General features: G+C 47.8%; 10 protein-coding genes across 20 annotated transcripts; 7 read left to right on the top strand and 3 right to left on the bottom strand.

Annotated features, from left to right (window-relative positions):
- Positions 1-2,908: 2,908 nt before the first annotated feature.
- Positions 2,909-12,692, top strand: NOLC1 (nucleolar and coiled-body phosphoprotein 1). The gene is made up of 14 exons (XM_054276818.1): positions 2,909-3,040; positions 3,148-3,203; positions 3,278-3,399; positions 4,479-4,594; positions 5,371-5,512; positions 6,033-6,136; positions 6,776-6,926; positions 7,480-7,620; positions 8,022-8,105; positions 9,374-9,520; positions 9,740-10,306; positions 11,000-11,112; positions 11,491-11,571; positions 11,800-12,692. Exons 1-14 carry the CDS (start codon positions 2,930-2,932, stop codon positions 11,956-11,958), a joined length of 2,094 nt encoding a protein of 697 aa, XP_054132793.1. The 5' UTR covers positions 2,909-2,929; the 3' UTR covers positions 11,959-12,692.
- Positions 12,693-21,587: 8,895 nt separating this feature from the next.
- LOC128937485 (2-hydroxyacylsphingosine 1-beta-galactosyltransferase-like) lies at positions 21,588-27,489 on the top strand. Its single transcript, XM_054277226.1, has 5 exons — positions 21,588-22,433; positions 25,173-25,312; positions 25,483-25,559; positions 25,949-26,168; positions 27,091-27,489. The coding sequence occupies exons 1-5, from the start codon at positions 21,588-21,590 to the stop codon at positions 27,404-27,406; spliced, it is 1,599 nt and encodes a 532-aa protein (XP_054133201.1). The 3' UTR covers positions 27,407-27,489.
- Positions 27,490-40,185: 12,696 nt separating this feature from the next.
- On the top strand, positions 40,186-43,485 carry ELOVL3 (ELOVL fatty acid elongase 3). Its single transcript, XM_054276557.1, has 4 exons — positions 40,186-40,243; positions 40,978-41,109; positions 42,313-42,464; positions 43,064-43,485. Exons 1-4 carry the CDS (start codon positions 40,230-40,232, stop codon positions 43,483-43,485), a joined length of 720 nt encoding a protein of 239 aa, XP_054132532.1. The 5' UTR covers positions 40,186-40,229.
- A 6,304-nt stretch (positions 43,486-49,789) lies between these two features.
- PITX3 (paired like homeodomain 3) lies at positions 49,790-56,252 on the bottom strand. Its single transcript, XM_054276659.1, has 3 exons — positions 56,144-56,252; positions 51,371-51,576; positions 49,790-50,353 (listed from the first exon to the last, which is right to left on the bottom strand). Exons 1-3 carry the CDS (start codon positions 56,250-56,252, stop codon positions 49,790-49,792), a joined length of 879 nt encoding a protein of 292 aa, XP_054132634.1.
- Positions 56,253-62,009: 5,757 nt separating this feature from the next.
- PSD (pleckstrin and Sec7 domain containing) lies at positions 62,010-240,581 on the bottom strand. 4 transcript variants are annotated; one of them, XR_008483040.1, is made up of 18 exons: positions 234,278-234,406; positions 230,483-231,374; positions 230,302-230,404; positions 229,223-229,691; positions 223,882-224,325; positions 217,233-217,427; positions 216,638-216,718; positions 215,970-216,082; positions 215,101-215,159; positions 214,462-214,551; positions 205,005-205,048; positions 203,608-203,786; positions 202,781-202,851; positions 202,067-202,224; positions 201,599-201,743; positions 200,850-200,993; positions 199,186-200,597; positions 62,010-62,019 (listed from the first exon to the last, which is right to left on the bottom strand). XR_008483040.1 is itself a non-coding variant. In XM_054276649.1 (17 exons), the coding sequence occupies exons 2-17, from the start codon at positions 231,248-231,250 to the stop codon at positions 200,358-200,360; spliced, it is 3,303 nt and encodes a 1,100-aa protein (XP_054132624.1). In that variant the 5' UTR covers positions 231,251-231,374; positions 240,485-240,581; the 3' UTR covers positions 198,803-200,357. The 4 variants fall into 4 exon arrangements, 3 of the variants coding, with proteins under 3 accessions (XP_054132624.1, XP_054132623.1, XP_054132625.1); XM_054276649.1 differs by lacking the exons at positions 62,010-62,019; positions 234,278-234,406 and adding an exon at positions 240,485-240,581 and having other exon boundaries at positions 198,803-200,597; XM_054276648.1 differs by lacking the exon at positions 62,010-62,019 and having other exon boundaries at positions 198,803-200,597.
- Positions 77,075-174,958, top strand: GBF1 (golgi brefeldin A resistant guanine nucleotide exchange factor 1). Of its 5 annotated transcripts, none has more exons than XM_054276643.1 (41): positions 77,075-77,194; positions 82,633-82,738; positions 84,079-84,145; positions 132,514-132,645; positions 137,649-137,767; positions 138,384-138,492; positions 138,854-138,914; positions 140,632-140,686; positions 143,544-143,579; positions 147,260-147,395; positions 148,628-148,857; positions 149,369-149,537; positions 149,715-149,926; positions 150,605-150,703; positions 151,101-151,295; positions 151,613-151,799; positions 152,281-152,421; positions 152,962-153,050; positions 155,943-156,145; positions 156,556-156,679; positions 156,976-157,101; positions 157,692-157,774; positions 159,965-160,201; positions 161,111-161,204; positions 163,804-163,980; positions 164,451-164,515; positions 164,617-164,740; positions 165,319-165,390; positions 165,945-166,039; positions 166,479-166,632; positions 166,771-166,993; positions 168,234-168,397; positions 168,711-168,957; positions 169,350-169,537; positions 170,480-170,630; positions 170,980-171,110; positions 171,463-171,564; positions 172,133-172,246; positions 172,484-172,661; positions 172,860-172,997; positions 173,315-174,958. In XM_054276643.1, the coding sequence occupies exons 1-41, from the start codon at positions 77,187-77,189 to the stop codon at positions 173,599-173,601; spliced, it is 5,628 nt and encodes a 1,875-aa protein (XP_054132618.1). In that variant the 5' UTR covers positions 77,075-77,186; the 3' UTR covers positions 173,602-174,958. The 5 variants fall into 5 exon arrangements, with proteins under 5 accessions (XP_054132618.1, XP_054132617.1, XP_054132622.1 ...); XM_054276642.1 differs by having other exon boundaries at positions 169,350-169,549; XM_054276645.1 differs by lacking the exon at positions 77,075-77,194 and adding an exon at positions 77,710-77,727 and having other exon boundaries at positions 169,350-169,549.
- On the top strand, positions 178,567-190,785 carry TMEM150A (transmembrane protein 150A). 2 transcript variants are annotated; one of them, XM_054276664.1, is made up of 8 exons: positions 178,567-178,649; positions 180,365-180,412; positions 182,527-182,598; positions 182,724-182,791; positions 182,930-183,057; positions 183,910-184,087; positions 185,852-185,905; positions 190,650-190,785. In XM_054276664.1, exons 1-8 carry the CDS (start codon positions 178,570-178,572, stop codon positions 190,703-190,705), a joined length of 684 nt encoding a protein of 227 aa, XP_054132639.1. In that variant the 5' UTR covers positions 178,567-178,569; the 3' UTR covers positions 190,706-190,785. The 2 variants fall into 2 exon arrangements, with proteins under 2 accessions (XP_054132639.1, XP_054132638.1); XM_054276663.1 differs by lacking the exon at positions 190,650-190,785 and having other exon boundaries at positions 185,852-187,334.
- On the top strand, positions 190,724-198,520 carry NFKB2 (nuclear factor kappa B subunit 2). The gene is made up of 23 exons (XM_054276651.1): positions 190,724-190,832; positions 191,843-191,887; positions 192,223-192,301; positions 192,774-192,814; positions 192,914-193,012; positions 193,257-193,408; positions 194,007-194,113; positions 194,261-194,419; positions 194,508-194,612; positions 194,756-194,841; positions 194,967-195,105; positions 195,185-195,304; positions 195,401-195,586; positions 195,749-195,890; positions 196,028-196,142; positions 196,344-196,551; positions 196,641-196,810; positions 196,960-197,062; positions 197,176-197,405; positions 197,599-197,668; positions 197,785-197,957; positions 198,034-198,145; positions 198,241-198,520. The coding sequence occupies exons 1-23, from the start codon at positions 190,788-190,790 to the stop codon at positions 198,354-198,356; spliced, it is 2,802 nt and encodes a 933-aa protein (XP_054132626.1). The 5' UTR covers positions 190,724-190,787; the 3' UTR covers positions 198,357-198,520.
- Positions 240,582-241,406: 825 nt separating the features above from the next.
- On the top strand, positions 241,407-246,434 carry FBXL15 (F-box and leucine rich repeat protein 15). 2 transcript variants are annotated; one of them, XM_054276658.1, is made up of 4 exons: positions 241,407-241,530; positions 243,437-243,687; positions 244,427-244,929; positions 245,304-246,434. In XM_054276658.1, exons 2-4 carry the CDS (start codon positions 243,505-243,507, stop codon positions 245,491-245,493), a joined length of 876 nt encoding a protein of 291 aa, XP_054132633.1. In that variant the 5' UTR covers positions 241,407-241,530; positions 243,437-243,504; the 3' UTR covers positions 245,494-246,434. The 2 variants fall into 2 exon arrangements, with proteins under 2 accessions (XP_054132633.1, XP_054132632.1); XM_054276657.1 differs by lacking the exon at positions 241,407-241,530 and adding an exon at positions 242,573-242,648.
- A 98-nt stretch (positions 246,435-246,532) lies between these two features.
- Positions 246,533-257,551, bottom strand: CUEDC2 (CUE domain containing 2). Of its 2 annotated transcripts, none has more exons than XM_054276661.1 (10): positions 257,473-257,551; positions 256,572-256,701; positions 253,426-253,517; positions 252,478-252,621; positions 252,093-252,154; positions 250,546-250,679; positions 249,540-249,710; positions 249,147-249,208; positions 247,421-247,481; positions 246,533-247,051 (listed from the first exon to the last, which is right to left on the bottom strand). In XM_054276661.1, the coding sequence occupies exons 3-10, from the start codon at positions 253,497-253,499 to the stop codon at positions 246,905-246,907; spliced, it is 855 nt and encodes a 284-aa protein (XP_054132636.1). In that variant the 5' UTR covers positions 253,500-253,517; positions 256,572-256,701; positions 257,473-257,551; the 3' UTR covers positions 246,533-246,904. The 2 variants fall into 2 exon arrangements, with proteins under 2 accessions (XP_054132636.1, XP_054132635.1); XM_054276660.1 differs by lacking the exon at positions 257,473-257,551 and adding an exon at positions 256,878-257,009.
- Between the last annotated feature and the right edge of the window lie 2,054 nt (positions 257,552-259,605).

Raw genomic sequence — 259,605 nt, 5'->3', positions numbered from 1 at the left:
TTGTCACTGAGGACAAAGCAACAGATTCTGCCTAAATTATTCAGCCTATTCCTTTGCAAACTTCAAAAAAAACACTTGTAACCAGTGAGATCTTCCATTGATGCACTTCAGCACAGCAAAAGCAGACGCCTGGCTTCCCAGTCAAGGCAGTCAGTGAACATTCTGTACACAGCTTAGCGTCACCACTAATGTTAGAACAGAGGTGCTTACAATCAGAAAGGAATCAACTATTTTCCACTAATAAATTCTATCTTAGAAGTTAGTCAAACTCTCTTGTTACCTCCAAATCTTTCTTTACTCAAAACCTACCTTAAGCTTACAAACCCTGTGCCACTGCCTGTTTTCCAAAACCAAGGTGTTTGTTCTCTCAATAGGGAAGTACTAGGACTTCCTGATGATAAAGCCTCATGAGTAACTCCAGGTATGCAAAGAAGAAACTTTCCCCTCTGAATCATCCCAAAAATATACACTAGAATAAAGAACACATGGACACTGGACAGAGAGGTGTGCAAATACAGAACCAACTTGGGATTTATATGAAATACAAAAGTTAACTAGTTGGAAACGAGAGTCTATAAGCCAATTATTTTACTATTACAGAACAGCAAGTATATGTTAAGAACTATTTTAACAGATGGATAACCACATGTATGACTTAAAGACTGTTCCACATTTTCTCTTGTTAAGCTGTGTATTTTCCAACTTCCAGTATAAAAAGTTAAAAATAAAATCATCTTTCTGATGTTAGAGAAGAATTTCAACATGCTCTTATGAAATGAGCTCTTAAATTGTCTCTCTTTAAAGCCTTGCAGTAACACAGAGAGGGAAAGCAGAGTCAGCTTCCAGGGAACCCACAGGGCTTCTCCATGTCAGTCAGCGTCACTCAGGATACTCTGCATTTTATTTAATCAATGCAAAGCCTCTTCAGCATTTAAACTTCCCAAGTCTCTAAAGGGAAATTAACGTGCCTCCACAAATGAGTTGAGTAAAATAACTGCTAGTGTGTTGTTTCAGCAACCTCCAACTAAAAACTCAGATAGCAAATCAAGGCAAAAGCCCCTCCACACCCTACCACAGTAGGCAGGCCTAACAATCACTTACAAATGTCCTAAAGAAAAAATTAAAGAAAAAAAAAAAAAGAGAGAAGAAATAGAGGGAGCATTTCATCCTACCTTGCCCAAAATTGACAGTGCAAGTCTTTCCTCACTTCTGCAGCATACAAACACAGCTGCATTTGCGGCATTATTCTCAAGGGTCTGTCTTATCCCTGTCCAAAGAAAAGGACTAGATTGTTCTTTCTGGAGCCAATGCTTTTTTTGCCAGGCACTTACAACCAGTAACAAGGAAAGGATTGAGTATGTGTTTGAATACTAATGCTACCTCTCTTCACTTTCCCTTGGTCATGGAAAGAGTGGAATGGCCAGAGACCCCTAATGGAAATGTTCTCTTCCGAGATGAGCTGGGAAATGAGAGGCAGGAGAGCAGTGCTGCAGAAACAGACCTGGGGGTCCTGGGGGATGGCAAACTGAACATTAGCAGCAGTGCCCTGGCAGCCAGGAGGGCCAAGCCTGTCCTGGGGGGGCATCAGGGACAGCATGGCCAGCTGGGCAAGGGAGGGGATTGTCCTGCTCTGCTCTGGGGCCTCCTCACCTCAAGTGCTGGGGGCAGTTTAGTCACTGTAATATTAAAAAGATCCCATGCATAGCTCTCCCCGCAGCCTTAACAAACAACACGTGGCAGACAAGGGGAGGACTAAAAAGACTTGGGAGTAGGTGAGGGGAACAAAGGAATTCACAAGCAGTAACATAAATCTCTTGAATTTGCTTGTCTTTTAGGTCCCAGGATCTCCCAATACTGTCTTGAAGAATACAAGGACAAAACAGCTTTCCCTGCCAGGTCATCTGGCCAGCTGCAGGCACAACACAGGGGAACACACTCGGAGAGCCGCACACCTTTGAAGAGAAGCTGCCACACAGCACAGGGAACAGACGAACTGGCGAAGCCCAGGCCGAGAGGGAGATACTCATTAACCAGAGGAGAAGCGAAGTGAGCCAGTGAAGCAAACACAGTAATTTCCCTGCCTCCTCAGGGCAGTTACTTCACACAGCGGGGCTTAAAGTAACCACAGTTTACCAGCAAAAGCTGCATCTTTTCCTTTCCAATGTAGGCAAAAGCATAAAAGTTTGCTGAGCTTTGCAGATGAAGTTTGCAGCTGTAGGTTACTGTAGAGGGAAACTACAAAAAACTAGGAAATATGAGCTCCTGCGAACAGTTTCTTTTCTGCAACACAGTCTCGTGTTATTCCATACATAAAAGGATTTAGTAGGAGTATTCAGTACGCTCCTGTGTGGGTCCAGCTGCTTCACAGCCCATTTTCCTGAGTACCGGCGAACGCCGCTAGCAGCGCCGAGCCCTGCCCGCCGCGCTGCAGCCCAGCGGGGCCGGGCCGGGCCGTGCCGCTGAGGGCTCTGCCAGCGCCGAGGCTGGCCGCAGCTCCCAGCTGCTTCTCTTCCCTAGAGCAACCCAACTCCTGCTCTCCAGACTTCCCTCAACATTCTCCTTTCGGTGATTTAAAGCGCATTACAAATAGGAGTAAGCTGGTGAGGCTTAAGCGGACTTAAGTTTAAGTTTTCCCGCTTCCAGAACCGAGTGGGCACTGCCAGGTTCCCAACTCCGCTCCTGCCTTTGCACCACAGGCAGCCGTTCGGCACTGCGCGTTGCCTTGGCGCAGGCACCAACACCGAGCGGCTCCATGCCCTCACACCAGAAGCCGGGAGCGCAGCCACCCCACGCCCTAGAGCGTCCCCCCGTGGGCAATGAGGCAGCGGCAGGGGCGGGGCCGCGGCGGCGCGCACACGCAGGCACGCACACGCAGGCACGCACGTAGGCGTTAGCGCGTGCGCGCGCAGCACGTGTCGGCGTGTGCATCATGGCGGAGCGGCGCGCGGTGCCCAGCGACCTGTTCCCCCTCGTGCTCGCGTTCCTGCGCGAGAGCGGCTGCCAGGGCGCGGCGCGCGCCTTCGCCAGGGAGGCGGCGGCGGTGAGCGGGGAGCGGGCGGGGCGGGGCGGGACGGGACGGGACGGGACGGGACGGGCGGGGGATCAGCGATTGACTGACTCTGGTTGACGCGGCCTCTCTCGCTTTAGAAGGAACAGGACCCCAACGCGGCCTCGCTGCTGGACATCTTCACCTACTGGCTGCGGTAAGTGCCCTCGCCGTGCGGGCCCCTCCGCCCGGCCCGCGCCCCGCAGGCCCCGCTCAGCCCTTCTCCCGCAGGTCTCCAGCGGCCAAGAAGAGAAAGCTGGTCCCGAACGGCGCCCAGGCCAAGAGGAAGCCGTCGGCCAGCAGCAGTGACAGCTCCAGCGAGGAGGATGAGAAACCCCCGGCCAAGAAGCCTGGTAGGTTTGTGCGCGGCCCTGTGCAGCCAGGGCTGTGTGTGGCGCTGGCTTCTCACGTGTGTATAGAGCTCAGCTTCAGCAGCTCTTGGAAGGCCTTTCAGCAGCTATCAGGGGTTAGGCTTGTATTGACTGATCTCGGTTTCGGCAGGTCTTTTGTCCATGCTATGGAAGATAGCTTAATTTTAGTTAAGGATGATCTCTGTATCTTGCTAAAATTTAGGCACAGCAGTTTGTGTCCCATGGAAGGTTTTAGCCACTCCAAAGAAGCACCAGGCATCCGTACTCACCTGCTGCCTGTGTGAGGTTGCTACCCTTTTTCCTTTAGAGCTCGTGTACTAGTGCTACCAAAAAATACTTCCCTGTGCTGCACTTTGCTGTGTGGTGAGCTGTATTTTTCCATTTTATCTGCAACTATTCTTGTATCATTTATTAATCACTGTACACAAGGTTGTGTGTGTCTAGCAATAGATTTGCAGGAGGGAAAGAATAAATGAGAAGAGACACAGAAAGAAAATATGTCTTTGATTTAACCCATCCTAAAGCTGAATTTGAATTTATATCTGATTTTTATTTGATAAGGAGAGTTGTAAATATAATGTAAGACAAAACTATTTTCTTTTTTGCTCCACATTACTGAAAAGCAATCAGTAACCAGGAAATGGATTTGGCCAAAACAGATTTGGGTGTCTGGAACCTTAACACGACATTGCAGTGGTTCTCTTTGCAAGCACCTGTCTGTACTTGTTCAGCAGCTTCTTAAGCTGAGAGGTGTGCAGACCCAGCTAATATTATCTCAGTTTGAGGAGTGCTCGCTCTTTGTGGGCTGTCATTTTTGGTGATAGAAAACTGCACTTAAATTTGTGTGTGGCAAAGATAAATTCTAGAATGGTTTTATCTTTTTGCTTACCCATTTTAGAGCAGTCTCACACACTGCTCGAGAAACAAAGTCAGTGTTGTGAACTTCAGTCATGGTTTAGTGACCTTTATATATCCTTTAGCTCTAATACCCACTAGTGCAGGATATAGGTACATAAAAAATGTCAATTAACTTATCAATATATGCTGTCCCTTATTTGCAGCTAAAGCATCAGCTGTGCCCAAAGCAAAAGCAGCTCCTGCAGCCAAGACAGCAGAGAGCAGCAGTGAGGACTCCAGTGATGATTCAGACTCAGAGGAGGAGAAGAAGCCAGCAAAGGTTGGCTTTTCTTTCCAGCAGCTTTAATGCATGTTTGACAGTGATGAATAATAGCAAATTTAACCAACAGAATTGCATGGGATATTGAGCTCAACAGTCCTGAACTATGGAGTGCCCATGCTGCTGCAGATACAATGCAGAAAGACATTTCTGTAGTGCAATTTATACTGGTCCTAGGAAAAATTAATTTTTTGTCCTGCACCCTTGTTTCATATCCAAATCTGGTCCTTCTTTTATCCTAAGACAGCCAGGGCTTACTTCCTTTGCAAAGAAAGATCCGGGTCTATAAGTTTGATCTTTATATATGTATATATGTATATGTTTAGGTAAAAAGAGGGAAAAAAAAGCTTTTTCTTGCTGCAGCCATGGTCTTGAAGTGGAGGCAAGGAAGAATGGTGGCAGGGGAGGAAGAGTGATAACATTGTACACTAGGGGAGACCAGCTAGAGTTGTCAGTATTTTCAGTCTTCAAGCTAGTGTGATCTGTAGAGGGAAGAGAACAGTGCCAGCCTCAGAGCTGCCCCATTTTAAGGAGGCAAAATTGAAGACTGATGTGCAAAGGAGGTTTCCAATGCATTTCTGGGAGGTTTTCTAGAGCAGAACTGTTATCCCAGAATTTTCAGACCCTGACCACTAAGCAGATAGGTGTTTTCAAATCTAAATGGTAACATCTGTGAAAGACAGCTGTTTCTACACTCTGTGCATGTGTCCATCTTATTAGCCTTGTTTTCTTTTCATGACTTTGAGGGTTAATCAGTTTTTCCTGCTGCTGTTTAGAAAGGTGCAAAACCTGTTGTGAAGCCAGCTGGAGCCAAAATCCAGCCTCAGAAGAAAGCAGAGAGTTCCAGTTCTGACTCAAGCAGCTCGGATGAAGGAGCACCAAACAAGCAACCACCAAAACCAGCAACACCTAAATCAGGTATCTGTTATTGTGTATCATGAGTGAAGTACAAAATCAAAAAAGCAGGGGAGGAGTGCTGGGGGCTGCACCTACCTGCAAAGACATAGATATTAACATAGTAGTCTGAAAATCTGCTTTCACTGCCATTCCACTCCAGCCACTCCAGTCTAGTCTGTTCTGGTACAGAGGTGTAGAACTGAATGCAAATAAAACATCTGGTCCTGAGCACTACACCGTTTGAATAACTGTTTATGTTTTGCATTTGCCATTGTCTTCCCCTCAAAAAGCAGGGAAGATCTTTACTAAGCCTTTAGTTTTGGAACTTCCCATGAGCTAAAAGACACAGTTTCCAGAGAACTTTCTCTAAGGTTGCAGTAGGATAAAACAAGAGTTTTGCAGTACTACTGCAAAAGCAGCACACTTAATGTGCTCTGTCGGCTTCTGTGGGTCTTTTTTCTCTGAGATACTCACTGCTCAATGTAATTACCCTCATCTACATAGCATGTTTTGCAATGTGCCTTTTTACTTCTCTCAAAAGGAAGCAAAGCTGCCCAGGCAGCCACCAAAGTTGTCAATGGAAAAGCAGAAAGCAGTAGCAGCAGCAGTGAAGATTCTGATGAGGAAAAGGCTCCACCAAAAAAGGTAAATTAGACTATGGAAAACTTCATGAACAGTGTAGAAGTCTGGTAACACTGGGTATTATCTTGCAGGCACAGGCTACACAGATGCTTTTCTCAATATAACTCTTACACCTGCTGCTCCTTCATATGCTGGGATTATGTGTCCTAGCATCTCTCCATGTACTGCTTTTTTCTTCCCTCCTTGCTACTTTCTCTGCTCCTTCCTTTATAGGAAAACATCTTGTTGTGCCATAACCATATTGTGTCTCCATTATAGAAAGTTGCTTTGTCCTGACTCTTTCATGTTTAGCTGTTACTTTGAGTTTTCCACTAGCAAGCATTTAAAAATGTTTCCTGCAACACAAATATAATCATAGTTGTTTTTAATCATGTGGCAGTTGCTAAATTCCAGTCAGTCCTCTGCCCTTTTGTCCAGAGGAGCTCATCATTAGGGGTTCATGGAGCAGAAAACAATAGCAGAGGAGCTAGAAAGATAATGATACTCATGTGTTTCTTAAAGTTTGCATTTGAGAATCTCTGTTAATCTTCTTCCCTTTGTCTTGGGAGTTTGTTCTTAAGTGAGGCACAGAATTAAACAAGATCCAGTTGTCCCCACAAGATTTCTGAATTTCCTTTTTTAATGTATATTTCTTTTGATAAGGCTGTTCCCAAGAAATCACCTCTGCCAAAACCTGCAGCCGCTCAAGCATGTCCGGGGAAAACCAAACGTGCCAAGGAAAGTTCCAGCAGTGAGGACTCATCTGACAGCTCAGATGATGAAAAGCCACCTGCAAAACAAAAGCCAAAATCTGGTGTGTAAAAAATACTAAATAGGGTTTTTTTGTGAAGTATCCAGGGCCATTCAGTTGCAATCCAGCTGATGGGCTAAATGGGCCTCTGATCAGTGTGGTATAATTTCTTAGGCTTCCAGTAGAGAGCTGGTCTGAGTAGAGGGTCAATCATCCAAGGTCAGTCTGACTCTCTAACCAGAGGATTTGAGAAGGCAGTAAATGAAAACAATGAAAAATTGATATATCTGATTTTTTTCTGTGAAAGTTTGCTGGCAAGCTCCCATTCTTCTGAAAGTCCAGAGAAAACTTCTGCAGAGATGGTTGGGTGAGCTGAACCCTAAGAGGAGTAGGGTTTCTACCCTAAACTCAGTAGAAACAAGGAGGTAGCAATGGGGTGGGTATAATCTTTCAAATTATAAGCTAGTGTTGGATTGTAGCTACAGTAGGGGAATAAATGGAAGTGAATAGCAGAAGTGCTTTATTCTAACTACAACAAACACCTTGTGCTGTTCACATTATCATGCAGGCATCTGTGTTTCTCTTATCATGCATAATGCTGTGTTTCTCTTCGTAGGTCCATACAGTGCTGTACCACCTCCTCAAGGAACACAGGCAAAGAAGGGCCTTGCTAAAGCTCCTGCAAAAAAGGCTGAGAGCAGTGACTCTTCAGACAGTAGTGATGAGGCAGAGCAGGTGCCCTCAAAGGCAGAAGCAGGTATGTTGTGAGGAGGAGAGCGTGCAGGGGAAGCACTACATTGTGCCAACAAGGCTTTTGCAAGGTCTTGGCTTCCTTGAAAAAGCTGTTTTTCTTTGCTCTGTGTTGCTGTTTGCTCTTCTGGAAGCTTCTGACTAATTTGAAGGCATTCCAAACAACACTGTGTAGAACTTGTGGATCTGAACTGTGGTCAGGTTGCATTTGCACATGCTGATTTGAAAAATCATTGGGATCTAGTTTAGTGGGAATAAGCCAAGTTCTTGCATGGCTTCCAGTAGGCTGGCTGAGTGGCTGGTGTACTGAGAATGGAGCTTTTTCACTTCTGCTGAGGTTTGGATCTTGGGACAAAGGTGTGGTGTGGATGTGGCCTATTAATTTTAAACTTGCTTTTTCAGGCAAAGCAGTAGTAGCTAAAACACCCCCTGCCCCCCAGAAGAAAGCTGTGACTACCAAGAAGGCTGAATCCAGTTCTGACAGTGACTCAGGTAATTCAAGAAATCAAGTTCTGATTCTTTTGTGTTAATGTTTTTACTGGCCAAGTTGCTCCATAGTGATGTATCTAAAAGCCTTAGTGTATGAGCTTAAAAGCTTCAGAGTCTCCAGGAATAGGAAGATACAAAATTGAAAACCAGCAGCCTGCAGTTCAAGGGGAGTGTGACCATGAGACAAGACCATTGGCAAGTGTAGAAAAGTCCATATTGCTGGATGGAAAGGGCAGGGAATTGTGAATCAGGTTTCTTACAGACGTTTAATGGTTAAACTGTTCTTGAACATCTGTCTTGAGATTTTTGGGGTTTGTTATTCCATTGTTTTTGGCGAAGTATCTGAAATAAAAGTGTAATCACCATATGAAGTTCAAACTAGACTTAGAAGATGCCTCCCTTCTTCTGATGTGGCCCTAGAAATGGGAGCAGTACTTTGTCTCTTGTGTCAGCCAGGTTTGAGGGTTGGTATTTCCCATGTAAGTTCCCTATGTGCTGCAATTTCCCTCTGAGTTCAAGATGCTCCTGTGGCATATCTCAGCATCTCTGGTGGCATGGCAGAGACTGGGTAGCAGCTGCCAGTCTGTCTGCAGACAGCTAGCCGTAGCTGTGTGACACTCCAGTGAATGTCAGCTGTTCTGTGTCTCCTGGTTTTGTTACCTCGTTGTCAAGTTTTTGATTGCTGTTGCTAAAGTGTTCAGCAATACTGGAATAGATCAGGTTTAATATTCCAGATCCATGTAGCACAAACAAAGGTGTATTTGTACTCAAGAGTCTCCATTTTCAAACTGCTGCTTCCTCATCTGATAGAAGAATTAGCTAAAATGAGATACTGTGCTGTTGCTGCCTCACTTTGCATGCTTTGTCAACTTTATCTCTTAATTTTTTTATATGTTTTTTCTGACCCTTACCACATAGATTCTTTTTTCAATGTTTCTTCTCCCCACGTTCAACGATACTGGTACTTTCTCTAAAATTCCTTATTCAGTACCTCTTCTCCTACATTATTCTCCAAATATTTACTTCCTTGTGCATGCATTAGTGAACAACTTAAACTGTTTCCACTTTCTCCCAACAAAAAGATGCATGAAAAATCAATGCTGTCCCTTGATTGTTCAAGTGTTCATCAGATGCTTGCCAGTTGCCTAGTGGCTCAGCCTTGAGCCATTTTGCTTTTCACTTACCCATAAATTACATACAGGTTACCACTAAAGTAACTTGCACATGAAGCCTCTTAACTTGAAGAACTTTTTTTTTTGTTTTTTTTTTAGATTCTAGCTCTGAAGATGATAAAAAGAAGGTAGGGAATAAGCTCCCTGCTAAACAACCTGTGATAAAGAATGCTTCCAAACCAGCAAAAGTAATTGTCAAGCCTGGACAAGCAAAGAAAGACTCCAGTTCTTCCTCAGACAGCTCAGGTATTGGAGTGGGAGAGAAAGAGAATTTCTCTCTGCATGTTGTTCAGACCTTTCTGTTTCTGGGCAGGGTCTGAGGATGTAGTTGGACAGGAATACCCATTGCAATGTTGTTTCAAGCAGATGATGAAGTGTACTGTGTATCAACACTGAATCTGAGTGCTGATCTTGTATTAAAGGAATGAGACTTAGCCTTGATTGCTCTTTTTCTTTCCATTCTAGATTCTGATAGTTCTGACAAGAAGGCAGCTCCTGTGAAGCCCACAACTAAAGCAGCAACCCCTGCAGCAAAGAAGTCTCCAGCTGCCACAAAGAAAGCACAAAGTAGCTCTGATTCAGATAGCAGCTCCAGCAGTTCTGAGGATGAGAAGAAGAAGAAGAAGAAAGGTCCTCCAGCTAAACCAGCTGGCAAAGTGGCTAAGCCATTGTCCAAACCTTCTACTCCAGCTCCCAAAGCAGACACATCTGACTCTGATAGCTCAAGCAGTGAAGAAGAAAAGCCGGCAGGAAAACCAGCCGCCAAATCTACAGGGGCAGCAAAAGCAGCTGTGGGGAAGAAGGCAGCTGCTTCTAGCAGTAGCAGCAGCTCATCAGACAGTTCCAGTGAAGAGGATGAGAAGCCCAAAAAGGCAGTGAAGGGGATGCAGAACGGTTCTAAAGCCCCTGCCTCCACAGAGAAAGCAAAAGCATCTGCAGTAGCTGCAAACAACGTGAAGTCTAAGCCAGCTGGTGGCAGCAGTAGCAGCAGTGAAAGCAGCTCTGAAGAAGAGACTGGAAAAGTCAATGGAGGTATTACCAGCAGCGTGGGAAGTGGGTCTGTCAGGCAGTGTTACTGAGCTAAGCATGAATGGAAGACTTCATGAAACAATACTCATTCTAACCTCTGTGTGTTTGTGCCATTTGGTGCAGTAGTAAGAGGGAAGGGCTAGTTTTGAATTTGGTGGGATCTTTTTTGTCTGCATTGCATGGCTGCACATTACCACATTTGTGGTAATGTGAAGTACATGTCTGTGTAGTTGTTGCCAGTTGCCATCTGTGCATGCACATGATTTAGTGACAGCAAAGCAGACTGCTGGAGGACCTTGTCTGTGTGCAGTGGGACACCACAGTTGATGCCCCAGTGCACAATCTCAATCTTTAACCCTCCAGAAGGAAAACAACTAGTGATGCACTACTGATGTGTGCAAGTGCATATGGTATGAATCCAAAATCTGGCAAATTTTGGCTAACAGAACTCTCTCAAGTATGCAAAATCGTTCATATAGGGCTATCATATTGCATAAAATTTTATCCATTACGATAGGATGAGGAGTCCTTGCTGACTCAGAATTTGTTAGTGTCTGGTACAGCAGTCTGTTTTGTGGGTGAAGTAATGCAGACACCAGTTCTCACACCTGTGTCAACACTGGGTTTGCTTTCTGGGGAACAGAAGCCATTACTTTTCCCAACGCTGCCTTTAAAGTTCTGCTGTACATCTAACAGGCACAGTCGGGAAGAAACAGAAGAGGGAAGATGTTCAGGAGCCAGAAACACCACACAGTAAAAAAGCAAAGATCAAAGCCAAAACACCACACACAGTTCCCAAGGTGAAACGGGTGAGTGAGGGTGGACTGTGGCAGCTGGCTGAAGAGGCATCTCTGCCTTCTGAACAAGTAGAGGTTTTTCTGGGTGGTTGGGCCCACAGGATTATTTGTATTTTTGCTATCTCCTTAAGTACTCTAACCTTGTCTGGAGAACCCTAAGGAGTGCACATAACATATTACTCTGGCAAAAGCTGATTTGATATACTTGCACAGGAGCACTCCTGAGCTGTCTGATCTGAAGTGGGGAAAGAATGGTGAATCTGAGAAACACTTAAAGATTGAGGTGATGTGAATAGGGTTCTGTATCTGCAGGGCAAGGAAGGAGGTTGTTACTAAAGGAACATTGTGTGTTTGTTTGTGATTACTGTTTCTCATTTTCTTTTTCTACAGCCGTCCTCTCCATTCCGTCGCGTAAGGGAAGAAGAGATTGAGGTGGATGCCCGTGTGGCTGATAACTCATTTGAAGCAAAGGTAGGGCTAGGTGGTGCTGGAGTGGTAACAATTGGTCTCTGAAGTACCTGACTGCAGAGCAGGCTCGGTGTGCTTCTGGGGAGTGGTTTTGGTGAGACCTTCTTCCACCAGGAGGCGCATGGGACAGTGGTGTCAGCTCCTGTGCCAGTGTGCTGGGAAGCGCAGAGCATTGCCCTCGCTCTCTTGGGTACTGACTTATTTCTTTTCCCTCCCCTCCATCCCTCACAGAAAGGAGCAGCTGGCGACTGGGGTGAGAAAGCTAACAACATCCTGAAATACACTAAAGGCAAATCTTTCCGTCATGAGAAAACAAAGAAAAAGCGAGGCAGCTACCGTGGGGGCACAATATCAACCCAAGTCAATTCTGTCAAGTTTGAAAGTGACTGAGAATGTTGGAGTTCATAAACCATCTGCTCACCAGAACACCTGGGATGGGCATATGGACATTATGGGTGTCAAGCCTGCCTGGAATGCTACCTCCCCATGGCCCTTGTGGGGCAGGCAGCTCCAGTGTAGGGATGTGGGAGAATGGTTGGATGTTTCCTGTTTTATTTCTAAATTTTAATCTCCTAATTTGAAACCATCCTTAAGCTGGTGTTATTGGCACCACTAGGATGGCCGCCAGGACTTATATGTTCTACAGTCTTATTTTGAAAGGCTGGCAGTGTTTTTTACTTTTGGTTTCCTGCCCATCTACTAGAAGAAAGACAAATCATTGTCCTGTATTTTAACCTCCCATTTATTTTCCAGCCAGTTTAACTCTCATACCTTTGATAAGGCAAGTATTGTCACTTGCCTCTGACAAGTAACTGTAAGAAAAACTGATTTGAGTGCTCTGGCTGTAATCCCCAACCCCACTTGACATTTCAAGTTTACCCTTGTAGTGTAAATACCTACTTTCCTCTTCCTTGCACTCCTGTGGAGGCCACTAACCAGAGTACTTGGAGAAGCAGTCTCTAAACATGGTTTAGTAGTTGAGTAACAGTATCGATTGCAGTTGCAAGGTGGGGGCTATTGTCAGAAAGACCAAGGTCTACAGTACTGCTGTGGCACTCCTAATAACACTTCCATTAGTGTAGCTGGGGAGTGAAGTTGTACAGAAAATTGACTGCATGGGGATTGTGAAGTTTCACTTGATAGGAAGGGAAAAGGAGACTGAGGAGATGAAGGCCTCTTAGCAAAAGGCAGAGTGGATAAGCAGTGTTACTGTTTCAGAGGCTCTGGCTGCAGTGGCATTACTCCTTGTTCTGTCTGAACATAAAATGTGCCAGCTTGCATTTACTGCCAGCAGTGTGAGCTGGAGCTTGTTAGGAGTCAAGGGGAATGTATCATTAATGCCTTAAATTTCTGAGTTAGACCACTTGGTCTTTAATCTGTTTTCCATCTGTTAAATCCTTCTTGAGAAGATAAATGCCACTTTCCCCCTAGCACTAGGACAAACCCTGGTGCTGTAAGGTTTGAAGCATGAGCTAAAAGTGTATGTTCAGTATGGACAGCCACAAAGAAGTTGAGAAACTTGCAGCCTAAACTGAGATTTCATGAGCAATTGACAGTGTAGTGGTGTATTGAGGGGTGAGCTTGCATTCACTCAGTTGTGTGACTGCTTTGTCTGGTGCAGCTTGCATCTCGTAGAAAATATTCCCCCTCTGTTAGGTGGGTTAAGTTAACTAGTTTGAGGAGCAGTGGGTTGAGTCCACAGCCAGTATGAGGTGAATAGTGGTAGTGCATGTTTGTGAAATGGAGTAGTGGGCTGTGAAATATGCTTACCCCACATGATGAAGCTGTCAGCCACTGAGAGGTAGTGCAGGGCCTGATTTCCATGTTTCCATTCCCTCCCCAAAGGGTGCCAATGAGAAGAGCCTTGTTGTAGGAAGCTGTGTTTGTGTGCAGAGCAGTGTCACCTAATTGAGGGTTGGGATGAGACTTGATGAGCCACCCCCATGTACATGAGTGGCAACTTTTTCCAGTGAGCATTTTTCAGGACTTCCCCCAGCTTGCACAATCACTGGGGCTACAGTGCGGAGGGGCCCAGGAGACCATGGTTATTACAATAAAGTAAAGGTTAGAGGCCAAAGGAAGGTGGGAAAGAGTATTTTCTGCATGGGGGGTTTGAACATCATCTTTCTTGTCATTTGCCCTCTTTTTTCTGTTTATCTGGAACTTACATTTGAAACTGTTTAAAATACTTTTATGCTTTGAGGTTTTTAAAAAAGTATAAAATGTGAGAATTTAATGTGTCAGAAAATAAAGATTGCTGCCTTTGTAGTCTGAGTGGATCTGGTAGTTAAAGATATGGGATAATGGATGGGAAAAGGGAGGGTACCAGTGCTTGGGGATAACAGCACTGTCTCTACATCTGTCCACAACTACTTGTCATCTTACTTAAATGATTGTGGACATGTAACAGACATTCAGAAGTAAAAGGTTGCCTGTGCAGCTGGCTGGTGAGTGACTGAGAAATATGGGTAAGATGCTAGAAGCTTATATCAAAAACTGAGCCTGCACAAGTCCCTTCCTATCAGAATATCTCCTCAGGTCTTCTCAAATATTGCTGCCAAATCAACTGTGTGGTAGTTGGCCATATAAGCACCAGTATATAGAAAAAAGAAAGAATAGGCATAACTAAAAAACCCTGTATAGATCTAGTTTAAATAACTGATTTGTGTCCCCTTAGATTTCTTCCCCTGTGTGTGCAAGGAAAAGAAACTTGCCTTGTAGAGATCTTGAGTGCTGTAATGCTCAATTTTATCCCTCACACTGCGGGTTTTCTGGAAAGGGTGGGATAATGCACCACGTGCATTGGGCTCTGTGTCGCTCTGTAACCAACACTCTTTGCCACAGCCTTCCACCTTGAACGTGATGCTGTAGTGCTGTAGGAGATGTCATGCTGTCTGAAATTCCAGCACAGAGAATGTCATTAGCCGTGCTGGAGATCAGCACCTGACTGAGCAAGTGCAACAAGTATTGGGGTGGGAAATGATTTGTGAGACTCTCAAAGTGACATGCTTGACACTCCTGGGAAAAACTGGTCCTTTCACAAGATTTTGCAGCTGCTAGACATACTTAGCCTACATCTCTGCTCTACTGCTGTCCTGGTATGGAGGCCTGGTTTCCCCGTGCAACAGTGGTGCACCTACAGCTGTTATTAGTGCTGGAACTGGACCAACAGGACATCCCCGTCTGGTGTGTGCTGGAACAGTGTCCCTCACATCCCGATTCCCTTGTGCACCGCCCATTCCCTTTTGCTGTCCTGACTATCGAGTTCCGCTTGCCCTCCTCTCAAGGGGGTTCTGGCCCTGGCCGTGTCCGGGCAGCGGTCACTGGAGAGATGCTCTAAGGGCGATCACAGGCACTGGCCGGGCCGGAGGCACAAACTGCAGCGCTGTCCCGCTGCCCGTCGAGCTGCCGGGGCGGGGCAGCGGGTGCGGTTCTCTGTGCCCACCGCGTCCTTCTCTCGCCCCGCCTTCGTGCCACAGCCCCGGGCTCGGCTCGGCTCGGCCCGGGGCGCGGCCCGTGGGCCGGGGCTGCGCCTCCCGGCCCCACCTGCGCCCGCCGGCTTGAAAGGGGAAGGCGGGCGGGTGGCGGCCACATCCCTCCCTTCCTCCCTCTCTTCCCTCCCACTTCCCGCACCGCCGCGCCTCTCGCTCGGGCCGCGCTCCGCCGGGACTCGCTGCAGGTGGGTGCCGGCACCGCGGCGCAAGGGCGGGGGCGGCCGGCCCGGAGGAGCTGCGGCCGGCGCGGCCCCCGGCGGGGCTGCTCGGCTCCGCAGCGGCGGCGCGATCCCGCTGCCGTGCCCTGCCGGGTTGCCGTGCCCTGCCGGGCTGCCGTGCCCTGCCCGGGTCCTTCGCCCTGCGGCGTACCTGCGGGGTCGGTGGGATGCGCGGTCGGGAGCTCGGGGTGGCCGCGGGCGGGGGGCTGCCAGCTGCGCTCCGGGTGAGCGCTGTAGGGCCGGGCTGGGCTGATGGCACCTGAGCTCTGCCCGGCCGGGAGACGGGGACAGGGACTCGGTCTGAAGTCTCGGCTGTCAGCCTGGCCCCGGCTCTTCCCGACGCGCGTGTGGAGCCCGGCTTGCTCCAGCGAGGCGCGAGTTCAGCATCTGCTTCAATGCGCAGGACTAGAGCCTTGGCACACGGACGCGCGTTCAGAGCGCTTTTGTGTAACTTGCTTCATCTTCCTGTAGAAGATTACATCTCAGGAGTATCTTCCATCTCCTGTTCTGCCTCCTCTTCCTATGCAACCCTCTTCAACCTCTGTTTACGGCAGCTCAGCCAGGTCTCATTCCTCTGGTGGGCTCAGAGCCAAGAAGCTCTTCGGTTTGATTGTGGGTTTCTTTTACGTGAGGGCGTCACTTGTTTCATTGAAGATAAGACTCATCCCTAGCTTCTCTACTCTTGTAACTCTGTCAAATGTGATCAGACTTGTCTGTCAGGACTTTATCAGTCCCCATAGCTTTCTACACAAGATTTCACAACCTTCTGAGGTGTTTAATAACTTTTCTTTAAATGTGCTGCTTCTCTGCAGAAAGAAGTTGAAATGACAAGGCAGTTAATGGGAAGATTCTTTTCCTCTCCATTCCTCTTGACTGCTTCCCTAATGTTTGGTGCACCTGTATCTTCCCAGTTTTCTCTGCAGTCTGAAGAACTTAACTTGAGCGTCATACATTCTTCTTAAGACCAACTAACGCTCTGCCCTGTCATGTGCTCTCACTTTGAGGTCTATGGCTCACACGACTATTTGGAAATGGCCCCAAGCTGTTCTTTCTCTTTCATCCAGGGATTACAAATAATGTTCTGATTTGCTTCCACATGGCAGACCTCAGACCACTCACAAGGGGCACAGTCTGACATCAGCTGCTCTGTCTTGCAACCATGTTGTAAGTGAGAGAAAAAGGCTGTCCGGAAGAACTTGTTATTGCAGAGCACCCTGTGTCACAAACCATCTCTGTTGCTTTCACAAGACAAACAGGAAGCCTGTGGATATTGAATGGGGGAAATATCACTTACTTCCTAGAGAGATTTAATGTATGATGAGGGGCTAGCTGGGGAAGCAGATGTGTGGTGTCTAACACCATCCCCCAGCTCAAGGTGTGTGTAATTTCAAATACTTGAAGATGTGTGTAGTTTCAAATACTGTGACAAGCTGAGATCCAGATCTTTATTTCTTTTCTCAGTTGTTATGGATCAGTATTTCCTTTGGTATCATGGTTCCCTGGCACTATCGTCTGGCAAACTCCTGCTAGCCCACAGATTGCCACCTTGCTTGTAGAACTTCCTCCATATAACTCTAATGAGACAGGAAGGATGTTGAAGATGGTCCAAAGTACCAAAAGTTAGGAACTGTTTGGGGACTGCATCAATCTTTGTCCAAAAGAGATCAGCCAGAGCACTTCTGGTGTTTTGTGGCAGCAGTAGCACCAATGTGGTGAAAGGTATAAATCATTCTGATGCTGACCTGATCACTGCTGTGATTGTTCCCTTTGCTCCTTCCAAAGGGATCTTGGAAAGGGGATCTTGGCTTCCTTCATTCTCTGTGCTTGCAGTGGGCTTCTATGAATATGTAAAAGGAAAAATGCTAGAAAGGTATGTTGTTTTGAGCAAACCATCTGTGCCCTATTCAGTCTGTGTGCAAACAGCATTTTAAAAGACCCTCAGGGATACAGACTGCTAGGGGATGCTTATATCTGAAGGGTTTTTTTCCTTTATCTTTGTTTTCTATACTAAAATACTAATACTAGTATTGGTATACTCTGACATTAGTATGCTATAGTGTTAATATAAATGTTTTAGTGTTACTGTAATTTACCCAGGTGACTCTGGTTAAGTCAGAGTCTGTGATAAACCAAAACCAGAGCACAGAAGCCTGGTTAAACTTCCCTATTTCCACCTGTGCTTTGTTTGCTTTGTACAGTATTGTATCCTCTAGGTTTTTACTAGGGATTCCCCTGGGCAGCCCCTGCTGATAGTGTAATATCCTCCTGCAGTGACAAAGTTGCTCTTGGAGCTGCTTTCACAGTCTTGGCTTCCATAAATTTGCTGCAGCTAGGCTGGCTGTCATCAGCGTGATGGTAGCAGAAGATCCTGGGTTTTTTTGGATCATACCCAACAGAACAGGCAAATCTCAGTATCTTATTCCAGGAAGAGTTTAGAGCATCCAGGTGAAAGTATCTTTTGCTTTTCAGTTAATTCTGCTGCTTTGTTAACTCCTGAGAAGTTTGCAGTGAAAACGTTTATTACTGTGGGCAAGAGCTGCGTAGAGACCAGGATGCAGGAGGGGAAATAATTCAGTCCCATGTATACAGGCCTCCAGGTCCTGGGCAGGAACTAGGTAATATAAAAAAGTGAGGGAGAGATACAAATGGCAGTCCTTGCATTTGAGCCTGTTCATAGCCCTTTCTTTGTGGGGTTCTTTGCCTTGACTGCTTGCTGTGACAGGTTTTAGTACTTCAGCCTAATAAAAGACATCTGAATTAAACTGGAGCTGTGGCTGTTTGGTTATTTCACTTAAGTTGATTGGTGTAATTTTCCATCAATACCGAAGCCATACCCTGTCAAACATGTTAAACAGGGCAAAATCATGGGACAAACTTCAGCCTAGAAAGGGGTTTCTCAGGGGCATTTCAGAGGACTGTGCCCTCTCTACTCCTTTTCTGCTGCCTCACTTTTCAGCACCAATGCATTGCTGTGGTTTTGAAAGCAATCTCCCAGCAGGTGGAGGTGGACAGTTGTGCAGGGTAGGGGGGATGCTGCTGCTTGCTGTGACAGTCTCACTTTCCCAGGTCCTGCTCCCACTGAGGTGCCTGCTCTGCCCTGCTCTGCAGTGGTGAAACTGCTGTGATGTGGGCTTTTCCAACAGTTCCCTTGAACCCTGACTCTGGCTGCCAGTGTTAACTGTGATGTTAGGTCCATTGCTCCGTGTAGATCAGCCAGCTGGCATGGCTCTGCCAAGCACTTGTCATGAAAACAGGGAAGGGTCTATTCTCTCTTTACAAGCCTTTCCCTTGCAGTGGCAGGATTATTTTTGCAGTATTTATGTGATGTAGCCACTAGGACTTCCAGACCACAAACAAGGAGATGGTTCCGTCTACTCTGCTCTCGGGCCTAGTGTGCAATCTGTTGTTTACCTTTTGTCATTTACTGGATTTTGCACCTCTGACAAGGCACAAACCATGAATTCACCTTCCCAGAGAATCACAATCCCACGTGATTGAAGGTGCCTGAAGATTTCTGAAGATCACCTGCCTGCAGTAGCTGAGCTCCCATAGCCAGAGAACTGGGCTGAACTGGCTGCACTGGCCACAGCAGCTGCCCAGGCTGCAGAGCTCATGGAGCAGCTTTTTTGTTCAGTGTCAGTAAGAAGTAAACCAGCGAGGTGAGCAGGTGAATTTTGAGCCTTCTAAACTGGGCCATTTAGCCCTTGTATAGGTCTGGGACTCCCTTCCCCTTTGCCATCAGCCTGAGACTTCAACAATGACTAGCTGCTGAACAAGCCCTTGTGCCCTTTTTGCTGGTAGTTAGCCTTTGTTTTATCCCAATAGCACTAAAATTGGATGTGTCTGGTGCATCCAGCACAGCTCTAGGGCCGAAGCTTTGACCAGGGTACCTTTCTGGGCATGAACAGAGCAGAGATTATCTCTGGAGGTATCGAGCTGAAGTAGGAAAAAAGGTCTCTTCCTGCAGCCTGGCATCCTCTCACATCTTAGCAAGATTTACAGCCTCCCTTATTGCTTGGGTAGGGAGAAGAGGTTCCTGAGCCAGCACCTCTAGGGACTGCTCCTGATTTGGAAGAGATGAAACCACCAAGAGCAGTTTGCAAGTCTCACTGAGTCAGCATCTGCCCCTGACCTGAGGGCTGAGATTTGACACCTTACTTGTCATTTGGATTTTGGTAGTGCCCAGAGGGTCTTAGCTGAGCTGAGGGTCTCAGCAATGTCTGGCATGTAGGTCCATGGCAGAACACAGTCCTTGGCTGAAGATTGGTGGCTATTTTTTTCTTTAAATAACTATACCTTTTACCTGGACTATTTCTTCATCTTTTTTCTTGTTGCCCAATAAGAAAACACCCTACCCCACATATAAAACCTCTTTTACTCTTCTTGGCATACTTATGTGCATGTATGACCCACTAGGTGCCCCAGGGAAAGCCTGTGTCTGCTTCTCTCCTTAACTCCCTGCCATCCCAGCAGAGATCACATGGCTGCCATTCTTCCCCTGCTTCCTGGAAGCAGCATGTGCTCCTGGATCTGCTGTGAATGTCATAGCCAGATGCTTTACCTTCCCTGGTGTTGGGCAGGATAAGTTCCTTTTGGGCCTCTCAAGTAATCTGAGTACCAGACCAGCTTTGTGGGCTGTAGCTCTGTTGTGTCCAACGCTTTGTCACAGGCCAGCCTGTTTCCTGCTGTTAGGGAGGTAGGATGCTGGGCAGATCCTTACATTCCTTGCAGAGCCTATGCTTTCTTCTTTCCAGCCCATCACTTTTGTCTATATTCTCCTGGAGCTCTTGTTCTGTGGGTCCAGCTACCCTCTTGGTATCTGTTAGCTTTTTCTCGTGTTTCTTATCGCTTGTGCAGGCACAGCCACACAGTTGACCCTGGGTGGGAAGGATGGGAGTCCAAGCACTATCAGAAATTGCCTTTGAAACAGGGGAGGGTGCCAACCAGTAGCTGCTTTGTTTGTTTCCCATGTCCTGTCTCCACGTGGGACAAGAAAGCACTGGAGGAAGAACAGGGCAGTTTTATTCTCCCATGTCTTCGCTCTCATGTGCTTAGTTTAGCCAGACAGAGGCCTGCTGAGGGTAGTCTGAACACTGTATTTAGCAGAATCTTTCCATTACTTTCTTTCCCACCTCTTAATTGATCAAGCACTATCGGAGGAGCTGTCAGAAAATCTTGTACCAAATTCCACTCTACCACATCCCTGCAGCCCCACTGGGGCTTAGCGTGTGGGGGTCATCCAAAATCCACTTCCAGTTGTTCCCATTGTAACTTCTTCCTCTTCCCACTGCTGCTTCCTAGCATGTCTGAACTGGGTTCTCAGAAAACTACTTTGCTTCTGACTATTCCCAAATAATTATCACATAGTTCTTCTCCCAAAATAATGCTAGGTGTGGGTGAGGTGCGTTCGCTTCCAGTGATGTAGCAACATCCCTTACACAACAGAAATCTTGGGTGTTTCACCAAACTGCAGAGGGGATGACAGCTTTAGGAGTGTGACTAAGGGGCGTCAGTGTGCCACAGGTGTTGCATGTCATCTCTGGGATTGCTTTCTGGGTTTGCTGCCTTCTAGTGGATGAGTATCCTGGCACCCACTTTCCTTTCCCAGCCCTTTCCCCAGAGCCTCCCATGACTGAGCCATACTGGAGCAGCTCTCTGTCCAGACTGTAGCTGTGCTCTCTGGGATTGTGGCTCCTCTCAGTGGGTCCTGCTGTGACCTGGACTTGCTCCTGCCTTGTTTGTGCTGAGCAAAGTGCCTCGCCAGCCATGTGAGGGCCAAAGTCAGAGCATACCTCATGGCCTTTCCACCAAGCTCTGCAGGCCTCCCTGCGAACTTGCACAGACATCAAGGCCTCAGAGAGAACCAGCTGTTCTGGCTGGACAGAAATAAAAATAAAATCCAGCTGAGCTGGTTCCATAGCGGTAAACAGGGACTGAGCAGCAAGTGTCCCTGCTGGTGCTGTGACCCAGCATAGCTCCTCCAGCCACTCACCCTCAGTAACTCTCTGTGAGTCAGTCTGCTAGTTTTTGAGCTAATTTAGGAGCACAAAGAAGAGATTTTCTGGAAAACTCCCCTGATATCTGACTTCGGTTGTTGGGGTATTTTTGTGGGATTGTTTCTGGTTTGGTTGGGGTGTTTTTTTAGGGCAAGGCAGAGTGGATGGGGATGGATGTTCCCCAGTGAAAGACTCCAGACTGCTCTCCTGTCCCAGCTCACAAGTCCTGGCTTGCAGCTACAATTCCAACTGTTATCACTGAGTGCATGACAGAGATACTGCATTAATGGCATGTTTGTCTCCTTGCAGCGATGAAGATGATGAAGGTGCTACCATGCCCTGCTGCTCTTCTTTTCCTCGTGACTGCATTCACTGTGGAGCCATCTCACTGTGCCAAGGTGCTGATCATGCCCACCATAGTCTTTGACAGCCACTTGCGAGTCTTCATGCGGGTGGCAGAGGCACTGACTGAGCGGGGCCATGACCCTGTGCTGCTACTCCACGAAGGTCGGGATGTGGAGACCTCCCTGCCTGGCTTCCGCGTGCAGAGGTACTGGGGAACCTTCAGCACAGAGAACGCAGATGCCTGGGTGCAGGAGAAGATAAAGCGTATCTTTCAAGGGAAGATGACCTCCCTGGAGGTGTTTTCATTTTTGGAGAAGTACCTGGAAAACTGTGACCTAGTACTGGGAAATTCTACCCTTCTGCAGAAACTCCAGCTGGAGCACTTTGATCTGCTGTTGGTGGACCCCAATGAGATGTGTGGATTTATCCTGGCCCACATCCTACACATCAAGTATGCTGTGATTTCCACTGGCTTCTGGTTCCCAGCAGAGATTGGTGCCACCTCCCCCATTGCCTATGTCCCTGAATTCAACTCCCTGATGACAGACAGGATGGGCTTTTTTGGTAGGACTTGGAATCTCCTAGTCTACATAATCACTCGTGTGGCTACAAAACTGGTCATCCTGCCCAAGTTTGAACGTCTCATGGAGAAGCATAGTGTGGAGCCCAAGACATCCATGTTGGACCTCGTTCATGGAACCAGTCTGTTCTTCCTCTGTAATGATGTGGTGTTGGACTTTCCCCGTCCAACCCTCCCCCATGTCATTTTCACAGGGGGGATCCTGGCTGAGCCTGCAAAGCCCCTTCCAGTGGTAAGTGCAAGAAAGCTTTGATCTATGATTGCACATCAACTAGGGAGGCTACTTAGTACAGATCTTCTCTGGGAGAACGTTGTAAAAGTTCTGAAGCCCCAAGTGTCTGGAAAGCTGTGGTGTTTTGGTGCTTGTGGGTGCATTGGCGAGACAGGGAACACTGAAGGTTGCCAGGCTGCAGGGAGGATGTAGAATTAAGTGGGCCACGCTGAAGTGGGATTTGGCCTCACTGTCCATGTAAAATGGTGTGTGGAGTTTGTAAGATGGAAGTGCTGCCCCTGGGACTTGAGAATGAATAGTTTGTTTGCTCCTGTGGGAATGGGAAGAACAATTAATCTGCTTTGTTTCATCACTGATGTGTTAATCCAGAATTTCCTCCTTCATCCTATTTCCCACAGAGCATTTCTGCCCTTGAGCTTGTAGTGTTAAGAAACCACAGGGGACAGCTATTCTTGTTCCTTCATTAAATTGAGTGTAGAATACCAAAATGTAGAAAACTGCAGGGTATCAACCCCTTTTTCTCAAGATTCAGTCCTGAAAACTCCTCTCAAGGCTTTCTCCAGCCTATGCCTTACTAATCCCAGGAATAAATTCAGAGGAACAAGCTCCTAAAAACTCTGGCTGAAGACAGTATTGGAAGAGAGTAGGACTTGTCTTACCACTTTTACAAACATTGAGGGGAAATAAATCTGGATAATAAAACTTGAGCAGTCAAGATGTCCTAGTGTCCTGACTAAGGGTCTGAAAGGGAGATAATATTTCAACTTTCAAATTATTAGAGGCCTCTCAAGATCTCTGATGGCAACTTCACTGATGCTGTGGATACCAATATTTTTCAGTTAAAAAAGAGGTGAGATCAGGTGCCTTAAAAAGAAGATCTCCAGATGTGTCTGACTGCACATGAGCCTTGCCCATGTGGCACGGCCTGCAGGTAATGAAACGCACGTAGGGTGCTCCGAAAGCTGTGTCAGAGGGTGGCTGCCTCACAGCTCTTGCAAAACTCTGGCTTGGTCCAACCTGGCCACGTACACACCTGCCTTATAAAGAAGGGAGTTGTTTGTTAGGGCATTACTCATGTGCTTCACAGCTTCCAGAACAGATCCCAGGGCACCTAAGGAAAGAATGATGGAGATAAGTTTGGAGCCCTGCAGTAGGTGGTGGCTGTCATGGTAGCAGGTAGGCATGTCTGTGTCCACATCATGGGATGCCAGCAGAAGAGAGAGCCTCTGTAGGTCTAGGTGTGCCTTAAAGAATGTCCCATTTGACATGTAATTAAATGCTTATTTCCTCCTATTTGAAACACTATGATTTTGAATGCTTCTATTTAGGACTTGGTTAAATATAGATTTGTAGTTGAGAGAAAGTGAGAACATTTGGTGGTCAACCATGCTTCCCTGGCAGCTTCAATGCTGTTTCTGAAAGATAAATGTTATGGCCCAATTATAATGGATAACATAGTAATCTGGTTTAGGAGTCATTATACTTTTATTTAGAAAAGGAAAACCAGCACTTTCTCTTCTGTAGTAGTTTCAGTGGTTGCACTGCTCAAAGGATGTAAAACTCAAAAGAATGGAGAAGCTAAAATATCTCTATTGTAAACTTCTTGATTCTTGTTTTAGTGCACTCTAAGCATTTCTGAAAAGGCAGGCATGAGTCTCTGAAGCATATAACAAAGGAGAAGTATCCCTAGAGAATAACACTAAGATGTGCTCTGTAACTCTTTTGTACTCTGATCCCCTAACTTTTAAAATACAATTAATATTCTGTATTAATCACTTTAGTTTTCTCTTTTAATAACATTTTTTAAAAGTCATTTTCTCCTGCATATTTATTTTAGGAAGTATATATATTCAAAGGTAGATTTTTATTAAACTTCCCTAAAATGCTCCTGACTGAGATACATGGGAAACTTGAAGAAGGACATAATTCAGCCCAGCCTGGCATAAGAGGGAATAGTCCATGTTTGCTTCACAGTAGCTGTGGTTGCTGATGTCTTCTCCCTACTACCTTCTGGCTTTGGTTAAAAAAAGTACAGACTCTGTTCTAAATACAGGCCTGTTTATGTAGCATTACAGGTAGCCTCTAAATGAAGGACGAATGACTATGAGTTTTACTGGATCTGTAGCTACCTTTCTGTCCAGTGATCAAAAACTAAATCTGCTGTCTGCAAGTAGCTATCAAGGTTAGAAGTCTCCTGTCAATATGGCAAGACTTTCTGCCCCCTCCAGAAGCCTTTGACATTGGAGAGTTGTAGGAACTTTCCAGGAAGAAGTTGTTCCTGACTGTGTGATGTTTTGTCTCTTGTATCAGCTTACATGTAGAGATCCTGACAGGCCTTCTGTCTTAGTGGTAATGGGAAAATAGCCTCCCTTTTTTTGCTCCAATTTCTCTCTCTCTCCTAGCTATTCCTATGTGGTACCTCCATTTCCAGAACCTTTCTTGTCAAAGACTAATTGTGTTACCTCCAGCAGGAGATAATGCCATGAAATGCAGGTTTTGGTCACCTCCCTGCAAACTCCCAAGACCAGGTGGTGCTCAAGTAATTTCTGCCTGTCTGGGTGTAAAAACCACAGTGGTTTTAGAGTTCGTTGCCTGTTGAAAACCATGTAGCTTTATGCTCTGGGTGGATTTGGCTTCATCTTCTCTGTGGACAGTTTCTACTGCCTCTGTCAGAGGCAAGAGTGGGAAGGGCCCTTCTGGAAGAATACTTCAAGGCAGCTGTGTGTGTTTTGCCCACAGGGTCTGCGTCTCTGGGTGGAAGCAGCAGAGGCAGGTGTTGTTGTTGTCTCCTTTGGCATCGGGATCCGAGCTCTTCCAAGCGATTTGGTGGAGAAGATGGCTGGTGCATTTGCTCGCCTCCCGCAAAGGGTGGTGTGGAGGTGAAAAGGGAATGGGATTCATTTTCACTTGAGTTGGATGAAAAACAATGTTGAGGGGTGATTAATTTCAAATCACAGAGTCTGCTTTCTGTTTCTTGATCTGATTGAATTTACTCTTGTTCTCTGCGTTTCTCTTCTCCTTTTTTCCCTTGCTCTGTCTCCTCCCACAGATATTTTGGTCAGAAGCCAAGAAACCTGGGTGAGAATACGCTGATGATGGGGTGGCTGCCCCAGAATGACCTGCTAGGTAAGGCTGGGTTCTGTGTATGTGTGTGCCACTAGCAACACCCCTGGAGTTTAGCCCAAACCACAGCAAAGGCACATAAGGATAGCAGCACCTGTGTGGATCTAAGTCTGTTGCTTCTTGTGTGTCTGATCTGTACAAAACATGTTCCTCACCTAACACCTGCTTGAAGGTGCTTGGCTCCCATCTCCCTTCTCCTCCAGGCTCTACTCAGCAATTCTGGGCTGCAAAAACCAGATGTATTCCCAAAGGAATCCTCTCTGCTTAACATCCTTTCTGCTTAGCATGCCTGTTTTTCCCTGAACATACATCAACATTGTGTGTTAAGGAACCCCTGGTAGCCCTGTTGCAACGTGGAAGGCATTGACTTGCTACTCTTCCTTTACCTGCAGGCCATCCCAATGTGAAAGCCTTTGTCAGCCACTGTGGGATGAATGGTATATTTGAGGCAATTTACCACGGTGTGCCAGTGGTGGGATTTCCTTTCTATGGGGACCAGTTTGACATCATGACCAGAGTGCAGGCAAAGGGCATGGGTATCCTCATGGACTGGAGCAGACTAAAAGAAGAGGAGCTTTACCAGGCTGTCATCACCGTCATCTCTGACCCCAGGTGAGGCACCTGGAAGCATCAAGCTCCTCCGTGGTGCAGACAGTGTGTAGGGACCAGTGTGTCTTCGTGTTGACCCCTACACCACCTATGATGGCTTCTGTACCAAGCACAGTGTCAAGCATTGCTCAGCTGACCAGATGTATCAGTGCCTCAAAATCCTTAGATGCAGCACAGGAGGAGATACTCCAGCATTTGCTTCTAAGGAGTGTGATCCAGTCCTGTCTGACTGTAATGTTCTTAGAAAGTTTTCTGAGCTACTGGGGAACAGACCTTTTAATGCCACCCTGTCATCAGGGAGGGTGAGATCACAGCCTCCCATTGGGACCTCCCTGAACTTGTCCAAAAAACTTTCTGTAGAAACAGAGAGGGAACTGCAGGTAATGCTCCATCTGCTCCTTCTGTCAGTCATATACTCTGCTTTTTCCTAGAACTGAAGCAGGAACAGAAAAGTGACACAGGGCTCCTGTTTTCTAATGGGACATGTGCAACTGCTGATTTTTGAAATGCTCTCTGAGAGCTTGATTTTGAAAATATTTTGTATTTCTTACCTATTAAGAGGTGTTGCAGTTTGGTATCTAGAAGGGTTTGGCCACTCATCAAGTGTGTAGCTTTTGCTTGATGCTGGGTGAGGTCTTAGGGTGTAAACTCCCCTCAGAAAGTGTCATACACATGAACTCACTGAACAGGTACTTGCAAGCCAAACTGTCAGTGTTATTAACAAAACACAAAGAAAAATCCACTCTGGTTTGTGCCTTCATAGCTGGCCAGTGCCATCAGAGTGGGTTTCAGAAGAAGAATGGGAGAAACTTGCCCCTCTCCCAAGGTATTATTTGGGACTTCAAAGCATCACTGGATGTGTCAGGCCACTTCTCAGTTTGAAGTTTCTATTGAAAGGTAAATGTCTTGTCATCTTCCCTTGCAGCTACAGAAAAGCAGCCCAGCACATCTCAGCCCTGCACCTGGACAGACCAATGCACGCTCTCAACAGGACAGTGTATTGGCTGGAGTACGTCCTTCGGCACCATGGGGCGCCCTTCCTTCGCCCGGCTGTCTACGACCTTTCCTTGTATGAGTACTTCTGCCTGGACATATTGGCTCTTCTCTTGCTGTGTCTGGCTGCTATTGGATTTGCTCTCTACAAATCTGTGCTGTGGTGCAGAAGGAAAGGGGCCAGCCCTGTGTATCAGAATGGCAATTGCATGAAAGGCCACTTCACAGATGAGAAAAAACTGCAGTAGTGGCCGGTGTGTTCCAGGGCATATCCCATCACTGTGAAATGAACTGCTGCTGTGCCAAGAAATGTATGGCATGCAGGCATGGAGAGAGGTGAAAGATCTGCAGGTCTGGATGAGAAGAGAGTGGGGAGGGAGGAGTATTGCAAAGGCCTGTGTCTACACCTCTGTGTACAGCACCTGTGGGCGGGGGGGTGAATTCAGGTGTGGGTGGGAGCACTTGGCCAGGATGCTGGGAATGGGGCATGGGTAGGTAGACTTCCAGGGAGGAGTGCAGGTTGTTCCCTTTGTATTGCACATTGGTTTAGATGCTGGAGTTGCTCTTCTGGCTTTTTGGATCATGGAGGCTCTGGAGGCAGGAACAGCATTTCATATGCAGCAGACACCATTTCTCCTCTGCCTTGTTACTAAGAGCCCCAGTAGTCAGGATGACTTTATGTGCAGATGAGAACTGAAGCAGAGCTGTGGACAAGGAAGGGCACTGAACGTATCATCTACAAGAGAGAAAAACTGGTCTAAGTTCTGTGGATAAATATTGTTCTTCCTACTTCAGTCAACACTCTGCAATCCCGTTTGTGTTTGAGCTAAATTATTATTTTTTAAAATAAACTCATATTCTTTCTCCTCTGTGGCAGTTCTCTGGTCTTGGTTTAATGTGAATCTGTGATTCTCACAACAGGAAGTTGTTCAAGCAAGATGGAAGTGCTTTTCCCTTCTCATTACTGCTGCTATGGTCTCCACATACCTCCATCAGCAATGTTTTAGCCTTTCTGCAGGCTTTCATGTAGTGCCTTCTCTCCTCTGTCTTCATGTGGCACACACCCATTCCCAAAGCACCTCCAAACCTGTGATGAAAGAAATCTGGAACAGATGCAAGTGCCAGGACCAGCAGCCAATAGCTCAGAGAGCTGGTCACAGCAATGGGCCCTACGCCACATTTAGAGAAGCAGCAGGCTCTCCCCATTTCTGTGTGAACAGACAATATCGTTGCCCTACTTGGGCCATGCTATGGAGTGATACCTAAGGTGTTTTTACTCACCCTGGACTCTAAGGCAAACCTTAATGGGGTGCAGTTGCACAACCTGCCCACAGCATTGTGTGATGTGCCCACTGCCAGTGGCCCACACTGAGGATCAAGGACTCTGCTCCATGCTCCCACTGGGGCCACTGCAGTGCTCCCAGTAGCTGGAGAGTAACCTCACTGCCACAGCTGCTGTCACTGGTGGTTCTAGCCTCTGCTCTTGCTTGCTGTCCCATGTGGGGGTTTTCCCAGACAAGAGATATGTTTTTACTGCATCTGTGAAACAATAGTTTGGCTGGGCTCCTGGGCTGCTCTAGGTTGGAATAGTGCCTGGCCCTGACTTGGGAGGCCTTCTGAGGCCAGGCAGTGCTGTCTTCCCTCCCTAACCCTCAGCTTGCAGAGGGGCTAAGATGAAGGCTTATGATGCTCTGTAGCAGCCCTTTGTGGCTTCATTCCCTCTGAGCTGAGGATGTGGAGCCTTAGTCTCTAATGGCAGGAAGAGGGAGATCAGAGCAAGGTGCTGATAGATATTAGGGGGAAAGTGGGCATTGTAGATAAGTAATAGGAACACTGTCTGCCTGACACCTTTCTGTCTGCAAGCTGAAATTAAGAGGTTGATGGGATTTGGGGTTTATTTTTAGATAAAAAAAGAGATATTGCCACAAATTTTCAGCATTCCTGCCTGTTTCCAGTTGCACTATAGTGACCTTGTTGTCATCTCCCAGCAGATGAGTTTGGACAAGGGGGTGGAGGTGGGGCATTTTTCATCTCTCAGGTGGAAGAAGGAGATCATTACTGCTGCCTACGTGAGAGTTTGGATATTTAGATCAGGCTGAACATAGCAAGAGAGCTGGCAAACTCGCGGCTTGGTGACAATGTTGGATTGTTTTGAACTTGAAGAAGAAAGAGGGAGAAGACAAACATACCGTGTTTGCAAACTGGAGGCATCGTGGCCTGATGAGGACAGAGACCTGCACGTGGCTTTGTTTGCAAGCAGAATAGCAGACAGAAGCATTTGAGACCCAAGAGTCTGTGTGGACTTACAAAAATGTGAATCTATTTTCGTATGCTTCCTCCTTGCTATTCACAATTTCAGAAAGAAGCTCAAGCAAGCACCACGTGCATCATTAGCATGTTGTCCCCTATCAGATATGCTCTTAACTTCTTGAATTTCTTATGGCTGCTTTTATTCCCAAAGCTACTGCAGAGTTAGGAGACATTTCTATCCAGGGAGTCAAGTCTGTTTAAAAACGATTCCACAACTTGGTGGCAACTCTTTCTAGTGGAGTAAAGCATTAGCCTGCCCAAGGACCTTGTGAGTAAGGAGTGGACATTCAAAAAACACCCCTGAAGTAAAGAGTCTTCCCTAGGAAAACCTGTGTACTGGCTTAGAAACTGTCAGGAGCCATTCTGTAAGTTATAAAGTAATTTTATAGAAGTATTTAAACAGACTCATTAAAGATGAAGGCTACTCTAGCTTTTCCATCTTATTTATGTCCTCTGTAAATCTTTTCCTAATAAACACACAGCTTTCTCTCTTTACTCATCTCCTTTCTCTTTTCTCCTTGTTATTCTTTCAGTATTGAATACAGAAGAAAAGTATGACAAGGGCTCAAGCTAGTTATTAAGTTAAATTAGGAATAATGAGTAGCCTGTCACACAAATTAAAAGCCATGGTGGGGGAAGGGATGTAGGTGAGCTTTATCCTTCATGCAGCTCTGCCTTCAGCTTGGTGCCTGATCCCTGGGCACGGTGCCGGCAGTTACTAAATGCCCTCCCTGTCATAGGTACTGAGACAGGCACGCAGGGCTGTGGTGTAACTTGGGAAATTAAACAATTGAAACTGTGGTTTATGAGGCAGCAAGCAGGGAGCAAGCTCTTTTTCTGCCTTTTTTTTTTCCTCTCCCCTTCCCCTCGAGGAAAAGTAGGACATGAGTCAATACCTTCCAGAAGACTGAAGAAGCCTCACCCAAGAGCTGCAACCCCAGCTGAGCCGTGCACAGGGCAAAGCTGCCTCCTGCCTCGGTGCCTTGCTGCCGGCAGGGCAGGGGCATCATGAGCAGGGTCCCGCAGCAGCCGCAGGGTGCAGCAGCACCCCCAGTCTCGCTGCTGAGTGCGATCTCCCTGCAAGGGCCCCGAGTGCGGCAGGAGGTGTTCGGGGCACGCTTGAGCCAGCTTTTCAGGTTCACCCGGCCCCACAGCTCCTCACCAAACTTCTCTGCGTGAGGCCCTGTGATTGGGAGCCGTCCTGGCTTGGAAACACCCTGAGTTTGCAAATGAATGCGTGTTCCAGGTGATGGCTGCGCAGCTCTGCCCAAACCCTGGGCTAGGGGCAGCTCCCCTGCTGGGAGCAGCTCCTTGTGGGGCATAGGGAGGGGCTGAAGCCACTCGCTGGCATGGCTCCTGTTATGATCCCTCTCCTCAGCCCAGTGCCAGCAAGTGCAGTACTGCTGGAGCACATGGCAGGGCCTGGCACTGCCTCGGGGGCTGCTCCCCTGAAGGACTTTACAACCAGCTCATAAACTACTGCTGCTCCAGCCCGGTGCTGGCTTTGGAAGGGTCCCCGCACACCCTGGCAGCATCTCCATGGGAGAATCTGACCGTGGGCTGCCACAGCCACATCAATTCCTTATCTGGTTTTTCCAGCCTAGTAAGGTGGAGGCACCAAACTGTGTCAACAAAATTGGGCTAATAAAGAGGAGCTGTCTCCCTCTGCAGGTGAGTGTGAAATCGCTCCATCTGGCAGTGGAAAGACTAGAGAAGACGATAATTTTTACTTACCCACCGTTTAATGACACTAATCAAAGAGCACTTCTGTGGCAGGAACCCCTTCCCTTGGCCTGTGCATGGCTCAGCCCCAGCCCCTCATCTCTGCCCGTGGGTATCTCCCTCATGGCCCCCATGCACCTCTCTGATGCTCTTCAGAGTGCAGGCAATGCTTTTCTCTGGTGCTTGCAGGTTACAAATATTTCCCACAGAGGAAGGCAAGGAGCCAAGCTCTGTGAGTCCCCAGAGCCCAGCCGTGGCCATGTGCCATTGAGAGCACTGTTGGAGCAAGCTAGTCCCTCTGTCCCCAGCAGGGCCTCCTTGGGGCCGTGTCATGGCAAATGGAACCGCACAGCAAGTCCTGAAGGCAGTGCAATGGAAAGCAGCTTTCTCCCAGGCACTCAGGTGAGGCATGATCTCAAAAACCAGAAATGCCCATGGTGCCTCCCAAGCTGTGCTTTTGGAAGGGCTTCCCAAATCCTTCTAAACACCAAGGAGAGATTACACACCAGCCAGGAGCTGGGCATTATGCCTTCCAGGACAGCTGAGAGCAGCCAATTACTCCAAACAGCTAATGGATATCTCAGGATACAGAAAGCTCCTCCCTTCTCTCTCAGCCTCTTCTCTCTTTTTCAGGGACTGCTGCTAAGGTGCTTCTCCCTCTCCAGCTGAGCTCATTTACCTCCATCAGGACCACTCTACCTGCTGCAATAAAAGACTCTGGGTGGGATGCAGCTGGGACCAGTTATTTTTCAGGTTCTTACATCTTCTCTCTGTGGTGACCATAGTAGGAATGGTTGTGTAGCAATGTTTTTAAGGAAAACTTTTCAATTATTATTTGGTAAAATATCTGTGCTAGTGCTATAGTAGTGATGCTATTGACTAACCTAATCCTGTCTCCTTTGAATTCAGTTATAAGAGTTTCTATAAGGGAAGTTCTTCCAAGATCAAACCATGTCCTGATGTAAAATTCAGCTATTTTAGTGAAAAGCTCTTTTATTACAGAGCTTTGCAGAGTTGAGTTTTCTTCTGTTATTAGCAATCCTGGAAAACCAGAGGGATGCTGCTTGATTGTGAAGAGGTAAGTGTGGCTATAGTGATATGCAGAACCTGTAGTTCAAGAGAAGTCAGTTTTGAGAAATACAAGATAACAAGGAAGGTTGGAGGAGTTATTGAAAACATAATGGTATGGTTCATGAGGGCAATGGCAGGCCCACATAGCTAATGTTTGCTTCTAGAAAAGTACACCAATAAACAGAAAAATAATATCCAAAGCATTCTTGAAAACAACACAGATTAGCCTCTTTATCTCACTGGGGAAAAAAAGAAAAAAACCCCACAACATTACATATTCTGCAAATGGTAAACTCCATATCATGTCAACAGAGTTCAACAGATGCTTTGGATGGAGTTGAACTTCAGTGCCCTTCCTGCAAAGCTTTGGGTAAGATCATCTGTCAGATCAGGCAGTGGTAATGCTGGATTTTGGGCTCTAGGCAGGAAAGTATTAAAGGCTATGCCCTGAATCACCAATTATCTACATGGACTGCCACTAAGAATAGTCTTTTTAAAAGCTAAACTAACTGAGAAGGAAGGTTGAATGGCTAATTTTCATTAAAACTAAACAGGTAAGAAGCTGAGGGCCTTGGCAAGGACAAAAGACAAAACTGGTAAAAGTTGATGTTAAAAGCCCTGCCTGTAGTTTGGGTTACGAAGTGGGGAGGAGCTGAAGAAACAGCTGCAAGCCTTTTGGGCAGCTCAGAGACACCTTTGGCAGTTGGGTATTTGGATTACATCCCATCCACCTTCTGTCAGCACTGCCCAGCAGCAAAAGAAGTGAGCACCTGTACTGTAAGAAGAAGCTGGGTCTGATCAGGGAAGTTGCATTGCAGTAAGTTTTGTAACAAATTGGTTGGAAAAAACTCAAATGCCGAAAGAGGCTTGAAGACTCTTCTCCTTGCAGGTCATACTTTGCTAACCAATGAGTCCTCTAAATTTATCAGTTCAGAGCTGAGTAAAGGAGTATGGGTTTTCATTATCAGGACTTTCCAAAGATATTTCAAAAGGAGTTCTGCAAAAAGAGGCACATAACAGGTGGCGGCAATCCAAGCTTTACTAGGGATCAAATTCATCTCAAGGCAGAACCAAGCAGAATGAATGCTGATTAGTTTAGTGTTGTTAAAAGGCAGAAACAAGCACTTTCTGCAGGGATAGCATTTTAGTCCCACTTCTGTAGCCAGGGCGTTCTACAAAGCAAAGTGCTGAGCTTTGGTTTTGTGGTCTCAATGTCATCTGGGATTGGCAAATTTACCTGGACTCTGCAGTCTTGATAGACTTCAACCAGAGGAAAGACATGATGTTTTGTGTATGTCTGGTGTTGGTGTAACTTCTGCTAACTATGACAACAGATGATTCAACTGGGGACTGGAGCACAGGAATGATTAAGTGGAGAGGGGCCAACATAAAGCCATTGGCAAAGTCTGGCTGTGAATGACCCTCGAGCAATTTTGCTTATTTTAGCAAAGCAGAAGGTGCTTTGTATTTTTGAGAATGCAGGGTGGAGAGTTTTACACACTGTGATCAGTGTAGGCAACAGCTCACATCGGCAATTTCGTCAATTCAATAATGTTGTGATTGTGCTGTGGTTTATTTTACTCTGATTTAAGGCACAGGACCAGTTCTGGTTGAGAAATATTGAATGTTTGTACAAAGTGTCTCTCTAATGAACCCTTCAGAAAAACACGAGCAGGTATGTGCATGAATGCTTGTAGGTGTTCTTAAACTCTGCCTGAGCTTTGAGATTTCTGTGATAAAGGCATAACTGATTGGGTTGTTCAAAGGACACCTTTGATCTTAATCAGAACTCATCCAATGGGATTTTTGTACATGCGTCAGTTCAAGAACTTGTTAGTTAAACTAGTCTCTGCCTCTAAATTTTCAATTGTGAAAACAGACACTGATGAATGAAATTAGCATATTCTCTGCTAATCTCAGGTTTTCTGGATTCTGTATATGTATCCAACTATTGTTTTCCAAACAAAGCTTGAAGATGTAACTCCAGGCAAAAGCCCAGCTGTCCACTCAAAGTACCTGTTTTAATCAATGTTTCCAAACACCAGTGGGCCTACTTACAGGCTTTAGAGAGCAAAAGGGTTTGTAAATGATAGGGTTTTGACAAAAGAGCTGCTTAGAGGTGATTTGCACCATGGATGTTTTACATGGGATTTGTAACCCTTAGCTTAGAGTTGATAGCATTCTCATGAAGGGTCATTGCAGATTATGACATCTTTGGGTTAATAGCTCCTGATGTCACCACCATTTTGTTTACCCCTTAGGATGTTTAACCCTTAGGCCCTTTGTTATTTTTATTTGAAGATCATTCAAAGTGGTTAGAGAAACTAGGTCAGAGAGCAAGGAATAACTTGGCCACTAGTAAGGACTCCAAGTGGTCCCTTCTGAGAGGTCTCATATTCCCATTCAGTGCATCTGCTTTGGGGTTTTTTTCATGCTTGAAAAACACTGTCTTGCATGGCAGAGGGGAGGCAGACACATCTAGTATGTTCCCCAGATGGCAGCTTTAAAAGCATGTATGCATGCATGAAGGGACACTACTTTGTCTTGCTCTATGCAAAATTGTTCACAAATGCCGAAATTTCTTGATCATCACACATATCCTTGAGAAGGACCATGCCCAAACACTGTACAGTGAAGGTTTGATACAGATACAAGGGCTGATGATGATGGCTGTATCTTGCTAGGGTAGGAAGAAGAGGTGCTATTGCTGAATCGTCTCTCTTAATGGCCTCTAGTCAAACATCATACAGGAAGCCACAAGGAAGGATTGAGTCCTCTGATACTGTGCAGTTGTTAAACCCCAAATTGTTTGTACCAGCGTGCTTGGGTGACTCTTGCAAGGCAATGAAGCTCATCTGAGGCTGAAGAAGTGGAAGGAAGATACAGGGACTGCTTGCAAACAGCAGGAGATCCTCTCTTCACCCTGGGCCTGAGGGCATGTTTCTCCAGGAGAGGACAGCTAACACCTCCAGAGAGTCAGGGAGAAGCACAGCAAACCTCCTGCCTGCTCTTGCTTTTGGGTCTCTGTTCAGGAGGTGATGCCTCCCTGCACTTTTGCAGTGTTCGTTCCCCTCTAGTGGCCAAAGATCTGAGAGCCCCTTGGTGGAGACCTCCTGCAGCTCTGATTGCTGGTGTTTATCCCTGGGTTCCCTTACATCTCCAAAGGAATGCACCTGTGCCATGGCAGCTCAGAGAAAGGATTATAGCTAAACTTAACAAAGCAAGGCAGTGAAGGCAAATCAGTAAATCTGCACAGGTCTTAGTCCTCCCTGAGTCAGAATCTCCTGCCTACCTCCTGACAGAAGCTCTTTGCCTCTTGCACTGCAACTCTTCCTTCTTCTTGGAACAAGTGATGCTAACTGCCTGGGTTTTACCCAAGCCAGCTATTAATAATCTTTTGCAGATTGGTTGTTACGAAGTCTCAATCTATGCAAAAATGTGTGTGTTTGTGTGCTTGAGGCTTTGGTTTTCAAATAGCAATGCTATTTTTTGTGCTGCATTACTTGCTGTTGCCCTTTCTAAACAAAAGCTTTTCAGAGCTGCCCACATATGAAGTGTAAAAAAATGTAAATAATCTCATTTTTCATCAGCTTTTGTACTAGGGGTTATCATAGAATGGTTTGGTTTGGAAGGGACCCAAACATCATCCAGTCCTAAACCCCCTGAAATGAGTAGGTACATCTTTAAGTAAATCGGCTTACTGAGAGCTCCATTCAGCCTTGAATGTTTTGAGAGACAGGACATCTACCATCTCTCTGGACAATTTGTTCCACTGTTTCACCACTTGTGTGGGCTTAAGTTTTGTGTTAGCTGAGTGTAAGCCTAACAGCTCAGGGTAACTCCCCCAGCACTTTATGTCAAGCTCTTTGCTGCAATATGTGTTAAAATTAGGCTGCTTTCCAAAGCTAGGGAATCAATCAGGAGAGAATGTTTGTTTCCTTATCTTTACCATTTTTTCTTCGTATTAAATCTAATTAAAACAAACTGTGATACATGTAAAATCATGCCTTACCTGCCATGCCACTTCTGTTGGTGTCAAAGGAGTTAAAAGATACTTTGATTAAGAACAGAAAGATTGTTCTCTGTTTTCGTAGTGTGGTCAGTCTGGTGAAAAAGCTGCCCTGGGAGGGCCCATATACAAAGTCATATTCTCTGCAGTCAAGAGGGTCGTATGGAATCAGGCCATTATCCTAAGCTTTGATGAAAGCTTGCAGGGCTTGTGCAAGGAGATCCCTCCACGGCTTTCACTGCTCTGATGTGTAAATCACAAGTAACAGTCACAGACAGTACAACAAACTGGTTTGGAGGTGGTTATGTGCAATAGCCTTGTCTCCTGGGCAAAAAACCCCCTCTCTGTCCTCTGCACTGGTGAGGCAGTGTAACTCAGACCAGCAAGGCCCAGCTTGGGTGAGGCTGACTCTGTGTGTACTCTTGTCCTGCAGAATGTCAGGGGCCTCATATTTAAGGGCAATCTCAACTGGCATATTATACCTGGAACTAATTTTTTTTTCCATCAACAACTCTGCCTACTTGTTTCCCTGTCCCCACCTGTGTGGATCAGGCAGGTAGTTCGTGACAGTACAGTGACAGTCAGCTAGCCAACAGGCACTGGAAGACTTTGGTAGCCACATTGCCTCTGGCCCATGCAGTTATAATGTTTTGCCCCATTCTAGTTATTGTAGCTGCTCTCTTGACTCCTGCCACTGTGTTTAAGTCCTACAGACCTCTCTGTGTCATTTTTTTTGCGTCACTTGCTATGGAAGTAGTTATCTGTGAGGCTAGGGAGCTGTACATTCTTGCTGTCCTTCATCTTTCCTAAAGTTTTGGTTTTGTTGATTTGTAGTATTCTTAGAAAAGAGATTATGCACTCTTTCTTTCTAGAAACCACCTTCTGCACTTTGGATCGTACCAGGATTTGGCATTTGTTACTCATTCTGAATGGTGCCTGCAGTCTTTCACAAACGTCTTCATTCTCTCAAGTCTTGACAAGAGGCAAATGTGCTATCTACCACTAAAGGAGTCTATTTGTTGGTTACTGTTCTGTTACAGGAAATTCATTTTAACACTTGGGATACAAAATGAGATATTTTTGCAAAATTCCATTTTCTTATACTCTTGACCACAGAGCAAATAAGATGTAGGTGATGCTCAGTCACCACATCAGGAAGTAGTTCTCTCTCTACATGTATTTTGGTGAAAAAGTGAATCTTTACCAGAAAACAAAAACTCTTTTTGAAAATAGCAATTTAATCTTTAAGTGAGAATTTAATCTATTTGGGTCTACCTCAAAGAATAATTATTTCTGGAATGCTGTAGCAGCAGTCTAATGGGACCCAGCTCTCCATAAGGATCCACAATGTTATTTCATGGTCCTCACAAAATGGTTGTTTCTCTTTGAGGTCCTACCTAGCCATTTTGGGCTCAGAATAAAGGCATGGAGGCTTCTGTTCCATAGGGTCTCTGTCTCCTTCCCACTCAGTTAGAGGACAGAAGAATGAAGTGCTCCCCTCCCACTGAATCAGGACTGCAGCCCTAATGTTCCTGCTGTGTGTGAAGTGTTGCTGGGGCTCCACTTCCTCACCTGCAGTGGCTGAGCTCTGTGCAATTCACTGTAATGTGTGAAAATAAGCTCATCTGTTTATTTACACGTTGCTTTGATGTCTATATTGCATGTCAGTGCTAAAGCCTTCTGAGTCCAGCAGTGGTTCTGAGCAGTGCCAGTGACCAGGCACTGGGCTTGGCAGCTCTCTGTGTGCTAATCCACCCAGATTCAGGAGGGCAGACAGATGTTTTGACAGCAGGGAGAAAAGAGGATAACAAGGATGTCACAACTGCATCTGGATTGTGCAGGTGAGTTTTCAGTCTGTGACAAAGCCTGCCTTATTAAGCAAGAAATGTGTGCCAGAGGATGGTAAGAGCCTCATCCCTGCTATCTGCTTCTGTTCTTTACATGTGTTGTTCTTGTTCCCATCTGCCAAGGAGACACTTGGGGAGGGCTGCCAGCTGCTTGCTCAGATAGTACCAAAGAGCTGCAGTGTCGTGAGCTCCTCCTGTAACTGTACATGCCACCACTAAAGGATGGATGGACAGACCTGCCCTAAGAGAGGCATTGTTCTTGTTCATGTGGCATGAAGCAGTTTCAAAATGAAAACTTTACTGACCCTTAAACTAGATTAGGAATAAGAAGTTATATCAATATCAGGATGTTTTCTACTCAGCTAATCCAACCCATCCTTGCCTCTCTCAGCAGGTATTTAAAGGTTTTTTCTCGTCTCATATGGTGTCTTGTGTAAAGGAGGCCTTGTTTAACGGTTGCTAAAGCATGGGTCAAAAAAGCAGATGTTTTTTACTTGTAGTGCCTCAAACAGCTAACAACTGTACTCCATCTAAGAACAGTGAATCCACAGACAATATGCAGGCAAAGAAGTCAGCAACATTGAAACCATTGTCAAGAGCATGGAGAGGGATAAATGTATAAGTTTCCCAGTGTGGCTTTGCTGTTGAATAATGAGACTGAATATTGACTTGTATGCATTAGAAGTGCAAAAAGTTTGTGTTACTGTGCTGCCTCTTCTCTGCTCTTACCCTTGGCTTTATTGGTGGTTGCACCTGTTCTTGTGCTGTGCAGAAGCCCTTGCAACAGATGAAAGTTTCCTCCAGCATGTACCCAAATATTCTGTCTGGTGATGCTACTGCCCAAAGTAGGTGATGAAAGAGGAAAGACCCAGGTGACCCAGGAATGGAGACTGCACAATCCCTGACCTACAGTCCTCTGGAAGGGGAAGGACATCCTTGGTGCTGGAAACACTAGGGTGAGAGGTGTGCAAGGCACAGTGGGAGCTCATGCTATGTACAGAGTGTTTTAGGGAAGACACTCCCTAAAACACTGTGGGGTATGGTACTCTATGGGGTATGGTAAAACCACTGCTGCTGACACATGCAAGCTGAACTTTCCACAGATACCTGCAAGTGCTCTGCAAAATGGAGACTGTAAGTCGGGGTGGTGCAAAAATCGCCAAGAGATTTTAATTCATAGATGTCAAATTCTTTCCTGATTTTCTCACACTACTCCATTGTCAAATACAGAGAAAATTGTGGATGCTCAATCCCTAGAAGAGTTCAAGGCCTGGCCAGATAAGGCTTTGGGCAGCTTGGTGTGGTGAAAGATGTCCCTCCCTATGACAAAGGGGCTGGAATTAGATATCTTTGAGGTCCCTTTCAAACCAAAGCATTCTACAATCCTATGAAATGTCTCACCGAGGCAAATGTTCCTCTGTTTGAAGAGGCAGCAGTTAGGCAGATGATTTGTGCACAGGCATAGTGATGCCTGCATGAAGCAAACCCCTTCCAAGTCTGTGAGCTTTGCAGGGTGCAGATGTTGCACCTGTGTAAAGACATGACACCTGGGAGAGACACCAAGATGAGTGACCAGAGGGTGCAATGAGATAGTCTGCAGTCAGGGGATTTTGATTGTGCTGGAGCCATTTTCAGCTGCAGGAACTTCAGTAGGAGGTTATCCAGAACTCATCTAGTTTCCAGCAGCAGCCAGATAATTCAGTCTATGGTGAAGAAGGCACAACAGCTAACTGCAGTCCGGGTAATGGAATTTCTGCCTGCTGCTGGTGACAATGTTGGAATCACCTTGCCCATCTGCTGAGGGATGAGCTGGGCTGGATGGGGAACAGCAGGACCTCCCGCTCAGCCTGACTGGGTGACCACAGCCTCCTCCTCCTTACCCAGCACAAGGAGTGGGAGGCTCCCGGTCCCGCCTCCCGCCGCGGTGTGATGTTGGGGCGGAGCGCATTCCCGGGACTATATCCACCGTGAGGCGTGCGGCAGTGTCTGTCTCGTTTCGGGTCGCTGCCGGGGATGCTGAATATGGAAGCGAACGTTGACCCGTCGGAGCTGCAGCCGCTGGGGGAGTATGACTTCGAGAAGAACTTTAATCACCGGGCAGCCAGGAAATGGATGGAGGAGAACTGGTGAGAGGAGAGGAGGTTGCTGACCTGGTGCATTCCAGACCCTGGGTAGCCCAATCGGCTCCTGCTGCTTTTAGCAGAACAAGTGTGAGGATCTTCATTTCCGAGGAGGAGAAGATTGGGGGTCTCTGGTTGCTTACCTGAGGCTGTGGAGGACGGGGTGCAGCAGTTGATGTGGCAGAGCAAACAGTGGTGCAGGTGGGGCTGCAGCTTGTAGGGAGATGGTGATGTGCAAGAGGGCAAAAAGCACCCACGGATGGCCACTGCAGCCCTTGCACTGGCAAACAGGGTACTCAGCCCTGCCATGCTGCACTAAAGCCTTGGAATGTGTGGGATATAACACAAGGCACTTGAGGCTCCAGCTTACATGAAACTGCCTGCACAGTCTCACGTGTAAAGGGATAAGATGCATTGATGTGTTTGCTTTGGATCCTGCTGACAGGCTACCAGAACCTGCCTCATCCCACCGAGGTCTTGTGGAAATCTCCATGGTGTAGCAGTTCACTTTATTTTGTGCAGTCCCTAGGGTTCTTGCTTGCTCACTGTCAAGAGCTTTGACAGTGACCAAAGCTGGTCACTGTCAAAGCTCTTGTGACCAAACTCAACTTTAACATGAGAATGGGAGATCTTTTGTTTCTTGAGTGAGTGTGCGAGTACTTTGCCAGGGCTACAGAAGTCTGGCTAAAAATAGGTCAGGTTGAGTCTTTTCCTGACTGTTCCCTCTTCTCTACTTGCAGGCAAAAGTCTTTAACTATTTCTGTTATTTATTTGATCCTGATCTTTGGAATCCAACATTTCATGAAGGAATGGAGGCCCTTCAAACTGCGTGGACCACTGATCCTGTGGTCCTTCAGCCTGGCTTTGTTCAGGTAAGAGCCTTTGTTAAATCTGGAGACAGCTGTAGACCCTTCCTCAGAACTGGATTGATGGAAAGTTCTGGTTATCCACTACATCACTAGGCTACATAAAATTTTTCCTCTTGAAGGCACTTTCTAACTAGGGGAGTGACCTGCTTATACAAGTCATTTATTTCGCACCACAAATACTCCAGCAAGAATGAGTTGCAAAAGGATCTCTGGGAAGAGTACTTGAAAATCATTAGTGGGTAGATTTGAATGTGAAGCCTGCAAGAGCAGACATCTTCCCTCATTCAAAGGGTGCTTGCCAATTGCAAGTTTGATTTGAGGTCGATTTCTCTTTAAAATTTAGATTTCTTTCTCTTCCCCTACCCACCGCCCCCCCCCCCCCCCCACTACCCCATTTCTTTAATACTGTTGTGTAAGAGGTGGAGAAAATTCTGCTGCACTCACAGAAGCACAAAAGATGAAACTAAAATGTGTTTTCAAACTGTCCTGTCTTATTGAATAGGTTTCCTGCAGTAGCCATGAAAAAGTTTCGGCCTGTGCCCTGTATTCAAACTAGCATAAGTCAATCTTAGAAAATTCCTCTCATCTGCACAACTTTTTCTCTCTGTTTGGTGGGACAGAGAAAAACTCGACTACTGCCTCTGTAACTCCAATTGGCTTTGACAAGGTCAAAGGGACATTGGTTGTCCTCTGTCAGGGCATAGTATAGCAGTGGTCTGTAAAAGCACAAGTTGTGGAAGAGGGGAGGTCAGGGGATAGCTGTTCATGCTCTGTTCAGAGACAAACTTGTGCTAATGAAACAGGTTGATAAGGAAAAAGTGGTATTTCTTCTCATAAGCTGTAGGAGTTGCCTGCCACAAGAGGTTATAAATGCTCCCTGTCCTCTGGGCCCATGTCAAAAGGCAGGACATCAGGAAAATTGTCCTCCATTTCTCATCAGTGGGGCAACTTTTGCTCAAGTGCCTCTTCAAGCAGTGGAAGCAGGGGGTGTTTCCCTGAGGGGAGCACTCCATCGTGCTGCTTTGTCTTTGTTTTAAATCCTGGCGAAAACTTGTTAGGAAGTCTAAGAAGGCAAAGGTTTGTTTAAATGTCTCTCAGATTGCCCTGAGCATCAAGATGGAGTCAAATATCCATGGGTGCAGAGCTGTCAGAGGCTATGTTGAGGCCCTGGGCACAGTGTTCAGCTCTCCTCTGGTTTTCTTGCAGTCTCGTTGCAGCCTGTCGGATCTGGAAGCAGTTGGCCTTCCTCCTCCTTACCAAGGGATTTAAGCAATCAGTGTGTAGTCAATCTTTTTATGTCCACCCTGTTTCCAAGCTTTGGATATACCTATTTGGTCTGAGCAAATTTGTTGAAATGGGTGAGTTTGAAACTTCTCCTTATCCTGTGTGTTTATAATTGCTTTGCTTTTACAAGCAGATTTTCTTTTACAGGTCTCTGTCCAAATGTTACGTGGAGAAAAGGGTTGCTTGTTGCTTAGCCTTGCATGTGTCACTCGTGTTCTTGCTCCCTATTGTTCGACTGGGATGATATGCTTGCTCTCCAGGGGGCTGCAGCCTGATGTTACTGTTCGAGTCTGATCCCCAGGCCAGTGCCTGAACTAGGCAATTCTGCACTGGAACAACCGTGGCAAGGGGGCAGCAGACAGGCAGGGAGGGCTGGGCTTTCCACACAGCTTTCATAAAAAGAAGTAAAGAAGAGCCAGTTGGAAATGAAGTGCAGGTAGATCTGGGAAAGCAAGCCTGGGGCAAAGGGTTCTTATATTCCAAACATACCAGAACATAGAATGCCTAAATGGTCCTCTTCAATACAGATTATATCAATGGGAACCTAGGCTTTGGTGGGATCAAACCACATAATGGCTTCAGCATTGAAGCTTGCTTGGTCTGTTTCATGTGAAAACTTGTGCAACTGCTGTGCTTCCACCTAACTAATGATATACCTGTTTCCCAACCCCAGGTGACACTCTGTTCATTGTTCTCCGGAAAAAGAAGCTCATCTTCCTGCACTGGTACCACCACATTGCCACAATGATCTTATCCTGGTATGGCTATAAGATGATGGTAGCTGGGGCAGGATGGAGCACAGCCCTAAACCTCAGTATCCATGTTGTGATGTACTTGTACTACAGTGTGGCAGCCATGGGCATCCGGGTACCTAGCTCCATCACCATGCTAATTACCTCTTCACAGATTGTGCAGATTATTGGATATGTAATAATGAACATCTTTATCTTCTTCTGGAAGGATGATAAGCTCTGTCCGTTTACCTGGCCACTGCTTCTCCTTTCATCGGGCTTCTATACCAGTTTATTTGTCCTCTTCTCCAACTTCTTCGTGAAAACTTACCTGAGTAACACCCAGAAATCAAAGCGGAATTGAAACCAAGGGATGGAAGAAGAGATCAGGATGGAAGTGGGGAGAGAGGGAGAGAAAAAGGGGAAACTTTTTCTGGAGCCTAAGTGCCTGATGGGATGGGTGTGATGGGGTTTAGAAAGAGATCACCATGGGTAACAGCCTTCAGAGTAACTTGCACATTGGCCTTTGGTGTATCTGCCTTGCAGTGGGTGGCATGCCAGAGTGAGGTGCAGGTCGTGGCAGGCTGGTAACAGGAGAAAGGGGAAGAGGCTGGGGTCTGGAAACCTCAGGGTTGAGGTTCTGCTTTTCCTTCTTTGCATCATTTGGGTTTGCCTTGTGCCTCACTTCCTTTCTGGGGGACTGATAGAATCCTGCATGCACCAAGACACTCCTTGGAAAAAAGGTAGGGAAACTCCTCTCAAAGCAGCACTGCCCTCTCTGTGGTCTCCAGTTTTGGGGAAGAACAGAGCCCAAACCTGCTGCTACTCTGCAGGGAAGCTCGAATAGATTGCTGGTGAAATGGAAAACTGCTGATTTTTTAAGGTTATGTAGAGAAAGGATCTATCTGGGCTCTCTCTTCTCCTCTGTGATGCTAGGAACTGAATCCCATGAACTTTAATGGCTGTTACCTGTGGTGTGCCTCTTGTACAATATTAACCATCAATTTGACTTGACTAGCTACTGCCTCAAGCCCTAAATGATAAGCAAGGTCCAGCTCTGTCCTGCAGTAGTCAAGCATTGCCAATGGTCCCAGCCCATGGCAGTTTCATGGGCTGGGAACAGAAGGGTCAATTCATCTCTGGGTGCATCTGCCACAACTAATAAATACTGTCATGTATGGATTGATTGATTGATTTCTTTGATGCCTTTTCATACCTGACCTTCGTACAGAACTGTGAGAGGAATGCTGCCTTCTCTATCTTGATATTGCGTCTTCCTGAGGGTTAGTGATGTGTCCAGCAGGCTGTCCCTCTGTGCTTACCCCTTCTGGAGTCATCAGCTGGTCATGCTGCCTGAGCGCCTTTGCTCACCCCCAGGGAGCTAGAAATGAGAGAGAGATGATAAAAAAAATCAGGCTGTTGTTTTACCATCTGAAATGAGCATGTCATTGTGCTTCATAAAGCCAAGATGTGCCTCAGAGCCTGAATCCAAGGGTCCGAGCCTCTGGGTGGGTGTTGGCTCCTACTGGTGAGTGAGTTTTGGCCTCTCAAGGCAGCGGACTGGAAAGTTGCTACATGGCAGTGGGTTGCACTTTCAATGCTGGGAGGTGGCAGCAGCCCTGTCCAGCCTTCCCTGACAAGGGCTCCTTCTCTGGACTTGGCAGCATGTTGGGTAGTGGTGTAATAGCACTTTCCCCAGCTGTGGGAAAGGCAGGAGTAGTCAGCTGAAGGGTTGGGGAATAGGAATAAACTGGCTTCTGCAGTTTGGAGAGGGGATGGTGAACATATGGGAGTAATGGGGTGGTCTCTCTCCTGCAGAGTGCTGTTTGGGGCACTTTAGGTAACTGCTGTTGTCCTGGTGAGGCAACTGCCAGCTCTCCTAACTTCTACAGCTGCCCAAGGCATGCTCCCTCAGCTCTGTCCAGCATCTGTGCCAATGCAAAGAATGACAGAATCATCAAGGTTGGAAGAGACCTTTAAGAACTTCAAGTCCAACCATCCACCCAGCACTACCACTGTAACCCCTAAACCACTATAACATATCCCCAGATCCTGATGCCTCTTAAACACCTCTGGGTTGGTGACTCCACCACATTCCTGGGCGATCTATTCCAATGCCTGACCACCTTAACAGTGAAAACCCTTCTAATATCTAATCTGACTCTCCCCTGACCCAGCTCTAGGCCATTTTCTCTTGTCCTCTCTGTAGGCAGAGCAGAAGAGACCAGCCCCCAGTCTTCACTGTAACCTCCCTTCAGGCAGTTGAAGAGAGTGATGAGGTCGCCCTGGAGCCGAAGCCGGGCTGGGGAGTGGGCGGGAGCGAGCGCGCGGTTTTACCCCGGAGGCTGTGTCGGTGTCACGGCGCTGAGGCGGTTCCGCGGGGCCTCTCTCGGTGTCACGGCGCTGAGGCGGTTCCTGAAGGCTGTGTCGGTGTCACGGCGCTGAGGCTGTTCCGCGGAGGCTGTGTCGGTGTCACGGCGCTGAGACGGTTCCTGAAGGCTGTGTCGGTGTCACGGCGCTGAGGCTGTTCCGCGGAGGCTGTGTCGGTGTCACGGCGCTGAGACGGTTCCTGAAGGCTGTGTCGGTGTCACGGCGCTGAGGCTGTTCCGCGGAGGCTGTGTCGGTGTCACGGCGCTGAGGCGGTTCCCCGGGGCCTCTCTCAGTGTCACGGCGCTGAGGCGGTTCCCCGGGGCCTCTCTCGGTCCCGGGGGCGGGAGCGCAGCCCGCCCTGCAACCCGCCGCTAGGCGGCGCCGCCGTCCGCGCTGAGGGCCCTGCCGGCCGGGTCGGGCCGGGCCCGCACCGCGACGGCAGCGGGCCCTGAACGGGGCTGGGACGGAGATTAGAGCCGCCCCTCACGGCTGTGGAGCGATCTGAGCCCAGCCCTCACACGCACAGCAGCGGGCCCTGAACGGGATGGGGCCGAGATTAGAGCCGCCCCTCACGGCTGTGGACCGATCGGAGCCCAGCCTCACACGCACAGCAGCGGCCGGAGGTGCGCGCCCGCCCCGCGCTCCGGGGCTCTGTTGGCAGCGCGCACCAAGGAGCAGGGACATCCTCCGCTGTGCCAGCGGGACACGAACCGCGGACGGTGCCGCGCTGCTCCTGGGCTGAGAGGAAGAACCGGCGGCAGCTGCTGAGGACACCCGGCGTCGGTGCGCGCTGTGTGAGCCCTCAGACACAGCAGCAGCGGAGCGGGGAGCACGGGCCGTGCTGGTGATGGGCGCTAAAATCTGGCCTTGAGTAAGAGAAGTGCAAGGAAGACAGTATTTAGGCAAACGGGATTTTTTCAGACCCTCTCGGTGTGGTGAATCTCGCACAAAGCTATCCCAGAATTAGCAGAATTAGTCATTGTTGTCTGTGAGAATTCCCACGGAATTTCCCCCTCTTCAAAATGGGGACTGGGGCCAAAAGCCAGGAACTGCTCGCCATTAAATCCCCCCTCAAAAAACATTAAAAAACCAAACAAAAAACCACACCAAACAAACAGAAAACCGAGCCACAAAACCACAAAAACCCCAAAAACCCCACAACAAACCAAACCAAACAAACGAACACCCACAACAACAACAAAACCACAAAACCAAAGCAAATGAAAATAACCCAAACAAACAAACAAACCAAAACAAAAAAAAACCCAAAAAACAAAAACCTAAACAAATGAGCAAAAAGCTGGATCAAATAATCTCACTATGTGTAAACAGTGGAGATGTGGACAGGAGTTTTGTGGGCACATCAAGAACAGAATCTGGTAAAAATAATTCAGTTTTCCTTTCTGACAGGGTAAGGGCATAGTGACGGAGAGCTTTAGCTGCCAGTCAAGTGGCTTTTAAGGATGATCTAGATGGGATTTGGGTAGGTACCAAACCCACTGGGTAGTTATACCCAGAGAGTTATCCACAGTTCTCTGGTGAAAAGGAAGGGGTCTGTTGAGTGAAATTCAGGGACATCTGTTGTGGGTCTTTTTTTCCTCAGCACTTCCTTTAATGATCTGGGTGATGGAGGAGAATGTGCACTTGCTAAATTTGCAGATTGGGAAGTATCCAACGGCAGAGTTATTTGCCTAACAGGTTTCCATAATAAGTGGGATCCTGCTAAAGATCGTGTGCTTGGGGTTGCAATATCAACAGGATACATCTGGGGAGATACTGGGGGATTGTGAGAGAGAAGTGCTGGGTAAGGTCTGTAGAGCACCTGCTGTGTTTGTGCTGGACCAGAGAGCATGATGTCTGAGTTCTGGCCCCATGGGGAGGAAGATGAATGTGAGAGGCTGAACTGGCTTAGCTGAACCAGAAGGCAGGTGGCATTTGTCAGACAGGAGACATCTTCCAGAGTGCTCTGCTGCCAACTTGCTCACTTAGTTATTTGCTGTTTTCTGTAGTTTTTAGGTTTTCCCCATGGTTGTGTCAGTTGTTAGGCACCATTGAACAAAGTGCTTTCAGCTCAGAGCTGGTGTGTGGTTTGCCATCTGGTCTGGATCCTACATGGTGCAATACCTCTGACTGCAGAAACAGACCCCACCATCTTCTCCATACAGCAAATTGTCATGGGAAGGAAAAACCTGAGCCAACCAGCCAGGCTGCAGAGCCACTGGCCACGTGTACTGTTTTATATGTTTTCACTTTTATCTTTGAACCCTTTCCACTGGTAGCCGTTTCAGTGCAGGATATCTTGGCCCCCAGATTTTGGATTAGCTCGGAGCAAAGAATACTCTGTTACAGTGAGGGTGAGCTGACACTTGTGACTGCTTTCAGCATCTGCTCACAAATACCTTCAGAAGCAACTGAACTGTGGAAGAGGCTTTGGCAAAAGCTGAGCCATTTATGAGCTTGGTTTGTGAGAGACCTCTTACAGTGTCCTAGTGAGGATCCACTCTTAGCAAAGAACTTGCCTTCTCTCTGCATGCTGACGACATTGCAGAACATGGGTTATGTCAGATTTGCCAGTCCTATTCTTCCTGGTAGGACAGTTTGTTGTGAAGATATTTTAGGGCTGTTTTTTTCTATCTAAAGAGGAAAGTAAAGTATTGGAGTTGTGCTTTCCCTTGGAGCTTGTGCTTGATGAAGGGGAAGGTGATTGCATTGGGTAGAGATGTCCTGCTCCCCTGCTGTATGTGGAGCTTCCTTGGGCCCTCGGAGGGATCTGCTGCCTCTCTCTGCAGAAGCTTTTCCAGGTGCCTGTAGAGCTCAGGAGGGCCTCCTCTGTTTTACAGCCTTCCCAACAGAAGCTGAGCAGGGCAAGTTGCTGCACCTGGCAGCTGCCCTGGGGACCACTGCTTGAAGCCAGAGCGCCTGGGGGGCAATTCCCCTGCCCTGGGCTGTGGGAGCCCAAAGGCACTGGCCCCATCCAGCACAGTGGGGAAGCCTGAGCCAGAAGAGGCTCAACCTTCCTGCTGCACTGGGTACATGCAGACAGAGAACACAGAGGGGGCTTGTTATCCTCTTCCTACTGTGTGTGTGGCCTTTTGTTGTTCTGAGAAGCCAGGTGTTTGATATTTAAGTGAGGAACATGAACTACTCTTCCAAACTTCAGCCCCTGTTCTAACTCGGACTGCCTTGTGCTGGTGCTTCTAAGGATGCTTACCTTTACCTGGGCTGCTGGCACTTGATTGCAGAATCTTCAGAGTCAAGCAGGTTTGTGCTTTCAATAACCACACAAGCAGAAGCTTAAAGGGTTTGTGCCAACTTTTATTATCTTTTTTGGACATGGGATTTGGGGAAGGGAAGGAGATGTGCAAGGAGGAGCTGATTGTTGCAGATGGGAATGTTTGGGATGTTTTGCTGGCAGCAGTGTGTCTGACCAAAATGACTGAAGCAGTAAAGCATGACAGCCAGGATACTGCCTCAGTGGATGTGCTTCCTTTACAGGGTTTTGGTTTTAAGGTCTACTTTGTAGATTATTTCACATCCAAAAGAAGAAAGCATATTATAATGTCTCTATATGTATTTGTGTGTGTGTGTATATATATATATATAAAAAAGATAGATATATATATACACACACATATTTTATATTCTTACAACCCCCAGCTCCTGAAGGTTTCAAGTCTGAAGGGCCATGTGTATATATGCATTATAAAGAGATGATAATTCACTGAGACAAGGCTTCCTTACTGGCTGTATGAAAAATAAATGGGCAAGATATCTTTCATTGAAATCTTGCACGTGTGTAGAGAATATGGTTTAACCAAGCACCAAATGGCAACCCCCCTCAAACTGTCCTGTCTCTGGCTATTTCCTGCAGGGGTGGTGTGAGGCTGCCTATGCTGTCCCAGGAATTTGTGGGGCTCACCCCTGTGGGGCTTGGAGGGGCAGATTTAAACATACTTGGTTGTGCTTCCCATGGGTCAGGCACCCTGCATGTTGGGGCTCCTATTTCTCCATGGGGCTTCCAGTAGACTCTTTTGGTTTATTTTACCATGGAGGAGAAGGTTTGGTGGGCAAGAAGGGAAGGGGTTTTGAAGGGGAAAGACAGTCAAAATTCACCATACAATAGACAAATCTTCATAAAGGTTCGTCTGCCTGCTCATTCTTTTCGCTCTTTCTCTCCCTGTCTCCCTCTTATGCTGTCATGTTCATTCTCACTCTGTGCAGGACGTACGCTGTTGTAGGGCTAAAGGTCTCCTTTTGTCAGGCTAAGGTCAAGTCCCTGCTTGGCAGCGGGCAGCCCTTCATACGGGCCTGTCCACGGCGTACTGGCAAGGGCTCAGGTTGGAGGCTGCCGTCTGCACCGCCGGGTAGGTGAAGTTGGCGTGCTGCTTGGCCTTCAGCCGCAGGCTGGCCAGGCTGGAGTTGCACGTGTCCCTGTACATGTAGGGGCTGGCTGTGGAGGCGTAAGGACAGGCACTGGAGGAGACAGCAGAGTTGAGGCTCGGGCTGTTCAGATTATTGATGTTTCCCAGGTTGTTGAGGCTTGGGGCCGGTACCCCGGTCACAGCAGTGGGGACCATGGATGAAGGCATGGTCATTGAGGTGATGGAGCTGGGTGGGGAGAACATGGGCTGGGAGGAGAGGGGACTGACGTTCATGGAGTTGAAGAACGGAAAGCTCTTGGCCGAGAGCGGACTGCTGGCGAGCCCCTTGGTGGCCCAGTTGTTGTAGGAATAGCTGGAATACATGTCATCGTAAGGCTGCATCAGTCCATTGAACTGGGCTCCGAAGCTGTTCTTGCACAATTCGGCCTGTTGGTTCCTCTCTCGTTTCCTCCACTTAGCTCTGCGGTTTTTGAACCAGACCTGCAAGAGAGAGAGGGAGGGCATGGGAATTGCTCTGGCTGGCCTTGAAAGGGGCCTTGCCCTGGTTTCTTTGCCCAGCAAGACAAGAGCTGTTGAAGAGCTGGCAATGCTCCCAAGGAGATGGGAGGCTGAGCATCAGGAAAGAGCTGCAGCAAGATGTCTGGGCTTCAGGGTCATCTCCCAGCAGGAATCACCAGGTGGTCCTCAGTCAACCAACAGAAACCCAAACAACTGCCATTTAACAGCACACAGAATGACCCACTTCAATCAACAAACAGATGCCCTTTATACAGAAAAAAGAGAGGAAAATACTCGCTGTATTTCCAAGAGACCACAGCTAGGAGGAGGGACTGGGGCTGTGTGACTTGGGAGCAAAGTATTTGAGGGATGTGGCTTGAAAACTGCTGAACAAAGGAAATAACTTATCTTCTTTTGACTTTGCCTCAGGACTGGCTTGGAGTGGGATGTTATAGGTCTGTCTTCTAAAAGGAAAATCTGTTAGTATTAGAGGGGTTCAAACAATATAACTTCCTAGAGCATGGAAGCTGCTGGAAGGCTATTCATGATGATGCTAACTCATATTTCTAGTAGCAGAGAGAAGCTCTCACTCCAGCTGGAGCCCTGCCACACCATGCCTGTGACTGCACATTGATTTGGGAACCCAAAAGAGTGCCCTCCAGCAAGGGTAAGGCTGGGGAGTGATGGTACTGCAAGGAAAGGGTCTGCTGGGTCGAGATAGCCAGCTGGTGGGGCTCTGTGGGGCAGAGCCTGGGCTTTGAATCTACCTGTATAATCGCAAGGTGGCCCTGGATGGGGAAGGCACCACCAGCATAGGGTTTGTGTGTGGCAAGATGTGTCAGATCTCAAGGGCAGACCCTAGTGAGGTGTTTCCAAGACAGGGAAATTTTCCAGTGCTCCTAATTCCTTGCTTGGTTTGGGGACACCTTGGTCATGTATCACAGCAGGCTTCTTCCTCACAAGCTCAGGCCCAGGAAGGAGGAAGGGCTGCAGTCCTACCCGGACTCGTGCCTCTGTCAAGTTGGTCCAGACTGCAATCTCCTCCCTGGTGCTCATGTCTGGATAACGGTTTCTCTGGAAAGTGGCTTCCAGCTCCTGCAGCTGCTGGCTGGTGAAGTGCGTCCTCTGCCTCCGCTGCTTCTTCTTCAGCGAGCCGTCTTCAGGGTTGGAGTCGTCCGTCTGGTTCTGCTGGGACTTCTCAGTGTCTGTGCGAGAAACAGAAAGATGGGGAGATGCCCTGAGTTAACTTGAGGGCTTGGATGCACTTGGGGAGCCTATCCTTGGGGCAGCTCATGCTCAGTGAGGTCCCCTTCCACTGCAGCCACCAGGAGTGGTCCCATCTCCCTCCCTTGTCCTTGCAAGCAGGCATCCAGCCAGCACCAAAACCAATGCCCCTCTCACGTAGCACAGCTTGCCTTTGTTTAACTGCCATAACAGATGTTAGCTTCTAAGTGACTGGATTTGGATTTTCCAAACTTCCAATATTTGGGTTTCATTTACAGTTCACATGGGAGATAGTGGCAGAACTTATCCAGATCAGAAGGTTCTTACTCTGCTTAAAACTCTCTGCCTAAGGTGTCCTTTAGAAAAACTGTACAGAAATTGACACTTAGGACACAGCAAAAGATCCAGTCGTATCCCTCGTGGACAAAGGATGGAAAAGGCAAATTGCAAATTGATAGCAAACTGAGTCTCTTCAATTAATTAAACCTGAGAAGCACAAATTTTCATTCCCCTTCTTGCTCCTTTACATTCTTACTTAGCTGCATATGTTTTGATTTTTAAAAATAGGGAAAGGCTTCTCTTAGACCTTACCATGAAGTACTCCAGCATCTCCCTCTCTTTCTGCCCCTGCCCTCCTTCTGATCCACAGATCCCTCTTCTGGAGGCAGTGTCTTTTGTTTCACTGCCCATTAAAGTCTCAAAACTCTCCAGTGTTCACACTGATATCTCACTGAAATGTACAGCTCAGCCTCCTTCTGGGCATCAAGTCCATGTGTGCATGCTGAGCTTTTGGCTGCTGTGGGTGGAGGTGGGCAGGCAGCTGCTTCCTTGTGCCACAGCCCTTTTTGGGGGCTGTGCAAATACAAGCAGGCAAAATGCAAATAGGGGCAGAATGCAAATACAAATATCTTCCCTTCAGTTGTCCTCCATAGAGTGCCCAACTGCTCAAATGTGGCACTTTCTTTTATTATGGAAGAAAGCTTTGGCTTGTGTTTAATTCTGCTGGGAATCAAGACAAGTCACCGTAGAGGAAAATTATTCAAATGAAAATAAATAATTTCTGATGTTCAACTCCTTCCTCTGATCTAGAAGCCGGGTGAAGCATTTCCAAATGAAAATCAGGTCTTCAGCAAGGAGAGAAGTGTTCTTTTACAATGGGAAATAGTCCACTAAACTAAATAGAAATTTTTGCAAATAGTTCCCAAACTGTTCCACTTAGAAGAAGAACCTTTAAAAAAATCCTGGCATCACTCTGATAAAATTGAAATTTTTGTTTGGTCCAGTTCTCTGAGTAAAAGCTAGTTCAAAAGGCTTCAAAGTCCAGAAAAATCTCAGTGTGAAGGTGTCTGGTACAGCCCCTTAATGAGTAGGGAGGCAAGGAGACAGCAGCCTGGAATACAGTTGAGTCAGGGAAAAAAGGGATTCCATCCATTCCAAATGGAAGTGCTCTGGAATAATAGGCTCTACCTTTTTCATTTAGTTTTTATAGGGCATGTGAGAGGCCTAAAAGAATCTGAGCCCCCACAGAGACTGCTGCAGGGCAGTGCTGTGCCAACAGTAGGTGCTTCAGTGGGCCCCAGACCTGGAAGATGCTCCTGTCTCAGGAACCCAGTGCCACTACCCTCTTCCTATGAGAGTCTGTTAATTCAGAAATATTTTCTGGAAAGCTCTCCTAGTACTTGCCTTTCTTCAAAGGGAGCAATGATGGAGTTGCAGAGAACATTTCCAGGAGAAGTGCTTGCTCTCCAGGGAGGAAACCCTGGGTGTGGTCAGTGGCTTGCTCCCCACCAGCCACCTCTGCTTCTGTAGCACATCTGATGCTATCCATCAGCAGGAGTGTGAATGCAAGGACAGTGAGATGGCCATTGCTCATAGCAGCAGGTTATAAGTTGGTTCTTCTGAGCAGGAAGGTGCTATGTCCGGTTCTCAGCGTCAGGACCAGTTTGTGTTTCCATCCAGGGTGTACCTGTACAAGAACTTTCCCAGCACACCCTTGAAAATTGAAAAGTGGAATGAAAGAGCCTGGTTGTGGTCTTGTGGTACTCTTCTCATTTTCATGAGCATCTTTGTTTGTGGATCCCATATTCAGCAGAACTCTTGGAAGCATGCTCTTAATGTGGATTTTTATAGTGGTTCTTGCCAAGAAGATTAATCTGATTTCTCTAGCTCAGTGCTCTAAACCAGTATTGGATGCAGGAGATTCCTGCACTATTTATCTCCAAAGGAGATTGAACAAGGAGTGATGCCATCCATCTGAGCTAGTTATTAGGAATGGCTCAATACGGATGAACAGGCAACATTTGGTTTGTTTGTTCATCTGCTGAGCCTGGGTTAATTGGAGCCTGATGCATACAGGGGATGTGTTCTCACCAAAGTCCCTGACAAATATTAATTTCTGAAGGCGTTGCTGTGAAGTAGGAGGCTGTGCCCTTATTGGGAACTCCTGCCCAGGACTGCCCTTCTTCACTCAGGAAGAAATTATACCAAGAGGGAAAGAAAATGGAATGAAGGTACCACTGCTTTATGGGCTACATCTGGGTGAAAGAGATCACAGTGTATCTTGTTTGGTACTTGTCTTCTCAACACCCTCTGGTATACCTACTTTCCATAAATCTTAAGTGTAAGGAGAAGAAGGAATCCCAACTCTGAGCCTTGAAAAATCTCTGCAGTTCAACTTGGTGTTCTCTTTGTTTCCATACCTGCTAGCTGTGTTTCTTTCTGTCTGTCATCTCTTTTCTGCTTCTTCTACAAGCAGGGAATAAGTGTCCTCTGTAAAAGGTGCAGAGTTTTGACAGATTGCAGTGGGGACCCAAACCATGGCAATACAGGGAAAGAAATGAGCCCAGAGAAAGGATGTGGGTGCCTTGAATCCATGCCGAGAAGCACAATATGGGGAGATGTGGGGCAGTTCTCTACCTCTCTCACTCTTCATCCTTGCTCTCCCCTGACCAGTGCTGCCTGATGAAACCCAACAGAAGGGGGTGTCACTAACCATGCCACACAACTGGAGGACACTTGAGATCCCTGAATGCTAAGCCTAGACAAGCAAGGTTTGTGTTCACTTCTTAAAGATCTCTTATTTGTGTGGATGAATGAAGCAGGGCCCAGGAAAAGTAGGGAGGCAGCTCTCTTGAGGGGAGTCAAGAAGTGTCAGAAGTGTAGCTCTGCCCCTGTTCCAGGCAGACCTTGGTAGCCAGCTCTATTCTGCCTGACACTGCTGATGCATGGCTGCCATCAGCCTCTGCTGCAAAGTTACGAGCTGCACACAGGTAATGCTGGCAAGTCACCTCCCAGAACCATTTTATTTCTAGACTGCTTAAGACAGTGGGGAGTGATGTAGCCAGGCATCCAACACTTATTGTCACCCCAAAATAGGTCATGGAATATATCCTGTACATGTTCGCCCACTCGGTGAAACGACTGTGGCCATAGCTGGAATTAGCTGCTCATGCCTAATGGAAAGAAAAGTCAGTGCCTAAATTGGCACTTCTACAGCATGCCAGGGTGGGCTCAATAGGGAAGGCCACTTGAATGGAGACACTGCCATGCATCCAAAGCAGCTGACGAGGAGCCACTGAGCTTGGGGATGTGCCCAACTAAGGTACGTTTGCAGTGGGGAATTTGTCGGGCAGATTCTCTGACTCTAGTTATCCCAGTGTAACTCCCTTCATGATACTTTCTCTGGGGAATTTTAATCTGCATCATTATCCTTATTAGCTTTTGCATGCGGGTGAGCCTGGAGGCTTTACACGGAGAGCAGCGGGCTGTCCCCAGCCCTCACTCCCTCCTGCTGGCACTGGCAGAAACAGCTTTGCATCCTGACAGATCCAGAATAACAAGGGATGGAGTGGTAATCAGACAGATGTAAAATCCAGAGGAAACCACAGCATTGGTAGCTGATTTCTGAACAGGTGTTGATGGTGATGTTCCTTATTCAGAGCCTGATAAAGAATTCAGCAGGCTTGGGGTTGGTTCAGCCTTTGGGAATGGTCAGAGGCATCTCTGTAGGAGAGCAGCAAGGCACAGGTGAGGAGACTTTTTCAGTTAAAGCAGGAGCAAGACAGTGCTTCCTTTTCATCTTAATGCATGAACCTGGAAAGTTCAGCCTAATGCTTACCTTTTCCATAGAAAGTTTAAACCCAAATAATTTAAATAGAAGTAAAACAAAAAAAAAGAACAGTTTAAAATTAGGTGTAGACTTCTGCACCTTGGATCCTGTTTAGGCAAATACAATAAAATCTTGATTGGGCTGTAACCTGACTTGCCTGGCTCTGGTCTGCCATGGGCTGTGCCCTTGTGAGCAGCAGCCTCCTACAGCCAGGGCCACATTGACCCCACCACTGGGATGATGTTCTCACCCTCCCAACAGCTGTCATTGCAATATGGACCCTTATGCCTTTCCCCTGCTTGTTGGCACATCCATGCTGCTATGGCATTTTTCTGGCTCCCAGTACAAAGGGAAACTGTCCCTCTGCAAGCCACTGGCCACCCAGATCCACAAGCAAGGTTGGGACAGAGTTTTTCTTGTATCTTGGGCCTTGCACTCACCGCTGTGGTCCTGCCCTTTGCAGCTGTGCTCATGTTGAGGCGTTCCAGAGTCCGAGAGAGACAAGGCTGGGCTGCGAGCCTCCGCGTCTGCCAGCAGGTTGAAATCCATGGGGCAGGGATGGGTGGTGGAGAAGGAGGAATCTGAAAAACAGTAGTCACAGGGTGATCAGAGAGATCAATGTGTGTGTGACCTCTCCTCACCATCTCCAGCAGGGACTTGCCTTGAGGAAAGGTCTAGGAAAAGGAAAGGATTCCTGTGTGATCCTTGGACACCTTTGAGTTTCTTGGCTGGAAAATGGACATACTGGGCTTTCAGCTGAGCTTCCCTATCAATCAAAGATCATCTAGTGACACTTCTATTTGCAGCCTTCAGAGAAAGAGCCTCCAATTTATAGGTGACATTCAGACTGAAATAGCAACGCTGGGAGCATGCTGTGTAATGGAGATCTGAGGAAGTGGTTCTGGGCCAGCCAAGGGCTGTTAGCACCTTCCCCAGTCATCCCACCTCTCCCATCCTCCCTGCCCAGCTTCCCTCCTCTTTCTCCCTTGTTTCTCCACAAGCTGGCCAAGCCTAAGTAAAGCTGTTCAGAGAGCACTACATGCACACATCCCAAATGAAAAGCATTCTTGTGCCTGGCACTGATAGGAAGGCACATCAGCCTGCCATTTCTGCACATCAGAGCCATTTCTACAAGCAGAGATCCAGACAGTGCAAGCGGACTCCTTTGGGGTACATTCTGAAACCTGAATTAACATGGCAATCGCATTTCACACGCTTAGGTGCCTGGGAATGAGTGGTCCTGGCTGTAGCAGGAGCTTGCTTCCAGTCCAAGATCATCCTGACTGGAGGCTTCCCATGTCCCCTCAAGAGACTGGCCTGTGCTGGTGAGCCATCTTCCCTGGCTGAAAGCATCCCAAATGGGAAGCTGTCAGTGCTGCTCCCTACAACTGCAGGAACTACTGTGACTCTTCTGCCACCTCTTTCCACACCTCTCTGTCCCAAGATCAATTCTTTTCATCATTCACTTCCTTATGAACCCTGCACCCTCCACCTGTATTTCCTAAAGGAGCTCAGCTGAGGGCACCACTTATTCTGGACCACACTGGATGCTCATGAAGAGGCAGGCATGAGGCAGTAAGTGTTCCAAGTCTGGCTACCTCTCCTTGGAAAGGTGAGCTGGCCCTCTGTTAGCCCCTAACTGAATTTTGGATCATAACCCAGCAAAACACAGGATGTTTCACTGCCACCAGTGCACAGTTTATGAAGGCTGGATCGATTTGAGGGGACCACAGCAGCTTCTGAAACTTTAGCCACTCCCAGCTTATACCTCACCTTCCCAGCTAGGGATCCTTTTTCTCTAGGACACAACAACTGATACATTGTTCCAGGATCTGGGACCCCTGGGTTTAGGGAAGTTTGGACCAGGGGTTTGGAACTTTCAAACTTCAGGTGGAGATCAGTTGTAAAGGGTTCCTGGGTGGTGGAGGATTGCCCAGCCCCTCAAATCCATGTGTGTCAGGGAGGGAACGTGCTGAAGACAGTCTGGACTGTGTTAGTTTTTAGACATGTAAACAAGAGATTAATCACATAGCTGTTGCACCTCATTTGGACGTGGATGACAGTGACTAAGAATGTATTTTCAGAGCTGTCTAAAGCCTCCTTTAGTCAATTTGCACAAGGCTGCTGCCAGGGCCCAGGGCTGATCCCCATATCTGCAGTGTGCTTTCCAGGCTGCAATGAGAGAGAAAGGAGCCATTTCTAATGGTTGTCTGGCTGGCTTCTGCAGCAGATCTCGTTCACAAAACCCCTGCACTTTTCCTTGCTCTTCACTTGGCTTGACCTCCGTTCACTGCCTGAGAGGTCCACTGCCTCTCCCAGGTACTGCTGGGACAGTCTCAATACCAACCTCAGTCAGTGCTCTCTGGAAGCAGCACATAACAAACCAGGACCTGGTTCTGCTTTCCCAGACCTTTGCCTTGCTCTGGGCTTCTCATCTTCTGTGGGAGAGAAGTGGCAGGACTCTGCCTTTGCCATGAGGCTGGTTTCCATTTCCACTTCGTGGCAAGCCTGACCTTTGATGTCTGCTGGCTGTGTTAAGCTCCTGCCAGCAGCCAGGCACAGCCCTGTTGCATTCTGCAGTGTGTACATACGTGAAGTGATGTGACAGGGGCTGTGTTTTCTTTAATACCTTTGCATGGAGTAGGGGAGTCCATCTGCTGCTGATATTGCCATGGCTTTTAGCATTACTCTCAGAATTATGCAGAAACGCGCAGTGAATTAATTCCACGGATTAAGTCTTGATTAAGATGTGTGTCACTTTGCTGTCTCAGAATTTATTAAGAGCCCTTCTTGAGTCTGCAGCAGATGGAATTTCTGCCCAATGTTTGTAGATGATAATTTCCCCTCTTCTACAGCCATTTGCATATGATTGCATCTGTCAAGCACAATTTCCTCTCTTCTAGAGCTTGACACTGTACTGGATGATTTAAGGAGGAATTCAGATCCTTGCCTTGCTGTAACTCAAGGACAGTGTCCTCCTGTGCAGGGTCCTGTTTGCTCTTTTTCCACATCTGCATTGCTTTCATCTGTACAAACTAGAATGAAGACAGGAAAACCAGGGAGGAGTATCTTACAGAGACAAGGTTCCACAGTGACAACACAAGGCACAAGGCTCAGGAGAACTTAGTCCTGGTATTGAAAATTTATGCCCCATCCTGGGCTGCACCAATGCAGTGGTTGCAAAGTTCATCCAAGCTGCTGGACACAACATAGCATGCTTAGCCTGCTTCTGAGATACAGTGGGCACTTAGATTGAAACTGGTTATGAAGGGTGGCCAGTACTGGGACTTGTGGCTGAGCACAAGTTTGCTTTGTGAACTGAATTTAAAAGCAGGAGGATTTCAGAGACAAGATGATGTATGTATATATGTAATTGCACAAACTACTGCATGTGCCATATGTGGTGACATCAAGGAATGCCTTCTCAATTTGCTCTGAGCAGGTCATGGAGAAGCAAAAGCAAGAGGGGAGAGGGATCTACTCAGCATGATTATAAAAGCAGGAAAAGTCTCCAATGGTGACAGCACGTGAGCTCTGTACCAATGTATTTACCCAAAAGCAACCCCATGCTACTGACACAAAAGGCTGTAAGGTATTCTAGATTATACAGCCCTTTTGGATTTAGAAAAAGATGCTTTCATCCACATTGGGTAGATATTGCTGTAGGCAGAGATATTAAAAAAGTCAACGATAAACCTTCATGGCATTTCTACTAAGTTGTTTGCCCAGTCTCAAGGAACCAATGAAATTGGCAACTCAAAAGTATTTTTAAATAAAATCAAATTTACCATCTTCATCTGACTCTTCATCTCACTTTCTTTTAACATAAAAGTACAGTTTCTTTAGGGACAGCTCTGTACTGGCAACATGCAGCCAGGCTTCTCAGAGGCTTCAGTTTTGCAAAACTAGTCATGGCTCCCAGTCTGCTCCAGCACCCGTAACTCCTTCCATTGATGTGTTATTGCCCCTGAGATAAAGGTTCCCAAACCTGTAACAAACACAGCTCTTCTTCCAGTCACTGCCCATGTGAACATGCTGTGGCCACCTGTACAAGACCCTCCAGCCGGACAGGGAATTGCCATCCCTTCTCCATGGGCGTGGTGGAGGGCAGGGGAAGAGCAATACTGGCTCTAGGCCTTTTCTCTTTTCAAATGTACCCCCTTTCTATTTCTGTGTCAGCTCCCAACTGCTCAAGCCAGGGACATTTAGGCAGTAGAAGGAGGACACTCCTTCATGAGGAGGGCAACCTTGTTTACCTGAAAACAGGAACAAGGATCCCTGTGAGCCATCTCCTGGTTCTCTGTAACACACTGCTCCATCACCTGGGAGCAAAGAGGATTTTGCTTGGGTGTTTTTTTCTTTGAAGGGCTGGGAAGGAAACATAGAGGCTGACTTCAAGCAAAGTAAGGCTAATTATAGGAGTGGCTTTTGTGATGTGGGTCTTGCCCATTGAGAGCTGCCAGAGACTGACTAGTGTGTGCTGCTCAACTGTCTGCACTGCCTGCAGGCTTCCTGCTGGACCTGCTTTTGGCAAGTTGATCCAGAGGTGAAAAGCTGTCTCTTGCATTGTTTTGATGTTATTTGACTTCCCATGGGCATGCAGGGGTGCTTCAGCAAGGGCTGATGCTTCAGGTTGCAAGATAGCAGCACAATGACCACTGATGACCCAAGGATAGGAGGGAAGCCCTAAGCTGGCCTCTCTCAAGCAGATCAGCACAGCCCTGTGGATCTGTGAGTTTCCTGCCTCCAGCCAGGGCCAGAGTAGCTGAATCTTCTGCTTGGAATTGCTGATCTCCACAAAGAGTTCAGGGTTGCCCCTCAGGGCTGAAAGGTGCTCTGCAATCATTTGGGGGGAAGTGGCCTTTCATTCTTGCTTCCCCTGAGGTGAAGATATGATGTTACACTAGATTCTTAGGGTCAGAGCTGTCTCTTCCTGCTCCATCAATCGCAGAAGTCAAACTACTGCTGATTGCTTCACTCCTCCCATGCTCATGTTCCCTCTGTGCTGGCTTACTTTTAGGAGAGACAAACATTTGGGCTTCTATTTAAATGTACATTTTCAGAAAGATGATCTGCCTCTGTACTTTGGTCCCTGTGAGGGGCTGAGACAAGGTGGAACACGCCCTGCCTCTCCCTCTACTCCTTGTCAAAAAGGAAGTGATTGAGAGTGTGCCTGTTCTCTCGAGGAAGAGCATTTTGTTCTCTGCATACATGTGTTTGTTCAGGCAATGGTGCTATCAGAGTGCCTGTGGGCTGCAATTAAAAGTACCACATGAGCACAGCACATGAATCGTGCAGCAACCAAGAGTCAGATTCTCTTTGCTGACCAACACAAGCGCTGCCTGTGAGGGGCTTTCCCCACTGCTAGAAAGCACGAAGGATGGGGTGCAAAATGAGTTAATATTTGTTTCCTTGAGACTATAGAAATATAACTATGGGGAGACCAAGGTCACCCACTGCTAAACACCTCAGTGTAGCTTTAAATCTCTAATCTTAATGGAATTGCAGCAGGAACCAAGAGCAACCATTAATCACTGGAAGATAAACAGCAGCAGCCAACTGGTGACCCGGAGCGCAGGGCCATTATGGGACAGGAGAGCAAGCTGCCTGCCTCCAAAAACATCAGGCTGTGCACAGCCTCAGGCTGCCTGAGCAGTGGTTTCGGGTGCACACTCACAAGTGGATCATTGACCTCCAGCAAGGGCTGAGTCACAGGTTATAATAAACTTTATTTCTCGTTTTAGTCCCTACAGCTGGGCACTAACCCCTGAGCTCCTGAGGGGTGGCTTGGCAGTGGTGTGTGCTGCTTTGAAGAACATGGTGTAGGGGTTTTATTCCTCTCATCAGTAGGAATTGCCAAAGCTCCCTGAGGCACTTAGTGGCTTTGTTGTCAGAGCAAGTTGTCTGGCACTGCCCCACACACGGATTGGGCCACAGAGCACTGAGAGGTGTGCATGGTGCCATGGAACTGCAGTAGCCCAGGCTCTTGCTGCCAGGCTTCCTGGCCACAGCTGGCAGCAAGGACCTGAGAGCTGGCAGCCCTCTGATGAGGGGGTCCAGGTTATTTCTCTTTTTGTGCGGGGCTCTAAGGAGAAGTTCCCAATAATGTGAGGTGGGAAGAGAGTGAGGAGGTAAGGTGCTGCCATTGACTTGTCTTATGATGTAGGTAAAACTATTTGACTGTTCTGGGGTTGTATCCTTCATCTCAGAAATCACATAAATGAGCATATCTGAGCTAGTGGAGGTAATGAAGCAAAATTCTTTTAAATGCTTTCAGATCCTCAGATAAGAGGTGCTAGGAAAATGCCCAACCATGCTGGACCCTGCCTAGTGCATTTCCTGGGACTGGAGGCAGCCTGCAAGATGGGATCAGACCACTTGCTTCCCTCACATTGACATGAACCTCCAGCTGCAGAGGAGGATGATGGCTGAAAACCTCTGCTCTGGGTGGCAGAGGGTTAATAAACTGCCTGTATTCCAGAGGATTATCACAATGGAAATGTCCCAAGGATTGACAGCTCCATACCCATGTCCACAGCAAAAAAAGCCCACAATGGAATGTGTCCTGTTCGCTTATTTGATGGGCTGCACTGTGCCCCTGTGCTGTGGAAGCGCCCTGATGTCACCATGCCCCACACACAGTGCATCGTTCCCCACAACAGGTGTGTCTGCAATCCCCCAGACTGCTGCAGGCCCTGCCAAGCTGAAGCATTGGCTTCTGCACAGGCAGGGTAACGTGCTTGGGCTTGGCTCAAAGCAAGTTCTTTACGATAGTAAAGAAAGGTAACGTAAAGGTCTAAAATCTTTAGACCTCAGTGCTACCCTTAGCATACCTGGATGGTTTCTGAAATGGCACACAAAATTTTGAAACAAATTGCTAATCTTAGCACAAAAGAAAAGCTCTGCCAGACTTTCTGCAAAGTTGGGGTTTTTTTCCCTCTAAACTAAACATTCATAGTTCTTGCATTCTTGTGAGCATTGTGCTTCAGGTCTCACTGTGTCCAGCCCTGTTTCCAGTGTCCCTTGGACACTATGCCTCAGTGGGGTGTTTGGCACCTTGGATCTATCAGCCAGGACTGGGATTTTCATTCTGACAGACTGTGCAGTTATATTAATAAGGCTACGCTTTGTTATGGCTTACTTTGTTTGTTAGGCATCTGGAACAAAATAAATCAGCAAAAACTCAGTTTTGCCCAAACAACTTTCAATGGCAAAAAGTTGCTGGCATGGTGTGGATCCACCATGCAGGAGTGCTAGGAGTGAGAGCATGGTCTGCAGTTATAGGAGAAGAAAAGTCCTTTAGGGAAATTAATCCCTTTGTTTTGGGGAAGAGAGAAAAAAAGGCTGATTTCAGTAAGAAATTCTGCCTGGGAAAATCTTGCAACTGAAATAAAGGATCTGCTAAAGTGGAGTGCCAGCACTGGCCTGGCTGGAACATGCTGACTCTGTTCATCCCCACCTGCCCTTGCCCACTCCTGCAGCCCTGTCAAGCTGGCTGCAAAGCAACTCCTGCCACTACTGAGGGATCTGCCTGCATCTGCATGAGAGAAACAGCTGCACAGGCACAGTGTCCAAGGGATCGGGATCTGCTCTTGTGGAGCCAGGAGCAAGAGGAGACAGTTGCAAGCCAGGATCCCAGGCAGGAACGAGAGGTGCAGGCAGCCTGTCTGCAGCTCAGCCGAACACACGCTGCTCATGCAGCAGCAAAGGCCACCAGGGCCTGGCATCAGCAGATTGGTATGTGTTGCTGTATTTAGTTGGGCAATTGTATAAATTTGACTAATTATTCTGGCAGTCAAAGGAAACTGGCCTGATTCCTACGGGGGCTGTGCTTGCAGAAGCGGGGCTGGGTCATTTCTGTATCTCTGTGGCTGTAAAGTTGGCTCATTTTAGGGAGACCCAGATAGCTCTGTGGCTCCAGCTGCTGTTAGGAGATTTGTATGCAGATGAAAGGCAATGGCTAAATCAGATGTTATCGAAGATGTAAATGATTCTCACAATTAGTAAACACGCTCAAGAAAGTTCGTCATCAAGTGGGTAATGAGAGGGTTGAAGGTTGGGGTGGATGCCCTGCCACCAGCGTGTCACACCACAGTGGCTGTCTGACCTCCATGCACTGTAGGGCTGCCAGTGTCTGCCATCCATCACCACTTCTGGAAATCCTTTCTGGAGAACTTCAACTTGATCATAAACATTTGTTCTATGACAGAACTCAGCAAAACCAGCAGCTAGAAAGAAGCTTTTTTGGGAGGAGGGGTGGTACTAGATCGTTGTTTTAAAATGACCTGTCAGAGCTCAGCAGGTTGCAGAGCTGCAAAGGGAAAAGGGGTAACTGCCAGAAATTCTGTGATGGCCCCACCAACCACCATGGCCAATGAGCAGCTCTGTTGCTTAAGGAAACAAGAGCCCAGAAACTGCTGGCTTGCTCTGAGGGATGTGTTGTCTCGGTGCAAACCGGCAGTGCTGGAGGGAGTCAATGTCTGCTGCGCTTGGCTGTAAAGTTTCCTGATGATTTTTCTTTTTTTTACCCCCAAGTAATTTGTATTTAAATTTTGTTTAAAGCTCTCTGGCAAGAAGAGCCCTGTAGAATGAAGAATGCCGTGAATAAAACAAGTGGATGATCTCAGCTCGCAGTACCCCTCCCCTCTTCCTTGCGATACTGCAGCTGGTAGGGCTGGGGCAGGAGAAGGGTGCTCCGGGAGGGATGCTGGAGCTTGCTCCCTCTCCACACTCCATCTTTATGGACCTTGCAACATGCCCTGAAGGTCAGCCTGTTTACCCAGACACTGTTTGAAGGGGCCGAGGGAGGCAGTTAGCAAACACTGCCGGGGCCGATCCCGCAGTGCCTCGCACCGTGCCGGCGGGATCGGGCCCGCGGTCCGCCCGGCTTCCCTGCCGTGCGCCGGCCGCGAACGCGTCTCGGGGCCGAGGAGGAGGAAGGGCGGGCGCGGGAACAGGGAGGGCTAGCAGCCCTTCTCCCGGAGCCTCTCGCCCAGAGACCCCACTCGAGGCCGTGGCAAAATGTCTCACGTCCCCAAATCCAGGGCACAATAGTCGCTGCTAAAGCAAAACCAAGAGGTTTCACTTTGGGAATCCTGAAATGTGGGAGTGTGCTGCCTAAGGACTGTATACGAAGTCTGCTTCTTTTTTTTTTTTTTTTTTTTTCTCCCTCCACCCCTACTCCTCCTTCCACAGCCCCCCGCCCTTTCCCCCGCCAAATCCTCAGTTTTTCCATCTGCTCGAGGCCGCATCCCATGCGGAGCCCTGGGAGGTAGGCAGTTTGGGTGGGTAGGAGAGGAAGCTGCAGAGCCCGAATTACTCAGCCAGTCTGGCCCTCGGGCGATCCCATCAAAGCGGCTCGGAGAGAAAAGGGATGGGGCAGAAGGATGTGAGCCATCTCACAACGCTGCTGCCGGTCACACCACGTCCCGTCCACGGACGAGCCTGCTCCGGGAACGGGGCTGTACAGCCAAAAATGCCCATGCCTGCCCAGACCCTGTCACCCTGAGGGCAACCTCTGCTGCAGCTCCAGGGCCAGGGAACAGCTTTCCAGCTTTTTTCCAACCCTGGTCTGCGACTCGGGCATATCCGAGTTCAGGCTATTAAAACCCACCCAACGCAAAGTAAGCTGTGAAACCCTTTTAAATGGGATAACAAAGTCCATATTTTTCGTCGCTTTGGTATTTTTTTCTGCTTGGGTATGGATTCATACAGAGGCTGAGCTTTACGGCTCAATTAATTTACCTTAACGATTTTTTTTTTTTAATTATCCTAGTACATCCAGTCCTCTAAAAAGTCGTATTTATTTTATTTTGGAAGAAAACCTCCATGCATTTATTTTTTAAAACAACAGCCTTGAAATAAATGCAAACAAAAAAAAAAAAAAAACCCAAACCCAACTCACAGAACTGGAAGTTGGGATATTGTGGCACCAAAAATAAAACTGATGGAACAAATAGGGAATTTCATGTGGTTTTCATTGTCAAGTCTAAGCTCAGAAACAAACAGGAAATAAAAATGGCTAAAACAAAAGAGATTTCTTTTAAACTGTGTTCAAATCTAAGTGGGGAGCTGCTTTATGTGGGAGGGATTCTATGTTTATTTGCTTTTCAAAAAAAAGGAGTAAATAAAAACGTCCACACACAGACAGGTCAACTTGATTTACCGTTAAATCCTCATGTTTCACAATGGTCATTTATAATCAGCTTTTTAAAAAGAAAATTAGGCTCATATAAATGGCAGCATTGCAAAGGAGAGAAAAGGCAATGGGGGGGGTGGGAAGGCTGCTTCTGTTTTAAATAAGGTTGAGGGGAAGACAGAATGGAAAGAGAGAGGTGGAAGTAACTGTGAACTTCTAGTCATTTGTTTCATTCCATCTTTGTACTTTTTCAGTTTTTGCAGAGAGCTCGGCAGGTGCTGAGCATTCCAGCCTGTACCACACCATTGAAGCTCCCCAAGTAGCAATTTAATGTAGGTATTTGAAAAGAATAGCCTATAGGATCAGTGCTGTGTGATTGAGAGTGGCATATGTGCTATATCCTCCCAACAGAAGTATTTCTTAGGCTCTCAGATTTGGGATTGTGAACTTGTTTGATAGGGGTTTATAAACAGGTGTCTTGATCACAGTGATCTGTGATCTCTGATGGTGATTTTTAGGGGTTAATTTAGTGCACGCAGGACTCAGCTCCTCCAAGCTGGGGATCTGCTAAGATGCCTGGTAACTGCAGCCCCATTAATGCATCTCAGAAGATTTTGAATAGTTGAAAAATCAGAGGGACAAAATTAATATCAGTTTCTGCAAATCCAGCTCAGTTTTCCCTTCCCTTTTGCACTATTCAAAAGGCTGTAAATGTTTATTTTCTGGTGGAGCTGTGGTTTAGGAGATAGCAAAGAGCATCAGATTGAGGGTCAAGGGACAGAGGCTGTATTTCTGACTCAGATCAGGAAATTCTGCCAGAGCTCTCCTCTGCTCAACAGGGATATTTCCCTTCATGCTAAAGCATCCAGAGACCTACATATAGAAAAGCTAGGAGTCTCCTGAGGAGAGAGATCATAAGGTTCAGCCCTTCAGAAATGAGTGTTCCAAAGATGAACCTACACCCTGCAAATCACTGGTAAATTTCCTGTTTAGGGGTAGAGGATTGGCTCTCTTCCTGAATCTGCTTGGTAATATTCTGACGGGAAGAGAGGGACCTCCCTTGCTCACTCCCCACCTCTTTTTAAAGCCTAGTAACAGAAATGTTTCTTAGCTTCTGCCCAGCTAGATCTCCTAGGTCTTTCCTGAAAAAAAAAATTCTAATATTTAATTTTTTTTTTCTGAAACTCAACAGATCTATTGCTAACCATCCCACAGGAATTGCTCTGGCTAGGCTGTCATACCTGTCCTCTTCTGGGGTCAGAGAGAGATGAGGATTCAAGCAAATCCTTTCCTACAGAAGTGACCCCCCCTCTTTACTGAGTCTGGCCCGGTCCCTTGTGCTGCCAAGCTTCCAGAATCAGCCTGTGGACTCCCTTAAATGCCCCAAGGAAGCCCAGAGCTAATAACCAGCTTCATTCAATTCCCAGTCACATTATTATCCAATCTGCCAGAGGCATTAATATTCAGAGGTGAGGCGGGAGGAGGGCAGGGGTGCTGGTGAGGGGGAGCAGCACACAAAGAAGAGGAAGGGAAGTGTGGCCTCAGAAATATTCCTTCTCCAGGGGTCCGAAAGCCCAGCCTATTTCAGCCGGGTGTTGACAATAGAGGGCTTTTCCAACAGCCTCAGCACGAACTTTAATACCAGCTGGTAGAGACTGTTCCCCAGCCAACAGCAAATGCCCAGCCTTGGCACAGCCCAATACCCACCAGCCCCAGTGGCCCCACAGCAAGAGGGGGAGCTTTGTGCCCTCTGCCATCAGGCCCTAAGTAAATAGCAATCTCCCATTTTTAAACAGCCAGATAAATAGCTGAGCCTGCCCAGAGACACCACAGCCTCCTGCTTCTGACCCTCCTCCCTCCATGGCACCACAGTCTCATCCCATTGCCTTCCTGATGCAAAGCACACAGCTTGAAACCAGCAGTTCTCCCCATCTGGGACTTTGTTCCCAGACCCAGGTACCTCCCCTGTCCCCAAGGCCAGGGCACATGTGCCAGGTCACGAGACAGACCTCATGTCCCCTGCTCATCTCATCTTCCTTTTGGAGCGGTCTCCTAGATCAGGTTTCTGGCTTTTTCTTTTTGGCAGTCTCCAAAGTCAGCCTCACCTCTCAATCTCAAGGTTTTGGGTAGCATCTGACAGAGAGAAGATACAAGGAGTTTTTTTGCCAGCTCTCCGTAGGGAACATTAACCAATACTTTTGCAATCCAGTCACAATTTGCCGATGTAATAATTGTCTGAATTAAGCCCTTATAGAAACATAATAGATATTAATTGAGGCTTGCAACAGTTTCTCTGACAAAGATTAATATTGGTTTTTAAACCAGTGCCTTGGACAGGAATATAGGTGGGCTTACATGGGCAGAATCTGGGCTGCAGGTCAGGCAAATCCAGGAACTACAATAACAGCAGGAAAACCACCGCCCTTGCCCAGACCCCTCTCCAGGCTTGTATGGAAAGACATCTCTCTGTGAGGTTCCTTATGAGGAGTACTGGGCATGGTGTGACAATTTGCTCATGAAAAATAATAATTAAAAAAAACTAAAATCAAACTCTGCTCTTCTTCAGCAGACATTTGTGAAAACTGAAAGCAGCTACCATGACTGGACATGCCCTCCAGAGCCAGAAGGCAGCCTTTTGTCCCTCACAGCGAGGCACCATCAAAGCCTGCTCAAACACCTATCCACTTCAGCTCGTCGGCAGGCTGAGGGGCTTGGACGTGGTGCAGGGAGCCAGGGAGACACTGATTCCCCTCACTGAAAAGGGGCTCCTGTCCGTGTCTTTGGAAGATGGGACAGGAACAGAGGTGAGACTCTGAAAGACACCTTCCTGAGCAGTTGCTTCTAGCATCTCCCGAAATTGCAGATGGGAGAGAGCCATTTCATCCCTAGCATCCTGTCTTCCAGGCCACGGGCCATGTGTGGAAGACCCACAAGTTTGTCTGGGGGACGCCAAATTTCTCTCTTTGCTTTCAACACTGGGCTCCACTCAGAGAGTGGACGGGTCGTGCTCCCATGAGTTGGAAGTCTGCTTCCCTCCCAGGTGAAAGAACGGGAAGGACACGAGGGATAAGTTTTGATTTCTGCACCGCCAGCTCGAAGCATCAGAGGGGTGCGGCGGCCGGGGGCTCACCTCCAGGCTCTGCGGGGCACCGGCGTCCTGAGGCAGCGTTCCTCTGCGGCTCCGTGCGGAGCCGAGCTCTGCACCCGGTAACCCGGCGGGCCGGGCGGGGAAGGGGTGCGGAGCCCCGGCAGCTCCGGCCAAGGGACTGCTGCCCCGAGCTGCCTAACCCCAGCGGGGAGGGGAAGGGGCTGCGGCAACCCCCGCCAGCGCCTCTGCAGGGCCCTAGCTCTGCCGGGGGTGGAATCCAGTCCCCTCCCCGCCCGTCCCCTCAGCTGTCCAGCCGCGGGGGCGCCGGGTGAACGGCCGACAGGTGTGCCCTGCTCGGCGGCACCGGGCCCGCCGCCCCCCTCCCTGAGCCCGCTCCAGCAGCTGCGGCGAAGCGCCGGCATCGGCCCCCGCCTCGGTCGCCCTCCCCCGCCGGAGCCGCGGCCAGCCGGGACGCAGCCGTTCTTTACTCCCGCTCCGAGGAGGAGGTCGGGGGAAAGGACAAGGGGGTGCCGCACTGGCGGGCTGGCTCTTCCCCCGGAGCCGCACTCGTTGAGCGCGGAATAGACGGAGCAGCGGGCAGTACCGGGCTCCGCCGGGAGCCCGCTGCAGTTGGCCGGCCTTCCCGGGCGCTCAACGGGACGGAGGGACGCCGCTCTGCACCGTGCCCCCGGCGCCAGGGAAGCGGGAGAGCCCGTGCAAGCGTCCGGAGGCCCGACAGCCGCTTCTGCCCGCAGCGTCCCAGCGCCGGCCAGCCGCGCTCCGGCAGGGAGGCTCGATGCTCCCGGCAGAGTTGCCGCGGGGTCGGCGCTCCCTCCCCGCAGCCCGACCAGGTCTATTATTCCCGGTCGAGTCCCTGGAATCCCGTCCGCCGGCGCGCCGCAGCCAGCGGCGTCCCGGGGCGGATTCGCTCCGTCCGCCGGGGCCGGCTCGCTTCTCCCCGGCGCTGCAGGGAGGTCGGCTCTGCTGTAAACAGGAGCCAGCCCTTACATAAATATCATTTATCCAGCTGTCCAAAAGCCGTCGGGCTGCCTTCCTTTTCCCCGGCGACATCTCCCCGCCTCTGCTCCCTGCGCCTTTCTGCCCCGGACCCTGCAGACAGCTGAGTCGCAGCCCGCAACGCCGTTATTTACAGCGAATCCCGGCTAATTTAAACAGCCCCCTGCCCCACTCGTCCCAGTGGAAAATGACTAAGTTTAGCAACGGCGAGAGACTGCAGCAGCGCTTGTCGGAGAGGGGCCCGCGTCGGCCCCGAGGGGACGGTCGGGGCTGCGGCACCCCCGAGTAAGGGGTCGCCGGGCCCTACAAGGGCAGAGCAGGGGAAGCACCGCGCCCCGCTGCCAGGCGGGCAGCGGTCCCGGCAGCGATAGGGGACAATTCGGCCGCGCACAGCCCCGGGACCCCTTCTGGATGGCAGGGCAGGGCTCTACCAGCCCGCTCTCACCTGGTTGCCGCCCCTTGACCCACGGGAGGCGAAGGAAAGCCGATCTCGCGCTGAACTGGCGCTGACCCCGCGCTGCCGAGCACAGCACACCTAGCCACCCCGCCGGGGATGCTCTTACCCTGTGCCAGCATCGGAAAGGCTACGGCCGGCCGGGCTAGGATGAAGGGGCTCAGAGTGAAAGAAATGGAGAAGGTCGCCCAGAAGGCCGGGGACGGAAAGGCACTTACAGTGGCTCCAGATGCGGGTTCGGCTGAGCGGACTTAATCCTGCGAGAGGAGCGAAGCTGACCGCCGCCCCGCGCCCCGGGCTGCTCTGCCGCTGTCAGAAAGTAAATCCCCCCGGCTCCCCAGCCACTCTGCGCGTCGCTACCGGCCCGCGGCTCACAGGGAGGGCGGAGGCGGAGGGCGCCGGCCGACTGCCTCCCATTCACCCTGGCCATTCACTTTATGGCGGGCGGCCGGCGCCCCCCGCCAGCTGCACCGGGCGCCCCGCTCCCGCCCGCCCCATTCCAGCTGCGCGCCCGCCGCCGCCCGCCCCGTCCAGCGCCGTCCGCCCCAGCGCCGCCCCCCGCCCGCACCGCCCAATCGTATCGCGGCTCATTTACATACGGCGGCAGTCCTGCTCTCCGATTGGCCGAGGAGGGCGGCAGGCCGCGCCGTCCCGCGCTGGCCCCGCCCCGTCCCGCGCGCCGCGCAGGGTGCGGGGCCACGTCCCGGGCGCGGAGCTCCGCGCTCCGGCAACCCCGGTGCGTGGGGACACCGTGCTCCTGAGCGTGCACACCGATACACCGCTCTTGTCATCCCGCAAAGCCAGCCCCGGTGCATGGACACCGATACACTGCCCTTGTCACCGCGCAAACTGCCTGCCTTGTTCAGTGCTTGGCCATCCCGCACCCTGGAGCCCGTGCTGAGCATCCGCTCCTCTCAGTACTGCCACGGCGAGCCAGCTCGGGTTTTGCAGTTCGAGCTGTCAGCCAGACAGAGGTTTTTCGGGGGAACCAAGTCCGTAGTCAGCTGGAAGCAGTCGGAAGCGTTCCGCTGCACGATGGAGCAGCAGTTGCAGGGCATGCCTAATCCCAGGCTAGTTACCGCACGCACTGTTGCGGCTCTAGGCGGTGCCGGGAAGCGCTGCTCTGTCAATGCTGTGCCGCTCCTACTGGGACACGGAGGCTACCGGCTGTGTGACAAACACCGCGCTCCAGCCACTGATGGGTCTTTTGGAGCCTAAATGCTGCTCGTAATTTAGATTCCAGCCTGGCTTCCACTGAAGTTCACGGCAAAATGCCAGTGCAGGGTGCGATCACCCCCTGAAATGTCCCCAAATCCTTGTACCTGCTACAGCAAGCCTTGAAGGTGTTGGCGCACACATTTTACTCCAACTAAACAGGTCCCCTCTCTCCCAATGCTTACAGGGAGAAGTTTGTAGAAGCCGGGCTTAGCCTCTCTGTCCTGCTCCGGGAGCCCAGGGGAGAAGTTTGTCCCTGTCAGGCTCTTCTGGAGTGCGATGTGAGATTCCACGGTCTGATTTTCTTGAGGTCAGTCTCATGTCAACCTGCCCTCCAATTTATGATGTCAAAGGTCACCTTCAAGCTCTTCCACTGACATATTTTAAAGATTAGGAAATAATGTTGTGAGAATAGTAGGGAATTTTAACCCTGAATGATTTACCAGCCAAATTTAAGGAGCCTAATAAATGCATAACAAGACATAAAGATACGCATGGAAAGACAAATGCACATGGAGCAACACATGATGTAAAAAGACGTTAAGCAGACCCAGGCATTATGGATTATTGTTCAAAAACATTCACTGACACATTGATTCAGTAGAAATACAGAGAGTTTAAAAGGAATCACAACATTGACATACTTGTGAGAAATTACTGTGGTTTTTTAATGGTAGTAATCTGGGGCGTGTGTTTGCCTCACTACTCTTTTGCCTGCCAAAAATGACAGAAAGCTGGACCACATCTGTTTCTAGCTCAGATTTTAATGCACCTCAGCACAGGTTTGTCTCCATTAGGAGAAGCACGTGTAGAAGGAGAGAAGCTAGTGTAACAGCACTAGCACTTTCCACAGGGCGCTCTGTCTCCATCACCACATGCCACAGGGAAGTGGAAAACTGAGCATAAGGTTTGCAGCAATGAAGGGACCTTATCTTCAGCTGCCTCCCTCTCTCTCCAAACTTTTCACCTACAGTAACCTGCAGCAAACACAGTTTGTGCTTACACTTACAAGTGATAATGAAATAAATGTATTTTTAGCTATTTCTGTTGGACACCACGTCCCAAGTTGGTTTCCTGCAGAGCACAGTGCAAAGACTGTTGTATTAGACCATCCAGGGACCTGCAGAAGGAGTTTGTCATCAAGGCATCCTCAATTCAACTGCTGGACTGACCCCTGAAGGGTGTCTTTGAGAGGGAGGCTCTAGTGCTTGTCGTTGAAATGTAGATCTTTGGTTAGTGCCAAGACCTCTTAGCTGTAGTGCATCTTGTCCTGCCAGCAGGAGACTTCATTGCTGGGGAAGAGAACAAGAGCTTCACATGGGTTCAGGAGATTGATGTTACTATTTTAAATAAAATAAAATAGAAAATAAAAAAATGTAAAAGCAAACTAAACCAAAAGTGACCCTGATTCATATCTTGGCAGAGAGATGGGATATGAAAAAGAAGGGAATTACTCAGCATCTTAGACACCCCTCCTTTTTCTCCAGCTGGAGGAGTTTGTTCTCAGACAAGATCTGTCTCTGCCACAGACAAACATGGTCCTCGTGCTGGATGGGCTCTCTGCTCTTGGAGAGTTGTGGAATTGATGATTATGGTTTCCATCTCTGTGTCTTAACTGATCTTTTAGCCATGCTGGGTCCATGCCATCAAATGCCTCAAAGATCAGGACTCCAGCTTGAATTTGGCTTGGCTTTCATGCCAGAAGGTGGCCTAGAGAGCAGAGGTAGGTTTGATGCACTCGTGGCAGCCAGGGCTGCCACTGCAGCATGCTCTTCTAGTTGGCATTTGACAATCACTGTGGGCTTCATGCCCAGGTGTATCACATAGCTGTAGTCTAGCCAAGAAGTGACAAAGATATGACTAACTGAGCCCAGCTTGCTCCTGCCAAAAAGGCATGGCTTGCCTTGGCCAAGAAGAGACAACAAAAACATCACACTGGGAAGTTCATGGGGGAGCTTGATGTCACTGGGAAGTGCAGGAGTGTTCTGGAGACATAAGCTAAGTGGAACAGCTGGCAAGGTATTTTAGATTTGGGAGTCTGCTCTGCAGGTTTAATACTGTACTTGGTATAGTATGTACAGTTTTTAATAGTTTGTGTAGTTTCCAGAGAAGTGATTTAATCCTTTTAATTGTTTCTGCAACAGCAGCTCTGCTGTTTCAGTTGTAGGTCCTGACTTGGATTCCAGATTGTGTCAGACGCCACACATCAGTTTTCCTTTGGAGATCCTTCAGCTGGCTTTGGGCTAATCTCTGCCTGAGCTTGCTCTGGAAAGGAGCAGCTGCTTAGAAACACTGTGTTCTGCACACAATCAGTAGTGGTTTGGGGATGCTTAGCTCTGGGAAGAGTGGCTGCACATAGTTTCTAGCCATGACAACTGCTTTTGCCTTCTGAGAAACTCCATCTTTCTGCTTTCTTTTCTAGAGACCTTACTAAGCCTCTGAGAAACAGCAAAAGCCTCCAAGAGGAGGGGAAGATCTCAGACTACCTAATCTGCTGGAAAATTTCTGTATTACAAGTGCCCATGGGTCTGATATCTGGGCTCTGAGGATAACCATGAAGTGATGGTGCCTGAGCAGGAGTTATGGACTGCACAAGGCTGGTGCAGATTGCAGAGGTGCAGGTGGTTGGCAGCGTGGATTTCTGACAGTCTCACCAAAGGCAAGCAGCTGGTGTGATATGGAGACTGTGCTCTTTGCAAGAGGCTGGCTGCTCGGGTGCCTCATGAAAACAGGTGAGCTGACAGGTAGCTGGAAAGGCCTGAGGGGATGATTGTCAGTGAGTTTGGTGAGTTTGCATCCCTTCCATATGCTCCTTGTGGGCTAAGGAGGAATACTCAAGACAGAAGCTGCTGAAAAGCTGCATCTTTGCAGTGAAGATAAAGTTAAGCTTTCCTGACCAGATAGCAGGGGGATGTGCACAGACTGCTTGTCTGATCTTTGGTTTCATTGTACCATGATGTTGTGTGTAAGAACTAGTGCATTATCTTGGAAATAAAGGGACAAAGGATTATCCTATGTCCTGGTCCTACACCTGGATCTTTTGGTGCAGAGTGCTCCCATTTGCCCACTACGTGCCCATAGCTGTGCACCACTCACTTCAAACACTGCTGGATCAGGCAGTCCAGGCACGCCAGGTTTCCTCACTGCTGCCAGGTTGGAGATGCTGGTGCCACACTGTCCCATCAGCAGGATTTGCTGTGCAGCCAGGGTGGTGCTGGGCTGTCTGAGGGCTGACTAAGGCAGTGCTGTAGTGTGTGAGAGGGAGCTCTCCTCCCCAGGCACTGTGGGGCCAAACCACATTGTTTTTCTCTCCAGACAATGCAGTGCTGCATTGTAAGTAAAAATGCAAAGCACATTGCAATGTTTGCTCTTTATTAATGCACTAAGATGCACTTGGGTGAAGCAGAAGGCTCCTGCCTGGCTTGGTTTCAGGCTCCGTGACAGGCTTCCATAAGTAACACCTTAGCAGGGTCCAATTCACCAGATGTGACTGGGTGGGAGCCTGAGCTACACAGGGAACACTGGAAGGGGCAAGAAGGCACGGAGCAGGGTCCAGACACTTTCTTGGCAGCCACGACAAACCTGAACTGAGCTGCAAGGTGTACAGTGGCTTAGCCAACACCTGAAATCCCCTTTCCAGAGCAGGGAGCAGATCGATGGAGTGGCAGATGAACTCCTGTGGATTTCAAAATGTCTGGCAAATACCACCAGGCTGTTAGTTAGCATCTGCTGGAGTGGGGCAAAAGGGAAGGAGAAAGCACTAGCAACTAATTTGCTTGTTCTGCAAACCTTCACTCATTGCCTAGTGGCATATGAAATCTGGGCTCAGTGAGTATTTGACTGTTTGTTTCATGCTGAGGAACTCAAGATAAACTGCACGTACCATGGCTGCAGCAGAGGCTTGAGGAATACATCTTCGCTTCTGTGCCTATGGCTGGACCACTGGGGCATGCTCTTTCTTGCTTCACCTCTAGGTAATGGGGCTGCTTAATGCAATTACAGCTTAAACTTCCAAATCCAAAAACTTCCTACATGCTGCCAGGTAAAGCCAGGTTGAAGAAGGTCCCCTGGCGGTGTCAGAGCTGGGAGGTAACAGCGGTTTCAATGTAAGCACGTTGAATCTCGATCAGGCAATAGTCTGACAGCTACTGATATGTGATGATACCTGGCTATTTTTTAGGGCAGCATTGAAGTCAGCCTCAGATTTATATTTGGCTGGCCACAGAACAGTGCTGTTGGATGTTCCCTTGAGCCTTTGTCAGAGAACTTTCCTCAGTCACACTGTGGTAGATGAAGTTGTGATTAAAAGCGAATGAATACTTTTTGACCCTTTCACCTTTCTCTTGGTTCCAGTGATTTGTGTTTTCCCTAAAGAGTGTAGGATTTTGGGGTAGCTGTTGCTTTGACAATTCTAACATCTGCCACCACTGATGCCCAGGCTGACCTGACTGAAGATCCGAGAGCTGTAAAACTGTAACACAACTGCAAGAACCTTCTGCCCTCTGTCCCGAGTTCAATGGGCAGAGGCTTAAACAAGTAGTGACTCCTGCAAATTACTGCCTTTAAGGCACACAGCATTGCTACTGGAGCATAGACATAGAAAGCACCTGAGAGGGAGGGAGCAGCACCAAGAACTCCTTTTGCCAAGTGCCGTATAGCTACAACGCTGTGATTGTTCTTGCTGCAAAGGGCAGGCCAATAAAGCAGCCTCGCAGAGCTGTTAAACTCCGTGGTGGTTTCCGTCTGCCAAGATCGCTGTGCTGGATGAACTAAGGCTGCAGCCCGTGGCTTGTAGCCCAAGCGATCAGCTGTGCTCAGGTCTGAGGGGAGTTACTGGGGAGCAGGACTGGGGAGAAGGGACAGGCGGCGTGAGCTCCTATGGGCGCTGCCGTGCCTGGTACCAGCTGCAAGAGGCTGTGGAACAAGTTGGGAATACTGGCGAAGCACGGCGGAATGGCGCTGCTGCCCTCGGCGGGCTGTGCAGCCCCGGCGCTGTCATCCACTCCCTCACACCCTCACACCCTCCGCTCGGGGCGGCCCCGGCTCCCACCCGCCGCGCCCGGCCCGGCCCGGCCCGGCCCACAATGCTTTACGAGGGCAGCGCTCCCACCGGCTTCCGCCCGGCCGCCCGGGCTGCGCCCGCTCAGGCGCGGCTGCGGCGCCGCACCGCGCCGCGATTGGCCAGCGGGTCTGCTGGTTCTACCCTCTCGCCTCTCATTGGCTGCCCGCTGCTGTCACCGTAGGGCCCGCCTCCTCCGGTCGCAAGCCGTGTTTCCATTGGGCGTCGCGGGGAGCTGCGCGGCGCATCGTGCGCGGGTTGGCTGTCCGGGCTGTCCGTCTGCGCAGTAACCAGGCAGCGGGTCACGGTGCGCCGGTTTCCACGTCAGTGCGAGGGAGCGGGGCCAGTGTCCCTGCCCGTGCCCCGCGGACCCCGCGCTCCGCGGCCTCGCCTCTGCCGCCGCCGGCAGAGAGGGGCGGACAGGGGGCGGGCCGAGCCCTCCCGCCCGCGGTGCCGCCCGCCCGGTTATGTGAAGCGGCCGCCGCCGCGGGGAGCAGGCGCCGCCATTTTGGATGCGGGGGTCAGTGCCGGGCAGCGACCGCCTGTCGCGATACTGTCGCGACGTGGGGGCGGGCGGGAGGGAAGCGGCGGCGGGGGAACCTTGCGGGACCGGCGGGGGGCGGGGACGGGACGGCGGCAGCCGCGGGGGCCGGGCGCGGGTGGGGGCGGCGGGCGCCCCTCCGGCCGGCCGGGCTGACACGCGTGGCGGTGCCCGCGGGCGGGGGGCGCACGGACCCGCCTGGCAGCGACCCCCGGGCCGCGGGAACAGCGGGGTCGGGCCGGAGCGAGCTGCGGGGTGGGCTCTGCACCTGCACACCCGCGCTCCCCGTGCCCACGGGGCTTGCTGCCTGCAGTCGGTGTCGGCAGGCTCTTCCTGGCGTATGGTCAGCCCGTGGCTGTGGCGGGGGAAAGCTCAGAGCCCGCTTAGCGTCCGTGTTAGGAGTTCATCCGGGGGCATGTTTCATAGTTCAACAGTATGAAATAATTGGAAAAAAGAAAATCTCCCTCACTATAATAACCTTAGGTTTCATTTTTACTATGCAGTTTTGACAGGTAAATACGACTTGCCTTTCTCTACTTGATTCCCGGGCCCAGTCTCACTGTTGCAGCTGAATGTGGAAGCTTGTAGAGGAGTTTGTCCCTGTCTTCCTTTCTGATGTGCCACTGCTACCATGCTGCTGCTGCTTATCTTTTAAAGGGCATTCTTAAATGCCCAGGACTGCACAGTTCCTTTCCATAGTTACGAATTATTGCTTTATCTCACTTTTGTCCAGGCATTAGGAGCTAGCCTTTGGAGAAACATCCTGACTTCTTTGAACTTTTGCTGCCTCTGATGCTTTTTGCAGAACAGTTACTACTTGAAAAACCCAAGCAAGTTAAATTTCTTTGCAGACATTCATGTACCTTCCATGTGAGGTTTAGTAGGAAGAAAAGGAGCTTTCTGATTGCCACTTGGGCTTCTGGGAAGCCTAGCTGGCTGTGAGATTGCCAGGAGTTGTTTGTGATTCAAGGTTGCGTGTTCTGTTTTACACTGGTCGCAGTGTATCGTATCAGGACTCTGGTGGGCAAATCTAGGTCAGAAGCTATCTAGATTATTCCTGCATTGTCATAAACAGTAAAAATTTGGGTCAACAGAAGCTTACTTTGAAATACTACCTTTCTATGTTGTGGTTATATTGTTTTTCACTGCTGCTGTTTATTGGAGTAGTGCCACTGCGTTTACATCAGGTGCCATGGCTGAAGGCTAAAGTTAATGATAGGAAGAAATGACTTGATGAAAGTCTGCCAGACCTTGTTGCTTCTGATGCTAACTCTTGCTTGTTTGCAGAAGAATTGCAGGTATTTTGCTGTAGAAGAGAGAGTGGTATAAGAAATAAATTGGCTTCCTGTCTATTGGGATGTGTAGGGGTAAGACATTCCGAGGTTGAGAAATGGAATGTTCAGTGCATGTGTGAAATAACATTAGCAGGTGTAAATCTTGTCAGTGTTTTTATATGAAGATTCTACATGTGATGCCATTTGAGAAGTCTCAGAGTAGTGATAATTATTATCCATAGAGCACTGTTGAAGGTTTTGACAATGTTATGAATATGAGCCTTTGTTCTTTTATGACATGATTAGGCATCAACCTTTTCCCACTTAGTGTTCCCAATGCTGTTGTCAGTGAGGCTGTGAAAGGTAGCAGCCTCCCTTCTTCTTCTTGTGGTGGCCTGGGCGCCTTGTTGCCTTGGTTTGGAGCTGTCATTTTCACTGTGCTGTCTGTTGAATTTCTGTGCAGGAGCATATCTGAGGACTAATCTGCAGTTTTAAGCAGATATGTGAATCTGTCTTGACTAAGAAACAGGAGTTTATATAACCCTTCAGTTTAACTAGCTGAAGGACTAAGGAGCTAAAAAGCATTTGAAATATAGGAGGTACATTTCTTTGTTTTGTTTTTCCTTTTCCCTAACTTAAGACCACAGAACTGAACCCATTTGTTTCTGTATTGAATCCACTACATTTTTCTGCTTGATTGCTTGAAAGAAAGGCATTTATTCTTGGTTTGAGATCAGGAGGTATTGAAACATACCTTTGCTAGGGAGGTTGCTTCAAATTTGTTGGTTTGTTGATGATCTTCACTATTAGTTCTGTTAACCTGTTCAACACTTTTACAATACCCCATTCTTCAGACCATAGCTTTGTAACATTAAGCCTGAATTCATGTTAACATTTTTTCTTCTCTAAGTTGAACAAATGTCTGGTGGTTTTGCTTGACTCCCACTATGCTTCTGTAAACCCAGCTGATCATTCAGTGCTGGTGTGGTAAATTGTGTAACTTTTTTTCTCTGCTGCTTCACAGCATTCATTTAAATTTTAAAGCTTCTTTTGATTCAGGACATCTATACTGAGCTCTAAAGTGTGATCAGTTGTTCCTTGTGGTGATGCTGCAGTTGAAGGAACACATACAGAAATTATCTAATAATTTAAAAGGGGTAGCCTTTGGGAAGTTTGGAGTTTAGTGAAGCAGTATCCATTTCTTGAAATAAAATTTCAAATTTAAATTTTTACATGGATGAATGATTCTTTTGGTGAGTTTATCTTACAAGGTGCATCTCTCTGAAAATAGATGTCTGTCTTTCATGCTCACTCTGTAGTTCTCTTCTGTTTCCTTCTCCAATATGAAGTTGCAAAGCTCCGTTGGCTTTATGGTTTACTTTGGAATGCTATTGCTTGGTTAGCTACAAGTTTAAATATGAAGCAGTATTTCCCTCCATCTCCACCCAGTGCTGGTGGGGAAGTGAGCTCAGTGTTTGATGTTCAGAGCCTGAGTGGGAATTTGCATCTGCAGCATGATAGGTTGTTCACTTGCACTGGTGAAATGAGTTTGTTGGCATACATAAAGTGAATTTTTGTACTTTTGAATGAAGTTATATTTAATAGAATCTGCAATGAGGAGAGGAGTGCATTTTCATTGAGTCTTCTCAGACAGTTAGCAATGAAATACTGCCCTAAGTTTTGCAGGGTTTTCATATGTCAGGAGAGCCCTGCCAAGTAACATGGAGTTTTTGCAAGGATCAGGTGAAAAGGAAAAGGTGTGTATTAGAGGTTTTTGTCTATTTTCTTCATATTTTGCCACTTGCAGTTAGCTGGGAATTTTAAGTCTTCTACATTCAGGAGAGACGGAGTTTTAACCAACTTTTTATTTAATTATTTAATGTTAAAAACAGAGGAGAAGAAATAGAATTCTTACAAACAGATTCAGGCAGAACAGCATTTAAGCTTTGGCTTCATTTTAAGTACTGTCAGAACTATTAAGTCCCTATATGTGTGCAAGTTTGTAATATGTCTGTCTGGTATTTACATGCTTTCTGAAATAATGTTTCCATGTCAGTTTGCTAAATGCCTGGAATGGTGCTACACACTTTACATGTTCAATACTGTTTTTAAACAGTGAACAGGAAAAACTTAGGTCTGACAAAGAAGAGTGTATAGAGTATTTCCTCAGAAGTGTTTCCCTGGACTAGAATTTTGAGCCCTGAAACTCCTGATGTAGAAATACAGAAAATAATGGAATTAGTGAAAGAAAAAATAAATAAGCAAGGAAATGTACATGAAGGAGAAATCTCTCATTCATGCCTTGTACTAAAACAAGGACAATAAAGTGAAATAGAAACATTGTGATCAATGGTATTTCAATGCAATCATCTGAATAATGTATAAAATAATTTACTGTTGAGGATGGCAACATCTCTCAAGCATTAGCCACATGAGTAGGAAGTGTATTGGTGGTTCTGTTATATATTGTGGAGGAAGGATATAAACCTTTGTTCTTCAGGGCACAAGCAAATTACTTGGAAACCCTATTTGTCTGTCATGACTGTTCTTACAAAATACTTTTGTCTTTGCTTAAATTATTGTCTTACACCTGGGAGTACCATTATGTATAATTAATTTAATGAAATAAACAGTTTTGCCATAAGTGCTTTCTATTGCAAACACCTGAAAAAATGAAGCAACAAATCTGATGCTGTCCTTTGATGAGTTATCTTTTTATAAAACTTTGCTTTCTTTCCATTATTTATGGAGTCCTGAAGCAAATTAGTCTCTTTCATTCAGAGGATGTTTGTGTATTTGAAGCATTGTTGATAATTCAGACATGCTAGTTGACATGAAGCCTGACAGATCCAGGATGAATATTCTGAAATTTCTGTGGTGATCTTTCTGAGGTCCCATGTAATCCACCCAAACCATTTCTTTCCAGCTTTGCTTTTGTTTCATGAGCAAAAGTCCTTCTCATATTCTCTGTGCTTTATTATCCCCTGCCTCCCCTTCCCAGCTGTGTCCTTTACATGAGCCTGTCAGGTTTGAAGTGTTACAATCAGTCTTTCACCTGTTTCCAATCTTTTGCTTCGCTGTGGATGGCCTGTTGTGATTTCAAGCTGGAGTCCTCATTTTCCTTTCATTCTTTTTCCTGAAAAAGTCTCATTATTTGGCTACCATATCACTAAATCCTTCTCATTTACAGACATGGTATCATTTGACTGTTTAGCCTCTTTATAAATCCTGTTGTTATTTATAAACATTTGTGTCTGTTCATTCCCCTTCATTCTTGCTTCTTGATGCTTGACTGTATCTGAGCTACAGCTAATATAATGAGAGCAGTCCCATAGAAGTTCACTCTTCTTTTTCTCAGACTGTCAGAAATCTTTTTTGCTTATAATTTCTTTCCCCTCCTTCTGCCTCTTTCTGGATGCATCATTTTAAGTTTTTTCCCTGAAAGACCTCAGACTACAGGAGAGTGTCTGCCTTCAACTTTCTCATTTTTCCTCCGTGTTCCATCCAGTTTTGTCTCCAGTTTTGCTCATTTCTTTGTGGGGTTTTACTCACATCTTTTTTACTTTCCTGCTTTCTTGAAAGCTTTGTTTTGTGAAGCAAGTGGGAAATCAACATCTCTTACAAATTACTTTATTTTGTCAACGTTTTAAGTCCCAAAGAGGTTTGCTCTGGCCAGCTCTTTCATCCCACTGATGCTTATTTAAGAGAGTACAAGGTTAGCTTTGTGTCCCATGTAGGGCTGCAGGAATTTGCATAGGTGATGCAGATGCATGTGTTATGGCATTGCCATGGATGTTTGTCCTGATACCCCAACACTTTATCTTTCTGTCAACTTACATAGACTGGAAAAAAAATTAGGAATGTGCCTTGGCAAAGTGATCTCTTGCATTACAAAGATGCTGTTAGAACTAACTGTCTGCTGTCATGGTTTTGAAAACATGCTATGGAAAAGTGTTTTCTTTTGATGAAGTTATTGTATTTGTTACATGTACTAACTTGTATTTTGTGCATGCACAAAACGAATTTGAAAGAGTTTCTTGCGTGACTGCAGGCCTTCTCTTGGTTGGAGTCAACTTTGTTTAATATGAGGAAGACAATTATTCTAAGAGGCTAGAGATTAATTTGAATTATCTTTATTTTCAGAATTGTCAGGATGGTGGATAAGAACATTTACATTGTACAAGGTGAAATCAATGCAGTGGTGGGAGCCATAAAGCGTAATGCCCGATGGAGCACTCACACACATCTGGTAAGTTACCTTGAATTGTTGCCATCTGTAGCAGCAGGTGGAAACACCTATCACAGAAACCAGCTGGCTTTGGAAAAGTACCTCAGTTTTTTGTAGCACTTGTTAAAGTACCTTTGTAAGTAAAGTTGGGATAACTTTTTGCATTGTTTACATTGTTTTGGGCATCTCGTGCCAGTGATTGCCAAAGCTACAAAACTAGGAGTCTTCTACCTTCTTATCCTGTAAATACAAAAAGCCCACATTGTATTCCATGTGGGATTCATCTCATTTAGACTTTTATCACCGGGGATGTCAGGGAATTTCCATATACGGGGTTATTTTATTTAGCACAGTGTTTTTATGTGTCCTTTGTACCTTCTTGGGGAAGACAGTCTTTATCACAAAAGCCATGAAATAAAAATTGGGGAAGTAATTATATATAGATTATTTTTAAATTTTTCATATGGCATAGTATCTGTTTTCAGCTCTGTTTTGTTCCTGCTGTTTATATTCCTGACTAAAACCTATCAATCGTTTCAAACCTGCTTTGGTAAAAATCCTAAACAAAGTGTTTCCAAGTGTAACCGTGCTTTGGTGGGTTTTTGGCTGCCACAATGTAAATGTGTGAATGTGCGTGCTTTGGTGGGTTTTTGGCTGCCACAATGTAAATGTGTGAATGTGGTGCACTTCGGAATGTCACCTGAGTGGCAGATGGCTGTCATCCAGCACAAGTGGTTTCACTTTGTCCAAGGGCAGGGCCCTGTTTCTTTCTAGCAGACATTTCTTCATCAGAGCTCATGGCCTCTCTCCTCGAGGTGTGGGTGCGGCTGCACTCAGCTTGGAGAAACTGCTGCTCCTCCTTAGTTTAATGTCATAAAGATAGACTAAGGCTAAAGGATGCAGCTAATTCATATAAATATTGCACTGTGATTCTTTCTTCAAGTTATTTTAATGGCATAAAATGTCATTGTATTTCTGCTCCCATTACAATCTGCATAGATTAACATTATAGCAAATCCAGATGAGCCATTTCAATATGATATGAGTTAGATTTGCAGTGAAATTTATTGAATAGCAGAAGGCTAATCAGAAATATTTGTAAGGACAATAAAACCAAAGCAGAATGCTCAGTGTTGGACCCATGCTTTGACATTTCAGCTGTGTGATATTGGGGAACACTGGCAGGAAAATAAAAATGCTGCTTTTGGATTTGATGGTGTAAACATGCTGACAGTGATAAACTCAAACCACAGCACTTCTGTGAATGTGATGGGAAGGTCTTTGACAGATCCATTATTAAGATTTGTCTTCAGGAATATGTTTGCCTCCTTAATTACTTGCTTCCTATGTATAACCTATAGGATGAAGAAAGGGATCCCCTGCTGCATAGTTTTAGCCACCTAAAGGAAGTGCTGAATAATATAACAGGTAAGCTTCTACTGAAATCAGCAGGTATGTGCACCTGCTAGGGTATATGTAAGTAAATGTACAGGTGTATTTATTTGTCTTATTTACTATCCAGAAGTCATTTATTGAAGAACAAGAAAAGAGGAAACATGCACATACTTTTGGGCAAATAATATCAATGTAAACTAGCACAGAAATACCACTGCTGCCACTGTCTATAGGGATATATATAAATTTTGTGTGTGTGTGTATGCACACACAATTTTATAAAGATGCATGTTTTTTTGATATACTGAAGCTTGTAGTAGTATATGAAATGTGGTGTATTATCATGCATAGCTTTTTTGTGGTTTGCTTATGCCCTCTGATCTGTGAGTGATGGAAAAAATCTGCTTAGAAAGTGGTTCCTTTTTGTTTTTTCCTCACGTTCTTTGGTTTGTTAGCTTTCATCATGTAATAAGTAAACCACAGACCTCTGTTTCTCTCTTGGATTTCAAGTGAAAGACTTTGTGATCACCTGCACTGAAAGAAATTGTGATCATCTGCACTGGAAATCTGTATTGATTAGAGAAGTAGTACACAAGGCTGTGGTGTGTATTCTGAGCATTGTTTTTCTCACAACCCATCTTTCTCCCCTTCCCTCAACATTTTCTGGTTTTGTAGTTTCAGGAGTGATTGTTTAAGTGTAACCCAAGTATATGTTGAGAGTCTGGAGGTGAAGCTAATCCTAAACTCCATATGGCATTCTGCATGTTCTTGTCAGGATTTTTCTTACTGATTGTAGTATTTGAAAGTAAACTTCATTTCTGGTCCCCTTATTACAGTGACTGCTCAGAACTGCACTCAACCTTAGCTTGAGATGGACCTTTTGCATTTCTAGCTGTGAAACATGCTTATTCTTGCATCAGTGCTGAGTCTGGAATCCCATAAGAAGTGTGTTCTCTGGAAGCACCGTAGTGCTGCTTCCAGGGCATGGTGACAAGAGGTGCTGAGGACACGTGCCAGTTCTAAGCCTTTATTCCTTCCTCTTACATGTCTGCCTGTAAGTGTAATGCTTTGCTTTTCTCTGCCAGATTAACTTTCTGTGGTTGTGAGCAGGATTTTTCTCTTAGATCATGACATCTTAGGGAACTCCTGAAGAGCTTGCATTTCTGGATAGTGTCTTTGTTCTGGATATTACGCTTGTACCTGGACTACATGACAGTCTGGATTTATGGGGGTTTTCTGTAAGCTCACTCACTTTCTGTAAGATATATGTGCAGTCACCAAAAGTGTATTGAGAGGAAATTTTACATTTCTTCCTTCTATGAGATGAATTTTTTTTTTTTTAATACGCTTCCTGAAGTTCTTTGCCATTATTGCAAATACCTCCTCTCATCAACAAGAGCAGGGACTGTCAGGATGCTCAAATAAATGCAGTATAAGTAAATGTCAGGGACTGGCCATTTATCTAGAGCAGCTAGGTACAATGTGCTGTTGACTTGTTGGGGAAAAAATCCAAGTTCACTATCTGCTTATGTTAGAGAAAGCAAAGTTTAATGTACTGAGAGATTCAGAGACTCCCTTTGTATTAGTCATCAGGTAAGTGTTGTTCCTGCTGAGATAATAATTGCTTGTATATGGGGATGACAGCATGTTGGTTTGACTACATGGGATTCTTTTTACAGGTAATTTCAGCTGTAGTGACTGCTATTTACTGACTAGTGTCTTGAGATAGGACATCATTGCTGTGCTCCATCTTTTTTCCATTTTAGACATGGACTTGTTCCCAAGCAATACTTTGAATGATGCAGAGTGTCCTGAATCACCTTCCAGGCAATCAAAAGTCCAGTCCCCAGCATAGTGGGTTTTTGGCGATTTTTTTTTCCCCTAGACCTTCCTTTCATGTCTCTTTCATTAGCTCATGGAAACGCATTGCTTTTATATTTAAATTTATTCAAGCTGTAATCTTTGACATTTGAGTTAGCTTTTAGTACAATTTTGCATTTATAGTAATATATATTATGTATTTTCTCAATCCCCCAAGAACCCATTTTAATCTGTTCCGGATGCAAATTTCAGGCTGCCTTGTCCCATCTCCCCTCTTGCTCTCTCCCTCCCTTCCCCTCCCCCATGGAGCATGTTTGATCAGGTGTGGCAGGAATATCCACTGTCAAGCTGCGCCCTTTATATTAGTCAATATTATCCTTCCTTCCCTCCCACTCCCTTCATTCTCCTCTGGGCTTTACCAGTTGATTTATAATTTTGGAATTCTCATCGGAGTCTGTAATACAGTTTGTTCATTATTTAACCAAAACCTGTTTAATGAGCAAAGAGAGGCAATGTAAATGTTAGGCATGTTGCAGTGGAGTACCTTTTGTTCTCCTCTGAGCTAGTGGGTATTAACTCTGTCATGCCTGTGATGCTGAAATACCCTGGTCAAGGGTATAAAGATGCACTGTGTGCCCTCGGCAGCTAAAGATTCCTGTTTCAAAGTATTGCTCCTCAAGAGTAACTAAATTACGTGCCTGCAGCTAAGTGTGGTATCCCATCCTGTTGTAACCTCTACCTGTGCTCTTGGAGGAAGCACGTAGAGAAGCTGTGTTGCACAAACAGTCCCATGATTATGGTAAGAGAAACTTCACTTCTGCACTTCAGCGTATCTAGCTAAGGGCCTTGAACCTGAATATTTTCAAGATTCTCTTTAAAATTCTGGATAAATTTAATTTCTGTGGGAATTTTTTGTCGATTTATTAAAAGAGTTTAATAATTTGAAAATGAGCAGCATGTCCACCTCTGATCCACTGGCAGTTGATTTATGGGATGCCATTTTTACATTTTCATGGACTACATTTTCATGTGTTTGACTATTGATAGTAGTTGCCTGAAAAAGAGAAAGGAAGTAGAGGGTCTGTTGTCTTGGGTGATGCATAAGTTAATCCATGATAAATTTAATAATTGAATGCTTGCAATGCTAAGATGACCACAATAAGCTTAAATTTGATGTTGTGTGTCATATTTCTAGTGCTTAGAAAAAGCAGAAGTCAGTGTCCTGAATTATGACCATATGGAAGCAATGACTATCAAGCTTTGTCCATACATGCAAAATTGAAATATAGCTACATTTTCAAAGGTTATTTTAGAACTGATGAAAACCTGTATTGATAGAAGTTTGGATCAAGGGCCACTGTCACCACAGCTTCCACTTGACTGCTCTTTAAGGTGGGCTGAGTACCCTGAAAAATATGTCTGGATGTTGAAACATTTGTTCATTTTATCAGTTTTGTTATGGATTTAGGTCACCAAAAGAAAGCTTTTTTTTAACGTCCAGTGATACCTGAGACTGTTTCTTTCATGAATGGTTCCAACTTAGGTTTTATAACTGCAAATAATTGGAAATATGAATTAATTATAAGCCTGCTTTTCCATGATTTCATGAGATTGGGTTTCTTTGAATGCTTCTCTGGCTGTTGAAGTCTTCAGACCATTCTGGTAGGATGTAGAGGTAAGAGCAGACACTTCTGTTGTCATTCTCCTCATCACAGAGTTTGTGCTTTGCTCTGACCAGGGAGCTGAGTGAGTGCCTGAGGTGCTGCCTGCTGCTGTGTGGGATGGCTTTGGGACAGGAATGCCTGACTGCAGCTGCCTTGTGCAAGTCAGGGCTGCATGGGAGAAGCAGGTGTTTGTGGAAAGTGTGTGCATCAAGAGTCTATTTAAATAAGGTTTAAACTAGGTAAACACACCTGTGAAGAGGTGCTTGTGTATATTCTAGGTCCATGAGTGCCAGACTGCAAGGTTTGAGTCCTTTTATCCTCTGGTGGTTCGGAGTTAGTGCATTTAAACAGAAGCTGCAAAGTAAGCTGTTAGAAGCACTCTGATTTCATGCACATTCATGACATTTTAAATGAATGCTTGTACAGTGGGTTCAGAAGAATCTTTTCATGGCTTATTTCAGACAAGAAGCTGCTGCAAATCTCCATCTTTAGAGGGTTGGCTGGGGCATTAAGAGCTGGCTAAAGGTCAAATGACTGTAACTGTAGGAGAACCTTTGCCCAGTGTCTGACTTAATATAGTTGTTACTGTAGCCATCAGTTTTCTGGAATGTAGACTTGATTGCACACTCATTTTCTCATGTCTGAGCTCTGGAAACTCAGTTTTTATGGAAAACCTCACAGTTGTATAAAACAATACAGGAATTTTATCCTGGTTCTGTATTAATGTCTGAACTTTTTCTGAAAGATCTAGTTAAAAAGTGGTAAATTGGTAGTAAATATAAATATGTGGCCTCTTCTCGATGCTGTTGAAGTGCTAATGGTTAGAATATGAGATGTTCATTCAAGTTAAGAAATTAGAAAAAAGTAGTGTTTGTGTTTTTTTTATCAAGAAGTGTAGGAATTAGACTATATGAATGTGTGATATGTAAAGTGCTGTATTGCTTATTGCTTTGCAGGTAACAGCAATACCATATTTTATTTATTATTTAGATCTTGAGTTTCTGCTGGAAGTGCCTGAATTTACTGCCAAATAACAAGTATGATGAACTGCATACTGTGATATTTCTCCCATTGCTTGCATTGAAGGATAGAAATATTATCTAGATCAGCCATTAAAAAAAAAACCAATCTGTTTTTTCCTGTGGCATGTCAGCTTCCTATCAAAGATCTAGAACATTCACTGATCTTACAGATCGTGTCTGTTCTTGTGATAACTCAAAAAAATAAAAGGATTTTTTTTTTTTAGTAATGGGTATTCATATGTGTTAATTTGGTATTTTTGAATACCAAGCAATTCAGGCTAACATTTAGCTTTGTGGCATTCTCTATGAATTTTTAAAGAAGAATGGAGAGGGTATAAGGAAGGTTTGGAAGCTCATGGAATAAGGCTTCCTCTATAGCTTTAACTTGGCCTCACTCTAATTATTGGATGACCTGACACTGTGTACAAAAGTGGTAATTTGTCTCTTCATATTTTCTTATTATAAGAAATCAGAATATTAAGGTGCCAACTTAAATTTGATGCTTTGCTTGCAGGTTGAATCCAGGCTTGAGTTTTGCTAACTGTGTTCAGACAATACCATAAAAATTGTCATTTTAAAAGCAAGTTTCTAGTCTAAATGAATGCAGACATCCTCCCAACTGCACAGAGAATGTATTTCAGTGCAGTATTTTTGTTTTGAAGCTGCAGGTAGTTCCAAATACTCTGAGTGAGATTAATCTTTTTAATGTCATTTTAGCCTCAAATTAATCAAATCACTGTCTTATGGCTGAGGTCTTTGAATCTTCCTCGAGGATATTTTTAGCATAGATATTGGTATTTTGGCATAGATTTTCTTTGTGTTTTCTTGAAGAAATAATAAATCGGACTTTTCCCAGGTGCTTGCTAACCTTGTGCTTTATTTTCTAAGCGATTTTCCCAGAGTGATGTGCTCTAAGAATGGTAGCTGCACTACAACTGGGATGGGAGCTTCTCCAGCCCAAAATGAACACAAGAATTGTCAAAATTTCACTTAAGATTTTGTTTACTTTCTGTATGAAAGAAGGAGGAAGAATGTCCTTGATGAAGAATGATTTAAGATCCACCAAGACAAGCACCATCACCTTTTTCATGGCTTTTCTGTTGTGTGCAGGACAGCATTTATGCAGAATGAGTGAGGAGTCAGGCATGGATGGTATCACTCTGAGCTCTAATTGATTCTGTTGAATTGTACATTGAGCCCTTCAACACAGGTTACTGAATGAAATTAAAACTCCTGAGGAGAAACTTGTAATTGAGATATTTTTGTAACTAATACTGACATACAGAAAGGGAGAAACTCTGTGTAGAATCTTTAATTTGATAATGTTTTAGATGTTGTGATTATCTTCTGTTTTGTGTTTCTGTGTACTAAGAAATTTAATGAAAGAAATTGAAAGAAGTGGAGTGAATCTCAGAGTATTTAGAGCAAAAAAACCTAACAAACCCAGTAAGGTGGTCTGCACACTGGGTATTTCTGCATGTCTCCTGAAGTCCCTTATGCAGTTCAGCCCCACAACCTTTGTGATACCACTTAAGCATCCTTTCAATACAGTTCTCTGAGTACAGTTTAACACTAGAACTTGGAGCTGAAGTCTTCCTTCTGTGCATGGCTAATGACTGGCAGGTACAGGCAGGAGGTGGTGCTGTTGGGAGGAATTGTTTCCTGACCCCTAATCCTTAAGGACCCAAGGATTTAGATGGACAAGCACTCCTGGCTGTTGCTTGGAAGAGTTCCCACAGTGGGTTTGTTCTGTAACAGCCTTCTGTTACCACTGCAGGGCTGGGCTCTGAAGAGCTGCCACATGTGCATGGTGTGCAACTGACTCTCTCTTGTTCCACGCTTGTTGAGCAATTACTTCCCCACTTGTTGGGCACTCCATTATTTCCTTCAGTTACTCCTTCTGTGTGAAGTGGAGCCATGAAGGAAATGGCTTAATGGATGTACATTAGGGGACAATAAATTGCAGTTTGATTTGGTGGACAGGCAGTACCAGATGCTGCATAGAAGCTAAGGTTCCTCTTAAGTCAGCCATTGAGGTTTTATATTGAGTTTTTTTGATGATGTTTCTGTTTGGTGGTCAAGATTAGTGAAAAGGAATTGTGCCTATTTGCATTATAGTAAAAACCCTCTGGAAGTAGGAGTATACATGAAATTGCTTAATTCTACTAGTAGTTTACTAAGTATATAGCTCTTCTTCCTTCCTTCTTTTACCTGTCTTCTTTCCTCACTCAGTGGTTGCCATCTAACCTGTTAAAAATATTGTCCCAAAAGTGATTTACTTCCAAGAAGCAGTAACTTGTGTCAGAAAGTGCAGGTGCATATTTATATAGTTGCATAGTATGTAGCAGAACTGCCAAGAAGTGTTGATTATGCATACCCAAGAAGCATACTGAAGTATTCCTCATCTCAAAGAGTGTGTAGCTTAAGAGGGTAGCAACAGAGAGGAATCATTAAGTATACAAAGTTGTTAAACGCTTGAGGGTTTTTCTTAATCATTACCTCAATTTGTCCTTCAAACAGGCTGTTGTTGGCTGGTCCCTAATATGGTTTATACCAAGATTTGAGTTGGAAGGAGAGGTTTGAAAGCAGATACAATTGGGCCAAGTGTCCTTTTCTTCAGGAGTAGTGCAGGGATCTGTGACAAAGTGCTGCTTCTCTCAATGATTAGTGTGAAATAAAAAGTCAGGATGAGAAGATGTAGAATGGCAGGGATTAAAAGGTAAGTGTAAAAATAGCAGACTAATGGAGAACATTGTTATTAAAATAGCAGATTGATTGGTTATGGAACCTTGATAGTGAGGGATGTGTACTTGGTGGCTTGCCCATTTGAAGTAAACTTGCAGGAGCTTTTTCTGTTTAAGATAACTATCTAGCTTTTTAGCTGTGTGTTGCAGAATAGACTACTGCTGAAGGGTTTTTTTTTTGTTTGTGCTTGGTTTGGGAGGTTTTCTTTGCAATCAGAAAAAATATTAATCTTCCAATATGTTATGGACCTTGTTATGGTAAGTTCCTAAAAATGTTGGATGGACAGTCAAGATGGTATTAGCTCAGTTGGTCATAGCACGGTGCTGATAACACCAAGGTTGTGGGTCCACAGGGCCATTCACTCAAGAGCTGGACTTGATGCTTCTTGTGGATTCCTTTCAACTCAGAATATTCTGTGATCTGTCATCTTGCTTTTGTAATTTGCCTTTAGAATATGGTACAAGACAGCAGATATGTCCAGGAAAGACATAAAACTGATGCATACAATCCTAGGGAAATTCTGGTCGTCTCTTAGACAGCAGAATTTTAACTTGCTTTTCATTACTTTTCAAAGCTACAAAAAAAGACTAAATTATATGTATAAAGTCTGCAATACAGTGGCTTGAAGATAGGGTCTAAGGTTTTGTGATGTGATGGATTCTGAGGTGAGGGATGGAAGTGTCATGGGTGAGCTTTTGTTGGTATCAACAGATACTTTCTGGGGAAGAACTTTGTGAGTGAATGAAAATCTGTTGTTTTATTAAAAGAATGAGCAATTAAATATATGCAAATATTTTAGGGACGGTGAATCAGTACATGTCATCACAAAATTATAGGAGATAAAAAAATGTGTTCTGAGAAGGAATGTTTACATTTATCCATTTTCTACAATCATCACATCAAGTGGTGATTGTAGCAAATGGATAGATCTACACTGTTATTGTGTGATGTACTGTATCTGTGTGACTTGGAAATGTTACTGCAAGTGTTAAAGCAACCTACTCTTGCTTTGAACTCCTAATGGGTAGGTATTTCTTCTTTAGTTGAAGGACATAGATAGACATAGAATCCTCTTCTGTTGGACTTTCTGAAGTTAATATGTCTGTGCTTTTTGCATGGTGCAGTTGTGAAATTAAAACTTGTCAGTTCAAACCACTGTTGTATTCAGTGTGTTGTGAAAGAAAATGCAGGTTGGAAACATAGGAGAAGGAGAAATAAAAATACTCGGACATTATAAAAAGCAATAGGACTCTTAACTGCAGCTGAGTTGTAGTACAAGATTTGGAAAAAATTAAGAAATTTCAGAGAAAATAAATTACTGAAGAAATGTATCATTCATTAATGAGGAGGAGGAAGACCACCATAGGCATCCTGAAACGCTTACCTAAATGGTTGTTTCGTACTGACTATTGACTATTTAAGCATGTGTCACATACAACATCAGGTTAAATTTTGCACACAGTTTCTCCCTTCACTTTTATTAACAATACATTAAAAATCTAAAAGGGCAGTTCATTCTTGTTCAGCTGCCTTTAAATTGTAGTTTTTCCTTGCTGTAGTTTCCGAATGCTCTAGAGTTTGGCAGCGCGTACCGGTGCCCGTTCACATGCACGAGGCCCGTGTGCTGCAGCAGAGGGTCACACACTCCCTTTCACTCTGCAGCAGCAGCAGCTGATGGTACCAGCTGTTCACATCCTTGTATTAGATGCCTGAATTTGAGCAGCTGTATGAGGCTGCTAATAAACTCTTACATGTAGTACAGTTCATATCTTGCCCACGTTTCACTTGATTGTACTCAGCCCTGGCCAGTATCTTTTTTAACAACTTTCAATTCCACCTATAAGGTAGTCCTTTTCTTCCTTGTGCTTGTCTCCTCTTGTATGATGTGTTAGTCAGATGTTTGAAGAGTGTTCCAGTGCTGCAGATTTGAAAAGGAAAGGGTACCTGAAAACATGCAAACTGTACACAATTTAAGGAAGCAGGAACATTTAAAGCATTTTAAAACTTTAAAGGCTTAATGCTGTAATAAAAATAATTTAGACTGTTCTAAAGGATGTTCTTGTCCTTAAACAGTATACTTTTGGGTACAAACTTAGGTGTGTGTGTTTGTATGCTTGAGAAGAATGGATCAAAGTACTTTTGTTCTGAAGAATCTACCTGCATGCAGCTAGTTGAAGAGGTCTTGTATGTAAATCTGCTATTAAAAGAAGGCTACAGGGGTTTTTAATTCCACTTTGAGTAATAAAATTGGCCTGGCAGTGAGTTTTGATATAGCCACAATTAATTTCAACTTCTACTTTTTATTTTTAAAAGTTTGTTTGTTAGGACCCTCTGTTAAGCCTATTAAATAAAGGGTGAAAAAGTTGAAACTGCCTGTCTGTGCTTTCCAGATCAGGGGTGGAGGGAGCCAAAGGAAGGCTTTACCATTACCAATATTTACCATTTTAAGCCCTTTCAGCTCTTTTGTTCACTTACTACACTTGCATCAGTGTTTTAGCCTCCCATTACCCTCTCTGGAGGGGTCATGGTACCCAGAACTGAGAAATACCTTGGTTCCACTGAGTGGCCACCAATCTCTTCTTGCCAATGAGATTCTGAGAGGTGACTTTGTTGTTTTGTGGCGATTTTTTAAGTGGATTTTTTAGTGGATTTCTTTCTCTCTTGATTTTGTTGTGGAGTTTGGTTTGTGGGTTTGGGGTGGGTTTTTTTTAAGTTTTTTTGAGGTGTTTTTTTGTTGGTTAGATTTTTGGGATGAGATGGATGGGTTGGTTTGTTTTTCTCCCATGGCTGTAACCTCAAAAAATGCACTTTGAAATGAAAGTAGTATTGATGTAGGAGCTGTGAAGATCATATTTAAGCAATGTGGAGGTGGGAAGAGAGTATTTTTGGTCCTTTTTGCTCAGAGGATCTCAGGGAGAAATTCAGCAAGAGTAAAGATAAGGATCAGAATTTGGGTGTTAGTGTTTTATAAAATCATGCAAAGAAGAGAAACTAGCTGAGTTGGAAGAAGATAGCATGGGATCAGAAGTGTATGGTGGAATATAAGTGAAAATATTGTGAAGTGACTTAGATCATTCATTAGACCTTGTTCTTATTGCTCCAAAACTCAACTAATTTCACCTGGTCAGCATTCTTAAATTGAACTATCCACAATGCAGAACTGATGTGTGTTGCTTTTCTCCAGCAAAGATGGTGCAGGATGAGGAATTGGCTCTCCCATGGCAGATTAGACAGTAAGCTCTTTGTTAAGCATCAAGAATTTTTAAGAGAGTCTTACAGTTTCTTGCTGTACACCCAGTATTAATTGGTTGAAACAGCCAGTTATATTTAACTTCATATTTCACATATGAAATTTTTTTTAACTGTTCAGGTGTCTCTGCAAGCTATAAAGACAGCAGTTGAAGTAAATAGCAGTATCAAATGAAGTTCCTCTTGTCCCTGCTTCCAAAATAAACTGGGAATAATGCTTTACACATTTTGTCTCCTTTAACTCTACAGGCAAGCAAGAGAGGAAGCATGGATTAACATCTAGTGATTTCTAGGAGCTCAGATTCCTCTGTGCTTGGTCTGACTGACAGGCACATGTGGCTCAAGTGCATCTGGAAATATATCACTGGCGAAATTTGGTCGGGTAAATATAGCAGGAATGGGTTGTCAGGGCAGGAGACAGATTGTTCTGGGAAAGGAAGTGCTGTCTGTCTGTTGTCTAGTAATAATTTCCTATATTTCTGAGACATACCTGTTTCTTTCAGTGTAACTAAGGTAACAGCAGGCTCTGACATACTTGCTATGTTCTGCTGTTGCATGTTCTTATGGTGGAAGTGCTATCAGAAATGGTAAAATTGCTAGGAACATGTGTAGAGAACTGATACCAATATTTTCTATGGTGTTTAAATAGTAGCACTACTCACTTTCTTCTAGTTTAAATTCCCTTTGAAAAGAGGCAAGGACATAAAATGTGAAAAGTAACACCTAGGGTTTCAGGACATGATTATATTGAAGAAACCTGACTTCTGCTTGGATGCAAAATTGTTTCTAGGCCACATGGTAAGCAAGGGAGCAACGAAAAAAAAACCCCCAACAATCTCTTCCTTGATAATGGGCTGAGGGCCAGTATTCTAAATACCTGTCTTTATTGGCAGTTGACACATAGGTAATGAGCAGCGATAGAAAAAGCCAATCACAAGCTTTTCTCCAGCAAAAGCTGATTGAAACTTCCTGAAGTATTGTGATATTAGTTAAAGTCTCAACACAAGTCATACTGTTTGGGGAGAAAATAGAACCAACTGTGTTAGAGGGTGGCCTACAGAAGTCTGTGCAGGCATATCGGTATAGACTGTATTTTGCACAGAAAGGCATAAACATGAGCAATGACAATTACAATTGTAACAGATGCAGGCAGTATCAACTGTAGCAGTAAATTACAGACTTTTTTTGCAGTTTATCAAAGGAAGTTGGAGATGACTACAGATTAGAGTTGGTACCATTTGCAGCATTTTCCTATCGTAGTAGGCTGTTTTTTCATCAGCTTGCTCAAGAACATATCGAAGATAGGAACGCTGACAATTTTGTGCGCAGTAGTTGTCTGTAGTTAGTTGCTGATTCTGTTGCCTTTCCTGAGAGGTTGCATGCTGCTTCCCACCGTAGTGAGCTCAGTCTGGTGCCCTGTGATGTGGCTGTGTCTGGGGTGGGGTGAGCAGCCAACAGGTGCACAGCATACCACGCAAATGTGGAGGCAGGGAATTTGTGTCCAAGGGCATTGGGGGTAAATAACTGTAGTAAAAAGTATTACATGAATGCTAACATTTTCACTGAACAGTAAGTCTGTTCCGAGAACTGGGTCACAAACTTCCATATAATAATCTTCAATTCCTATGCTCAGAAGTCTGAAGACCTTAACAGGTGTTGAATTTTCTTTGGCTTTTAGGAAGGAATGGTTATTTTGCTGAAGGATGCAACTGAATCAGACTAGAGGTTGTCCAAAAGCTTTCTGTAATTACAAGCAGTATGATAACAGATGGAATTTGATATTTTTTGAGTAAAACCTGCTTAAGTTAACTATTTTGTCAGTATACAGTGTTCTTCAAAAATATTTGTAATCCCCCAGGATTAATTTGTTATTTCTTCTGATTGCACCTGATCCAAATACTGCATGTCATAATATAGGCAGGAATAAAACCTTGCCATTTCTCATTCATAGTGCCACTCAAGACTTGTTACAATTTACTAGCTGTGCTACATAGCATCCCTGGCTTGCCTAGGCCTTTTGCACTGTAAACTTCAGCAGCAGGAACAGTTCATTATGAAAAAACAAATCATCAGTGTTCAATTTATTGCTACACTATTATCTGCCTGCATGCCTCTTATTCCAGGTGTTCCAGCTTCCAGCAATTGAGATTTGAAGTCTACTCTGTAGAACTGTTTCTCTGTTTCTCTTCGGTGCTGTTCTTCAATGCTCTTTAAATCTAGTTCTTTATTCCATTTTATTTTTCCTTTGCCAGTCTCACCCTGGAATAAAAGTGAAAGGGCTAAACTTAATATTTCAGGTGAAATTTCACATCAAAAGACACCTGTGTTCTGTGATCATTGGGTACCAGTACACTGTTGTTTGTTTTACTGCCTCAGCTGTCAATATGTATGACAACAAAAGACCTTTTAATCAGGTATCTAGCAGCAGGAATTAAATCAAGCATAACTTATGTTCAGAATATATTATCTGTTGTTCCTTCCCTCTGCATTTGCATCTTGTTTCAAAATAGCAGAATTCTTTCCTGAACTGAAGGCAAGAAGCTGAAATAGTCTACAGTGCATTGGAAGTGTTTTCAAGGAATCAGACCACGGTATTAAAAAGAACTGCAGTTACTTAAATCTGAAAGAAATCTAGAAGAACCAAAGCATGAGGTAATTATTTGTAAAGGGCTTTGAAATTGTAAAGTGCTATGTGCAAGAACTATTGGAGTAGTATTGGGAGATATATGAGAGAAAGTTTTGGACCTGCTATTTTGAGGAAAGTGAGTAGAATACTTAAAACTCTTCCCTTGGAGCTTTTTCTGCAGGGATTTCTTCTGGGACCATTGTTCCACGATAACAATGGCTCTGCTCTGGATATGTCCTGCATGTCTGCAGGGTGGCTGTAAAATTACTTTTAACTGTGATCTATCTGTGTTGTTAGGTGTTGTCATGTAAACAGGAAGCATTTAATCCCTGTAAGGGTAACTCTTCTGCATTCTACAGTTAATTTGCAACTGTCTAGGTAATACTAAAGCATATGGTATTTAAGACTTTTTTGTGATAGTAAATGCTGAATTGCTAACCTGTTCTCATAATCTCAGCTGTTTAACTTTATGAAGAAGATAGTTTTTTCATTTGAAGCCTTTAAACTGTTTTATTCTTGCATCTACTACTTCTGGGACAAGAATGCGCGTCATTACATGGAGAAAGGAGTAAACAGGAAAATGAAGGTATATAGAAGCTAAATAGGAGTATAGTTACTTTGTTCTTGATGTCCTCAAGAACACCTTTTAGGCGGTAAGTTTGTGGGAAGGGAGTTGATAATTTCTTTCATGTGATAACCGTAGTGTCTGGTGTGTTCTGAGCTGAAATTTCACTTCATGAAAATCACCTGGAGTATTAGCTTAGCTTACTCTTCCAGTCCGAGCCCACGACCTTTAGCTGCATGGAACCTTATTAGCTACAACAGACTGTTGTAAAATACTTATGCTGCAACCTTATTTTTGGTTCAAAAGAATAATTTAATGCTTAGAAATAGAAAAAGCAGTGAAAACAAGGCAGAACTTGGGACCAGCATACAGACCTTTCATGTGTACCTTATGTATGCATAGTTGAAGTTTGATATGTGAAGAAATTGCCAGAGGTTCTTGTAAGGAGCAAACAGCGTTAGGGCCCGTGTAAATGCCACAGAAGCTGCTTTGCAAAAACAAAATTTTCCAAAATTTTTTTAGCTTTGTCTTCCATGACTCCTGTTCCCTTTTTCTCTTGTGCTTTTACTTTCTGTTCAGGCATATTTTTTGCTGTCTGTTCCTGTGTAAGAGTTTTCTGTTTCAAACTTATAACTAATGTAACTTTACAGTAAGAAGCCCTCTGCATTTGTCTGACACAGTTCTTCTCACTTCCCATTCTTAATGTTCCTTTGGACAGTCAGCATTCAGTTTTTGCTGGGCTTAATATAAAGGGACTTAGAAAGGCAGGTGCTTCTGGATTTGAATTTATGAGACTTCCAGACATGAGTGTCATATGTGCTTTTTTTTCTCCCGTCTTCTGTAATGCTCTGTAGTCTGTAATAGGTTGAGTTGTAACATTCATTAAACCATTCCTCACATTCCCTGCTTTGAAAGCTTATCAGGACTGCTTTGATTTAGTTATCTGGAACAAAAAAAGCCATTTGTGAAGGTTGGAATGGAGCTCTGGAGCAATAATATATCCGAGATCAGATTCAGGTCCCAGTTGTATTATTCCTAGGGATTTATTTGCCTGTGTACACACAGGCAAAGAGTGGTCCTTATGGAGGACTTGCAGGAATGCAAATTGGACACATTTTGTTGGGACCTGTAGGGGATTTTCACTGGTTCATAATTTTTCAAAGGTTTGTTATACATCAGGCAGCCACTGCCTCCTCTTTAAACCTTTAAATCCCCCCTCTTTTTCCTGTTCTAAAGGTCAGATTTTTTTGACAACTGTGTGCAGGAACAAGATTTGTTAAATCCCTTCATTTTTATTCATACAAATACCAGTGTTTGGTGAGCAAGAGTTACCCCAGAATTCAGAAGCACATAAAGCTCAGTACAAGCCTTCTGAACCTAAATTCAATTCAGAGATGCATCTCTCGAAACTGAATTTGCCATCTGAATATTAACCCTTGGCACTGCACAGGGAATGCATGGTGGAAATTTCATCTCTTTGTGTCACTTAGTGGGCAGGCTTCACAGGTGTCCCCTGAGCTGCAGGGCAGTGTCCTGCATCTTGTCCTGGGTGCTCCTAGGCATGGGGCTCAGGGCTGAGGAGCTGTCTCTGGTCATGCTCATCTAGCACTAGTCCTTTCTGGTGAAACGGCAAAATTTTTGAGCCTTTGTTCTGATCCAGTCAATGAAGTAACTAACTGAGTCCCCAGTGTGAAATCCTCTTGAAAAAAAGCTGATTTTACATGCAGCTCAGCTTTGAAAAAGCTATATGATGGGCTGTTGATCTTTGGGATGTGAATGAGGACTAGGTATTGTATCCCCTTTGTATAAGGATGACTGACAGTGGTTTGCTTCTTGGAGAGCTGGTCATAGAGTGTCATCAGTAGCTCTGAAGTCCCCACCCTTACCTTTCTTCAGTGTGGATGAAAAGAAGAGGTTTAGGAGTGGGAAGTTCTTTTTCTTACCAGGTTCTGTAGACTAAAGCAGTTGACAGATGAGATATGTTAGATCATAGTGTGGTGTTTCATACAGTATTGGAAATCATTCCAATAAGCAAATTGTTAAGCTGGCAGGGTGGAGTTCTTGTGTTTAAATTACCCATTAAAAAAAAATCTTTCCACACTGAGACAATAGTCAGGAGTTGTACCTTTTTATCATCTGTTGAATTTCAGACTGAGGTGGCTGGGGTGTGGCTGTATGTTTGCTTTAAGTGTCTAGTAGCAGTTGATGATTTTTGAGGAAGATGGAAGAGACAGCTGCAAAGTCTAGACTGGGCAGAATTTTAGTGTTTGTTTCATCACAGCAGGATTCCCCAGAGTGAATCTATCTGCTCCTCAGTTTTACCTGTGCATTTTACATCTGTCAGCACATCTGTGCTAGTGGGGAATAGGAGCTGTGACCCTAGCTACTGTCCCTGGATTTATGTCCATGTATGTATCTGTTGCTGGGTGCCCAGCAGTCGTTCAGCTCCCGTAGCACATTTTGTGTAGAGTTACGCACAAAGCGGTTTTGTTGGCTCCGCTCATGCTGAAATGTGCCAATACAATATCCACCCGCACATGGTGCAGATATGCACTGTCTTCACAATCTGTATCTCACAGTTCCTCTCCATCACAGCTAGTGACACAGTCTAGATTGCTTCAAGGATGATTTTCCTTTGTGCTTTTTGTGTATAGATGCAAAAGTCTAGGACGGGGAGGAGAGTTTACAGAGATGTTTTCATGACTTGGCATGTTTACTGGATTTAACATGCCTGAGACAGCAGAAATAGTTAGGCTGAGATCTGGTTCTGGGGAGGAATAAAGAAAAGCATAAAATATTTTAGCACAGACCACAGTCAACTTGCTTTAATATTAATGTCCTTATTTTTTAAGCTACAGTAAAATGTTTTCTCTGGATATCTTCTGCAGCTAGCCTAGAGTTTCTGCACTGGGTTAAATATAAATTGTCTACTAAATGCAGACTTACCTGCTTGCTTGTTGCAAAGTTCTCAGTGTCATGATGAGAGTGGCAAACAGTTGTTTTGGAGCCCTAGGGATTGACCTCTGAGCCTGTGCCTGTTGCTACTGTTTAGAAAAAAAGGTCTTGATGCTGACTGACCTCAATGCTAGAATACTATTTCATCCTTGAGCGTGATGTTCTGAAGTAGAAGGGTGATGGTCAAAAGTATTTCATTATGCTGTCTGCTAGCCAAGTGAGAATGCTTAAAGGCTGGCTAAGGAAGAAGCATTTTGGCAACTACTTAAATAATGTGTTATCACCTCTCCTGTGCAGATGGCATTTGGCTCCTAAGTGGAAAGATGCAGGAGGGAAGGATGGCTGAAGATGGACACCAGGCCAAGCAAGCCTGCTTGTCCCTGTGCTTAGTGACTGCAGGGCTGTGTTTGTGCCCTCGTTCTTAGAGTGGGCAAGGCCTGCGTGGCGTTCGACACTGTCCAGGATGAGAAGGGCTGTGTATGGGGGCTGAAGAAAAGGACATAGTCTGCTTTCTCAAAATAACAAGACAGCTAACACCACCTTGGAAAAAGACCTGGTCTGTGGAGGAAGCATGTTCAAACAACATTGCTAGAATAGCTGAAGGGTCTGTAATGGAATCTGTTGAAGATTAACCTTGGTGCTTTATAGGCGAGCCAGGCCTTCAGAAGGGTTTGACCTGGGTAGCAATTTTAAACATAAGGTCACGGTTAATCAGTCAGAATGAGAGGGAAGGGAAGTAAAGTGCATAAAGCCTGTCGTCCTTGGTGATTGCATTAAGATCCTTTGGTATCTCAGAGACTTTTCCTTTTTTCTTTTCAATGATCAATGTGGATGCAGTACACCCAACTTTCTGGAGCCTCAGAAAAATGATGGGGAAGTCCATTTGGCAGGCATTAAGTTAAAAGCTGACTAAAATGGCATGAATAAAATTAAAACAAAACAAGAGGTAATTGTCTTTTGTATAGATAACCTGGCCTGCAGAGACTGGATTATGCTGATAATATAGGCCAGATGTGACTTGAAACAAGCCATGGGAGAGAAGCTGATTTCTACATGGATAATGAGCTGTCTGGAAGCATAAAAGATTAATCTGTTGATGTATTAGAAAGGAGGATGCAATTCATTTCAATGAGATACAAAATTTACCTCCCTTGAGCAACTTTTTCCTGTTGCCTTTCTTGAAAGATGTTTGGGATGACACTCCCCACCCACTGCTCTCTGGAATGGATGGGAAGGTTTCCTTGGTGTTTAAGTAAAATCAGAGGCTGCCTGATGTGACTTACTACCTTTCTTCTGATACCATCTTACCTGTTTGGCAATGTCTTGCATCTATTGAAGGCATTTAAAGAACATCTTGTAATTTTCTCTTCTTTTTTGAATGTTGAATCACATTAATGAATCCCTTCAATTGTTAGTAATAGATGTCTGTAAAAAAAAAGTGGTGTGAATTGTTTTTTAAAGGATGTTGTTTCAGGATTCATGGACTCATAAATGACCAACTGTAGAAAGGATAGTAGTAAATTTTCTTTCAGCCAATCAGATAACACTGAAGGTTTAAACTTTAAAGGTTTGGGATTTATTGTGGTGGTTTTTTTTGTTTGTTTTGGGGGGGCTGTTGGTGGGTTTGTTTGTTTTGTTGTTCTGTTTGGGTTTTTTTGGTTTATGCTTTTTAATAAATGAGCATTTGATTTCTGTAGATAAATCAAACTATTGAAATGGTAGCATAATTTTGCTGTAGCTCACATTACCTGGATCAGAGACAAGTGTACAATTATGATATGTCTGTTGGCTTTGAAGTACTTGTGTCTGGAAGCAAAGAGTTAGTCTTTTGGAATGAAATGTTTGTATCTGTGTAACCCAGACTGGAAGGAGCAGACGATTCTTAAGTTTCCAGGACACTTGAGGCAAATAGTAGCGATTAGTAGAAGTCATTGCAATGCTGTGCTTCTGAGCTGCTGGTTAGGAGCTGTAAATCTGGCCAGTTAATGGCACTTTAAACAGGGAATGACAAGTTTGGCTTATGCCTGGTGTGAAGAAGGGTGCAACTGTTGCCCTGCTTCAACAGCTTTCAACAATATGCTGGGTGGATGGAGGGTCCCAGGCAAATGTAATTAATCAGGTTTGGGGTCTCTGGAGTGTTGACAGAAGCATTGTGTAGGATACAAAACCAGCTTCTGAACTGCATCCGCTGGAGAGCTGGATTAACTCCGACCTGTAGGGCTTGCAGGAGGCTGAATGCAATTGCTTGGCAGCTGGACTGCAGTGTGGGGCTTTGAAATGATGGGTACTGCCTTTGGTGGTAGCATCAATCAGAGTGGTAGTAATTCTGATTGTGGTGGGTGGAGCAGTGGTGAAACAGGAACTTGGTTCTTCTGTAACACGTTCTAACCTTAGCTGGCTACTTCCCTCCATCAGAAAGGAGATGTGATTCTGCTGTGCTGTGTGTCCCCTGGTTCTGGATGGCACTTGTATTTCATCTGCTCTCAGTTATAGCAAACAAATTCTAGCATTCGTGGAGCCTAATAATTTCTACAATAACCAAATCTGGCTTCCGCATTCTTTGTTCATGCTGAGGGTCTTTTCTCACAATTTTTAGTTTCATTACTTGTGTTTAGAGTGGTTGGTGGTATCTGAACAGTCAGTATTTGAAATAGCAGGCATGGAATTTATCAGGGAAATTGCTTGGTGATAGATTTTGATTTTTATCATGATATGATGGAGTTAGACTTGGTGGTAAGCAGAAGTACTCTACTGGCTGCCTGTTCTTTTACACAACAGGGAGTTTCTTGTTTGCAATCTGGCATTTTAATTTTTGAAGCTTGTATAAGAACTACCTTGAGGAGAAGTGATGTGAGGAACTTTTTCTTCATAGAAAAATCCTGTCTAAAGACTGAAATATGGGATCAGTTTGTGTCAGAAGAGTACTTACTTTACTACCTTCCCCTTACAAGTAAAAAAAAGTCTGATCTAGTAGTGCTTCCTTCCTCTGCAACCCCAAAAAAATGTAGCATGCCAGCTTTGTCAGGACAAGTACTAACTGCTGTTTCTTCCTTAAGGCTAAATTTAAAAAATGAAGACTAGGATTTAATTGCTTTCCATAGTGACAAGTGATTCACTATGTTCTCTGTGAATGTGTGGGGTCACAAGCATAGAATGGATTTCTAAGAATTTATCAGTAAGCTTCTTTACGCTGGAGTTGATTAAAAATGGAGATGTAGGTGTTTTGTCTTGAGCTGAGTTGGGTTTTAATGGAAGATTACTTTTTCAAACTTGGTAATAGGAAATCTAACTACCATAGACATAAAGACTTTAAAAAAGAAGTTGTCTTTAGTGACCTGAAACTTCTGCAGAGCGAGCTGTGGATAGATACCTGGAGGTAACCTGTTACAGGATGTAACAGTTGCTCTGCCTGAGCAGCCAACTTCTATGCAGAAATTTCATGTTGTTTTGAAGGATTTGGATATACCCACAGGATATTTAGGTAAATTCATATTTAAAGAAATGGAAGCTGGAAAAATCACCTTGTCAGTGTGTATCTTAAATGTCACATTTGAGAATATAAAGCTAAGGACACCAGTGTGTAACACATTGAGAGGTACAAGGTTGAAAAATAGAGTAATACTGTGTAATTGGTTGTAATTTGTACAATAGCTCAGATTTTTCTGAACAGTAAAAATTTCACCATGTTGAAATACAGAAAATTGTTCTGCTCTTAGCTCTGCCTCTCATTAACCTTTTCTAACCCAGGAAATTATCATAGTATACAAAAGTTGATTAAACTAACCTTCAGGAACTGCCAATAACGCCATCATGTGATGTGGTGAATGGAATGTGGCAAATAGCTGATGGGTTGCTGTGAGGGGCATTGGATATGGGCCCTGTGCCTCTAAAAATTAGACAGCTCTATTAAAACAGTCATGCGTTAAATAACACATCACCAGGTCCCTTTGTGTTGCTCTATTCTCAGCAGGTGTCAGAAATCATTAGGATCAAAGTTTTCCTTTTCAGTTAGATAATAGGCATTATCAAGTGGAGGAGAGAGAAGAGAGACTGAGGCCACCAGTCCTGGTACTGATTAAGGGTACCTTCCTAATTTAATTTTTTTTTTGTTCTTGACAGAATTAGTGGTTTGTCTATGTACAGCCTGCAGGCAATAGAAATCAGTTTCCATTCTAGTCCTGAGTGTCAGTAAGGTGTTTTGTAGCACTGGACATGTATTGGTAGGCGGACTAAGTAATGAAAGGAAAAGTGTGAGACGAAGGACAATGTGTAAAAGTAAAGATGAGTATGTACTTTTGCCCTCAAATTAGAATTCTACAGGTGTTGTTTTTTCCACTCTTCCTAGAGTTTCTAAAGATTATTGTTAAATTAGATGTTCAAATGCAAGTCATGCAGAGGGTTCTACAATAATATGTTTATTTATGCATGAAAATACCCAGTTTTCTGTTATCTTTGCACTATTGTTGTATTGTGTGCAAGTAATTCCCCCCACCCTGAGCCCCTTCTGTAAGCAATCACTTTACTCCCCACTAAAAATTTATCCATACTTTAAATGTTAATTTGTTTTAAGGGAGAAGGTGATTTTAAAGCACAGCAGCTTTTCTGCATAATACCATGTATAGATTATCTTTCTTCTGTTTATCATAGTTCATTTTGAAAGTTAGTATTGAATAGTAATGTGTAAACAAAACCCTAATGAATGTCTCATTCTTATTCATTAGGTTGTATCCCTTCTTCTGGCTTAGAAAAGGGGTGATTGAGTAGGTACTGGTGGGTCATCAAATTCTACATTAATGCTTTCCTCTGATGTCCTTTGTGTTTGCAAAGAGGACTGAATGCCTCCTCCTCTTGAGTACTAGAGGGATTTAACTGGAACTGGGAAACAGATATTCTACTTCTTCAGCATACATCCAAGCAATTCTGCTTCTGAATCATGAAGTAGTATTGTTTTGATTTTCAGGAGTAATTATCACTCATACCATGGTTCAGCTGCAGATTTTTATAGGCTAATGGGAGCAGAATAATTAGGAAGAATTTTGACAGTCCCTGTTTCCTGTTACTGTGAAGTATACTTGGATAAAAATAATGCATGTGGAGTGGGCAGGGGATTTTTTTCCCTAGCTTTTTAAAGTAATTACTTAAACTGTGAGGCAGTTGTTTTCCTTATCAAAACAGTGATTCCTCCATTTATGCATTTGAAGAAAGGAACTATACAGAAAAGGAGTTCATCTGTTGGGCAAAAGTCCTCCCTTAGGCTATTCAAGTTCTGGAGTTACAATCAGCTCCAATATAGTGGAGTCCATTTGTTCTCAAATTTTTGGTTATAATACATTGGGAATTTGAAAAGCAACAGTTTCAGCTTTGTAATAAATGCAGAACTGTATTCAATAGTGATTTCAATGAAAATAGTTCATAGAAATCTGGTGAGTAGTTGTATTCTACTTATTAAATCATGTTAATAATATTATCCATACTTTGATGGCTCTCAGAAGCTCCACGTATGGTTATGCCAGTGGTTTTGAAGCACTGAGCATGCATAAGTGTTTTAGTTTAAAGTGACACAGAGCAGAGAGAGGAAATATTGCTGCTACTTTACAGGTAGGGTTACTGAAGCACAGAATTAATTTTCCAGGGTTTCTTAGGAACTCTGTTGTACACACCTTGAAGATTTATATCTGTGTTTCTTTTAGAGCTAATGTGGTGTCAAACTGCAAAGCTGATTTTTTCTATGTGGCTTGTTGAAGTACATTGAAATGAGAGATTTCCTTACTGACAGTTTTTACTTTTCAGTGTTTTAACTTTGCCAAATAGAGGACTAAAAATAAGAGATGAAAATTGAATTCAGATACCTGTGCTTCTCCACTTCCCTCTTTCTCTGAGACTGTAATATTCTTTGTATTTAGGAAGAAACTGGAACAGAGTTCTGGGCAGAGGAATTTAGTACCTTTTTTTTTGTTTTGGAATATTCTCTAGAGAGCCTTTAACAATATTATTATTCTTAAAGGTGTCAGGTCTTTGTGGCAGTGTGGATTTACAGTCAGTCATGTCTATTCTGAAGTGTTTCTAAGGAACAGTTGTTATTCTGTATGATATTCTATTGGCCTGTACTGAGTTTTTCTGAGCCTTTTGAACATGGTTTGTTTGTGTAGCGCTGTGAATGCACAGTGCTAGATAAGTAGGTCTCTAAGTGCTGGAGCTCCTGAGCAGATGGTGGAGAAGTAAGAGTTCTTTCACAGACCTTCTTAGCCTTTGAGCAAAGTAGAGACGTGAATGGTGGAAATTTCTTTCCTAGTAACAGGTTTGGGGCACCATTTGTTTTTAGTCATTGGGCATGTTGATCAAAGAAGGAAATAGAGCAGTTCTCATGGCTGGAAGATGAAGACTGGACTCTGCAACAGCTGTGGCTTCTGCAGTAATTTCCTGCTGTCTGGCTCATGCTCTGTATTAGAAGATGACAGCACTGGGCAAACTTGACTCATGAGCTAAAAACAATCGAAGGTCATCCTGGCATAGGCTTTTTGCACTTGTGATGGGAAGAAAAGTTTTGTGGCACTTTGACATTATTACTGATAAACTTAATTGTGGAATGGCTGGACCTGTTTTACTGGGGCTGGGTTGCTTGTGTTGAAGTGATTGGTGTGAGCTACAAATAGCACAGCACACCTCACCAGCATTTGCTCTCTGCTGCCTTGGGGCTGTGCATTCACTGAGGGAATGGCGTCTTGGTGAGATGACTGTGCCTTCTTCCTGATAGATGAATGTGCCAGATGACTTGTATGGAGTCCTACCTCACAAAGACAGAAAGCTGGAAGCATCTAAAATTGTAAATATAAATTCTAAAATACTTCTCATTCATTGATTCATATGCAGCCATGGTCAGAGAAAGAAGTGGCTGGAAAAAAGATGCACATGCAGGATTTAAATTTCAGGCCTAACTTCTGAACATCCAGAAGCACAGGTATAAACTAAAATTCTTTCTCAGCTACTCCATAGCCTTTGTAAGATTAATTATACCATTTTGTTTCTGCTATCACTTTTCAAATGATATATTGCACAATTAAAAAATCAAAGTGTGTTTGGAGAGAGACCAGTCTTATTTCAAGAATGCCTCCTTTCTTCACTGCGGGGTTTAGACTTGGTAGTGGGAATTCAGGCTCAAGGTGGTCATTGTTTCTTGGGATTTTTTTTGCTGCTTCTCTGTGTCTAGAGAGGACTTTTGCTCCTTGGACTGGTTGTTTGGCTTTTTTAAGCTTAATCACTTACACACAGAAAAGGAGGAGGGGGTTGTTATTCTGCACCTATTGCTGTTCTCCCTGGCCTGTTCTCCCCAAGGATTTGCAGAGATGATGGCAGCTCTGTCATGAACAGCAAAGCTGCCTCCTGCTGACCGGGCTCGTGTTGGTTAGGCTTGGGAGGCCGATGTGGAACTCGGGCTCTGATCAGATCTGCTTGTCAAGGGAAAGCTCTCTCTGATTTCTGCGCCTGATCAGTCACTGACTGATATGACAGCCCATGTGTCTGAAGTGTTGAGCAGCAGGTAAGTGCTGACACTTTGATTGGTCAGGCCACAGTTTGGGGATTGACAGCAATGTCTGCAATGACGTTGGAAGAGCAGCCAAGAATTTACTTTCAGTGGACAAATGGGATTAGTTACTATGTTTAGCTGACATTAAGCTATAAATTATCTGAAAGGTGGAAAGAAATTCCACTCAGAGTTCATGTAGAATTTCCATTTACTAATGTGGCTGCACCGAGTCTGAATATTTATAAGGGTCATCCTTTACCATGTTGTATATGTTTTTGATGGATGTTCTCAGTACTTAATTTGTTACAACATTCAAAGAACCCAGTTAAAAATCAGGCCTGGGCATATCAGGTGCTGTGTCAAATTTATAAGTTCTGAGAAGCTTACATTATATTACCCTTGTTCTGAGAGCAGCTAAGTATTTGCTTAAAATTAGATTGTTAGGTATTCTTGTCTAGGGTTGTGGAGTTTCTTTTATTAATACTTTCATATTTAACAGGTGTTTTATCTAATTTTTCTGTCTTTAAAGTATTTGCAGCCACACAATTATTGGAGTCATTCTTTGGTAGTTTTTCAGTGGTGGAAAACAGTCTGCCATGCTCAGCTCTCTGAAGGGAAGATAGGTGGCCATTGGTGCTGTGTACACCTCTCCAGTGTCTGATACCTGCTCGTAAAAAATTCTTTTAAGCACTGAGCCATTCTTTATCTGTCAATGAAATTACCAGGCTCATAGACCTCAGTTTGAGTCATGGGGAGTTTTATTCCTAATACTCAGCCTCCTTTCTCAGCAGAAGTCAGTCACTACTTATTCTTCTTAGATGAAGTATGTGAAGCAAGTATAGCAGAGCTAACATCTAGGTGTCACAAGAACTTGCTTTCAGGGAGATATTTGTCACAATCCCTAGAGGACTGCAACTTTCTTTGTCCAGTTATAAGTAGCCTTTGGCTCTTAGTCCACCTTTATGCAGTTCACAAGTTTAGGGGTTGTTTTCCTTGTCTAAGAATTTTTTTTTTAATGACCTCAAACAATAAAATTTTCAGTTCTGTTGATTTGTCTGTGATTAGATCTGATGGAAAATAATGGAGAAATACTCTAATCTCTGAAGAACAGGGAGTAAATATAAGATAACATTTTATTAGCTTTAATAAAAACGTGTTTTCTTAGTTGATTTCTACCTATTGCTGTTTGTGGCAGGAAGCTTAGTATGTTGTATTAAAATATTATGCAAATTTTGCTTTAAGCTGTTGTATATGGCTGCTTTATCAATTGTTTAGTAATTGTGCAGCCACAATTCCTGTTTAAAGTTGTCTTTAGGAGAAGGAATTTAGTGTACTGCTCTGCAAACTTTGGCTGGCCTTTTATGTTACGTGGCTGAAAAAAGACAGGTTTTGATGGTCACTGTCTCACTGTCACTCACTCACTTTGGGGTGGCTGGAAAGTTGTTTTTCTTTTACATATCTCTCTTTTGTTGCAACTCTTTCTTGCCCTTTTTCATACCATATTTAATATAGTTTTAATTTCATGTGTGCATTTTGAAGGGTGCCCATTAGTTTGAGTGAGGATGCTTGAGAAGTCTGATGGAGCAACTGAATAGGAGAGAAAGGAGAAGAGGCTGCCTGTGCTTACAGTGGACAGGTGGCACTTCCTCACTTCCTTGCTCTATGTATTTGATTTATCTGTGCTCATAGTACTGGTGAATAGTCTTCTAATAAACCAGTTTAAAAATTGGCATGTTTCAGCATGCAACAGTTGTAATTCTGGTGCTGATGTACCAAACTTTAGGGAGATTTTTGATACATTTCTGACTAACATGGTATTCAAAGTACTCCAAATTTTTGAAAAATATTGAAAGTTTTCATTTGGTGCTTTTCAGTTATTTGTTATCTAAACCTTTAGTTGTTTAGACAGAGCAGAAGTTAGAAATGACCAGCATGTGTATGCCCTATATGTGTTTTCAGTGCAGAACCTGATGGTTAGATCTACAGGCAGGTAAAATCTCAGAGCTTGGCATTATGCATCTCTACAAGCTTAAAGCAGTATTTGCTTTCAAGTCTCATTCAAAAATTGCCATAAATAGAAGAATGGAAGGCTCAGATAATGATTCACACTCTAGAGCTGGTTATAAGCAGCTGTTAGTTGTATCAAGGGTTTTCAATACTTTATCTGGGTGATTTTTGAGTTCTTGAAGAATACTTCTTTTCCATATGAAGTTCTTTGAATTGCTGTTATTTTTCTTTTTTACTCATGGAAATTGCCATCTATGATAAAGGATGCTAAAGGTGTACTGTAGCCCATTAGCTGCTTGAGATTTTTATCTGTGTTTCTTTCTCAGTTGCTTATGTCTTCATTTTTTTTGAGACAAGTTGATGTTGTTAAATTTATTTTGCAAAACAGGAGTGAGAACCCTTCTCTCTAAGGTCATGTCTCAACAGTGAGGTGAACTAGACTTTTCCATCTTTCCTAGATGGTCTTGAACTCGCTCCATTTTAAAAAAGTAGAAAAAGGAAGACCCAGAGAGCTGCAAGCCAGTCAGTCCTACCTCTGTGCCCAGCAAGATCATGGAGCAGATCCTCCTGGAACCTAAACTGAGGCTCATGTAAAAAAAGGATGTGATTGGTTACAGTATGGCTGTACTAAGGGCAAATCATGCTTGACAAATTTAGTGTGCTTCTACAAGGGGTTTACAGTGTTAAGATAAGGAAAGAGCAACTGATGTCATCTGCCTATATTTGTGCAAAGTGTTTGACACTGTCCCACATGACATCCTTGTCTCTCATCTGGAAAAACATGGATTTGATGGATGGACCACTCAGTGGATAAGGAATTGGCTGAATGGTTGCACTCAAGGAGTTGTGGTCAACAGCTTGCTGTCCAGGTGGAGCCTGGTGACAGGTGACTCAGCTGTCAGTGACAAAGCCCTCAGGGATTGATACTGGGACTAGTGCTGTTTAACATTTTTTTGTCAGCGTGGATGGTGGGATTGAGTTTATTGATGACACCAAACTCTGTGATATGATCAACACACTGGAGGGAAGGGATGCCATCCAAAGGGACCTTGACAGGCCTTCAGGTGTGGGCTGATGTGAGGCTCATGAGGTTCAACAAAGCCAGGTTCAAGGTCCTGCACCTGGATTGGGGCAATCCAAACACAAACACAGGCTGGGAGGAGAGTGGATAGAGAGCAGCCTTGAGGAGAAGGTCTTGGGGTATTGTTTGATGGGAAGCTCGACATGACCTGGAGAATGTGCACCTGCAGCCCAGAAGGCCTGTCCTGGGCTGTACCAAAGGCAGTGTGGCCATCAGGTTGAGGGAGGGGACTGTGTCCCACTACTCTGTGAGATCCCCCCTGGGAGTGCTGCATGCAGCTCTGCAGTCCCCAGCATAAGAAGCACATGGACCTGTTGGAACAATTTAAAAGGGAGGCCATAAAGATGGTCAGAGGGCTGGAGCACCTGAGCACAGGGCTCTCCTGTGAAGACAGGCTGGGAGAGTTGGAGTTGTTCAGCCTGGACAAGAGAAGACTCTGAGGAGACCTTACAGCTCCTTCCACTACCTAAAGGGGCTGCAGAGGGGCTTTTGACAAAGATGTGTAGCTGTAGGACAAGGGGGAATGGCATCTAACCGGAAGAGGAAAGGTTTAGATTAGATAAAAGGAAGAAATTCTTCACTCTTAGTATGGTAAGGCACTGGTACAAGTTGCCCAGAGAACTTGCAGATGCCCAGTCCCTGGAAGTGTTCAAGGTCAGGTTGGATGGGGCTTTGAGCAACCTGGTCTAGTTGATAGGGTTCCTACCCATTGCAGAGGGATTGGAACTAGATGATCTTTCAGTCTCTTCCAACCTGAATTATTCTATGAATTTATTTTTTTCAAGCTGTAGTACTTAAGCCATACTGCATAAAAATAGTCATGTATACAAATGCAATCATTTAAAAGCGCTCTGAAACTTAAACTATTAGAGGTGTTGGAGGCAAATATTTCCACTGAGTAAGGTTTTCTCTGCAAACATTTTTCACTTAGACTAAGCCTTGTGAGTACTAGCTTGGGGCAGTAGATGAGAATTAATGTGTCAATGATAAATTAATGTTCCCTTTTGTCTCTCTAGTTAGGGATCCCTTGATGATTTTTTTAAACTTTTTTTTTTATTATTAAATGGCTATCCCTTCCCCATGCACTTCCAGTTTCACCCACTACCTCATGCTGGCGGTAAATAGTCTGCAAAAAATGTCATTTGCTGGTGGATTGTTTTTCTGTTTATTGGAGGTGACATGAGCAGTGGGGCAGCGGCAAAGAGGCCGTGTTGCCATTGCTAAATATACATCCCTGACAGTCTGATAATGGGTTCCAGGAAGTTCAGTGGAAAATTAAAACAAAGCAACATTTATAGCTGATTGAACTTGAAAAGCAGTTTTCATGTTGAATGGCAAATATGTGGACTTCAGCATTCCAGGAGACTGATGCAGCTCCACTGGATGGGCCTGACCTTGTGTGCAGAATGGACTGTGGACACAGCAGCAGGCAGAATGGCTTCATCTATAGAGGACTTCATGGGGAGGAAAAATTTGCTATCGTGCACAGAAATAGTTCTCACATACGCTTATATTTATACAGTGTCCACAGGTCTGAATAGCATCTTTCGTGTGAGGGTTTTGCAGCCTGTTAGCACTACAAGAATGTCTGGTACTGGGACTGTCTTTGTCCCTGCCAAAGCACTAAAAATACCCTTCCATCTATCCCCTCTCTGAAGCTGTAAGCAGAGTTTACTTTTATTGGTTTTGTAAAATATTGCAGAAGTTACAAATTATGTTCTCAGCAGTAAGTGGAGCTTGGGTATAGAAAGCTGTATTTTCCATGTCTGCCTTTCTGTGTTTAGAAGGTACCCCTACCCCAAACCCCAGAAACTCAGAAAACAAACTGAAAAGGTGTTTCATGCTTAATAATATTCAGTTGTTTTTTGTTTATGATAGACCAAACACTCTTGGAAATGAAACTTGCGAGGTAGAAAAAGAGTAGATTTTTTTTCTCACAACATTGTGTCAGCTAAGGTACCAGTTAGAACTTCCACAGGTCAAACAGTGAGCTGCAGGCTGGATGGCTGACCTCCACTGAAACCTGGCTGCTAAAAGTAAATTTGATGAAGACTACCTTGGTTAAGAGAAACAGAAATAAAATTTGTAATTGAGCTAGCTACTACAGGTTTTGAGTACCTATTTCAGATTGGAGTAGAGTGAATTTTAAAAGATGACTAATGACTTCCACTTGGTCACAAGACTGTAAGGTTTGCTACTTTGTTTCTTTTGGCTGGTACTCGAGGTTGCACATTCAGTGTTTAGGGTGTCCATAGATGAAAACGTGTCAAGTGCTCTAGCCTCTTGCAGTGTTAAAAGTTTGGCAGATATTACTTTGTTGTTGGACAAACCATGATGGTGTTTGTAAATAGCTTAAAATCTTCAGGCTTTTTTCTTTTGCGGTTTTTAATAATAGTTTTGAATTGTGAGATTTAGAGCACAGTTATGTGGAATTTTAAGTACCAAACTTCATATATGTCAGTTTTTAAGTCAGCTAAATGTTTAGAGCTGAAAACATCTAAACATTTATGTGGCTGTATTGTCTGTCTGGTTACTTGTCAAAAAAAATACATTCAGTGGTCTGCCTATATCTGAATGAGCATTTGGAATGTAAAATGTTTCATCCATTCCAAAACAGCTGGCCCACCACACAAAACCCTTACTTGAGCATCTGAAATGGTTTTAGTTGCATGGCCTGTAGCATTCCTTTACATTTTAAAACATGCTTTGGGACTTCATCTCTTTGACTGCAGAGGGCTAATGGAGTATAAAACCTGTGAACATTGCATCTTGTTAAGTCTTGAATTTTCTTTGTCCTTTTCTTAAAAACAACTCCCCAAACCAAACAAGAAAAACAGGTCTAAGAGTGTGAACTGAGCACTTCCTTGCTGCCATATATTTCTCACATGAACAAGCAGCAGATTGTTTACAAATACAGAGAACGTTAACTCCATCCCTGGTCCATTCTGCCTCTGGAAAGGTTGGACAGTGCACTTAATGGAGCCCTTCTCGTCTGCTCAGCCGCATGTGATACAACTCCACTTTGTCTGTTTGCTTGTGTTTAGTTTATAAACTTGGATATAAACTGGCATCAGTCCCTCACATCACTTATGCGTTAATGTAACACAAATTCAAGGCTTTTTCTCTGTCATGTTTAATGTAGTGATCCGTTTCAGTTCCATGGCTTGAGAGCCATGTGCTTCTGAGTGGTTGTACTGTATTCAGTTCTGCGCTGTATCTGCCCTGAGTTTGAGGCTGCTGTTGCGCCTGGAGGACCTGCTGAGCTGTTAATAGCTTGTGACAGGCCTGTGCTCCAGTTTAAACTGATCAGTCTTTTTTTTTGAGGGTCTAGAGTTTTTCAGTGAAGGCAGAAAATACTGCTGACTCAACTCCCCTTTTTCATCTGACGTTTTTACCAACTAGTCTCCAGACTGCAGCTGTTTCACTGACTCTTACTTGTTCTGTGGTGCTCTGAATTAACTGTGAGCTGTGAAAGGCTGATCCTTTTTCAACACTTAACTGCATCTAAATCTGCAGTAGACTAAAACTGAACTTCTGGAATTTTATGCCAAGGATTGGGGTTTATATTCTTTAATATCAGTAAAGTCGAGGCCAGGACCCTTACATGGGGTTTTTGCTGGTGCTATGGAGTGCAGCACTTTGTTAGAAAATCAGTTTGTATCAGTCCATTTTTATGCTTTAGTTTAACATGAATGCTTTAGAGAAGGGCTTTCTCTCCATTTTTAACAACTCTTTCTGCTTGTAATGATTATTCTTGCCAAGAATAAAGCAGTCAAATCTGTTGGAGTCTGACATCCTTTTTAACCTCGGTGCAGTGAGTTATCCTTTCAAATTCCCCTGCTTCTCTCATCCTCTCTGAACACAGCTCATTTTAGCTGTTAGTTCCACAAGCTCGTTTAAAACGAGTAATTTATTATGAGTAATGAGGTGTGTGCTTTTAAGTGAAAGAAAACAAATTGGCTGCTGTGCAAGCCTTTCAAATTCCTGAGTGTGCTTGGAGGTGTGGGTTACAGGAGAAGCAGATAGCAAGTGAAAACAACTCTATGCTGGGCTCAGCTGCTCAAAGTATTTGTGGTGTTGTGTGTTTATTTATGAGCCTGTCTTTGCTGGGGATTCGCTGCCCTGTATCCTGGTAGAGAAGACTCACAGGCAGAATGAGGAAGCCCTCATTAATCTTCATGCTCTTGTTTAGAATTTCTTGTGCTGCCTGCTGCGGCTTCTGTTGGAGCAGGCACTGGCCTCTTGCAGTGAATTGAAATGGCTAAGATTAATATTAATCCCTTTAATACTGCAGCTCATGATATAGTCATTAGGTGACTTGGAACTAATCCTGCCCACCTAACTAGTGTGATTTATTAAATACACATGGAGGATTTAGTGTGAATACAGCGTGGTGGAATAGGCATCAAATAAATACCGCTGTGTATCTGTGTTAATGCTGGCAGATTGGGACACAATTGCAGGACAGCCTAGGAAGAAACAGGAGTGCAAGGGATACTTATCACACGGTTCAGTGGAGTTTACCTTTTTTGGATTAGTAGTAATGATTTTTCTGGCTGGACACGGCATGTGCCAAGAGGTAACCGCGGCCGAAATGAGGCTTAAAAAATAGAATTAATAGACTGGAGGAAGCACGAATACATTTATATGCTGCACTCAGAAGCAGAAATTGCTCACTTTCCTTCCTGTCCTCTGAGGAGACAGCAGATTGTCTTCATTGTCTGCCTGATCCTCTCAATGCAGGGCTCCAGTTAACATTCCCTCTGCAAATATTTGAGGTATAGAATAGGAAGACAGTTAATTAGTACTAAGCTAATGAGCATTAACCTGCTATTTCAAAATAACAGAGGCTTCTCTTGCAACAGTTTGGAAAAATAGCTGGTCTTTTTTCCTTATGGGCATGATAGAGGTCTCTGTGGAATTGTTTTTGATGGGCTATTTACTGGTTTTGATTAAGAAAGGATTGTTTAAAGCAACTGAGCAGAAAACAGTGGTCTGGGTAAGTAGTGTCAGTGTATATAGCTCTGAAGGGATGACTTCCTGACCTCAGCCCTGGTGACATACCCAGTTTGACATGGTAGGGAAGAGAGATCAAAGCTAAAGTTGATCCATTTCTAGATGCTGGAGGTAGAAGATTGTGAGAGTTTAGGAAATTATTTAAGTTCAGTCCAAACAGTGACTATTAAAGCTGACAGGCTACAAAACACTGCACTGTGAGCAGCGCAAGTTTCTTTGCTTATCATCTGAGAAACCTTTGTGTGAGCTGAATTAGCCATGTAAGAGCTGGCAAGGAAAGATTAAAATGTGTATGCAAAGATTTTAAGCTCTTTATGCCTATCATTTGCTCTTTGCACTTCAAATCTTTTTAGTTAAAGCCACAAAATAGGGAGCTTTTCTTGAGATTGCTTCTTTTGAGATGCTTTCACTAGCTCACTCATGGAGAAAGGATTAAAACACAGATGCAGTATGACTGAACCAGTAGCTCTGAACAGGTTGGGAAGTAAACTTGATTGTGGCCAGATTATCCTTTCCACAATGTGGTGCTGAAGGGCAGATTTTTTTAAACCAGAGCTGCAGGCAGGAGAGGTAGAGACAAGTGTGAGAGGCAGAGCTTGCTGAGCTGTACCTGACACAAATTCAGAAATTATTTATTAGTATATTTTATTTTTCACTTAAATTTTCAGAAAAAGAAACAAAGTTTTATGTTTGAACCGAAGAGAAATTATCTCTGTGGAAGGAGGACTTGCAGTTTGTCCTACCAACTTCCTCAATATTAGTAAGAGCAGAATGTTGCATTTCAAGTTGAAATGCTTACCTAGGCAGAGATTTGGAAGATCCTATTTAGGATCACACTAGTGTTCGGGACATGAGTTGTTCTGTGCAAGAGGATAGATACTATTGACCAAGTGTGAGCCAGCCTGTTGTTTCAAGTACAAGTCTGATACTTTGCTCATGTTAACTGTAATTTTTTTTAAGATTGTTTCTTCCTCCTCCTGAGCTTTATTAACCAAGCCTTTTTAAAGCAGCTGTGCTGCTTCCACAACTCTTACATACTCTCGCCTTTCTTTTTTTTTAAAGTCTGTACTTGTCATTTCTGCTCTATTTGGAAGACTTCTGCTTTTGAATTGAATTTTCATTGAGATGTAACCTGATTCAGGCCAGACTGAGATCTGTGTTGCTAGGTTGTTAGCCTTTAAAAGGGGGACATAGGGCACCTCATAGTTTTTTTCTTACCTTTTGGAACTTGGGATCCGAGTATGAGGTTGTCTGATGCTTTAAGTGTGATTCGTTTTGTTTTGAACCATGTAATAGAAAGGCAGAAATGTTTAATTATGATAGTAGCAAAATAGATACAAAATAATTTTTTAGTGAGATGAGTTTAAATGTCTGGCTTGTTTCAAAGAGGGGACGGGACTCTGCTTGCCTGTTCAGTTGTCTTTATCAGTCAATGTGGGAATACAGCTGTGACTTCTCATAAGGGATGCAAGGTCATGCACTAACTCTTCAGAGACCATATACAATTTCTGATGGAATAAATCTGGTTGTAGCTAAGGAAATTCAAAGTATGCTAAATATGAATCTGGCTGAAATGTGTGTTTTGATCTTTTACATTTGGGGGTTTTAGTCATAGGTTGTCATTGGTTCTGAAATAACATTGTCTGATACAAAATTATAAAATAGTCAAAATAATTGTTGTCCTGTTAATGATTTATCAAATAAATGTTATTTTATCTAGATTTTGGATTTTACTGAGGTATAGTAATATTGATTTTTTTCCTCTCTGCCTATGAGGTACCCTCATCTCAAGACCCCTCCCTAGCACTGCTACAGTTTTTCAGTGGCTGTAAAAGGACAGAGCAGATTTGTTTTAAAGATGGTGAAATTCCAGGCTGTCAGAGGATGTGTGGATCCTCCTATAAGTCCCATGTCTTCTGCGTTGCTGAGTTGATTTGTTACTCCGAAAGCATACTAGAAAGCTAAGACACTGCTAGGACTTACTAGAAATTAAAATTTCAATGTAGAGCAGAACAAGATATAGTTCTTGCTTCTAAAAAGCCTAATGGGGAGGCAGGGAGGTTTTTCTGTTAGTTTACCTGCTGGCTGTTCATACACTAGTCAGATTATTTCTGAGCTAACTCAGAGATTTCCAATTTAAATAGGCTGCAGTTGTTATTTCTGTTTGTCTGTGAAAAGTACTTTACTTTATCCTCACTACTTACTATTGAAATAGTTCACATTTGTATATACTGATGTTTGTTCAGTGGCTGCAAGAATCATTTAGGATACAGCAAGGAAGAAGAATTGGGGTTTTTTGTGTGTGAAAAGGAGCATTGACTATGCAAGGAGTAACAGCATGGCTTAGTGACTGTTAGTACAGTTACAGCAGGTGTAACTCAGATGAATCCTGTTAGAATGCAGTCATACATTAATTTGTATAGTAACAAGTAAAATGTAAGGGGTCTGATATTTTGTAAATGTTCCTCAGCAATGACTTTCTAAAGCAAATAAATGCCTCTAAATTCAGTTAATAAATGATGTGTTGTTGCTTTGAATAGAAGTATTTAGAATTAAAAAGAAATCTAAAAATACAAATTTTTGTTTTCTTTTAATAGTCAGATGGGACATTTTTTACAAAGTCATGGTGAGAGCAAGTGATGAATACCTTGCTTTGAGAGTCTTCTAACCTTTTAAGTTAGTTTGTGCCGTGAAATGGATAGTGAGTGATTTACTGTAATCTACAGTAAATTTGCTGCATTTGCTAGTTCCTGTCAAGGAGGGCTGGCTACAAAACAGTCCTTATATATTTGAACAGAACTTTGCAGGCATTTAGGAAATAAAGGCAGTAAACCAGATAAAGACAAGTATTGTTAATCCAAGTCTTCCCTACTTTCCACCTTTTTAAAGATGAATGCATTATAGAAAAGGGCAGAGCAGAAGCTTTCTGTCCCTACAGAGTGTTGAGTATCTTGGAGTAATCATGTCTCCTTCCCTTCTAGATGCTTTGTCTGCCAGTTTTCTGCTTCTCCCTGTGTAGTTTGGTGAAAAAATGTTTTGAGGAGAAGGAAGTGTTTTTCTATATTTAATCTATTGCTATTTATTAATTATCTAGGCATAATAGGTATAAGTGCTAGCTCTGTGCCTTTTTGTATTGATAACCCCTCTTGAGATCTCTCAACTCAGTGAAGATACTTTTTTTCCCTTTTTCATTTCATTTTTTTAATTTAATTTTTTTTTCATTTACTGCCATTCTGTTATAAAGCAGTCATTGATGAGTGGGACCTAATTGTGGTCTTCTACCTAAAGGAGGATAACAAAAAAGGCAGAGCCACTTACATGGGCCAGAGATCCATTGCCATGAATATGGATTATTCCAGTTGTACTTGGGAGCAAAATGTTGAGAGAGAGTTCAATACTGGGACATGGGAAGAGAGAGTGGAATCTCCATCCATGGAGATTTTTACAGTTTGACTGAACAAGGCCTTGAGGCAACCCGAGCTCCAGAGCAGTCATTGAATGCTGGTTGAAGTAGGTGACCTCCAGAGACTCTTCTGATCCAAACCTCTCTGTGGCTCTGTGCTGGTTGTTTTAGTAATTCCTAATCTCCACTTTGTATTTGTCTGATCAGACAAGTGCTGCCTGTTTGTTTAAAACATAATCAGATGATCTTGAAAGTGCACATGCTCTTCCCTGTTCACTCTGTACAGTTCCTCTTTTTATGCACTTGGATGGCACAGATGTCTTAAGTGTCAACTCAGGTGATTTCCATGCTGAAACATCTAGTCTTAAACAGCAGAATTATCTCTGCCAGATTATGGGCTTGGCTCTCCAGTATGTTCCAAAATATGTGGGAGCAGGATAGGGAAGGACTATTTCCTTCCATTTCCCCCAGTGCCTCTTCTCTGCTTGAAATGTGAAGTGAGTCTGAAGGATTCTGCTGGTCCCTTGAGTATGTCATTATCCATTTGAAGGAACCTAGCAGGTGAAGCTGATATATAAGGAGCATTTCATTTTCTCCTACTCTCTCAAATGCACACAGTTGTGGATGTTTGTACTCAACAGAACCAGTGTGAAATTTAGTCACAGCCACAGCATGTGTTCTGATTTTCCGGGGAAACTTTCTCCCAGCTGTGGGTTAACCCTTTCTCCACTCTTCTTTCTGCTTCTCCAACTTTTGGGAAATTTCAGTGAGCAGTTTCTGTGATCAAGGAAGCTTTGAGAGCTGGAAAAAGAATTAGTTCTCAGTGCTTCTATTGGGGAAAGGAATAAGATTAAAACTGGGTGTTCATTGAATGTGTGTAGGAGATTTGATTTGGGTTTTTTTTAGTTTCTTTAAAACAATTGAAACAACTGTATTATTGCACCCCTCAGTTTTTGTCCTATGCTATGACAAAACTAAATTGAAGTTACATTGCTGCCATCAGTCTTAAGGTGCTGCTTGCCCTTGCCTATGTGAGTGCTGCCATGCTTTTGTAAAGGTTCTGACCCCAGTAAACTGGGGCACATTTTAGGAGTTTTGCTATTCTAACTCATAGGCTTAAATTGGATTTTTAAAGTAGGTGGTACAGATGCTGTGTTGACAAGGACTAAAGGGAGTGCCTTTTTATCTTTTTCTTTTTTTCTTTTTTTCTCTTTTTTTTTTTTCTTTTTCTTCTTTTTTTTTTTTTTTTTTTTTTTTTTTTTCTTCAAGCAGACATGCTAAGAGTGAGAGCATTTCCTCTTTGTGGAAGGAATCTGCTTGCAGATATATTGTTACCACGTCCTGAAGCCTATTATAGTGAGGAAGAAATGTGTTTGACATTCTTTCTATACACTAGAAAAGCATATTTGGATTTATATTTTGAGTTATCTGTGTGTGTCCTTCTGTAAAAGAAGGGAAACTTTCTTTCAGCAGGAATATATATATGTATTTCTAGATTTTAAATCTAGAAATTTAAAAATGTTACTGTGGTAAACAACCCCAGTAAATTTAAATTTACAGTAAATTTTAAAGTATTACTGTGGTAAACCACCATAGTCTGTAATGTCTAGTAATGAAGTGTCCCCAAATCATACATCAGTGCTGAGTCATATTTGACACCAGTGTTTGAAGGAGCGTTGTCCCAAGTGTGGAGACGCTGCCTGCTCAGCAGTGCCCGTCAGGAGGCAGACAGGGTGTTTGTAGCACGCTGTGTTCAGCTGCTCTTTCTCCCTGGCCAGAATAAGTTATCCTGTGGCTTCCTTTGCCCGCTGCTGCTCTCTTCCCTCATTTCTCTATTTGGATTCTTTTTGTACTGAGATTCAGTCGTTCACAGAGCAGCAAAATGACATCTCCAGACTGCCTGCTGCCAGATCACAGCAGTTTAAATTGGAAACTTAAAAGCTGAAGCAGGTGCTGGAACTATTCTCCCTTTAGTCTGGTTCATTGAGTGCCAGCCTTCAGCTGAGGAATGGGAAAGGGAGGAGAATTGATTTTGTGATTAAAATCTCTGCCTGATTAATATTTGCATTTCTTCAAATTGTATGTGAAAATGCCGTAAATTAAATCTGAGTTTAGTGGAGCTTCAGGTGGTTGCAATGATACTTGTTTTAGATCAGAAGTTATGACTCTGGGCCAAGGTGCTGTTTTTTTGGTTTTTTGTTAACATTAATATCTGCAGCAGATGTGATGATTTTTTCAAGAGACCGCAGGAAGAACATGCTCTATTTCTGCTAGTTTTCTTAAAGTTTCCAAATTTGGTAAACTATGGAGGGTTTGGTGTGGTGGTTTTGGTGGTTTTCTGTTTGTGTTTTGTTTTGGTTTGCTTTTTCCAGTTCAGTTACAGACCTGAGTTTGCAGCTTCTGCTTGAAAAACTGATTTAGAAAATCAAGAATGTTTTCTAGGCATAGTTCTGGAGTGAGCTTCTGCTTGGTATTTATTGATTGCTGCTGCTAACCAATAGAAGATCTGAGGAGGGACACTCTCTTCACTCAGTGGATATTAGGGAGCCTACATGTACAATTACAGAGGGGACTTTTTGTTCCTGGTAAGCACAAGCCAGAATTTAAATAGTTTAAGTAGGAAGAGACCTCTGGAATTCATCTGCTCTGATAACCCTGCTGAATGCAGGACCAACTTGTGAGATTGTGTGCAGGGTTAAAGCCTGCTGAATTCTCACTGTTTGCAGGGATAGAGCTTCTACACCTTCTCTGAGCGAACTGTTGTGGTGTTTGACCACCCTTCTTTAGAAAAAATCTTTCCAATACCTAATTGGTGTTCCCCATGTAGCTTCTGTCACTGCAGCTCATACTATTCTGCACTCTTGCATTAGTTTATTCCTATTAGAAGAGATTTTTTTTTTCTTAATAGTATAAGGTTGTCTTTCCATTCTCATGTGATTTGGCATGTTTGGACTAGCTTAGAGACTTTTTCATATGCTATTTGGGAGAAAAGGGACAAGGAATGCTTCTGCTGCTGGCATTTTAAAGAACTTGTGTTGATTCACATATGGCCCTGCAGGTCTGGGGTTTCCTGACTCGTAGTGTGTAAAAACAGTAACAGTTGTGGTACAACAGTATAACACTGACTCATGATTATCAGTAGAGTTTGGATGTTTGATTCCAAAACTTGATTTAGAAATTGCTATAGTCTTTTGAGTACAGGGCATTAACTTCTCTGGTTGTTGCTGAGCATTGACAGGTGGGAGTGCAGGAGGGGAAAGCCCTGTGTTCCCTCAAGAAATGAATTTGGTAATGCTGACTGAGCATGAGAGATTAGAGTATTGTAAAAGGTTTCTCTTTAAACAGTGCTTATTTATTAGCCTTAGGTTTTTGGAAACCTAGTTGAGACATTTTGCAATCAAATAATTTTCGTAGAAGCCAAAAAGTCTGTTGTCTCAATGGTCTGGAGCAGAGCTTATGTGTAGGTGTTTTCAGGGTAAATACTACCTTGTGCATCATCTCCACATGTTATTGGAGAGCCATGAAAAAGTTAAAGTGAACCATTATCTGGATGGTTTTACCCACCCTTAAGAGGAATAACTTTTCCCTCTGCTTATCACTGATCCATTCCTGCTGCTTTCTTTCTTTTTTGTTTCTTTTTTTTTCTTTTTTTTTTTTTTTTTTTGCTAAAAACATTCTTTTTAATTCAGTGTGATAAAACATCCGTTATTTGTAAGTTGATTGAGCATAAAGTATTTCATTATAAAATGGTCATCCATCACTGGAAGCTGGGGGCTGCAGAAAACATTAACTGTGCACTTTTGGCTGGAATGCAGCTTCTCCAGAATAATGCAGCTTCTGTGTAAAGTATGCAGCATAAAAAAATCGACTGTTCAGGAAAACAGGTGCTCGCCTTGCTCTCCCAGGGCTTTGGGATTTCATCCCAAGTTTTTGGAAGGGCCCTTAAACTCCTACTCCTAGTTACCTAGAGTCACTTTTTGGTTTTGAGCAGTGCTCTCAAAGCTGAAAATGCTGGTGTGCATCAAGTGATTTCATTCTGACAAGGCTGTGAGAATTTACTAGCAGTTTAACTGCTGCTCTTTTGAAAAAGAGATATATTTTCTTCCCCTCATTCCTTAGCTCTTCTGAAAATTAGGTAGCTTTTTTAAAAATCAAGTTCTTTAACACTGACACCCAAAAGTGAGTGGCTAAATGCTGCAGTTTGTCCAGTTTGTCACTGTGAATCTCCTTGATATTTCATAAGCTCAGCTGCTGTTCTTCTGTGTGATAAACCGTAAATATAATTTTGACTTCAACTTGTGTTATACAGTGCATATCATATTTCCCTAACTTAAATAATAAGTTGGAAAATAGCTGTTTTAACTAAGAGTCTTAATTAACTTTTGATTTTGGGAGGATGGAGTGGGAAGCTTTTATTGGATTGGTGCTGCTGGTTTTTTTGACAATATTTCCAGGTAATCCTATGGCACAGCACTTAAGGCCAAATATGTTCCCTTTTCATATGAGGAGTTGAAGCAGAGATGAAGTGACTCGCCCAAGGGCATGAAGGGGAGATGAGTGGGAGAGGCTGGGGAGACTGATTTGCCTGTCTGTGATCAAGGGCCTTGCTGCCCCTTGATGGTCAGTTTATTTGTATATGTGCTTACATCCTGTCAGAGCAAATTCTGTAGGTCTAGGTCTAGGATTGAAAATCAAAAGGAAATTCTTCTGTCTTTGGCTTTTTACTGAGTTTTGGGAATAAGTGCTGTTGGAGTATAATGGTTCCATGCCAGAGGTCATGGCAGCAGAAATGCAAGGGTGAGTGGTTAAAGCAGGGTTGTGTGTGGTGACCTGTTCAGTGTGTTGTGTATTCCAGTTGGAGAGCCAGGCTGTGTTGTGCCTAGGGGAAGAAGAGAGGGAGTGAGGAGCTGGGGGCTGGCTTGAGCCAGCAGCCCTGTTTGTCTGAAGGGGTTGAAGTTCGCGCTGCGCTGTCGCTTTTACATCAGTCCTGCTGGGCAGCATGGAGTCAGTGATGGCCTTTAGCAGGATCACTCAGCTGAACTTCTGAGCCACTCAGAAGTGGTTTCTTCTGTCATGGGCATGTGCTAGATCAAAAACATTAGTAGTAGACTAAAATAGATCAGTTTGACACTTTCTTAGAGACTGTAACCTGTATTCTGTTTCTTTACATGGATTTTAGGCCATTTTGATTCTTCACAGTCATTTTATTGTTTCACAGCAGATAAATGATTCCAGAGCATGGAAAAAAATGTATTTAATGGAGTTGGGGATTGATATAACATTGTTTCCATGATGCCTGTCTTAAGATACATCCTGCTTGGTGATCACTGAAGTTGAATACCATTCACAGATCTCTTCAGATGCAAAAACTAACAAAAAAAAAGTCAAAAGTGTGGAAACTCAGGATTTTGTTTCTTTTCATGTATCATCAGGACCTTGTATCAGTGGTTTGCTCTAGCACATTGCAGTATGCAGAAATTAATTTCTTTCCCTAGTCCATTTGGAGGAACATAATGCTCACTTGTTGTTATTATTATAGGAATCAAGCTACTGTTTAATGCATGTAGCATCAAAATTTTGGCACACGTGTGTATGCAAGGATTGCTTCAATTATTGCTGGGGTAGGGGTGAGGGGGGGCAAAGTTACTTAATGTTTTTATTTTTACTGTTTGTATGTCTTAAGGTAGTGGTTGTGTTGGCTGCCAGCACACTGGACTCTTCTTCCTTTTGCTTCTGATCCACTCCTCTAGGTTGAAAACTGATATCCCTGTGATGTTTTGCATTCTGCTTTCCTGAAGTCTCCCATTTTATTCTGTGGTCACCTGGTATGTGGGCTCTTGAGCTCTGGGCCATCATATTATGCCAGTAGCACCTGGGAGTTTTGGCAAAGCACAATGTCTCCTAGATTAGTTCAGGTCGAATAGAAGAATTTGTGTAAATCATAACAGCAAGGTACATTGAACCTTTGAGAGAGATTTTTGTCATTAAAAGATTCTTTCCTCTTGGGTCATCAGGCTTTTCTTCATTTCATTCTTTGGATTTTGTCTGTCTCACTGATGCATTTTTGATTCTCTGGCAACACAAGAAATGTCTTGGCTTGTTTGGGATTTGTTGTTCTTCAATTTCCTTTTAATTTTTCCCCTTGGCACTCATTGGCCTCCCTTGAGGAAAGGGTAAACAGAATGGAGTAACATCCAGACAGCTAATTGATGATAAAACTGTAATCTTTTTCTCTGGCCTCCTAGAAATAGTGAAGTTTTCCTTTTCACAACACGGTGAATTTGCAATGAGAGCTCTATTCATAGCGTGGTAGACACACAAAACTGTGGAGAATTACTGTGCTTTAAAGTACCAGGGAAGGAGTTTTAATTTCTCCTGGGCTTTTAAATTGCCTACTTAGCTTGGGCCTGGTACTGTGCAAGATGTGTAAAATATCAGAGTGAAGCAAGTCCAGTGACTGAATTGGGTTCTGTAGAGTGTCACAATCTAATTGCTCTTTCTTCAACATGTACCAATTTCTTTTAGAGAGGAGAAAGAGTGCTTAAACTTGACATACATCAAACTTGTACTGTCAGTAAGATGAGCAGCTAAGTCCATCCTTTGGACTTGGCAGTGTGCAATTCCCCACAGGTTTCATTTAGCCTGGTCTGTCTTGTTAGACTGGCCACGCTCTCTTCCCCGTATTAGGAGGGAACCTTGGGAAACCTGGCTCTAATTCACAATGCAGCAAGATCAATAACTATCAGCATTTGGTCAAGGGCAGATGAATTTGTCATGGGATGGCTGCTTTTTGATTTGGTTTATTTTGGTTTAGTAATTTCATTTAGAGTTGAGTGTCATTGGCTTGGAGGAGTGCCTGTGGGTTCTGAACTTCAGACCTGGTGCAGGTCTGTCACAAAAACTGGCTGTTGTCATAGATATGGTGATTTTCTACAAGAATCTTTTGAAACAGCTTCATTTGGTTCTGAACAGACAAAAAGTGAAGCTTACCTTCATTTTATTTGCCTTTTTTTAATAGGATAGTTTTGTTTTGTTGGAGTTTTTAAGTGGATGTTAAGTTTCAGTTACCTGTGAAACTTCTAAGCAGTTTAGCTTACTGAGCTTCAGGCTAAGTAACTTCCACCCATGGGAGAAAAATGCTTCAAGAATGGATAAAATCTCAAGTCATTGTAGACTCATTGTAGAGTCATTTGGGAGTTCAGTTTTCTGGAGTAGAATTAATGCCATTCCAATTATCATTAACAGTTTAGAGCTTTTGTCTGTTTGTAAAATCCACAAAACCAGTGGTATATTCCAAAACCTATCAGAGGCTTAGATCAGCTGTATTACCCTATCTCCTTTCCCTCAGAGCAATCAGCCTTCCTGTAAGGGAGATAAAAAAGTATTCAAGCAGTTCTGAATTTGCTTATTTCTAGCATATGTAAATAATCTTACTGTGAATTGTGCTGGCAAAATCAAGTGGTGCTCTAATGCTTATCCTCTGCTATGAAGTAGGAGAAAGGTTTTCATGAAAACAAGGATGGATTAACATTGAAATTACCCTTATTACTCTTCACAGTGGCTAAAGATACACTCATGAGAGAGCAGTTTGGAGATGGGAAGCTTTTGCTATATAGTTACTTGATTTTTTGCCTTTCATCAGAATTAGTCATGTCTTCTTAGAGTTGTTCAGGTCATGGGATGGAAGGAAATAGTCTAGGATTTGAAGCAAGGTCTGCTGGTCTGCTCCTGATGACCTTCAACCTTACTGTGCTAAATTACCCCTCAGCTCACTTTTAAGAGCTGTTCTTATTTTGAAGCAGTCTTTTGATTGCAACCTCTGACCAGTATGTGTCAACCATAGCTCAGAAAAAAGTTTGTCAAGATGTTTGTCTCTGCTATCTCCTCAGTGCTAAGAAATAAAAACAGAATTAAACAACTTCAGCCTTTGAAATAACGTCATATCCAGACACTCAGCAGTCTTCATGACTGGTGTTAGAAATTCAAGGTGGAGCAAGTACTCATGTCTGTAGTTTCAAGTCCATCCAAATAGAAACCGTGGGACTTTGCCTCCTGTGTAGTTCCATAAGTGTGCTGATGGCATTTGCTTTCCTTGTGATTGAAGTGAGTAGCTTGTGCCTGTAATACCACTCTAGAACAGAATACTACAGCTGGGTGAAAAGCACTTTGGGAACAGTGGAGACACAGCTGGAGTTTACAATGGAGTTTTGGCTGAAGATACTTTAGCAAGTTTCTGCTTATGAAAAAATGCCCAGGAAATTTTAATGGTCAGTCAGAGCAGCTGAATTTGAAGCACAGCATCAGATGAAACTCCTTATAACTCATGGCACACACTGGTGGCATTGTCAGTGCTTCTGCTTCACTGGTAGGGAAATATAATAAGTAATTCCATCAAAGACAGTATTTTAGTTGAGTTTATGTTGCCCTAACTAAAGGATGTGAAGAGTCAAATGCTCAGTATGCATTATGTCATGCTTCCCCAAAATAAAAATCTCAGTTCTGAGGGGTGCTTGAGATCTTGGCACTGTGGAACAATCATTTGTTAAAGTCATGTTTAATGAAAGGGAGATAAACGCACGAAGCTGGAGTGTGACAAATGAAAGCATTTGTGCCATTGTAATGAAATTAGGCAAACAGAACAGGCTTGACATCTCTGGGTTCCCCTTGTCAAACTGCATTTGTAATTCCAGCTTTGCATTCATGTGTGGCTGTGAATGGCACTGTTTCTCTCTTGGTTTGGTGGGTTGGGGCCCCTGAATGACCACTTTAATTCACAGGGCATTAGCTTTGAAGAGTATATTTTACAGACATCCTTAGAAAAGGATTGTAGTTAATTCACACTTCTCTTTCATTGGCTGGAATATCCTTGATTTTCAGACTGTGTTTGTGTTTATTGTTTCCAAAGCTTTTGTTACCATTTATTATAATGAAGTATTGATTTCAGAGATGCACAAAGCTTGCTTCCACACATCCCTAGGGTATGTATACTGTGTTGCACAATCCCCACAGTATTTATGTGTTTTAGAAACTAGGATGTAAGCTTCTGGCTCCTTAGCTGAATCCTGTTTTCTTTATCTATTAAGAGCTTAGATTAGGATAAGACAATGATACTGTGGGGAACCTGGAGAGAATATTTGGTGTCTTTTGATGACCTCTTGTTTATGAAGTTTAGTGGACATTGGCATTATTTTCAGGAAAAAAAACTAAAGCTTTCTCTCATAACACTAGCTGCACTATACAGACTGTATAGGTGGCAATCTGTTCTCCTTTCAGATCAGAAAATATGTACAAATGTGCTACCAACTGCACTATGTTGCAAGGGCTGGTCTAGGTATTGCAAGAAAAACAAAATGAGAGCAACTAAGACCCCCTTGTGAGGGAGAGGTGGCAGAGGATTCTTTTCACTTGAAACACTGCCTGTACCAGGGCTGTGTGGAGCAGAACATACACTCAGGAACAAATGAGTGTGGTTCATTTATAACGTAGCTTTTTTGCACTTGCCATCCAACATTAATTGGCAGTTATTGTCTGGGGTTAAATGTCAGAGTTGGCGTGAATTTGCTAGCTGGAAGTCAGGGTGTCTTTTAGCTCAGGTGCAGAGTGGCATGTGTTCCAGTCAGTCTGGAGAATTTGTTTTTGGAGTGGTGAAAAACGTGCTCCTCTGTTTATCAGCTGTAGAGCTGCTGTGGTTGTAGTTTTGCCAGGGCACCTAGAACCAGTATGCATATACTGTTCTGTGCCTGTTACCTAGGGACTCTATGTAAAGCAAATTCAAGCTCTGAAGATTTTTAGAGGAACAAGTTACTATAATTCTGTTTGCTAGATTTGTTAACTTTTAAATTAAATAGCTGATAATCACAGGATTAACTCAAAATAACTTCTCATTTCCCTGCAATCCTGCGTTTTGACCTAGCTGAAATTAAGCCAGTACTTATTTCAGCAGTTAAAATGTTTATGAAAATCCAGAAAGTGTGGCCACTCCATGCTTTATGATTGTTTTAAAAGGCAAGTACCTTTTTGTCCTTTTTTCTTGGGACATATTCAATCTGACTTGCTGGTCCAGATTGCAGGGGCTTCTCATCCTTTGAGTGAAAAGACAAAATGTTTTTGGTGTTTGTTGAGTGAACTGAGAATAAAGTGCATGTCATGTAGGCCAGAATGGCAGTGTTTGCAGAAAGTGGTTTTGAGGATGACCCAGGAAGCACTTGCTGATACTTTAATTTTCTGTGGCATGAACTGATTGAGCCCCAAGGCAAGAGTCCGGAAAGCTGGATTTCTGCTCTGTTACAGTGTTATCTTTGTCTTTCTCTCACCTTAAGAAAAGAGAACGTCTGTTCATTGTGCAGCTCAGTTTGCAAGCAGGGAACACAGTGCTGCATGCTCAGAGCATTGCTGTTGTCTGGGCTCGCCTCGCTGGAGAGTGCGTGGGATAGAGCTCAGACAGCCTTTCTGAAGGCTGGGCGTCAAAGGCCAACAGCTGCTGCATAAGAGGAGTCCAGGTCATGTGGTTTGGGTTGCAGTTGCCTGTCCTCGGGACAAATGATGTTGAAATAACTTGTCATAAACAATTTTTTCTTGTTCATTTACTCTGATTCGGAACACATAGCCGATCCTGATAAGAGTCATTCAGGAGTGAAGAGTTGAACTGCCAGAGAAAGCAGCTTATGTGAGCGTTTTAGATGAGGAATGTGCCAACAGTGTGCTAACAATAAGAAAACTCGTCCGAGAGGGACCTGCTCCTGCACTTCAGGAGAAAATGGACGCCAGAGGTCTGATGCAGTTTGTTTGCTGAAGTGCCAGAATGGCTGGATGGGATTGCTGAAATGGGAGTTAGGTGCTTAAACATGAATTAGTTGATTAAATATCATTATAGACATGTGTGTCTAAGTGCAAATAATCCATGGAAAGAATGAAGGAAAGCACTGTGCTCTCAAAGGAATTGTGTCCTCATTAAAATTGCCAGCCTGAAGAGTTGGCTTTTTGATACATTACTTAAGACACTCTTTCCCATCTTCTCCACTTCTGTGCACTGCTTTAAGCTAGCTGAGCATTACTGAGTGTTGTGCTGATGCTGGTCTCCACTTGCTTCTCTGAAATTTTGTTGAAAGGACCTGTGTGAAAAAATGGGAAGTGCTTTCCAGCTGGTTCCCCAAAGCAGACCAGGTTCTTCATTTAAGTCTAAGTAATGTTTTAATATAATTTTTTCCTGGCTTTGAGTAGATTTCAAAGGAAGGCTGCTTTAAGGAGTCCCTTGTGAAATTTTTTTCTCTTTGTGGATAGTTATTCAGTGTTTCCTCTTGTAATACCCTTGGCTGAAGTCATGCTTGCAGATTTGGTGGGTTTTCAGATGGGTTTTTTGTTTGGTTGTTTTTTCCCCCCAGAGCTGAAACTGCTTACTTAAGTAGAGAACCATCCTGTATTTTCTAGTTAAAACACTGAGAAATGTCTCTTGCTAGAAAATTGGTAGAGAGAAAAGCAGCAGCTTGTCGAAGGATTCAGGAATTGCAGTCTTTTTTTCTCCCTGTCTCAAAGAAGCTCATATGACAGATAAGTTCAATATTTGATTATTTTATTAAGGGTATAAATGCCAGTGATCCTGTGACACGATTAGCCATTAGACTTGTATCTTTTATTAGGAATAAAAAGTATGTTTCAGCAAGTTGAGCCAAGTGTTGTACTTAAATATTTCTGGTCTCAAAATTATTCAAGTTACTTTTAAAGCCTCTGTGCCTATGTACTAGCTGTCTTGTGGTTACCTTCACCTGTTTTTAATGCTTTTTCTCCTAAATCCCCCTCAGGGCTCCTCTTATCTTGATTCCTTCTGCTTTATTTGGTTGGGCTTGGTTTTTGTTTTGTTTTGGTTTTTTGTTTGTTTTTCTTGGTCAATTTCCCTAGTTCTGGTTATTTTCTTCTGTATTTCTTTTCCATTCCCAAAGCATCTCTTGATCATCTTGGAAAGTTCAGGAAGCTTGTTAGTTGTTTTTTCTCCAGCTGAATAGCTCAGTGCCTTCTTGTACTGCAGTTTTAGAATGGGTCCTTGCTGGCCAAAACAGCAAGGAGAAGAGTGCCCTTTTTAATTGTTTGGTTGAGAGGCTTATACAGTTATTTTGAGAGCAAGACAGAAGAGTTTTTAAGTTAGGGTATCTTGTGAGGTTTTCCTGTCTTTGCCAAGCAAACATTTAGTGTTGTAGAAATGCAGTTTGTATTCAGGCAAGGAGCTGCAAGAGGTCCAGTGAACCTGGTTGTACATTTGTACTTTGCATGTGATTAGTGTGGAGTTTTATCTGTAGTAGGATATTGCAGGGGTGGCAGAAGGTGGGACAGGGTCTGTAGAGTTCAAGGGTTCCCACAGTTCCAAGGGTAACAGGGAAATGAAGCTACATCTGCCAATGAGTTAAAGCATAAATTTAGGCAGCAGTGGCCTCTGTGGCATTTACAGAGTGTTCCTACAATCAGATTTTAGAAGGCTCCAGAAAGCTGTTTTGAAGATTGCAAGAAAATGAACTTTACAAAGCATTGCATTTAAATTATACACATACACCTGTGTGTGTGTTTGTGTGTGTGTACATGTAAAAGCAACCCTGACCTTCCCACTAGCCTTCTGAAACTAACCTAGAGCAGGCTTCTTTCCCTCTGAGATGAAAAATGTGTATTCTTAAAGAGAAAATGAATTCTAATAAATCAAGTCTAATTGTCATTTTAAAATTATTTTTATTTTACAGAGCTATCTGAAATTGAACCGAATGTCTTTCTTCGGCCTTTTCTGGAAGTAATCCGTTCTGAAGACACTACAGGCCCCATAACTGGATTGGCACTCACCTCTGTGAATAAGTTCCTCTCATATGCACTAATAGGTATGTTATGTGACTTGGTGGGATTTACCAAAATGCCAGCCAAATGCATCTCTGTGAGCTGTGTCTTTGGCCAGGATACATGCTTGCCGTCTTAATATGGAGATTAGGGAAATAAGAAAATTGTCATTAACACTGGGGAAATCAGCATCTGCAGTTTCTTAATATCTTGATGGCTGATCTTTCATGGTCCTACAGCTGTGTCTGGAGACAGAGCCAAAGCCTCTGCTCTGCCCTGACTGCTGTGTGTGCTTAGGGCCTGCTGCAGGACTGTGCTGGTCACCAGCTGCCTTTTAATGCCCTCCAAGCAAAAGGGCTAGGGAGGGAAGTATACCATCTTAGATTACAATGTTGCAACATGTAGAAACACAGTAGGATTTATTTAGTTTTGTGGACTAATATTTCTGCTCTAGAGTGAGGATGATTTTTTGCCCGGTCCCAGACCTTGTGCAGTGGTGTGCCAGTACTCTTCACTTTCCACAATTGTCATTGCAGAGACTGTATTTTGCTGCTGATCAAACTTTCAAATTTGCACATTTTTCTTTGTAGCTGTGAAAGACTAATAATGTGCATGTGGTCAGTTCCCGTGGCTCAGCTGGCTTGTATCTCACTAGCTGGCTTTCTGTCTGCCATCAATGTGTCACCCTGTTAGTGGTACTCGATTTTTCTCTGTAAGTTCTGTTAGTAATTTGCGATCATACCTCTGTGAATTCCAAAACCTGTTATCCATGTTTGTTTATATATAGTCTCACTTAAGGAAAATAATTTTATTAGTCTTCCTTCCCCCTGAGTTCAGATCTCTCAGTTCTTTTTCTCCTTTACATTGTAAAGGAACACTTTGAATTTTTGGTTGTTTTAAATATTTAGTTCTTTAGAGACAGCCTGAAGGCAGTTAGGGAAAGAAAGGGGCTTTATGTCCATGCAAATCACTTTTGCAGGAAAGACACAAAACTAAAATGAGCAAAAATAGAGACTTGCAGGAAAAAAGATTGAGGTGTTAGATGGAAATCTAGTGTATGAAGACTTCAGTTAGTGGGTAGTGTTTGATAGAATTAAGTACAATAATATAACTAGAATGATGCAATAATGACAGAAGTTTTTAGGACAATAAAAAAAATTTTAAAATTAAGCCTGTAAAACATGTCCCCCTGAAGAATTAAGCAATAATGCAAAATATATGACTTTCAGCATTACAGTTAGGGATGGACTCTTCTTCTGGGCTTTTATGATCTATATCACATGTCCAGGCAATGTCTGCGCAGGCAACTGGCTACAAATGCTTGATTTGAGGCAGAAACAGGAAAAAATGGAGTTTAGAATTTATAGCCTTTCTCTAGCTACCTGTTGTTTAGAATATTAATTGGGTCACTCCAACAAGAGTGGATCCCTGTAGCTGTTGGTGATTGTGTGTCTTTGTAGTAGGCAGTGGAAGACTCTCTGCCTGGCTTTTTTTCTGGGGCAGAACCTGTAATTCAAGACCTTCGTTGTTGCTTCAGGTGACATTCAGAGCAGCCTTGTCCTTTGTGCTGCTCCAGATACCAGTTAGGCTGGGATTAGTGGTGCTGGCTGAACATCTGGCTAGGTTGTGTTGTTAAATGAAAGCTTTTTGGTATTATAATTTCGTTTTGTAATATGAGACTAAAAGTAGTCTAAAGACTGCTTTCCTAAACATAGGAAATGCTTAAAACTGTTCTTGATGTACAAATCTGTCTCAAACTATACAGAGCAAGAGTGAAGAAAGGTGGCATAACCATGGTAGGCAAATTGCAGTGTGGCAGATAATATAGTGTGTTTTGGGGCTGCATAATGACAGGTGAAGCCAGCACTTTTAAAAAAAGTGACATTAGCCATGTCTGTTGTCTGAGTGGCTGGTTTTTGCTGTTCACACTGGGTTGAAAACCAGGGTGCACTGAAAGGGCCAAACTCCTCTGATAAATATCTTTGTTTAAAATGGCTTTCTCTTCCCATTTTCAAAGTATTTCATTGCTAATCTTTGTGCAGTCTTTATTGCTTTTTTATTCTTTAATGTGTCAGGTGGTTACCTGTCTCCTTTTTAGGGCAGTATTTCTCAGGGGTACATTTTAAAACCAGTTAGAAAAGAATAATTCCTGAGTAGAGTTTAAGACTTCTGATCTCTGGTAGTTTGAATTGCAAATTCACTAATGATATAGTGTGCAATCACAGCTCAGTTAGATAAAATTACTTGATATTCACCATGTGTCTGTTTTAGCAGGAATAGTTAGCATTACAGTGATTATCTTCTGCTCTAAGTATTTCTTCTACAAGAGTTTTCATTGATAAATTACACAATAACTTTTAAAGTGCTAGAAAACTGTGTGGTAATACTATTGATTTGTATCCCTCAGATTAGTTTTTTCCTTGCTCAGCAGTTTTGCAGTAGCTAGTGAACTGTCAGCCTGCTGGATGAGCTTAAACCTTAGCTATAGGAAGACTAGTCGCTAGATTTCAGAATTAGGTTTTTCTGGATTTCCCTTAGAAAAAGTATGTGCTCTTTTCATTGTCCACAGCAGCTTTTGACTCCATTTCTAAAGTTAGTTTTCCCTGATGTTCCTGGAAACTACATATCTGTAAGAAAGTAGCTGTTGCTCAGCTTCCAGTGAGAGGATTTGCTGTTTAAGTAGTTTAAGGCTTGTTCTCCCCTCCACTTTTTCTGTCTCCTTGGTGATTTATTTTAGTTCCATTAAAGGTGTTACTGAGCAGGCTTCTGGCTTTCCTGAATTCCCTCTGGTTCAGAGCCTGGATTTTCTGATTTCTCTTTGTTCTTTTGCCCACCTGTTGTAAGACTGCACCTGGTATGAAATGTGTGTATCTAGATGGGGTGTCTAGATCTTTGCATTGTAGATGGCAATTTTCAAACTGTTATTGTGCTCACTCAAACTTCTTGTTAGTGATTCTGAGCAGGCATCGATACATCTTTCTGTACTGTTTTCTCACAAGGGAACAAAGATTTTTGTCTGTATCTTGTTTCTGCAAAGTACAAGTATCTGTGCTTTTAATTGAACTCAAGAGGCTTTATAAATTGACCTGAATTTGTAGTGCTGTTCCAGGGAGCCAGAACTGAAGTAGTCAGGCGTGATGTGTGTTGGGAGAGAGGTGTTGAAGGTAGGGGCTAGAACAGCGAAGCAGTACTCACAGATCTGTTAAAGAAGCATGTGCACAACTTGCTTGCATTTCCTTTTCACACAGACTGTTTATCCATAACTATGATTAAATAGATCTCTAAGACCAGAGTAACTCACATCTCCTGGAAAAGGTGACAATGAAGTGAATCTCTGTGTGCTGCCTGTGGGAGACTTTTCTGCTGCAAGTTGCTTTTTTGTCTTGATTCCCACTGGGCTGCTTTCCACTGTGGTTGTTGAGGTTGGTTAACAGTAATGTTCATGTAGGTGCTGGCATTGTAACACCACTGGTCTTTGCCTAATTTAATTAAGGCAATTCAGAATGAGCCTACATCACCTTTGGTGATCTATGCTATTACCTCCATGAATAAGAGTGCATGACTGACCAACCTGTGACTGATTTTATTGCCTCTGGTAGAAGAGTAGTAGCTTCTCACTGGATTATAAGCCATTATTGAAGGTATGCTTTTGACAGCCAGACCTCTTACCTAATGCTTCCAGTTTTGTATTCTGTTGTGTGAAAACTGAGTGAAAAGTGACCGATTGGTTTTAGAACAGCCTTCTTAAAAGCTCAGTGAAGTTCGTTTGGCAAACCAGGAGAGGAACTCGCTCTAAACTGTGCAAGATTTCTGTGTGTGTGTGTGAACAATGTCAAAAGTAAGCCAGCTCTGTTCTTAAAAGGTATGTGTAAGAGATGGCAATGGCAAAGTGCTGCTCCTATGCTGATTTTTGTGATTCTAAAGTGCACTGGTGCCATTTCAGTTTTATGCAGCTATGAGAAATTTCTTACCCTGCAGCCACTCAGGATAGGAGTGTGGTAGAGGGCTGCTGTCTCTGGACCACAATAAGGGCAGCTTTCTTTAACACCAAGGGCTTATAGCCCTTCCTAGATGTGAATGTTACTGGAGTCAAAGAGGGAATCTGCAAAGCTTCTCTGCAAAGCTTACAAGGTCTTGCTTGGTTGCTCTGTCAGCATCATTGTTGCTGGAGTTCAAGAGGCCCCATTGCCAATTAATGAGGTATTAAGCAATGTTTAGGTTGTCTCCTTTCTTTCCTAATGACTGTTTAGGTAGAAGGGTATCAAGATTCTTGCCCAGTGCCATATTGTCTAAGTGAGAATGAAATCAAAGCCAGAGGCAGCTTTTCTGAAGCCGCTGTAATGTAGCATGAGATACAGTTACTGGCAACAATTCTCATCCTAAACATTCTCTCAACTGCACCATTGTTTGTAGCTGCAAAAGATTGAAATGGAGAGAAGGAGCCTTGATGAATGATTGGAGTGGGAGGCCTGCAACTCTGATATCTAAACTGTGATTGTGTCTGTCTGCTGTTTTCTCTGGGGAAAGCTGCTGGTCTGTTCCTTCCCGGTTCTCGTTCCTTGAGAAGGATGTAGAACAAGAGACAATTTTCCTTCCTCAATTTAGTGGAACCTGTTTGGCATTTTCTTCTCATGAGAGTAAATTTTAGGTCCCCTATGTTTAAGAGCTGTTTATTCTTTATTCCCAAGGAGAATCTGAATGCATTTAATAGCTGATTGTGCTGTATTGTAGGGAACAAGACACAGTCTTAGAAGTTAACTTGTAAAACATAGAGAACCGGTAACAACGAAATTGTAATTATTTTCTTTGTTAAGTTATATTTTTTTTTGCAAATGTAAGTAGATTCTTGATACATCTTTCTGAAAGCTCCCAGTTATAAAGCCTTTCTATTAGTGGGAGGTGAGTTATGTTCTTGTCAGGTTAACTCAGTGCAAGTCACATAAATTGAGAAAGCTGAATACACAATGTCTCCATGTAGATGTCTCCCCACAGAGGTGGTAGACTGTAGATGGCTGTTCTGTGACACGTCTCTTACTCTGTTACTCAGATCCCAGCCATGAGGGCACAGCGGAGGGGATGGAGAACATGGCAGATGCTGTCACCCATGCTCGATTTGTGGGCACAGATCATGCAAGCGATGAGGTTGTCTTGATGAAAATCCTACAGGTAAGATGAGAGAAATGGTAATTACCATAATGGTTGCTGCCTGTTGTGGAACATATCCTGTTACATAGAGATGAAGAGGAGGAAGCAATGTTTTGACTCTGCAGGAGCTTAGTGACAGACTTTATTTTTAAACAAATGGCTCATATACCTGTGGTAAAAGCTTTCCAAATGAAAATAGTTAAAAGCTTAAATTAAATTATTTTAAAATTATGGACTTGATAATGTGGTTGTGTTGGTAATCCTACCTTCTGCATGGTCTGTGTTGGGGGAGTTAATTAAGAATATGGAGCTCTCAGACTTATTTTTGAGAAGTTTTTTGTGGAGTCTAAACTATGGACTGTATACCTCTTTGGTCTGTTACTTCTGAGCAGATATCTAGTTCCTGAATTTTAATATTGGGTAGCATGCAGTGTATCAGACCCCTTTTAGAAGTAGGTCAGATAATTCTTGTCTCCTGACTGGCTTCTTGAACACAGTATTCAGTTTGAAATTACTCCAGGAGAAGCCTTCTTAGGTTTTCTGCTCATGGCAGTCTTTCTTGAGGAGACCAGCCTCCTCTTGGGAATGCATGCAAGTATCATTGCAGAGTGGTACATGTGGGTGCTGTTCTTCGCAGGTGTTGAGGACGTTGCTGCTCACCCCAGTGGGAGCCCACCTCACCAATGAGTCGGTGTGTGAGATCATGCAGTCCTGTTTCCGCATATGCTTCGAAATGAGGCTCAGTGGTAGGTTTGCTCATCCTTCTGCCGCCAAGAAACCGATCGGGTTTCCTCAGCGTTAACTAGTGCTGTTGTAGAGCATGCATCCATGGAAAGCTGCTGAGCTTTATATTATTGTGTCTTTCTACAACTTCATGGAAGATTTGCTGGGTGTTCGCTGTACGAGTTTGGACTGCTCTGTTCCCCAGCTGTGTAGCGCCACCGTGTGATGCCGTGACCGTTTGCAGTAACGCGGGGTTGGAGCTGGTTTTAATAAATTTGCCGTAATCTCTGTAAACAAGACTCGGAGGGGAGTCTGCTTGAAGAAGCCTCTTGATAATATCACACTGAGTAATGACACCTGTGTTATTTGTTTTTGTCTTCGCAGAGTTATTGAGAAAATCTGCAGAGCACACTCTGGTCGACATGGTGCAGCTGCTCTTCACAAGGTAAACCTGCTTGTGTTTGCCTCAGCATTGCCGAGATGGCCCTCTAAGGACAGAAAGATTCCACACTTCCACTTAAGGGCCCTCAGAAAAATCATCCAAAATGGTCATTATTTAGAGGTGGAAGGGGATGAAGGATTTGGCACTTTTCTCTAGGGCTGACCCTGTCAGACTGCAGGGAGACAGAGGTAGGGAAGGTTGCCTGGTTTAGGGTGTCCTTTGAGGAGAGATGGACAGCCAAGTAATGAAGAGCTTTAGGATAGAGAACCAGTTTCAGGACAGAGAATGCAAACTTCACTGGAAAAAAGGTGCTCTAAAAAAATATAGCTCTCTTTAGCAGAGAGAATAGAAATGGTGTTGAATACCCACACACTGATTTCTAGCTGAGAGCTTTGACCTCACACATCAAAGAACATCTATAACACTTGAAATCGTGTGTCTTGCACAAACATTCTGCCCTTTTCAGCGCCCTTCAGGTAATTAAGATGACTTCTTCAAAACTCAAGTAAGTTAATTAACTTAAAAACTGTTTCTCCAAATAGTGAAGTAATCATAGACTTTCCCTGGGTATTGTAAAAAGGAAACTTTTACAGGTACATATATACTTTTAGTAGAAAAATATTTTGGACAGTTTATGAAACACAGTTGCATCATATTTTTTTTCCCATTGTCACACAGTTCCAATGAGATCTCAGTTTTCTTCTCCTCTGTGTGTCCTGCATCATGCACTAGATAAATGTTGGGCAAAGGCAGAATCAGTCTCCTCAAAGAGGAGAAACCAAATTACTTTTTCTCCAAATTCATATGTGAATTTTACTTGGTGCTTTTTCATTACTCACTCTGTAATCGTCTCCTCTGTCCTTCTTGGTAAGGCTCAGAGACACCATCACCATCTGTGCCTGTGGACATTGGGATAGAGATGCAAAGTAGAGGCAGCAACTGCAAGGGTGCTTTGGCCGTCTTGCTTTCCCAAAAACGAAACAGCCAAAGCTGTGCTCTAAGGCTTTTACATCCTCATCAAGTAAAGACAGAACTGTAGTAAAGAAACAGTAAAGAAGAGAGAGCAGGGTGTGTGCAATTGTAGAGCTGTATGTGCTGTCGTTTGGTAGCACAGGTGAGAGCAGCCTTTCTCATTCTGAGATGAGAACTGCTTATCTCCAAAGATTCAGCTTAATGTGCGTCTGCTGCCCTCCACAGTTGTGTTTATATGATGCTGAACACAGGATAACTGCTGGGGTTTCTACAAATTCAAAGAGAAGAATTGCCATGACTAGTAATAAATAACATGTACACTGCAAGAGTCCTGGTGTGGATGACACTGATTCAGCAGCTGTTTCTAGCAGCATTACAGAAACCTGTTTTGAACAAATGTAAATAGTCCACTGCTGAAAGCATACACTGAAGGAAAATAAATGGTCTTTACATGGCAGAAAAATCAATATAGAAAAACAGCCATTAGCAGTAATAGTGTGCAAAGCACCTCTCATCTATACTTGTGTGAGTTCTTTCCCTTGGCAGATTTTGGCAGGAAAAGAAATTAGTAGAGTCTCTCTTTGTGAAGAAAACCTAATTTGGGTTTCTTCACAAAGAGGCTCATATACCTGTGGTAAACCTGTGGGAGTTAGTATCTGCAGCATAACTGGAAAGACCAGCCTGTTTCTTTCCCCTTCTTGTTAATCCATATAAGCTTATGTATTTTGGCTTGCTCTTTGTATTTCAGGTTGCCTCAGTTTAAAGAAGAGCCTAAAAGCTACATGGGAACGAACATGAAGAAGGTAAGACCCAGCTCTGTGTTGACTGTTCTGCTCCTGTCTTTGGCTTGCGCTCATTTCTATTTTGTTTGTTTTCACATTTGTATTTCTTCGTTTCCACAAGTCCCAGTTCACTGAAAGAGCATGTTTAACCACATAAATGGACATAGGTTCATTAATTCTATGGGATTAAGTCCAGATAGCCTAGTGACAAGTCATTTTAATGATACTGCTGCCTAAGTGAGACAGTCTGGATTCTGGGAACAGCCATCAGTGCTGTGGGCTAGAAAACCCCAGCAAGTTCTGGGACCTCATGGTGTCATTGTCTGGTTATCTGCTGTCTTCTGCTCTCTCTCCAGCTTCTTTTAATCATTCTTCATTCACTACAGGTCCAATACTGAGCTCTTGGGATATACTTTTGTCCAGTTCCTCCTGTGTGGAAGGGAAAATTTTTGAGGCTGGTGAAACAGCATGAAAGCATGAAATGGGCTTTTGTAGAAAAAACTTTGGTGACTTATAGAAGGGACAGCATTCTGTGGTGAGCACCTTAGTTCACATGATCAGTGCCATCTCTATTAGCAGCCAAATCAAAGTAGACTTTTCTTTATCTCTCTTTTCCTAAATGTACAGTTTTCTGAGGGTAGAACTTCTGGATTTGTTCAACACCGCCATCTTGATAAATACAGTGAGGTTTTTAGTAGCTGGAATCTGTATTTCAAATAACATTATGTGACCTTATATGATTATTAATGTAGTAATTTCTTATTGAGGAGAGGGCCCATTGAGGAACTCCATATATACTTCTATATTCTTTATATTCCATATGAAGAATGTCAATAAAGGTTGTTTGATTCTGCTGTTGAGAGCAACAGAATGGGGAAAAGTGCTAGAGAAGAAATAACCACCTTTCAACTTAACACTGAATATTTAGCTTATAGCTTCCACTCTGTTTGTATTTCAATAAGTTGAGAAAAGGGGCAGCATAGTGTAAGCATACATTTCAGAGCCATTATAGAAGTGTTTTGAGAGACTGAATGCTTGGTTGTAGGAGTCTGAAACCTAGTAAGACTTAGGGCTTTACTTCTTGTATGGTAAACCACTGAGTGCTTGTTTCCCTTGCTGTGGAGAACTCACAGGATTTGTGATGATGGTAGGCTGGTGCACAGAAAGCTAAAAGAGATCAGATTCACGTCCTGCAGGAGCCAGGCTTTGTTGGTCTGTGTACAGGTGTGAAGGGAGGGTGACTGAACTGAGGAAGGCTGCCCTTCCCAAGTGATGGCTGCTCTCAGCTCGGTTAAGTGATGCTCTGTCTTGTGTCTGCTCTGTGCAGTTACCCTGTACTGTCTCTTTGCTGTGCATGCCAGGAGTGTGCCCTGCAGCCTTGCACTCTGCCAGGTTATTCTTCTCTTTGGGTTTATTTTGCTTTGTTTAAACCATGCATTTGCCTATCTTTCACAGATTTCTTCAGGTCTCCTCAACAAACTGGAGCTAAGTAGTGGGGAACAGCCCAAAGCCCTGAACCAGTTAGAGAGGGTATTGATCTTTAAGAACCTGAAGGTTGCTCTCTCCCTTCTCCCTTCTTACCTTACTCCCCTCTTCCTTCTCTTGTAAACACCACCTGAGAGAATAGTTACGGTGTGTGCAGCAAATGTCCCTCCACTCATTTGACACAGCATGGCTTTTGGAGACAGTGCATGCCGTGGTTGCTTTGCAGTGTTGTGGCTGCAGATGGGGCAGGCTTGGGAGGCAGAGACCCTTGTTTTACTGCAGCATTCACTGTCTTGGTGAGTGCCACCTCAGACACCATCACAGCATCCTCTGGGGGAAAGGAGTGGGAGGGCCTGGGTAAGACTTCACAGTGAAAACTTGAAAAAAGGAAACTTAAAAAGTGTAGATTTGTCTCTGAAGTGTTGTGTGTCTTGCCTGTTGGTCTTTATTATAGACATAGCTCCTCCATATACCTGAGGAGTCTTTTGACCCAGCACGTCGTAACACTTTTTTAGTCAAGGTGAATCTCTGAGCTTTGTTACTTGGTACAGGGCCACAGAGTTCAATGCTTTCTGAAGATTTTTTGAAGGAGATTGCTGTGTATTTTCAACATCTTTTGTTCATGTTTCTACTGAAAATATGTGTCCCAGCACAGTATATGCTAATGGGGGATCAGTGGGGCCAAACAGATTTACAAAATGTGTTAGTCCCTGCTAATTCCCCTAGATAATACTTCTAAAGAAATACTGTAGGCATGCAGATTATTTGGTTTGGATCAATCATAGTAACCCTGAAAAACTGACTTAGGGCAGTTCTCAGTTTTCCATGTTGGTTCATAAACTTCACGTAGCTTTAATTTTTGTCTTCTGTTGATGTTACTTAGTCCAGACAGAGCTGAACAGAACATTTAGAAATGCCACTCTTGTCCTGTGTCTAAGACAAAAATAGTTATATGAACAGGATAGTTTGAGGCTCAAGACCTCCAGATTTGTGCAGAGTTACACAGAAAAAAAAAAAGAGTAAGAAATGTTTCCCTTGGCAGTAGAAAGCATTCTAGGTAAACTGGGTTCTGTTGTGGGAGTCCGGAGTAACATAAATCTGAATCTTCATAGATTTTTGGGGTGGCTTTTGTTCACAGTTGCCTAAGATGCATAAATGCATTCACCAAATAACCTTCATTAGCTGTTGCAGTACAGGCAGGTGTGAAAATGAGCTGACTGGATTGCCTTGGTGTCTCCAGGACTCAGACCGTGGACTGCGTTCTCTCTGCATGCTTCTGTGTCTTGAACGCTACTTGGTGTGCTGACCAGTTCCATGCTGCATTAGAATGAGCTCATGTTTTAGTGTAATCACTTTAATTACTAATCATTGGCCCCTGCCCTTTTCTCTTGAGGCTTACAGTATCTTATGGAAAAACAAACGAGTACAGGTAAGGTGGCTTGTAGAAAAATGAGATCTTGTGGACCCTTTAAAAAGAATCTTGTAGTCTTACATTTTTCTTCACCTTCCTGAACCTTAGTTAGGGTTTTATTTCTAAAACCTCATCTATCAAAGGAAGCATTTGGAGTCTTGTATTTTTTTTCTTCTATAATTTTGTGGACATTTCTTTATTCAAAGGTAACTCAGAAAAATGTAATTGAATCTGTACAGAATTTCAAGATGAACAAACAGTACCTCTGAGCTCCCTCTCTCATTTCTAAAGAGTATTTTTTAAATACCAACACCAAATGGTTTTTACTGTCAAAAAATACAAGCTTAATGTAGTCTCAGGGATATTGATGATTAGAAAACTAATGTAACTCTAATATCACTGAGCATGGAACAGAGAATGAGAATTTTAGATAATTTGTAAGATTCAGGATACGTTAATGGTCTATTAAATGCCATTTAACTGCTGCATTTAATCAAAAAGGCAATGTTAGGTTTAAAATATCAGTGTGTTAACATACCATGAAGCTTTCTAGAGAAACTGTGAAATGTCTTGAAATTGAAGGTGAAAACAAAATTTAGAAATAGTTCCTTTAGTTAAAGGCAAACTGTACAAGTGTTTTTACATTTTTTGTACTAACATTAAAAGCAAAGAGATGTGAGATTGTTACCTTTAATTCAAAGAAAATCCAGAAGGAATGATGTTACTTGCTGTCCTTTGATACATGTATTGTTTTAGAATTCCCAAAGTCAGTGTTTGTTTGTTAAAACAGCATTTAGCCTCCTGACACTGGTGAAATGTTTTTATTAAGCTTTTCTGTTCGCTTCTGCAAATTTTTAAAGCTGTGCAATAATTTACTGCATTGAAACAAAAGGAGATAGCAAAATATAAAGGAGGGAGGGCAAAATTATATTGGAAATAGTCCTATGTAGTCCATCTAGGTAATTCTAATAAAAGGATACCTGTTTTTGTAAAATGTGGAGATTGGATGGTATGAGATGAAAAAGACCTGCTGGGTAATCTCATCTCACCCCACCCATCCTCCATTCCCTGCAAAAAAAAAAAAAAAAACCCTAAAAAACAAAACAAAAACCACAAAAAAATGAAACCCACAAAAAACCACACCAACCAAAATCCCAAAAAACACCATAACAAAAAAAAATAAAACACCTAAAAAGGTCAAATAAACTTAGATTCTGGTCTAAATGATTTATAGTCTGATTAAATGTTTTGGAATCTTTAAAAATCAAGTAAGTCTTTTTGCTTGCCTGACTACACTGTTTCCCATCCATGTGAAGCTGTTGTGACTCAGTCTCTGAAGGATGGCACAGGTTCATTGAAATGATTACAGATGGGCCTGTATCTTATGGCCCTCGAGATGCAACCTGGGAAGTTGAAACAGAACACAGGACAATCACAGAGGGTAGATTTTGTGTCTGGGGAAAAATGCTTTTTGAAAGGGCTAGTGTTGAATTGAGGTGGTATTTGGTGTTGTATGAAAGGGGAGATTAGAAACAGTAATTAAGTTGTGAGGTTGCATTGTCTGATAGAATGTTTAAACTGTTAGGTGTTTCTCAGGAATGGTACATGCTTAGCCTGTATCAGTATCTCAGCTCTGTTTTGCTGATATCAATTTTGCATCCTGCTGCAAGTAATTTTTAACCTGGCAAATAATGCTAACTGGCCTTAGTAGCTCAAGTGATGTCTGTTTTGAAATTGTGTGAAACAGACTTTTTGATTTAACATATAATGCTTCCAGATTTCCTTCCTAATGAAAGTAGTTAGGTACAATGAACCACTAGTCTTCAGATCTTACTGTATAAGTTACTGAAAAATGAGAAAAAAAAATACAGCTGTTTCTATAATAGCTGGTAGGTAAAACTATTGTCTAATTTGTAGCTTAAGCCTTTAATAATTGCAGCTGTTGGTAGTATTTAAGACTCAGGTTTTAGAAATTGGCAAGAATCAAAAATAACACATATTTTATATAGCCCTATGAAGTAAGAATAAATAGGAAAGGTGAGAAAGCTGATAATTTTGACATGAAAGGTTTGTGATCCATAAGCATTGTAAAACATTTTGACATCTGCAAAATTTGGTTTTAGCTGTGTGCTTGTCCTATAAGTATTTGCCAGAAGCTGTGATTTAGAAGATTCTTGCTGCAATCTTTGAAAGAAATAACAAGGAGCAAAGTAATTCTGAACCTATTAATCAGCACACTCAAGGAAACTGTAGCATAGCTAAAACCTGGGGATTAGTCATCAAACAAATAAAACTTGTGGTGTGAAGAGAAGTTACACAAATGGTTTACTGCAGTGGGATATAACATTTTGACAAGCTTTGTTTAAATGGGAAGAAATACAGGCTGAGGCCATATACAGGGAGTTAGAATTCTACCAGGAAAATGGAAAGAGAAGGAAGAACAGTAGTAGAACCTAGAAGATTTATTGGCTTTTAAGAGTAGTAGTAGCTAGATGGAGTTAAATTGCAGAAAATGGAAGAGACTAAGGAATATAGCTGTCTTCTACATAAGCTAAATCCGATCTAGAGATATAAGAAATAAGGAATATTTTAGCCCAAAATAAAATTTAATTGTCATAAATTTACAAAGAGGAATACTGAATAGGGCCTGGTATTGAAACTTGCTGAATGGTTTCCACAACATGCAAGATACCTGTTCAGTGCTTAATTTGCACTCAGACCGAGGGGGTGGCAGCATCAGAAAAGCTGCCTGCAGCTACTAAATGCAAGAGTACATGCAATCCTGCACTTGGAGGAACTTATGTCGCAACTGGTCTTCATGCTGGCCAGGGCCATTGGCCATGTGACTAAATATCATACTGTTTTTCTGGAGTTCTAGAGAATTTCTGCATGCCTGAAATAGCAGTGCTGTGCAGCAAGTGCCACACAGTCTACCCTGCTCCTGGTTTTGTTCTTCTTTTCCCAATCAAAGTTCTGTGTACAAACTAGAAGAAGAATCTTGGTCAACAAAGATATCAAGAGTTAAGGTTAGGTTTAGGAGAGAAGTAATGACAGAAGGCAGGTGAAAGGAGAATGAGGTTTGTTTCTAAATTGCTAAGGTAGCATTTGCAATGTAACATGCACCAGTAGCAAGTGAAGTGTTAGAAATACTTCTTAATAGTGAGCATGGCATTGCTACAAAGATGAAGAGTGAATTGAGGCAAGAGGTCAGTGACAGAGCTGCAGCATGCTCATGCTGCATTTCCAGCTTGATATATAGATGGTGACATTTTAGCTTCATGTCAAACTTGACTAATGCTTACTTAGATACTTTAATCGATGCCCTTTAGAAGTCTAGGAGCTTTGGTAAAAGCAGAGAGGTTTGAAATGTGTAGGTCCAAGAGAATTCTTTTTCCTAATTTAAAGTTGGGAGGTATTGATAGGGAATAGGGAGTGTTGTGACAATTGAACTGTTAAGTATATATTATAGCAGAGTCACTGAGTTAATTGTCCCTGATTTAGGTGTGGACTGTTGGCTAATATGTGGGGAGTCAAGGGGTAGTTTGCATGATTTTGAGGTGCTGATTAATTTGTGTGATATATTTAAGTGCTACTGCCAGACTTTAAAGTTTCTGAGGTAGCCTTTGTGAGTTGGCTTGTGTAATCCATTATGCTATGTGGTTTTTGCAGCACTGATACTAATGATTATTGGTTTTCAGTTGAAAATGAGAGCTGGAGGAATGAGTGAATCATCAAAATGGAAAAAGCAGAAGAGATCACCTAGGCCTCCTCGACATGTAACTAAGGTCTCTCCTGGGACAGAGCCATCAGCAGGCAATGCTACTAATACTACAGGTAAGTTGAAATTTTTTTCAAGAGACCAGACAGCATCTATGCTAGAGCTTTTTTGAATGTATCTTTATTTAATTTCTCCTAATATATTATTTTGCATGAATTCTTTTAAAAATAGTTCTCAGTTACTGTAGCAATAAGACATATCATAGCTTTTCAGGTCCAGGAGAAAGTTTTCAGGACATGGAATACATATTGATGAGAAAGGCATGGCCCTGCACATAACTGAACAGCATTTCTGTGCCTTCAGCATGCCTCGTAGGGGCAGTTTGGACAAAAGAGAATGGACACCTGGAGAAGTGGCTGAGGTTAAGGTCAGCCATGTGGTGCAGAGGAGTTGAAGGATGCAGCAGATAGAAGAGACTGAGAACAGGAGCACTGACAAGAGGAGAGCCAAGGGCAACTAGTGACAGCACAAGGGGGCATAGTCCTAAGCTGCTCCAGGCGAGACCTAGCTTGGACATTAGGAAGAATTTCTTCACAGAAGGGGTGATTAAACATTGAAATAGATTGCCCAGGGAGGTGATGCAGTCACCTAGAGGTGTTTAAGGAAAGACTGGATGTGGCACTCAGTGCCATGGTTTAGCTGACATGGTGGTGGTGGAGGGTCATAGGTTGGACTCGATGATCTCAGAGGTCTTTTCTAACTTAATTGATTCTGTGATTCCATAAGGAACACTTAGATTCTTGGAGCACTGTCTCATACTTAGAGACAGAATTTGGTAGAAATTCTTCACTGCTCGTATTTCAGATCCATTTGAATTGTAATGCAACTTCATTTGTTTAGGAAGAATTAAAGATATCGGTCCTGCTTTAGAATCAAGCCAAAATTCTCGTTCTGAAGGAATGATTAATTCTTGATGCAAGTGTTTAAAGTGGTTGTGTCATTGTATTAAAGAGTAAAGTACACCTTTTAGACTTTCCAGATTCCTTCTTATGTAAATGCTCTGCACCCTTTATCTAAGTATATAAGTTAGCTAATTTGCTGAGCCAGTTAGACCCCAATTATTGTGTTAAATTTGGAGAACTGCTAATACCTCCAATGTTCATCTATTGAATTCATTAATACCTAGAAAGAGATGTCTTAGTTTATCTATGTTCTCACATTAGTGTGTTGCTGAGATTATTTGTAGTATGAAGTAGCAATGAGAGAATTTGTTGTTGCTATGTTTAATGTATGAATTTGTGTTGAGGGACAGAGCAATACTAATCATTTTGCTTCTGTTTCTCATCAGCAAGTGGAGTTGCTTTCATAGATGGGCCTTCTCCCAGCTCCTCTGGGAGCTCAGAAAATGTTTCATCAGCGGTCAGCCCTGTTACAGACAGTGGGCTGGAATTGTCCTCACAGACTACATCCAAGGAAGACCTGACAGATTTGGACCAAGTCGCTTCTTTGGGACTTAATGCAGGAACACCTTCAAATGAGGCCAAAGTCACTGAAAGTCAAAACCAGCCTGAACTCCAGGTACATGAATATAATTTGCAAAGAAAAGTTCCAACTACCAGCATGATCACTTCTCCCCACAACAGTAATGATATTGAGAAGATCATAGAGCCACAGAGGACCTTTCAGAGCTGCAGATGTTTTGAATGGTAAAAATGCTAGGAAGACTTAAACAAAAGTAGTGTGATGAAGTTGTGTAGCATTTTAAAAAAATGAGCAAAATTTTTCACCTCAGAGGGAGTAAAAACTGATAGGTTATGGAAGTATTTTTGAGGTAAAGTCCATAGTCTCACAACCCAGAGTTATATAAAGCAGATAAGAACTTGATGTAAGTGGAAGGGTAAAGAGGATTGCAGCTTAGGTAGAGGCTCTCTTTTCTCTTAAATTTTGTTTTTATGGTACTCTTCCATTAGTGGCCTGTGTTGTTTTAATAGTTACAGATTACCTGCAAACAAATGAGACCTTCTTTTCACTTGTCTAGTGCTTAACTCTTCTTTTGCTTCTTTCATTCTCAAATGACATTTCAATGAAGAACGAAAGTCTGAGGGAGGAGAAGGTCCAGTCAGCTTCTGTCGAGTCTATCCCCGAAGTCCTAGAGGAGTGCACATCTGTAGCAGAACATTCTGACTCTGCCTCAGTTCATGACATGGACTATGTAAACCCCCGGGGAGTGCGTTTTACTCAATCTTCCCAAAAAGAAGGTGAGAGGTGGGCAATGCTGCTGAAGCCCTGCTTCATTTCCACTGTTCTATTTCACTTCCTGCTAAGAGGCTGATAAGCTCCTGTTCCTTAGTGGGTCTGTACCAATTAAATTTTTAGCACTTGCTAGGCACCTGCAAAAAGCAAATTTAGATTGCTAATCTCTCCTTTTTCTTCAGGAGCAGCTCTGGTCCCATATGGGTTGCCATGTATCAGAGAACTGTTCCGCTTCCTCATCTCGCTCACCAACCCTCACGACCGCCATAACTCGGAGGTGATGATCCACATGGGGCTGCAGCTGCTGACCGTGGCCCTGGAGTCTGCACCCATCGCAAACTGCCAGTCCCTGCTGGGGCTCGTCAAGGAGGAGTTGTGCCGGCACCTCTTTCAAGTGAGTCTGGCTTGTGCTCCCGTGGAACGTGGCACTGGGGAGTCAGATAGGAATGTCCCTCACAGAGTGTATTGAAATTCAGTATGATGAGCTTTGGCCGGTCTGCATGCAAGCTCTCTCCTGCACTGCAATGAGAGTTCTGAATTGCACCAAATGGCGCTGTTGCAGAGCCAGAGAGGTTGTCATGCTATTTTCTTTTTCTGCAGACCAGGGCCAAGAAGGATGAGTGTGATTTGAATGAACTGTTACTGTGGGATAACACTGTGTTTTGACATAATTGGTTTTGTGGTAATTATGAATGCAAGTTACCAGCTTAGTAGTAGGCAGAACTTTTAAGGGATAGCAAGCTATTAATTGCAGTGGGATCATCTCAGAGGCAGGTCTTCTCCCAAGTTACTTCACCATTAAGAGTCTCTGTGGACTTGACAAAAGAACCAAGTTGTAGTAGGTAAAATGTTACCACACACAAATGAGAATTAAGTATATTCATCCTCACTAGAAACAGTGGGACCAGGAGGTTGAACAAGGGATTGTTTTTTAAAATGTCATTGATGTGGGGGGCAGTGTGTGAAGCTTTGGCTGGTTGAAGGCAATGCCTGCCGTGCCCTAGTACTGCTACTTACAGCACATAATGACTTGCCTTTGTAGTTCTTAAAGGGTTTTTTGTTTCTTCTTCAGCTACTGAGTGTTGAACGGCTCAATCTGTATGCAGCCTCCCTCAGGGTGTGCTTTCTTCTCTTTGAGAGCATGAGAGAACATCTGAAATTCCAGCTGGAGGTGAGGTTTTTGATATCACTGGGTGCCTCATAATAGTTTGCTGGCCTTCAGTTAAATGCATACATCTGAACAGTAAAATAGAGTCTAAGTGTCAAATTATGTTTGCATAAATTACTCAGTGTTGTGGGTAGGCTGTGTAGGCCTTTTTCTGTTGGAAAATCAAATCTCTTGGAGACTGGTGCACTATGCTGCCTGCCTTCAGACTGTATTTTTAGAACTGTAGATCCAGTAGAACTGTTTGAAACCTTTTTACAGCCTCCTTCAGAATGAGCCATCATTAAAGATGGAATGTTATGGGGGAAGGTGAACCTTAAATCTCCCTCTGCAGTCCTCAAAGCTGTTCACTGTCCTGCTTTTTTTTCTTTCCTTAAACTGAGCTGCCCTGTGTTTCTGCCAGATGTATATCAAGAAGCTGATGGAAATAATTGCTGTGGAAAACCCAAAGATGCCCTATGAAATGAAGGAGATGGCTTTGGAAGCCATTGTTCAGCTGTGGAGGATTCCCAGCTTTGTGACTGAGCTGTACATTAACTATGACTGCGACTACTACTGTGCCAACCTGTTCGAGGAGCTCACCAAGCTGCTCTCCAAGGTGCTGAACCCGGGCAGGGGCAGGGAGGGGCAGCCGGTGACTCTGGGCACAGCTGAACAGTGGGAGCACTCAAAGGGTCTGGGGGTGTGAGCTGGGGAGATGGGGAAGGGCATTGAACATTGGGAAGCAAAAGAGAAGAAAAATAGTCATGATGCTTTAATAATATCAGAGCAAATAAACTATTAAATACAAGCTAGACAGCTTAGGGTGTTCTGTTCTAGTTTTTTGCCTTCCCCAAGTTGTGGGGGAAAACTTACTTGCCCTGTTATGGTGAGAGAGACGTGAAAGTTGACTAATACTTGCATGTTATTTCCCAGAATGCCTTTCCAGTTTCTGGACAGCTGTATACTGTCCATCTGCTGTCTCTGGAAGCATTGCTGACAGTGATAGATAGCACTGAGGCACATTGCCAGGCCAAAGTGCTGAGTAACATACATCAACAAGAGAAGGAAGTTGTCAAACCCAGCCCAGAAACCATCAACAGCACCAAAGAAACAAGCAATAGTAAGAACCCTTTCTTTGATATTTTAATATTAAGCTTAGTCTTGTGCTAAACTCGGACATCTCATTTTGGTTGCTGACATAGTAAACTCCTTAAATACGTCTTCAGTCTTCCTGTCGCACATTTTATAACTACACACTGATGTTAATAACCTTGCTATTTGTAAAATTTGCAGTTATTAAAATTTGTCTTTCACAAAGCTTTATATAAAGGCCATGTCAAGACTGACAATCACACCAGAATAAGGGCATGCCATGGAATTCATGTACACAAAATACTGAGGATACTGCAAAGTCATGGTTACTAGAAGGTTCCTTCCTCTGAATAAGCTCATTTTCAATTTAGAGTGATCAGCTCATTATTTTTCTGTTGATAGCTTTTTTCCTTGGCTTACGGGTTTGTTTCTGTGTGTATGTTTGGTTTGGGATTTTTTGGTGAGTTTTGTTTGTTTGCTTGCTTATTTGTTTGTTTTAACTTCTGCAGATATTGAGAGGGTATTCAGTGAGGGAAAATCTTCCAGTCCAGTCTCAGAGGCAGTTGGGGCATGTCCTCCCACCAGTGGGTGCCTTATGGCTGACCAGATGAAGGAGAGCTGCATGGAGCTGGAAGGAGGAAGTGAAGCAGGTAATAGCCTTGGCAGTACCCTGGGGGTTTGTATCCTAGAATGATCCTGACATTTGCTGACAGGTTCTGCTAAAGTGTGGACCATTGTAGCTATTGTGCTCAGAATTGGAAGGAGGTATATGGTGAATGTATGTTTATTATATGTGTGCTGTTTATGCCAGCTAGGTGTTGCATGTCTTCTGGGAGGCATTAGATCTGATGGGGGACTTTGGGTCAAAAGGGTGTGAGTTCATAGCAGAGCTTAGAGTTTTGAAGGAAGGTAGGGGCTCTCCAGGGGATCAGTAATGTAGGTAGCCAGAACAGCCAGAAAATTAAATCTCGTGGCTGTGTGAAATTTTCTGGGGCAAGGAGCTACTATGCAATTATGCTGAAAAAAATGTGGGTGGGAGGAATGTAGTAATTAAATTGAAGTGTGACTGCCATTTGCAGGACAGCATATTGCAGCAAAGGTTCCATGACTGAAAGTTATTATGGGACACTCTTATGCCTGGGTGCTACTCTGGGGATAGATTTGACTGTAATGATGCTTTGTCATTCTAGCTGAGAAGAGTATCCCCAGGAAACCTACTCGATTTTCTTGTATCCTTCCAAGCCCTCAGGAACTTATGCAGATTAAGAACAAAAAGAAGGTATGGATCTTTGAGTGTTCTCATTTCCCATCCCATGTGAGCTTTGCATGACTGGTCATACCTCAGAAATTTTGAGTTCTGCTGATCAGAATTAAAGAGTCAGCCACTGAAAATCCTGCTACACTCTAGAGACAGCAGTGATTATTACCTGTTCTGGTTTAGCTGTGCTGAAGATTGCAGGAGTTGTTGGGAAATTTTGTGGCACAGTTTGTAAGCTAGATCCATCTGATTTCTGGGTGGGAAAGTCTCTGGATTTAGTCTTTATTATATGGAGATAATCAGGTACTTTGATCAAAAAGGGCAGCTTCACTACTCTTATCAATGATGTAGATGGGGAGTGTGCCAAGAGGCCTGTACTGGAAATTAACTGGTCTGCCATTCTGATTTGGTAATTCCTATGTTTGCTTTGTCATAAGGATGACCAAAAAGATTGTTCTGATTGTGGTAGCACCATTCTTTGTTTTCAGAATCTGTTTCCTTGAACCTCGTTAGTCCAAGTTATAGCCTAAACTTTATACAACTTTTCCATTCCCCGAGTGGGTCTGGGCTAGACCTGGTGTTGATAAAGGTACTCCATGCTAATGGCTTTGTATTTATCTGCTGTCCTGTGTCAAATACCTGGTACTGGCCTGCTCTTTCACCTCCAGAGACAGTGGATGAATATATCTTAAATCCCCAGGGATTGCATGGGACTGTTCAGGTTTTTTTGTTGTGCATTTCTTGAGGTTTTTTTCATTCACCTATGTTCTTTGGACATATTTTGTTCTCTTTGCACAACATATGCATGAGGTGTGAAATTTGAATATGAAAATAATGCATGTCCTGGATGAAACATGAGTGGCCATACTAGTTGTGGGTAAGGAGATGATATAATAGAAAAGAAATTATTGTCTTTGAAGTATTCACTGGTGGTAAAAGAGAGAGGTTTTTTATTTGTATCTGACTAAAAGGCTTCTGGCTTCTCTCTCCAGCATAGGTGGTTTTATTTTACATTTTTACAAGGGATTGATGGTCATATTTGTTTAAACTTTCTTAATCAGAAATAGAAGAAAATACAATACATCTTTCTTCTGCTGCCGTACTAATCTGTGCTTTGTGATCCACTCTGGCACTCTCTGGATCTGAGTGTAATTTAAAGCATTGGTTTCTCTCTAGGAAGTTTACTGCAGTACTTGGAAATCTTTTTCTTTACCTGTAGCACAGTGCTGCAGTGGGGTAATGGTGGCTGTCTTCCCCAGCCACAAGGACAGTGGGGGGAAGTGATCATCAACACAGTATTCAAAGGAACCACCGAATTTTACCTTAAATCTTGCTTTCATAGCAGCTCAGCTTGATGGACTCTGTGAAAGTCCATTTTTGAGAAGGGAGCTTGCATAGTGTCTCCTCTGTTCTAACTGAAAACCTTTGGTAATACTCTGGCTTTGCTCTGCTGGAAAACAAGTTTAAAAGAAATCAAGAGTAGGGGGCAGGAAGATGTTCATAAATCTCCAAGTTTGCCTGGGGAAAATTGTTCTCTGACTCTAAATCTCCAAGTGGTTTCATCCTAAGCACATACACAGGGCACACCAAACACTCAGCTTTAGTTATGTTGATGCTGACCTGGCATCAGCATGTTCTACTACCTCCTTTAACCTCTGAAGTAATAAACATTGCCACAGTTGGAAGGAAGAAAAAAGCTAAATAAAAGCAGAAAATAAATTGTGCATCAAACAGAAAATTTTCTTTGATGTTTCCAAAGGTGGTGACCAGAAGCTCGGAAGCACAAGAGTAACATAATTGTAAATGCACTGCAAATTGCCAGCAGTCCATTCTCCTTTCAAATGGTTTTAAGAAGTCTCAACCAGTCCATAGAATATCTCTGGTCTTGGATTTCAGGATTTACAGCTGAATAGAAATGCTGCCAATGTTACGCAGTCCCTTCAGGCCTGTTAGACCAGGGCAGTGCATGGTTATTCTTTCATTATGGCCTCACTGGGTCTTTGTGCACTCCGTGCTATTTCAGGGTCCATGTTTCATTGCAGTTTTGAGGATGCTCACACAGGCAGGGGAAGCAGAGACCAGAGGGTTGGTGGCTTCTGAGGTACCGAGAAACCCAGGGGAGGTAGTAATCATGATGGTGACGAATTTAGTTCACTAGGTCATTGCTAGCAGTCTGATCATGATAGGAGCTAACAGGGAACTGACATTTATTCTGGTTCCTTAGTAAAGTTCATACCATTGTTTGTGCTTTTGGTTTTTCTGAACAGCACCAAGAACATTCAGTTAACCCTTTCTTAGTTGTTTTATTACATTGTGACTATGGTACAGTCTAGTTTCCTAGGAGGGCAGATGAGGTGGCTTTCTTTCAGAACCAAATAATGTATCTGCTCTTCCCAGCCTACAAATAACCTTGTCAGGCTGGAATACCAGATGTTCCTGGGACCATCTCTGGCAAATGTTGAATAAGTGCTGAGGATTCTTGCTGCCTGACTCCTAATGGTGAGGTAGTTATGAGAACCTGGAGCCAAAGGGACAGGAGAGGACAATAGAGCAGTGCTGCTGTTGTAACTGGGTAGGGCTGATCTTGCCACATGTCTGGGGTTTATCTGCTGTGTTTACAAATGAGAGCAGGTGAGCCATTTGAAGCAGCAGAGCTTATTGCTCGGTTAGACGTTAAAGGTTTTCGGTGATGGCAGCTCATGCTTATTCTGTCCAGTACTATTTGATGGTAAAACTTTGTGATGAATGCAGGTTTTCTGTCCTTCATTAGCCTTTTTCCTGGATTACACAGTACAGTAAACTTGATCATGCTAAGGCTGATTTTTCTTCTGTTTTGTTTTTGGTTCAAATGCCAATAACGATCTAAAATAAGAAATGCACTTCAAGCTGTAATTATCAGAATGTTTCCTGCAGCTCCTGATAACCGGCACAGAGCAGTTCAACCAAAAACCAAAGAAAGGGATACAGTTTCTGCAGGAGAAAAACCTTCTTGCCACCCCCATTGACAACAATGAAGTGGCCAGGTGGTTACGGGAAAATCCTCGCCTGGACAAAAAGATGATTGGGGAATTTGTGAGTGACCGTAAGAACATAGACTTGCTGGAAAGCTTTGTGGGGTGAGTGTGCTTCTGAATCTCTTCAGTCAGGAAACAGTGAGAGTTAAGAGTTTAATAATAAAAAAAGCAGTAGAATGGTAGTTCCTGGAGGCATTGGATTTTTATCACTTGCTTCTCTCTGTACTGCCATGCCTTAATTCTGTGTGTCTCTTGCATATGTTAACACCTTAAATATGTATGATATTCAAGTGCCTTTCAGCTGGGCCAGTTTCCGTGAAGACTGGAGAGACAATTGCATAATCACTTGTAAGATTGTTGACTCTCCTTTATTGTTTTTGGCTGTTCATGGTACATTTCTTTTCTTCTCACCCTCCTCTCTACTGTCTAAGCAAACAAGATTGTAGTTATTAAGTTTATCTTTCCTTTCCTATCCTGTTTCAGCTTCTCATTGCATGTCATTGTTTTTGCAGGACTTTCAGCTTCCAAGGTTTAAGGCTGGATGAAGCTTTACGACTTTATCTAGAGGCCTTTAGATTACCAGGAGAGGCACCTGTAATTCAGAGACTGTTAGAAGCCTTCACAGAGCATTGGAGGGTGTGTACTTGGTGGCAGAAAGAACACAGTTTTGAGCTTTCTTGTCCATCTGCTTGCCATGGTGGACATGTCATATCAAATGGCCTATATAACTGCTCTGCAAGCAGCAGCTGTTGTTTTGTAGGAGCTGGCAGGGGTAAATAGATTCCTGGGCTGCTTTTTAGAAGCTGGAGCCAGAACCTGGGATTTTTGTTTGTCCCAGAGATGATTCAGTACTGTGGTTAGGAAAATGGCTGTTTTAGTCACTGCTGTCACTGTTCCTGTAGGATTCATTTGTGCATATATTTGCCTTTCAGAAATCAAACGGGTCTCCGTTTGCCAATAGTGATGCCTGCTTTGCCCTGGCCTATGCAGTTATTATGCTGAACACTGATCAGCACAACCACAACGTCCGCAAGCAGAATGTCCCAATGACTCTGGAGGTGGGTGTTGCCAGTGCAGGCATCTGTCTTCCCTGCTTTGAAAACAGTGTAGTACCTCTTTTTATCTCAGTGGCATTTTCTCTTTTCTTTGGCCTCCTTCATTCATGTACACAGTAAGCTGGAGTGCAGTGCCACAGCTGAGTACAATATGAGAGAGCAGCTGTAGGCAAGAGAGAGCCTGAAGAAATAGGAGCTTCCCAGAAAACTTAACAAATTCTTCAAGAGGCTTGTGTTTCTGTGAGCAATCTGTATCCTCAGATGTAGGAACATAGAGAATATTGTTCTACTGCTGTGGGCTTCTACAGAGCTCAAGTCATGTGAGTGCCAGTGCAGTGGTACAGGCCTGCCGTTCTGATGTCCAGCCTCAGCTAAGCACATGTTGTGTCTCTGCTCTTTCCTTGTGAGAATAGACAGGAGATGCTGCACACCACTCCCACTAAGAATAGCAATTGACCTTTGAATTTTGAGTCTGTATATTGAAGAATGCAGGAAAATTTCCTGGCCCCATGAAAAACAAGTGGAGTACTGATCCTAGCCAAACAGTTAAAGTTGGAGATACCTGGAGTTAATGCTGGTGTTACTTTTTTCAGGAGTTTCGGAAGAACTTGAAAGGTGTGAATGGAGGCAAAGACTTTGAACAGGACATCCTGGAAGACATGTATCATGCCATCAAGTAAGACTCAACCTGCCCATCTCCATGTATTCAGAGAGCAAAGCAGAGTTGTTGGGTCAGTGAGATACCTGGAGAGTATGGAGAGAGACTCATCACTCATGTGCCTGTTTGGCTCAGACTAAATTCCAGCTCTTTGTGGGGTTGTGGTAAACAAGCTTGTCACAGCAATTACACATGGATTTGTATCTTGGATTTTTGCCATGGTGGTTTAATCCAGATCTTAAAATAAATTTTAAAAATATGTTACTTCTATGAATATGGGAAATAATGGCTGAGCAAGACCAGCACATGTGAAATGCTGTATAAAAGAAAGCTCTGTTCTCTAGATCAGGCCTTTAGAGGTTTTTAGAACTTTTTTATGCGATTCAAGAGATAATCTCATCCCCAGGGCAGCACTTTGAGCTCTTCATTTGAGGCTGCTCTCTGCACCAGCCTCTTCTGCTACCCCTGAAGCTCTTGGCACACAGAGCAGTATTTGAGGAGAGTTCCTGGTGGCTGAGGCCCTTTAGTGCACAAGCTGGCTTTGGCTGGGAAATTAGTAAATTTACTAATCAAAAATTAGTAAATTGATAAATCCAGGCCCAGCCAATTTGAAGCTGAGAGGATTACATCTTTGAGGAGACAGGATGTGATTGAGTCTCAGCTGATTTCCATCTGCAGGGGCAGGCAGTAGCTGGTGCTGGGAGCAGGGCAGTGTGCCTTGGCTGACCCTTCCCTTTGAGCCTTCTCCAGGAAGGTGGGGTGATGCCTCTACTGAATATCTGGAAGTTCTTCAAGACATAGCTCTACCTTTCAAACAGAGCTCTAATTTTGATTGGCCTCTCTCCCCTGAGGATGTTCTTAATGTTTTGAATAGTACACTGAGCATATACACATACGTTTGTTACCCAGTGCCTCTATCCCAGTCTGTTTCCCTTTATCCCCCCTTCACCAGATATTTCAGCTTTTCCAGTATGTTCTATGATTGGAATAATTGATGTATCATTTCAGTATTGCTCCATCTCAGATTGCCTCAGTGTCATAGTTGAGACTGAGGAATATTTATTTGTATTATTAGGGGGAAAAAATAACACTGCCATCTGTATGAAGTAGTGTGTGATTTCTTCAGGGCCTTACCATTTCACTTTTGACCACATTTTCATTTCCTGAAATTTTCCAAGTAAACTCATTCACTTGTTTCTCATAATTTCAATCATATATGAAATTTTAGAAATAATGCACTGTTTACTGCAAACTTACTTCCCTATATTATCCCAGTAATAACAGCTCTTGTCAAAATATGCCAGCACCTGAAGCTGAGAAGAGCTTATTTCTTATGCATAAATCAGGAGCAGTTTTATAGTTGTTGTTAGCGCATGAAAATTGCCTCTTTGGCAATTGAAGTATGTTATTTTTTGGTTGTTGCAGAAAGAACTCTTCAGATTGGCTGTAATCTGCTATTCTTAGTGGCTTTGAGACTCTTGTTCACTTAGTTGGTCATTTGCAGAGGATTTTCTCTTGTGCATTGATAACCAAGTCTAGAGAGTATGTATTTAGGCTTTAGGTTTTTTAGTCTAGGATTGCAAGCAGTATTTGGCATTAATCATAATTGTTTTATTACTGTATAGCTTCATTCTGGTTAGAGTAAGGAGCTGTGGAATCCTGGTTATAAATCCCCCATCATACTTTTGGTTTCTTGTTTAATTTTTAATTTTATACTACTTTCCTTTCTAATATTTGATTTTGGCATAATATGAATATTTCCATTATTCTTATGCAAAGATACTCTTGCCTACTGGTGACTGCAGCAGTGTAATATTTCATTTTAACTGGGACTAATGATGCAAAGAGAGCACTCTAACAGAGTGAGAGTTGGATGGAGGTTGAAGCTTTGCCACTGTGCTGTCCAGAATTTCCCATCATTTAATGGCAGTTTATGGTGTGTTTTGCACTTGTAGCAGTAGATTCCTGCTTCTTCAATACTGACCTTGCACAGTTGCTGCTGTGTGATTCTGAGAACCATTAGACTTTATATTCAGGATATCTAGGAAGGGCAGGCGAAGCAGGGAGGCCTAGGAAAATCAGGAGCTGGCAAAATCATTCCAGAATAGGTATTGCTTAGCCCTGGGACTACGTAATGAAAGACACTGTGTAAATGTTAGGTTTGGCTCAGAATGAAAAATTCAATCTTTCTACTTTCCTCCCTTGTAGAAATGATGAGATAGTGATGCCAGAAGAGCAGACGGGTCTGGTGAAGGAAAACTATATCTGGAATGTCCTGCTGCATCGTGGTGCCACTGACGAGGGAATATTTCTCCACGTGCCTCCTGGAAGCTATGACCATGACCTGTTCACCATGACATGGGGGCCCACCATTGCAGCACTTTCTTATGTTTTTGACAAGAGCTTAGAGGAAACAATAATCCAGAAGGCTATCTCTGGTTTCAGGTGACTCTTACCTTCATAAAGACCCAGAAGAGTAAAAGTGGGACCATTGGCTCCTGTTTATCTGCTGGAGAGACATCACAGTGAAAAGCAAATGTTGCTTTTCCTAGCAATTGAAATGCACTTTTTTATGACCTGTGATCCTCTAGTGTTCTGTCATTTGTGTCAGTTCATCACATCTTGGCCTCTCTGGCTTGCCAGTCACTGTTTAGCTTGACTGCTGTGTTGTAATAAATTAAAGTGCCCCGGGTACATCTTTTTGAACTCCAACCTGGTTACATTTAAGGGACCTACTGACACAGCTAGGCTGTTTAGAAGTGAGGGGGGGAAGTCACTCAACTGGCACAGTGATGCTGACAGAATCTCCATGTAGGAACAAAACCTTTCTACTGTATGATCCCATAGCTGTGGCTGAATGGGATGTGTTCTTTTTTCCTTCCAAGATGACCAGTACTCAAAACTTGTCATCTGTGAGCAACTCTATTGGAATGATCTTTGGTCATGCTTAGATCAGACCAAAGGATGCTTTAAGCATAGTTGTAATGCTTTGTCAGCACACTGCTGTAGCCATGATACCTTTGGAAACTGGACTTCAACACTACCACCAATCTCAGCAACTCTCATGTTAGGACAGGAGGTTGGATATAATGCTCAGGTGCAAGTGGGCTGTCTGTTTAGACTAATTTTAAATTGATTCTTGCATCAGCATAGACAAGTGTCAGTATCTATGGATAAGGATTGAGCTTATTTAAGCAATAATAGTAGACTTCTATATGTAAGCATTCATTATGAATGAGTGGAGAGGAAGGTCTAAAATGTCAACAGAGAGGGTCTCAGATTTGCTGTCTTGTAGACAGACTTGTCTGTGCTGACTTAGTACATTATTTATTGTTTTCTTTTTCCCCCACCCAGGAAATGTGCAATGATTTCTGCTCATTATGGCCTTAGTGATGTGTTTGACAATCTCATAATTTCTCTCTGCAAGTTTACAGCTCTCAGCAGTGAGGTAAGTTTGCAAAGAGGAGAAAAAAGCATGACTTCTACTACACTGGAGCTCTCTTCCTCTGTTAAGCAGCAATATTTGCTTCTTTTAGTTATTGTATCTGTAGGTATCTGTCAGCCCCTGCCCAGAGTTTTCTGGAGGAAGTAATGGGAGATGTGTAGTGAAGTGGGACTTCCATAGGCCAGGTTCAAATATGCAAATTTTCTTTTACTCACAAGTATCAGTTTGTGCAGAGCAGAATGCCTTGATGTAGAATTGTGTATTCACCTATTTGACCTGAAGAGACTTGGGTCTCCCTGTGATCCCAAGCAAGTTCACACATTTCAAATATTGACTATTCAATGACAGGGTTTATGCAGTGCCCTGGGGGGACTGTTTTGTGAGATGTACTTCCAAAGTGTGGGAGCTATGTAGATGCACAGCATAAGCATAAAGGGGTTAGAAAACAAATGCTTTGAATTGTCAGTTGGGGTGTGGACTGTGGTAATCAGATCAGCTGTTAGCCCCACATTGGCAAGCCCTGAAGGCTCTTCCTTTGGGGTGTACCATGAGAATAAATTCAGGGTGCTGTGGTTAGTGTAAGCTTTATTGCTCTAATTTATTTGTGTGTTACAGTATCCCCCTGTTTTTCCCCAGAGTGTTTAACAGACAGTGTGGGGCAGACCATGCTGTCTGCTAAGGAGTAGTTGACAGCAATTCCTGTAAAGGGTCAGAACTCCCAAAGGATCTTAGAGTATTGCTCTCAGAACCAGTGCAAGACCCTCAGTGAGCAGAACAGAATTGCCACACATATAGGAAAGGGAAACAAGATCATTCAAGACTGAAAACATTGGCGTAAAAAGGCCAAGACAGGTGAATTTTTTGAAAGACAAAGAAATCCCAAGCAGAGGGTTTGCTTTAGATTCCCTCTTCCTGCACAGCTCACAACAGTAAAGATGCAGTATTTGATCATCCTCAGGCACACCAGACCTTGAGACTACCAATAGGTAACGCAAGCAGAAGAATGTCTGCCATGAAACAGTTTGACACAGATTTACACAGCAGAAGCAACTAGACTAGGCTGAGCCCTCAGATGCACCAGCTATTGCTAGCTGCATCCCATCTAGTTGAGAGACTGGAATCTTGAGCAGTCTGAGGTCTGACTTAATCAAGTAAGCATGTCTTTTGATGATGACATAGAATCAGGAACTTCTGGATTTGAAGAAGGCTGAGTTCTTATCTTTGGCCAGATTCTAATTACATAGACTACTTTCTGCTGTCCTAAATACCTGTAAGGCTTGGGGACAGTAGTGGAATAGAATAACTGAATAAATATTTAAGAGTATGGAGGAAGGAGAGAAGGAGGGGCCATCTTCAGAGGACTGAAGAGTCAAAGCAGGCATCCTCTCCATGCACTGCAGTTGCTATGCATGGCCACTTTGATTGAAAGAAAGGAAATGGAAAGGAACATGGAAGGTCTTTAAGTGATTAGGAAGGAGTGCCCCACTTCATGATCCATAATTAAGACTCATACTGACTCAGTGTGTAAGTAGTAGCAAAATCTGTGTGTGTGGTTTTCAGTGATGTGGCTTCTTGCCAGAGAGCAAAATCAGGCGTATTGCTGTTTGCACCCTGACACTGCAGAGATACATATATTCATGTAGTTTCCCCATAGCAACGATGGAAAAAACCCAAATTGGTTGTTACATTTCTGCCAGATTTCAGATTGGCATTTCTAATGGAGTTTGCTTCTAAATCAAAGACCCATTTTGATAACAGTTTTTCCATCAATTTGGCTGAAGCAAGAGAGTTTTTCTAAATTTCAAATCTGAGATAGGATACACTGACTCCTTCAGTCCCTTGTCTTCTCTTCCATTCTTGGTGAGGAGATAAGTATGGATTTTGTCCACACAAACAAGAGAATGACAAAGCCCATCTCTTCTCAAAAGGAAGATTGCAATGATTTTAAGTAACTGCAGAATCATGGAGCATGTTACACTGTTTGATATTAGCTGACATGGTAGCTGGTTTGTTCCTTGCTTTGGCAGTGTATGGTTGGTTTCAATGACTTAGCAGGCTTTTTGTATTGTGAAAAGCTGTGAGTGCATTGAACAAGTTGTGAGGATTTGAGATGCAGCAATCATTGGCAGAGACTCCCCATTAGGATTGAATTACTTTGAATCTTGCTGTTAGGTAGTGGTAGGAGTAATTTTGCAAGTCAGTAATGGTTTTGGCCACAGTTTTCTTCTCTAACAGCACAGCAGAGTAATTGCTGCTTCCAGAGGAGTTGTGGTACTTTTAGTAGGAGGCTTTGATCTTAAGCTGAGTTCCTATAGCAGGATAAATTAGTGGGTTTTCAGCAAGCACTTTCAAAATGTTCTGAGTTGTCATTCTTGAGGAGTTTATAACTAGGTTGTTCAGTGATTTAACTTGTATCTGGTAAGCTACCTTGTCCTTGTTTATGTGCAAAGTGAATGTGAGCTGAGGAGTTATCCAAGCATCATACAGAGAATTGTTGAATTGTTATCTTTCCCATAACCAGTTCTGAAGCATCTGCCCTAATTTCTGTTGAAAAGAAAACATCTCTTTCTGACTGATTGCCACCGCCTCTTCTTTCCTGCAGTCTATTGAGAACCTGCCCACTGTTTTTGGAAGTAATCCCAAGGCCCATATTGCAGCAAAGACAGTGTTTCACTTGGCCCATCGCCATGGTGACATTCTGCGAGAGGGCTGGAAAAACATCATGGAGGCCATGCTGCAGCTTTTCCGAGCAGAGCTGCTGCCCAAGGCCATGGTGGAGGTAATAATTAGTTGGCTGGCTGGATAACTGAAGAACTAGGAGAGTGGGAAGCTGGCTTTTCATAGAGCCAGTTCCAAAAGTAGGAGAGCTCTCTTGCGAAGGCCTGGCTTTGGTAATGTACAGAACTTGGAAGCCTGTGAAGGATATAGTGTTCAAGTTGTGTGCAGCTTCTTTTGTAGCTTGTTTCTTTTTTTCTCATTTTATTTCTTGTTAGATTTGAGGAATACCAGGATTTATTTTACTTGAACAGATTTTGAATGTTGTGCAGAAGAGGGACATGCTTATGGCCATGAAGTGCTAGAGCCCTGCATTGGTGTTACCACATGAGAGCAGCACTTCACTGACAGGGTAGTGGGGTGAAGACCTGGGTTTGACTGCACATGTATGGGCTGTTTGGTATTGTGTTTCATCACTAAGAGAAATATAATGGGGTTGGGGAGGTCATATGCATGTCTTGGTCTGTGTTCCAGGTTGAAGACTTTGTGGATCCTAATGGCAAAATCTGTCTTCAGCGTGAGGAGACACCATCCAACCGGTGAGTGGCATACATGTCCCAGGCAGTCTTTCTTGTGCCAAGGTTGGAAAATAACATGATTTCTTGTTTACTTACTGATGCTGGTGTCTTCTGAATTGCAGTGGTGAATCAACAGTACTGAGTTTTGTTAGTTGGCTCACCCTCAGTGGGACAGAGCAATCTGGTATGAGAGGGCCATCTACGGAAACACAGGAGGCAAAGCGAGCAGCTTTGGAATGCATAAAGGTAACCTATAGGCTGTAGAAGAATCTGTTTTTTTTTCTTGGTGACAGTACTATGTGGGTAACAGGTAACAGAAGTATAAATATGCATGCTTCTTGGCAGTATTGCAGGTAAGAGGAGACTTAAGAACTGAAAGAATCTACAAAGGAGCATATCTGAATTGACAGCTAAATGGTCTTTTGTGCTGCTGTGCACAAAGGTACTAACACATCAAAACAGGAATGATTCCTTAGGCTGGGATCTGCCCTTGGCATCACAGTCCTATATTTGAAGAGATGTTAATGAATTCTCAAACAACTAATCTTTTCCAAGATAGTGTAAAGGTATATGGTGCCAACAAAATCTGAACCTGGGGTTTGATCACTGTGTGGCCAGAGGAGTCATCTGATAAAATCTGTCTAGCAAAGATGAGGTCTGTTAAAAGCAACTGATGTTAAAGAGCAAACTAGTTGGAAGGAGTTTTCCTCCAGATGATAACAACAACCTGTGTCTTTCCTGTGAACATGATGTGTTTCTGGAAGATCTGTTTGTATGCCTTCCACAACCCCCAGACACACAGTTGTCTTTTCTGTATTTTGCAGCAATGCGATCCTGAGAAGTTGATCACAGAAAGCAAATTTCTCCAACTTGAATCCCTCCAGGAGCTCATGAAGGTGAGAGAGATATTGGGCAAGGGACTGGGTGGCAGTGGAACAAATATGCTATGCATGATAGTGGATATGTGCTGTGGACTCACTTAACTCCTCTGTCCTCAGAGGAGGTCTTGGAACTATTTGGGATGTGAAACTAGCTTTTAGTTCACCTGTTAAAAGTAACTTTTGTGCTGGCAGACACAAATTGCTCTAGCAGTAGAAGAAAACATTAAATTGTGGAATGCATTCCAAGAGCCTTGAGAACTCTTAGTGAGTATTTTTAGTTCTGTGCCAAAGCTTAAAGATTTTCAGGTGTGCTGTGTACCTAATGAGAGAATTCGAAAAGGCAAGAACTCTAGAGAAATATTTGACAGTGTGTCCCTAAGTAGTATGGGACCTGCCTGCTGTGGGAGATATAATAAGGCTGGACACATTAGCCTTTGGGCTAGAGAAGCTCATCTCCCTGGGGGAGTGTCATCTCCCTGGGGGAACATTGTGCTCCTACTCCGATTGTCAGGAGTTCTCCGTTCATTTTTGGGAGCTTGTGATTCATAAAAATACCATGGCTATTCCAGGCTCTAATCTCTGTGACTCCTGATGAGGAGACATATGATGAAGAAGATGCAGCCTTCTGCTTGGAGATGCTTCTGCGGATTGTTCTAGAGAATAGGTACGACCTTGAAGTAAATGCACATTCACTGTAATGTCCCTGCTTTACTGCAGCTGCTGCCTGGGTCCAGGGAATGAATTCCTTATGTCTGTGATTCACCAGCTAAAGCAACATGTGGCTGTAATTTCAGGGCTTAACAATTCCACTATAGCATGTGCAAACAGAAAGGCTATTAGCTCATGAATTAGTGCTTGATATCCTGAAATTTGGAGAATATAAACTCCAAAGGGAGAATTCTCCCAGCTGATTGCTTTGCAAGTAATGAGTAAGAAGTTTGATCATTTTGTTGTTTCAATGTGTCTGTTCTTGTACCTCCCACCTGGAATTTTTATTGAAGTTAAGAAATGGTGGATGGTCTGGAGTTGTGGGAGAGGTTGCTGGGTCCTGCTTGTCTCATGACCTTTTGTTCTACCCTTTCCCTCCTCCTTGTTGTGGCTAGGGACCGTGTGACCTGTGTCTGGCAAACTGTCCGAGACCACCTTTATCACCTCTGTATCCATGCAATGGAGTTCTGCTTCTTGGTGGAGAGGGCAGTGGTGGGGCTGCTGAGGCTGGCCATTCGACTGCTCCGTCGAGATGAGATCAGTGCACAGGTAAGGGATTTATGAAAGGCACTTACTGGGGTTTTGTGGCTATACCCTGTGACACAGGAAACCAGTTGAAGGAGTACATTGTTAGAGAATGGAGTGTAAGTAATAGGGTCTGTTATTCTTGTCTCCTTCTGTGGCCAGGTTCTCCTCTCATTACGTATCTTACTAATGATGAAGCCAAATGTACTGTCCAGAGTTAGCCATGAGGTTGCCTACGGCCTCCATGAGCTCCTGAAGACCAATGCTGCCAACATTCACTCTGGGGATGACTGGTACACGCTCTTCACCCTCCTGGAGTGCATCGGGTCTGGGGTGAAGCCACCCGCAGCCCTGCAGGTTACAGCAAGGGCAGATAACGACACAGGTAAGACAGGCCAGCTTTTGCTAGGAAATCTGATGCCTGCCTGCCAGATAAGCAGCTGCTTCCTCAAGCTTTTCAATTAGCAAAGGGGACTGCAAGAAAACAAAGCTGATATTAAACTACATTAGCAAGATTAAAGACCAGCACCTGCTGTTCACTCCTCATGGTCTGTTCCTGTCCCTATTCTGCCATCTCTTCCTACTCAGTGAGCAGCAATCCAGGTGCTAGTCCCTGGGGGGTGGTGGGAGGAAAACTGATATCAGTTCTGGCAGCTGTAGGAGGTCTTTGCTCTACCCAAGGAGCATTTTCTGCTGGTTGTGGTTTGGTGCCTTGGGTACCGTAATCTCTTATCTGGGCATGTAATGTAAACCCAGCTGCTGTTCCTGTCATATTTGCTTCTTTTGTGGGACTGACTCTTTTCTGTCCATTTTTAAGGTTCTCATAAAATGAGTTGTTCTTTAAAATTATATTTCCAGATCCATTTGATTAATAGTCCCCAGAACCATTCCCACAAGACCAATGCAGTATTTCTCAGTTCTCTTGACTGTGTTAGAAAGGAGGTCCTTTTAGCAAATTGTTCAGTTTTGCTTTAGCCAGCTGTCAGAATATTTGAAGGTGATGTCTTCAGACTTCTAAAGCAAAGAGCAATAAAGGAATTTTCTAGAAGGTTTTTTTTTTCTCTTTGCTTTTCTAGAACTTCTTTAATAGGTCCTGATGCTTTGTGGTAGACAGATGGGAGAAGCATGATTTTAAAAATACTTATGGACTTTGCTCCCTGGATTAATACAGACCTGTCTCCTCTTCTCTCTCCTTTATTTTTTCTTTTTTCTTTTTTTTTTTTTAACCGTTTCTGTCTTTGCTGATAGAGCAAACTGCTTGACTTGGCACCTTACAAGTCAAAACATTAGTTCTCTACCTCCTGAAAATGTTTGGTGCCCTCTGTTCACAGAAAGTCTGTCTATCTGCTGATGAGTTTCTAGATGGTGTTGAACAATGGAGAGGACAAGTTTTTACTTCTCAATAACATATCGGTAACTTAAATTTGTCCCTTGCAAGGACTTCTCTCTTGAGACGTGTGAAATTTAAGGTTATCCTAAATGTCAGGGCAGGTAGATCTGACAGGTGTAGAACCATTTGTGATTCCTGGTTGATGCTGATCTGGATTGTTACTCCCTTATCCACAGCTGCTCTTGCAAGTTCTTGATTTGGCTTTGATCTAAACCCCATGTCTTTTGTCTTAAAGGTGCTCAATCAGACAGCGAGGTGTCCTCCTCCTATCACCCAAGTGACACGAGCCTGGACCGTGGCTACACCTCTGACTCCGAGGTGTACACAGACCACGGGAAGCCAGGCAAGATGCATCGCTCTGTCACGGATGTGGACGTCATGAACAGTGGCTGGCTAGTGGTGAGTAGCCAGTGGGCTTCTGGTGACCAAAGGGGACTACTCCTACCATGGTTGTGAGCAAGGGTGTGGTATTGAGAGAAAGAATAAGACTGCAGAAAAGAGAGTTAAGATGAGCTGATAATGTAAAGGCAGGATAGGGAGAGACACAGATGGAAAAGAGAAAGCTTTGAGGCAAATGAGGAAGAAAGGGAAATGGAACCCACCTACAGAAACATTACCTGTGGGCTTCTGAAGAAAGGCCCTTTCAGTGTGAGCATGAGATGCTTCTCGTTATGCTACCCTCTCCTGCTTACCTGCTCGCTGTGACCTGCAGGTGGGGAAAGATGACATCGACAACTCCAGATCCACTGCTGGGCTCAGCAGGCTGGGTCCATCACCTCTCGTCAACCAGTACAGCCTGACGGTGGGGCTGGATTTGGGCCCACATGACACAAAGTCTCTCATGAAATGTGTGGAGTCCCTGTCCTTCATCGTGCGAGATGCTGCCCATGTTACACCTGAGAACTTTGAACTCTGTGTCAAAACAATACGTATCTTCGTGGAGGCCAGCTTGAATGGGGGTAAGATGGCCCTTCACTTGTCAACCAGGATTCAGCTTGGGGTGGCCAGTTGGCAAGCAGTGTGAAGTATACTGTCATGAAATGAGCCCCCAACCCAAAGAAAATGGTCTACCAGGAGAAAAGTGTCCTGTCTGCAAGCAGCAGGGACCTTATTCTTATCCCCCTCCCTGGGATGGAGGGGAGGTCTGGAGTTGATGTGGAGACAGCAGTATCAGCTCTTGCAGGAAGTTGTTCCTATGGGGCACTGGGTCCCCTTCAAGCACGTAGTGGTCATTTCAAAGGACAGGACTCTTTGCTGGGGATATCAAAAGGTGGCTGCCCTGTGTGTTGAAAAGCAGAACATTTTGTAGTGGACTGTTGTATATGCAATGTTGTTGCCTTTTATGTTCTAGGCTACAAGTCCCAGGAGAAGAGGGGGAAGAGCCACAGGTATGACAGTAAATCCAGTCGGTTAAAAAAAAAGCCCAAAGACAGCTCCACACGGCGATCCCGGGTCCTGAGCCAGCACCAGGCACACACACACAGTGATGAGGACGAGGACGAGAGCATCCCTGCCAGCTACCACACTGTGTCTTTACAGGTTAGTCAGGACGTAAGTATAGCAAGGATTTCCTCCTCTCCTTTCCCATTCTTAGGGCCTGGCTAGGTAATCACTGGAATTCTTTGTGGGGAAAGGGAGGGCTGCATCCTGGATAAGTAGGCACTGGATGGCAGAGGGTGTCTGTGGGGGCAATATGTGGTTCTGCAGTAAAAGAGGAAGGCTGCAATTTGTACTGGCAAAAGCAGACTAGCAATGGAGAGAGAGGTCCTCTGAAAAGCAAGGAGGAGGTCTGAAGCTGTGAGTCACTGTAGTAGGTAAGATGGATTAAGGTCATTTGGAGACATGAGGTTCCTGTAGGATTAGCAAGGAGTCTGACAGGGCATCTGAGCTTGAGGAAAGGGGCTGAGGCTCTGGAATTTCAAGCACAGAGGACTGGGCTAAGGGAGTAATTTCTCCCCAGCTGGTACTTCAAAGGTGTGAAGGCATAGGCCTGCTGAGTGCCAGAATGTTGGGTCTCAGTTCAGTAGTAAACTGACTTAAGTGCTGTCATAAGCCCATACAGGTAAGGGAACTTTGCATGTGCTTCACATACCTTTTTTTAAGGAAAAAAGTTGCAGAGTTGTTCTGGACTGCACAAGTGAATCAATGGGTTTATCCCTCTGCCTGGGAGAGTCAATGCTCTGTGCGAGGAAAGAGCCCATTCTTCCTTTAGACAGGACTGAATGGTGTTCCTCAGAGATGGGATTGACGTGACTGCTGAACCGACATCAATCTTATTGAAGATACCTGGCACTTGACCACTTAGGGAGGGCACAGACAGCAGGGCCTGACACCATCTCTATAACTCTGTGTGGCTGTGTACATACATAAAGCATGCTCTAGTAGCTTGAGCCTTTTAGCCTTGTTTGGAGAACAGCAGAGATCAGAGTTCCTTCAAAATTTAAAGTCCTGTGTGTTTCTTACTGTGCTGTGTACTTGCAGCTCCTGGACCTCATGCACACGTTGCACACGCGAGCCGCTGGCATCTATAGCTCCTGGGCAGAGGAGCAGCGACACCTGGAGACAGCAGCCAGGAAAATCACAGCGGATTCCCGAACACTGTGGTCCAACTGCTGGTGTCCTTTGCTACAGGGTAAAGCCATCCCCTGGTGATGACAGTGAGCAGACACTCTTCCAAAGTAATGGCAGGAAAGTTGAGGAGCCAAGAACTAACTGCAGAAAGCAGGCATAGGTTGTTTTTAGGGTCTGTTTTAATTGAAAAAGAACTTGGATCAGATTTGGAAAAACATCTTTATGATGAGTTAGCTGCCAGCATGTTTTTGCATCTGGTAGTAGATTGCCAGTCTGTGGCCTGGAACAAGTATGATCTTTTTTATTCCACAGAGAGTTTTTGATCTTCACTAGACTTTTTACTCTAGACTGGGGAAGTAGGGGATGTGACACTTTCCCTGTGGGCTTTGCCCTGAGTCCCTCTCTTGCAGGTATTGCCTGGCTGTGCTGTGATGCCCGACGCCAGATCCGGATGCAAGCACTCACTTACTTGCAGCGGGCCCTCCTGGTACATGACCTGCAGGCCCTGGATGCTCTGGAATGGGAGTCCTGCTTCAACAAGGTAACCACCTGCCTGGCATGGCCATGTGAGCAGGGCAACATTGTCATGAAGAGCAAAGCTGTGTGCAGGAGAGTTGTCCTCCTTCAGCACTGTCTCCTTGAGAAGCTTGTTCACTGCAACAGACAAGATGTTTCCTATTCTGGTCCTGTGAAAAGTTCCTCCCTGCTTAGGCTTCTGACAGGGCCTTTTGGAATATTGAAGTGAATCCACTCATGCACATCCCGTTGCCACCATCATGTCCTCTGTCCAGAAGCCACCAGTCCCTAAAGCCAGTGCCTTTCTGTAAGGCTGTGTGTTAAAATCTCACCGGTCATTTTTCAGCTGTGAAATATACATGTGTTGGATCCAACAGGTGCTGTTTCCTCTGCTAACCAAGCTACTTGAGAACATCAGCCCAGCTGATGTTGGTGGAATGGAAGAAACTAGGATGAGAGCCTCAACACTACTCTCTAAGGTGAGCACACCTCTGCTGCCTAGGGAAACTGTGTTCCTCAAGAAAACCAAACTGTTTGCTGTGTTCACTTCTCAGCATCTCTGATCCAGACAGGTGTCAGGGTTGCTAGTTTGACTATGCAGTGCTGGGCTTCTCCACCAGCTTCAGCTGCTGGGACATGCCTTCTTTCCAGAACTGTCTCCATGATTCTAGTCCTTGGAAGAGTTGTCAGGAAGAGGTTTGTGACTTTATGATAGAGAGAAGGATTTCACTCAACATTAGTTGAAGACAGTCTATTCTTGAGGTGAAATGATGCACATCACAAGCTGATGGTTGTGACCTGAGGCAGAGGTCTGGAAGGGCTAGAAGACAGGGTGATGCAGACTGCAGTGGCCTTCCACAAAGGAAACAAGATCCACTTCTTCACATACACAGCTCAGAGGAGTGGAGGCCTGTGGCATCCTCAGGCCAGTCCTGTGCATGTTCCCAGCCTGCCACAAGGAGGGGGAATCCAGATTTGTGAGACTGGCTTGTTAGTGAGTGGCAGCCCCTATACTACTTGTTGACAGTAGTTGTGGTTTTTTTCTAGGTATTCCTACAGCATCTCTCCCCACTGCTCTCACTGACCACCTTTGCTGCCCTGTGGCTCACAATCCTGGACTTTATGGACAAGTACATGCATGCTGGCTCCAGTGACTTACTGGTAAGGTGCTGGTTGCAGTCCTTTGGACAACCATTTATCGCATTTTAACCTTCTAAACTTGGAAAGTGTTTCGATTTGGTGTGGGTTTTGGGGTTTTCTTTTAACTTTTTATTCCTTTCCAAACCATTTTGTTCCATGGTTTCTTGCCCTGGCCACAGTTTCCAAGGCAGCCCATTGGCTGTTTTGAGCTTTGGTTCCTTGCTACCTGTCCATTCTTTGTCCTGTCTCTGATTATAGCTGGAGGCCATTCCAGAGTCTCTGAAGAATATGCTGCTCGTCATGGATACGGCTGGAATATTCCACAGTGCTGACTCACGGACAGGATACTCAGATCTCTGGGAGATCACCTGGGAGCGCATTGACTGTTTCTTACCTCGGCTGCGGGATGAGCTCTTCAAACAGACAGTCATCCAAGGTACCAGAGGCTGGGAAACCTCAACACAGGTTTTGGACAGTACTTGCCCCTTGTCCAGTACCCAGCTGCCAGAGTGCCTGGATGCTGATGAAATGAGTTGTAGGAGGCTGTGGGAACTTGGCACAAGGGCAAATTGAGGGAGGGCGAAAGGAGTGAGTAAACTGGTGTGTGATCTCACTGCATGTTTTGTCTTCCTAGATCCTGTCCCCAGCATACCAGTGGAGCAGCAGCATCAGAAAACAATAGTGTCTGCAGTGCCCTCTTCTCCTGTAGGGGATGTGAGACCATCCACCCATGTGGCTCCTTTGGAGAAGCCATGTGAATCGGGTGTCACTGGTGAGTCCTGTTTTCTTTTTTCTGGAATCACTTTCCCAGAATGGTGGCATAGATCTGCTTTGCTTTGCTTTAGCATGATCTCTGGTGACCAGGCCTATAGTGTTGTGAAATGTTGTGCTTCCATATGGATAAGTTGTTGCTGAGGCTGTTGGGGTGGGCAGAATGCCTGTGATTGACCCCTGCTCTTCAGGGCCTTGTATGAACGGGCAAGTCTGAAAAGGCACCTGAGTTGATTTTTAGCCCTGCTTAGTTTTGAGCTAATAGGTGACTTTGTCAGGAGCTGTGTAAGGACCTATTTTGTCTGTTCCTTCTTCCAGAGTCTGAGAAAGCCACTGCACCTGCCTCACCCACCATCAGCACCTCTGCCTCTCCTTCCTTCCCAGCATCAGCTTCAGCAAAGTCAAGCCCCGTTACAGACATACCTCCTACGACAGCACAGCCACCGCTCATCCTGCAGCCTCTTGCCTCTCCCCTGCAGGTTGGGGTGCCACCTATGACTCTTCCAATCATTCTCAACCCAGCTCTAATTGAAGCCACCTCTCCTGTTCCCCTCTTAGCTACTCCACGGCCCACTGACCCTATGACAAGCTCTGAAGTCAATTAGTTGGAGGATGTTGGAGAACTGTCTGCTGAGGAGGCTCTGTGGGTGGAGGATGCTGGCCAAATGTTCTCTGGTAGTGGGCATGTTTGTTTTAAAATATGATGCTAACCTGAGCAGAAGGGCCGTTTCCACAGTCCTCTGGAGTATGTCCCATCCTGCTCCCTTCTTGTGGCATCACCTAAAAATCTGCCCAAAAATCCCTGTCTCCATGGAGGAGTGCCCAGTTCCACTGACCAGTCTCCTTCCTGCCTGTGCAATCTCAGGGGCCAGGCAATGCCTGTGTCCAGCAGCCTGGGACCAAGCTGCCACCAGTTCATCTGGTAAAGAGGGAAAACTTATTGATGTCACACCAGAGAGGGGCTGCAGTACAGAACTGCCTCTCAAGATTACTCAGTCCAATCCCTGGGCAATTCCCCAGCCATTCCCTAGCTTTCCTGCTGACTCTTCTGGTTGTACTGCTTTGTTTGGGATCTAAGCACGCCTGGGTTCAGCAGGTAGAGTATTTTATTAGAAATGTGGATTGCTTACAGTGCAGCTCTCAGATTGCTGCGTAGGACTTCTTGCCTGCTGGTACATGCTTTCCTTCCTGCAACACGGATGACAGCAATCCCCAAGCCAAATAGAGATTAAGGAGAAGGCGAGTCTGATAGGGGCTTTCATCCCTGTTTCTGTAAATGTAATCAGGCTTTCTGGTTGGAGAAGGCAAATCCAGAAGGCTCTGCCTAGCTGAGAGTAGATGAGAAGGAAATGCTGAGAGCAGAGCACAATGGCTGTGCCTCACACAGCACTTGTGGGGCAATCGTGTTTTGTGCCACTCGCTACCCATTGGTCTCTGGCTCATCAGCCCCTTCCTTAGGAGAAAGGAGAACATCCCCTTCACCTACAGATGTGGAGATCTGTGGCACCTGCTGACAGATGCTCAGCAGGTCTGCAGTGGTTTCTCTTGAAGGCTCTGAAGAGAAAGCACCTTCTGCATCTTCTTTTTGGGATCCCATGTCCTCGTACCCCCCGAAGGCCCCTGCAGCTGAGGCCCTGGCAGTGATTCCTGTGCTTCCATCTTGCTGCAAGGACATCCCGCTCTTTCCCCGCTCATGTCCAGAGCAGAGCTGGCTGCCTGCCAAGTGCTGCATTGCTCATCCTCCTCCTCCTCCTCCCTCAACTAGTTGGCTAAATTCTCAGTAATTTCAATCTTGGAAATACCCCTGGTGACTGGGAGGGGCATGGATGGGACTCCAACCCAGTGTGTCCTGTAAGGAGAGGAACCTGCAGTTGGTGTGGGAATACAACCAGTGTACATACAGAGTAAATGGCTAAAATCCAATGGACTTTTTACAGTGTAATAAATACATCCTGTAAATGACTGTTCTGGTGTTAGACTCCTTTTCTGTCATCCAACTTTGGCTCAGAGCCTTGGGAAAAGGGGAGTTTGCTTGTGAAGGTGTTGTGCCCTGGCTTCATATACCAGTGCTCTGTCTGCAGGGAGCACAGGGGGACTTGTCAGCTTGGGGTGGGGGGCTGCAGTGGAGGTTAGCCATCAAGGGACTAATCAGGAATGGTTCCCATCATGGACAAAGCAGAGCTGTAATAGTGAGATTGGCTCTTTCAGATGGCAATAGCTTCACATGGGCTGTAAAATTTCTAGTGTTACATTGGTAACTCATGCACCACCAGGACTGGGAGCAGAGATGAGGACTGAGGAGGAGGTGCTCTACTCATCTGGGTCATGGTGCCAGAACACACACCTTGGTGACAGCTCAGCTGACATTGGTGATTCTCTGATGAAGAAGAAATCCTTGTTTCCATGGACAGGACTCAGAGTTGGAGAGGGTGTGAGAGATGCTGGCCTCTTCCAGGGCTAGTGTTTGCCATGGATTTGAACACCTGCACTTCCCTCCTGGGATTTTCTACTTTGTTTCACGGCAAGATCCATGCAGTGCCACAGTGTCCTCCGAGCTATGTGAAGCACCAGTGCCTTCTCTATTCCAAGAGACTCTTACAGACTTGGTAAGTGGGTAAAAACTTAGGAGTTCGTTTAAATTGCATGAGAAAAGGTCTGAATATTGCATAAGGGAAGAGTAATGTGCATACTAGAAAAGTCCTGGTAATAAATCCTGGTTCCCTAACCCCATTTGTACCATTCCTGGAATATTTTTGCTGCTGCAGCCCTCTTCCTCACCCTCCACTGCCTCTAGATTATGTCTTTCCAGCCCTCAGATGTTTTCATTCATGCATTTGAGTCCTTGTGCTGCTCATGGAGTGCTTCTGTATCCAGCCCTCCCTCTGTCTTGTCTTTCTGAGCCTTCACTTCTATTTGCAGCTCTGTTTTTCTGCTTGTTGAAAGCTTTAGATTATTAACTCTTGGTCAGGTGCCTCGATGTCAGGACTGCGGCTTTGATCCCCAGGCGCAGGTGGTCCTCTGACTTTTTGGGGTGGTGTCAGCTGACAGCAAAGCTCCATTTTGCCAGCTGCCTTCTGATAGCTGTTTTGGGCACATTCTGTGTTTTAACACATGCTGAGTTTGCAAACCCAGCTTCTACTGAGAGCATTACGTCTCAACTCAGACAATTATGGTGCAAAGCAAATGCCACCTGAGAGAACTGCAGGAAGTGGGACTAGAATGGAAGGAATGTTGACTGGAAAGACAGAATTGCACTTTAAACAGTTTTCACTAGGCTGTAAATAAGAATGGACTGGAAAACCAGAAAAAGAACTTTTTGGATGTTGTTTGGATTTTGCAAGAGTGAAGTTTAATGTTACAGGGAAAAAAAACAGGGAAAGTACTGAACGGAAAGGAAATCAGAATCAACTGTCAGGTAGCATGTGCTGCCTGATATGTTAACCACTACATCTCTTGAACTCTATTTGGAAGTTAAATTGCATAAAAGTCAGTCATGCTACTAATGGCTGTTGGTGAGGAGTGGTGTTCACAACAGTACCCTTTAGATTTGTCCTAGCATATACTTTGTCTAGTCTTGGACTTTTTTCTCATTTTTCTCAGGGTCTGACTAAGTATTTTCCAGAGGAGGCTGAACAGACATCACTGTGTGTTGGATTTACCTGCCTCTTCTGTTCCCATTTATATCAAGGACTTCTACTGCTAAAACAGAATAGAAATATGTGCTGGGATTTAGCAGATGTCTGTAGAACGCTTTACTGTGGAGCTGGTGTTTTCCTCATTGGTATGAAGTTACTTGTGTGAGAAGTCCTATGGAATGATAAGCCCTGACTATAAAACATACATTTGGCACTGAAACGTGTGAAACAGAAGCACTGCTGCTTTCAATTTCAATTTAAAAACTGGGTCTGAGCATACTCAAAAGGTCTGTAAGAAAGATTTCCAGGACGTATCAACAGGGAACTGGCTTTTTTAGAAGTTACTCTCAGCCCTATAAATGCCAGCTGTTGAACTCCTCTGGAAAAACGTATGCCTGTTACGGAGGGTGATGTGTTCTGAAGCCACTGTGCCTGGCATTTTCGGCCCAGCTGAGCAGAAGGCAGCCCGGCGGGGCTTGTGCTTCTCGCCTGTGGCCCCGGAGTGATCCGAGCGCTGCCAAGGCGGCTGGAGGCGGCAGCCCCGCACAGCGGGCACGGTTCCGCTGTCCGTGAGCTGTGGAGGCTGCCGGGAGAGGGAGGGCCAGGCCTGCTCCCGGCGGGCGGACAGCAATGCGCGGGGCAGCTTTGGGAGCACAGCCGGCTCGGGAGCAAAGCTCTGGAGTGCAGCTCTTGCCCCGAACTGATGGGCTGAACAGCGAGGAGAGACCCTGGGCCCGTGGGGAGGCTGCTTGGGGCACAAGTCAATGCAGGGGACGATGCGATCCCCCCACGACTACAATTCCCAGTGTGCAGTACTGCTCCCGCAGTTGTGTAACCAGGGCCCTGGCCCGGGAGAGGTGGTGGGCAGCCAGCGCTCCTCTCCCACACCGGCCAGGGTCAGAGCTGTCCCCGGGCAGCTCCTCTCTGCAGACGGCAAAGTGCAGCCTTTATGAGCACAAATGCTGCGTTCTCAAGGGCTGTGCACACCGCTTGGCGATGGAGGATGTGTTGGGACTTGAAAGCACATCCCCACAAGCAGCCGGGGGCCAAGAGGGCAAGTTCCTGCTGAGTTCCCAATAGGGAAATGGGACGTCCGTGGCCTTACCACAGCGCTGCTCCTCTGCCAGGGGAAGTTGTGCTTCCTTTCCTCACGTTTTCTCTGTGAGAAAAATGGAATTTTCTCTGGGCAGCAGGGTTGGCTGCTAAACTTAATCCCTAGTTGTAGAAAGCGTCTGGAAAGAGAGAGGTCTGGGTAACCGGGTCGGGAGTGTGTGCAGGCACTGGCTGGCAGTGCGGCTGCAGCCATTTAGTGAGAGCACAAGGACAGTCACTCCTGGCGTGCAAACAGAGCCTTGTCCTCAGGACAGAATGCTGAGCCCCATGGAAGAAGAGTGAACTGAAGCGTTCGGGCAGAGACGGCATCACCTGAAGCTGAGGGGGCTGAGGCCCCCAGCCCTGCAGCCGGCTGTCGATGCCCGGGTCAGCCTCGGCCAAAGCTCCCGGGAGGAGCGTTCGCCGCTGAGCTGAGCCTGCCCTCCCCTGCGCTCTAGGGGAGCCTGTCCCTCGCTGCGACACAGTCTGTCCCTGCGCGCTGTGGGGCCGCCCGCCCCGCGGAGCCCGGCTCCGCTCTGTGCTGCTCCCGGCTGCCCTCCCCAGCACCGACCTGCTCCCCGGGCCGGCAGCGCGGCCGCCACGTGGCGCCGGGGCCGCGCCGGCCCGTCCCGCTCCCCGCTGCCGCCGGACGGGGCGGGCCCGGCCCTGCCGCCGAGCGGGACCCGCGCTGCCCCGGGGCGGGGCCGGCCTGGGCTGTCCCGGCGCCGCTCCGCACGGCCGGACCCGCTCCGCCCGCCAGCCCGGCCCCGGCCTGACCCCGTAGCCCATGGGGAGCGCGGCCCGGCGGCGGCCCGGCGGCCCCGCTCGCCCGTAGCCCGGCGGGGCATGCCAGGCCCCAGGATGCCGGCCTGGGGGATCCTGCCCGTCACGCTGCCCGCCTTCACCATCACCGGCATGTGGATCGTGTGAGTGCCGCGGGGTCGCCGCCAGCCCCCCACCCACGGGCGTTGGGGCCGGGGCCCGGGCCGGGTGCTGCGGGATGACTGAGGGCCGGGGGTTGGAGGATGCTTTAGGGTGGGATGCAGCGGGCTGGAGGTTGCGGGGAGACTTCTGGACACTCAGGGGCTCCCACAGCCGCCCTGCGTGGTCTCCGCGTCCCTGCAGCAGGGTTGGCATGTTCCTCCCTGTCCTTAAATCCCTGACACCCTGCGGAATTGCGCACCCCCGTCCCGGCCTGAGTGCTCAGGTGGCCCGGGGACGGCACTGGGAGCCACGCCACTAGCCCAGGTACTGCAGCACCAGGAATGCGGTCCGTGTGTGGGCACCCATCCCATGGGATGGATGGATGGATGGATGGATGGATGGATGAGCCTTGTGCTAGGAGTAGAGGCTGTGTCACTTGGGTGAACAATACTGGTCCACTCCAGCAGTCCATTTCTCAGGCCTTAACAGAGGTAAGCAGTGGATGAAGGACTTTTTTCAAAGGCATCAGAGGTTCAATACAGGTGGTGGGACTTCCTGGGGTATGGGATGGAGCAAATGCACCCCACATGAACGCAGGTCTTCACGACAAAGCCGATTGTTCCTGGTGCTAGGAACTTATGCTGCAAGTTTTTCCCTTGGACACCTTGCAAAGCATGGGCTGTCTCCCGTGAGTGGCCCTGGGGCGCAGATGGCCTCCAGACCAAAGCAGCGCAGGTGGGAGTTGCTGCTCATGATCCTCACAGCCTGAGTTGCCCTGGGAGTGGGTCTTTTGGATACCTGTGCTGGGAGATGGCTCGGTGAGGGCTCTGCTCCTTGGTGGCTGGGAATGCTGTTCCTTGGTTTCTCCCACCTGTCCTGCTCTTTGCCTCTGTTCTGGGATCATCCTTTTGCAGCCCAGCTGTTACACGGCCAGCTTGGGCAGGAGAGGAGTTTTCATACTGATGTTGGGGGCTATTTTTAACCTGAGCTGTTCACAACCGCCAGTGATTTGAACAACAAGGTGCTGCCCACTGCTGTAGCTGCTGGGCAGGAGGGCTCCTGGATAGCTGGGGTGGGGGCCATAGGGCTGAGAGCCCTTGCAGTGGAGCAGGATGCATGTCATGAACCCCCTGTTACACTGACTAAGGCACAAGGGTGACTCCACAGCCACATGCTTGATGGGGCTGCTGTCCCCACGATGCCCTCCCAGTGCACTGGCTGCTTTTCCACCCTTCCTTTAGCTCACTGCTGGCCAGCCAGGGGCTGGGGGAAGCACGGCAGGGCCAGCACCATTGGGTATCACCTGGCACAGCTGCAGGCTGGTGGAGAGTCCGATGGCAGGGGCATGCCAGGGAGGCTCTGTGACAGAGCAGTCCCCCAGAGCCCGTGGAGCACAGCAGCACGATGAGGGCCCACAGAAGCAGCTGCACTGAACTGGAGCAGGAGGTGGCTCTCAGCAGGGATGGGGGTATAAGGCAGGGGAACCTGGTCCCAGCAGTGGCAGTTCTGTGGAGTACAAGCTCATGCACTTGTTTTTCTTTTTCCTGCTTTGTAAAGCTGGGAGGTGCCACAGGATGAGTGCTGGCCCTGGCAGGCACTGAGGGCCCGTATCCTCTGCTCTGGCAGCTTGTCCCTGGGGCTGCTCTGGGTGCTGGCAGGGAAAGGGGGTGCAGGGAGGTGGGTGGCTGTGGTAACCCTGTTGTTGTCTCTCCTCCAGATATGCCATGGCACTGTCCAACAACCACATCTGCCCTGTCCACAACTGGTAAGGCCTGCAGGGAAGCAGAGGCTTTTTGGCACATCCTGGCTTGATTAAAGACCTCATAATGCCAAGTCCCTCCATACCTGTCCCACTTAAAAGTATGCCAAGCTGTGCTAGACCACTGGGTAGCTGAGGCACTCCCTGCACCCTGACTGTGCTGAAGGGGGGTTGGGGATGGTGGGAGCAGTAAAGGGGCACAGAGCTGCCTTCTTCCCCAACAGACTTGGTGGTGATGGGGTGCAAATGCTACAGGGCACATGCCTCCTGCCCAGCCCAGTGGCTGTTGGGAGCAGAACAGCTTGGGGTCGAGCTGCAGTCAGGGCTGGGCTGCCCTCCCTCCCCTGCTCAGGCTCTCTGTGGTAACAGCTACTCTGCTGAACAGTCCAGCCTTGCTGCAAACCAGGCAGGGGAGAAGGAGGCCTTTCAAAAAACACAGCATGGAGAAAGTATGAAAATAAGTGGTCAGGGAATTACAGAGAGCTGTGTGTCTCCATGGAAAAGGTTGTGACTTGCTTGCTTGAGGCTAAATCTGGCAGTGCCAGGGGGATGGGATGGTCCTGCAGCACCCAGACACCCCATGGACAGAACTGCCTGCAACACCCCCAGATGGGGGATGAGGCGTGGAAGAGACAAGGGCTGGGAAAAGAAACACTGCTTGGTCTCTTGGCAACTCCTTCTGCAAGGTTTTTTGCTTGTAGTGTCGCCTTAAAAATCTGCCCAGGAAGATCCATGTTAGTTTAATTCTTGCTGGAGTGTTTGAAGAAGTGAAAAAAAAAATCCTGCTGCCATTTCCTGCCTGATGGCTGATTCTGCCCTGGGAAGAATGTGTGTGTCGGGTTGTCTCTGCCGCACAGCCAGCCCTTAATGACGAATAATGCTTCCCGGCCTGGGGCTGCTTGCTTTAAACAAAATAATAATAAAAAAAACCTCCCAAACCAAACACAGCCCCAAGAGCAGCCTTTGACGAGGCCTGGGGCTCCACGCCTCAGTTTAGTGGTTGGAAAACAAAGCCACCAGTAAACTGAGGAGACTGAAAAAACATCAGAGCTCAGCCCAGCCCTTTCCAAAAAGGCTTTTTTAACCATGTGCTCGCTGCATTGCTGGAGGTGGTGGATGGACAGCTTGGGCGAGGGACAGGGCAGCACTGTCCCCCCACAGCTCCCCCCACAGTGCTGTCCCGCCTCAGTCCCCCTGCCACGTGGGACTCGGGGTGCCTGAAGAGGCCCTTTGGGGCAGAGAACTTTGCACTCACTGCCTGTGGTGTGAGCAGGGGTTCCACTAGGCCTTGCCAGGCAGAGGTGCTGGATGCATGAGTGAAGCTGCAGCAAAGAGACACAAAACCCCAGTCCAGTGTGTGCCAGCCCCTGGGAGAGCGGTGAGGCTGAGGGCACATGAACCCCGTGGTGGAATTTGGTTAGGGTTGCAGGCAGCAGCTGTGGTACAGGAAGGCTGATAAGAGCTTGGGGTGCTGGACTCACGGGCTCTGTGGGAGCAGGAGGTGCTCCCAGCGCACTGTGGTGGGTGCAGGCAGCAGAGAGAGCCCTGCCCAGCCCGGGTGCACTGCTGGTGTGCCTGGCTCCAGGGCAGCCTGGGGCTGGCTCTGGTCATGCTGTCCCTCAGGCAGTGCCTCCCAGCTCCCGCCCTCCCAGGTGCGGTGGCACTGCCCCGGGGGTGCCTGTGGCTGTGGGGGCCATTCCCCGCATAGCTCAGCATTCCAACCCATCCCCTGCAAACCTGGAGCTGTCAATGGCTGCGTGCCCGGCTTCTCTTGTGCTTCCATGCCGGGAATATGTGAGGGGGCTGGCAGGTGGGTGCTGCTGCTCCTGTCTGGGTGTGGGGCTGCCAGAACCCCCTGAGCCCACACCCGGCCCGCACAGCCTCTTCCTCAAGGAAGGGGGCTCTGGGTGAGCAGCAGCGCCAGCAGGGGGACAGGCTGTGGAAACACAGGCATGACTCTGCCTGTTGGGCAGTGGGTCACTCCCTGGAGGTTGTGGGCACATCCCTGGGTTTGGGCTGAACTCACTGCACAGCAACTCGGCTGCCCTTGCAGGGCAGGAGACAGGAGGGTCCTAGGCAGTGTCTGGGCTCTCCTAACCCTGTTCCTTTGCTGCTGGCAGGAGTTACAACCAGTCCTGTGACATGGACGGCCCCAGCTCCTGCTGCACGCTGGATCACATCCCCCTCGTCAGGTGAGCAGCCTCAGCGTGGGGGCAGAGCTGCTTTGAGACCCCTCCAGGGCAGCCCAGGAGGGAGCCAGGCACACAGCCCAGTGCCCCCTGTCTGAGTGCTCTGTGGGTCTTGTTTGTCCCCGCAGCAAGTGTGGCACCCTGCCTCCCGAGAGCTGCTTCTTCAGCCTCATCTGCAGCCTGGGCTCCTTCATGGGTGAGTGCCTTCTGCTGCTGGGAAAGCAGGGCTGGGAGAGGCTGCCCTGCACCCTCCAGCAGCATGGAGCATGGGGCAGCAGTGGATGAGGGGGCTGCAGGCAGTGGCGTGTGACAGGGCTGTGTTTCCCCCCCGCAGTCATCCTGGTGGGCCTGCTGCGCTATGCCCACCTCCTGGAGCGCCTGGGGCCGTCCCTCCTCAACACCCTGGGGCTGGCCACTGGCTGGGTCTGCGCTGCTGGCCTCACCATGGTGGGCAACTTTCAGGTAAGGCATCTCCTCGGGAGCCCCTGGGGTAGGGGGGCAGGAGAGGGCCTTGGCTGGGGGGGCAATGGCTGTGCTCAGCAGGGTAGGGTCTGGGGCTGTCAGTTTGGTCCAGCATCCCATCCATGCAATCCTTCTCTTCCCCTGAGTCAGTGCCGTGCTTCCCAGGGTACTGGGCGTCCTCTTCGTGTATTCATAGTTCAAGTGCAGATTAAGCTGCTGGGTTTCATTAAACCCTTACCTGTGCCCCCTCTGCACTGTCTGTCCTCTCCATGGACGTGTGCAGGGACATGCTGTTCAGGCTGCTCCTGATCCTGCTCGGAGGGTGATGCCAGGAAGCTGTCGGGGCAGAGCCTGTGCTCACGGGGAGCGTAGCGGGCCCAGCTTGGCAGCGCACGGCGGTGCTCAGCCCCTGCCTGCTCTGCCAGGCCCGGGCTCCCGGCAGCCAGTCCCTCCCCTTGGCAGGAGGCTGCTGCCCACAGCAGCCCCGGGAGGAGCTCTGCAGGCCCCGATCCCCCTTGTGGCCCCGCCGTGGTGAGCGGCGCTGGGCTCTGACCCTCGGGAGGGGTGCAGGCAGTTCCTGATGCCGCTCAGGGCAGAGGGCAGCCCCTGCCCCTGGGCACAGCAGGGCTGCTGGCCCATGGATAAAAGAAACAGAGCTCTTTGAGATCCCAGCAGTAGATGGTGGATCCAAGTCTGCTCTTCAGCCAGGAGTCAGGCACAGGGTGAGCTGCCTGGACCTGCTCCCAGCGCTGTCTGCACCCCTTCCTGGGCAGGAGTGCAACTCCTGGAGCAGAGTCGCGCTGTGATAGGCAGTGTCCCAGGGAGTTGGCACTGATGGTTTCTTCCCCACAGGTGGATCACGCCAAGGTGCTACACTACATTGGGGCAGGGGTGGCCTTTCCCACCAGCATGCTGTTCCTGCTCCTGCAGTCCATCCTCACCTACCGCATGGCTAAAACCCGAGGGCAGTACTGGACCGGCCACTTGCGGAGCATCCTCACCACCGTGGCCTTCTTCACCCTCGTCTTCAGTATCCTGAAGGGTGTGGGAAGAACATTGGGAACTGGCTGGTGAAAAGTGGTCCTCACAGTGGGGTATATGCCCCAAATTCTCTATTCCTATCTGGCAATGAGGCATGGTACCAGGAGAGGAGCTGGGCAGGGCACTGAGCGTGGGCAGCTCCCTGCAGTTGTAGGCTAGAGGAGCAGCAGTACCAGAGCTGAGGAGGGGAAGGGATGCTGGTGGGTGTCCTTGGGGTGCTGGCATGCCCCAAACCAGCCATGCCCTGGCTGCTGCAGCCCAGCCACTGCTGCAGGCTCCAGTCACACACCACTCAGGTCTGGTTAATTGTTGGGCTTTTTTAATGGGACAAAGGTATTTTGAACCCTTGGCAATGCAAAGTCCATCTGGGTTACCTCTCTGAGCGAAGCTGAGTACAAAAGTACTGTGTGAAGGTGCCAGGTGGCACTTCTGGCTGGCACTCTGCCAGCCAGAACTTCTGGGCACATGCCAGCCAACCTGCCCATAGGACAAGGAAGGGGTTGGTGAGCAGGTAACGGGGGCTGCGAACACTTTACCAGGGAGAGAGGTCATGGCATCAGGTGGGCTGGAGCTCAAAGAATGGTCCCAAGTGCGTGGCTGAGGAGGGAGGAGTTTATTTGGACTGAGGTTGAGGATAAATTGGGAAACAAGGTAGTGGTTATTGGGCAGGAAGGGGAAAAAGCATGCAGTGTCCATGGATCCCAAAGAGGCTGGCTGGGGTCTGGCTGAGATCAGCTGCACAAGAGGAGCCTGGGGGTGCTGGCAGGCCTGTCACATATCAGAGGGTCCTGCTCTGTCATTAGAGCAGGCAGGCTGGGAGCTGGGAGAGGCAGGACTGCTGCAGGGCCATGCCAGCTGAGAGGGACAGGAAGGGCATGTAAGGACAAGGAGGACAGGAGTGGTGCCCATCTGCTGTGGCCATTCTGCTCTCTAAGCTCTGGGACTGGCAGCGGGCAAGCAGCGAGCTGTGGTGTGGACAGTGTGGGGAGAGGGCTGGGATCTTTCTGGCGTGGGAGGAGTGAGCAGAGGGCTCTGCACTGTACAGGTCAGGTCCCTGCTTCTGCAGCTCTCCCAGATCTTGGTCTCCCTTGCAGAAGGGATGGTACTGCTGGAGGCTTTGCCTGGAGGGCTGGGGAATGTACCTCCTCCCCTCACCCACAGTAGCTCTTGCAGTAGGTTTCCCTGCAGATTTTTGGTGGGGATGAGAGAAGGATAAGAAAATTCTGGTAGTGGTAGGATCTGGAGGAGTGGGAGCAGGGCCTGTCTCTGGTGTGGGCCAGCCTGCAGCACAGGAGGACAGGAGGTGCTGCAGGACTGGGATGCAACAGTCCAAACCATGTTTCAAAGGTTGAGTTTTATCATCTTTGACTGCATCCTATGAGAGGATGGAGAACACCAGCCTGGCTTAAGGAAGAGACAAGGAGTGTGGGGAAGTTGAGGATCTGGGCACCTGGCTTGCACAGAGACCTGCAGCCTGAGCTCATCCTGCCCTGGCCTCTTCAGATAATCCCAGCCTGGCATCAGTGATTTATCAAGGCTGGTTTGGGCATGTATGCCACCGCTTCACCTGTGCCAGGGCCTTTCTGGTGCTGGGAGAAGCATGTGGGGGTTTCTCAGTGTTAGGAGTGGTGGTGGTGTAGCTGTCCTGCAGAGGATGGGTACTCACGTCCACCCCAGCATGCAGTAACAGTGAGACACGGCTCTCTGGGGTGGATGGGGTTCGCTGTACTATCCTTGACTGGGATACCCTCAGGTGGTGTGTTCTTCATCCAGGAGAGCTTTGTGCTACAGCACGTGGCTGCCTTGTGTGAGTGGATATTCATCATTGATGTCCTGGTTTTCTACGGCACATTCACCTTTGAGTTTGGGGCCATCTCCACAGACACCTTCCTGGTCCTGCTGAAAGCCAGCCGGGCCCCCAAAAGTTACAAAGGCGAGAGCAGCCTGTCCAGTACAGCCCACATCCACAGCCACGTGGAGGGCCTGGCTATGGCCTGACCCCCACAGGAGGCAGCCCACAGTGGAGACCCCAAATTGGGCTCTGCCAGTGACTCCCCATCTTGAATATTTCTGAAAACCCCGCTGCTGTGTGTTTGTGTGTGTGTGTGTTTGTGTGTGTATGTGTTTGTGTGTGTGTGTGTGTGTTTGTGTGTGTGTGTGTATGTGTTTGTGTGTGTGTGTGTGTGTTTGTGTGTGTGTGTGTGTGTGTGTATGTGTTTGTGTGTGTGTGTGTTTGTGTTTATGTGTTTTTGTGTGTGTGTGCCTGTGGGCCTGCGGTGCCCTCCACTCTCAGCAGGAGCTGTGTCCAGTGCTCCTCTGGCAGCTGCTGCCCCTGCAGGAGCTGTCCCCTCCCTGTCCACAGGGTTTGGGGTCACTGCTGGGCTGTGGGGATGCCATCCTGGTATCAGCAGAGCCAGGATCTGCCCCTGAGCCTCTGGGGTAACCTGGTGTGAGTCAGGCTGCTGAAGGCAATCATACTGAAGCTTCCTCCTGAAAGGGATGTGGTGGGCTGAAAGGGGACGAGATCTGTGTTCTTCCCACCTCCATAGGGGTAAGCAAGCCTTCCATCTGGCTACTGTGACTGTCAGAGGAGCCAAAAACACAGAGTGTCTTTTCCCTTGGGAAGTGGCTGCACTGTCAGTCTGTTTGAACCCCAGTGAGGATGGCAGCAGGGGCTCTCTCCCTCCTGCCTTCCCAGGTGGGGGTGGTGTCTCACTCTGTTGCAGGATGGCACCAGCAGCCCCAGCTGGACTGTGCTGACCCCTGTGCCCCATGCCTGGGCTCTCACTGCTCAGGCCTTCTATGCCATCAGTCAATGGCTTTTCCTGCATTTTTTCAGCTTTGAGAATTGCTGAGGCAGGTTTCACCTCCCTGGTCACAGCATTTCCCTGCTTCCAGCTAATTTGGGAAATGAGTCTTCAAATTTACCATCATGTAGGGGATGTCCTGCAGGCACCGTGCCTGCTGGCCAGGGGACTTCTGCTCTGTGCTGCTGCCAGCCCAAGCTGTCCCAGGGAGTGCAGCCATGGAAAGGGGGAGCACTTCTGTAGGAACAGAAGAAGCGTGTGCCCCTTTCTTCTGGGACTCCCAAATCCGTCCTCTGGTGCCTTGCCCGCTGCCTGCCTGGCGGGAGCTCATCCCGCTCAGCCGCAGCATCCTTGGCGTGTCCTCGGCAGGGGGCTGAGGTGTCGAGGGCTGTGAGTGCTGTGTGTGCGTGCATGTGTGTGTATGCATAGATCTACAAATATATATATATATACACGTACATATATATATATATATATAGTCCTCTTGTCCCTGGAGAGGGGCATTTACTGCTGCTGCTGCTGCGCGCATTGATCAAGTTGGGCTTTCCTATTTGCCCACTTTTTCCAAACCGGCCTGTAAATCCACCAGTATATGTAGTTCAAAGAGGAGCCTTTCTGACTTTTGTATCTAATATATTTTTTAAAAAGTATATATAAAGACAACAGTGAATTTACAATAATAAAAGTGAAAATCATCCATGGGCGAGGCAGACGGTCCTTCCCCGCTGGAGTAGCAGCTGGCCTTGGGAACGGCCTTGGGAATGGGGTGAAGGGTCCTGTCCCCTCGGGGCACAGCCATGAGCCCGGGGCTCGGTTCCCTGACCCGAGTGCCACGGACAGGCGATGTCGCCGGGACGCAGCAGCCCGGAGTTGCCCGTCCCTTCGGGGGTCCCCGGGCCCGCCCTCCCGCTGTTCCCGCCGGGCGGAGCCGGGTCCGGGAAGCCCCGGGAGGCGGAGCCGGTTCGGGACTTTCCCGGTGCCGGGCCGGGGCGCGGCGGCCAGCCTGCGGCGGGGATGAAGGTGAGCGGGGTGCGGGTCCTGGGGGTGCCGGGGGGCCGCGCCCGAGCAGCGGCGGGCAGAGCTCCCCGCGCCAGCGGGAGAACGCTTCCCAGGGAAAGGGAGCTGAGCGTCCCGAGGCCAAAACTCCTGTGCTCGGGCTGCCCGTCCCAGCGGAAGGGTCCTGGGCTCTCTCTCGCTCCAGCCGGTCCCGGGTTGCCTCTGGCCGGCCATGCGGCCAGCTGGGGTGGGGGTGTCGGGAAGATCCAGGTTGGAGAGACATTTGTTCTCTTGGAGGGGAGAGGAGACAGCCAGTCCCAGCTCTGGCCGTTGCACCCTTTTCCCTGCCGGTGGGAAGTTCCCTATTTTCTGTGTTGCCATTGGGTTCTGCCCCATCCTGCAGCTCTCCCTCTCGCGTTCTGAGCCCTCCTGCGCTGGAGCTGGGCTGGCCTGCTGCCCGCTCCGGGGGGAATCAGATCCGTGCCCGCAGGCTCGGCAAGCCATAGCCCCAATGGAGCTGTGAGCACCAACACGGCGGTGGTACTGCGGGCAGAGAGCAAACTGGAGAGAGTGACAGACAGCGAGCGCCGGGCTGACACTGGCAGGGCTTCTCTAAGGGCATACAGCTGGGTTAATCGGTCATAGCAGCAGAGCTGATTTACAGGCCCTCAGAGGAGAAAACCAGAAGATCAGTGGTGGCTGGGGTTTGCCAAAACCAACTTGATAGCCACAATGGGAGTAAAGGCATTTTATGCAGAGATACACGAATGGCTTCAGTGGTCAGAAGCAGGCTGTCAGGAGAAGAAGGCTTAGAAAGCTTTCAGGAAGAGGGGATTTCTCTCTGCCATGCTTGCTGGTCAAGGACTTGGTTTCCAGGAAGGGTCTCAGAGCAAAGTCACTGTGAACGCAATATGAGAGAGACTCAGCAGTAGCTGCTGGGACTCCAGGGATGGAGCAGAGCACAGGATTCCTGCAGAAAGCAAGGCCAGGTATTTAGGGCTGTTGTTCGCAGGTGTTAGCAGACCCAAGGAAAATCAAAATGCAAAGGGAAGAGTATGTTAGGGGAGCAGTCAGCTGAGTGGCTGGAACATGTCAGCTGTACAGCAGCACAGTTCAGAGCAGGGCTGTGCTCCTGCTGCCTCCTACATTTCTGGAGCAGCCTTTCCCATGGCTACTAAACTCTCCTGCCTCTGATAGGCTGATGTGTGTTTCCCTCCTGCCTGCAGGGCATCAGCTCTGCAAGTCAGCCGACTGTCATGGGAGGAAAGAAAATAGCACCTGCATTACTAGGTCACGTTCAAGGAGCTGCAGGCATGGAAGATTGGCTTTAACTCGCACTGTTTGCCAAAGGCTAGCCCTTAACTGAAGTGCTCTGGCTGGCACAGGGAGGCTGTGCCATCTGGCAAGGGTGCTGTGGCAGTGCTGCACTCCAGGGCAGGGAGCTGATGCTGCTCTGGGCAGTGCCTTGCAGCTGGATTGCTGCTCTTTTCCCCCATTCCCAGCGAATCTTGCCTGAACCCTAGGAGTGTGTGAAGATGGGGAGGAATTAGCCAAGTAAATGGGGTCTGCAGTTCAAGCCCATGATCCAGGGCAGATGTGTTGGGAAGACAGAGCAGGGAATGCTACTGATGGAGAAAGGAGAGATGCATTCCTTTCTGGCATGTGTGGGGGATAAAAGCTGCATATGCTGCACTCCTAGGGGAAACCCCAGTCCTGGAGGCCAGACAGGCATGCTGCTTGGCACAGGAGGCAGCACTTCACCTGGAGAGCAGCTCTGAGGTTGCCTGAGGTTGCTTTTCCAGGAACAAGGAAGCAGGTGGTGACACCATCTCTGCTCAGCAAGCAAGGTGGGCTTCCTCCAGCACGCACTGCACAAGGATGCAGGGATATGGCTGGCAACCTCCAGAGAGAGCCAGAGCTGTGTGGGGTGGGGAGACACAGGTAGAAGTTCATGACATTCTTTAGTCATGCTGTTTGCTGCAGCAAGTGGAAAGTGTCCTTGGCAGCAGTGAGTGAGCTGTGAAAACCCTTCAACAGGAGATGGAGCTGATGCCACTGGAGAAGGGGAGTTGCGCTATTCCAGGGGCACAGTCTGCTCTTATCCAGCAGCTTCAGGCCTGGGCTCTCCCTCCAGGCTCAGTGGGTAGGGTAGGTGGCTGTTCCCAGCCCACTGAGGAAGGTTGCTTGTCCCTTTGTTCACCTCTCTGCAGAGCAGATGAGGTGGGTGACGTGGTGGCAGGCTGAAGCTGTCCAGGTGGGATGGTCAATGGGACCCGAACAGCTGGCAGTCTGTGCTGCTTCCCACAGACCACCAGGGGGTTGTGTCCATGTTCCTAGGCTTCAGAAGCCCCTGCAGAATGATAGGAGGAAGGTCCCCACCTCATTTCTCAGTGCTGGATGTCTACCTCTCCTTGCACCCTCCCCTGCACTTGCAGGTCCCACAGACCCCCTGTCCCAGGCTGCACAGTTGCCTGGGATGCATCTCTGTGCTTAGGTGGCAGGCCAACCGGAAAAAACCTCAGGCTTGAGGTCACAGGACAGTCCCTTTGGAAGACTTGAGAGGCTGAAAAATCTCCTTGAAAAGGCTCTGTTCAGCTTCTGAAGAATATGAGTCACGCACGGATTGAACAATCCCCTTCCTTCCCCTCTTCTCCCACACACTCAAAATCCCCTGAGTGAGACCTGCAGCAACCACTGATTCAGAAATGGAGTCAGATATGGGGTTTTTTTTTTCTTTTCATTGGTTAGTGAGAAGAAATGCGGAGCGTGCCGTAGGCTCTCCCCTGATCCTGCCCCTTTGCTAGAAGTCGCCGGTGGTTTTGTGTGGTCAGGCAGACCTTGGCCCCAGCGGAACTCCTGTGTGTGGTACTGGCAGTCCCTGTGGCCATGCTGGGGCTGAACGGGTTGCTGAGACCAACCTCTTCCTCCTCGGTGAGTAGGAGGGTGTGAGCGCTGTGGGCCCTGCTGCTGGCAGTGCCTTGCTGGGGTCGGCGGGAAGCATCCAGCGCTGCGTGCTGGGGTGGTGGGAGATGCTCCCACAGGGAGCTCTGGGGCTGCCCCTTCCACTCTGAAGCCAATGAGAAGGAGGCAATGGGAACACGGATAGCGAATGCCTCTCTCTGGCCACCTCCGCGGGAAGGATGCCGGGGCTGCTGTGTAAGTTGAAACGGGGGAGAGGGAAAGCACCCCTTTGGGTGCCTGGCAAGGGGCTGCTGACTCTGCAGAGTGATGGAGAAATTCCCATGTCCAGGGGGGAGCCAGTGGGCTTGGGGACAGCACTTCGGGGCGACTCCTGTTTGAGTCCATAGGGGCTTGGAGACGACATCCCGGTGTGGGAGACACATCCCTGTGCAGGATGGATGATGTGGGGTGGGGATCTTGGGGAACGCAGGGGTTTCTGCGAGTGGTTTCAGCCGTGCTGCACTGCAGGTCTGGCCGGGCAAGGGCTCATGGCAGCGCGGCGGGACTGGCACCCGTAGCGGGACAGGCGGCTGGGGACGGCGTGGGGCAAATCCCTCCGTACTCCCGAGGGGAAAATACGGCACATCTGGCGCCCCGGAGCTGCCAGGCAGCGCCCGGGCGAGAACGCCCCGGGGAGGCGGGCGGGAGTGCTCCGGGATTTCCAGCCCGCCCGGGGCTCCGAGTCCGAAATTCCCAGGCGAGGAGGGGACAGCCCGTCCCGCTGCCCCGAGCGGCCGCCGGCGGGCGCGGGAGCGGCCGGGCCGAGCAGAGCCGCGCTCCGGGCCGTGCCGGGCCGGCCCTGGCGTCCCGCGGCCCCCGCGCCGTGCCCCGGGCCGGCCCGGGCCGTGTCCCGGGCGGGGCGGGGCGGTGACGCGCGGTCCCGTCATTTCCCGGCTCGGCGGGGTTTCTAGGGACTTTCCGGAGCGGCGGTGCCTTCCTGCAGCCCCGCTCCCCGCTCAACCCCCACCCTCTCCCCGCAGGCCGGCGGCCGGCCCCGCGCCGACATGGACGAGCAGTTCCAGCCCGTGAGTGCGGCACGGATCGGAGCGGAGCGGCCCGGGCGCGTGTCCTGCCTGCTCCCGGCCCCGGAGCTGGGCACGGGGCAGTGCCCGACCCCACGGGGAGGGTGGGAGGTGGGGGTCCGCGCCTGCTTCCGGGCTGGGAGGCGGGAGGGTCTGTGTCAGCCTCCGGGGGTGGGCACTGAGGGGTCTGCACCTGCCCTCCTCTCTTCCCGGGGAGGGACAGGGATCTGTGCCTGCCCGAACGGGCTGCTGTGCCAAGCTGCCGTCACCCGCCCAGGGTAGTTGGGGGATTCCGGCCCAACACACTCATCACGCTCCCCTTCCCTCCCGTCACCTAGTGCCTGGATGGGATTGACTATGATGACTTCAGTTTTGACTCCCACATGATGGAGCAGAAGGAGCCGCTGATGGAGACAGGTAAGGGCCCCTCTGGTTGCACCCTTCCAGGGGTCCCCAGCTGCAGCGGAGTTTCCCAGCAGGTTGACTCACACCTTTAAGTTTCCAGAAGCACCACAGGCTTTGTCCTTACTGACCCCACTGTGGGCTGGCTGGAAATTCCTGACTCGTGACACCAGGATGGGGCTTCTTCCATCTGTCCCTACTGCTCAGTCTACCAGGGACTGCCAAGTTGGGCTGTGACCTCCTGGGGGTCCCTGTTTCCCAAGTGGCAGAGCATCCTCTGGCCCTTCCCTCCTCTTGCTGCTACTCTGACTGCTGTTCTCAGCTGGGCTGTGACAGCACAGGGTTTGGGGGCTCTGAGGACCCCCATGGGACAGACAGGAGTCACATCACCTTCAGGGCTGTCCCTATATCTCTAGCATCCTTAGTGAGAACATACACTTTGGTTATCCCATATTTCTCATTGGTACCTCTCCTTTCTCTCCTCCAGCGGAAGGTCCCTACCTTGTCATTATTGAGCAGCCAAAGCAGGTAAGGATGTCACCCAGCTAAAGACAGGTGTAACTGTGTCATGCTCTCACGGCATCAGGCTTTGGCCATCCTTGGCTGACTCACTCTCTGCCTCCACAGCGGGGTTTCCGATTTCGGTACGGCTGCGAGGGCCCTTCCCATGGGGGCCTGCCCGGAGCATCCAGCGAGAAGGGGCGCAAGACCTATCCCACTGTCAAGGTGAGCGCTGCCATGGGAGGGGATGGAGCAGTGTCCTCAGCCAGTAGTGCTTGAGCATCACCAGGGAGCCTTGAAGGGAGGACAGGAAATTTATAACAAACTCTCGTGTGTGTCCTGGTGCTGGAGAGATGGGAGAGCTACAGAGGAAGGGCTGTGGCCATGGGGAGGGATAACAGGGATTTGTAGAGAATCCTTCAGGCTCCTGGCTTGTTGTACCTGACCCCCATCTCCTTCTTCCCTGCAGATCTGTAACTACACAGGGATGGCCCGGATCGAGGTAGACCTGGTGACGCACAGTGACCCTCCCCGTGTCCATGCCCACAGCCTGGTGGGCAAGCAGTGCAACGAGGCTGGCAACTGTGTCACGATCGTGGGACCCAAGGACATGACTGCTCAGTATGTGCAAGGAGGAGCCAGGGTGGCCTCTTGCCCGTGTGAGGTGGCTGTGGGTGCTGCCTGCAGCTTTTGAGATGGGGAGAAGATAGGGGTTAGTGCACTCTGGAGCTGGGTTTGCTGGATGAGGTCAGGCAGGTGTAGTTCATTGTTACAACTCTGTCCCCTGAGCGTTTTTCCTGTCTCTGGGTTTTGACATATACAGCTTATTTTGAGCTTCTGTCCTTGAGGTTGCAGCTCCCCAGCTTTGCAGATGACTTTTGAAGCCAGCCGGAGTCACAGGGTTATTCTGCCACTGCTGCAGTTGCTCTTACATTTCCATCTCTGGCTCAACTCATACCATTTGCATCCCTCTGGCCTTCAGTTCTCCTGGTCTTGTCCTTGACAGCCCTCTGGACTCGTCACCTGTGGGAGCCCAGGCTTTCTGGGGCTCCTTTTCTCTCCTCTGCAGTTGCTCCTCTTTGGCTGCACACACGCTGATTCCCTGCTGCCTGAGTGGCACCGCTCTGTGCTCGGGACCTTCCCAGCTGCAGGAGTGTGTGCCCCTTTGGGCTTGCTGCTCCTGATGCTCCCAGATCCCAGCAGGTTCCCTCTTCTCCAGGTTCAGCAACCTGGGTGTGCTCCATGTCACCAAGAAGAATATGATGGAGATCATGAAGGAAAAGCTGAAGCAGCAGAAGATGCGTAACAGGAGCCGTCTGCTGACGGGTGAGGGCAGCCTGGGGACTCTGTGGGGCTTGGCACTGTGGGCTGACAACTGGGGCTGGGCTTAGTGTGGGGCTTGGGGGGGTAGGAAGGGGACCTGGAGCACTGTCCCCCCAAACAGCCTGACAGTTTGTTGCCCTGCCCTGGCAGAAGTGGAGCTGCGTGAGATCGAGCTGGAGGCAAAGGAGCTGAAGAAGGTGATGGACCTGAGCATTGTGCGGTTGCGCTTCACCGCCTACCTCCGTGACAGCAGTGGCAACTTCACGCTGGCTCTCCAGCCTGTCATCTCAGACCCCATCCATGACAGCAGTGAGTGTGGGGCCAGTCCAGGAAGGGGATGGGGCAGGAGCGGGTAAGGACTTCTGCACAGAGACTCCCAACCCCTCTTGATTTGCAGAGTCCCCCGGTGCTTCCAACCTGAAGATCTCACGGATGGATAAGACAGCAGGCTCCGTGCGGGGAGGAGACGAAGTCTACTTGCTGTGTGATAAAGTTCAGAAAGGTAAAGCCATTCTCTTCATTTGAAACCACCTGGAGGGGCTGTAGCAGGAGAGATCTGGGGCCCCTGGGTGGTCAGGAGTCTTTGTCCTTGGAGCCTGTTTGGGGCAAGGAGACAGGCGGTGCCAGTGCCACTTGTCTCCCCAGATGACATTGAAGTGCGTTTCTACGAGGATGATGAGAACGGCTGGCAGGCCTTCGGGGACTTTTCTCCTACAGATGTGCACAAGCAGGTACAGGGGAGGTGGGGAGTGTCCTGCTCTGCTTCAAGGCAGATGACTGCCTTGTGGGGTGAGGCAGCCCTGTCCCCAGCTTCAGGGATGAGCAGAACCTCATGTCCATCATGTCCTGCCCACAGTATGCCATTGTCTTCCGCACACCCCCATACCACAAGCCCAAGATCGACCGTCCTGTCACCGTCTTCCTGCAGCTGAAGCGGAAGCGGGGAGGCGACGTGAGTGACTCCAAGCAGTTCACCTACTACCCAGTGGTGGAAGGTGAGCACCACCCAGGCAGGCTGGCCTGTCCCCTGCTGCTAGGGCTGCCTCTGACCCTGCTGCCCCTCTCTCCCCACAGATAAGGAAGAAGTGGAGAGGAAGCGCAAGAAAGTCCTGCCTCAGTTTCCTCAGCACTTTGGCGGTGGCTCGCACATGGGGGGGGCCGGTGGAGGGGCCGGGGGCTTTGGCTCTGGAGGAGGTGAGTGGCGATTCCTCTTCTTCCTCCTCTCTCAGATGGCTGAACTCTGGCCCTGGGGGCTCCTTCTGCTCACCCATCCTCTGCCTTGCCCCACAGGTGGGAACCTCAGCTTCCCATACTCCTCTGGGCTGACCTACAACAGCATCTACTCGCCCGGCCCCCACCCAGTGGGGAGCTACCAGGGGGGTGTGCAGATGAAGGGCCCTGAGGCAGAGGGGCCTGAGAGTGACAGGCAGGCACCTGCAGAAGAGAGCACGTACTGCAAGGAGCTGCAGAAGCACGGTAGGAGGAGCTGAGCTTGAGGGAGGGCTGGGGCACATTGCGCGGGAGGGGAGGCACGGACAGGGGACCTTTTGGGGTTGTTAGCTGCTCTCCATACCTGGTGGGTGCAGAAGGGTGGATGGGGCTGCTGCCCTGGAGGTGACATCCTGCTTTGCCCCCCAGCCCAGCTGTGCCAGCTGCGGATGCTGGCGTTAGCCCGTTGCAATGCTCGTGCCCTGCTCGACTACTCGGTCACCGCCGACCCCCGCATGCTGCTGGCAGTCCAGAGGCACCTGGCCGCGTCACAGGATGAGAACGGAGACACGTGAGCGCACGAAGGGTTGGAAGGGAGAGCATGGTGGTCTTGTTGTCTGTCAGAGCTGTTATGGGGGCTCTGAGGGCAGCAGGGAGTATCTGGAGAAGCATGGAGCTGAGCTAGGGGCCATCCCACTCTCTCTACAGGCCTTTGCACCTCGCTATTATCCATGAACAGACAGCTGTGATCAAGCAGCTGATCGACATCATTGTTAGCATCCCCAGCCAGCAGATCATCAACATCTCCAATAACCTGCAACAGGTACGTGTTTTTCAAAGCAGCCAGTTCTCCTCTACCTGGGAGTAGTTCCTCACTCCTATTTTCCAACCCTGGGGGCTCCTGTAGCTGCTCCTGCTAAGGGGAGGCTGCAGATCTGAACAAGTTGCAGCTACTGGAGAGAATGGTGGTGCAGGACTTGGCTCCTCTTGTGAGCGCTGCTGAGGATATGCTGCTGTCCTGCAGACGCCACTGCATCTGGCAGTCATCACCAAGCAGCCCCAAGTGGTCCAGCTCCTGCTGCAAGCCCGGGCCGACCCAACCTTGCTGGACCGCTATGGCAATTCTCTGCTGCACCTGGCACTCCAGACTGGCAATGAAGAGATGCTGAGGACACTGCTGGCTCACCTGGGCTCAGCTGCCCCTTATCTGCTCCGCCTGCCCAGTTTCCGTGGTGAGTGTGGCTCAGGGGTGATGGGCAAAACCCCGGTGTGCCATCATGGGCTTGGCCAGAAGGCTGCTGAGCCTATCCCCATCTTGCAGGCCTCCTGCCTGTGCATTTGGCTGTGAAGGAAAAGAGTTTGGCTTGCCTGGACCTGCTGGTCAGGATGGGAGCAGATGTGAATGCAGTGGAGAGGCAAAGTGGGAGGACCCCACTGCACCTGGCTGTGGAGATGGAGAACCTGAACATGGCCACCCACCTGGTGAAGAAGGTATGGAGTGGCTGATGTAGTGGTGGCTGTGGGACAGGGATGGGGTCTCCTACAGGCTCCTGGCAGAAGTGGGGGCTCCCCTGTGGCCTTGGGGTGTAGGAGGAGCAGTGCCCAGGCAGCCTATCCTCACGGTCTCATACCTCTCTTAGCTGGGAGCAGACATCAACAGCCGGGATTTCGCCGGGAACACCCCCCTGCACTTGGCTGCTGGCCTGGGCTCTCCCACCCTCACCAAACTGCTCCTTAAAGCTGGTAAGGCACTGCCCTTCCTCTTTCCCTCTCCATAGCTCTGGCTGCCTGTACTGGGTGGTGCCAGGCACAAGGTCAGACCTGTGGGCCTGGCTCATGCCAACCTTTCCCGACAGGGGCAGATGTTTTGTGTGAGAATGATGAGCCCATGAGCCTGTCTTCATCAGAGGCCAGTAGTGACACAGACACTGACCCTGAGGAGCAGGAGCTGGCCATGGATCTGGGGGAGCCAGCCCTGGCTGCAGAGCACAGCACCAGCTCCAAGCTCTCCACGCAGGGGCACTGGCAGGCAGGGCACCGGCAGCGCCGCTGCCACACATCCCTGGACCTGACTCGGAGCCAGAAGGTGCGTGGCACAGCGGGACAAACTCTCTGGGAAAGCTTCTGTGCAGGCCACGGCATGGATGGAGCAGAGTTCCAGGAGATGCTCCTGTGAGGATGCCTGTGCTCCTCCGTGTCCTGCAGAGATCCAAGGTGTGAGGGGCCAATGGGGGATCTGGGCAGTGCTTTGGAAGGTTGACATCCATGTCTGCCTGCAGGTGCGGGAGATCCTGCTGCAGGCCTCCCAGCAGGGGCCCAAGGCAGAACTGCCCACTGCCCCCCAGCCAGGTGAGCAGCCCCTCTGTGCCCCACCCCCCGACTCAGAAGCACCACACCTAGGCAAGGTAACACCCTCCCAGCAGCAAGGATGGGCAGCCTGTAATGGAGGCACCTCTTTCACACAGGGAAGGTCCTGTCACTGGACAGTGAGGCGCTGCAGGGGCTGGAACAGCTGCTGAACCGGGACTGCAGTGGGTCAGACTGGATCGAGCTGGCCAAGCGCCTGGGGCTGTGCAGCCTCGTGGAGACCTACAAGGACACGCCCTCGCCCAGTGCCAGCCTCCTGCGCAGCTACGAGGTCAGTGCCTGGCTGGGGTGCCTCTGTCCCCCTGCCTGTCTGGCCATCAGCCCTACTCAGTGCTCTCTCTCTGCAGCTGGCAGGTGGCAGCCTGGGGGGACTGCTGGAGGCCCTGGACTCCATGGGGCTCCACAATGCCGTGAGGATGCTTCACAAAACTGAGGCACTGGAGAAGCTGCAAAGCACAGGTACAGCGAGTGAGGGCTGGGGCTGGTGGGCAGGGGTGTCTCTGCTGCCCCTCCCGCTGCCCCATCACTAAAAGCACCTGGGGATTGCTTTGCAGAGCTGAAGGAAGACAGTGCCTACGGCAGTGAGTCAGTGGAGGAGGAGCAGGCGCCCACACTAGCCCTGAAGCCAGGGGGTGAGCTGCCCTCCAGCCAGCAGCCACAGGTGCACTGAGGAGCCATCCAGCAGTGATCACACAGGGAGGTGCACTGCCCTCTGCCTTACCCACACAAGTGCCTCCTGGACTAGGGGGTCTGGCTGCCTGGACTCAGGGGGATGGGATGCAGCTGGCGCCTGCCCGTCTCTGCTCTTATTTAATGGTTTTTAAACTGAATAAAAGGACACAAGTTCCATTGGAGTTCTTTGCCCTCCCTCTCTCCAGCCCCAGCAGTGAGCTGGGTGCTAACCCCCCTGAACCCTGCCTGGGTCTGAAGTCTGGCAGTGAGGAGATGGCTGCCAGCCCCTCCTCAGCATCCCTTGGTGCTGGGGCTGCCCCCAGCCATGGGGAAGAAACACAGCGCACCCAAGAATTGAAGAGCGAGTTTTACTTCAGTAACTGAGAGAAGAAGCTGTACAAAGGTTTTTTTTCCCCACCACCCCCCAAGCCACCTGGGGCAAGGGTGGATTTTTTTTTTTTTTTTTGCAATAGACTCAAAAGAGCAGAATAAAAAGTTTTGACACATTCGCAAAGTCAGTGCTGAAACCAGCCAGGTGCCAGGCGGCTGAGAACTGTGTGTGTGCCAGCCCCTGGTCACAGCCCTTCACTGTGCCTGGACCCCTTTTTGGACAATCCTGCAGCCATGCTCCATCACTTGCACCTTGCTCTAGACAAGCAAGCATCCTTCAGCCCACTCTGGAATGTAGAGGGCTGCCCCAGCCTGCCCCTCACCTTGGCAAGGAGGGAGCCTGGTTCTGAGGACGGGGCTGCACCAGTGCTGCTGCAGCATGAGAACTGCAGCACTACAGACCAGGCTTTGCTGGTAGCCTCTGAGGCCCCAACCACGCATTGGAAAGAGATGGGAAGAGAAGCTGGCTCCAGCCTGTACTGGACCCATAGGGCAGGGGAACCCCCCCATATCAACCCTGGCTCCAGGGGTCACCACTCCACAGCGAGTACTTACACACTGCTGCCCACCACGCCCTGGGTACGATGCTCACACCCAGCTTCTGCAAACAGGGCCAGTCCAAGCTGCCAGCAGTGGGTGGTAGAAAATGGGGGTCATGAAGCACCGGTGCATCAGCCTCCCACGCAGCCACACATGCAGCAATGGGTGCTGCCATCTCAAGGCTGCCTCCTTGGAACTGGCAGCCACAGGGCTGTCTCCCCATAGGGTTGCTGGTGCTGAAGTGGAGCAGGGGAGCAGGCAGCAGCAGTACACACAGTAGCCCATGCTCAGCTTGCTATAGGGCGAGGGCGTGGGGAGCTGGATCGCCCCCTGAGTCCTTTTAAAAACCCTTTTCCCTCAGAGTGCACTGCCTACAAGATATGGCTGGGTTTGTGATTTTGTTTTTTTTAAACAGTTCCCAAAAAGCATCAAAAGTAGCCCCAAAAAAAAACCTTCCTGGTGGTCAGCTTGATCTGGTACTAAAAAGTGCAAAACTGTATCACAAAAACTGTTCAAAAGTTGTAAGAAAGCGGGGAGGGTGCAGAGGTGACTGAGGTGGCAGGGAAGGAACCAGGTGCTGTTGCCTGGCTTCCCTGGCCACCAGCCCTAGGAGAGGGGACAGTCTAGGGTTGGCCCCCTCCCATCTACCCCCATGGCACAATGGAGCTGGAGAAGCAGCTGCTGGCTTTGTTTTGCTGCGTTTGTCTTTTTTTTTTAAGCCATTGAAGAATTGAGCCCAGCGGGTAGGTTTCAGTTGCTCCCTCTCCCCAGGGCAGCAAGAGTAGGTCCTGCAGCCAAGTGCAGGACAAGGAGGGGCAGGAACAAGTCTGATGGGGCCAGGCAACTCCTGCAGGCAAGGACTGGGGACCGTCCTGCTCTGCCACTGTCTCCGGCGGAGGGGCCATGGCCCTGCATGGCTGGTGCTGGCGGCTGCAGAAGGGCTGTCGCCCCCTCCGGCTCGTGCCGCAGACAGACGGACACATGCAGGGTCTCGGCAGGCACACGGCCTCCGCCCCCGAGCTGGGGGAGCAGGAACAGAGCTGCAGTGCAGGCAGCTGAGACCCCACACTTAGGACTTGTGGGGGTGGCCAGGGGGCTGGCGGCCGCTGCGCTCCGAGACGTTGCGCTTCACCTTGGTGGTCGTGCTGGAGGGCTCTGCGTTGAGTGAGGGGCTGGAGCGGGACTTTTTCAGGCCATCGTCCTCCCCACCCACTGTGTCAAAGAGGGTGGACTCAAATGCTGCCAGGTCCTCGGAGCCAGCCTTCAGCTTGGCCCGCAGCAGCATGGCATAGGTGCCATAGCGGGATTTCTGAGGAGCACAGTGCAGCAGAGACAGGTTGGCAAGCTGGGTACTGTCCTATGGCCAGCATCCCTGCAGGGAGGGATGCTCATGGTCCCTCCAACCCAGCCAGCATCCCGGGGCAGAGGAATGCTCATGGTCCTAGACCATGGCAGTGGCAGTGTAATTCAGCCAATGGGATGGGTTGGTCCCATCACTGAGGATGGCCAAACAGGTAGGGGCAGAGGGCCTGAGGGCAGAGGGGAACATCTTCCAGCTTACCTCAAATTCCAGGTACTCTTCCTTCTGCTTTAGCTCCTCATATTCCTTGCCTTTCACCTTCTTCTCAGGCAGTGAGGAACGATGCTCCAGCAGCTCTGCTGACATTGTCTTGAACTTGGTCTCATGGTTCTTCACCTGCTCCTCCTGGGGAAGGGTGGCACCATGTCAGTGCCCTGCTCTGTCCCCCTGGTAGTGTGAGATGGCCAGGGACAGAACAGGTTTTTCCCCTTCTAGAAGCAGCCAGGATCTCAGCTGCTGCTGCTGCTGGGTTGGATTTTTTTTTTAATGACAGGCAAAATCACAGGCTCTTGGGGGCAATCTGCTCTCACCTCATAGGGGGGCTGACTGCAGTCTTAAAGCAGAATTTAATCCCTCTGAAACTAGGCTGGTGTTTTTTTTAAATCCTTTCTGCTCTATGAATAACTGCCCTGGTATGCACGAGTGCCAGCTAATCCCCCCAGTCAGTTGCCTTTCAAGGTCCCTGGCAGGACCTTGCAAGCCGTGATGTGGGACCACTTTCTCCTCCATGGTCTGACCATCACCTGACTCCAGCCCCACTGCAAGGAACAAGACCTCACAGTCTGCCCCCAGTCTCGGTACCCCTCTTCTCTGTCTCCCCCTTGGCCCGTCACCTCACTGGGGAGGCAGCTGGGTGCATGGCACCACACAGATCCCCCCACGGGGGAATGTGCCACTGGCAGATCCGGGGCTCTGTCCCAGGCTCAGCATTGCCCCACACTGTGGCCCACCTGAGACAGCCTGGTGCAGGAGCTGGGCAGCAGCGGGCGGCTGAACTTCTTCTGGGAGCCGATGGCTGCGGGGAAGGGGGGCGCAGAGAACATGGCTGCCACCACATTGATGCGCGTGATCCAAGAGTGCATCTGTTCGGGGTTCCTGAGAAAAAAGGCCAAAATACACATGGGCTATCTCTGCCAAAGACAGAGGGATCTGCTTCACAGACAAGGTCTGAGTCCCCCAGGCCTGGCCCTGGCCAGCCATGGCACCTGGGACTCTACCCACAGCCAACCTGAGCCCAGCAGTGTAGGAAAAAGAGGAGCTGGGCAAAGCTCAGCACTGACACCAGGTCCCTCTCCTTTCAGAAAGGGCCAGGACAGGAGAGAACAAGGTGGCCCTAAGCCCTATCCCACCCTAGACTCAAGACAGGGGAGCTCCTGTGCCCCAGCGCGGGGCCCAGCCCAGGATCCTGAAGGACTCACTGTGCTTGGAAAAGGAAGACCCTCCAGTCAGCTGTCCTGAGGTAGAAGACATTGGGTCGCTTGCTGTAGTCAGATGCCCGTGTGGCAAGCGAATGGTGGATGCTAATAGCATTCTTCAGTTCCTCTTCTGCCAGTGCCTTCCCTGGCTTATACTCCTCCTGCAAATCATGGGGTGTTTCAGAGCCAGCTCAGGGATGCGCCCCACCATGAGTCAGCTCTGAGGTTTCAGGAACTGCAGACTAGTGCTGGCTGTGGCAGGGCTTGGAGATCACCCTTCACCAGGCAGCTGCAGATTCTGCTTCCAGCTCATGCTACACCCCTGGAGAGAAGCTACACAACCCAGGCACACTGGCTTGGCAACAGCACAGGGGGCTGTTCCCCACTGCCCCCAGTTCCCCATGTGCGTGCTTGCAGGGAACTGGATGTGCAGCCCAACCCTCCACTCAGGGGAAAGACCCTGGCACCCTTCTCCTCCCAGCCAAACCCCCTGCACGCAGTGCTCTCAGTTAGCAGCGCCTTTCACTGCCCAAGCTGTACCCAAGCACCCTGGAAACGGGGGTGCCACCAGGTCCCCAAGCAACAGCTCAGGCATAGAGGGTGCCCAGTCTGCTTAGGCGAGGCTTTGCCATGCTGTGTGCTGCAGGTCCTCTCTCACTGCTGTCTCTCTGGACTGGGGACAATCCCTGTCCCTGGTGTGGGTGGCATGCTGCCTACCTTCTGCAGGTAGAGAATCATTCCCTTCAGGATGGCGTGGAAGGGCTTCCAGCCGCGCTTCCCTCGGGGTGCTGCCAGGGAGGAGAGAGCAGCTCAGACATCAGCGTCAGAATGGAGCGGGGGGGAAAGCCACCCCCCAGCCTCCTCCAGCCAGCCCTGCCACGCCGCACGTCACCCACCCCCGGGACGGGCAGCACGCCAGGGCTGTCCCTGCGCACCTGAGCCCGTGCAGCACGTGGCTGGCAGATGGTGCGGCTGGCAGGGGGGCCCCGCCGCCTCCCGGGGCCAGCGCTGTGCTCCCGCCTCGCTGCTTGTGCTCAGCTCCACCACTGCCTCCGTGCTCGGGCATGGGGACAAGGCAGTGCTGCCTGCCAGGTAATGCTGGCTTTGAAGGGCAGCTGCATCTAATCACTTCTAGGCAGCATTAGATGGCCAGGGCTTAGGAGGGATTTTGTGGGGAATACGGTGAACGTGCCTGGCAGTGCCCAACCAGCTGCAGCCTGCTGTGTGCCTTGTCTATCACACCACAGGACACATCCCTTCATCCACACAATCCTGTGGCAGGGTTGAAACCCCCAGAAACCCCATCCCACCACCCTGCCTGCCCCCTTCCCAGTGCTGTGAGCAGGGAGAGGCTGTCCAGCTCCCCAGCCTGAGGGCTGAATTATGCCTGGCACAGCCAGACAGATGGGGCACTGATGCTGGAGGCTGGCATAAAGCTACAGATGGCCATCACATAGTGACTCCCACCCTGCTTCCCATTCGGTTCTGGAGTTCACTGGTGCCCTCTTGCCCCAAGGGCCCCCATGGGCTCCCCAGGCACCTACTTTTCTTGCAGTCGGGATCGGCGTGGATCTTGCGGACTAACAGCCCGTGCTTGTAAGTGGCAATGCTGGCGTCCTGGGAAAAGTCCAGAAAGGGGTTACTGCAGCTGCTGATGCGCTTGATGGACTTTGGGTTGGGATCTGCCAGCTCTGAGAGGGACTTTCTCAGCTCCTCTTCATCTCTGCCAATCAGATTTGGGTGGGGAAAGTTTGTTACCTTTCTGGGGACAGCAAATACCAAGTTCCCCCCTGGTCAGTGCCACTTTTAGGCCTGGCTTCTGAAAGGGAAGCCAGCAGCAGCAGGCCAGGATGAGCAGCCGTTCATCAGCACTGGTGAGCATCCCAAACTAGCCATGCCTGTGTGCCCCTGTCTCTCTAGACAGCTGAGGTACTGCCTGGTCCCTTGAAAGACAAGGCATTGGGCTTTTGCTGCTGATTCAGGGTGGGACCCCTGCCTGCCCCAGCAAGTGAGAAGCCTTTTTTGGGCAGGAGTGCAACAGAGGCCAGCCAGGCTGATGAGCCAGGAGTGATGCAGGAGCAGTACCCCAAGGCTTGGCACTACCACAGCCCCCCAGCCCACGGCATACAGGCTCACAGGTCTCCAGCTGGTAGGAAGAAGGGTATAGAATGGACTGCCCCCACAAGGAGAGACCCATGCTCTGTTCCCCACATTTTAAGGGTGGCAGCCAGACTACAAGGCCCAGAGCCAGAGGCAAAGGGGTGCAGGGAGACTGGCAGGAAGGCCTCGGGCAGTGCCATCCAAGGGCAGGATCAGGTGTGGGCAGGGTGTAGGCAGCCGGCTCCCCCCGGGTCACAGGCCCTCACTATGGGCGGGCCGCACCGGTGCCACTCCCCCGTCCGCAGGAAGATGTGGGAGCCCGGAGCTGCTGCCTCCCCACTCCCTCAGCCGCTCGCTGCTAATTAAACCCCTCAGCATCTGCCGGCGTCGCCATGGCAGCGGTCGAGTGCATCGCGCAGCGCTGGGTAGCAGCGGGCTGATTAATCCCTGCAGCGCAGACGCTGCCGCTCCTGCTGCTGGAGATGGCAGCTGTGGGCGAGGGTGCAGGCACCCTGTGGGGCCCCGGCACAGCCACAGCACCTCCAGAGCCTGTCTGCTCCCACTCTGGCACAGCCATCGAGGCACAAGCCCAGGCTGAAGCTGCAAGAAGCCAACCTCAGGTGGTTTTCTCCCAGCACGCTGGAGAAGGGGCCCCATGGCAGTGCTGAGGGCAGCCAGGGGTACCTTGCCTGCACCCTAGCCCATCCTAAGCTCCCTCTTCTTCCCTCATCCTCACAGGAGCAGCTGCCTTGCAGCATCATGGTGTGTGCAGCCTCTGGGGCTAGCTGGATTCCCTGCCCTCCCAGTGGCACGCAGCAGCATCCCCTGCAGAGGTACTTACATGGCCCACTGCAGCTTCTCGTTCTTGATGGAGCCGTACAGCGCCTGCAGAGAGAAGAGCGGGGGTCAGCAGGGCAGCGGTGCCAGGCTGGGGGGCTGCTCCAGGGAACAGAGGAGGCACGCCAGACTGGCTCAGGGACTCTGGAGGTTAAGGTAACCCCATGTCAGTTTGTTCCAGTTAGGCTAGCCAGTTGACCTCCATTTAAGGTTACAGACACCTCATCCTGGGCACCACGGGATCTGCAAACCCCCCCATCCCAAAGAAATGCTGGGGGTAGCCCTGGCATTTTGGCCTCTCCTACCCTTTGTCTCCACCTGCCCGTGACAGTGCCACAGCATAATAGTGAGGCATACCTAACATTCCCAAGTGTTTGAGAAAGCTGTTTCTTCCTATTCCAAGGTGTTCCAGGCTGGTAAAAATGACATCCTTTAGGAGGCCTGAGCCCAAGTAGAGCAAGCTTTTGGGACAGACTTCATTAGTGCATGCCTTCACCCCGCTCAGTGGAACCTCAGCCTGCTCCAGGGCCTCCAGAAGCTGCATGCCACAAGAGACCACAGCCAACAACTACACTGCAGTCAGGCACCCACCCTGGGCTGGCAGAGACCAGCTCATGGAAGCACCCAGCACTCCCTGGCAATGCACTGCTCCTACAGGAGCACACTTTGTGAGAGACTTCAGCACTGCTGGCCCTGCACTGGCAGAGACCTTGGCATGCTGTCCTTCACAAGGCCCTCAGAGGACCTTGTCCTCTTGGCTGGCCAAGGCAGGAGCTTGGAGTGGCTGTGGCCTGCCTCTACTCCCTCCCCAGCACTTCCAAACACTTCTCCCTCCTCGGAGACCCAAACAACAGCCATCTGAGCAAGGCAGGGTCAGCTGCCTGTATTGCTGCACAGGAACAAGCTAAGCCTGCCTGCAGCAGGATACTCCAGGGCCCCACTCCCAAGTGTTTGTCCAGTTTGAGCTGGGTGCAAGCCAGCAGTGCTCAGCACAGCTCTGCAGTCAGGGAGGCTCCAGAGAGGGTTTCAATACAGAGCTCACAGAGGCCTTCAAAGCAAGATCTGGAAGGCATCATCCTTGAAGGAAAATAATCGAGTCTCGCACAGGCTGTTCATGCAGCTGTCAACATCCATCACTGGGCCAGAGACTGCTGCTGAGAAATCTTGCTGGTGGCTGAGAAAGTGCAGCTGGAGGCGTGCAGGGGCCCGGGAATGCTGGCCAGCAGACAGGCCCCAGCGGTGTCTGGGGTAGGGACATCCATCACTCCCTGGAGGCGCAGCAGCCAGGATGGAGCAGGAACCCAGCTCCTTCCACACTTTCCCGTTGGGAAATGCTGGCATGGCACCAGCTTGTTTCTCAGAGGAGGAAAGCATCGTCTCAATCTAGCAGGCAGAAAGTAGGGTTCAGTTCTCTCCTGGGAAGACGGGAGACCTATAAAGAGGTAATGGCCCCAGAGCCTGAGGGAAGATTTGATCCCAGACCCATTCATGCAGTCCCAGTGCCAGAGGGGCAGGATGCTAACTTGTGAGCAGGAGGTACCAACCAGTGGGCTGGCAGCAAGGCAGCCAGAGGAGCAAAGAGACTTAGAGAAGAATCTGGGAGGAAAAAAGCAATCCAAAGCCCTGCAGAACATAATCTGGGAGCAGAGCAGGGGGATAAGCAGGATCTCAGAGCAATGTAGATAATAAGGAGTCACTATGGGAAACAGAAGGGATCTTACTGCCAGGGATGCAGCTGAAAAATACTGAGAACCAACAGGCACAAAAAGGAGATTAAAAGAAATGGCACAGAGTAGTGGGCACTGGAAACAGCAGAAAAGCACCTCAGAAAGAGCAGGCAGAATGGCACACGTGGCTTGGCCTCCATCTGGCTCATTGGTGATACATAGAAGTTTCAGCTCCCTGCCCCAAGGAAGGGAGATGTGAGCCAGCTGAGCAGGGATTTTGCAGGGCTGGAGAAGACCCCAGCCCCGTGCAGGGCTTGCAGAAGGATTGCTGCTGATGAATGAATGAATGAGCCAATAGAAGATGCTCGAGGAGTAATTTGGGATGGCACAGTGCTGGATAACAGCCTGGCAGAATACTGTGTTACAAAAACCTGGGCCCTGGGACTCTGGCTGAATACTTCAAAGGCTGAACTGCCTTATGGCTTCAAAAGGCTCCAGCTGCCCTGCTACAAGCCCCGAGAGCATCCCCCCAAGCCCATTACCAGCAGGAGCTGCCAAGTACCACCTCAGAGATGGGAAGCAGGGGCTGCTCAACACTCCTGTGCGAGGGGACAGTGAGAGGCAAACAGGAAAACTGTGCAATTGAGAAGACATCATGAAGCTTTACATTTACACTTAAAACCTGCCAAAATTCTGCTTGGCTAAACACCAGCCCCAAACAAAACCAATCTCAGGCACAAAGCTGGTGGACTCAGCCCAAGTCCTAGCTGAGGAGATGCATTCCAGCCACAAAGCCCACCCTGCTGCTCTGGTCCTGCAGCAGAGCCACTGCCTGTCAGCCCACAAAACTCTGGTGCATAGATTGTTTCTGCTGGGGAAGCGTAGGTGACGCAGGTTCTTGAAGCCGAACTCACAACCACGTCAGCAGAGACCACAGACACCAGATTCATCGCTCAGCAGGTCCCTCTCTCCAGACTCTCTTTGCTCCATGGGTTCGTTTCCCTTGGGCTGAAAGTACAGCAACTCTTTGGCATCTCTGAGCTTGCAAGTACTCCCCAGGAGAAAGCCGGGCACTGGCCACATGCCACTATGGATGATGACCCCAAGCATGGTTGGGGTTTTTTGCCATCGCTGGGTTATGAGCTCACTGTTGCAGCATGCCAGGCCAATCAGCCAGCTCTGCCCTGGACCAGGAATGTACTGTCCCAGGGGGATTTCTAACTGAATCAACATCTTTCTTTGGTGCTTGCCCTCCCAAAAGCAGGCTGACAGGCTGTCTGTGTGTCCTGCTCTACCGAATGTCTCAAGGACAGCTGAGGGGCTGCACTGGCAAGAGGCAGGTGGCTCTGATGTTCTAGCCCAGCCATGCTGGGGACAGCCTATGTAAGCAGGGTAGGGAGAAGACACCCACCTTCAGCTCCTCAGCTCAGATCAGACCAGACCAGAGGCAAGATCCAGCAATGGTCTGTGGAGCTGAGCAACAAGCTGGCCTGAACACAGCTTCGGCATGGGCTGCACTGAGGGCTTAGCCCAGCACTCAAGTAACAGATGAAGGTTGAGGCAGGAATTTCAGCATCCAGATGAGAGTTTTAACCCTTTTTGGAGTGCTTCTTTTTGCATCATAACTCTTATGGATATATCCCCTTTCCAGTCTGCTAGCTCGTCTGCTAAACACAGTGCTCAGCTCTTCATGCAGCAAGGTGCGTATCAAGACTCCCCTTCCTCTTTGTCAGCCCTGTGACCAGCCAGGGATTCAGGACATTCAAGACAGACTTCACAGCCACCAAGCACCCTCCCTGCAGTCATTCTACCTCTGTCTCTGACTGACAGCATTCAAATATGAAAGCTCAATTGCTGGCTGTCCCCAACTTTATCTTAGCAAAATATCTTTGCTACACCCAGCCACAAAGCTCTGTGATGTCCCCCAGGCACCCAGCTGCACTGATCCAAACAGTAGGGTCAGATCAGAGCTGTATGTCCGACAGAACTGTACCTATGCTGGGTCTCTAATTCATCTTGGTAGGTCCCCCCCACCCCACCCCACACCTCCACAGCATGCACAACCCATGCTCAAAACAACTCATCACCTGGCACATACCAGCCCTACTGCATACACCATCACGTTCCTCCCTCCCCCCCCTCTGCTGCAGAGGGGTTCTTGTGTGCACACAGAGCAGACTGACTTGGGGACAGACTTTTTTTCCCGTATAAGGGGCTGTCACGGGGACAACGTCCTGTGCATCACCTTCCACCCTGCTGCAGTCATGGGTGGCAGCAGGTGACAGCTACCCATCCCGGCCCCGCACTTTTGACTCAGTAACATTGTAAGCTGCATCAGCCTCTTTCAAAATATTTAAGCCACTCCTTGCCCAGGCAACTATCATCCTCAGGACAGCAGACCCTTCCCAGAGCAGCCCCACAGCGCGGGAAGCAGCGACCGAGCGTCTCCCAACTGCATGTTTCCATCCGAGTGCGTCACAACTTAATGCTGCCCCCAGACCGTACTGCGCTATGACAGCACCGCGGCTTGGCACGGCCCCGATGGCCCCGCCGGGCTGCTTCTGGCCACCGGGGCAGCCCAAGTAGCTCTGGGGTAACCCTGACTGCTCTGCCCCAGCCTGCCTGCGAGGAGGGGGCTGCTGAACGTTCTTCTCCAGCTACTACACCCGAGGCAGGCACCCGACCGAGGCACGACCCGCCCAGAGACAGCCTGTTCGCTTCTTCCCACCGAGGACCGATGCGCACCAGCCTAACACCTCCAAACGGATGACGGCTCCCAGCGAGTAAGCTCCTGGCAGTAAAAAGCCCATTTTTGTTCAGCCACTCCTTCCTCTCAAACTCTGCTCGGCTGGGAGCCGGGGCTGCGGCGTCACCCCTCCGCCTTGCCTTGCGGCTCTCCCTGACGCTCAGGTGGGTGCCAGTCTGCCCTGGCTGGGCTGGCCAGAGCACGGCGCAGAGCAGCCCTTGGCACGGAGCCCGCAGAGCCTGTCACTTATGCTAAGCCGTAGGGCAGGTCCCAGCGGTACCGCTCTGTCCTGGATTCCTCTCGCAGCGATTTCGAGCAGGCACTGCTGCCAGACCACTGTGAGCGGCGCAATGTCACCCAGGTCTTGCCGCGCTCCCGCCACTCCCGTGATCGGGGTGGGATGGCAGGGGGGAGAAATCCAGGCTTGGGGACGGGGACCCTCGGGCGGAGGGGGCATGGTGGAGACCCGGCTCTGCAGAAAGCAGGCAGGAGACGGAGATGGGGCTGCTGTTCGCTACATCCGTACCAGGGCTGAGGCTCTTGCAGCGGGCGGGACGGCGACTGTCCGGGCACGTTCACCCGCCCATGTCGCCGCCGGGGCGCAGGACGCTGAGCATCCCCCCGCGGCGCTCCCCGCTCCCCCGACCCGCCGCTTACCGGCTTCTTCTTACGGCGGCTCTGGATGCGGCTGACCACCAGGTCGGTGTAGAGCACCGGCTTGAGGGTGCGGGAGCGCTGGGGCCAGCCGTAGCAGAAGGTCTCCACGCCGCGGTAGTTGCGCCCGTAGCGCACCGAGCACATGGAGCGGGACCGCATGCGCCCCGCGCTGCTGTTGATGCTGTTGACGCCGATCATCCTGCCGCCGGCGGCGGGGGGGCGGCGGGGTGCCCGGCGCGGAGCCCGGCCGCCCTGCCCTGCCCTGCTTGCCGTGCCCTGCCCTGCCCGCCGCGGCCGCTCTGCCGCCGCCGCCGCCTGTTGAAGCGGGGCCGGGCCGGGCCGGGCTCGGCGGCGCCTCCCGGCAGAGGCGGGGCCGCCCCGCCCCGCCCGCCGCAGCCAATGGCGGCCCGGCGGTGGGCATCCCGCCCGCGGGACTGCATCCCTCATGGTGATGCCGCACGAGTTGCCCGAGCTGCCTCCCGTGCAGCCCCTCGCCGTCCCTGCCTCCTTTCCGCGGAGAGTGGGAGCAGGTGGCTGTGCCTTCCTGCGGGGGCCGCCGTGGTAACTCCGGGGTTCCAGGGGCCAGGTGGCACCTCCACCCGGTTCCCGCCGGGCAGGCTTCAGAGCTGCTGCTGCAGCTTAGCCCACACCAGGGACCTACAAAACCTTTAGGAGATGGGCCCAGCGGAGATGTGCTCACTTTCCAGCTACAGTGCCCACCCCACACTTAAGCTTCTTGCCTGTCCATCCCAGGTCAGCAGGAAACAGCAGTATCTACAGTCACCCAGCTGGTTATGGGCAGGACAAAGATGCTTCAGGCAGTTGCTTCTGTGAAGAAGCAAAGAGCTGGGCATCCTTGCAGAAAGCACAAGGATCGATACGTAATTTAGTTAGGCTTGACTGAGCAGGAGATGCAGCCAGTGGAGAGGGGAAATTTTCCACTCTGCCCTAACTGTTTGGCATAGTGATCATTTGACACAACTTGTGAGGGAAGGGGCATGTATGTCTGGCTCATCAGATGTACTGGGCTGCCCCTGAAGCCCGGGGGAGCCATGGGAGACAGAGGCAGGGCAGCCCATTGTTCCCAGGGGAAACAGGCAAAAAAAAAATAGCCCAGGGGATTAGACTGAGCAAGCGTTCCTGTGATTATAGCTCAGAGGTGGGAGCTAGGGCTTTCTTCCCACATTGCTAATCACTTACCCAGCACTCTGAGCGTCTGAGCCCTGCTGTTGTGCCTCCAAGCTGGAAGGTGGGGGCCCATCCTACCTTCCTCCCCCGAGGACCCGACTGCATTGTCAGGCTTAATTCATTAACATCTGTGACGTGCTCTGGGCTCCTAGGCTGGCAGGCAGCACAGATTTGGCTCACTCCTGCAATTGCTAAGCAGTGCTGGTGAGAAATGGGGCCCAATTTGGCCCTACTGTTGTTTCTGCCAACCAGTGAAGCACAAGATTAAAAGAGTAAAGAAGATGGGGACGAGCTAAGGCTTCACAAAGTGATCAATCACATAAAGGTCAAATCCACATCTGAAATGTAACAGACAATCAGCAATGGTGAGTGAAATCCCAGGGTGTCTGGGCTGGAATCACACTGTCAAGAGAAAAGCAACATCTCAAGAGCTAAACAAAATATCACCAGCTCCAGGATGTCCTGCTTCCACCTCCTTCCTTGTTGCATGGGCAGCTGCTGTCATACGGCCACAGGAGTTCAGGCCCAAGCCTGCAGGTGTGGGCATCTTTGGGCACAGCATTACATGGGTGCTTATATCCCTGGCATGGCTCTATGCCTGATCAGGGGGACATCTCAGCTGGAGAGCTGGGCAGCCCTGCCTGCAGAGTATAGTTCTCCAGGGGAGCTTTCAGAGACAAAGGGTTTCCAGCAGCACTGCTGGTAAGGCAGCACTGCCTTAGTTCCAGCAGCAGTGCTGTGCAGGGCATAGTGAGGCACTGGCAGTGAGGGGGATGTGATGCTCAGCTGTGAAAGCTCTTCAAGTGTTTTCATTGCTTCTGCATAAAAATGGGACTGTTTACACGTATTATCTAGTAGCAGATAAAGTTCTTGTCTGACTCAAGCTGCCACATGCTCTCAGGCATCATGCTGCGTTTATCTTGGGACTCCCTGCAGCCAGAGATGAGGGGAGTGCTCTGGCTCCCTGTGGGTCTATTCCTGATGCTGTCCTCAGAGGCACAGGGGATGGTGGCCTTGTGCCCCTGCAGCCACCTGGGTCCTGCCCTGCTGCCCCAGTTCCCTGGTAGTGAGTGCTTTGAGTGAGAGCCACCTCCAGCCCTCCAGCTCTGAAGTCCATGGGGTAGCAGCCTGTGCTATCTACCCAGGCAGGCTCAGAAGAGCCCCAGGACCTTTCTTCTGTGGTGCTGGAGCTGCCCAAGACCTGCCCTACAGCTTTGGGAAGCTCCTGTGAAGCCTGCCTTTCCCTCCCCTTACCCTTAGGAAACGCATGTGCTCCTGGAATGCTAAAATTAGCCAGCCAGCTGTGCGGCACGCTTGCACAGGAGCCTCAGTCCCCAGGCACAGCCCGCCAGGTCTGCCAAGGAGGCAGCATCCTGCTCGGGGTAACAGGGCCAATGCAGGCTGACACAGCAGCAGGAGAGCCTTTCCCCATTTGTCTGCCCCTGAGCCTGTGCAGGGACCACAAAGCATCAAGCAGCCAAAAGCAGTGGGCAGAAGGGAAAGAGTGTCTTCTCTGGATGAACTGCCTGAGGCTGCCCAAGATCCCCCTGCCAGTTCTTCTCCCAGCAGAAGCCAACAGCACTCTCTCCATCTCACCCGCCCCAGAAAACTACTCCCCCTTGCACGGGCAGGGGGTTTCCAAAGCAGAACGGTGCTTCAGGTGCTTCAGAAGAGCTGCAGCCTGCCCTGCCTGAGTTCCTCACAGTGTCTTCCACTCCCCCTCCCCAGCATGGCTCCTGTACAGAGGCGGCTGGAGCGCGGCGGTGGGAAGCACCGCAGCTGCAGAGGGAACAGGCCATTTTTAGCAGAGCAGCCTCCCAGCTGCTGGGCTGAGCTGTGCAGGGCTGTGCTGCAGCACTGCAGCCTTCCTCCACCTCCTTACAGCCAGCCAAGGTCTTGGCCCCTGCCTGTGAGGGAAAGCCTGTAGCTTCATGGCACTACCTCGCTGGCCTATTTCCCTCTGTCTGGGAGCTGATGTGGTAACTTCATCTCATGTGTTTGAACTGCCGGTGTTCTGAGGGACTGAGTTTAATAGGCCAATGCCTCAAGGGTGGGCACCCAACCATGGGGCAGTGAGGGATAAAGGGGGCACACCAAGAAGTCTTTGGAGCTTAGATACTCCAAGGTGTAGCAGCACTGAAGGGCCAGAGCTCACATTTCATAGGTTTCCATCCATTTTGTGTGCTTAAAGCCTTTTCTGGAGCTGGGTTTAAAATTAGAGGAGAATTTTTCCTGAGTAACTCCTTTTACTGGCGAAGTGTGGGCTGAGAGGGAGGACAGCCCTATTGAGAACTGCTGGTAACCCCTTAATGATGGGGTGAGCGACACAACCAGGAATAGACCCACAAAGGCTGAAAAGGGAGCTCAGCTTTTCATCCTCTGTTGCCTTTTTTCATCAACCACCTCCCCCCCGTTGTGGCTCCAGCACCCTGTGGGAACCCATCTTCCACATCATGAGTATTTGCCAACTGCAGCGCTTCACCAACAGCAGCAGTTTCTGCCTGGCAGAGCCCATGGGAGCTAAGCCTATTCCCAGGGTCTGAGACAGGGAGACAGCAGCTCCGAAAATCCTCCTGCGTGCAGGCAGTGCCACAGAAGCGCAGCAGTGCAAGGCCAGAGGTGCTTGCTGAACACTGCTCTCCCTGACCAGCCCCTCTAGGAGCTGGGTCAGGCAGGGAGAAGGCAGGAGTCCCCCAGTCCCACCAGTGTGGTGAGTTCCCAGCTCCAAGCTTTTAACCTCCAGCCCACTCTCCCAATTGCGATGCCTTGCCCATGTCACCTCTGCCCCAGAGGTGGCTCCAGTGCCAGGGCCTGGCCAAGGTTTTGGGCTCCAGTGCTTCAGGGAGTCAGAAAGGGCTGAGTACCACAGGACTGATGGCAGGAAGCCTCTGGCTGCAGCTGGGCAAACCAGCCCTAGTAAGCTGCCCTATGTGTGCTCCCTTGCCTGCAATACAGGCACAGCAAGAGCAATGAGGGAATCAGAACCCCAGGCAAAGCTCCACTGTCCTGCAGGGGGAATGGAGCAACCCATGTTCCCCTAAGCAAGGCTGAAGCACAACTGCAAGCTCAGGGATCATCACTGTTCTTGCATGTAAATGCATCTTGCATTCATAGCATGTCAGGTAGCCCTCCATGTGATCCAGCCCAAAGCTCTCACTTCTGCTCCTGCTGCTTGGCCAGCCATGGAGAACAACCAAATTTACCTTGAGCAGCTCCTTGGGGAAATCAGTGCCTCCATTGAGTCCCTCCAAGTTGCCAATGAATTCGGAGCAGGACATTCTCTTCCCAATGTTCTGGGGGAGTCAGGGGGAGAGAAACATCAGGATTTCCTTTGGGACAGAGGTCACTGCTGGCTGAAGCAGGTCCCACAGCCCAGGAACAAACACACCAATCTCTGCAGAGGGGTGAGGGACCAGCCTGGTCTCTGCAAGGCTGCTTGCAGGTACGGGGAAGCTGCTGGCTTTGCAGAGACTCCAGGAGTTTTAAATAGCCTCCTTTTTCAAAATTGTGTGCTCCCTGCTCCCAAAGGCAGCTGGTTTTGGAGTCTTGTTCCCACCTTCTTTTCCTGTTCAGTTTTCTTTTCTGTCCTTGTTCCACCTCTACATCTTTCAGCTCAGCCAGTCTCCTTCAAAGCCCCACTCTCTCCTTCATTAGCCCCTCCTCTAATTTAGCCTTTCTCACCTCTCCTCACCAAACACATTAGGGGTGACAAGCTCTTATGGGCCCAGGTCCCATGCCTCCTGCTCCTGTGGCACTGTTCTCATCCTTCCCTGAGTGCCTACAGTTTCAGAGTGGAGAGGACAGACAGGGGACAGACTGGAACAGTGGCAGTGGTGACTTACATGTCCATGCAGATCTGTATTTAGCAGCATCAGGGCGCACGTGAGGGTGTGGGCTCCGTCTGCAGCACAAGCACAGGACAGAAATTAGAGCCCCCAGCCCTGCAGCTGGTGCTCCAGTGCCTCAGCATCTTAGGAAAGCTATGGGGTCTCTGAGCCTCCAACACAGTGCTGAGCCCCCTCCTCCCACCCTGGACACAAGGGGACACAGCAGTCCCTGCAGTGCTGACAGCCTGCAGGTAAATAGGTAAGAGGCTGCTGGTTCCAAACCTGAGCATACAAATTCCCTTCCAAGCCTGCTGCCCCTGTAGCCAGGCAGTGATGCTGTAGCTAATCCTGCAGAGCTCCTAGCATGGCAAGGTAGGACCCACATAGCCTCTGCCAGCCAGGCAGCCCAAACCCCACAGTGCCACAGCCAGCCCAGAGCAGGCCCATTCTGTGTGAACCCACACAGAAGTGGTGCGAAGACATTAAATAGTACAAAGCAGGTGTCTGTGCTCCTGAAATGCTAGGCTAGATTCCTCCTTTAGATATTCCCTGAGCTGAGGGTCTGAGAGCTGGGGTCTATCTGGTGAGGCATGTGCTAAGTATGTCTTGTGCTAATCCACTCAAGGTCAAAATTAAGAATGGGTTGAGCCCTAATTATGCATCATCCAACCAGACCAGGCTTAAAAAAAATAAATCTGAAGCATCTGTCATTTGAGGGAAATTACATACTGGGACTGTCCTCTAAGGCATCAGTATAGGCTCTCTGCCTGCTCTCTAGTTTCAGTTTGAGCACATTCACTGAGCTGACAAACACATAAGCTCCTCTGAAACTCACACACATGCACACACAGACACACACTCCCCACAGACATGCAGATTCTTACCTTCTGAAGAGATGGCATTGGGATTACACTCGTAGTAGCGCTGGGAAAAATGAGCCAGCACTCGCTCTCGCTCTTGTGTCTCTCCCATCAAGGCAAGCTCTTTCAGAAAGGACCTGAAAAAGCAGGAGCATTGTTGGTCACACATGAAGCCACTGCAGTTTCTTCAACTCATCTTGTGCAGGAATGGAGCTGTGCTTTCTGGTTTCAAGACCTTCCCGTATGCTGGATGAAGCCATGTTTTGTACAACCTTCCCTCCCTCCAAACCCACTGTGGGACTCTCCTCCAAGTCCACGGCACCATATCCTGCTGGCACATCACAGAGACCTACAACCAGGAGCTATACTGGGAAAGGAGGTAGGTGGAACAACAGAAGGATTTGAGTTCAAGACCTGGAAAGTCAATTCTAGGTGAACGGGACTGTCATTTAACTGCACTGACCATTGAGTTAATACCAGGAGTGCTTTTTCTTGGTTGCATGGCTGAGAGACCATTTTGGAAATCACCCTCTCCTATTTAAGAGGTAAGAGGATCTCCAGGTGGCAGTCAAGGGGTCTGCTTGCTCCTGTGCAGATCTCTGTGTGTTTGCAGAGCTGCAGAGGGCACAGTCTTTTGGGACCCCACACTGGTGGCCATCACATGCACACATGTACACACACTCAGCTCTGACCTGAGAGCCTGATCCAGACTCATCCCTGTGAACACGAAGAACTTCAGATATTCCCCTGCCACCATCCTGCTGAACTCGTTGCTGAAATAGAAAAGGGGGAGGGTGAGACTGGAATTGACCAAGCTGTGGGGACTGCCAAAGGCACACAGGGGTTGGGTGGGTTCCAGGAGGCTGGGAGCTCCCCAGGGTTGCAAGAAGCGTGCCAGGGACAGAGACACCCCATGCTCCCATGGAACTCAGAGAAGTCACCCACAAATTCACTGGGAATACTAGGCATGTAAGAGAAAATGGAGAAGTTATAGAGGAAAGGGCCCCTGAGAGGTCAGCTAGCCATCCCCATGCCCCAACACCTTACTGAAGCATCCAAGATTCAGTCATGGTAGGAAGGTACGAAAATCTGGATGTCTCCTAGGTTTTAAGACCTTTAGAGGGAACACCTGGTGCAAATGTACCAGTCATGAGGAGTTGTTTTTGTGGTCCTGCCAGCAGTTCCTTGCCAGCCTGGTGCCCCACATGGGCAGCAGCTGCAGGTGCACTGCGGGTGCAAGTGAGCTCCTTGCAGAATGGAACATTCCTTCCAAACACCCACACGTACTTCTTCCCCAGGTGGCGAGCCACATCTGCTTTTTTAAAGCCATCCAGGTTGTAGAGCCTCTTGGCCAGGCGTTTGGCAGCCTCCAGGTCAGCCTTGTGTCCATTGGAAAGGGTGTCCGTGCTGCCCAGGGCCAGCTGCTCCACGCTGTCCATCTCCGACTCCGAGTCTGAAACCAGCTGGCTCTGGGGGCGCTCGCTGCAATGGGAAGGGACACTCCACGTCAGCCTGCCTACAGATCCCCCCCTTGCTCAGCTTCCCAGGATATGCATGCTCCTCACCCTGCTTTGGAGACTAGCTGCTCACTGCTGGGAGCCAGGATGACTGCACTGGTCAGAGACACTCTGAGGTCAGCTAAGGGAGCTAGGGAAGGTGTAGGAATGCAGGTTTGGGAGGAGGGGTGGGGTGATGGGACAGCACCAGTGACTGACTGGACCAAGGCACTCAAACCAACATTCATACTGGATGTGGAAGGAAAGGACAACTACACCAAAGTCCCCCACTTTGAACTTGTGAAACTGTATGTGTGGGCTTAGGCTCTGCCAAGCTCAGCTGTAGCAGAGACTTGGAGCAGAAACATGTGCAACATCACATGCTGTCCTACAGCTCTGTACTCAGTTTTTTAATCTGGACAAACTCCTCGTGCTGCTCTCAAGTGCAGTTTCTACCCAAGACAAGACAACTCCAATTCCTTCCTTCACCTTTGCCCACCCACTGATTTCAAAGCATTACCCAGATGGCAGAGATGAGGCAGGGAACAAAGGAAAACCCTCCCAGCTCACAGTGAAGTGCAGGCTTCCCCAGGCTGCCCATCAGCTCTCAGCCCACCACACCTTAAATGGCCATGTTAGGAGACACTCTTGGCTTGGCCCCCAAAGCAATCTGACTCAGCTGCGCAGAAGTTATCCCGACCAAAAGCTGCTTGAATCTAATCAACAACAAATGTTAAGCAACTCTGACCTCGCCCAAATTTTCTGGCAGCCCTTACAATGTTCCAGTCTGATTTATTTTTAAAAGTCTCTAATTGAGTTTTAAGAGGCCTGCTCTCCTGAGCCTATTACCCAGGCCAATCTCCTTGAGGCTCTGCTTTTTTCAAGAAGGACCAGCCTCCTCCTGCTCAGCGCTGCCTGTCCCAGGGGAGCCCTGCACAACACTGGCAGGCTGCCTCACGCCTCGGGGGGCTCTCAGGGGCCATCTTCTCCACCTTCCTGCCATCCCCAGCCAGCATGCAGCAGGAGAAGCTGCTCTGCACTCAAACCTGTGGGTCAGACACTTCCCTGGTGCAAGTCCTTGGAGAGATGTGCTTTGCTCGTACCACTGCTGAACTCAGTGGTGCCAGGGGGTGATTGTGGTGAGACCTGGATGGGTGCTCAAGGCAGATTTGTGCCCACTTGGCTCCAGTCCTCCCCAGCGAGACTACTCCAGTGCACACTGGTGGAAGCAGCCACAAGAGTGGTCACAAGGTCACCCTGAGCTCACCGGGTCTGAATCCACCAGCCCTGGGGAGCTGCGCAGGCAGCTTCCAGCATCACTGTCTGCATCATGAGTACACCCCATCCTGTGGGCAAATCTCCTACCTGCCTAAAAGCTCTTCTCCTCCCAAAACAGCCACATCCAAAGGTGCTGTTGGCATGAACCCTGGTGCCTGACTGTGCCCTCACTTTTGGCATGGTCAAAGCTGCTCTGAGGGGTGCCTGACAGCAGAACAGGCTGGGTGCTTCTGGGCACACACCTGGGCCCCACTTCAGCTCCTTTTGTGGCAGCAGTCACTGCTTCAACCAAGGACAGAGGTCACATGTTCTTTGATTCCCAGAGGCAGAGGACATTAATCCATCCCAGCAGCTGGCACCTGCCAGCCATGGGTTGTGGTGACTGCATTTTTTTGCTAAAATCTTTATCTGTTATCACAAGGGCACAGACACTGTCCCCTTTGCTGCCCAGAAGTTCCAAGGGTGCTCTTCCAGGTACAAAATGCAAAGCTACAAAATGCAAAGCCACCCTCTAACACTCTCCATGGTGCAACTGCATCTCCAGAGCAAGTTGCTGCTCAGTCACCCTCTCAATATATTTTAAATCTTTGCACCATCCCTAACACTCCTGATATCCTTCTGGGTCTCATCTATCCTGCCTAGGATAGATGAGAGGTTGTCTTCCCTCACAGGGCCAGTTCCTGGACCATCCAGGGAAAAACCTAGAGCTCCAAATCTCCCCCCATGACCTCTCTTCCTATTCTATTGTCCTCATCTTTCCTACCTAGTGCTGATCATCCAGGTGTGGGGCAACTTACAAAATTTCTCTTGTCCTTCAATACCTGTATCTCCCTGCAGGGTCCCAACCTGTGACTATAATTCCTGCCTTGCTTCTTGCAATGGGCATGCAGGGATCTCAAACCTTGAGTCTCAAAGTAGCTCTACCAGTGAAATTTGCTGCTCCCTCCCTCACCAAGTTCCAGCACTGATTTGGTGTTTTACAGCAAAGCATAACCTTGCTCTCAGGATGAGGCTCTATTCAACCATGCAGTGAAATGGGTTTTATTCTAGCACTCAAGCCACTCTCATGCAGTTAAATATGGACAGTCAGCCTCTGTAGGCTCAGTATGCCCCCTTTGTGGTACCTGTCTGCCACCACTCAAAGCCACAACTGGCTTGGAGAACATGCAGCTTAAAGACAGAAAAACAAGTGCCCAATTCTCAAGCAAATGGAGAGCAGAGCAAGAGACGTGTCCATGTCTGAGGTAATTGAGATTATGCTAATTTTCTCACCAATGATCTAATTGCAGGTCTCTGGGTAAAGGTTTTTTTAGTGTGTTTAGTAAAGTGACATTTTAGTTTGGCTTGAAGAAACACTGAGATAATATTTTTTACATTAAATACACACTTAAGGAATAAAGATCAGATTTGATACTGCACAAGTATCCTCACTGTGCATGAAATAACTCACTCCTGAGCAGACACAGTGCTAGCTCATCCCTCTCCCTGCTGCACCACTCATGTCACTGGGAGCACAGGTCCCCCTGCCACCTCAGAGGCGTTTCCTGGAGCCCAGAGTGCTGCAGTGAGGCACATCTCGGGGTCTCTGCAAGGAAGACATGTCATCCAGCACAGGGCTCAGGGCTCACCCTGACACAGACGCTCTTCACTCACTATTTCCCAGCCCAGCTCAGCAGAAGGACTTGTGCTCCCTGCCCTGGAAAGCTGCTGCAGAATCATGCTCCTGCTCAGGGCCACCATACCAAGCACACTGCCTCTTCCAGGGCCCAAATGTTCTTTCTCAGGGCCAAACACTCATTTTCTGTAGCTGGATCATCATCTCACCCCAATATTCCTCCTCTAGCCGGCTGCCTGGAGCCCAGAAGCAGAGACCACAGCACTATCCCTGGCTGCAATGCAGTGTGTCACTGCAGGAATCCTGACATCCTATCCACCTTGTCACCATCAACCAAGCTTACTTGGCACCGTGTCCACTTGGTTTTCCAGCAACCAGGAGCAAATATTCTCTCCGGGATGTGGAGCAGCAAGAAAGCCCAAGGGGCTGACCTCCACCTCCCAGATGCCAGCAGAGACACATCTGCATGGTGGGACCCTTCCTGCAGCAACAACCTGTTCCCCAGGAGCTGGGGCGTGCTCAGCTGAGCTCCTGGGCTGTCCAGGTCTGTCCTGACACAGCTCCAGGCAAGACACCTGCTGCAGGAAACTCCAGACCTTTAAACACAATTTGAGTACCTCTTGCTCCCCACATGAGGCTGGTTTCATCCTAAACTGTGGTAAGGAGCCTGGTGCAGATCCACAAGGGACAGGTGCATGGGGCAAAGCAGCACTCCCCTAAATTCTGGAAGGGGAAGCCATGTGCATAGCTAGATTGCCTCTGCCAAGCAAACCAAGCCTGCCTAATGTTGCTGCTAAGAATGTACCAGACCGGATCTTTGGCTGAGCTAAATAAACGCAGCTCCCTCCATTGGTCTCAGTGGAATGACTTTGATTTATGACAGCAAAAATCTGGGCCAGTTCATTCCTCACAGAATTGAAGTTGGGGCTGGGAGGACACTTGAAGGTCAGCTAGACCAGCCTCCAACCACAGGCACGGCTGGTTGTGCTTCCTGGCAGCTCTGGAGTCCAGCAATCACCCAGCCACAGCAGCACCCACCAGTTTCACTGCTGACAGATCCAGATAGGACTGAACTTTGGGCAGCTGTGCCCCTCCTCAGTCTTTTTTCTCTGCAGACTTCCAGAACCTCCCCTGCAGCACCAGCATTCTCTGGAGATGTCTATTTGTCCTCCATCACCCCATCCCACCAGCTCTTCCTGTGAGGAGCACAACTGCTCCTGTGGAGGACAGGGACTGACACTAAAATCCCACCAAACAATTTCTGGTGTGAGCCAAGAGCCTTAAATGTCCAGTTACTCACCTGCTGGATGGAGGGTGGTCTTCTCCTTCAAAGACACAGATGCCATAGAGCCAGCACAGGAAAACCTGGGTCAAGACCAGCCTAGGGGCTCTGGGTCAGATCTGAGAGCTGGAATTAATACCTGACACACAGGGCTGCATCCCACAGGTATGTGCTGCTGCTCATGCCTCTGCAGGCAGACCTGCCATCCCTGGGATCCACTGTCTTTTATGCCGTGGTGGGCTGATGTGTTCTGTGTCCTGGCTTCTGCTGCTCTTCATGGCTTGACACAGCTTGCATAGGGGAAAATTCCCCCCAGGCTTGTCCTTTATGTCTTGCTGTGCCAATGCCTGTGGGGAGATCTCTTCATCCTGCACTCCAGCCTTGTCTCCCTACTGTGCTATCACCTCATACCTCCCTTACCCTATCTTCACCCTTTCCTCAAGGTCCACCTTCCTCTGCTCAGCTCGCAGCCTCAATCTCCGGCATCACACCCCGAACCCACCCCACGGGGCCCCAGACTGGGCACAGCCCTTCACGGCATCCTCACCAGTTTGCCCAGTGCTACCTGCGCTGGCCCCGGGAGGGGAGGGGCAGCGGCTCCCCGACCGCTGCAGTAACAAAAGGAGCCTTATAAAGAGAGGCAGCGGCGCTGGCTGGCGGGCCCCGTGCTCCAGCAGGGACGCGGCTCAGAGTCCCGGCGCATCCTCCGCCGGGGCGGCTGCCAGCGCCGCGGGCTCCCCGCTCCTCCCACACCGCCGCGGCTCCAGGGCCGAGCTCTCCCTCTAGCGAGGCTCCCGGCGCGCTGCCCTCGCCCTGCTGTCGGGCCATTTTCACCTCGGTTTGCAGCCTCACCTTTGATGTTGCCTCGCCCGCCTACCCTTCTCTCTGTCCCACCGCAGGCAAGCCCCGATGAGCTCCCAGCAGACCCTGCCTCGCTCGGGGGGCGAGTCACGTCTCTTCCCTCCGCGGACAAACCTCAGGGATCGGCACGACTGTGCCCGAGGCCAAGGCTGGCTCCAGGAGAGTGGGATTGCAGGAAAGCTGGGCAGCTGGATTTCAGGGGTCTTGCAACTCCGGAGAGATGCAGGTTGCCCATTTACATTCCTCCGGGCTGATGCCCCGCAGCCCACAGTGCCTGCCTGTACTGGTAGGGACTGGGCAAGCCAAGTGACCCTCTGGACACCTGCTTGCACCAGCAGCTTGGCCAAGTCCTGCAATTTGGACCTGCAGCTGCAGAACTCTGGCTGTTGCCACTGAAGTAATGTCCCTGTAATCTCCCAGGGCTGCCCGAGCTCCTGCCCCACCATCCTGCCAGCACTGCATCCATCCCTGGCTGGCCTCCCTGGGTCCGAAGGACTCCCTAGCCCCGGGGAGCTCTGCCTCCACACATGCTCTGCAGAGATCTGTCATAGCCACAGGGACAACCTGCTTTAACTAGAGCTCTGCCCAGTGAGAGCAAGGGACCTGCACGCTTTCACCTGCCCAAATCAGGTGATAACCTACTCACAGAGCCTGTGCTCTGTGAGAGTCACTGCTGGGTGTCCCACTGTGGGCAGGGCAGGGAGGCGGTTCAGTCTCTGCTCCACCCCTTTCAACTAAGCCTTCTGGAGTAGGTGCAGGCATCCCAGGGAAGGTCTTTGTAGGTCTGCACTTAGACATACTTCCCACATACAAGGTCAAGATAAAAGCATGGTCTCAACTATTATGTGCTGAGGTACACCAGAGCCTTGGCATAAGCAACAAGGCTGTATGACCCAAGGCCGCTGGCTGTGGGGGACACCATATCTCCCCAGCAATGCAGGGCATCACTGATTGGCCATTCCTGCCACTGAGGGAGGTGGGAAGTCACAGGCTGCAAGGCTGTCTCCAACCCAGATCCCAATCCCAACTATTGCCACAGTTAGCAGCAAAGCTTGTGGGGCCACAAGGAGGACAGCCACAGGGCAGCACATGCAGGCCTAGACCCACAGGACTGAAGTTGTGGCATTCTCTGCTTGATTGGCTGAAGAAAATCTCACAGTCCTCCAGTACCTACGAAGCTGGTAAAGATGGAAAAAGGAGTTGTGCTCCCATCAACACACCTACCACAATACCATGGTGATCACTGGCCTGATCAGCCACTGCCTAGAAAATCTAGCACACACAGTCCTGACCCTTCCCCAGCAACATGAGTTAGGCTCTGGCTGCAAACCAGACCTCACAGCATCAGATTCCACATCAAGCCTTAGTGGCCCAGCTGGACAGCAAGCAACTTTGGTCACTCACCTCGTGTTGGAGGCCAAGGGAGTGCCAAAGCTGTCCTCTGAGTGGCAAGGGCTGTGCCGAGTGCCCTTCCTTCGTCTCCCCTGTTCCTCCTCCCTCTCTGTCCAGGGGGCATCTGTGGCTGAACTGGTCCCAGAGTCTGGCTCTAAGTGAGCCAGAGGAGCAAAGCTCTCCTCGATCACCTTGGCGCTGTCTCGGATTTTCCCCTGTATTTCTGGGGTGAGGGTTGGGAGGTCAAAAGTGAAAAAGGTCCCATGGGTACGGGCTGGGGAGGAAAGGATGTCAATGGAGTCCAGGCTGGTGTAAGATGTGCCCTTGGCTCGATGGGACTCCATGATGGTCTCAAAATGTTTGCTGAAAGAGTCCATGCCATCCTTGGAGAGGCTGTGCCCTAGAAGGAAGGGCACCGGAGACTTGAGCATACCCTGTGTGTCTCGGTCCATGATCCTAGAGGGAAAGAAAGTGAGAAGAACTGATCATTGAAGAGCAAGGGATCAAAGCCCCAAAACAAAAGCCCACACACTGCTTCAGAAGGAAACTGAGAAGGGTAGAAATCTCTTCTGGACATCTGTAGACCACCAAGGAAATGCCTTGCCTGCCCAAGCACCATGGGGAGCAGGACTGGACTGGCCTCCCTCCAGACATATGCTTCTCCTTTAATGCACCACAGACTTTTGTTCCTTTAGTGGCTCATCCTCATAAGAAGCTTATGAGATGGCTACTGCTCCCAATCACTTGACTTGAGCTAAGATCCAATAAAGGGCTCAAGTACTAGAAGCAGGATGTGGTTCAGCTCCATTTCCAACCAAATCTGGAAGTGGCTGAATTTTTCATGAGCTTTCATGAACCTTTTATCACCAAGAAGGCTCCTACTGAAGCTGCTCAGGACAGCACGACACCTTCCTCCATGAACACTGCACTGTGGTTACAGAGCACTGTGCTCAGAGCATGACCAACACTCACCTGCAAGGTCTGCTGGCTGTTTCCATAAAGTGATGTTGAGTCCCAGTGAGCTCCAGGCTTCCCCAGGCAGCACACAGGGAGCCTCACACCCATCTCTGGGCTTGGGGATCTGAGCTCACCCAGGCCCTGGAGGCCATGACTGGTCCTAGCTCATCATCTTGTCAGGGATCAGCCCCACAGAAAGGTCCAGCCTGTCTCCAGTGCTGATCTAGGTCCAGCCTAACACAGAAGTTTCTAAACCCTGGAGACCTGAGTGTTTTTTGCCCTGTAAATAAGGTGAAGTACAGCCTGCCCACCTGCCTAAGACCGTGACAACACGGATGTTTTCAGCCCAGAGAACATCAGTGCTTCAGCAGTACAGGCACAAACACAGCCCTAAAAGCCTACTTTACTCATAAGCTGCTATCATTTTATTAAAGCAGCAGAAAAGCACTTCTTATGCCAGTCTCTCCTCTGATTAAAGGAGAGGAACTGCTCCAGCCTGTCATAACATTTGTTATGAAAAAACAGCTTCCTACAGAGGGATCAGAAGATGCGTCGCTGTAACACACACCAAATTATTTCCATTCATTAGCCTTCACATGCCACTCAAAAATCTCACCCCAATTACTTCAGTAGACCAAAAGCTGGCAGCTTGACTCCCCCAGAGTGCCAGCTGGCTTCAAGGGGAGTGCAGTGAAGCCAGACTCAGGTAAGGAAGGCAGGGTGCAGGCTGATCTCACCTATCCGCCAGTGTTTCCCTGGCTGTGCAGCACCATGTGACACTTCTAATTCCTGTAGAAGCCCCAGGAGCAGCCACTTCTGAAGTGGTTTTTGGTGAGGACAAGGCAGAAGAGACCTCTTTAATATCTGCAGATGTGCTTTACAGATGCAAATGTGCATTCTCCATCCTTCCTGCCCAGCCCCATGCGACTAAACCAAGCTAATGCTGTTGAACAGCATGAGCAGGGCGAAAACTGTGCCAGGGAGGACAATACCAGCAGATTGGAAAGTATCTTGTTTCCAGGAGAGGTAGGTGGGCTCACTTTTGTGATCAAGCACATTGCCACCAAGCCACAGCAGCTCCTTGCAGTCCCCCCAGGCTCCTTTGCACTACTCCTCCAGCGTGGCAGCAGCCTGCTCCTAGGGCTCAGTGTCCTCGCTCTGTCCCATGCTTAGGCACAGGCACTGACCACAGGCACTGCAGTCTCCCCTGACTGTCCACACTCCCCTGCCAACTCACGCCATCATGCTGTCCCCTGCTCACCCACAAGAGCTGCAGGCACCTCCCCTGCTCATTGACAGGCCCCTGCCATCATCACCCTGGGCATCCCCTCTGCAGCCTCAGCCCCGTGCTCCATCCAGGAGCATCACCCTGAGCATCCCCTCTGCAGCCTCAGCCCTGTGCTCCATCCAGGAGCATCACCCTCAGCATCCCCTCTGCAGCCTCAGCCCTGTGCTCCATCCAGGAGCATCACCCTGAGCATCCCCTCTGCAGCCTCAGCCCTGTGCTCCATCCAGGAGCATCACCCTGAGCATCCCCTCTGCAGCCTGAGCCCCGTGCTCCATCCAGGAGCATCACCCTGAGCATCCCCTCTGCAGCCTGAGCCCCGTGCTCCATCCAGGAGCATCACCTGAGTTGTGCCTCTGTGGCCACTCTGGGTTCTTAGACAACACATCAGAGGCTTGATGCAGGTTAAGCACATGCTTAAGAATTTGATGAAATTGAGACCATAACCATTTTTCTAATCCCCAACAAGGCTTGCCCTGTGGCTATTCTCTTGCCAACAAGCAGCAAGCACAAAGGCTCTGGAAAGGCTTCCCAAGCAGCATATCTTAGGGCTTTTCTAGGGAAGGCTTGCAGGGAGAAAAGGCATCACTGCCTCCCATCAGCCCTCTGTGCTCTCAGGGGAGCAGAGCACTCCCTAGCAAAGCCTCTTCTCTCTTATCAGCCCAAGGCACCCATGCAGAGGGCCAAAGCAGGCTCTTCCTATAGCTTAGCCAGCATGTCTGCTGATGCTCAGGGAGGAAGGGAATTGAGCCTGCTCTCACTGACAGGTCTCAGCTCTCTTGGACTAATAGGAACAAAGGCAGTAAAGGCTTAGACTAGTCATTAGAGTCAGTTGACATAACTCTGAATACATTCAGGAAGCAGATTTGCTGGAAGAAGACAACATTTCTTCTGTTGCTTTTCATGTCTTGTTTGGGGTAGATTTTTTTTTTCTGTTAGCATGCTCTCTTATTTTGGGAGGTTAAATCACAAAAGAAGATTCTGAACTTCGGCCAGAACATAAAGCACAACAAGGTAGTACCAAGCCAAAGGGTAGTACCTAACCCTTAAAGTTAGATTTTAAAAGGGATGTACATGTCTAAAAGCTGAAAATCAGCCTCCAAAAGCACTTCAGTGGTTTTGTAAGGCTGGTCCTTCCCAGCAACCAGGACAGGCGTGGGGTTCAGCAGCTCCTGCAACAGCAGAATGGTGCCAGCAGGTCCAGGAAGCCAGGGTGGCTTCTTCATCCCCCCAACTTCACCCCTCCTGTGAGCAGGCAAAGCAGAAAGCTTGAAGAAGAAAACATCAATACTGGTGACTGGTAAACAGGGATAAGGACTGCAGCTGCAGAGCTCAAAGCAGTGTGTAAGCAAAAACCCAGGGCTATGATGCAGGGACTGAACAAGCTTGCAATTTGGGCCTCGTGATTTTCAAGACACTGTCTACAGGGTCTGCACTTACCAGGGGAATATTCAGGGGACTGCAGGGGAAAAAAACAACTGGTCTACAAAGAAGCTGTGCCAAATGAACATGACACCCCCATACACACATTGGTAACTATACTGGCAGCACCATCTTTTAGGAGCAACAGTGGTTGTTTAAGGACACATCCAAGCTTTCAGCACTGCCTGGGGAGCTACAGTAGGGTGTCTCAGAGGACAAAAAAACTGGTCTAGGCTTACAGCTCATAAAACTCACAGTGGCCTCAAAGATATTTGGAAAGAAAATAACACTGCAAAAAAACTGTCACAGCAAATTGAAGAACTTGCAATAACTTTATACCTCACTCAAACATCCATTTGGAAAAAAACCCCCACATTACAAATGGCTTATTTTCAGCTTTTCTCTAGAACCCAAATTTTTGAGGACAGAGTTGCTGGCATGTATTTGTCCCCTCCAATAGAGATGCAAGGGCTGGACAAACTGACAGGAGCTCAGCTCCCCTTGAGATACACACCTTCCCTCCTTGTTAGCTCAACACTTTCACTCTTTTTCTTCCCAGGGCAGGGGCACTTCTGTATTAATGTATTATTAATGTATGTATTTAATTATTTTTAACTTCTGCTGACATCAAAACCTCCCTTTTCCCTTCCTTCCACCTAAATGCTCTCCACCTACCTTCTGCACAGCTAGGTAAGCTCATGCTGCCATTTGGCATTCCAGGCATCACCCTATTTTCTGCTTTCCAGATGAGACCTGTCCCTACTCCCATGGAGCATTTGCTGATGATGCTGAACTTCGTCACCTCACTCAATTGACTCACTTGACAATGCACATGTCAGAACATTCCTGCACAGGGCCTTTCCCCTTCAGATGGCTGTCACACAGTGCTCTGGACCTGATGATGCCCATCACTTCTCATGGTCAAACTACCACTCCAGCAGAAACTCCATGGGCAGAGTTTCATGCCACCATTTGTGGCACAAATGCCGTCTCCCATATGTGCTCATTGCCAGTGTCTGGATGGGGCAGACAGCAGCTGGGAGCACACTTGCTGCCCATGGGTAGGCAGCTGAATGATAATCCTCATGTCACCCACTCCATCAGCCTCCCAGCACAGGCTGTTTTGCCACACATGTGAAAAATGACATAGAAGGCAACAAAATGCTTTTTTGATCCCAACGTATCCCCTGCGCTTTTCTGAAAATGGCAAATACTTAATGAGGCTGAGCAAATGGAACTGCTCCCGCTGCTGAAGCACATCTGTGGAGAGGACATCCCAGCAGCACCTGGCAGCCCAGAGTAGCTCTAGGACACAACCTGTCCTCTGGTGTCCTGACACTGTCACCCCAACACCTGGCAGCACCGTGGTAGGATGTAACTGACCTGGCAGGACTCATGCTGGGAAGCCTCGGCTCAGGTGAGCAACCTGAGCTGCAGGGCTCACCCTGGGTGAGTGAGGTCCATGGCACAGCATCCAGAGCTGGATCCCCTGTGCTGACTTACTCTTCCACAGGGCAGTGAGGGCAGCACCAATCCCTGGGTGATCCAGGACCCCATCCCATCCTCACACACAGCCGGCATGTTGCTACTGGGATTTTGGCACAGACACTTCAGCAGAGCTTGTTTTGCCATGCAGGGTACAATAACGAGGGTGACAGGAGCTTTTTGCCTTTGCACACAGAGCCTCACCTTTCCCTGTTTTCCTTCCTCATCGCCTCAAAGACCTCATCGTCCTCGTCCACGTCCCTGTCTTGCAGCCCATCCTTGGAGCAGCCGGTACCTGGAGCAGGTGGCTCCTCTGGTGTGCTGTTCCTCCTGCCTGGCGTGCCCACAAAACTTGGGTTGCTCTCACTGTCCTTCTGGCTCTCAATTGCTGAATCCACCTCCTCCTTCTCAGCCAGGATATCATCGATGTTGGTTTCACGATAGCACCTCAGTGGCACAGTGTCCAGGTCTGTTTCAGAGTACTTCACTGTCCTCCTTATAATGCCAGTTTCACAGGAGCCAGGCTTCTGGCTGCTCAAAGGAGACACTTCTATCTCCACCTCCACATGGCTCAGGCTGTGCTCAGGTACCAGCTCTGGTGGCTTGGCTGGCAGTGGGGAAACAGACTTCTGGGGGAGCTCAGCCAGGGGAGCGGAGTCGGGGGCAGAGGAGCCTGCAAGGAAGGCCCAAGCATTCAGAGCTATGGGGAGCTGCAATGGGGAGCTCTGAGGAGCAACTCCTGCAGCATCACTCACTCACACACACCCCCCACTGAGAGTGTGGTCACATGTCATGGAATCATTAAGCTTGGAAAAGACCTCCAAGATCATCAAATCCAACCTTTGACCAAACACCACCATGTCAACAAAACCATAGCAGTAAGTGCCATTCCAGTTGTTTCTTGAACACCTCCAGGAATAGTGACTCTAGAGTGTTGAGGGACACAGGGAAACAGTGAAGAGGTGGCAGAAGGAGAAAGAGTGCGAGAGGCAGAGACAGGCTGTCAGTGCTAGTGCATGTCCTGCCAGCCCTGAGACCCCAACCCTAAACCCAAAAGCTCTTCTGCAGAGGCAGCCAGAGCCAGGGGCTCTTTGGCACCTCTTTTCAATAGCTACAGGGGATTTTGCAAGGAGGTTGGTACACACATCATCTGACCCCAGGAGGACATAGGCTGGCCAATCTTGGGGGAAATCTCAGCTCTTTGTTGGGCACTGTCCTGCCAACAATACAGACTTAAAAGGAGGGGTGGGCCCACCCAATGGCATCCACCTGCAACTTCTTACCTGTCTTTGGGGCATCTGAGGAGCCATAGAAGAATTCCCACTTGGCCTTGGCAATGCGCTGGGCATGGGCAGAGCTCTGTCGGGGATACAGCCCGGCGCTGCCCTGCAGAGAGGAGAGCAATGAGTGGACAATGCATCCCTAGGGCAGAGCCATGCCCAGTGTGGAGACCCTGGTACCTACCTGATATCGGGGCTCTGGCTTCAGGGGACTCCTGGCGAAGGTGGGGAACTCCTCTGGCAGCCCATTGGTCAGGGATCGGCAGAGGCAGCTGGTGTCAAGGGCACAGAACTCCTTCCCACAGGGATGTGTCCCCCCTGGAGTCCTGCCCCCGGCCAGAAGCGGGTCAGACGCGGAGGCCTCCAGCTTCAGCGTCTGCAGGAGCCGCTCCTGAGGCAGGGGCTGGGGCTGGAGGGATCCCACGTCCCCACCGAGCTCCAGGCTGCGGCTGAGGCTGTAGGGGCCATTCTCCCAGCGGAGATGGGGGGTTGTCGGGCAGCCCACTGTCCGCACACTGGCCTTCTCAATGAAGCGGAAGGTGACCACAGAGCTGTGTCCCTCTGGGGCTGGTGGACTGCGGCTGCCCAGGGAGGCGGCAGCCGGGCTGGGCCGGCCCCACCGCGGGGTGCAGGGGGCAGTCAGCCGGCCCGTGCTCGGGCAGCTCCCACTGCCAAAGGGCGCCGCCTCAGCCGGCCTGCGGGCCAAGGAGCCGGTGCTGTTGTAGAGGCCGAGCGGGCAGCGGCGGGCATCGGGCGCCAGGCCCTTGCGCAGCAGGTGGAGGCGGCCGGCGTTGAGGCTGGGGCTGAGGCAGGGCGGGGGGCTGCACCGCCCGGCCTCGGGGCTGCCCCCCGCCAGCCAGGGCCGCCGGTTCACCCTGTGGGCAAAGGGCGGGGGCGAGGCAGTGCAGCTCTCCTCGGGGTGGAAGCGGACAGGTGCCCCTGCTTGGGCCATCCTGCCAGAAGAGGGCACAGAGGTGTCAAGTCCGGAGTCCAGCAGGGTGGCACAGGCACAGCAAGGCAGGTTCCCAGCACCCCTGAGATGTCTGAGACAAGAGGCGATGCATCCTCAGGCAGCTCTAAAACAAGGGCAAGGGGCTGGTTAGGGAAGGGAAGGAACGGAAAAGAGTCTGGGGCCATGGGGAGGACAGGCCAAAGGTGCCCTGTCCTCATGGCAGAAGAAGATATGTGCCAGGTGAGACAGCCCCCAGTAAATCCCTTCCTGCTGCAAGAGGCAGGCAAGGTTCATCAAGGGTATCACAGCAGCACCACTGCAGGGATGCTGGCAGCCCTTTGTTTGGTCGCCAGGCACCCAGAGTGTTTGCATTCTCCCCAGGATGCCAGGATGCTCAGGCACTTTCCCCACCGTCCCATACCCCAGACACTGCGATAGAATGCACTATAAAATGGATTTCATTCATTCTGCTTTAGGCTGAATATATTTACTACTCACAGCCTACAGCCTACTAAAGTAAGGGGGGAAAAGTATCTACTGCATTGCTGAGACATCCTCCAATTATACTTGCTCAAGGAGTTTAATATGAGCAGCAAGGGCAAGGAGCCTCTGTCTTTGGAGGTCAGCCTGGGTTTAAACTGTGTCACACCAACACATGTCACAGCCACTACTGATGGTGCAGACAGAGCTGCCAACACCAGTAAATTCAAAAAGCAGTGCTAACAGACAATCCCAGCCTGGGGGAACACAGCAAGCCTGCCCTGCACACAGCTCACTCGCCTGCCTGTCTCTGCCCAGAGACCATATACCCAGACATGAGACCAGCCACCCCACAGCAGCAGGGGGGTGGCTGCAGGGAAAGGCGGGACCCGGAGCCCCCATCAACCCCACTGGCAGGACTGCTGACATTTTTCTTTGTCCCAGTGAAGCTAAAACTTGTACTTATTCTTCCCTGAGTTTCTTCGAATTCCTAACGTGCAGGGAAGATTCTGCCTTGGCTGCTTGTGCCTTCTGACAGATGCCAAGATACTGATTCCCTCACTTTCATCATTTGAAAGTGAGAAACCATATGCCAGCTGCAAACAGGAAAGCATGATTTTCTTCTCCCTGTTTCTGAGATCAAACCAGACAGAATTAAATTCCTAAAGGATGTAGGGCTAAATTTTCAAGTGTTTAGGCTCCAGAGATGCACAGACAAAACTATTAATGAAATAACCCAAACCACACCTGTGGGGTAGGCACGCATTTATCTGCACTATCACACTGATGAAAAAATCTGTCCTGCTGAGCAACAGCAATCTCTAATTCGCTCACTGAAAATTTTATTCTCCTGATTAATTTATTATGTACTATTTTTACAATATTTTTCTCCTGTTATGGTTGTGTTCACATTCAAGGTTGCTGAAGTTAACTGCTAAATAATGAAGATGTGGGGTTTATATATTGCAAATGAAATCCTACTTTTTATCTCAATGCAGACTAAGACATATGCCAAGGAAAAAATTTATCTCTGTTTTCTCTGTAACATAACAAATCTACAAGAACCAGCCTATCTCAAAACATGTGAGTTATTACTAGAATAACAGGGATAAGCAGAATGTCCTCCTGGTTATCAAAACAGAATTATCAAATTTAGAGTAAAGGCCATGCCTGCCTTTGACCCACCAAAGCTGGATGGCTACACCCTGCAGTGGAGTGAGCTTTTCTTTAATAATGAAAGGTAAAATGCACAAATGCAACTGAGATGAAAAACCAATGATGGAATGAATGAGCTACAGCTTCCTGGTTGCTGATTTCAATTGTGAATCAAAAGGATGCTCCTTAAATCACTGTGATGAATGGGTTGAGCTGTAAAGCACTGGTGGGCTGGAGAAAGCGTTGCTGGTCCTGCTGCCTAAAGGCAGGAGAAGTTCTGCAAAGAAAATCTCACAGGGTGTCTGCCTGGGCAACCCTGGGCACACATTCAAAGAGAAAAATTCAGGAGCTGCAGTGTGATAGCCAGGGGCTGCACATCATTGGGGGATTAAATTGGTTCAAGAAAACATCTCACAAGAAACTTGTTCCTCCTGGCTGTCCCTTCTTAAGGGACAAAGGAACGTTCAGGGATGCTTACTGGCCATTGCTTTGAGCCATATCCAGTGCAACAGGGGCCGGCTGCTCCCCATGCAAGCGCTTGCCTGGCGGAACGGGGCGATGCGGAGCGAAGGCAGCAGGCACTGCTTACACTCCGGGGGAAGCACACACCCACGCCGCGGGAGTGCGGGGACAAGGCGTAGGAACTGGGGGAGGATGAGAAGAGATTGGGTGGAGAACGGCACAGCGATGGGAGAGAGGCAAGAGGTGCAGGGCTGGGGGTTAAATTCACACGATGGGCCGTATTTGCGTGCTGGACATGGAACCCATGGCTGGGGATGGGGGAAACCAGGCTGTGGCTGCTGGGCTACCTGAGGGGCTGGGGCGCCTGGGAGATGAGTCTGCCCTCCGGAGGGACACAGAGCAGTTAGAGGGGAGGAACTGGTGACCGAAGCGGGATGTCTGGAGGCCCTGAGGCTGTGGTGCAAACAGGTGACCTCTTTCAGCTGTGTTGTCCAGGCAGGAGACGTGTCCCCGCCTTGGAGCTGAGGCTGAACATGCTCTTCACTCCCCGGCCCCCCCTGCCCGGCTTCCCTCGCCCGGCACCTCCCGTTTGGCGGGATCAGCCCTGAGTGGATGTGACATCCATCCGGATGAAGAGGGAGCACCCCCGGCCAGGGGGGCTGGCGGAGCTGCCCGCCGCGATCTCCCCATGCCTGGGCATCGGCCCCGCACCCTTCCCGTCGCACTGGCACTGGGGGGCCGGAGCGGGTCTCGGCCCCGCCGGGTGCCACCGCAGCCCCGCGCCGCCGCCCGCCGGTCACCGCCGCCGGGAGGGCGCAGAGACGCCCCGGTCTCTGCAACAACTGCTGCAACTTTCCCCGCTCCCCAGACGCCCCGTTTCGGCCTCCGGTCCCCGCCGCGCCCCGCCCCGCTCCGCTCCCCACGTCTCACCGGCAGTGCCGCCGCCGCCACCGCATCCTCCGCGCCGCTCCTCCGCGCTGCTGCCGGCACGGCACGGCACGGCACGGCACGGCACGGCACGGCACGGCACGGCTCGGCCCGGCCCGGCCCGGCGGGCACGCTGCGGTACAGTACGAGACAGTACAGTGCAGTTCGGTACGATACGGTGCCGCACGGTGCCACCGGCCGCAACCCGCCGCTCCCTGCCGCGCTAATCCCGGCCCGGGGCTGCCACTCCGCCCCGCTGACAGCCACAGCAGCCAATGGGAAACCCCCGCCGGGCGCCAAGCCCCGCCCCACCCGGTGGCACCGCGCACGAGGAGCGGCCGGATTCACACCGGGGCGCCTGTCCCCGTGTGCGGGCAGGCCGGCGGGTCCCCCGCCCGTGCAGCAGCCTCCACACGCTCAGGTTCCGGTGTGCACACTCCCCGTGCCAGTGCCAACCGGGTCTCATGCACGGGCAGCGCGACCCCGGATGCCGGTGTGCCTGTTCCAACGCCGCACCACTCACGTCCCCGTGTCCTGGTGTCCATTTCTCCGTTCAGCAGCGTGCACATGAATATGAACGGCCTGCCACTGGCACGTGGCATGCGTGAGCATGCACGGCCTGTGCCTAGTGCACTACGCCAAAGGGTACAGGCTCCCCCGTGCCCCATCATGGCTTAAGAACCAGGAGGATGAGAAGACAAAAGCTGCTATATGGTCCAGGCTACCAACCAACATCAGCGAGTCCTTGCCCCAGAGTACAGGTTCTATGCCAGGCACTTATCTCTCCAAAGGTCATCACCTGAAGCACACTACAGCAGGGGTGCCAAAGTGTCTCAGGCCACCAGGAACTTGATATCACAGTGTCACTAGGGACCCCAAGGATGGTAAATGCTGCACGAATCTCAGGAAACCACTTCTAGATACAAGGGGAGAAAGTCACCTATCCTTTGTCTCCTGCCTTGGCACAGGGACTCCAGTGGCACCAGTGGCACGTGTGAGCAGAGGTCATATGGGACAGCTGGGTACCAAGGTGAGGGGGGCTGTGGCAGGGCTGCAGGACCTATGCTGCCAGTGCACTGGGTCTGCTTGTGGCAGCCACTTGGACTGGCAGCCAGCACTTTGTGCCCTCAGAGGTTGCCAGATCGATTTGCTATTAAACAGCACTTTATTACCCAGCCCAGCAACCATTATTAAATGTATGTGAGACAAGAAGCCCAGGGGAGCTGGGGCTTCATGTGCGCATCGTATCTACAAGACAATTTGGGAAGAGCTGCCTCTCCTTGCTGCTTTCGAGGCTGGCAGCTAGTCCAATTCCAAGCTCACCTGCCCCCACAGGCACCCAGAAAGTGTGTCTCCTTCTGCCCTCCCAGGCATGGAGAAAAAGCATCAGGCAGGGTAGGCTTTCCTCATATTTAATGCATCAAAGTGCTGCCATTTTCTCCTTCCCTCTCCAGGCTCCTGCCTGTGAGGGGCCTCTCGCCCCCACTGAGGACTGTGGGACTCAGCTGCCTTAGACACAGCCGGCTTTTCTGGCAGACTCCAAGAAGCTGGGCTAATTAGGGGCCTCACTGCTGAAGGATCAACGACCTGATTCCTTCAGCAGCTTCTTGATGGCAGAAGGGCGGGGAGGGGGAAGGCTTTTCTCTAAGCCACAGCCAGAGTGACAAATTTAACCAAGTGGAAGAGCTCAGAGCTTCCCCAGTGTGTCCATACCAGGACAAAGCATGTCTGTGCCTTCCCAGCACCTGCAGGCAGCCCTGCTGAGAGCTGCAGAAGGTAAGAGAGGTCTTTTCCTGACACCCTGACTGGAGATCCAGATCATTCACAGAAAACACATTTCTGTCCAGAGCATGTGTTTTCCCTGCCGATGCAGTAGCTGTTGCTCTCCCCACAGCGTCCTGCTCCATATCCCACTCACCTTCCCACAGCCCTAAAACTCATGAAAGAGGTGTCCACATACATGGGTCTGGCCAGCATTGACATAAGCCTCACTTGGATCAGGATTTTTCAGGATTTAGCCCTGGCTCTCCTGATCCCTCCTGCTGTGAATCCCTCTGCAGCTGATGCAGGACAGGAGGAGCAGAAAACCCCTCTGGCAGATGACAGAAGGGGACAAGATGTTCCCCACACCTCAGCTCCCAGCTCCAATCCAGTGGGCTTAGCTGGAGAAATAGGAGTGCAGTGCACTGGGAACCCTCTTTACTATCATTTGGGTACTTCAGGACCTCCAGTCCTTGCCTGCAGGCACCACGTCCTTCCTGTATTAGAGTACAATCCACTCCATGTCATCCCTTTCAGCTCCCAGGTCATGCAAAAGGGAGCTTCCAGGGGTTCTCTAAATATTGCCAGCAATGTCCTTGGTCATCTTCATAAGTCTGCAATAGAGTTTTCCCTCCCAAAGGCAGAAGGGTCTGGATATCATCAGGGCAGCACAACAATGAACTTCCAGCTTGGAAGAGATCAACCTGACATATCATAATGTCCGAACAACTATACAGATCTAGATGAAATCTGGGTGAAGAGGGGTTAGACAAGAGCCCTTTCCTGCAACTGGCTCCAGGAGATGCTCATGCTCAGCTTCCCCTAAGGCACATGGATCAGTCTCTAGAAAGGTGCTGCAGCTGCACCCCAGGGCTGCTTCTCTGAGCCTAGGGGGGCTGTCAGAGCCATTTCCTCTCTGGTGTGCTTTGAGCTAAAGGCATTGCAAAGGGTGCAAGGGCATATTCTGCCTCATGGCTGTCAAAATCACTGGGGCTGTATGGTAGCCTCAGGGCACAGAGTAGGCCTGCAAGGGGGGACAGTCACTCCATCAGCAGATGGGCTCTTCTCAACCCAACTGACTGGAAGCATTGTGGAAATAGCAACTCCAGCCACACAGGTGATGAGTCCCAGTGAAAGCAAGGGAAGCTGAACTCCCCTCACCTCCACATTGAGGGCTCCAGGGCAACCAATTAAGTTGCATGTGTTCCCTCAGGGCCTGGCCATAACTACACGTCTCTAATTAATGCCTTCCACCTCCAGTGCCAGCACCCAACCACATCCTAGCCATATATTACAAAAGCCATTGCAGCACAAGCCAAGTCTCTAATGGATCGATGCACTTATCTGTATTGCATTAGACTTGTGGTTAAAGATAAATGGTGAAAACACCCTCCCTTGGATAGTCCTGTACAAATGCTATTTTGTGGCTATGTCAGGGCAAAAAGACAGTGCCTGAGATCCTTCCTGAAGCCCCTCCCACCCAGACCTGGAACAGGGGAGAGCAAACCTGTACTGTCCTGTGCCTCTTGGCAGCTCCCCTGCATGGGACTCTCATGTGGGACCGTGGTGGGATTTTTCAGGGTGAAAGACATTCTAGAAGAGGATACAGACTGCAAAATGTCTTACCAGAGAGAAGAGCCCATGCAGACTCTACATGAGGGATGGCTGCTGCCTGCCCATCTGCCAGTGCCCTACCCAGTGTCCCAGCTCCCTGCCTTGTGCTGCTCCATCTTGCAGGAGGAACAGGGACTTGGAAGAGTGGAGTTGTAGAGAGGCTGTAGCAAACACTGTATGCTGGGCCTCAGAATGAGCTGTAACAACATATTTCTGTCATGCCCCAGGCACACCTGCTGTCACAGAAATCCTCTCAGACTCTGTCCCAGCCCCAGGCAGCACCCGCACTGGGAGCAGGCTTCCTCCTGCACCAGCATTGCTCTGTCAAGATGAAGGCAGAAATGACAGCATGATAAAACCTGTCCTGGGGACGTGGGAGGTGGGGCCTCAGCACAGCTTGAGCCATAAATAATCTCCCTACACAGCAGTTAGGGGAACAATTGTGTGGGAGTATCTCTTGGTAAAAAGATGCTCAGGCAAAGATGCTCTTGAAGGAAAGCAAGGGATTTCTGAGTGGCAGGGTGAGCTCTCCAGTGAAGACAGAGCTTCCTGGGTGCCAGCAGGTCATTCACCAGACCTGCCTCACCATGGTGAGTCACTGCACCAAAGAGACAAATTTAGTCTGAAACAGCTCAAATCACCTGAACTCTGGTGTAGCCTCCCAGGACAGGCTTGTGCTGCAGCACAGATCTCCAGACTGCTCTCCAGATAATGTATGCAGCAATGAGATGTGATCCCTTCCCCATACCTTCAGACTCAAGATTCACATGGGGAAACGTGGAAGGGTGTAAAGGGAAATGAGAGCAATGAAAACAGAGTATTTTATGCAGACAAGAGACAGTAAGCCCAAGGCACACAGTCTGACCCAGAACAGGAAGAACACAGTCACATCCAGGATTGTGTAAAAGGCCATGAAGGTCAGCTATAGAGGAGTAATTACAAATATAGCCAGAAAACTGAGCAAAATGGCTGTCATGAAAATGTGTGGAGACAAATTCAAAGCTTGAATGCAGGGGATTCATGAGTGGGATGCTGCAGAACAGCCTTGTATTTCTGTTTAGCTGGGAGCTTCCCATGCATAATCCTCTCTCAACCTCGACTTGTAGAACTTGGTCTTGCTTTACTTCTTTACTTCTTCTTATTTTTTTTTTTTTTTAGTCCTGACTGTATAGTCAAATTATTTTCTGAATAAGAAGTAGGAAGGTGGCATGTATAGGGAAGAGTTGAACAGAAGTCACCATGTGTTCTTGTTTCACCAGCTTAGAAATGGCGTCTGGTTACACTGTGCAATCTCAGCACTGGCTGACAGCACAGCTTACCCTATGAGCTCAATACCCTCTCCCATGCAACCAAGAAGTCCAGCTGTGGTCCACTCCAACCCTGAGAGTGATGGGGGCTGTCAGACTTATCCTGCAGCCAGAGAAAAGATGAAACCAGATCCTTTGAAAGAACCTGGTGAGAGTCCAAGAAAAAACAGTGTTGAGGGGCTTTACTGAACTTTTGTGGTATTGCATTCACCTAGCTCTCACATCTAAGACGAGTGAATACTGCAGCACTACTGATGTCCTTTGCAAGATCTTGACACGGTTCTTCTCCCACTTGAGACTAGTAGGAAACTGCAAAGAAAATGGCCCCAAAGTCTTTGCAAGGCTAGAAGTGTTTCGCCAGCAAGGTGCCAAGCCATCATACGGGCTGACAGATCCTAGAACATCGGGATAATATTGGCTTGGCATCATATTGATCTCCTAAAAATAAATTTTACCCTTGGACAGCACTAGCTTCTGGAAACCCCAGCAGGCTTGCAGAAACCCAGCCAATCTCTGAATACACCTCTGACATGGAAATAACTGAATTTTCAATGCAAGGGAAAAGTCAAAAGGCATAAGTGGGAGAGACTTGCCCATTATAGCTAGAAAATCAGGAGCATCTCTGGGAAAAAATCCCTTGTGTTCCTGGCTTGAGGCTAGCTCTTCTAACCACAAAACTTCACATCCTTCAGGGCCCAGTTTCCTAAATCTCATCTCCACTTCCTAAAGGGTGAAGTGATGACCAAACTGCTTCTCAAGACTCTTCAGAAGTATAGCTGTGCATCAGCACCACCTTGCAGCAGTGGAGCTGCCTGAAGTCTCTGTTCACTTCAGGGGATGTTCACGAGGTTAAAGATGCCATGCCCTGGCTCTGCAAGCTGCCAGCACCGTATGTTTCCAAGGAACATACCAGAAAGCTGCAGCAGTTGTTGTGAGCTAATCTGCTTCCTCCCCCTGGTGCTCAGCTTGGTCACTCATTACTATAGGGCAGCTCATGGTCTGTTGCGGTAGCCCTGCTTTCCCCCACAGGACATCGGTGGCCACTGGGATAACAGGAGTGCCAGGGGGCTGAGCTGTGTCCCCTGTGTGCTGAAGGTACCTGTGCAATACACTCCCCCAGCTGTCCTGCAAGAACTGCAGGTGCCATAGCCCAGCATTCACCAGGGCCAACGCAGAAACCTGCTCTAGCAGACCTGTTTGAGGTATTACGAATCAACTAAAAATGGGCATCCAACTGAAGCTTAAAAAGGAGACTCACAGATACCTCTCAAGAGAAATGCATACCCAAGTTTGGCAGAATATATTCCAACAGAAAGCCAGAAACTTGCTGCAAATCTTGACTGACCAGAGCAAAGCTCTGGTTCTTCAGGCTTCGCTGCTTAGAGCTGTCCCTTCCCTGCACAGCTACAGTGGATAACACCACCCAAGCCCTGTACTGCAGTGCTGTACAGCCATTTCACCACTTCTCTGCATGCAGGAAAACTTGATAGACATGAGCACGAAACCAGTACTGGTTTGGGATCCTTACCATTGGTGTAGACCTGGGTTGCTGAGTTGACTGAACATCCTGATGGTGTAAAGCTGTGTCTCAGTACACACCTCTACAACATATTAACAGTCTCTGATGCTCCTTCTGCATCTACCTGTGGACAAAAAGCCAGAACAATATGAACATTTCACAGCTGGAAAGTATCCGTAATTCGTAGTATGTCACATATACATCTCAATAGCTGTAGCCAGCCAACTGGCCAAATCCCTCACAGGCCAAGAGCTCTCTGGCCCTTGGGGCATTTATAAACCTTAGTGGCCCTAACCAGCCTCATGTCCAGCCTCTACCACTCCTGCCCATAGGCCCAGTGATTCCATACATTAAGGGACTCTGCCAGGTGGCACTTTTTCATTTCACAGCGGGAAGCCAAGAACAGAGTGCTATCACCACAGGGAAAGAAAGAGCCATCCCAGGACATGGCCAAGGGCATTCTTAACTACAACAGAAAATTTAAAACCATGCATCACTTGTCCTTTAAATGAGAAATGCACTGTGCTAACTCACAGAGCCACTGGAATCCTTGAGGAGCAGGTGCTACGTGTCCTAGGGCAGACAGGGTAGGTAGTTTCCCCCAGAGGAAAGAAGACTTTCCACAAACCAGCTTCTATGTTTTGAGGAAATGAGCAGAGCAGGGTGCACAGATAGATCCTTGCTTTCCAGGAAACTTGGGAGCAGGGATTTGGGATTTGTTTACTGTCTGTGGGCCCTGCTCTTTTGCCAGGTGGATTTATTTATAGTTTCTATGCCCGCAGTAATCAGCAGCTAGATGCTGCACAAGTCAGCAGGTCTCAGTCCCGAGACAGAGACGGAGTCACAGCCCTGTGCCGGCTCGGAGGTGCGGTGTGCGAGTGCCGCACACCGACGCGGACCGGGTGCCCGCCAAACCGACAGCGGGCAGGAAGGAGTCGCGTCCGTTCCTACGGGGTCGTTATGGCAACTGCGCGGGCAGGAGCCCGGGCCGCTTCTCCGCGGGGGCTGCGGGCAAAGGGAGGGACCCCGCCCTGTGCCCGGGGCTGCGGAGGCAGGTGGGGCACCGGCGGGGGAGCGGAGCGCGAGAAGCCGGTTGGCAGCGTGGGAGGATGCGGGCTGGCAGCGGCGGGCCGCGGGCAGTCCCGGGGCGGAGACAGCCCGGTACCGGCGGAGGAGCGGGGCCCAGTGGCTGCCGGTCGAGAGTGTTATGAGAACTGTGAGCTCCAGGGATCCGTCCGCTGCTGCGGGCGGATAAGGGCGGCACAGCCCGCTGGAAGAGCCGCGGAGCCGGGCCGGTGGCCGGGGGGGGTCTGGCGGGGCCGTCGCTCACCGGCAGCAGCGGGTCCCGGCTCCGCGTAGTGCTGAACGGACAGCGGCGCCGCGCTGCGCATGCGCGGCCTGCCGCCGGGGCTGGGGCGTGCGCTGGGAGCGGGAATGGGGGCAACCGGTGTGCGCCGGGAACCGGGGCCGTGGGGAACGGCGGCAGCCGATGTGCGCCGGGAACAGGGGCCGTGGGGAACGGGGCCAGCCGGTGTGCGCCGGGAACAGGGGCCGTGGGGAATGGGGCCAGCCGGTGTGCGCCCGGGAACTTGGGCAGCTGCGGGGCTGAGCAACCGGTGTGCGCGGGGGAATTGAGGCCGTGGGGAACTGAAGCGGCTGGTGTGCGGTGGAATCTCGCGTGCGCTGGGGAAACGGGACAGCCGAGGAACTGGGACAGGCGGTGTGCTCTGGGGAGCCGGAATAGCTGCGGGGCTGCAGCCACCGGAGTGCGCCGGGGAACTGGGACCATGGGGATCTGGTGTGCCCTGGCGATCTGGGATAACTGAAGGAACTGGGACAGGCGCTGTGCGCGGGGGAGCGGCTGCGCCCCGTGAGCTGGGCCACCAGAGCCGGTGTGCGGGCCGCGCCGCGGGGAGCAACTTGTGGGAGTCGCTGCGACACCAGTGGGACCTGTGACTACCGTGTCCCTCTGTGCCGCCCGGCACTCCCCGCCGCGGTCCGGTGCCTCAGTCCGCTCCCGGTAGCGCGCTCCGCGGCCAGGGGCGGGGCCGAAGGTGGGGTGGTGGGGCTCGCGCACTTCCGCCCGCCGCCGTGACGTCACGGGCGGCCGCCGGTGTCCAGGGCGGGTGCGGCGCCGGATGGAGCGGCCGGGAGAGCCCCGCCGGGGCCGCAGGTACCGGGGAGCCGGGGAAAAGCAGGGCAGGGCATTACAAGGCAAAGCAAAGCAAAGCAAGGCTGGGCTGGGCGCGCTGCGGCGGGCAGCGGGACGGTGTCCTGGTCCCGGTGGCCGCCCCGCTGCGGCGGTGGGGCTGCCCGGGGGCGGCTCTGGGACCGAGCGAGGCCCCTTGGGACGGCGGGACGGGAATGGCCTCGGGTGAGGACCCCCTCAAGCGCGGACTGTGCTGGGGCCGAGTGTAACCGCGGCCTCCAGCCGCAGCTCGATGGGCTTTGGGCTGCCGGGACCCCTCTGCTCCTTCCCTTCGCGGCCCGAGGCCTCATCTTCGCTGAACGGCCGCTCCTCGGAGGGAGATTCCCTGCGGGGAGCCCGGAGCCTTGTTTCTCCCGCGGGAAGGAGCAAGCGCCTGGTCTCTCCCCCTGGCAGGGTGCCCGAGCGGCCCGGCACTGGATGCGGGGATTGCTGACAGGTAGAGCGATGCTCGGACACGAATGCTGGGCACAGCTCCTGTGCGACTGCCGCGGTAACGCTGCAGCAGCTTCTTGCTGCCTCGCTGAGGGACAGGGCCTCCTTCAGCAGCTGGTGGAAGGCCCCACCCAAGCTCTCCTGGAGGGCGCAGTGGGCCGGTAGACTCGGATGCCTGAGCAGTGAACGTCCCGGGCTGGGGAGGTGGTAATGCAGGCGGCAGGCACGTGCCCTGCTGATGGCTAGCCAAGGGGCTGTTCCCTGTGGGCTGATTGAGGGAATCGTCGCCGAGTCTGAGTCTTTCTTTTTGGCTGTTCTAGAGGCACCCGGCAGTAGGTGTGAGCTGATCTTGCCTGGCTCCTGCAGTAGCCTGGCTCTCTGGTGTCTGATGATGAGTGTGACCCCGACCAGGGGATGCCTCCTGGACCTGCCCTGGGAAGACATCTTGGTTCCACATATCCTCTGTCATCTGCCGCTGCAGCAACTCCTGAGCTTGCAGAGGGTCAGCAAGTCATTCCAGTCTCTCATCCAGCTGTACCTGGCCAACATGCGCTGCTTTGACTCAAGCCAGGTATTGGATGGCTCTGAGGCTGGGGGAGGACACAGATGTCCTACTGCTCTGGAACTAACGGGAGCATCTCTGTGGGGAGAAGAAAGGGTAGGCAGGAGGGTAGTTTCTGGTCAGAAGCTTGGGTTAATAGTTCAGGTGTCAAACTGGACAGATGGGCTTAGGAAGGAGAGGCAGTGATTCAGGGCCCAGCAATGCCAGTGTCTTGAGTAAGAGGCCCTGGGAGGAGTAAGCTTGGAAACTCCACCCAGGCCATTATGGGGCACTGGCTGGCAGTTTGGTGTTTTGGAGTGGCATGTTGTCACAAAAGTTGTGCAGTAGGTTGGGTCTGACGGGAGATAACTCTGCTTGGTCTTTAGGGAAAGTTTGTGCTATTGGAAAGTTTGTGCTATTCCTGGGAGCCACTGCCTGGGACAGACTGGAGTAGCTGGTATTCTGTGAGGACACAGAGTGGTCTAGCAAAGGGATATTTGGAGAGTGGAGGTGTGGAGCTCATCGTGAGGATATAAATGCAGGAGTGATAATGTGGGATGGAGAAGCCAGAGTATCGTCTAGCTTGTGGCAGTAGCATTGGCATGAGGTGAGCAGTCTGATGGTAGAGTTTGCCTTGGGATGAGAACAGGGGATGGCTTTGGTCACTATTGTCACAGAAGAAGAGAGGAGGGGAGAGAGTATTTGGTGGGGACCAGGCTTATCTGAAACCCTGGGAGGATGCCTCATTCTTCCTGGGTTCCCCACGCAGATCGGACCTGCCATACCTCGGGCCGCTTTTGTTAACCTGTTGAAGGACAACGAAGTTCTGCAGCAGCTGGCACTCCAGAACTGCTCCGAGTGGCTGACGGACCGGGAGCTGCTCCCGGTCATTGGGCAGAACCACCACCTGCACCAGATCCAGCTGAAGGGCTGCGCCCAGCTCAGCCGCCACGCGCTGGTGGCCATCTCGCTGAGCTGCCCCCAGCTGCGCCAGCTCTCCCTGGCTCACTGTGAGTGGGTGGACAGCCTGTCCCTGCGCAGCCTGGCTGACCACTGCAAGGCCCTGGAGGCCGTGGACCTGACGGCCTGTCGCCAGCTGAAGGACGAGGCCATCTGCTACCTGGTGCAGAAGTGTGGCAGGCTCAAGTCTCTGTCACTGGCTGTCAATGCCAACGTGGGCGACGTGGCAGTTGAGGAGACTGCCAAGTGCTGCCCAGAGCTGGAGCACTTGGATCTCACGGGGTGTCTACGAGTCAAGAATGACTCCATCAGGTACTGAGCAACATGGGGGGCCAGGGTGGGGATGGCAGGTGTCTGGCATGGGGAGAGGGACAGAACCAGAGAGGAAAGTCATGTTTCTTCATGCTGAAAGCAGTGAGAGCTTAGCCTGGGAGAGAAGCCACTAGCAGGCCCTTCAGGGGAAGCACTATGTGCTATTGACAGCAAATTTCCCAGCATATCATGGAGGATAGGTCTGGGATCCGGATGTCCCTTGACTTTATCTCATACCACCGTGGTGCTGTCCCCAGAGGATGGTGCATGTGTGGCACAGTCACGAGCGCTAGGCTGCTGGGAGTAAAGAGGAGTGTGAGTGGTGAACTTAGGAGTCCTGACTTGCAACTTGCCTGTGCTGTCTTTCTTGGCAGGGTCCTGGCTGAGTACTGTCCCAAGCTGCGCTCGCTGAAGGTCAAGCATTGCCACAACGTGGCTGAGTCCAGCCTGAGCATCCTCCGGAGCCGTGGGGTGGAGCTGGATGTGGAGCCTCCGCTGCAGAGGGCTCTCGTTCTGCTGCAGGATGTGGTTGGCTTCGCCCCTTTCATCAACCTTCAGATCTAGAACTGCTGCTGCTGGGGAGGGGGGGACTGGCACAATGCTGGGATCCCAGAAGGATGCCGGAACTGGCTGCTGTAGGGATGTGCAGAGGGAGAGGTCAGTCCCATTGGTGAGGCTGGCCTGAGTGGGGCTCACTCTTTCCTCTGGGGCTGTGTAGCAGCCACTGAGTGCTCATAAGTGGACTTCATTGGTGCCTCTGGGGAAAGTAACTCCCTCTGCAGTGGTGTGGAAAGAGCGAGTGATTTGCAGGAACACCATGGTGCTGAACAGGTGCTTGGTCAGGCCAGCTGATAGATAGGACTTATTATTTGTTGTATTTTAAATCTTTAAGCGGCAGCTGTCCAGAAAGCAGGGGAGTGTTTGATGGGGACTGTCCCCTGGGGTGGGTGTGCAGGGCATGCCAGTGGAGCTGTGGAACAAAGCAGACCAGCTGGAGCAGAAAGAATAGCTACCAACCCTCCTCTTGAAAGAGGGCAGGCCCCTCTGGGCTCTGGGAGGAGGGCAGTGAGCCTAAGCTCCAGCCCACAGCCACTGGCTAGCCTGGCACCAAAGGACTAGCATGGCCCCAGTACAGGCAGTGTGTCTGCCCAGGCCTAGTGTGCTGGTTTAGGCTGGAACAAGGTGGGAATTGTGCTCCAAATGTCAGTTTGACTGACAGAAAAATGCCAAACCTAGCTGTGCTGTCACTGAAAGCAGTTGGTCATTGTCATTTGTTTCTTCCAGCATCTGACTATTTTAGTAGTGCCCAGGCCTGCTACTGTATTTTGCTCCCTGTTGTGTGGCTGGTGCTTTGGCTCTCAACAGTGGTGAGAAATGGCAGGAGCACTGACTCTGCTATCAGCTGGAGTTTATGGAGAGAGCTGCAGATTGTGTTGGCAGGGGGAGCCTAGTGCTGGAGGTGAGCCTAAGCCCTTTTATCTGCTAGGCAATTAATCAAACAGCAGCTGCATCTTGAGAACGTGAAGAGAGTAATTAGAGGAAGAGAGGATGACCCTGCTCCTGTCTTTGGAGGCAGCGTTTTAAAGCATGTGCACGCTCTGGCTGAACTACACACCGACTCACATCATCTTTATTAATACTGGCACTCAAAGCAACAGTGCACAAAGACTTGTTAAAAAGGTTGCTGCAAAAGCACATGCCACATCTCAGATCTAAAAATGTCCCATGCAAGGAATAGCAGAGAATGCCCAGGTCCTGGAGAGCAATTGCAGTGTGCCCCTGGGGGCAGAGGGATAGCTACACAAGGAGAGAAGTCTGCTCAGCCAGGTTAGTTGAGGAGCTGAAAGCAGTGTCCTGGCTTCCAGGTTAGTTCAAGTTAGTGGCAGGTGGAGTTGACCTCATTCCTAGCACCACACATCCATCCTGCCATGCCTGGCAGTGAGGCGGAAGGTTGAAGAGCTGGAGGACCTGGCTGTCAGTGGAACTTATACTTCCTGGCTGGTTTTAGGCTGATGTAGGTTCTCTTCATCTCCTCACTCTCAGGCTTCTTGATGTCTTTGTACCTCTCTCCTTTTGTGCTCACCACCTGGTTATCAATATAGCGGATCAACTTCTTGGGAGCCTGGAGAGGAAAGATATCAGCACCAAGTGGATGGACAGCCACACTGCTAGAGAAATGGAGGGCGCAGGCAAAAGCAGAGCTGCACTATGGGAGGTGGGTGGGCTGCTTTACCATGGTCTGTGTTGGGAATCTTGGCCAAAACTGGGAAGGGTGCTATCTGAAGGGAGGGAGCAAGAGCCATGGTAGTCAGCAAAGGTAAGAACTGACATTTCCTGCAGCACCTTAGCTGAGCTAATCTTCCCTCTTTGACTGACAGGTTCTATGAAGAGACCTGCCTTTGGCTTGCCCTGTTGTGTTTTTTGGACTTGCAGCCTGGTTTTATTTTAACCTTTGGGACATTTAAACTGCTGGTGAGCTGGGCCTGCTTACCTCTTTGGGTGGAGCTGGCCGATGTGTTTTCTGGTCGTCTGCACTATCCACCATCATGTATCTGAAACACAAGAAGCATTCAGTGAACACTCTAACATACATTGCTGGGGGCTACTCCCAGCCTATGTCCCTTCTCCCCTGGCTGGTTTGTGTCCTACTTGCCTAGATTGCAGCTAGGAAAACTTGATGTTCCCCTCTGGATGAAATGGGCAAGAAGTATGTCACCCTTCTGGTGAGAATCTAGTGGGATTCTCCTGGAGTGGCATCCTTAGCTGTATGTGAAGGGTATTGAAAACTCAGGTGGTTGAGAATGCTGACAGCCACTGCAGAACTGAGAGAGGTACTGAGGTCTGCTGTGATCTGCCATCGGGGCAGCTTTGTTCCTTCTCAGTGCTAGCGATGGCAGCCAAATGAGAAATAGGTGAGATTACAGGACCAATCTGTCTGCTTTTGCCCTGAATGATGGTGTTCCTTTCACACTCCTCCTACTACTTGACTGTGAAACAGGTCTGTGCTGGAAGCAACTTGATAAAAGCATCACCTCATTTCCTATGTAACTGAAACATCAGGGTCCAAGCATTTGCTTGCTGTACTGCTGAGTTGTTACTCTGAGATTTTGGTGCTGGTTCAGCACAGGTGACCATGACTTCTCCCTCAGTAGTTAGTATAGTTACTCTTGTGTATCTTCAGCTATGGCGATCTGCTTTCTGTACCTGTGCTTGAGTGATGTTTAAAGTACAGGATGTTGCCAAAATGTCATTAAAGTGAAGTTCTCAGAAACATAACAAGAAGCTGGTGATTTTTTGTTCCCTTGCCTGTCCCTCTGAAATGAGCCTGCACAGGAGATGGGCAAGGACAAGGATTACTACTTCTGCCTGGATGCTGTTCTGCCTTGCTCTATCTTTCCTAGCCTACTGACTGTTTATTTTGTCCCTGGGAGAATGTAAAGTGGAAAAGATGTGGCTGGATAGACGTGTGGAAGCTGTATGCCTGCATGAGGATACTCATGAAAGATGTGATCTTAAAGCAGATAGATGAAACCACAGTGTGGGTTCTCCCATTGAGAATTCTGTTTGAATGCTTTTAGAAATGAATATAGGTAAACTAATCTTAAGCTACTTTCATTCCCAAGAAGTCCATAGGACTTCAGAGAGGTTTCTTTAAATGCATTGAATTCACACCTTCAGCAATTGAGATTTAATCTTCCCAATGCTGTTGTACAGGCAGTCTCTTGAAGGTATCTTTAACCTTGTTTGGACTGTCTCCAAGAATGGAGGTATGAATGAGTTACTGTAGTTCTACAGGTCACCGTGTGTTTGTTACCTGAGCTGCAGCATGATGTTTGTGCCTTGAACCTTTAACCAGGACCTCAGCTAACAGCACTGTGACTTACACTGCATCTGTAGGAGGCTGAAACCTTGCACGCAGCCAGTGCTGTGACCTAGCTGGTACAGGTCGTGTGTTTCTGTGCCAGAGCTCTAAAAGAAACCAAACCTGTTCCGTTGTTTAGGTTTTGTGGGTTGTTTGGGTTTTTTGTGTGTATATGTTTGGTTAGTTGGTTTTTTCATTTTTATTTTCCTTCTTCCCAGCTGATGATTGTATTTGTGCTTAGATGTGTTCAGCCAATACCCACCCCTAGTTCTTTACAGACCACACTGTTCCCCAAATTGCTACCTCTTCATTGATTTGGAGCAAAACAAGGGGTTCTTTGCTGCTGGGTACTTACTTCTGTAGGATGACCTGTTTTAGCTCCTCGTGGTTGGGTGCTCTGCGGGGCCGTGCCAGCTCCTGGGAGGAGACAAGTTGGTGTGTGAATAGCACAACAACAGGGCATACAGCTTACCTGCTAGCTCAGTGAACCCAGCTGCTGGTGGAGCACTCCAGGGGGAAAGGGGTGCCAGCCACAGCTCCACGGGGGTCCTGCCTTGGTGGGCACAGCCTGTATTAATAGAGCCAGGGGAGGGAGAGGAGCTGTCGCTCTGCATGATCTTCCTGGCTTATTGTGCATAAAGTTTCTGCAGTCAAAATTTCTGCTTGTAGCAGAGATCTGTGGCACCTGTATGTCCCTGAGTTCTGCCCTGCTCCTTGGCCCACTGCCACCTTGGTCAGAGTACAGTACCTTCACACTCGCACCTGCTGGGCCAATTTCCACCTTCTCCTCCACAATTAACTGCACTGCCTCTTCCAAGTTCCCCAAGGTCATGGCAAGAGCCTTCTCTGCCTGGCTCACAGTACAGGCTGGGAACATCTCCAGGAGCAGCTCCACCCCATCCTTCAAGTCAGCACCTTCCTAGTTGGAGAAAGAGACAGAGGTAAGTTGGGGATGCAGCAGTGAGGAGAGGGCTATTGAAAAGGGCCTCTGTTTTTTCATAGTCAAGAAATTCAGCTTGCCTTTTGCTGAAAGCTCTCCTTACCATCATTACTAAATCTGATTCTTGAAGCTAACAGGGGACTGTATCTTTGGAAGCACCAACTCCTCTCACTCTCCTTTGATCTCCTCCCTCTGTATTTCACCTTGCTTTAAAGCAGGGCTCCCATAACCTGACTCATCTGTGTGGCCATGCTTAAGAGCGAGTGAGCTTCCTGGACCCTGTGGTGCGAATGCCTGACTCCTGCCCACCTTGTAAGTTATTTGTACTTTGATTAGAAAGGAAAGGGGCTGCTAAACACTGACCTGATGCTACATCAGAAGGCATCACCATAGCAGCATTTGCTAGAACGCTGTGGACACAGAATGCTTGTACTGCAGAGCAGGAATAGATCAGTACTGGAGCAACAGCAAGCAGGGTGTGGGGGAGGAAGCTGGGGTTGATGTAGAAGGTACTGCAGTACCTGTAGCTGCTGTGGGATTTCTGAAGGCACTGGGACAGGCTCTCTCAGCCATTGCTCTTGCTTACCCTTTCCAGCCACTGAAAAGGATGAGCCAGAGCATTGGCTCACAGTCTGTCAGCATATAATTTTCTGACAGTCTTGCTCAGGCCATACAGTGGAGAAGATCATGGACACAAGTGATGCTGTGTCACAGCCTATGCTGTCCAGAGCTGGAAAATGCCCTCAGGTGGTGCTGGTAGCCTAGTGCTGTGTGCCTGTCCCAGTGCTCCTGCTCCTCTGCGGGGTACTCATACCTGGGCCCCGGCTCCGTCTGTTACAGTGCACAGTCTTTCCCCGTTGCAGGCTCCAGCTCCAGCCTCCTGGCCCTTGGTGAGATCTTCAGAGGATGCTTCACTCCTGCTTTCCACAGCCTTTTGGCCAAGTTTTTCTTAAAGACACAGTGATATCTCCTGAGGAACAGTCCCACTAAGGCTAGAGCTCTGTGCTTTCTGTTGGCATTAGATTGCTAGTGCATTGTGTGCCAAAGCAAATCTCTTCTTAAGTGACAATACTTGGAAGGACTACTGTTTCTCCTGCCCTCAGCAGGGACAGCTGCAGCTCTGCTCCCACTGATCTGCAGGAAGCCAGTGCTAGCACATGCTGGAGTGCCTGAGTTCTGCATTTCCAGGCTGTAAAGGGCATGGGCTGCTTGCAAATTCAATTATACTTTTCAATTCTCAGTCCACTAGTGCTTCGGTTGTGGATACTTCTATTTCTAAGAATTCCCTGGTATTTGCTCTTTGAACTAAGGTGTAGTTTTGATTTTTAAACTTGGGAATACACTGTGGTAATCCTCAGGCTGCATGCAAGCCAGCACATCCTGTGATCAGGTTACTCTGATGCGTCTCTTTTTTTACAGGCTCTTTTTCCCATGGTAGGAAGAACCATTTCACTTTTGTTCTGTCCTAAGACTGGAATGGTGCTTTCCTTCCACACTCTGGCTACATCAGGATCCTCAAAGGGTAGGATGCAGGGGAGCAGAGCAGAAGATTTTGTCAAGTTCAAGAAAGCAGCAAGAAAGATAAAAGACAGGACTGTCTATTCTACATTGTATAGCCTTCTGGCAAGGCAGCAGTGATGTTGCTAGACCAGCAAAACTCGGACTGGTTATGTCCTGAAAGATTTGATATCCAGGCACTGCAACCTGTCTGTTCTTTAGTGGAAAGTACCCATGGAGTTAATTGATACAGCAATCCAGCTGGCCTGTGAATGCTGAGGTTAGAAAGGGCCATTGTCACAGCGTAGTCTTCAGCAGTCCTGCACAGTGCAGGTCAGAACACATCACTGATTTTGCATCTGTGCCAGGGTTCATGGATGAACAGGAAGTGAGCTTTGAGGATGCTCAAAGTTAGATGTGATACATGCACTCAGCTGGATACCCTATTTGATGATGTACCTGATAAAGGCTGCCCAGTGGTAGTGCCACTTAGGCAGATGGGTATCAGAGGCAGGCAGAAATCCTCTTTCAGAATTAACTTACAGCAGAATTTCAACAAGCAGCCCTGAATTAGTTATTTCTTTCTTATTACTCTGGCTTTGATCTCAATAGAGGCATTTGGAGAATTAATCAAGTGTTTTTCACTTCAGTATGTCTTGGACAGTATTCCATATGACTCTAACCTCCCATCTCCCATTTGTTGATGTGAAAAACCTGACTGTTGGAAAAAAAACCCCAAACCTGTCAATCAATTTGGGCTACCTTATGAGTTCCTAACTGTGGCAAACAAGTTTGTACTTTTTCTGTGACATTGTTCAACTCCAAATATTAATATCTTGTGCTAACATTGTTTGTGTAACTCACCTTTGCTGCGAGCTTCACAAAGCCTTTCTGACAGGGAGAACATCATTTCACAAACATCCCCACTGCAAGAGACAGAAGCTGTATAATAAGCATGAGGAATAAAAGCACTAGCCTCTCCTATTTGGCTACCATTTTATAGAAAGACAAGGCTTGATGGGGAGCCCAGTAAAATCAACTGGTATTTCAGATTACCAAGGACCTAGTTGCAAACTATATTAGGATTAGCATCTGTGTATTCAGGCAAAGAGTGACTTATCATGATGGCTCAGGTTTAGTACTAATACATTTTAATCTGGGTATAACAAAAGAATTTGTAGTATTGGGGGTCTTGGGGCCAGGCCCTTGATGCATGGCATACACATACAAACCAGTAACAATCACATACCTGTGGATTTCTGCAAAACCAGGGATATATGCCTCCATCATTTCCACAAAGGTGTCCATGTCAAAAGTCTCTTCAGAGGACTCTGGTGAGCCCAGCTCTTCCAGGACACCCGTGATGTAAGAGAAGAAAACATCATCCATCCCACTGGAGACAAAGACAACACAGATAGCAAGGTCAACAGGCCCATTTTTTCCTTTCTCTCCATCCCCATTCTGCCTAACCTTGTGTCTTTCTAATACAGCAGCAGGAGCTATGTGACTGTACATTATGAGGAGATACCACCCCTAAGGCCAAGTAGCAGGTGGTCAGTGGCTGACAGGGAAGCATTAACAGATAAATAGTGCATGTGGTCCTGTTTCCTGGGCAGCACTGAATGAAAGTCCCAGTGTGTGTTCCAGAGGCTGTGCTCCTGTGGGTGCTTCAGCAGAGCTAACCAAAATATTCCAGGTGTTCAAGGCCTTGGCTGTTCTATATTGACTGGTATTTCAGGTGAGTTACCCTTTCTGTGGGATACAGTGTTCTCTGCTTGCTGTACTCCACGCTGGTGTCACTGCTGCCACCAGCTGCAAAACTCACTGCTGTGTTCCAGCCTCAAGGTGGCTGTATCTCTGCATGCAGGCAGAGCTCAAAACAGGGAGAGGCCTGACAGAGATGATCCTGCTCAGAAAGCCATTTGGGAGCGCTGTGGAATGAAGGAAATCCCATATCCTAATGGGTATTACTGGACAGGAAATTAATCATCTTGGTCATCAAAGAAATGCCATTGCTAGATTGCAATGCTAAACTGTAGTTATTCCAGCATTCCCATCAGAGCCTGTACAAATTACCTACATCCTGGATCTGACTTGAGAGAGAGCAACACAAAGTACAGGAAAACTACAGAATTCAGTATAATGCACAGAGTGACAATGCAAGAGCACGATACTGGAACTGCCTATCTCAACATACCTGAGATCTGCTGCAGGGACATGGGACTGGATGAAGCGTGTCAGTGTGTCTTGAATGATTCTTTCAATCTCCATATCTCTCTAAGCCTTTTCCTTTAAAAAAAAAAAAAGAAGGAAAAACTCCATGTAATTTTAATAAAATAAAAATATCAAGATCAAAATGCAGGTATGGTATAGGCAAGTGTGCTCTTCCCATGAGAACAATTCACAAACTTCTCCAATGTCTTGTCATCTCTGGGTAACAGCAGGCAAAGATATCCATAAAAAACTGCACTATGAGGATCTACCGAAAAAAGGAGCCCAGTATCTTGGGCCTCTCCTGACTGTATTGATGCTGTTAGTATGCAGCTGTACCTACATTTAACAAGTCCCCTCTGGGAAGCAAAGCTGGAAATGCAGATGTGTCCAGCTGCAGGAATCAGGGACCCCTTCTGAGCTGGAAGACTGTGCTGTCCAGTGAGGAAGAAACAAGGAGTGGGCTTGTACACTCCCTGCAGAAAGGGGTGGACCTTCCAGCCAAGAGCATATGCAGTGATGCTTGGACTTGACTCAGGAATGAGTGGGAGGAAGGGTAATGTCTCCTAAAGAAAGGACATCCTAGAGTATATTTTACAGGGAAATACCAAGCAGGGCACAGACAAGTAGTCTGCCAGCCAAAATATCAAAGGTCTCCAGGTCAGGCATGGACTGCCAATGGAATCCTGCCCAAACAGGAGCCCGTTGTTGTGCTCGGTAAATGAGCCATTCTAGAGCTGATGCAGCTGCAACAAGGGGCACTTGATAACCCAAAACTCAGGGGAGTTCTAAGAATCACAGAGCTCCTACAGAAGCAGTGGCAGAAGGGGGCTGCCCACAGCCCTGCTTTGGCTATCAGTACTGAGCCTGGACTGAACAGGGTGGGAAAAAAGCTGTTTCTTAGCCATTCCTTCCCCTTGGGGTCTACAGAGCTGCTGGGTGGACAAATTCTTGGTGAGCCTTCTTGGAATTTCCTTCCAAGTTCTTCCCAGGAAGGAAACCAGCCTTGCATTTAGAGAAACTGGTATGGTCATTGGCCAGAGAGGTTCCAAGGGTCATCATGCTCCCATCAGTGCAGCTCTCTCATTTCAAGGACACTAGGACCTGGCCAGGGCCAGGCCTGTTTGACACAGAACTCATGGAACAGTCATATAGCTTACTAACAGACAATTCTGGTGTCCCATGGGAATCAGAAAGGTTTGGCATTTCCGAACTAGAGGAGTCTTCCAGAGTTAGAAGCATATAAACAAAACCACCCCATGACACTCAGCCAAATTTAGAATTACGTAACTCGGGACATCAAAACTCCTTCTGCATTAAACTTTCAAATGCTACACTTCTAGTGATGATCTGCAATAGTTAAGGGGGAGATTCACTAGGAGAGCTTATCCTACGTGCTCAGTTTTGTGTGAGTGATTTACAACGCACAAAATTATGTGCAACCCAAAGGCAAGAGAAATCACTCTCCTGAAAGCTCAGTTTTCCTGAAAAGATGTTACCAGACTTCTAAACTTCCAGTCATAATTGCAATGTGGGTTTTAAGATCACTTCACTAGTTGTCACTGATTCAAATAAATATGTGAAAGTCCTTCTGCATTTCTTGCTGCAATATGGGTTCTGTGTAACATGTTGCACAGAATCTATTTTTAAAAGCATATGATGAAATGATACTCCTATTGCTCTGCTCACAGCCTTACAGTTTTGCACTGTCAGAACATGAGAGCTTCAGCTCCTGGAAATCCCTGTCATTTTCTGACAAACCCCAGTCTTTAAACACTGAGGTTTTTTATCAAGGAGTGAGTAGTGGAACACTGTATGTCATCTCATTAAGTCAGGCTTAGTTTGAAATGCCAGCAGTGCTTATTTGAATCACATAACACTGCATGGCATACACATTTCCTCACCTCAGGCAGAGAAAAGTGGTATCAGTTCTCAAACTGTGAATGTGAAAATTATTCATTTTCTGTATTAGATGCTTTGGCCAGTTTCCCACCCTACTGTCAGTCCTGAGAACCTAGCAATCTCAACAATCTCCATCCCCTTGTATTCTCCTTCCCAACATGTTAAGGTCAAATTTATTTTGTTGGCTTGGTGGGGCTTTTTGTAAAACAAATGTAGAAATAATATCCCTCTAAAAGTACCATTGCTCTTGTGGTGTATGAAATCGGTACTTATAGTATATTGAAGAAAAGTTGTATGAATCTGTCTTCCTCAAAAAAAAAAAGGGCAAGAATCTGAACTGTTTGCATACAGCTAGATTGTTTTGGAAGGCTCTTTCAACTCCAAGTTCAGTAATCATTCTTAAATGGTCAGTGTGATAGAGTGGGAATGACTGTGAGCCTTGGACTTCTTAGTAACAAGACAGACTCAAGCAATTTAGAAGAATGTTTCTGAACTAAGGAACTGTATATCAACTTTTATGGGATCATAAATTTGCCTACCGATGACAAGAGGTATCTGCAAGTGGAAGGAGGTGGGTGTTGTATCCTTGGATGTTTCTCAGAACAGGTTAGAGCAAGTTTATGTAAATCTGATCTGAGAAGGTTCATTTAGCTCAAGTGTCAGTGAGTGAATAATGGGACAGGGATGGTTCACTGAGCTCTCTCTGAATTTTTTTTCTGAAAAAGCACAGAGCATGTCTTATGCTGCTTGGTGTGTCTGTGCTTGGGGAAGTGCATTGCTCTGGGATATAAGGCCCCCTCAGTGCAGCCTGTGACATACAGGCCCAGAGGGAACTTCTCAAAACACATGTGCAGGACAGAGAATGAGCTGTGGCTATACTCCACTGAACTATTAGACTCAAACTTTGCTGGCTTAAAAGAAAACTTTCCAGGCTAAATGACAGTTTACAAACAATTTCAGTGCTTTTATTTTTTGTTTTTCTCGCTAAAGAAGTCCCTGAAAGTGCTTTCACAGTGTGGCTGCTATGGGAAAGCAGACTGAGGTCACTGTGAGTGTTAACACAATTAACTGCTTAATGCTCTAAAATTAACATAAGACTTTTGTTCACAGCTTAGTCCCAGTAAACTACAGTGATAGAAGATAATAATGCCAGTGGCCAGGCCCTGCCCTGCCCTATAGATCTACCCTGGAGAGCTGCACTTGGATACTCTGCTGGCACGGGGCCCTTACCGGAGCAGACGTGTCACCCGTGCGAGGTCTTCGGCTCACGGCCGCTGTTTGTGAAGTCACTTCAGCGCCTGCAGAGGAGTTGACAGTCCATCCTATGCCTGCGAGGCTCAAGCCATGAATGAGGGAACCCCTTCATGGGAAAGGAAAGCTGAATTAGCTGAAGCAGAAGCACAATCATTCTGTATACTGGTGTCTTTATGCTTTACATCACTTGTGACCATTTCCCGTAACGCAGAGGGTGCAGCTTTATTCTTTGGGATAAAATGTACTTTGTGAAAGGATAACGTGGCTGTGAGAACGGTGTACCTGTCACCCTTCAAATTCACTGCGATGCCGCAATGTTTTTCAACATCCACGGTTCATGCAGCAAGGCCAGCAGTGGTCCCGGCACATCACCAACGTACCGCAAAGGCACTGCCGGCCTCATCGCCACGGCCGAGCAGGAGCTGTCTCTCGAGGCTCCGAGGAGACACCGGAGAGCGAGCACCGGTGTTCTGCAGCGCGGGTGGCACCGGCCGGAGCCCCAGGCGGGAGCGGCGACACGGGCCGGGCGGCTTTCAGCGCGCTCGGGCTGCTCCCCGCCACCGGCGGGCCACGCTCCCTGCCGCGGGCTGACAGCGAGGCCGCAGAGCGTCCCGAACACGCGGGGCACGGGCCGGGTGCCCCCGCCGCGCCGCCCGCACCGTGGGTCGGTTCCCGCACCGCGGAGGCTGCGCCTTACCCAGCCCGGCCCCCTGGCCCTCTCCCGCCCCCCGCGCTGCGGACCCCGGAGAGCCCCACTCCGGGTTCCCCGGCGCTGTGTCCCGCGTCCCCAGTCCCGTATCCCGTGTCCCACATCCCGAATCCCCGCGGGCGCGGCGGTAACGGGCGCGCGCCGCCGCCGCCGGGGGTTAGCGGTCACCTGATCGCCCGCGCGCCCCCGCCGCGCCGTCCTCCCTGCGCGCGGGGCCCGCGCGGCGCGCTTGAACGCGTCACGTGGCCGCGCCAGCCTCCAGCCGCCCAGGCGCGCGCGGCCCGGCAGGGCGGGGCGGGGCGGGGCAGGGCGGCTGCGCACTGCCGCTCCCCGCGCCGCCATCTTTGCTGTGGGCAGCGGCCCGGGTAGGCGCGGCGCGGGCGGGAAGGGTAGGGGCGCTTGGCGGAGCCACCCCGGGAAAGGCTTCTAGCAGCTCTCCTCCCTGCCAAGCGCCAGAGACGCGTTTCCTACTGAGAGTAGCAGGAAACCACTGGTGTTTGGGCCAGGCTGCCCAGCCATTCGTTCCGCCAGTGCTCCGTCAGGGGATGCTCCCCAAGCTGCCGCCCAGTGCAGTCTCCTGGCTAAAGACTCACCCAGCACACCCAGGCTCGACGAGCGGGGTGGGGACGGGAGCAGAGCGGGGTGGGCGCACAGCGGGATGGGGGCACAGGAGCAGAACAGGATGCAGGAGAGGAGCGCGGCTCTTTCCCTGCTCGCTGCCTGCACTCGCCCGTCCCCAGTGAGGCTCGCTGCTCGCTGCTCTGCCTGGTCTGACAACGCAGTGCTCCCTAGAGCACCTTTGGAGAAATAACTCTGTTATGCCAGGTGCTTCTTCAGAAAAACCCTAAAGCAGCAAGGCATAGTTGTTCTCCGACTCATGCTCCTCAGTCATGTGTTTCTAAATACCCAGCGAATGAGCCTGATTCTGCCTTTGGCAATTATTTAAAAAAAAAAAAATCCAGAGTAATGCCATCTGGGTAGGGAACATCACACTCACTCCAGTGTTACTGTGAGCAGAGTTTATTTGTTTTCGTTGTTTATTTCTCTTGAAATGTACATACATTCATCCACTGACACTGTATGAATGTACCTCATTGTAAGAGTATCCACTGCTTTTAATTTCTGCTGCTTTTGACTGTTTTTAGCTGCACTTATCCACACTTTAACTGGAAGTAATCAACTACGCTCTATTATCTTTCCTTCCATCTGTGTTTTTGCCTTAGTTTGGTAAACAGTTTGAAATCTTCTACCAAGCCTACTATTTCTAGGTTTCAAATTGTGTGACTCATTGTGTGAAGAACATGCTGAGAGTGAAGCTGCTTCTGGAACAGGCTTCATCACAGTGAAGTGGAAGGAGAATTTTTGAAGAAAATGAAGTAGCACATGTAAAGCCCAGTCCTGGGGTGACTTCATGATGCTGAATTTTATCCCCATTTGTCTGTTTAGCCCAGAAATATGTTTTGTGCCTTTAAAACTGGTTCAGAGAGCGAAGGGGAGGAGAAGAAGCGTGCAGTTTGTTTGCAGAAACTGCACTTTCTCCCCCGCATTCTTTCTCACGGGCTGTGTTGTCTGCAGCACAGACAGCAGGAGAGAGCTCTCCTTTGCTTCTAGTTAACCTTTTTAAAGCTAGCTGAGGCAGAGAAGTTCCCCGGACAGTGGCTTTTCTTTTTCTTGGAACTGATCAGCCTTGCTTTGGACCAAAACCACAGAAAAGCACCGGGAGCTCAGCCTGTGGCCCACCAGGGCCCAGAAGTGCCTTTTCCAACGCAGGAGGGAGCGAAAAGAGACTGAGCGAGCTGAGCTACACCCCACAAAAAGAATATACACTCTGGGCTCTCTCTGAATTTACCTCTCTTCAGAACAACAAGGAATTCCATTGTTTAATATTAATTTTTTTTATGTTTGTAAGTACTTGGCTTGTTAAATAAACAATTTTTTCCACTTTTCTCCAAGGAAATCTTTCCTGTACTGGTGACCAAGAGGGGCTGCTTGAATCTGTTTTCTAGAGGGATCCCATTCAGAAGTTTCTTCCCAAATTCACCCTAAACCAGGAAATGCCCTTAGAAATTAACAATTTTTAAATCTATGACAAACAATTGCAGTTGCCCTGTTTGACCTAACTTCCCTCACCAACTCTTAACTGAATTAGAACAGACATTCCTAAACCATGTCATGTTAAGAGGTTCTACCAGTGTTTTCCAGGTAGTTCATGGCATCCTATTCATCAGCAGAATGTAAGGATTTGTGTTAGATTTATTTAGCCTCAATCTGCTTTGTAGTTTCCTTGGCTTGCTTGGAAAC

Source organism: Melozone crissalis, unplaced genomic scaffold (genome assembly GCF_028551555.1).
Source record: "Melozone crissalis strain CALT ecotype California unplaced genomic scaffold, PUWL_Pcris_2 ptg000019l_1, whole genome shotgun sequence".
In the NCBI taxonomy this organism is placed as follows: Eukaryota; Metazoa; Chordata; class Aves; order Passeriformes; family Passerellidae; genus Melozone; species Melozone crissalis.
This window is presented reverse-complemented; position numbering and strand designations above follow the sequence as displayed.

Excerpts from the sequence above, each read along its gene's own strand:
- NOLC1 (XM_054276818.1), top strand. The coding sequence starts at position 2,930 with ATGGCGGAGCGGCGCGCGGTGCCCAGCGACCTGTTCCCCCTCGTGCTC. Across the intron at positions 7,621-8,021 it reads GCCCTCAAAGGCAGAAGCAG|CAGTAGTAGCTAAAACACCC; the intron begins GTATGTTGTGAG and ends TTTCAGGCAAAG. Across the intron at positions 9,521-9,739 it reads TTCTTCCTCAGACAGCTCAG|ATTCTGATAGTTCTGACAAG; the intron begins GTATTGGAGTGG and ends TTTCCATTCTAG.
- LOC128937485 (XM_054277226.1), top strand. The coding sequence starts at position 21,588 with ATGAAGATGATGAAGGTGCTACCATGCCCTGCTGCTCTTCTTTTCCTC. Across the intron at positions 25,560-25,948 it reads GCCCCAGAATGACCTGCTAG|GCCATCCCAATGTGAAAGCC; the intron begins GTAAGGCTGGGT and ends CTTTACCTGCAG. Across the intron at positions 26,169-27,090 it reads ACCGTCATCTCTGACCCCAG|CTACAGAAAAGCAGCCCAGC; the intron begins GTGAGGCACCTG and ends CTTCCCTTGCAG.
- ELOVL3 (XM_054276557.1), top strand. Across the intron at positions 41,110-42,312 it reads TTCAGCCTGGCTTTGTTCAG|TCTCGTTGCAGCCTGTCGGA; the intron begins GTAAGAGCCTTT and ends GTTTTCTTGCAG. Across the intron at positions 42,465-43,063 it reads GAGCAAATTTGTTGAAATGG|GTGACACTCTGTTCATTGTT; the intron begins GTGAGTTTGAAA and ends TCCCAACCCCAG.
- PITX3 (XM_054276659.1), bottom strand. The coding sequence starts at position 56,252 with ATGGATTTCAACCTGCTGGCAGACGCGGAGGCTCGCAGCCCAGCCTTG. Across the intron at positions 51,577-56,143 it reads CAAAGGGCAGGACCACAGCG|ACACTGAGAAGTCCCAGCAG; the intron begins GTGAGTGCAAGG and ends TTTCTCGCACAG. Across the intron at positions 50,354-51,370 it reads TGACAGAGGCACGAGTCCGG|GTCTGGTTCAAAAACCGCAG; the intron begins GTAGGACTGCAG and ends TCTCTCTTGCAG.
- GBF1 (XM_054276642.1), top strand. Across the intron at positions 148,858-149,368 it reads AAAACCAGCCTGAACTCCAG|AACGAAAGTCTGAGGGAGGA; the intron begins GTACATGAATAT and ends ATTTCAATGAAG. Across the intron at positions 151,296-151,612 it reads TCACCAAGCTGCTCTCCAAG|AATGCCTTTCCAGTTTCTGG; the intron begins GTGCTGAACCCG and ends GTTATTTCCCAG.
- TMEM150A (XM_054276663.1), top strand. The coding sequence starts at position 178,570 with ATGCCAGGCCCCAGGATGCCGGCCTGGGGGATCCTGCCCGTCACGCTG. Across the intron at positions 182,599-182,723 it reads GATCACATCCCCCTCGTCAG|CAAGTGTGGCACCCTGCCTC; the intron begins GTGAGCAGCCTC and ends TTGTCCCCGCAG. Across the intron at positions 183,058-183,909 it reads CCATGGTGGGCAACTTTCAG|GTGGATCACGCCAAGGTGCT; the intron begins GTAAGGCATCTC and ends TCTTCCCCACAG.
- NFKB2 (XM_054276651.1), top strand. The coding sequence starts at position 190,788 with ATGCTGGGGCTGAACGGGTTGCTGAGACCAACCTCTTCCTCCTCG. Across the intron at positions 192,302-192,773 it reads GGAGCCGCTGATGGAGACAG|CGGAAGGTCCCTACCTTGTC; the intron begins GTAAGGGCCCCT and ends TCTCTCCTCCAG. Across the intron at positions 196,811-196,959 it reads CCACCCACCTGGTGAAGAAG|CTGGGAGCAGACATCAACAG; the intron begins GTATGGAGTGGC and ends TACCTCTCTTAG.
- PSD (XM_054276649.1), bottom strand. The coding sequence starts at position 231,250 with ATGGCCCAAGCAGGGGCACCTGTCCGCTTCCACCCCGAGGAGAGCTGC. Across the intron at positions 203,787-205,004 it reads GAGAAGCTGCAGTGGGCCAT|AGATGAAGAGGAGCTGAGAA; the intron begins GTAAGTACCTCT and ends TCTGATTGGCAG. Across the intron at positions 200,994-201,598 it reads CCTGCACCAGGCTGTCTCAG|GAGGAGCAGGTGAAGAACCA; the intron begins GTGGGCCACAGT and ends ACCCTTCCCCAG.
- FBXL15 (XM_054276658.1), top strand. The coding sequence starts at position 243,505 with ATGATGAGTGTGACCCCGACCAGGGGATGCCTCCTGGACCTGCCCTGG. Across the intron at positions 243,688-244,426 it reads GCTGCTTTGACTCAAGCCAG|ATCGGACCTGCCATACCTCG; the intron begins GTATTGGATGGC and ends TTCCCCACGCAG. Across the intron at positions 244,930-245,303 it reads GTCAAGAATGACTCCATCAG|GGTCCTGGCTGAGTACTGTC; the intron begins GTACTGAGCAAC and ends CTTTCTTGGCAG.
- CUEDC2 (XM_054276661.1), bottom strand. The coding sequence starts at position 253,499 with ATGGAGATTGAAAGAATCATTCAAGACACACTGACACGCTTCATCCAG. Across the intron at positions 252,622-253,425 it reads GTCCCTGCAGCAGATCTCAG|TGGGATGGATGATGTTTTCT; the intron begins GTATGTTGAGAT and ends CTTTGTCTCCAG. Across the intron at positions 249,209-249,539 it reads CAGCAGGTGCGAGTGTGAAG|GAGCTGGCACGGCCCCGCAG; the intron begins GTACTGTACTCT and ends GTCTCCTCCCAG.